This window comes from Chiloscyllium punctatum, chromosome 40 (assembly GCF_047496795.1).
Source record: "Chiloscyllium punctatum isolate Juve2018m chromosome 40, sChiPun1.3, whole genome shotgun sequence".
NCBI classification, from domain to species: Eukaryota; Metazoa; Chordata; class Chondrichthyes; order Orectolobiformes; family Hemiscylliidae; genus Chiloscyllium; species Chiloscyllium punctatum.
In genome coordinates, this window is record NC_092778.1 from 40,695,754 (window position 1) to 40,957,814 (window position 262,061).

Here is a 262,061-nt window from a genome sequence, read left to right on the forward strand (position 1 = left end):
CGGTTTCCTCCCACAGTCCAAAGATCTGCAGGTTAGGTGAATTGGCAATGCTAAATTGCCCATAGTGCTCAGGGAATTGTAAGTTAAGTGCATTAGTCAGGGGTAAATGTAGAGTAATGGGATAGGGGAATGGGTCTGGGTGGGTTACTCTTCAGAGGGTTGGTGTGGACTTGTTGGGCCAAATGGCCTGTTTCCACACTGTAAGGATTCTATGATTCTATGAACAATGGCAGTGTGGCACAGGAAGCCATTCAAACAGAGAAGTTACTAGGCATGTAGTGCCACTGGGGACAATACAGTCAGGGAATATAGCTGAAAGCAAGTTCCCAGAAGATTACGTTGCCTGCCTGGCACAAGGGTTCATGACATCTACTCTGTGCTGGAGAGGAACTCAAAGTGGGAGGCAGAGGATCCAGTTGACATGGCTCATATGGGTCCCAAGGGCATAGTTAGAACTAGGAAAAGGGTTCTGTATATCATAAAACTATGAAACCATGGGATTCAAGGGCAAGTGACAAATAAAATTGATGAAGGCAGAGTGGCAAACAGTGTCTATATTGACTTCAGAAGGTGTTCAACAAGGTTCCGAATAATAGACTGGTTATTAAGGTTAGATCATGTTGAATACAGGGAGAATTAGCATTTTGGATGCAAAATTGTCTCGAAGGTACGAGACAGAAGGTGGTTTTATGGACTGGAGGCCTGTGACCAGTGGTCTGCCACAAGGATCAATGTTGAGTCCATTACTTTACATCATTTATATAAATGACTTGGATGTGAATATCGGAGATATGGTTCATCAGTTTGCGGAAGAAACCAAAATTGGTGGTGCAGTGAATAGTGAACAATGTTATCTTGGAGTACAACAGGGCCTTGATCAGATGGACTGATGGGCTGAGGAATGGCTGGTGGAGTTTAATTTAGAGGTGTTGCATTTTGGAAAGGTAAATCAGGGCAGGACTTACACACTTAATGGTCAGGCCCTGAGGAGTGTTGCCATGCAAAGGGAGCTGGAGGTGCAGGTGGATAGCTCCTTGAAAGTGGAGTCACAGGTAGTCAGGGTGGTGAAGAAGGCATTTGGCACACTTGCCTTCATTGGTCAGCACATTGAGTATAGAAGTTGGATTGTCATGTTGTAGCTGTATAGGACATTGTTTAGGCCACTTTTAGAATACTTAATTCAATTCTGGTCTCCCTGCTATTGGAGTGATGTTGTGAAACTTGAAAAGGTGCAGAAAAGATTTACAAGGATGTTACTGAGGTTGGAGGGTTTGAGTTGTAGGGAGAAGCTGAAAAGTCTGGGGCTGGAGCATCAGAGTTTTTAAAAAATCATGAGGGGCATGAATAGGGTGAATAGGCCAGTTCTTTTTCCCAGGGTAGGGGAGTTCAAAATTAGAGGGCATAGGTTTAAGGTGTGAGGGGAAAGATTTAAAAGGTGCCTGAGGGGCAAATTTTTCACGCAGAGGGTAGTATGTGTATGGAATGAGCTGCCAGAGGAGGTGGAGTCTGGTACAATTGTAACATTTAAAAGGCATCTAGATAGGTGTATGAATAGGAAGGGTTTGGAGGGATATGGGCCAAATGCTAGCAAGTGGGGTTAATCAATTTAGGATATCTGGTCAGCATGGATGAGTTGGACGAAAAGTTTCAGTGCAGTATGGCACTCTGACTGTCAGTGAAAAGTTGAATTCAAATATGGCTCAGAGGCAGTAAACAAAAGGTTATAGTCTTAAACTGGAATGCTAATTCCATTGTATTTCTGCAGGTTTCAGTATTAGGCCTTTTATTGTGGCATGTATCATTTATTTAGACTTGATTGTTGGGCAATTATTAAGAAGTTGGCACATGATACAAAATTGACAATAGTCAGGGAGAAAGCTGTGGACTATAGGAAGCTGTCAATGGATCAGTCAGATGACTGGGAAATGATCAATGGAATTTGGTGTGGCAAAATGTGAGGTACTTGCATTTGGGGAGGCAAGGGAATACATAATATAGTGTAGGATACTGAAAAGCATAGAAGAACTGTAAGACTTTGAAACATATGTCCACAGATCCCTGAAAGTAGTAGGTCAAGGAGATAAACTAGTTAAAATGGGACATTTTCCTTTGTTTGCTGAGGAATAGACTGTAAGGGTAGGATGCCTAAGCTAGAACTGTAATAAAACACTAGTTAGACAAAAGTTGGAGTACACTGCACAGTTCTGGTCATATTATAGGAAAGATGTGATCAGACTAGAGAAAGTACAGAGAGACTTACAGAGTTGTTGCCACCAATGGAGAATTTTAGTTATGAGGAAAGATCAGATAGATTGTGTTTGTTTTCTTTGAAACAGGGGAGGCTGAGGGAAACCAATGATATGGATATAAAGTTATAAGAGGTCCCGATCGCATGAGTAGGAAGGACCTATTTCCCTTAACCAAAAGATCTGAGGCAGAGATTTAAAGTAATTGGCAAACAAACTAAGCAGGGAGTTGAGGAAACTTCATTTTCACCAGATGGTGACTTGGACCCAAAACTCACTCCCTTAAAGTGTGGTTGAAACAGAAATCCTCATCACATTTTAAAAATATTTGGAAAAGCACTGAAGTGCTATAGCCTACAGGAATAAGCCCATGAGCTAGAAAGTGACATTGGACTTGATAGCTTCTACTCCTGGCAAGTACAGACACAATGGATTGAATGGCCTCTGCTTTTGTTGAAAATATTCTGTTTCCATCAGTAAATGATTGAATCAAACAAGTGAGTTTTTGCAGTTCAGCAGACATGTTTGTGCTGCTCAAAATGAAGTTCAGGATGGTTCCAGAGATCGCCAATGATTTGCAGACCAGTAACATTCCCCCAAAATAAATGCCATTTTTCTATAATAACTAAGGCCTGGAATTCATACGTTGAGAACAACACACTGGACACACTTGCAATTGATGCCTTCTGCTCATGTAGTGTTGAATTGGTGCCACTGCACACAAGCTGAAGCAATATGTGTGGCTTTTGTTATTGTATAAAGTGGATTCTAACCAGTATTTGAAGGTGTTGGCCCTAAAGGGTTTCCTGAAAAAAGGGCAGTTCCTTATAAAAAACATTGGCATGTTGAAGGGAAGCAGAAAAATCACTGTTCATTAATGAATTAAGGCCACAGGTATTCTATGTGGTTTATAAGGAATGTAGTTCAGGGCTAGAGAACTAAACACTGCCAGATGATCCAGCATACACCTAATCTGCTCCACTTTTCATCTCTGCTTTCTGTCATGTTAACTCTCGGACAATATTGTCACAATGTTAGCAACTTATCAAAAACTCTGCAATGGTTAAAATCTGTACAGGATTGTTCCGACAACATCTGGTCAATAATTAAATGGTTATAAGAATCCTAATTTCTTCTTTATTTTTGAACTCTATTTGAATTCCTATGCAGTGTCTTTGACAAGATGATTACTTCTCAGTCCTTCAACACTTGAACTCTTCGGATTTATACGCATTCCCTGTTATTAATATGTGTTTGCAAGTCTGTAAGTGTAGTAAACGTCTATAAATGCTACACCAATTACTGTGTGAGCATACTCCTGAGTGTACGAGTCTGTGCAGGTGCATGCAGTACTGAATATGCTGTCAAAACAGAGTATGAAATGAGTTTGTAACCACATGTCCATAGCCTCACTAAGACAACTTGTTTTCATCTTTGTATAATCATCAAACTTTGCCTATTCTGCCAGTACATCTGCTACTGTAACCCTCATTCATGACTTTGTCATCTCCAGACTTGACTCATGCCTGGCCAACCTTTCACATTCTACCATCTGAGATCCTCCAAAGTGTGCCGCCTAAATAATTCTGCACTGAATCTCATTTGCCCAATTTCCCTATGCTTACTGGCTTGAAGTGGCCTCCAGTTTATCAATGCTCCTGTTTTAAAACTCTCATCGTTGTTTTCAAAAGTCCCCAAGACCTTGATCTTCTCTATCTTTTACAATTTCATCCAGCCTCAAATGATCCGAGAATCCTGTGCTCCTCTAATTTGGGCCTGTTGGACATTCCCAATTTTTAATCATTCTACAATTGGTGACCATCTCTCCAGCTGCCTGGGCCCGAAGCCCTTGAATTCCCTCACTCAATCTTTCTGCTTAGCTGCCCTTCTCTCCCCTCCTTAAGACCTTCCTTACAACCAATTACTTTGATCAGGTTTTTGATCATCTGACCTAACATTTTCTTGCGTGGCTCAGTGTCATATTTGGTCTGATAACACTCCTGGGAACTGCCTTGTGACATTTTGCTACATTAAATATGCCAAATAAATGTATTATTGTATTGAAGAGAGAATTTGAGAGACTAATGGAGATGAACAGGATTCAGTTGAATAACTCTTTGAAGATACTAGTATAGGTTTTGTGGGCTGCCTGATTCAATTCTATGATTCAATGGTTTTCTCTTAAGCAAAATTGCTGAACTTTTGAAACAAGTGCCTTTTAGAGTCATAAGATCATACAGGGACCTTATTAAACCCCTGCTTAAAATATACATATAAACTCCACTTCTTCTTTCCAATCAGTCACTCTTCAAAGTCCTGCTGCCCCTTTTCCTATTAGAGCACCATTAGCTGCAGCTACTTAAAGTTGAGGATTGTGCAGCTGAATACTTAAATGGAATTTTCTTTAGACTTTCATCTGTGACCTTCTGCAAGAATGTAAACTTACCAGATTGTTTTTGCCATTCTTCAAGCAGGGTTTTGTTGAATCAATTTCATGGTGTTTCAGACTTTTGCTAGTAAAAAATGACCTTTTCAAAATAAAATTATTACCTCTTTGATCCAGGTTTGTGACTGCTGTGTTTTAGATGTGATTGCAAAACACCATCACATTCCAGTTTCCTAACGCAAGCTTCTCACCTGTTTGATATTAATGCTTCTTGCTCTGACCTCCAAACAATAAAGAGCATGTGCTGCTCTGATTAGTACATATGTCACTTCAAAACATGAACAGGGAAACTTGAAACAAAACCTGCTGCAGGAAACTAACAAGACCACTCTCAAAATTATCCTTTAATTTCACCAGCTCATTTGTTACAATATTTTACACATTTCCACAAGGGTTAATTTACACTTATACTTCCCTTTCAGTGAACACAATACTCAGGGAAAAGTCTAGTTTGAGGCTTCACGGTGTGTAAAACAACTAGGGCTTTCACTATGAGGTGGCAAGGCGATCAAATACACTCACTATCCATACCTGCTAATGACCCGCACTCATTCACTGTTCATACTTAATCACAATTTACACCCATGTTCACACACATTAACTATCCACACAACCAGTTGCTATTCACAACCAGTGACTACTCTCAGCACCCTCCTTTTTAACCATGCCAGTTTATTATCGCACTCACCCACCCTAAACCTATTGTGTGTGCAAGATGCAGGGCTGTTCTGTGGATGGGATTTTCAGCGGACTTTCTTGCCCAAGTTGGACTATTTAGTGGAGGGGTCAGTTTAGCCAACATGGGTGCTCATGAGTTTGGTTTGCCTTCATTGCTCAGAACACTGAGTATAGAAGTTGAGATGTCAAGGCTATACAGTAGTTGTAAGGCCTCTTGTGGAGTATAATGTGCAGTTCTGGCCACCCTGTTATAGGAAGGATGTTATTGAACTGGAGGGGATTCAGAAAAGATTTAAAAGGATCTTGCTGGGAATGGAGGGTTTGAGATATAAAAAAAGATTGGAAATGCTGGGATTATTTTTCACTGGAGCGTAGGAGATTGAGTGGTGACCTTATCAAGGTTTATAAAATCATCAGGGGCATAGATGAGATGAATGAAAAGGGTCATTTCCCTCGAGTGTGGGAGTTCAAAATTGGGGGCATATTTTTTAAGGAGAGAGGAGTAAGATTTAACAAAGGACATGAGGAACAACATTTTTATACAGAGGGTGGTTTGTCTGTGGAATGAACTGCCAGAGAAAGTGGTACAGTTACAGCATTTAAAATACATTTGGAGGGATATGGATCAAGTGCAGGCAGGTGGAACTAATTTAATTTGGGAACATGGTTGGTGTGGACTGGTTGGACCAAAGGGTCTGTTCCCATACTGTATGTCTCTATGACTCTATATTTCTAGGGCCACTTCCTTTATTAATTTAGAATGTAAATTATCAGGCCCAGAGGGTTTGTCAGCCTTTTAAATTGATTAATTTCTCTTGAAGCATTATATTGCTAATTTTGATTTTCTTTAGACCCTCCCTTTCACTCAATCTATAGTTCTCTAAAACTGTCTGGGAAAATATTTGTATCATCTTTTTTGAAGACAGAATAAAAATGTGTTTAACTTTTCAACCTTTTTCCTTCTAATTATAATTTTTGACATTTCTGACTGCAAGGTAACTATATTTGTCTTCACTAATCTTTTTATCTTTACATATGTGTAGAAACGTTTATGGTCAGCTTTACTGTTCTCTGAAAGTTTACTGTCATACTCTATATTTATTCCTCTTTGCTGAATTCGAAACTGCTCTCAGTCCTCAGGCTTGTTTCTTTTCCTGATAATTTTATGTCTCCTTATTGGATCTGATCCTCTCTCTAACATATTGTGTAAACTATGGTTGAGCTACCTTTTCTGTTTTATTTTTATGCTAGATAGGAATGAATAATTGTTATAGCTCATAAACACATTCTTTAAATATTAACTGCTACCTATCCACTGTCAACCCTTTAGCAACATTCTTCAATTCATTGATGCCAACTTATGACACATGCCTTGTAATTCCCTTTATTTAGATTCAGGACCCTAGTTTCAGATTCAACATTTTCACTCTCCATTTTAATGAATAATTCAATCATTTTATGGTCACTGTTCCCCAATGGAGCCCACCCAATAAGATTGTTAACTAATCCTTTCTCATTGCATAATACCTAGTCTAGGATAACCTGCTCTCTGTTTGGTTCCTCATTATCACATATACACTCAAGAATTTCCTCCTAGACAGTTTTATTGCAGTGTTGTTGTTTGTCCAACCCACATGTAGATCAAAATAACCTTGATTATAGTTATACCTTTATTGTACCTGTCTCTAATCTCTTTTTTAATGTCTTCCCTTATATCTGTACTACTGTTTGAAGGCCTATAGAAAACTCCTAACACCAGTTCCTTACACTTGACATTTCTTATTCCCATGCATGCAGATTTCATGTAATGATTTTCTGAGCCAATATCCCTCCTTGTTTTTGCATTGATTTTACTCCTTTACCACCTCCTCTCCTAATTTGTCTATCTTTTCTAAAATATTGAATACCCCTGGGATGTTCAGTTCCCATCCTTGGTAACCCTGCAGCAATGTTTTTCTAATTGCATCTTTAACTAATCAGTGCATATCTATTTGCAGTGCTAGTTATCTACTTCATTGAGAAAGGTTCGTGCATTAAGGCACAATGTCTTTAGACTTATCTTTTCACCTTGTTAATCATCTAGACTTTATTTTGCATTGTGGCTCCATTTGGTTTTTGCCCTTGCTTTTTCTGCTTTTTACTTTTGCTTCTTACTTGTCAGTCTTCCATTTATATCCTTATTTGCCCTGTCTCTGTCACCCTGCTCAGCTTCCCACATTCCTGCTATTCTAGTTTAAACCCTTTCTTGAGCCAGATTTCCATTGCTATTTGTTGGTTAGAGGCCTGTTTGAGCAGAGTCAGGAACTGTGCATTTCTGATCCCAATTTCTGTAAATATATCCAGTGTTTCTTTAAAAAGGTGGCATATTCTGACTATAGATACAAGGGGAAAAAATTTGCATGCTATTTGCTGCATTAAAACAGTGATTAAATTTTTTAAATATTTCATTATCAAGCAATTTGGAAGTTGTGAAAATGCTATGTAAATGCAAATCCTTTCTTTGCCCACCCCTATAGCATTGCAGATAGATCAGGGATGGTCGGAGGGTAACAGGGAGACCACCATAGAATATTATGGGTGACAAAGGAGACTGTAAAATTCTGCCGATAAAATTCTGGGAACATTCAGGTGCATAGGCAGCTTCTGTGTCATTTGCCACTGTTTCCTACTCCACAATGTGGATGTTTAGACTCTAAGTTAGAGACAATATTAGAGTTGCTGCAATGCCCCATGGTAAAGTAATGGAACAATCTTTGCCACCTATGCACAGCCTTAATAAAAGTTGTAGGAATAACATCCTGGGGCATCTTGGTAACCAATAGGGCTTGATATAGGGATGTGGTGCTGGCTAGATATGAAGTGAAATAAAAGCCAAAGGTTGACAGTATCAATAAACTAAAATACTGAAGGTACTAAACACTAAAAATAAAGGCATTTTGGAGAATGGGGTTTCCTGCTAAGTGGATTAGTTGGCAATTCTGCAGACCCATTAGTGTCATGGCAACAGCAGCCAGGACTGGGACTACAAACAGCTTTCAGATTCTGACTCCAGAACAAGGTAAGTGCAGCTGTAAGGGGAGGATTTGACACCTGGGTGAGGTGGTGTCAGTGGGGACCGGGGCTGTATCTTCAAGTGTTTGGGAGGTAGGGACAGGAGGGAGCACCTGTGAAGGGCTGACCCTGGGGGAAGAATGTCCAATATGGAAAAGAGGTCCTTGATAGTGGTGTACCGTTGTCCCATTTCCCATCCAAACCCTGAGCTAATCCCTGCCCCTGAACTCACACTATCAGCCTCATTGAGGCTGGGCAGGGAGTCACTCTTAAGTGGTCAATCGGACAGGTGGGCTGGCCTAGGTCTTGCCCACCCCTATAGCATTGCAGACAGATCAGGGATGGTGGGAGGGTAACAGGGAGACCACCATAGATTATTATGGGTGACAAAGGAGACTGTAAAATTCTGCCGATAAAATTCTGGGAACTTTCAGGTGCATAGGCAGCTTCTGGAGAAAGTGAGAAACATAGGGTTAAGTTCATAAATCTGTCATTTCCTTATATCGTGCTTATGTTTACTTCATGGATGTTGCCTTACTTGCAGAGAGTGTGCAGCATTACTGCTTGCCATTTCATATCCCTGCTTTGGTCAGTGCCAGATCACCAGAAAGCTGTCAATAGAGCAGCTTCACCTTCAGTACAGATACTTTGGGTTGCAGTGGAGCGCTGCCCTCTCAGCAGTATCTCAGATAGTTTTGAAGCCAATTAATTCTCTCCATGTGGGGAGTATTACAGGTCAGGCAGCAGCAACAGACACCAGGGGTTTGCAAATTAGAGAATGAAAACAATGCCAGATATAATCATTTGGTGCTGTGAACTCTGTGAAGGCCTTAGTCCCTGAGGATAACATTCCATTCTACAGACTGGCTGCGAAATTTCTTGTAATATAGGTTCAGGGAAATATGTTGCATAAAACTATTTCTTTGTTAATAATTCAAAGCTGACACTCATCAGATGCAAAAGTTTCTTTAATGTAACAGAATATGTGAATACTTTCAAAGCGTAACATTGCTGGCACTGTGCCACACACACCAGATGGTCCCACATTCAACCCTGGTCAGTGCTGAGTTACTTAAACACAAGAATGTTTCAGACCATTGCTGACACTCAGTGTCTACCTAATATGACAAGGATGGCTATAGGTTAAGGTTTAGAGGGAAACCATTGTCAAATAAACGAACACCAAGTATGAATCAGCATCTTCAGTAACTGATACTCGAAAGACAATTAGCACTATCAGGAACTGTACCCTAGGGAGGGACAGCATCTTCAGGAACTATACCTCAATGAGAAATAGTACTTACACATACTGTATGTCAATGTTTAGGACCTTCAAGAACTGTATCCCAGAAACAATCTACATTTTCAGGAACTATTCCCAAATAAGTGTCAACACCTACTGGAAATGTACTCCAGGAAGAGTCAACTCTTTCAAGAAAGTAGAATCATAGAGTTATAGAGATGTACAGCATGGAAACAGACCTTTCAGTCCAACTCATCCACGCCAGCCAAATATTATAGAGTCATTGAGATGTACAACACGGAAATAGACGCTTCGCTCCAACCTGTCCATGCCAACTAGATATAACAACACAGTCTTGTCCCACCTTTCAGCACGAGGCCCAAATCCCTCCAAGCCCTTCCTATTCATATACCCATCCAGAAGCCTTTTAAATGTTGCAATTGTACCAGCCTCCACCACTTCCTCTGGCAGCTTATTCCACACATGCACCACCCTCTGTGTGAAAAAGTTACCCCTAAGGTCTCTTTTATATCTTTCCCCTCTCATCCTAAACCTACAACCTCTAGTTCTGGACTCCCCCACCCCAGGGAAAAGACTTTATCTATCTATCCTATCCATGCCCCTCATGATTTTATAAACCTCTATAAGATCACCCCTCAGCCTCTGACGGTCCAGGGAAAACAGCCCTAGCCTATTCAACCTCTCCCTATAGCTCAAATCCTCCAGTCCTGGCAACATCCATGTAAATCTTTTCTGAACCCTTTCAAGTTTCACAACATCTTTCCGATAGAAAAGAGACCACAATTAGAGTCATAGAGTCATAGAGATGTACAGCATGGAAACAGATCCTTCGGTCCAACCCGTCCATGCTGACCAGATATCCCAACCCAATCTAGGATCACCTGCCAGCACCCGGCCCATATCCCTCCAAACCCTTCCTATGCATATACCCATCCAAATGCCTCTTAGATGTTGCAATTGTACCAGCCTCCACCACATCTTCTGGCAGCTCATTCCATACACGTATCACCCTCTGCGTGAAAAAGTTGCCCCTTAGGTCTCTTTTATATTTTTCCCCTCTCACCCTAAACCTATGCCCTCTAGTTCTGGACTCCCCGACCCCCGACTTTGCCTATTTATCCTATCCGTGCCCCTCATAATTTTGTAAACCTCTATAAGGTCACCCCTCAGCCTCCGACGCTCAAGGGAAAACAGCCCCAGCCTATTCAGCCTCTCCCTGTAGCTCAGATCCTCCAACCCTGGCAACATCCTTGCAAATCTTTTCTGAACCCTTTCAAATTTCAAAACATCTTTCCGATAAGAAGGAGACCAGAATTGCATGCAATATTCCAACAGTGGCCTAACCAATGTTCTGTACAGCTTCAACATGACCTCCCAATTCCTGTACTCATACTCTGACCAATAAAAGAAAGCATAACAAATGCCTTTTTCACTATCCTATCTACCTGTGACTCTACTTTCAAGGAGCAATGAACCTGCACTCCAAGGTCTCTATGTTCAGCAACACTCCATAGACCTTACCATTATGTGTTTAAGTGCTGCTAAGATTTGCTTTCCCAAAATGCAGCACCTCGCATTTATCTAAATTAAACCCCATCTGCCACTCATCAGCCCATTGGCTCATCCGATCAAGATCCCATTGTAATCTGAAGTAACCTTCTTCGCTGTCCACTACACCTCCAATTTTGGTGGCATCTGCAAACTTCCTAACTATACCTCTTAAGCTCACATCCAAATCATTTATATAAATGACAAAAAGTCATGGAGTCCGCAAAGACTGTTCACTCCGTGACTACCTGGTCAGGTCCACGCTCCCCCCCCCCCTGCCCCCCAACATCCCATCCTCCCCATCCTGGCATCTTCCCCTGCCACTGCAGGAATTGTAAAGCCTTCACCCACACCTCCCCCCTCACCTCCATCCAAGGCCCCAAAGGAGCCTTCCACATCCATCAAAGTTTCACCTGCACATTCACAAAATGTCATTTATTGTATCCGTTGCTCCTGATGCAGTCTCCTTTACATTGGGGAGACTGGACGCCTTCTCACAGAGTGTTTTAGGGAACATCTCCGGGTCACCCGCACCAACTAACCCCACCGCCCCGTGGCCAAACATTTCAACTCCCCCTCCCACTCTGTTGAAGACATGCAGGTCCTGGGCCTCCTCCACCGCCACTCCCTCACCACCAGACGCCTGGAGGAAGAATGCCTCATTTTCTGCCTTGGAACACTTCAATTGCAGGGCATCAATGTGGACTTCACCAGTTTCCTCATTTCCCCTTCTCCCACCTCACCCCAGTTCCAACCTGCCAGCTCAGTACTATCCTCATGACCTTCCTACCTGCCAAACTTCCTTCCCACCTATCCCCTCCACCCTCCTCTCTGACCTATCACCTTCATCCTGACCTCCATCCATCTATTGTACTCTTAGCTACCTGGTCCCCATCCTCACCCCCCTCCCATTTATCCCTCCACCCTGGAGGCTCTCTGCCTCATTCCTGATGAAGGGCTTTTGCCCGAAACGTTGATTTTCCTATTCCTCGGATGCTGCCTGACCTGCTGTGCTTTTCTAGCACCACTCTAATCTTGACGCTAATCTCCAGCATCTGCAGTCCTCACTTTCGCGATTAAACTTCATGCTTATTGTCATCAATACATTGTTCAGCTAATGTGCAAGAAGGAATGTGCAATAAGGAAATCAATCTTATCCAGTCTAACATGTGACTTCAACCACACTGAAACTGCTACAGAAAAGACTAAGAAGATAAAAAACAGGCAGGCCTCAGGCATTAACCTTAACACATCCTGCTAAGTCCTCCTTAATAACATCTGGAAACAGCTGCTAAAACAGACCAGTCAAAAAAAACACCAGATAGTCAGATCTACCAAAGCATACCTGACATCCAATGTCTTTGCTCCTCCATTCCCATCCCTGAATTTGAGCTGTCCCATAGTCAAGATAAACCCATTATTGGTGGCAGCACAGTATATAGAATCAGGAGGATTTACTCTGGGAGTCCTTAAATTGACTTATAGCCCAACTAAGTGTCATGGCACCAAGTCAAATATGGATAAGGAAGTTCATCCAGCTTGCAAAAGAGTATAAGAAATAAGATGGTTCCTGAACTTAAGGAAAGATGTGCTGGCCTTGGAGGGGGTGCAGAGGAAGTTTTCAATTGTGATCACGGAGATGAAGAGCTTGTCATATGAGGAGTGGTTGAGGACTCTGGCTATTTTCTCGATGACATTTCGAAGGATGAGGGAATATCTCATTCAAGTTTGCAGAACACTGAGAGGCCTGGAAGGAATTGACATGGAGGAAATAATTCCAATAGTATGAGAGACTTGGACCAAAGGGCACAGCTCAAGAGTGAAGGGACAACCCTTTAGAACAGAAGGTATGAGGAGGAATCTCTTCTGCCAGAGGATGGTGAATCTGTGGAACTCATTGACACAGAGGATTGTGGAGACCAAGTCATTAAATGTCTTTAAGATAGAGATAGATAGGTTCTTGATTAGGAAGGGGATTAAAGATTACAGGAAGAATGCAGGAGAATGGATTTGAGAAACATATTAGCCATGATCAAATGGGGGAGCAGACTTGATGGGATTGATGGCCTAATTTTGCTTCTACTTGTTATTGTCTTATGATCTATAAGATCGAGTGTAGCCTGTGGGTCTGCTGTGCAATTCAACATGATCATGACTGGTCTTCTTCTCACCTTCACTTTCCCAGTGATACAACACGGGGTGAACCTGCCTGCTTAAGTTAAACCAGCAACATAGAAAAGATTTATCCCATGTAGTAATCTGTGAAAATTCGAGAGGCCAAGAATTAAAGTAAAAATTACCAACTTTTTTTAAAGTATCACCAAGAATAATTAAATAACAACTATTTACAACTCCTTCCTCTAACCTATCTTTTACTTTCCGCTCGACAATATTGGTCCGATAAAAATCCTGATTAAGGTTTACAAAAGAAAAACTTTTTATCTCAAAACCAGGCAGCTTTCGGTTCTTCTCTGCATTCCTGTCTTCTTTTCTTCTTCTTGGGGATTCTGCTTCACAGGTTACTAATCGATAAAGGTACCTTTAAGTGAGCTATTTTTTGGGCAGTCTTTACATGCAGTTGTCTTGGTAGTTCTCCTCCCAACTGTTCAATTTTCCCTGGTCTTATACCCCAAAACATCAGATTGTGTCATTAAGATTCTCAATATACTAATTCAATTGGTACTTGATTGGAATTTAGCATTTTTCATGGTATAATTTAAACTGATTGACCTAATTTGAATCTGTTTTGTTGTTTCCAGGCAACCCAGCTAATCTAGCTTTCGACCAAGTGTTATGTTGTTACCTGATTGGGAACACTTGGTGCTGTCACGTAGTTCTGCTAGCTTCTAACTCTCTTAATGATACAGTACACCCACATCTTCATAACACCTCCCGCCTTAAAAAATGAACCATCATAATGAAAATATGGCTTCGTTTTTTTCTTTTCTAATATTTAAACACATTATCCTAACATACAGATAACTCTAATCTAAGTTCACCTTAGCTTCTTCCTATATAACTGTGTGTATATATAAAAATAATTAAATAAAAGCAAATCTCATCTAAACTTTATCAGTTAACTCCATGACATTGCATCTGCGATTACATTCTGAGGACCCACAGCATGTATGATTTTTAAATTATAAGTCTGTAACATAAGACTCAAATGAAATAGTCTTATATTCTTGTCTTTAAAGCATTCTAAGAATGTAAGTGGATTGTGATCTGTGAATTCAACTGTCTCAGACACATTGTTCATGACACACACACATTAAAATGTTGTAAGGCCAGCACCAAGCTCATTAGTTCTTTTCAATCATGGAGTATTTCTCTAGTGGATGTTGACTTCTTCAAAAAATAACCAACTGAAGTTCAATCCCATTATCACTTTCCTGTGGGAGTATAGCTCCAACTCCAATGTCACTAACATCGATGGTGACTTTAAAATGTTTTGAAAAGTTTGGTGTAGCTAAAACTTGTTTGGTGGTTAATATTGCTTTCAAATGGTTGAACGCCTTCGGGCATTGTTCTGTCCACTGAAACTTTGTGTTCTTCTTCAGCCAATCAGTTGACAGTGTCACTATACTGCTGAAGTTTGGAACAAACTTCCAATAGAATCCGTTGAGTCCTAAGAATCAGAGCACCTCTTTCTTCGAGGTTGGTCATGGAAATTCTTCAATGGCCTTCATCTTGGCGTTCTGTAGGGTCAACCTTCCATGACCAATGTTATGTCCCAAGAATGTCATGTCTGCTTTCGTGAATTCCATTTTATTTAAGTTTATCACCAGTTTTGCTTCCCGTAGTCATTTGAAGAGCTCTGGCAACTGTACCATGTGATCTTTCCAAGACTAAAGATCACAACATCGCCCAAATATACTGCACAGTTTGTTAACCCAGACATAACTCTCTTCATCCGCCTTTGGAATGTGGCAGGTGCATTCTTCATTCCAAAGGGCGTCACTTTAAACTAATATAATCCATTAGGGGTTACAAACGCAGAAGTTTCTTTTGCCGACTATGATAAAGATACCTGCCAGTAACCACACATTAAGTCCAACTTGATGTAGTTGGCTTGTCTGACTTTCTTGATACAGTCCTCCAATCTAGGAATTGTATATGAGTCTGATTTTGTAACAGCGTTGACCTTCTGATAATCCACGCAGAACCGTTGAGTCCCATCCAGTTTGGGAACTAAGACAATCGGTGAATTCCACGCGCTCTGGCTAAGGTTGATAATGTCCTCATCAAGCATGGCCTCCATCTCCATCTGAACTTGTCTGGCTTTTGAAAGGATTAAGCCAATACAGGTGTTGTTTTATTGGAGCAGTATTCCCTCCGTCTACTTCATGTACAATAGCATTAGTCCTCCCCATCTGATTCTTACATATGTCCTTATACTGCAGTAACAAATCTTTCAACTGTGTTCTATGTTCCTGAGACAGATAGTTTACTAAACTATTCCTCTCCTCAAGGACTTCTTCATTTTTAAATTTATTTTGAAGCACATCAAAATCCACATCATCTGGATTTGATTCCTCACTCTGCGGGGCAGTAATTAACACCTGTTTCTCCAGTTCTCTCTCTCTAGTATGATACAATTTCAACATGTTCACATGACATATCGATAGCTTTTTTTCTATCTGGCATCTTTCTGAAATAGTTCACCTGACTCAACTTTTTCTTACTTTGATAGGGACCACTAAACCTGGCTTTGAAGGGATCCCCTCTCAGTGGTAACAATACTAACACATCATCCCCTTGGGAAAACGTCTGAGTCTCTGAGATTTTATCTGCCACCTGCTTCATTCTATACTGTGCCCTCTTTAGCTGCTTGGCTAACTCGCCTACTCAATTTAATATCTCCCTCACCTCTGATACATAATCTAAGTGTGAGATCTCTGACCTTGGTCCTGTCAATTTTTCTTTATTTAATTAGAAAGGACCTCTCGCTTCATGCCCGAATATTAATTTGAAGGGAGTGAACTGAGTAGATTCATTTGGGGCATCTCTAATGGCAAACAATATGAATGGGATACCATTATCCCAATCATTCGGGTAATCCTGACAGTATGTTCTGAACATGGTCTTCAAGGTCTGATGCCACCTTTCTAAAGCTCCCTGGGATTCAGGATGATACGCCCTGGATTTAAAGTGCTGTATACCTAAGCTATCCCATAACCTCCTCAACAGCCTAGCAGTAAAATTTGACTCTTGGTTCAACTGAATCTCTCTGGGTAGCCCATATCATGTGAAGAAAGCTACTAACTCCTCTACTATCTTTTTTGCCTTGATACTCTGTAATGGAATTGCCTCTGGGAATCTGGTAGACATACCCATTATGTTTAACAAGTATTGGTTCCCACTTTTACTTCTCAAGAGTGGACCTACATAATCAATTATAACCCATGTGAAAGGTTCTTCAAATGTGGGAATTGGCAACAAAGGTGTTGGTTTTATTACTAGCTGTGGTTTACCTCCAATTTGGCAATTATGACACATACAGCAAATGTTACCCACATCCTTGTCCATTCCAGGCCAATAAAAATGCTTTTTTACCTTAGCCTGAGTCTTTTTTACTCCTAGGTGACCTCCTACAGGTAGTTTATGTGCCCATAACACCTCCTGCTACCGGCAACGCAATCTGGTGCACTTCGGCCCATTTCTCCTCTGCACTAAGGTGCCATGGATACATTTCCATCTTCAGATTCTATCTTTCAGATAATAACCCTCCAGAATATTCTCTGCCTCCTTTTTGGAGTACACATGCACACATATATATCTTGTATCATCTTGCTTTGTTGTTTCAGGACTAAACACTTCTGTCTGACACTCTGTCTGTTCAGGTTTTTCCCTGCACCATTACATCAAACAGGGTATCCGTGAACTGAACCTCAATTCCTTCATCTTTCTCTTTACTTTTCACTTTGTGCTGTGACTTATGACAGTAGGATCTGGTTACCACACAGTACAGGAAATTTCGGTTTTAACTCCTCAGTTTCTTGGTCTTCCTTGGACTTCTCCACATCAAGGGTGTCACTCCCACCTTGGATCCTGCCAAAACATTCCCAAGAACAAACTGAATTCATGGAACTGACATGCTGTCAATCACTCCCACTGTAACTTCCCCAGTCTTAAGTTGGCACTCTAAACTCATTTTACATAGGGGAATGCTAAATTTCTGTCTACCTATCCCACAAATTACCACACTCTCGGGTAACACATCAGAAAGGGTGCATATTTGCTCATTCCTTACTATCAGTGACTGGTTAAATCCTGTATCTCTCAAAATTATAACTTCTTATCCTTCTCCCCCAGTTCTTTCTGAGTAAATTTTACCTACAGAGATCAGGTACTATTTCCATACCCAGCCCTTGCCTTGGCTGTGCACTCTCCTGCAACTCCTCTGCTCTTCTTGGAATCTCCTTTACCACCTTCACTAATGCCACTGGCTCAGCTTCTTTTACCACATCTTTTCCCACAGCGCCTTTCTTTAAGGACCAGCACTATGGTGGTCCCACTTTACATGTCCCACTTTACCAGAGTGGAAACACCTGAGGCCTTTCACCTCCTTTCCATCCTCTTGGGCTTCTTTGTTAACCTGTGGTAAATTTTTACCAGTGCTCTCTCCTCTTGGTTTCGTAGTGTGAGATCTCCTCTTCTCCCAACTTCTAACCCTCACAGGACGAAATTCTGGCTGGAAGCTTGTCTTATGCACCAACATGTATTCATCTGCTGCTCTTCTCACTTCCTGAACTTTCTGTTCCTCCATGTGAATTCTTACCATCTCTGGAAGTGAGTTTTTAAACTCCTCCAGCAGAATAATCTCTCTTAGCATCTCAAAGGTCCTATCTATTGTCAAAGCACACACCTGTTGATCAAAACCATTACGTTTAATTCTTTCAAACTTAACCTGGTTCCTCCTTTGTGTTTCTGAACCACTGTCCAAATGCTTCTGGTACCAATTCATAAGCACTTAAAATAGCCTGTTTAACCTCTTCATAATCTCTTGACACTTCATTGGACAGTACAGCCTGAGTAGCTCACTAGATCTGCCTACCAGTTTAGTCTGAACTAGCATTACCCATAAATCCTCAGACCATTCCATCTGCCTAGCGAATATTTCAAGTGTCTTCAACAACTTTCCCATCAGAACATGGCAGAATTTTGACATATTTATATATATCATTACCTTCTCTTTTAATCTCCATCCTGTTAACTTGATTTTGCTGATTAAGTCACAACTTCTCAAGTTCTAATTCTTTCTCTTTTTGCTCAGCTAAGAACTTTCTCTCTCTTTTTACTCTCTCTCTCTCTCTTTCTCTCTCTTCTCTCTCCTTTTCTTCTCTCTCTCTTTGCTGAATTGAGAACCTTCTCTCTCTTTCCTCTCTGTTTATCTTCTAACTCCATTTTCCTCAATTGTAATTTAAATTTTTCTACCTCTACTGAACTTGTCTTTTCTGTGACACACCTAAGTGTTTAAGTAATTCCCTTACAATTTTAGATTTACTTTTGTCCTTGATTAAACTCAAATCTAACTTCTTTGCTAATTCTAAACGTATGGCCTTTTTCCTTCCTTCTAAACTTTCTTGGCAAATTTGAGAATCATCTTCAAATCCCAGAACCTCTTTAGCAATTTTAAAAGCCATTTCTCTCACTTTCAATTTAATCAACTACAAGTCACTGAAGTTAAACAAATTGTATCCCCCACATTTTATTTAAAGATCTTGGACACTAACCAGCAAATGTTTAAATCTGTTGGGATTGTTCATACAACCAAATCTATTCAGTTCTGTCTAAACCAGTTCAAATCCCAACGATAAGCCCCCAAACTGTTATGACATGGGGTAAATCGTCCTGCTTAATTTAGACCAGAAACACAGGAAGGGTTTATCCCATGCAGTAATCTGTGAAAATTCGAGAGGCCAAGAACTATTTTAAGTAAAAATTAACAACTTTATTTCTTAAAGCCTAACAGAGAATAATTAACTAACAACTACCTACAACTCCTTCCTCTAACCTACCTTTTATTTTCCCCTCTACAATACAGGTCCAATAAAAACCCAATTAAGGTTTACAAAACAAAACTTCTTATGTCAAAACCAGACTGTTTTTCTTTGTGTTCCTGTCTTATTTTCTTTTCCTTGGAGATTCTGCTTCACAGATTACTGATCAATAGAGATACCTTTAAGAAAGCTATTTTTTGGGCAGTTTTTTACATGCAGTTGACCTGGCAGTTCTCCTCCCAACTGTTCAATTTTCCCCAGTCTTATACCCCCAAAGCATCAGATTGTGTCATTGGCTTTTAAGCTTGTCAATATATTCAATTCAAACTAGTTTGGAGTTTGGTACTTTTCAGGGTATAATTTAAACTGATTGGCCTAATTTGAATCCATTTTGTTGTTTCTAGTCAACCCAGTTAATCTAGCTTTTGACTAAGTGTTACATTGTTACCTTACTGAGAACACTTGGTGCTGTCACATAGTTCTGCTAGCTTTTAACTCTCTACATACACCCACATCTTCATAACACCAGCCACTCACAGTAATCTTTGATTCCCTGTGTGCCCAAAAATTTGTGTTAACATACGAATATCCTGGACCTCAGTATACAGATCATAATGACAAGTTTTTAGATGACACAAAACTCAGAAACGTAAAAATGAGAAGAGTAACAGCACAATTCTGAAGAGTCAAGTCAAATGGATAGACATACAGAAGATAAACAGAAAAATGTGATCTGACCAAGTTTGATCAGAAGAAGGAAGAGAATCAACTTACCAACCAAATAATAACAACTTGCATTTATATAATACCTTTAATGTAACAATACCCCACAAGCATGTTTCAAGCAAATGTTGATGTTGAGCCATTATTATATTGAACAGATGTCCAAAGAATGAGATTCAAAGGTAGGGAATTCCAAAGATTAGGGCCTTGGAAATTAAGTAATATAATTTTAAAGGAACACAAGAACAATACATCACAAGAACAGGCTCTTTGGCCAACCAAGATTATGTTGACAAGTGATGTCTTTCTAAACCAAAAACATTTTACCTCTGTGTGGTCTGTATCCCTTTATTCCCTGCCTATTAAATATCTGTCAAGGCACTTCTTAGAAGTCACTATTGTATTCGCCTCCAGTACTTCTTCTGGTGGCAGATTCCAAGCACTTACCACTCTCTGCGTGATAAGCTTGTGCCCCACATCTCGTTTAAAATTAACCCCTTTTACCTTAAACCTCGTGCAGTAATTGACATTTCTACCCCGGGAAAAAGACTATGACTATCCGTTCTATTCATGATAATCGTATTTTTTAAAAACTTCTGTCAGTTTGCTCCTCATCCTTCAATGATCAAAACAAACCAAGTTTCGCCAACTCATCTCATAGCTAATACCCTCCAAACCTGACAACATCCTCGTAAGTTGTTTCTGTGCCCTCCTAAAGCCTCCACATCCTTTTGGTGGTGTGGCAACCAGAACTGTACATAATATTCCAAACTTGGCCTACCTGAAGTTCTACATAGCTGCAACAATGTTTGTACATGCTCCAACTGACGAAGGCAATCATGCTGTGAACCTTCTTGACCAACTTATCTTCTTGCATTGCCACTTTCAAGGAACTGTGAAACTGTAAGCCTTGATCCCTCTATATGTTGATCTTAGTAAGGTTTCTGTCATTGACTGTATACTTCCCTCCTGCAGTAGATCTCCCAAAATGCATCAGCTTGCATTTTGTCCAGATTAAACTGCTTCTGCATTTTCTTTGCCCAGGTTCTTAGTCTATCTATATCCTGCTATGGCCTCTGGCAGTCCTTACAATTCACAGCTGCCCCAATCTTTGTGTTGTCTGCAAACTTATTAATCATGCCACTTATATTCTCCTCCAAGTCATTTGTATAAATATTACAAATAAAAGGGGTCCCAACACTGGTCCCTGTGGAACACCAGTGGTCGTAGATCTTCAGTCAACAAAATAACTTTCCAACATTATTATCTGTCTTCTATGATTAAGCTAGTTCTAACTACATCTTACCAGCTCACTACAGATCCCAAGGGACTTCATTTTTTCTATCAGCCTGCTATAAGGGACCTTGTCAAAGGCTTTGCTAAAGTCCATTAGACAACATCTACTGCCCTATCCTCATCAATCATCTTTGTTACTTCCTCAAAAAACTCAAACAAGTTTGTGAGACATGAGATTCTCTGCACAAGGTCATGCTGTCTATCACTGATGAGTCCATATTTTGCCAAATGTGAGGAAATCCTATTCTCAAGAATCTTATCCTAATTCTGTGTTTGAATGTTTTTCTGCTATCTTTGCATTCCTCAAAGTCTTTGTCTGACTTTAGTTTCTTAAACCTTATGTATGCCCTCTTTTTCCTTTTAACTAAGATCTCAACTTTATTTGTCATCCAAGGTTCCCGAATCTTGCCACCCTTACCCTTAATTTTCACAGCAGCATGCTGATCTAATCAACTGACCTTTACAAGATTCTCACTTGTCAGATGTGGATTTACTCTCAAAAAACCACCCCCAATCTACATTCTTCTGTTTATGCCGAATATTCTGGTAATTAGCCTTCCCCCAAACATATACTTTCACGCAAGTACTACTCTTATACTTGTCCATAAGTAACTTACAGAATTATGATTACTATCCCTAAAATGCTCTCCCTGAAACTTAGATCACTTGGCCTGGCTCATTCCTCAATACAAGGCCTGGTATGCCCCTATTGTTCCAAAAAAAACCACCCTGGACAAATGTAACAAATTACCTCCTGTTCAAACCCCTGGCACTAAACAATTTCCAGTTAATACAAGAAAGCTAAAATCATTCACTACAACAGTCCTGTTGTTTTTACATTTTCCCATAATCTGTCCACATATCTGTTACCCTATCACTGCTGCCTGTTGGGAGGTCTGTAGAACAATCCCATCAAAATGATTGCACTCTTCCTCTTCCTGAGCTCTACCCTTATGGTCTTGCTGCATGAGTCTCTAACATGTCTTCCCTCAGTACAGCTGTGATATTCTCTCTAATCAGTAGCACCATTACCCCAACTCTTTTACACTCCTCTCTGTTTGCCTGAAACAACTAAATCCTAGGATGTTAAGCTGCATTTTTGTCCCTCTCTCAACCAAGTTTCTGTAAAAGTTACAACATTATAATTGTACATATTAATCCATGCTCTAAGTTTGTTTGTTTTACCAGTTATACTCCTCGCATTAAAACAAATACACCTCAGACGACCAGTCCTGCTATGTTCCGTTATCTCTCCCTGTCTGTTCTTCTTCTTACTGACCTTAGTCTCTGACTCCTTACTTGCTGACCTGGTTCTCCCGTCCCCCGTACTTCCAGACAAGTTTAAACCCTCTTGTGTGGCACTAGCAAACTTCCCTGCCAGTACTTTGGTGCCCCTCTTGTTTAGGTACAACCCATCTTTCTTTTACAGATCACACATGCCCTGGAAGACATCCTAATAATCTTCATATCTAAAACCCTCTCTCCTGTGTGAGCTCTTTAGCTACGTAGCCATGTATTTAACTGAAATATCTTCCTGTTCCTAGCCACATTGGCACAAGATTACAACTGTAGAGGTCCTGCTTTTCAACTTTCTACTTAAGCCTGGTGGATTCTGGATAATCCAAGATGGAGGATGGGAAAAATTTCTGGCTGTAACAGCTGCTTCTTTGTTGAAATATTTTGGGTTTTGAAGGTGATTTCCTCAAATTCCAGGAACAGCAATTACTGTTTTATATGCTGTTGCATTGTTTGGGAACTTTGGGGAAAAAAAAAGTCAAAACAACAGCACTTTTAAAAGGGAAAAGTACAGACAAAGGAAGCACATGGTGAGGTCAGTGCAGGAAAGAGAGAGAGAGATAAAGAGAGAAAGAAACCCACTTTGCTAACTGGCAGAGTTAGCAGTTACTGCCTTTGCTGTTGAATTCATGTATCGCTGAACACTGGACTACATCTGGGAAAATTAAAAACAGTGAACTTCACAACTGATCTTGGAGGAACCTATCTGGGAGCGGTCACAGCACAGAAGAAAATAAGTGGATTTTAAGCACGGCCTTAAAATAAGTCTGCAGTAGTGAGTAGAGCCGGCTCCCTCTTGATTATATGTTTTATTGAGTGAGGTCTCTTGATTAAACTTAAAATAAAAGCCATAAGTATTAATTTAACCTGGAGCAGTGTTCTGTAGGGGAGTAAGACAGTGCTATTTTCTGGATCTATAGATTGAAAGAAGCAAAAATGGCCTTTGGTAGAGTGATATGCCCTTCTTGTCGGATATGAGAGTTTAGGGAGAGTTTACATGTTACTGAGGATTATATCTGCAATAAATGCTGTTGGTTGCGAATCCTATCAGATCGAATGGATCCGTTGGAGAGGCAGTTAGAGGCAATAAGGAATTTACAAGAGCAAGGAGACGTGATGGATGGCAGTTATAGAATGGGGGGATGTCTCAGATACAGTCACATAGATGGGTTAACTCCAGGAAAGGTAGGAGAGTTAGGCAGGTAGTGCAAGAGTCTTCTGTGGCTACTCACATTTCAAACAAGTATTCTGTTTTGGAAACTGTTGGGGGGGAATGGATTCTCAGGGAAATGTAGCACAAACAGCCATGTTTCTGGTCTTGAGACGGGCTCTAATGTAATAAGAGGTAATCAGGTTCCAAACAATCGATTGTGTTAGGGACTCTCTAGTCCGAGGTATAGACAGACGTTTCTGTGGCCAGCAGTGAAAAATCAGAACAGTGTGTTGCTTCCCTGGTGCCAGGATCAAGGATGTCTCAGAGAGGGTGCAGAATGTTCTCACGGGGGAGAGGGGCCAAGAAGAGGTCATTGTGCACATTGGAACCAATGACATAGGAAGGGAAAAGGTTGAGATTCTGATGGCAGATTACAGAGGGTTAGTCAGGAAATTAAAACAGAGGTCCTCGAGAATAGTAATATCTGGATTACTCCTGGTGCTACGAGCTCATGAAGGCAGGAATAGGCGGTTAAAGCAGATGAATGCATGGCTGAGGAGCTGGTGTAAAGGAGGAGGATTCCCATTTTTAGAACATTGGAAGCTGTTTTGGGGTAGAAGTGACCTGTACAAGAAGGACAGATTGCACCTGAATTGGAAGGGGACTAATATACGGGCAGGGAGATTTGCTAGAGCTGCTTGAGAGGATTTAAGCTAGTAAGGTGGGGGGGGGGAGGGGGGAGGGGGGTTGTGGGGAGGGGAGGGTGTGGGACCCAGGGAGATAGTGAGGAAAGATTTCAATCTGAGACTGGTACAGTTGAGAACAAAGGCGAGTCAAACAGTCAGGACAGGCAGGGACAAAGCAGAGAACAAGGTAGGACTGATAAATTAAACTGCATTTATTTCAATGCAAGAGGCCTAACAGGGAAGGCAGATGAACTCAGGGCATGGTTAAAAACATGGGACTGGGATATCATAACAATTACAGAAATGTGACTCAGGGATGGACAGGACTGGCAGCTAATAATCCAGGATACAAATGCTACAGGAAGGATAGAAAGGGAGGCAAGAGAGGAGGGGGAGTGGAATTTTTGGTAAGGGATAGCATTACAGCTGTACTTAGGGAGGATATTCCCAGAAATACATCCAGGGAAGTTATTTGCATGGAACTGAGAAATAAGAAAGGGATGATCACCTTATTGGGACTGTATTATAGACCCCTTAATAGTCAGAGGGAAATTGAGAAACAAACTTGTAAGGAGATATCAGCTGTCTGTAAGAATAATAGGGTGGTTATGGTAGGGGATTTTAACTTTCCAAACATAGACTGGGACTGCCATAGTGTTAAAGGTTTAGGTGGAGAGGAATTTGTTAAACGTGTACAAGATAATTTTCTGATTCAGTATGTGGATATACCTACTGGAGAAGGTGCAAAACTTGGCCGACGCTTGGGAAATAAGGCAGGGCAGGTGACTGAGGTGTCAGTGGTGGAACACTTTGGGGCCAGCGACCATAATTCTATTAAATTTAAAATAGTGATGGAAAAGGATAGACCAGATCTAAAAGTTAAAGTTCTAAATTGGAGAAAGGCCAATTTTGACAGTCTTAGGCAAGAACTTTCAAAAACTGATTGGTGGTAAATGTGGACAGGTAAAGGGACGGCTGGAAAATGGGATGCCTTCAGAAAAGATAGCGAGAGTCCAGAGACAGTATATTCCTGCTTGGGTGAAAGGAAAGGCTGGTAGGTGTAGGGAATGCTGGGTGACAAAAGAAATTGAGGGTTTGATTAAGAAAAAGAAAAAAGCATATGTCAGGTATAGACAGGATAGAACGAGTGAATCCTTAGAAGAGTATAAAGGAAGTAGGAGTATGCTTAAGAGGGAAACCAGGGGGGGCAAAAAGGGGATATGAGATAGCTTTGCAAATAAAGTTAAGGAGAGTCCAAAGGGCTTTTACAAATACATTAAGGACAAAAGGGTAACTAGGGAGAGAGCCCCTCAAAGATCAACAAGGCGGCCTTTGTGTGGAGATGGGGCAGATACTGTGGAAAAGGACATGAAAGATATAGAATGCAGGGAAATAGATGGTGACATCGTGAAAAATGTTCATATTACAGAGGAGGAAGTGCTGGATGTCTTGAAAAGCATAAAAGTGGATAAATCTCCAGAACCTGATCAGGTGTATCATAGAACTCTGTGGGTAGCTAGAGAAGTGATTGCTGGGCCTCTTACTGAGATATTTGTATCATCGATAGTCACAGGTGAGGTGCCAGAAGACTAGAGGTTGGCAAACGTGGTGCCATTATTTAAGAAAAATGGTAAGGATAAGCCAGGGAACTATAGATCAGTGAGCTTGACGTCGGTGGTGAACAAGATGTTGGAGGGAATCCTGAGGGACAGGATGTACATGTATTTGGAAAGGCAAGGACGGATTAGGGATAGTCAACATGCGTGGGAAATCATATCTCACAAACTTGATTGAGTTTTTTGAAGAAGTGACAAAGAGGATTGATGAGGGCAGAGCTGTAGATGTGATCTATATAGACTTCAGTAAGGTGTTCGAAAAGGTTCCACATGGGAGACTAGTTAGCAAGGTTAGATCTCATGGAATACAGGGAGAACTCACCATTTTGATACAGATCTAGCTCAAAGATAGAAGACAGAGGGTGGTGGTGGAGTGTTGTTTTCAGACTGGAGGCCTGTGATCAGCGGAGTGCCACAAGGATTGATGCTGGGTCCACTACTTTTCATCCTTTATATACATGATTTGGATGTGAGCATAAGAAGTACAGTGAGTAAGTTTGCAGATGACACTAAAATTGGAGGTGTAGTGAGCAGCGAAGAAGGTTACCTCAGATTACAACAGGATCTTGATCAGATGGGCCAATGGACTGAGAAGTGGCAGATGGAGTTTAGTTTAGATAAATGTGAGGTGCTGCATTTTGGGACTTATACACTTAATGGTAAGATTCTAAGGAATGTTGCTAAACAAAGAGACCTTGGAGTGCAGGTTCATAGCTCCTTGAAAGTGGAGTTGCAGGTAGATAGGACAGTGAAGAAGGTGTTTGGTATGCTTTCCTTTATTGGTCAGAGTATTGAGTATAGGTGTTGGGAGGTCATGTTGTGGCAGTACAGGACAATGGTTAGGTCAATGTTGGAATATTGCATTCAATTCTGATCTCCTTCCTATCGTAAAGTTGTTGTGAAATGTGAAAGGGTTCAGAAAAGATTTACAAGGATGTTGCCAGGGTTGGAGGATTTGAGCCATAGGGAGAGGTGGAACAGGCTGGGGCTGTTTTCCATGGAGTGTCAGAGGCTGAGGGGTGACCTTCCAGTTTATAAAATAATGAGGGGCATAGATAGGATAAAGAGACAAAGTCTTTTCTCTCGGCTGGGGGAGTCCAGAACTAGAGGGCATAGTCAATAGACAATAGACAATAGGTGCAGGAGTAGGCCATTCTGCCCTTCGAGCAGCACCACCATTCATTATGATCATGGCTGATCATCCTCAATCAGTATCCTGTTCCTGCCTGTCCCCATAACCCTTGATTCCACTATCCTTAAGAGCTCTATCCAACTCTTTCTTGAAAGTATCCAGAGACTTGGCCTCCACAGCCTTCTGGGGCAGAGTATTTCATACACCTACCACTCTCTGGGTGAAGAAGTTTCTCCTCAACTCTGTTCGAAGTGGCCTATCCCTTATTTTTAAACTGTGTCCTCTGGTTCGGGACTCACCCATCAGCGGAAACATGCTTCCTGCCTCCAGAGTTCCAATCCTTTAATAATCTTATACGTCTCAATCAGATCCCCTCTCAGCCTTCTAAATGCAAGCATATACAAGCCCAGTCGCTCCAATCTTTCAGCGTAAGATAGTCCTGCCATTCCAGGAATTGACCTCATGAACCTACGCTGCACTCCCTCAATAGCTAGAATGTCTTTCCTCAAATTTGGAGACCAAAACTGCGCACAATATTCCAGGTGCGGTCTCACCAGGGCCCTGTACAGCTGCAGAAGGACCTCTTTGCTTCTATACTCAATTCCTCTTGTTATGAAGGCCAGCATGCTATTAGCTTTCTTCACTGCCTGCTGTACCTGCATGCTTGCCTTCATTGACTGATGTACAAGAACACCTAGATCTCGTTGTACTGGCCCTTTACCTAACTTGACTCTATTTAGGTAGTATTCTCTCTTCCTGTTCTTGCCACCAAAGTGGATAACCACACATTTATCCACATTAAACTGCATCTGCCATGCATCTGTCCACTCACCTAGCCTGTCCAGGTCACCCTGTATTCTCTTAACATCCTCCTCACATTTCACCCTGCCACCCAGCTTTGTGTCATCAGCAAATTTGCTAATATTACTTTTAATACCTTCATCTATATCATTAATGTACATTGTAAAAACTGCGGTCCCAGCACTGAGTTAAGGTGAGAGGGGAAAGGTATAAAAGAGACCTAAGGGGCAACTTTTTCACTCAAAGGGTGGTAGGTGTATGGAATGACTGCCAGAGAAAGTGGTGAAGGCTGGTACGATTGCAACATTTAAAAGGCATCTGGATGAGTATATGAATAGGAAGGGTTTAGAGAGATATGGACCGGGTGCTGGCAGGTGGGACTAGATTGGGTTGGGATATCTGGTCGGCATGGACAAGTTGGACCAAAGGGTCTGTTTCCGTGTTGTACATCTCTATGACTCTAAGTCCCTTTGCAGGAACTCTTTCTGCCTATGTCATTAGTACCAATATGTACCACAACCTCTGGCTGTTTACCTTCCTCGTTCAGAATATCCTGTGCCCGCACAGAGACATCCTTGACCCTGGCACCAGAAAGGCAAGACCCCATCTGATGTCTTGCTCCTGGCCACAGGAACACCAATTAGTTCCCTGATTATAGACTCCCCTATCACTACCATTTGCCTTCAACCCTCCCTGCTGTACTACAGTGCCAGTCATGGTGACACTGATCTGGCTGCTGATGCTTCTTTCCCCTGACAGCCCCCCCTCCCCCAATAGTATCCAAAACAGCGTACCTGTTTGAGAGGGGAATGGCCACAGGAACTCCTGCTCTCCTGCTCCTCATGCCCACATTTATTCATTGTCACCCAACTGTCCTCAGTCTGTGTAGCCCTCTCTGGTGGTGTGACCAGCTCACTAAATGTGCTATCCGTAGCATTCTCAGCCTCATGGCTGCTCCGTGATGAGTCCACTCGTAGATCCAGGTGCTCCAAGCGGCAAATCAGGAGCTGCAGCTGAACCCACTTCCTGCATACATAGTCACCATGGAGACTGGAAGTATTCCTGCTTTCCCACACATTGCCACCTGGCCAAGTTCTCCAGCCATTTTGAGCCTTATCAACAGCAGACAGCAATCCAGGAGCTGATTATAACAATCTTATCCACTAGTCACCAAAATCAGGTCTCTCAGTCCTGCTCTCTATTCTTAGCAGACTACCCCAACAAAAATTAGGTCCTTTATCCCTCTCCAGGCACTACTCATTCGGTCTGCATACCTGGTTCCTGAGCAGCCAAGCCTATGTCCTTGATTCCCTTTGTAGTCATGGTGACTGAGTTGACTTCTCCCAGAATCCTCCTGGGTCACAGTTCATCAGCTCCCATCAATAGAAATTGCTGAATAAATTCAGCAGGCCGGGTAGCATCTGAGCAGAGAAAGAAGAGTTAATGCTTCAAGTCCAGTGATTTTTCTTCCAAATTGATAGTAGCTAGAGAAATATGTTATATGCTGAAGAGGGGGCTGGGGAGGGAAAGGTAGAAGTGAATATTTGGAGATGGAACCTAGCAAAAGATAGTTAGACAGACAAAGAGATGGATGATAATAAGCTATGGAAGGTGAGAAGCTGATATTTCAGACAATAAGTAGGTAAAAATGGGTTGGCTGTGCTGAAAGCAGACCATATATAACAGGGCCTGGAGTCCCATGGGGTCCCAAGATCCAGGGAGCGTTAGTTATTAAACATGATATTGCAGGAGCTCTGAGAGAAATCTGGGGCAGAACTGGAGATCATATGTGTTGGTATTGGTGTTTTTGGCAGAAGGGCCTAATGTAGGAGGTGGAATGACGAATTGTGGGAGGGATGTGAAGCAGACTAGCTTTGGCACTGGGAGGAAGCACTCCTGTTTCACCTGGCCCACAACTATTACCTCTTCCACATAGCAGTCCTCATCTCTCTCTCTCTCTTTCTTTCTCGAGCTTTCGGGATTTCTGAGGCCCAGAAAACCTGGTCAGCCATAGTTTAAACCAGGAAGACAGAACAAATTGAAAGCACACAAACTTTTTAAGTATTTAAATAACCAACACCTTTCTGTGAACATTATAGCTGTTTAATCTAAGGTCTCCTTCTATAAAGCTTGGAAATGGATGTATTGCCTTCAGATTTGATATTCAAAAATTTTAACATCCTGTCCAGTCCAAACCACCTGATTTTGGAAATTAAAATGAGATCTGCTGTATTCTGCTCCTCAAATGGCCTAATGGGAAGAGTCATTGGACCAGGAGTCAGAAAGCCATGTCTAGATATCAAGGGGAAGCATAATCTTAGGAAGGTATATGGAACTTAGCCATTACTGACTGGTTATTCATGGAGCTTACAATCATTCTGGAATGTGAATTTTTATTTGAAGCCATCACATTTTATTGGCAACACCACATCAGGATAAAGTGTTGATGTATCGTCATGTGGTCGGAACATCTGAACTGCTGCACTAAAAGATTTGGTTCCATTGAGTTCACCTCCTATCATCCCCATTGACATTTAAATGATACAATGATGATTATGGAGTTGTGAATTAATCAAAATGGCCAATTCATCAATGAATCTACAGCACACCATGAGGTAAAGATTCAGAGTTACCAGTTTCAGGGTCAAGCACGCAACCTCACAGGTATCAGGTCTCAAATTACTCATTTCCAGAATCACAAAATGTAACTTTCTAAAATAAATCAGTACGAAATTGAGCTTTAAGTGCATGGTTATAAGCAAGTGAGAGAAATAGATGCAAGGCAATATTGATCTGATGGATTTGAAGACAAGGAAAATATTAGTCCTCTTTGTTATCATTGATTATTTCTCTTGATGGTGTCATTCTCATATTCTGGTCCCTGTAATTCACCCTTTGGCCAGATTAGAGCACTTAACTTCTTCATTTGCAAAGCTGTGAATACTACAACAATCCATCCAGATATCATAAAATGCACAGAGCAGGCCAATGGTCCACACAATTAACTGTTTATCAGTTGCATGGCTTTGCTATACCTCTCTTCAAATTGTGTTCTGGGTAAATACTGTAGGATCATCAGCGCTGAAAGCAGAGAGTAAGGGCTATCCATTTCTAAGGGGCAGCTGGCTTTCCCAATGTACTTGGGAAGATACTTACATGAATGGCCTGGCAACAAGAAATATGTCTCTTTATGTAATTAATCCTAACCTTAAACATAGCTTTCCAAACCATTCCAGATCCATTGTTTGCTTCTTCAAATAGTTGAAATACCCATCTTCCACCCCCCCACCCTGCCCCATCCCACTCCCACATCGTTTAGTGAGGGCAGTTCCTTTGGCAGCTCCAGATCATTTCTATAGACTAAAAGATCAATGGGTCAATGCTGATTCAGGCACCCTTAGTAACCTTTAGCCATACTGAGATACCTACAATCTCTAATTCAGACAACATAACATTTGCTAATATATTGATATCTTGCTAACGTTATTACGGTATAGGAACAATGTTAAGGGATTAAAATACATTCAAGCAAAATTTGTAAGAAACATTTCAATGATGAGAGACTTCAATTATTACATGTATAGATTTCAGAAGCCAGACAGATTTCCCGGGTCAGGGTTGAGAGGACGTTTGACCGTTCTTCAAAATTCTGAGAGACATAGAGAAAACAGAGTAAAACTGTTCCCATTACTTAAATGGTCAAGGATCAGAGGATACCAATTTAAGGTGGTGGTAATCAATAGTGGCAAACATTTGATATATAATGATAGTTGGGATCTGGAATGCACTGCCTGAAAGGATAATGGAGACAGATTCAATCATAGCTTTCAAAAAAATTGGATAAGCACTTGGAAAATAAAACCCTGGGAATGAAGAAATGGTGGTGTAGTGGAACAAGCTGAGCTGAACTTGAAGAGAGTCACATGGACACAGTGGGCTCAATGGCCTCCTTCTATACTTCTTCTCCTTTTACTATTTTATAGTCTTTTATTACTTCATTTAACACTTTCCCAATTCTTTCTCTTTCCTTTGACTAAAATACTCTTCTCATCTTTTACTCTAGTCTTCCATCAGTTTCTTGCTCTTCAAAGAAAGTGACCCCTTCTACTCTTTTTAGACAAAAAGACCCAACATGATATTTAAATCCATTTGGCAATGTTTTACCTATTTATTTAATCTGTTAATATTGCTTTGTAATTTTATGCTTTCATCTTCAATACTATTCATGCCACCTAGCTTTGCATCGTTGGGTATTGAACAAAGAGCAAAGAACAAGAACAAAGAACATTACAACATAGGGACAGGCCATATGACCCTCCAAGCCTGTGCCGATCCATATCCTCTACCTAAATCTGTTGTCTATTTTCTAAGGATCTGTATCCCTCTTCTCTCTGCGCATTCATGTACCTGTCTAGATACATCTTAAATGATATTATCATTCCCGCCCCACCACCTCCGCTGGCAACACCTTCTAGGCACCCACCATTCTCTGCATAAAAAAACTTTCCATGTATATCTCCCCTAAATGTTTTCCCTCTCACTTTGAACTTGTGACCCCTAGTAGTTGAGTCCTGCATTCTGGAAAAAAGTTTCTTGTATCCACCGTCTCCACCTCTCATGATTTTGTAGGCCTCAATCAGGTCCGCCCTCAACTGCCTTCTTTCCAATGAAAACTCAACTTCTCCTCATAACTAGCACTCTCTTATTTGTAAAAGTGGCTTTCTATTCCAGCATTTAAGTTGGTAATAAGTATCAAAAACATCTTTGTAGGATATCACTAGTCACATCATGTCAGTTAAAGTATTTCCCCATTATCCCTACTCTGTCTATTGTTGCTCAGCCATTTTCCCAGCCAGTATAATAATATCTGGAAATCTATATAACTAACATCCTTGGACATTCTCTTGTCTACTAGTAGTCACCTATGAGGATCCCACCTCTGGAATGACAAGAAATCTAGCTATGATAAAATGGAACCAAAATTAAAAGGAAAAAAACTAACAAAACAATGGGTGATCTTTCACAAGGAGAGGCTTCAGGTGTAAGTTGGGTCGTTTCCAACAAGAACAAAAGGCGAGGAAGCAAAGCCAGGGCTCCTTGGATAAAGAAGGAGATGCAGAATATGATGAAACAAAAAAATGTAGTGCATGACAAATACCAAGTAAATTATTTGTGAGGACCAGGCTAAATATGTTGAAATACTTTGAAAGACAAAGTTAAATAATGTAACAAAGGCAAACAGAATATGAGGATACAACAGCAGTAAACATAAAAGAAATCTCAAACATTTTCTACAAACATTTAAGTAGTAAACATATAATAAGAGGCTGGGTAGAGTCTATTAGGGACAAAAAGGCCGATTGATACCTATGGGAACATGGCAAGGATAGAAAACATAATGACTACTTTCATTACTTTGCAATGGCTGTTAGGGAAGAGGATGCCGACAAAATAATGGTTGAGACAATGGATAGGATGACAAACTCACAAGCAGCTTGTATTGGAAAGGCTGCCAATATTTCCACTGTCTAAGACCTGGTCCAGATGGCTTGCATTCTTGGCTGATAAAGGAAGTAATGGTGGGGATTGTTGAAAATCTTGTCATGTTTTTCCAAACTCCCCTAGGTAGGGAGAGGTGAGACAGGACTGTAGGATGGCAAAAGTGATTTCCTTATCCAAGAAAACATTTAAGAATACTCTCAGCAACTTCTCATCCAGTGAACTTAGCATTTGTGAATGAAAAGATTTGACAATAAAAAGGTTCTTTAATCGCTTATAGATAGCCAGCACAGAATTATGCTGATTGTGATCAATTAATCTAGTAGCTGTTTTGTTGAATTTATAAAAGGATGGTGAAGGAGTTGGAATTATGACATCTACATCAGTTTCAAGAAAGCTTTTTCCAAAATATTGCCGGTTTGAAATATGTGTGCCAGAGGGATCAGAGCTGGGACTCCAACTGCTTATAATATTTATAAATGTCTCAGATTAAGGAACAGAAGATATGGCTGCTAATTTTGCTGATGACGCAAGATAGATAGGAAAGAAAATTGTGAAGAGGTCATTTACACAGTGAGTAAAATCCTGGATCTTGCTTTCTAAGAGGATGACAACGTGGAAATAATGCATGATTGCAAAAAGATATTTGGTTTGGGGTTAACCCTAACCCTAACCCTATCTTGAGTTAAATAAATTTGCAGAGCTACAGGGATAGAACGGGGGGATGGACCAATTGGATTCCTCGACAGAGAGCCAGCAGAGGCCGGATGAATTGACTGGCCTCTTTCATGTCAAAGCGCTTCTGTGACATCTTAGGCTGTCCACTCCTGTCATTATGCTTGGCATTCATTAATGCCTCTTTCTCCCAGATATAAATTATTTGTGTAATCGTCCTCATACTCCAAGCTAATTTTGTTTTGGTTTGTGAACTCTGGTAATTTTTAAAGATAAGAATATATTGCTACTAAGAATGAATACACAAGTAAGATAAAAAAATTTTTTGAACTTTTTTATTTATTTACAGAAACATTCAAATTACTAACTGTGACTTTACACAGCAGCAGTCATGATATCATTCAATATCCACCAACATTCAACTGTACACTGGAATGCTGGGAATGCAAGGCTCAGGACCCAGTTTCAAATGGGAATACCAAGGTCCTGGCACCCACTGTAGGAAATGTTCAATTAATTGAGATTAGTTAGATAACTAGATTTTTGTTGTACTAATCCTGTAATAGTAACAATGGAAACTCAATAACTTTATAATGTAATTGTTGAAAAGTACGATAAATAAAGAAGCTAAAATTTAGAATGCAAATTTACAGATTTCAGACCTTAAAATATTTCTCAACACGTTCATAATGAAGACATAGGCTGGAGTTTCCTGGCATGTGCTCAGAAGCCTGCAATTTTCCTATTCATTAGAATTAACTGAGAGAATATTGTGCACTGCCCATGCATAGAAGATATCCCAGCTACAGGTGCAACAGCCTAGATAAAAGATGCAGGGACAGGCTTCAACAGCAGGACAGATCCAGCAGAAGTGGTGTCACATTGGTACACAATCGAAAGGAGAGTCATGTGAGACCTCAACATTGACTCCAGGCCCTTGAAGTCTCTTGGGACAAGTTAAACATGGAAAGGAAACCTCCTGTTGATGGCAACCTTCCACCCTCTCTCAACTGATAAATCAATATTTCTCTATGTTTAGCATCACTTCGCAAAATCACTGAGGGTGGCAAGTGTGCAGGATTTAACTGAGGTAGGGGCTGTTCAATATCCAACACCAAGTATGGCTTAGCAGCACCTTTACTGAGCTAGCTGGTCAAATTCTGAAGGGTAGAGTTGCTAGACTGAGCCTGCAGAAGATGGTGCAAGAACCAATCAAAGTGAAAAATGTACCTGATCTTGTCCTCACCAATCTACCTGTCACTGATACATCTGTAAATGACAGTATTGGTAGGAGGTACTACTGGGGTGGTAACCTGGAAATCAACCCCCACTATTTCTGGAGTCATTAAAAATGTGAAAAAATTTAGTCAAACTATATAAAGTCCCCAAATGTATGTGACTGATGAACTCAGGTTAAATGAAACACTTAAGAGGTTTCCGCAGTTAACAAGAAAATAAACTGTTTATTAACTAACAAATTGTCTTACTTCAATGGCAATTAGGAAATGTGAATTACTAACTTATAACTCTACAACTTAAACTCTATCCCTTTTTAAGATCCCCCCTTCACAAACAGACAGACACACAAACAAAGCATCAACTTTAAGTGTGGAAAAAGAAAATCAGGGAAACACAGTTTGATAGCACTAATCTGGACTACGGGATTCAATGAGTTATTTTCTTTGCTTCTTTTCAATTGCCTTTAGTTCTTTGCTGTTAACACAAGCTTGTTGGCACACTGCACTCCCTACTCTTCCTACATGAGGCAATTTGCAGAAAAATGTGAGAAGAAGACAACTAGCTGTTATGAAGACTTTCTGGTGTTTCCACATGAGAGAGAGAGAGAGAAAGAAACACGCATGCGCACACACCCGCACAGATTTTTCAATGCATGGTGATTCCCTGCTGCTATGGTCAATTGGTGAGGAGCCAATCAGGGTGTTTTAGTCAACCAGTTTTCCTTTAGTTCAGGATCTCTTAGCTCTATGACATCAGCTTTTGCTCTCTTTGTTCCAGAAAAATGCAACATTGTATGTGCCCCACTATGTGTTCAGTAAATGTGATTTTTAAAATTGTAGCCATCTTTTTGCAGTCTCCTTGGCTTAAAGGAGTATCTTCCTTTTTTTATAAACCACATTGATATGTAAAGGAAATAAAAAGATGGAGGCAGAATCTTAAATGCATCTCAACGATATGGGCTATGGCAAAATGAGTGACTGAATTGGGGAGGCAATGTGGTGAGGCCCATCTCAATGCCAACTCGCACCACTTTTCACAATTGCTTTTCACAATTGGTGTCGTGAGATTCCTGCTAGGTAGCAGCAAGATGCCAAATGACAACGATCAATGTTTGATAAGCACCTTCTTAATACCACTACTCACCTCGTTAATATTCAGCCTCCCATCTGACCAAACTCATCAAACATGCTGGAAATCAAGGAAAACTCGATAGATAAAGCAATCCCTCATTGATTCAGCTTACTGCTTGCTCTGAATGATTTTCATGTGGGACACTGCGCACCAACATCTCAGCGCACGCTCCATGGACCCCACATCCATTGACATTGGTACCTGACATGTGCCAGCCCTCCAAAAACCCTCATGGCAACTGAATTCTGGGAAATCCAATGAATGATGAGATGTTCTGGGAACAGCATGTGATAAGATGGAGCTAAAATTGGATTTGAGAGGTGCCAGAGGGGCATGGTAGGTAATTATAATTTGGTGAGTTAATAAGTGAATCCGTTTGATCCTACAGTGACAAACCCTTCAAAAAAACCCAAAATAACTCAGACCTAGCAAATACAAATTGTAACTTTCAGCCCATGGCCTCTACAGCAGGCCTGCCACATGCAGTCTTGAATCCGAATTCGTGAATAATTAAACCACAAACGGGAGGAAGACCCTCCCAAAATAAGTCCCTCCCCAATGATGGTGGAACCCAACATGTCAGGGAAGGAAACAAAGTTGATATATTTGTAACCATATTCAGTCAGAAGTGTTGAGTGAAGGATCTACCTCGACTTTCTACTAAAGTCCCACCAACATAGATTCCAGTCTTCAGCCAGTTTGATTTATTTCCCATTATTAAAAATGGCTGAAGGTAATACAGAAAGGGCCATGTCCCTGAAACCGTTCCACACTTAGTACTGAAAACATGCTCCAGAAATAATTGTGTCCACAGCCATGATGTTGCAGAACAGCCACATCTACCTGACAATAAGGAAAGTTGTCCAGTTATGTGCTGTTTGCAGAAAGTGGGACAAGCCAGTTCAACTGTTTACTGTCCCATTAGTTGATTGCTCCACATCAACAAAGGGATGTAAGATGTGATTCACAAAGTTTTCAAAGCAGCACTTACTCAGTAATAACCTACACATTGACACTCAGTTTGGGTTCAACCAGGGCCACACAGCTCCTGACCTCATTGCAGCCTTAATTCAACTATGAACAAGAGCTGAACGCCAAACGTGAGGAGAGGGAGACTGTCCTTGACACCAAAGCAACATTCGGCTGAATGTAAGAGATAGGAACCTGAGCAATATTGAAGTCAATAAGAATTTGGGGAAAGCTCCACTGGTTGGAATCATATCTAGAATAAAACAAAATCGTTCTCATTGTTGGAGGCAAATCATCTCAATCCTAGGACAATGGTTGGTGATGGTGGCACAGGCTCAACCATTATCAGCAGCTTCATCAATGATGATTCCTCCATGATAAAGTCAAAAGTGGAGTTGTTCGCTGATGACTGCACAATGTTCAGCACCATTCACAACTCCTCAGATCCCGATGCAATTCATGTCCTAATGAATAAAGACTTGGACAATATTTACAACTGTGCTGATAATAAAGTAGTATTCACATCCCAGAAGTGTCAGGCAATGACCATCTCCAACAAGAGAGAATTTCATCTTCCTTTGACATTCAACACAATTATCATCATCAAATCCCACCATTAGCGTACTGAGAGTTACCACCGAGTGGAAATTTAACAAGCCCGGTCATATAAATACTTTGGCTACAACAGCAAACCAGAAAGTTGTAATTGTGTGGCAAATGACTAATCTCCTGACTCCCCAAAATCTGTCCATCACCCTATAAGACAAGAGACATGAGTCTGATGGAATTATGCCATTTGCTGGGCAAGTTTAGATCCAATGAAGTTAAGAATCCTGACATTATTCAGGACAGAACAATTCACTTTATCAATATCCCATCCATCACTTTATACACCAATCTATCCAATACCAGCACACAATGGCATCCATGAGTACTATATGATGACACATTGCAGCAATTCATCAAGTCTGCAGTGAGACTACCTTCAAAATCTATGATTTCTATCTCCTAGAAGAACAAAGTTAGCAGATACATGGGAATACCACTGCCAATAAGATCTGAGCCACAAACTTTCCAAACGTGGAAGTATATCACTATTCCTTCACAGTCGCTGCATCAAAATCCTGGAACATCCTCTCTTGCAGCCTTGTGGGCATATCTACACCATAGGGATTGTAGCAGTTCAAGGAAGTGGCTCATCTCCACATTTTCAGGGACAGTGGTAATAAATGTTGGTGTTACCAGCAACTTACACATCCCTTGAAAGAATTAAAAATATGTATGGATGCAAACACCTTTGAGGAAATACCAATTATGGATGCATAAATCGCCACGTATTTGCTATGGATGTGGAGTTGTGGAGCTGGCTTCTAAATTTAGGCCATAATTATTCAGTTTACAATTTTAAGGGTGAGTCGGATTTGAAGACAGCTAGCAAAGATATGGTTATAATGGCAACCCACACATCTGTGGCACTACCTATTACTCGGTGAAGCCAGGGAGTAACACTGGAAGGCTGTTACATCCACTGTGATGAATCAAGATAACAACATTTACCATTAATGCCAATCACCATTATGGTTTGTGAACCAGTCATACAGCAGTGAATGAAAGATAAGCCTTATAGATCTTATATGTTCATTGTCAAAATCACACCATTATCTTCAATCATGGAATCAGCTGAGCGAATGACTGCCATTAACGCTGGGGCAGATATAACATGACTTAGATACAGAGTAAAGCTCCCCCTGCATTGTCATCAACCTCTCCTAGAGCTGGTACATCAGGGTTATAAACTGATTAAAGTTCCCTCCACATTATTCTGAGAAACATTTCCAGAACACATAAAGTACACATTAGATACGAGTTAAGCTGCCTCTACATTCTTCCTAACAGGAAGTCATAATCTTTGAAACTAGTACTGTGCCCTTGACTGCACTAAACCATAAAGCAGAACTTCTTTGAAACAGAACTTCAACAAATTTATAAATCATAACGTGGTGAACAAATAACAGCATGAGAAGTTTCAACAATCATTTCTCAGCACCTTGTGCCTGTTACAGTCCAGTATACCTGAGTCAAGAGTGGGGTGCTGGAAAAGCACAGCCGGTTAGGCAGCATCCGAGGAGCAGGAGGATTGACGTTTTGGGCATAAGCCCTTCATCAGTATACCTGAGTGCTGGCCACATGGTGTTGTGTTTGTCAGGCAGACTGTAGTATGTAATAGACTATGCCATCAGTGATCAGCAACAAGTAACAAAGAACACAACCAGTTTCAGTTTATGTTATTCCAGATTGTTTTCCTTTATGACTAAAATTGGTACAACATTAATATTTTAATGATGTAATTGATCTTTAACAAGAGAGTAACTATTTCTTTTGCCAACCTTTGGCACGTTAAGATATGACAGTGAGGCAAACAATGAGAACTTGCCACTTGTTCTGTGTGAAGGCCCCAAATATGGAGGGCATGTAGTAACCCCTCTCTATGAGGCAGTCTTTCAAACAGGTGCAATAAAGTTTAACAAATTTGGGAAAATCTTGGGCTATTAAAGAAATTTCTTGCACAGGAGGAGGAATTGGAAAATCTGGAGAGTGGGGAGATTAACCACCCCTTCACAGTGTCCGCTGTGGCTCAATTGATAGCCTGATGGGTCTGAGTTAGAAAAAAATTGCAGATCCACATGGCACTGTACTTGAGCACATAATGATGAGTTGACAGTACTGAGGGTGTTCAGCGCTGTTGGAAATGTCATCCTTCAGATCATCCAGTCAACCAAGGACTTAACCTTCTCTTTCAATTAGTGATAAAAGATTTCATGTCACTTTTTTAAGGAGAGTGGAGAAGATGTTTTGGTGTCCTGGCCAATATTTATAAGTCAACCAAAATCTCATCTGGTAATTTATTTGTTGTTGTCTGTGGGAGTTTACTGTGGTAAAACTGGCAGCTGTATTTCCTACTTGCAACAAGTAATATTCTTCAAAAATACTTCATTGATGAAAACACCATGGGATATTTCAACAGACCATATAGATTTCCTATTTGAATTACACAGCATTGATGTGAGACTTTTAGAAATAATTTTACAGTCAGAATATTGTTATAATTCAATATGCTTCAGAGTTCTAGCAATGCACGTATAGATTATTGTCTGTGTTGGAGAGTGCTAGGAATTTCCATACGGTTATCAGTGATTATGACATGTTTTATTGGGAAATGTGGGTATTGGAGGATGCTCATTAATCTGCACAAAGTGCCTTCAAAACATATTGAGCATTGTTACTTTCTTGAACTGCTGCAATTTGTGTGCTAATGGTGTTTTCACAATGGTGATAGGGAATTCCAAGGCATTGGCCAAAAAACAAAATGGTGAATTTTAACACACAAAGATGGGTGATTAGATTCGCATGAGTTGTTAAAATTGTAAAGTTCTTTTAGATTACATTACAGTGTGGAAACAGGCCCTTCAGCCCAACAAGTCCACACCGACCCGCCGAAGCGCAACCCGCCCATACCCCTATATTTACCCCTTACCTAACACTACAGGCAATTTAGCATGGACAATTCACCTGCCCTGCACATCTTTGGACTGTGGGAGGAAACCGGAGCACCCGGAGGAAACCCACGCAGACACGGGGAGAACGTGCAAACTCCACACAGTCAGTCGCCTGAGGCAGGAATTGAACCCGGATCTCTGGCGCTGTGAGGCAGCAGTGCTAACCACTGTGCCACCGTGCCACCCACTAAACAGGACCCCAGCTTCCTCTAGCTTTAATGAGGGCAGGACAAGGAATGGGTAGCCAACCCCTCCAATACGTCTATTAGAAGTTTATGCATTTTAAGAGTTGGCAAATTTTGATTTAACTTGTGTCCAAAGCACTGGGACACCATCTGTTGAAGGGAGCTGAGAACAGTTTCAAGAAGCTAAAAACCTTGACTACATTGCAGCATCCATACAAAGATCCCTGGTATTGGGGATCAAGTCATTCTCCCTCTTGGGTCAAAAACTGAGTGATCTTGCAGCCTATGGCCTGATCTAACCATGTAAATCAAGCTGATTTCAAGTGGGAAATACCAATTAAAAGTCTACAACATGTGGGGAAATTCAGAACTTTGACATTTCCTTGTTTAAATCTCTCAGCGGTATTAACATGCGGTCTAACGACAATAGATGTTTAAGTTGGCTTGTGTACGAGTTGAGGGTTGGAAAGCTTGGAAACTATAATGTTTCTGAAACTTTGCTGCTTTTGTCCTTCTCAGTGACCTAGGTCACAGTAACATTGGTACATTATAGAATTATAGATTCAATGAAGAGTTACAGCACCAGCAGAACTGATCTGTCAATTACATGTCAGCTCTCTAAAGTTCTGCTCCCCTGCTTTTCCCTGCAATTTTATTTCAATTATAATTATCCGATTACATTTGGAAAGCCATGATTGAATCAGACTCCACCATACTTTCAGCAGTGCTTTCCAGACAATATACATTTATTCATCATGGTGCCATTGACTCTTTTTTTCAATTGATTTAGTTTATTGTTTTCTAGTTCTTGATCCTTCAAGCGATGGAACCAGCCTCTCCCTGTCTACGCTGTCCTCGTCCTTTAGAATATGTCAATAACATTTCCTCTAAGTCGTTTCTTCTTCAAAGAAAGCAATCTCAGCACCTTCAATCACTTCATGAAACTGAAAGTCCTCATCCCTGGAACTATTCCTGTTCATCTTTTCTGCATTCTATCCAATGGCATTACATCCTTCTTAACGTGTGGCACCCAGCACTGAACACAATGCATAGGTTGATTTCCTTGCTTTTGTATTCCATGCACTTGTTTATAAAAGCCATGATCCACAACATTTATTAAACACTTTCTCAATGTGCCCTGTAATCGGAAGTGATTTGTACACATAATTCCCCCAGATCCCTCTACTCCTGAACCTCCTTCAGAATGCCCTTTATTTTACATTACCTCTCTATCATTCCTGAATAACTACATATTTCTCCTCATTAGATTTCCATCATCTCACTCATTCCACCAGCCTATTCAAGTTCTTTTGAACCTTATCCTCCTCACATTTCATAGCTCTACATTGTGTAGATTACACATTCTATAGCTGTTGTTCTTGATGAATGGGGTGTGAATGGGATTTAGTGGTAGCATTACTGATAAATTGGATGATTGTAGTATATTGCATATTGAAGGATCGGGAAATGGTATATTGGAGCATGGTGTATTGAGGAATGTGAGTATTTGAGGATGTGATATTTAGAACAATGTAAAATTGTAGGATTTAGGATATTGGATGATGGAGTAAGGAAAAACATGCAATTTTGTCACACACTTCAGAATATCTCAAAGCGTCTAGCAGAATTTTTGTTTTTTTTAAAATGCTGTTCCTGTTGTAAAAATATAAACAGGAAAAGATGGCAATCAATTTACTCACCAAACTCTCACAAACATCAATTAAACGATAATCTGACAATCAGTTTTAGTAATGCCAGGTAAACAACAAACGTTGGCCAACACATCAGTTCTTCTGCAAGTAGTGTAATGGGATTATTTACATCCATCTGAAAGGCAGAGGGACCTTTGTACTAATGTGCTAGATGAAATTATGTGTTCAAGTCTCTGATGTGGAGTGGAACCAACAATTTTTCACTGAAGTGGTAATGCTATTACTGAGACAACACTGACTCCTTTATCAGTAGATGCCATATCTCACATGGTGGGTTGTAACAGAAGATGTGGTGTATCAGAAGGAGCAGAACATTGGAGGTGCTGAGTATCAGTGGGTGCAATGCATCAAAGAGAGAGGAGGGCAAATCAATGGATGCAGTATATTGGAGGATGAGAGGGTATCTCAGAGAGTAATGGTATATTGGCAGCTGCAGTATAGCAGGAGGTACAGTATTAAAGGGGACAGAGGAGAGTATGTCAGAGGGTATGGTGCATTGGAGAGCATGGAGGGTATACAAGAACTACAGTATCTTGGATAGTAGAATGCATTGGAGGGTGAAGAAGGTATATTAGAGAGTGAAGAGGGTATTTTTGGAAGGCAGAGAGGGTATATATCAGAGGGTGAAGAGGGTATATCAGAGGGCATTGCATATGGGATGTTGGGGTGAGTATATTAGAAGATAGAGTATATTGCAATACTGTTATTACAGATTGTCTGGCAAGGTGATCAAGGAAATACTGAAAAGGAAATATTTCATTCAGCTGAAGGTTGCGTGTCAGACAAAAAGGGTTTACAATGTTAACTTGCTTTGTAAAATCTAATTGAAATTGGATATTTTCAAATCACAGTTCAAAATACACAACGTTAACAGATAACTTGCTGCATGCCAAATGCTTTGTCTGTTATAAAACTCCTGGAACCTGTCCATATTTACACTCTGCGTTCAGCACAGCTGTCAGGTTTACATAGACCACCACATTTTGTCTCATATGTTAGTCATAACAGGCGAAAAATAAAAGAGGTTGGGTGGACTTCAATAGGAATAGCCAGCCAACCAATGGGTAGGACACGGGGAGTATGTGCCTTTGTCAGATACTATGTGGGCTCTGCAATCAGACAACAAAGCTACTATTGCAGTCTGACCTTCACCCCAGTGAAAGGAATCATGACCACATTTAGAAAAGGATTGAGCAATTTTAAAAGCACATTCAGCCAACAACTTTTTAATGTGTTGTGCTGAGTATCATGTAGTTTCCAGCCTCTAGTCCCTTCCTCACAGTCTCATGCCCTTCAGCCTGTTCTGAAAGGGAAATATTTTGAACCAAAGTGTATTTACATTGTGGCCCATGATGCTTCTCACAGAGTTTTTTGTCTGAATGAGTCAATCAGGCTTTCCCACATTTCCCTTTTTTCTCTTTACGTTGGAATTTCCGCAGTCGTCTTGTCCACACATCCCGCCACTGAATGACAAGGCTGTTCTTATCAGCCACTAAGCCTCCAAGCCTCTCAGCCACGCTGTCAGTGTTTCCCATCACTAGGTACTTTTTGGTCATTTGGATCTTTGGGCACTTGCATGCCAAGTCTTTCATATTAATCCATAGGAACTGGTCTGCCCGTTTAATCTTCTCATCTCTGCTTCGAAAAACTGACACAATATTCACGGTGAACTTTGCCCATTCATTTACTGTCTCCATATCTAGAACATTAACCTGAACCGCTGGAAAAAGACAAAAGAAGTTAGTCAGCTTTCAATTTGGATACACTTGAGAGTTATAAGGCATCTGATAATCATTAACAATTCTTCACTAGCATCCAAAAAACATTTCAGAAAAATTCTGAGTCTGTTTCCTGACAAAAAAAAACTTTAGAAATGCATAAGAATTTTTTCAGATGCCTCATTAGTTTTCTATTTTTACACTAACGGGCACCATCTGTTGAAAGCCTTATTACGTCTTGAACTGGTCTGCAGCTGCTCCATGACCAGGTGGTAAGAAGTAGATAGCACAACACTAGACCTCAGCTTTGAACTCAGCTGGTGTGCAACAACACTTTTTAACCAGGAATAAGAAAATCTATCTCATCACTGTGGGGAATCACAGAGCTTAATTGATGTTCTGTTGCTCTGGGATAGGATATTGATTAGGGCACGAATTACCTAATAGCTTTCAAGTTATACCCATTTATTGCTATTTGGGCCATGTATACACTCAGTCAAATGGCTTCTAATTCTATCTTTTTATCAGTTTTTCCATACAGTTTAGTCATTTAGGGGCTGTTGTGATAGTGTGGTAGTGTCCCCGCCTCTGGACCAGAAGGTCTGGGTTCAAGTCCTAATTGCCCCAGACATGTCATAACATATTTAAGTCGATGAAAAAAAAACTACATATATTTACAAGTGCACAGTTATGTTTGCATGCTCTGTCCCTCCAGCCACACTCTGGTTATCATTGCTACTCTGCATTGTTGCCTTCTCCCTTTAATTTTTCCAACATCCCCTCACCTGAACATCTCAACATCCATCTCCTCCACCACCCAATTACTTAGTTTCTTGACAGTCTTGTTTCCTTGAATTCTATCATGACACCTTGCCCTTTTCTGGAGAAAAGACCCCAGGGTGTTCAGTCTCTCCTGAGTTATAACCTCTCAATTATGAATCATAAAAATTTGAGAAGGATGTTCCACCCACCATAATTGGCCTGAGCTGGCTCTTTGAAAAAGCACTTATCCTTGGTCCAACGGCCCAGAATTATGTCTGTAATCCGTGTAGGGAACAGACAGGAAGTGATGCTGAAACCACAATCAGATCAGCCACAGTCATATTGAATGGCAGGAGCAGTTTGAGGGGTCTGATATTCTTCTCAAACTCATATTTCTTATGTTCCAAAATGTTTATATTGTGATGACCAATGTGGTGGCATCAACCCGTTATTTTCTTTTGTGTGATGTGCCTTTCTCATGAAAGCTGTAATCTGAAGGTGTGTTAATTAACTTCCTGATTATGATATAATTAGTTTTCAATAAATGACCATGTGACCTGGGTTGTCACAGGGATGAACAGCAAAGATGCAGAGTGTGAAAAGCTAATTGTAGTCAATGGCTTTTTGTGTTTGGTATTTAAGAACACAGGGAATTTATGAAAAGAGGAAATAAGCAAGGTTCTCGTTGGATAGACAGTTTTCTGTTTGTCAGTCTTCAACCAGATCTTGTTCTTGAAGCAGGCCTTATAGAGCACATAAAATGTGTTGTACAGTAGGAAAGGACAGAACTATAAGTAAAAAGCTAACCACTGAGAGAGTGTGGTTTGGTGCTGTTGAAGTGGTGTCAGAGCGCATCAGCGTATTTAAAAGGGTTAGGAAAGAGAATGTTTAGGAATTAAGCACCATTAGGATTATCGTGACTTGAGAGAGGGGTCATAGACTTATGCTGGTGATAACTCTGTCCATGGACTATGGAATGGAATATGATTATTGGCAAAAATAACTTAAGAACCAAAATGATCTAATGGAAATTAAACTTCCTTCAAAACAGAAGCTGTGCTGGAAAAATTGAGATTACATATGATCCTATGCTCCTGCAGGAAGTATTGCGAGACCTTGTAACTAAATGAATTGCATCTTTTCATTGATGAATTAAAGCAAAATTTGCTTTTTTTAAAATATCCATCACCTCTTAATTAATGTTTGAATTATTGAAAGTGAAATCATGTCCAGAGGATTTGTTTCAGTTGTCATTGTCGTGAATTCATTCTTTTACCATTTAAAAATTTTCAGTCTCTATAAGGATAGGTAGAAACATACCTTTAAAGTATCATCTCTTTACTAATTGTATTATTTCTTTGTCTTGATTTCTACCTGCCATGCTTTTACTCTTTTCACCATTCTGCCTGTCCCAAAGCCTAACATTATCCTCACCAATATTTATTAGCTGGCAAGTTTTGTAACATCTACAAATGTTATAATGCTATTTCCTATACCCCAAGTCTAGGTAATTTACAAAAATTGAAAAGAGTAATGAACCTAAAACTGACCTTTGGGAATGTTGCTACAAATCTTCTGGAAAACATCCATCCACCAACACTCTCTGCTCCCTGTCACTGAGCCAATTCTGTATCCATTCCAGGACATTTTCCTTAACTCAATGGATTCCATTTTCCTATCACTACTGATACCCTTTTTTAATGCATTTTATGACACAAACATTCAAATTAGGAGCAGGAATAGGTCAATTGACCCCTTGAGCCTGCATTGATATTTGATAAGGTTATGGCTGATCTGATTGCAGACTTTTCCCCTGAGGGAAAAAAGAATTCTCTTAATCTCTATCTTAAATAGGACATGCTTTATTTATTGACCTCTGTCTCAACTGTACTTAACAACTGAGCATCCACAACTCTCAGGTAGAGAATTCACGACCTTTGAATGAAAAAACGTCTCCTAATTGTAATCCAAATGGTGAAACTCTTATTCTGAGACCGTGATGGGAAATATTCCCTCAGCATTTATCTACACTTTCAAGCTCCTTAAGAATTTATGTTTCAATGAAATACCCTTTCATTCTTTTACGCTTCAGGAAATATATGCCTAGACCACTCAATCTTCCCTCAGAGAGTCATAAAGTCACACAGCATGGAAACAGACCCTTCAGTCCAACTAGTCCACGTTGACCAAGGTTCCAAGCTAAACTAGTCTCACTTGCCTACATTTGGCCCATATTTTGCTAAACATTTCCTATTCATGTACCTGTCAAATTGTCTTTTAAATGTTGTAAGTGTAGCTGCATCTATCACTTCCTCTGGCAGTTCATTCCATATCTTCAGAGTGAAAAACATGCTCCTTAGGTCCCTTTTTAAAATCTACTCCTCTCACCTTAAAAATATGCTCCTAGCTTTGAACATCCCCAAGAAAAAGACCTTTGCTATTCATTTTATCTATACTCCTGATGAATTTATACAACTCTATAAGGTCACCCCTCAATCTCCTATGCTCCAGTGAAAACAGTCCCAGTTTAGCCAGCCTATCCTTATAACTCAAATTCTTAGTCTCAGAAAAATCCTGGTAAATCTTTTCTGAACTGTCTCCAATTTAGTAATATCCTTCCTATAGCAAGGTAACCAGAACTGTACGCAGTACTCCAAGAGTGACCTCACCAACATCCTGTACAAACTCAACATGACTTCCTTGCTCCTATGCTCAATAATCTGAGCAATGAAAAAAAGCATACTAAATGCCTTCTTAAACACTCTGTGTAACTGTGACACAAATTTCAAAGAACTACACACTTGAAACCCTAGGTCTCTCTGTTTCATCAACATTACTGAAAGCCCTACCATGAACTGTATAAGTCTGGCCCTTGTTTATTTTATTAAAATGCAATATGTCACATTTATTTAAATTAAACTCCATCTGCCATTCCTCAGCCCATTGGACCAATTGATCAAGATCCCTTTGTAATCTCAGATAACCTTCTTCACTGTCCACCACACCAAAATTTTGGGGTCATCTGCAAACTTACTAACCACACCTCCTAAATTCTCTTACAAATTGTTTATATAAATGACAAACAAAAGTGGACCCAGTACCAATTCTTGTGGAACACTGCTGGCCACAGGCGTCCAGTCTGAAGAACAACCCCTTGTCTCCTACCATTAAGCCAATTTTGTATCCAATTAGCAAGCTCTTTCTGACTCCCATTTTATCTAACTTTCCTCATTAGTCTTCCATGCTAAACTTTGTCAAAGACTTTACTAAAGTCCAAGTAAACAACATCTCTCATTCTTTTATCATCAATCTTTTTGGTTAAGTCCTCAAAAAACTCAAATTTGTGAGACACAGTTTCCCATGCACAAAGACATGTTGACTGTCCCTAGTCAGTCCATGCCTTTCCAAATGCATGTAATTCCTATGTTTCAGAATTCTCACCTTACTCACCTCTGATGTCAGACTCACAGGTATATAGTTCCCAGGCTTCTCCTTACTGCTTTTCTTAAATGAAGGCACAACATTAGCCACTGTCCAGTCCTCCGAAACCTCACTCATGGCTGTAGATGATACAAATATCACTGTTTGGGGCACCGCAATTTCTTTCCTATCTTCCCACAATGTCCTGGGATACACTTGATCAGGTCCTGGAGATTTATCCATCTTCATGTTTTTTAAAACCTCCAGTATCTCTCCTTCTGTAATATGGACTGCTTTCAAGACATCAATATTTATTTCACTGAGCTCCCTAGCCTCCATTTCATTCACAATAATAACTGATGCAAAATATTCATTTAGTATCTCTCTCATCCCCTGTGGTTCAGCACACAGATGACCTTGTTGATCTTTATGGGACCTATTCTCTCCCTAATTGCTCTTTTGCTCTTAATGATTTTGTAGAATCTCTTATCCTTTTCCTTATCTGCCAATGCTATTTCATGTCCCCTTTTTACACTTCTGATTTCCCTCAATAATGCACCTACATCCTTTTACTCTTTAAGAGATTCACTTGACCCCAGTTGTCTATATCTAATAAAGGACTCCTTATTCTTGACCAGAGCTTTAATATCTTTATTCCCCCATTGTTCCCTATTCCTACCAGCCTTAAACTTCACTCTAACAGGAATATAATGCCTCTGAACTCTCATGATCTCACTTTTCAAAGCCTTCCAGTTGTCAGTCGTCCCTTTACTGTGAACAGTCTACTCCAATCAACTTTTGAAAGTTTCTGTCTCATACGATCAAAATATGTCTTACTCCAATTTAGAACTTTAACTTTTATACAAAGCCTATCCTTTTCCATTACTATCTTAGAACTGATAGAATTATAATCACTGTTAGTGCTTCCCCACTAACATATCAGTCACTTGCCCTGCGTAATCTCCCAAGAGATGATCAAGTTTTGCTCCTTCTCAAAAAGACACATCTACATATTGATAAAGAAAATTTTCTTGAGCACATTGATAAATTCCTCTATGTCCAAGCCCTTAACAATACAGCAGTCCCAGTCAATGTTTGGAAAACTGAAATCCTCTACTATTACAACTCTATTATGCTTCTTATTTATCTCCAATGTTTTGACATATTTGCTTCTCAATTTCCCGCTGACTATTGGGGGGTTTATAGTATAATCTCATCAAGGTGATCGTTCTCTTCTTTTTTCTGAGTTCCACCCATATAGCTTCACTAGACGATCCCTCAAAAACATCCTAAGTCCAGAAATAATGTTTTCCTTAATCAAAAATGGCCATTCCCCCTCCTCCCTTTCTATTCTTCATAGAGCATCTAACATTGTGGGCGGCACGGTGGCACAGTGGTTAGCACTGCTGCCTCACAGCGCCTGAGACCCGGGTTCAATTCCCGCCTCAGGCGACTGACTGTGTGGAGTTTGCACGTTCTCCCCGTGTCTGCGTGGGTTTCCTCCGGGTGCTCCGGTTTCCTCCCACAGTCCAAAAAGATGTGCAGGTCAGGTGAATTGGCCATGCTAAATTGCCCATAGTGTTAGGTAAGGGGTAGATGTAGGGGTAGGGGTAGGGGTATGGGTGGGTTACGCTTCGGCGGGGCGGTGTGGACTTGTTGGGCCGAAGGGCCTGTTTCCATACTGTAAGTAATCTAATCTAATCTAATCTAATTGAGTTGTGAGTCCTGTCCCTCCCGCCGCCATGTTTCTGTAATAGCATGATGTCCCAGTCCCATGTTCCCATATATGCCCTGAGTTCATCTGCCTTACCTGTAAGATGCCTTGCATTGAAATAAATGCAGTTTAATTCTTCAGAGTTACTTCATCTCTGACTTGCTCTTGCCTGTGTTTCCTAACTAATTTGTTCTTTTTTAATTCAGAAAAATCTTCATTTATCTTTCTATTAGTTCACTGTGGCTATTACTGTCTCAATCAGAGATACCGCTTTTGGTACTGTTAAAGGGGGTACCTTCTCAGAGGAAAGTAGTAATGGCAGTCAGATCTCAGGCACCAAGAATGAATCTTATATTAAGCAGAGTTTGTCAAGATGCAAAAAGAATAATTGAAAGGAATTCTCCTGTCAGGGGCACTGGCAGGAGATTCTGTGGCCATAGCCGTGAATTCAGAATGGCATGTTGCCTCTCTGTTGCCAGGGTCAAGAACATCTTAAAGCAATTGCAGCATATTGGCAAAAGGGAGAGTGAGAAACTGGAAGTTGCTTTACACATTGATCAGAATGACACAGTTCGCGAAAAGGTTGAGGCTTTGCAGAATGAATACCGGTAATTAGGTAGGAGGTTAAAAAGCAGCAATTACTCTGTGTGCCATGTCATGGTGAGAATATGAATAAGAAGCTAAGACAAATAAATCAGTGGCTGAGGAGATGATGCAGTGGGCAAGGATTCACATTTTTGGATCATTGGAATTTTTTCTGGTACAGAAAAGACCTGTTAATGTATCAAGTACCTCCCTTAAGTAAGTATAGCAAAACTGCACACAATTCTTCAGGCGTCGTCTCACCAATGCACAGGATAATTGAGGTCAGATCTCTTTATTCTATGATACTTCAATCCCTCTGTAAGCAAATATTCACATGCCTTTCCTAATTGCTCACTACCTGCATGTTAATATTTTGTGAATCTTGTACAAGCATACCTACTCTCCTCTGAATGCAAACATTTCTTAGTCATTTACTATTTCAAAAATGTTTTTCTCCTACTAAATTGAAGAACTTCACACTTCAGCACAGTGTATTTCATCTTGCCTGCTCATCCAATCTGTCTGCATCCTGTCGAAGCATCTTGGCATCCTCCTTACTGTTTACTTTCCAACCTAATTCTGCATAATTACCAAATTCAGTCTCCTCATCTAAATTATTGATCGTTTTCTTTCAAACTCATTCATGGGATATGGACATCGCTTACTGGGCCAATGTTTATTGCCCATCCTTAGATTGCGAATAGTAAAGCCTAAGTATTGATTCTTGTACTTTCTCATGAGTTGCAGCTTGTCAACCTGAGAGTGTTCTATTTATTCCTTATCTCTCCTGCCAATTAACTAAACCTCAATCTGTGTAAATACATTGCCCCAAATCCCATGTTAACATCGCGTAACCCCATAAGTGTCACCTCATTGGAAATCTAATTAGTTCACTGGTTTCCTGTATCCATCTCATAATTACTTCCCTAAAAAACTAACAAGTTTGTCGAACACAATTTTACTTTCATAAATTTATATGAATTATGCTTAATCATATTTCAATTTTCTAAATTTCTAATTTAGTAGTTTGCCTATTGCTGATTTTTATTTGTGGCCCATAGTTTCTTCATCAAGCCTCTACCCCATTGATATCTAAGGAGTGACCTCCTTAGCCTTCTTTGTAAAACTCACCACCTCATCTTTAGATGCACTCGAGTTAATTTGCACAATACATGTCAATGTTGCAAACTTAAACATATGTTCTAAGAATCATGGCATCACTGGGGAGAGAAGGTATCTAATTGACCCATTGAATCTACATCAGCTGTTTGTACAGCAAGCCAGTAAGTCCCATTCCAAGACTGTATTGAGTTTGCATTTGATGTATTGCTGTTGAGGTGCAGTGAAGAGTGTTGTGTTGCATGCTCTGCAGGCAGATAGTACCATAAAAATTGCACTGGGGTGTTGGAACAGAGTGCAGAATAGTGTTACAGCCACAGAAATGGTGCAGGGGGAGAGAGAAAGAGAGAGAGAGAGAGAGAGAGATATCAAAATTAACATTAGAGAGGCCTATTCAAAAGTATGATAACAGCAGGGAAGAAGCTATTCTTAAATCTGGTTTTACATGTGTACGGGGCTTTATATCGTCTGCCTAACAGATGAGGATGGAAGAGAGCATAACAGGGGTGGGAGGGATCTTTCATTACATTGCTTGCTTTCCCGTGGAAGTATAGATGGAGTTAATGGATGGAAAGCTGGTTTGCATGATAGGCTGGGCTATGTTCATGACTCTGTAGTTTCTTGCGATCTTGGGAAGAGTAGCTGCCATACCATGCTGTGATGCATCCAGATAGGATGTTTGTTGTGGTGCATCTATAAAAACTGCTATGAGTCCTTGTGGACTTTACCTGTGCAGCCCTGCAAGCTTATTTTACTCATTTGCCAATTCAAATTAGTTTCTTTTTCTGCAATTATGCAGGTTCAAAATGGGTATAATGGGGTAGTTTATCCAAGATGCTTAGAAGTAGTTTTGGAGGAGATGGGTGGAAAGCAAGTTTAACAAAAATGTCGCAGTTTGCTAACAAGTTCCCATCTGCCCCTACAGACCTTTGGCTAAATCCAATGCTGGCAACCTGTATGTCAGTAACGGAAAGCCAATTAAAGCAGTTAAAGGATCAATTTTGTCAGATTTGCAAAGGACCCTCTTACATTTTGTTGCAGATTTCCTCCCTTTTAACTATTCCTAACCTACATTAATCGAGCATGCTCCATAAAGCTTGGAATTGTACGTTGTATTCATGACTTCAATTTGTTCATGTAAATGGTGAACAACAGTTGTCCCAATACCGATCCTTTTGAAAGACACTTCAAACCTTTTGCCTACCTGAGTATTTCCCCAACCCCTGCTCTCTTTTGTTTTGCTAACCATTCTCAGACCAATCCTCTGAGTTTATGTGCTCTAACTTCAGTAATGAGTATGAGTGGTACTTTATCAATGAGCTTTGATTTCAAAAAAACAAATTAACTACATTTCCCTTGTACACTCTATGTTATTTCATCAAAGAGTTCAACAAAATTAGTCAAAAACAATCCTTTTGAGCTCTGTGCTGAGTAGTTATTAAGATGAGCATGATTGCTAGACTTTTTCATTATACATATCCATCTTTGGAGAATAGCAGGGTGTGACCAACATGCTTCTCTGCAGAAACAGGATTAATGTTGCAATGTTACTCAGGACAAGCATTAATTTCAGCATTATTTTCAACAAGTGAGGAATAATAAGTGAGGTGATATTGTTTACCATAGTCTTTCTTGCAGTACTTTTTCATGTTGATCTTTAGGTTTCCTTTCACAGGTTTGCAGTAGGATTCACAGTCTGAGAAGGAGATAAAAGGAACATAAATATATTGGGTGATACAATGTTTTAGGCCTCACCTTCCATACACTAGTGACACAATGCTTTAGACACCCATTTCTCCATGATTCTCAGCCTTTGCTCAATTCTCTTTAATATCATAAAGTACTTAAAATCCTCTTGATGAACCTTCCATTAAAAGCAGATTAAAAGATGCAGCTCTCCACACCTTGTGCTATTGCCAACAAATAATTGGTTATCTCTAATTATTTTCCAATTTTTTAAAAAACTCTTTACTATTATTATTTCACTCCCAAAAAGAACTTGCAGTGTTACTAGCGCACACTGTGTCCTATAAATGCACCTTTTGTTAGAGGCAGCTGCATTGAGCCTGAAGGTATTTGTGTGGCTTATTCACATTACAGGCAATTCACCGTTTGCCAAGCTTTGTTCGGCATTAATTACTGGACCTTTCACTCATAATTTGTCATTAATAAGCTCAATGCTGCCTGGTGAAAAAAGAGCGAGTGATTGATACCTGGACAGTTCCCTTCTTTCACTGCTTGTAAGTCTGCAAGCTTCTGATGTGGTGTGAGCTGCCGCTGTTACATCTTTCAGCTGAACCCAATTTATGCTCAGTTTCCTTGCACTATGATACTGGGATGACAGTACTGCTATTGGTAAGACTGTATGAAACAGCTTACTTTCCAGCACTTCCTTTCACTTTTTAATGTAATCCTTTCCCTCTCCTCAGTGAGAGATGGTATGGTACAGACCAGGGCCACTTAAATATCGTTCCATGGATACAGGGTCTTGTCCCATGGCTGTTGGGCTCTGGTTCCATGGATTTTGGACATACTCCTGGGTCCTCACTGGTGTTTTTATTCTTTCTATCCCATCTGATAATAAATGTTTCAGGCTATAAGAGTTGTGAGAGTCTCTCACCAGCCACATCAGCACTCACTTTCCAACTGAGAAACATGACTTATGATGAGGGACAAGAATTCTGGTTGATCTCCAAATCTCTAACCTAGAAATAATGAAACTATTTGTGACAAATTACAATCTCTTACCAATTAGGTTGCACAAAATTGAACAGTGGAAATCATTAACAACCAGGAAAACATCAGAGACTATTATCACCTGCTATCTACTTGAAATAAAGGAAAGATCAAATGTGGTATAATGATTCATAATACAATAAACTAATTTACTTACAACTTAGCAACCCAGCCTCCTGGATAACAGTTTTTAAAAAAATATTCATTCACAGAATAAGAGAGTAATTGGCTTGGCCAACATTTATTGCCTGTCTCTAATTTTCCATGGCAAGATGGCGAGGAGCCACTTTCTTGGACCTCTATGATCCATACAATGTACTTAGACCCAGAGTGCTGTGGGGGAGAGAGTTGCACAATTTTTACCCAGTGACTGTAAAGAGGAAGCAATATAATTCTATGTGAAGATGGTTTGTGACCTGGAGTCGTCGTATTCCCAAGCATCTCCTGCCTTTAGGATATTATATTGTGCAATTCATGGATTTGACTGGTGCCATTGAAGAAACCTTGGTGAGTTGCTGCAGTGCATCTTGGAAATGGCACTCTAGTGGAGAGAGTCATTTTTCAAGGTGGTGGATGAGCTACGCTCAAGTCGGCTGCTGTGTCTTGGATGGCATTGAGCGTTCTGAGTACTGTCAGAGCTACACTCATCTAGGCTGGTTAACATATATTATCACACTCCTGACTTGTGCCTTGGAGCTGGTGGGTCAGCTGTAGAGAGTCTGGAAGAAGTTTGACAAGCCAAGCCATTCCAACCTACTTCTGTAGATATAATGGTTCAGTTAAGCTTCTGATATGAACACTGGGGATTCAACATTGCTGACACCATTGAATATTTCTTGTTGAAAATGGTCATTATATCTACTTGTGTGTCATGGATGTTATTTGCTATTTATCAGCTCAAGCTTGAACGTTGTATACATTGTGCTCCATGTGGGAATGGATTACCTCATTATCTGAGGAGTGACAAATGGAATTGAATACAATCCAAACATCAGAAACATTCCCACTACTGCCCTCACAATGGAAAGAAACATTTGTAAAGTAATGTAAGATGGCTGGGCATGTGAAACACCCAGGGAAATTCCTGCAGTGATTGGCTTCCAATAATCACAGTCATCTTCCTTCACTTCAGGTATGGCTCCAACAAGTGAAGTGTTTTTTCCCTGATTCCCATTAACTTTAATTTTACTCACGCTTTTTTGTACTTCATCAAATGCGACCTGGATGTCAGGGGCATGCGCTCTCAGCTCACCAATGGAATTCAGCTCTTTTGTCTGATTAGACTGTGGTTGTAATGAAGTCTGGAGCTGAGTACTCTTTGTTGGAATCCAAACTGAGCAGGTGAGCATGGCAGATGATGAAATCAACAAAATATCTTCAATTAGAAGCTTAAAGATGACCACAAAATCATTGACAATTGTCAGAAAACCCATTTGATTAAGTAATGTCCTTTACGGAAGGAAATCTACTATCTTTACCTAGTCTAGCTTACATGTGACTCCAGACCTAGAGAAATGTAGTTGATTCTTAACTGCCTTTTAAATTGGTCTATAAGCCATTCAGTTGAATCACAAAGGGAATGAAACTGGATAGACCACCTGAAATCAACTAAGGCACAGGAAATGATAATGGCAAGCACAACCATGCAAAGTCCTTCATACTAACATCTGGGAGTTTGTGCCAAAATGGGGAGGGCTGTTTCAGAGACAAATGAAGCAACAGCCTGACATAATCATACTCATAGAGTCTTACTTTACAAACAAAGCCCAGACATCACCATCACCACCATTGGGTATGTCCTGTCCCACCAGCAGGACAGGTCCAGCAGAGAGGATTGCATAGCAACATATAGTCAGGAGGGAGTTAAGATAGACTTTGGAGCCCATGAAGCCTTATAGCATCAAGTCAAACATAGGCAAGGAAACATGATGCTGATTACCACATATCACTCTTTGTCAACTGATGACTCTGTGCTCCTACATGTTGAATGCCGCTTGGAGAAAGCATTGAGACTGGTAAGGGCACAGAATTTACTCTAGGTGAGTGACTTCAAAGACCACCACCAAAAGTAGCTCAGCAGCAATACTGCTGATTGAGCTGGTCAGGTCCTAAAGGACATAGCTGCTAGACTGAGACTACAGGAACTGATAAGAGGGAAAAGCATACTTGACTTCATCCTCACCCATCTGTCTGCACAGATGCATCTATCTATGACAATAACAGTAAGAGTGACCACTGTACAGTCCTTGCGGAGACAAAGTTCTGCTTTCCCATTGAGAATATTTTACATTGTGTTGTGTGACACCATTACTGGGGTAAACTGGATAGACTTCAAACAGATGAAACAGCTCAAGACTGGACATCCAGCTATGGACCAGCAGCAGCAGAATCACACTCCAGCACAATCTGTAACCTCATGGCCCAGCATATACCCCTCACCATCAAACTGGAGAATCAATCCTACTCAATAAACTGTACAGGAAGGCATACCAGAAGCAGCATCAGGTAAATCTAAAAATGAGGTGTCAATCAGGTGAAGCGACAGAACAGGATAACTCGCATGTCAAACAACATAAGTAGCAAGTGATAGACAGAGCTAAGTGAGCCCACAACCAATGGATCAGATATAAGCTCTGCAACCCTACGACATCCAGTTATGAATGGTGGTGGTCAAATAAACAACTAATTGGAGGCTCCACAAATATCCCCATCCTCAATGATGGAACAACCCAACACATCATTGCAGAAGATAGGGTGGCACAGTGGTACAGTGGTTAGCAACGCTGCCTCACAGCGCCAGAGACCCGGGTTCAATTCCCACCTCAGGCGACTGACTGTGTGGGGTTTGCACATTCTCCCCGTGTCTCTGTGGATTTCCTCTGGGTGCTCCGGTTTCCTCCCACAGTCCAAAGATGTGCAGGTGAATTGGCCATGCTAAATTGCCCGTAGTGTTAGGTAAGGGGTAAATGTAGGGGTATGGGTGGGTTACGCTTCGGCGGGTCGATGTGGACTTGTTGGGCCGAAGGGCCTGTTTCCACACTGTAATGTAATGTAATCTAATCTAATCTAATAGGGCTGAACTAGTTGCACAATCTTCAGCTCAGTGTCAAATAGATGTTCCAACTTGACTTCCTCCAGAGGTAACCTACAACACAGATGCCAATCTTCAGTCAATTTGATTAACTCCTTCTGATATCAAGAAATGATTGAAGGCACTGGATAGTGCAAAGGCCAAGTGCCCTGACAACATTCCAGCAATAGGACCGAAGACTTATTCCTCAAATTTGCTACATCCCAGCCAAGCTGTTCGAGTACAATTACAACACTGACATCTACCCAAATGCCCTGTACACAAAAAAGCAGGACAAATCTAACCTGGCCAATTACCATCCCATCAATTTACTCTCAATCATCAGAAAATTGATGGAAAGTATCATCTATCGTCCTTTCAAGAAACACCTAGTCAGCAATAACCTGTTCAGTGATGCCCAGTTTGAGATCCACCAGGGCATCTCAGCTCCTGACCTCATTACAAGCTTGGTTCAAACATGGTGAAAACAGCTGAATTCCAGAGGTGAGATGACAGTGCCTGAGCTTGATATCAAGGCTGCATTCCACAGAGTGTAGCATTAAGGAGCCCTAGCAAAACTGGAATCAATGGAAATCAGGGGGAACACCTGACGTGTTGGATTCATACCTGATGTGAAAGAAAATTGTGTGGTTGAAAGTCAGCCATCTAAGGTGTAACATATCCTCACAGCAGTTCCTTAGGGTTGTGGCCTAGGCACAACCTCTTCAGCTGCTTCATCAATGACCTTGCCTCCATCATAAGGTCAGAAGTGGGGGTGTTCATCGATGACTGCACAATGTTCAGCACCATTCACCATTCCTCAGATACTGAATCAGTCCATATTCAAATGCAACAAGATCTGGACAACATTCAGGATTGAGGTAAAAACTGGCAAATAATATTTAGGCCACACAAATAAACTTGCAAAGGAATAACTTGATCAATGGCCCTCAGTTTGCTTTTTCCTGGGTTACTCATAGATATATGCCCAAAAACAGTAAGACATGGATAATATCTAGGCTTGGACTGATAGTGACAAGTAGCATTTGTGTCACACAAGTGCCAGGTAATGACCATCTTCAAAAAGAATGTTACCATCATCCTTGGTATTCAATTGCATTACCATTGCTGAATCTTACACTATCAGTGTTCTGGGGGTTACTGCTGATAATAAACTTCACTGTAACAGCCATATACATACTGAAGCTACAAGAGCAAATCAGAGGCTAAGAATTCTGCAATGAGTAATTCACCTCTTAACTCCCCAAAACCTGTCCAACACCTATAAGGCAGTCTGATGAATACTCTCCATTTGCCTGAATGGATACAGCTGCATCATATTGAAGAAACTCAAAAATATCCAGAACAAAGCAGCCCAATTGACTGACACCCCATCCAATACCTTCAATGCTCATTCAGTTCACTATTGATGCAGTGACAGTGTTGAGTACCTCCTACAAAATGCATGCACTGCAGCCATTTACCAAGCATCTTTAGGCAGCACCTTTCAAAACTTTGACCTCTGACTGTCTGACGAGGGCAGAAGAAGCTTTGGAACCCCACCACCTGCAAGATACCCTCAAGCCAGACAACATCCTAACTTGGAACTACATCACCATTTCTTCACTGTCATTGAGTCAAAATCTTGGAACTGTCTTCTTAATGATCCCGTGGACATCCACGTTCCACAAGGACTGCAGCAGTTGAAGAAGGCACCTCACCACCACTATCTCCAAGACAATTATGGATGGACAATAAGTACCGACCTTGCCAACAATGCCTGCATTTCATGATCTAATAAAATGAAAATGTGCAAGGGGAGCCACCTTCTGGTCTAACAAGTAGACCCTTGTAAAGTAAACAAGATGTAGTTTTCTGCATCTCTGCAGCTACTTAGAGCTTTTAAGAATAAGCTGTGCACTATTACAAAAACTATTAGGAGAACCTAGCCTTTGATCTGTCTCCCATGATATTCTACTTCGCACTCTCACCAAACCCTCCTGACATCATCATATTGAGTGGTGCTTAATGCACTCAGCAAGCATTAACTCTTTCAGATCCATATTGAATAATGCTAACAAACTCCACTGAATTCCTTGTAAAAAATGCAGCACCATGTTCTTCTGACTCCTATAATTGGTGAGATATCTTTCAGAGATGATATTGGCAATGCTGGGTTATTCTTCATCGTAGCCAAACTCTCTGTTTGAAAAGCACTCGCACAAAGTCAGCTATTTTTGCATTATGTGCCAAAGATCTCCTTAGTGAAGGGAAGATTGAGAAGAGATTTGATAGAGGCTTTCAGAATCATGATAGGTCTAGACAGTGTAGTTAATGAAGAGAATCTATTCCCACTGCTGGATGTGTCAAGACCCAAAGGACAAAGTGCTTGGAAAAAGAAGCAACTGTAACAGGAGGGAAAGTTTTTTTTATGCAGCAGGTAGTTATCATCTGGAATGTTCTGTCTGATAGTCTGGAGGATGTAAAAAAGGCTTTCAAAAGGAAATAGGGTCTTTATTTGAAGAGAAAAAATTTGCAGGAGTACAACGGATAGGCAAGTGACGAGGTGACTTGTTTTTACAGCCCCAGTGGGCAAAACTGTTAGAGTGGACACCTTTGTGTTATATATAGTATGAATATAATATAATATGAATCTTTAACAGGGTCCACTAAGTCTGCAACTGCAGTGAAAGAAAGTCAGAAGAATCTCACTTGAAAGCTGTATATTGATTCTTTTACAGAATTATAGTGATGGAAGATGGGAGCCCCTTGTGCAGGTAGAAAATGTTTAGCTGAAAACATTTAAGCAAAAGCATTCTGCGAGATCCAGAATGACAGACAAGCATCAAATCAGTGTTAGGTGCTAAGTTGCATTTTGCAGTTGGTAAACAACAGCTGTGCCATGTTTCGAGGTTCTTGTAGCACTGAAGCTAGTGGCAGTATGGAGTCAGATCTTGGAGCCAAGAAATCTCACTAGAATTATGCAGAGCATTAGCAAAGCCACACCAGGAGGATGGTGTAGTTTTAGCTCCTTACCAAAGGAAGGACATGTTTGCCCTAGAGGGAGTGTAATGTAATTAATCTGGTTCCTGGGATAAAGCTGTCCCCCATAATCTTATGGAAGCAGACATAATGTGTCAGATGGCCAGTGTGGTTCTTCAATTCCCTCCTCTGCATATAATTTGATTTTCAGTTTCCTTTGAATAGAATATATCCAAAGATACTTAGTAGGGGGGAGATCAATCATTATCATGTGATATGACATTGCATAATTATACAGCTAACCAGGGTTGTCAACCCATATCACAACTGTCCCTACAGAGAGCTCTCATTGTATAGAAACTATCCGTGTCCAGTATATTCAGCATGGGTGGACTCCCTGTCCCATTTACACAGCATGGGAACCATTCTTGTCCAGTGTACACAGCATGGGAACTGTTCCTGTCCAGTGTATACAGCATGGGAACTGATTCTGTCCAGTGTACACAGCATGGGAAATGTTCCTGACCAGTTTACATATCAGGGGAATCTACTGCCCACTGTACACATCATGGGAACTGATCCTGTCTAGTCTACACATCATAGGAACCATTCCTGTCCAGTGTACACATTATGGGGACTATTCCAGTCCAATATACACAGCATGGGAACTGTTCCTGTCCAGTGTACACATCATGCGAACTGATCCTTGTCCAATGTACACAGCATGGGAACTGTTCCTGACCAGTTTGCATATCATGGGAATCTCCTGCTCACTGTACACATCATGTGAACTGATCCTTGTCCAATGTACACATCATGGGAACTGATCCTGTCCAGTGTAGACATCATGAGAACCATTCCTATCTAGTGGACACATCATGGGAACTGTTCCTATCTAGTGTACACAGCATGGGAACTGATTCTGTTCAGTGTACACAGCATGGGAGCCATTATTGTCCAGTGTACACATAATGGGGACTATTCCAGTCCAATATACATGGTTTGGGAACTGTTCTTGTCCAATGTACACAGCATGGGATTCCTGTCCAGTGTGCACATTATGGGGACTATTCCAGTCCAATATACACAGCATGGGAACTGATTCTGTTCAGTGTACACAGCATGGGAGCCATTCCTGTCCAGTGTACACATTATGGGGACTATCCCAGTCCAATATACACAGCATGGGAACTGTTCCTGTCCAGTGTACACATCATCGGAATCTCCTGTCCAGTGTATGCATCATGAGAACTATTCTTGTCCAATGTACATAGCATGGGAACTGTTCCTGTCCAGTGTATGCAGAATGGGAACTGTTCCTGCTCAGTGTACACATCATGGGAATGGTTCCTGTCCAGAGTTTACATCATGAGAACTGATCCTTGTCCAATGCACACAGCATGGTAACTGTTCCTATCCAGTGTACACATAATGGGAACTGATTCTGTCCAGTGTACACAGAATGGGAACTGTTCCTGTGCAGTGTACCCAGCATGGGAACTGTTCCTGTCCAGCGTACACAACATGGGAACTGTTCCTGTCCAGTGTACACAACATGGGAACTATTCCTGCCCAGTATACACAACATGGGAACTATTCCTGTCCAGTATACACAACATGGGAACTGTTCCTGTCCAATGCACACAGCATGGGAACTATTCCTGTCCAGTGTACACAGAATGAGAACTGTTTCTTCCAGTGTACACATTATAGGGACTGATTCTACCCAGTGTACACTGAATGGGAACCGTTGCTTTCCAATATACACAGTATGGGAACTATTCCTGTCAATGTACACAGCAAGGGAACTGTTCCTGTCCAGTATACATAGGACGGGAACTGTTCCTGTCCAATGTACACAGCAGGGGAACTGTTCCTGTCCAATATACATAGGACGGGAACTGTTCCTGTCCAATGTACACAGCATGGGAACCAATCCTGTCCAGTGTACATGGAATGGGAAGTGTTCCTGCCCAGTGTACACATAATGGGAACTGTTCCTGTCCAGTGTGCACAGTACAGTTCTGATTAGAGTGACTCTGATCTCCAGCATCTGCAGTCCTCACTTTCGCACAGTACAGTCCTGTCCAGTGCATAGAGCACCACAGAATATGGTAAGGATGCGTTTAACATTGAACCAATGACTCAAAATTATTACTGAATATGAGGAGAAAAGTTAAGAAATAATTATTTTCTTAGAGGAATTTTGGAATGGAGGAAGAAATTATTGTCGTGTGTGGTTGAATGAAGGCACATTGCATCTTTCAATCACAAATTAGAATAATAGCACAATCAGTAGATACAGTGGACTGAACAAGTAAAGGAGTAAGCTTGGTTTTGGATGCCTGTGCAAAGAGACAAAACACACACATCAGGCCAAATGATCTCCTCCTATGCTGTAATTTCTGTTCCGATATTTGGATCGGGAATACCAGCTAACCAGTCAGGATCTGAAGACTTTGTTACCCCAGGAGAGGTTCCACCCAGTTATTCATTTCCTTTGTGCCCAGCAGGATTTGTATTTCTGTAAATGTGCTACAAGCTTATTCGTGCCCCAGGGAAATGTTACCCAATGTCTGAGTATATTTTGGCCCAGACTATTGTTATTACTGAAGGGTATATCGTGCCTACATTCCTAAGGTACACCTGCTTACCATATCTGCCCAGTAAAAGCTCTGTGAATGATGGCTTTGTGCTTTGTAGCCAAACACTCTGTTTGAAAAGCACTTGCACAAAATCAGCCCTTTTTTTTGCTTTGTGTGCAGCAGCTTTGTTGATTTCTCTATACTTAAAGTGATAACCAGCTTCCAAGATTTTCAAATATTCCTTTCTGTCTTGGAGGGTGAGTGATGTCAGAGCAGAGGATTGAAAATTTTGCAATTAGTGTGTCAAACATCCTAAGGGAAGGTACAGCATGTGTTAGATAAAAAATAAATTTCCCTCTCGGGAAAATAAAGTAAATTGCCTCCCGGGTGCGTGGATAATGGATGTCTCGGATCGATTCTACAGGATTCTTAAGGGGTCAGGAGAGCAGCCAGAAGTCGTGATATACATCAGTACCAAAGTCATAGCATAGAAAAGGGATGAGGACCTGAAAAGTGAATGCAGGGTGTTAGGTTGGAAGCTAAAGGGCAGGATGAGCAGTGTAGTAACCTTAGGATTGCTACCAGTGCCATGGGCTAATCAGGCTAGGAGCAGAGACTGAGTGCAGATGATGAAGTGGCTGCGGGAGGACTTCAGATATGTGGATCATTGGGATATCTTCTGGGGAAAGTGGGACCTGTACAAGAAGGATAGGTTGGACCTGAACTGGGTGGACACTAATACCCTGGCTGGAGGTTTTCTAGAGCTCTTTGGGAGGGTTTAAACTAGTTTGGCAGGGGGATGGGAACTGGAGCTACAGATCTGAGGATGGAGTAGGTAGTGAACAGCCAATTACAGGGTGCAGAGATTCTGTGAGGAGAGATAGACAGTTGATAGGGAAAAGTTGCAGTCAGTGTGATGGGTTGATGTGTGTGTATTTTAACACAAGAAGTTTCAGGAATAAGGGTGATGAACTTAGAGCATGGATCAGTATTTGGAACTATGATGCTGTGGCTATTACTAAGACTTGGATATCACAGGGGTTGGAATGGTTGTTGGATGTTCCAAGATTTAGATGTTTCAAAAGAAATAGTGGGGGAGATGAAAGAAGTAGCATTGCTAATCAGGGATGGTATCACAGCTGCAGAAAGGGAGGTTGTCGAGGAGGATTTGTCTACAGAGTCAGTATGGATGGAAATCAGAAACAGGAATGGAGTAGTAACTTTATTGGGAGTTTTTGATAGACCCCCAATAACAACAGAGACAGGGAGGAGCAGATTAGGAGGAAGATTTGGAAAGGTCCGGAAGTAACAGGATTGTTGTCATGTGTGACCTTAACTTCCCTAATATTGATCTGAACTTCCTTAGTTCAAATAGTTTGGATGGAGCAGTTTTTGTCAGGTGTCTCCTGGAAGGATTCCTGACTCAATATGTAAATAGCCAGAGTGGTGGGGGTGGGGGGGCATATTGGATTTGGTGCTTGGCAACGAACCAGGTCAGGTGTCAGGTCTCTCGGTGGGAGAGCAATTCAGTGATAGTGATCACAACTCCCTTACCTTTACTCTAGACATGGAGAGGGATCTGAGCAGACAGTGTGACAAAGTATTTAACTGGGGGAGGGGGAATTACAATGCTATTAAGCAGGAACTGGGAAGCCTAAATTGGGAACAGATGTACTCAGGGAAATGCAGAACAGAAATGTCGAGGTTGATTAGGGAGTACTTGATGATAGTGCTGGATAGGTTTATCCCACTGAGGCGAGGAAGGGATAGTAAGGTGAAGGAACTTTGAGCGGCACGGGATGTAGAACATCTAGTCAAGAGGAAGAAGGAAGCTTACTTAAGGTTGAGGAGGCAAAGATCAGACAGGGCTCTAGAGGTTTACAGGGTAGCCAGGAAGGAACTGAAGAATGGACTTAGGAGAGCTAGAAGGGGCATGAAAAAGCTTTAGCAGGTAGGATGAAGGAAAACCCAAAGGCATTATACATTCTACATTATGTGAGGAACAAGTGGATGGCCAGAGTGAGGGTAGGGACAAAAAGTGTGGTGCTGGAAAAACCCAGCCAGTCAGCCAGCATCTGAGGAGCAAGAGTTCAAGTTTTGAGCATAAGCTGAGGGTAGGGCCAATCAGGGATAGTGGAGAGAATTTGTGCCTGGAGTTGGAGTAGGTAGTGAGGTCCTTAATGAACACTTTGCTTCAGTATTCACGACAGGGAGGGACCACGATATGCTCGAGCAGGTTGATGTTAAGAAGGAAAATTTTGAAAAACATAAGAATAGATAGGTCCCCTGGGTCAGATGATACATACATTACTGTAGGCACGAAGGGAAAAGATTGTTGGACCTTTGGCAGTGATCTTTGCAACCTCACTGTCCACTGGCATTGTGCCAGATGATTGGAGTGGGGCAAATGTTATTCCCTTCTTCAAGAAAGGGAATAGGGACAACTCTGGGAATAACAGACCAGTCAGTCTTACGTCTGTGGTATTGGAGAGGATTCTGAGTGACAGGATTTATGATTACTTGGAAAGCCATAGTTTTATTAGAGGTAGTCAGCATGGCTTTGTGAGAGGCCTTATTGAATTCTTTGAGAATATGACAAAAAACATTGGTGAAGGTAGAGCAGTAGATGTGGTGTGTATGGATTTTAGCAAGGTGTTTGATAAGGTTCTCCATGGTAGGCTCATTCAGAAAGTAAGGAGATATGGGATATAGGTTTGGCTGTCCGGATACAGAATTGGCTGGCCCAGAGAAGTCAGAGGGTAGTAGTAGGTGGAAAGTATTCAGCCAGGAGCTCGATGACCAGTGGTGTTTTGCAGGGATCCTGGAACCTCTGCTCTTTGTGATTTTTATAAATGATTTGGATGAGGAAATGGAAGGCTGGTTTAGTAAGTTTGCTGATGACACAAAGGTTGATGAAGTTGTGGATACTGAGGAGGGCTCTTGTAGATTGCAACGAGACATTGACAGGATGCAGAACTGGGCTGATAAGTGGTAGATGGAGTTCAACCTGGAAAAGTATGAAGTGATTCATTTTGGAAAGTCACACCTGAATGCAGAATACAGGGTTAAAGGCAGAATTCTTGGCTGTGTGGATGAACAGAGAGATCTTAGGTCCATGTCCATAGATCCCTCAAAGTTGCCACTGAAGTTAATAGGGTTGTTAAGAAGGCATATGTTGTGTTGGCTTTCATTAGCAGGGGGATTGAGTTTAAGAGCTGCGAGGTTATACTACAGCTCTATAGACCACTGGTTACACCACACTTGGAATATTGTGTTCAATTCTGGTCACCTCATTATAGGAAGGATGTGGAAGCTTTAGAAAGAGTGGAGAAGAGATTTACCAGGATGCTGCCTGAACTGAAAGGTATGTTTTATGAAGAAAGGCTAAGGGAGCTAAGGCTGTTCTCATTAGAGTGAAGAAGGATAAGAGGCAATTTGATTGAGGTGTACAAGATAATGAGAGATATATAGAGAGCAAATGGTCAGAGACCTTTTTCCCAGGATAGAAATGGCTATCACAAGGGAGCATAATTATAAGGTGATTGGAGGAAGGTTTCAGGGAGATCTCAGAGGTAGGTTCATTACACAGAGAATTGTGGGTGTGTGGAATACACTGCCAGCAGTGGTAGTAGAGTCAGATACATGAGGAACATTTAAATGACTCTTGGATAGGCACATGGATGATAGTAAAATGAAGGGTATGTAGGGTAGTCTGATCATGGAGTAGGATAAAAGTTTGGCATAACATCAAGTGCCAAAGGGTCTGGACCATGCTGTACTGTTCTATGTTCTATGTTCTAAATTGTCCTCTCGAATACTCTCACAGTAGGCACAACATGGGTTAGATACAGATGAATGCACCCTCTATACAGTTTCATCAAATACCCACAGGATATTATACAGTATAGATTAGAAAGTAATGCTTCCTGATACTGTCCCATCAACTCAGGACAAATACAGCACAGTTTAGATATAATGTGAATCTCTCTGAGGTATATCTCATCAATAGAACTACTTTGAAAAATGTAGAGAAGGGATCAGGAAGAAACTCAGTCGAGATAGGTGGAACTGGGGGGAAACATAACTAATGAGCAAGAGTAAAGTAAGCAAGCAGAGTTGGAAGATGGGCCAGTAAAATTAAGCTTGTTTATAAACAATTTCTTTTGTTTCTGTCATTTGTCCTCAGACAGTGGAATGACAGAGAAGATGGATTTAAGGTATCAATCAATCATGTGGGAATGACTTGTCCTGCTAGCTAATCCTGGCACAGCTCCTTAGCTTTGGTAGCAGAGAGAAGTCTAATGGAACTTATTGTAGACAATAGCATTGTAACAGCAAGAGAAGACAATGAAAGTTCTGCAGTGGATAAGGGCTTCAAAAGTACATATTATGGACTAATTGAGTAAATCAAGTTCAGCTGTTTTGAGGTTGCATAGGTGGTCTTTAAAGGGTAGAGTGGAAGCAAATTAGAGAAGAATTTATTCCAACACTAGAGACAGAAGCAAGTGTAACTGAAGAAAGGATAGACAATGAAATAAATTTTAAAATGTTTAAATATAGCCTACTTAGGGATAAAGAGAAAAGGGATGTACATAGTTTAAGAACTAATTTTGGGCATTTATAAATTTTAACATGAATGAGTGATTCCTATCTAATGTTACAAATAAAATGTAAGCGTTGTTACCAGAATGTCAATTAACTAAATATGCAAATATGGATAATATGTTCTTTATATATTAGACAGGATTTAGCAGCTGTGGCTGTGTTTTGATGGATACATTAACGAGATGATGGTGATGGGTATAGGATAAAAAGGTGGAGTAAGTGGTAATCAATGTCTGTGGTGGTACGCAGAAGGTTTGGATAAAATTCATCTCATCAAGTCATTGGTGAATAGTGAATGACATTTACAATCTCTCGACAAGTTATGAAGAAAAAGTGAACAGAGAGATGTTCCATTACTCGCATTGCTTGAAGTGAACAGTCTAACAGGATTTTTGGAATGTGGAATGAACGATATTACTGAGGCTCAGCCGACCAGTGATTTCTGAGTCACCTCACAACTCAAGGACACTGAGGAAAGCAAGGTACAGCATGTGATGTCCTGGAATTATTCCCACAGCTGGAGCTAAAATTATATCAGTCACAATTTCCAACTAAGAAAAATTGAGTTTTAAAGAAATATCTTACAGCTCACAATTCTGATAATGTTTGTTTCAAATTTAAAATTCCCCAAATTTGTCACTGCAAAAAGCAAATTTGTTTGATTATGAGGGAGAGGAGAATTATTCTTGGAAACAAATATCTGCTGTGGTCACTGACACATGGTGTCAGTGTGATCATTTTGTGACACAGTCAGGTCCCAGGACTGAACTATTCCTGTAGCAAAACATTATCAAATACACAAGATGGTATGCTGTTGGTTGATGTAAATATCACACAGAAAAGTAAAGCATGATTGTGGACTAAAAATATAACAACTAAAAATATCCTCAACCTGACTTTCTGTTCCTCACACACCACGGACTACTGTAAATGATGAAACTAATCATGGATTAAATGTTTAGTACACATCCCAAGTATGTTGGTCAGATATATTGATAGATTGTCGATGGAATAACAATCAGCTGCTCAGTTCAACCAGAAGTATAGTGCCAGGGCTTTAAGGAAGAAGTTTTTCACATTTACTGAGGTTAGTCCAGGACCCTGAATTTCTGGAGGAAGTCACAAGTCACAGTTGGAGCTCAATAATCTGTCCCAAACCTCAGATCTACATTCCTTGCAATGTAGTAAATCAAAGTATTATTTTCAGTTACTTCAGATCCTCTCACCATTTTTGAAGGGAGAGTGTGGTTGGGGTATAGTTCTGTTCCATGAATGCCAACAGCTTTGGCTTCCTTTGGAAGGTGTTTGTTGATAATATCACCACCAGTACCTGCTCACTTGTTGTAAATCACACTTGTATTTCTCAGTTTGTCTTCTCTCAAGCCTAAGAAAGATTTGAATAGATCAGACTTCAGGCTTCTGTGTTTACTATGCTTTTACACCAGTTCCATTCTGAATGCCTACCACAGTAAATTTTGTCAGACGTCAGAGAATGGAGAGTGGTACAGAATAAGTGCGCACTTGGAATCTTAGTATTATGTAAAATGAGATATCAAAATCTTGGGCTCAAATTTTATTTCCCACCATTTTTGGATGCAGAGCTCTTAATGTGTGATCTGCCCACAATCCTACTGAGGCAAGTGACATGCAAACTTCCTAGTTACCAGATTCTAGAGTCCACCAACTGATGGGGCAAACATGGCCCGACAATCCAGCCCGACAGAGGTGGTGCATCCTAGTAAAGACAGTTGTGCCTCTTCACCATATCGCCATCATTCACCTATCAATCCTCCTTGGCACTCAGGACTCAGTCTTAACATCCAGATCTGCCATTCACCCTCAAAGATCCATCAATGCTGGTCATTCAACCCCATCACTCGCTGCCCACAGCTATTCATCTATAGTGGGCACCCAACTCAATACGACAGAACTGCTGACATTCTACGCTAACCTTTACAGAAGAAGGTGGCACACAACTGAAGGGAACAGATCAGAATCAATTGGAGGACAGGAGGCCTGGATAATTCTGCACCTATAAGGGCAACTGCGAGAAAACTACTTGCAACTGGTGTCCCTGTGAAAGTTATGGATAATGGCTCAGTGTCCCTTTGCAAATCCCACTGCACCCTGATCTTGCTATTTGGCATGAAATGTCAGCAGCTGATGGTGTAGCCATTTTGTTTAGCACCCATCCTCCTTCCCTGAGAGATAGAAGACTCAGGTGGAGGTGTGACAGAAGCAGCTTAATCAGGTCCTAACAGTCACCAGCTCAGATTTGCACAAACTTTAAAGGCTAAGACCATATTTTTCATTCTTCCTTTGTGAGCATCATTGGCAAGACCAACATTTATTGTTCATCCTTACTTGCCAATGAATTGAGTGGCTCACTAGGTCATTCCAGACAGCAATTTAAGAGTCAACCATATTACTGTGAGTTTGGATTTGTATGTAGGCAGACTGGATAAGGATGACATATTTCTTACCGGAGAGGATATGAGAAAGCCTGAGTTTTTTTAAGCAATTGATTACAATTATTATTGACCTGTATTCTATTCCAAATTTGATTTTATTAATTAATTGAATTTAAATTCCTTCAGCTGCACTGGTAGGATTTGAACTCATATCTCTGGAGCTTTAGTACATGCTGAATTATTGGTCTCATAACATTGCCACACTGCAACCAACCCATTGTTGAGTTTGGATCAGCACATGGCAAGGGATAAGTGAACTGCAGCCAGATCAGGGCGAAAGATTAATTTATATGTCAGTTTATTGCAGGGTGAGGCTGCAGAATAATTCTGCTGCTAGAGGTTTAGAGAAAGATTTTAATGGAGTGCCATCCAAGAGAAGACACAGAGATATTTGGTGTATTGGAAAGTGAACTGCCCTTCATTATCAAGACGCATGAAGGAGTCTGACTGCAACTTGACACATGGCTTGGGAACGACAAAGAGCCCATCTTTTCCACTGTGGAAGTTAGGGCCTACTGCACTAGGGGTCCTGAGATTCACGCTTGATACCGTGCAATTCGGACATTCGGTATGATAGCTGCAAAGACTAGTGTTCAAAAGATTTTTTTTCACAGTCTCACAGCTGTCCAGGGACCTGTGTTTCAACAGATTAATAAGATTGCTGAGGAACCACTCCAAGGCATTGACAGTGACTCAGTGAAACGCAAACAGATTGTTCTCTCACAGGATGATACCATTTGGACTCTATCTCTCAGCTAGCCAGAACAGACTGTTACCACCCTATGGTGAGATGGTGCAGTCCAAAGCCTGACCAAAATCTGTTCAAGGTCATCTGCAGTCTCTGCCATTGCCCTGCCCAACCTCCTCAGTCATGTTGCAGCCACGAAGTAGCTAGGTCAGACAAAGATACCACAAGACAACTGCTAAAGAGATGAACAAGGGCAAAGTGTTCATTATTGTTTGTTGAATTTGATGTGTTATTGGATAAAAATGTTATGAATCTCTGGAGTTTAGCAGAACAAGAGATGATGTCTTGAATCATAGAGTATTCTGAAGGGGCTTCACAAAGTCCACACTGGGAGGTAGCCCATCCTGGCTGGGGAATGTAGAATTCATTCTGGGTGGCTGGGGCAACGTGGTTGTTAGGGTTTATAAAGAGGGGGTGTACAGTTTCAAGAGAATAGCTGACCATTTAGGACTGAGATGAAGATACATTTCTTCACTCAAAAGGGCTTTGCATCTTTGTAAGTGTCGACCTCACAGGATTGTGATGTTCCATAACTAAATATTTTTAAGTCAATTTCCCCACACTGAAACATTACATTCTATTAATCTTCCTAGGCACAAGCAAAGCCAGCATTTATTGCCAATCCCTTATTACTTTATGTTCAGATTTGCTGAATAAAGTTGTTAACATGGCAATTTGAGAATTGGACTCACTGCCTTTGGGTTGTTCATTGAGGAGATTTTCAAGTGATAGTTTTGTCACTTTATATACTGGCCACAGGATGATTATCTGAACCACACCTCAATATTCCTTCTCTCAACTCAGACACCATCTTGATTTATATTTCAAATCAAAGTTACAATTGCAAACATCAAATTTGAAATTGTGGATTGAAGTCTGTACATTTGGGTTACTTAGTACTGCTGGGTGCTGTTACTACAGAAGGCTCAAACTCAGAAATGACACGTTTTGCATTTGTGTCAGTTTCTGAAGTGGCCCCGATATTGTTGCATTTTGGGAATGGTGGTGGCATAGGTGGTTGGTGCAAATATGAGAATCTCTCCCTCTAGCCACAGAATATCTGTGCTCTCACATGTTCAATGGCCATCCTCCCACAGACACCACGAGGGCAGTTTCAAATGATATGTTATGCAGCTTGAAGCTCAAGTGCTTTTGACTGACCTCTGCAATAACAAAGTCTATGGAATGACTATGGTGTGTTTTTAGAGTGATGTGATGAGTGGTTGGATATTTTTCATGCTTTTTAATTCATTCTTTCATGGGATGTGAATATCACTCGCAATGCAAGCATTTATTGCCCGTCTCTAATTATTTAATAACTTAGTAGCTTACAGGAGCTATTTCAGGGCAGGTATGGGTCAACAGCATTGACCAAATGTGCTTGTACTTATTGCTATCAGCATAATCTATACCAGCATTTGTGGTCTACCCCTAATTACCATTGAAATGAATGGCTTGTTAGGCCATTTCAGAGTCAACCATATTGCTTTTGATGTGGAATCACATGTAGGCTGGAGCAGGATGGCAGAATTCACTCCCTGAAGGCATTGTTGGGGAACCTACAGCACAGGGACTGCAGCAGTTCAAGAAGGTAAGTAATCACCATCTTCTCAAGGCAACTCGGGGGACAGGCAATAAATGCTGGCCAGCTAGTGATGCCTTTAATTCATGAGTGAATTAAAGAAAAGAAATTCCAGCAATTGCAATGGTGGGATTTGATCCCATGTCATCAGAGCAGTTAGCCTGGCTCTTGATTAGTTCAATGATATAACCAAACCCCCTTCCCTCAAATACCGCCTCCCCCCCCACCACCACCACCACCACCACCACCACCACCTCTACTTAGCCTTTGTGCCTCAGTTATACAAGGCATTGATGAAACCGCATGTGGAGTAGAGTCATAGAACCTACAGCGTAGAAACAGGCCCTTCAGCCCTTTATGTCTATGCTGACCAACAAACACCAAACTACACTAATCCCATTTACTGGCACTTGATCCATAGCTTAATATGCTCTGGCATTTTAAGTGCTCATTGATATGCTTCTTAAATGTGAGAGTACCTTCTTCCACTATCCTCTCAGGTAGCAAATTCCATATTTCATTCATACTCTGGGTGAAAGTTTTTTTCTCAAATCTCCTCTAAACCACTTACTCATCTTAAACTTATGCCCTCTAGAGTACTGTGCATTGTACTAGTGACCGTACTTATGAAAGGATGTTAATGTGTTGGAAGCAGTTCATTGAAGTCAACTGGACTAATTCCTGGAATAAGAGGATTGCTTTATGAGGAAAGGCTGGACAGGCTGAGCCAATATCCTCTGAAGTTTAGAAGGGTCAGAGGAGACTTAGTTGAAGCATATAAGATCCTGAAGACACTTGACTGGGTGGATATTAAAAGGTTGTTTCTTCCTGTGGAAGAATCTAGAACTATGTTTATAGTTTACAATTAAGGGGTCACCCAATTAAGGTAGAGATGAGGAAAAATGAACTCTCTCAGAGGGTCATTAGTCTTTGGAATTCACTTCTTCAAAGGACAATAGACACCAAATCTTTAAACATTTTTATGGCAGGGGCAGAGAGGTTCTTGATTCCCAAGAGGTTGAAAGATTTACAGAGATATGCAAGAATGTAAAGTTGAGGTTACTACCAGATCAGCCATGATCTTATTGAATGGTGGAATGGGCACAACGGGCTGAATGGCCTACTCTTGTTCCTTGTTCATATGTTCATATGACATTCATATTGTATCAATGAATAATAAGTCAAAAAGCTCATGAACTTTAAGAGAGAAGTGTGTTGCCTTGAAAGTTCTATGATTGATATTTAATGTACTAGAGAAGTTCTTAATGACACCATTAGGCACTTAAGAAAGAAGTTTACATCTAACCCAGCAATATCATTGCATTGGTTGGAAAGATGGGAGAATGAGAAAGGAAGGGAGAAGATGTGGAAGAGAACAGTGTAAGTGAATAAGAGATAACAAAGAAAGAACTAATGAGAGAAAGTTAATTTGGAGGTATTGAATGAGGGATTGATATCATTCAGAGAGAAGAACAAAGAGTACAAGCAAAAAGACGTTTAAATATTATGTAACTGATTAAACAGATCAATAACTACCCACTGTATAAAACAATTTCTGCTGATGCCCCTCATCGCGCTCTGTCATTAAGGGCAGAACTAAAATCCTTCATTATAGTTAAACCTCAATTAAATATTTACTAACCCATTGCTCCAATAGATTTAGTCTCAGTATTTATTTCCTCCTTACACGGCAGCATCACAATGTTGGTATCTCCCCTGTGAGACTACACTAGCGGGCGGCACGGTGGCACAGTGGTTAGCACTGCTGCCTCACAGCGCCAGAGACCCAGGTTCAATTCCTACCTCAGGCTGTGTGGAGTTTGCACATTCTCCCTGTGTCTGCATGGGTTTTCTCCGGGTGCTCCGGTTTCCTTCCACAGTCCAAAGATGTGCAGGTTAGGTGAATTGGCCATGTTAAATTGCCCGTAGTGTTAGGTGAAGGGTATGGTTGGTTGCGCTTTGGCGGGTCAGTGTAGACTTGTTGGGCAGAAGGGCCTGTTTCCACACTGTAAGTAATCTCTAACCTCTAACTATATACTCTCTGGTCTTCAAAATCTTCCTACAATGAGTCTAATATTGCCAACAGAATCTAACCTTAATAGGAGGCGAGAATGTAAAATAGTGAGTGTGAGAGTAACAAGCAGAAAATGAGAGGTAAAGAGACAGAGGTATAGGTGGCATGGATGAGAGGGCAGATTTGAAATTCAGAGCTTTTTAGATAGCATGAGAAGAGACAATGAAAGGCAGAAGAAAAAGGGGATGGACAGAAAGAAAGCAAGAGAGAAATACAAAACACAGCAAAATGTTAGTTCCACATTGGGGAACCCTAGACAAGGGAACCAAAATACTATTGTTCAACTATTTATAATTTGCATAATTTATTCAGGTGAGGGGCTGGGGTTAATTTGCACCCTGCCAAGAATTGCCTGAGTCACAGTTCCAAAAACAGCATATTTTAATACTTTGTCTGAGCTATGTCTCTGGCTCACAGCCACTATAAACAGATCTAAAACTAAGAAGTTGAGAAGGAATCAGAGTAGATCAGTTGAAGAGTGCAGGAGCCCTTGCAAACACAAATAACCCTCTCTGCAATCTTCAGGAATATAAAAACACCAGGGCTAGGGAGTTAGGCTCTGCAGCACCTTAGTGCAGGCCACTTTGTGAGGACCTGCATGCTGTCCCATGTTTGGTAGGGTGCTTGTACTGGGTACTGTTGGTGGTAGTGTGAGTGGAGATCAATAGAGACATAGAAACAGGATTAGGCTATTTAGTCCCTCAAGTCGTTTTTTTTAATATCCATTCATGGGATGCAAGTTTAGAAGGGTTTCTTAAAATGTTTTTGCAATTGCATAAGGTGGTCAGAATAAATGAATAATACTCGAGTTAAACCTGTAAACTTTAATCACATGGGGCTTTTTTCATGCTCAGATGATACCAAGAGCAACTTTCTGTGTGAGATGAAGAAAAAGGTAGTCAGAAACATGCGGGTTTCTTGAAAATTGATAAAACTGATATTGTCAATGAAAATAAGGAAATTATGGCTATTCTAAATATTTATTTTAAGTTAGTATTTACAATGCAGAAAGAGGTCAGAGATTTAGACATCTAAGAGAAACCATTAAAGAAACAGGGATCAGGAAACCTAAGGGTTCAGGTGCAAAATTCTTTGAAAGTTGCATCATTGATATACATGGGTGGTTAAGAAGGTGCTTAGCACGCTTAGACCATTGAGTATAAGAGTTAGGGTGTTATGTTGTGGTTGTACAGGACATTGGAGAGGCCACTTTTGGAGTATCGTGTACAGTTCTAGTCACCCTGTTACAGGAAGGATATTATTAAACTGGAGAGAGTTCAGAAAAAAATTATCAGGATGTGGCTGGGAACTGGACGGTTCAAGTTATAAGGAGAGGCTGGATAGGCTGGGACTTTTTCACTGGATCATAGGAGGCTAAGGGGTGACCTTATTGAGGTTTATAAAATCGTGAGGCAAATATAGATAAGGCAAATAGCAAAGTCTTTTTCCTTGGGTGGAGGTGTTCAGAACAAGGGGGTATATTTTTAAGATTTAAAAGGAACCGCAGTGCAAATTTTTCACACAGTATCATATGTGGAAAAAACTGCCAGAGGAATTGATAGGTGTAGGTACAGTTACAACACTTAAAAAATACTTGGATAGGTACATGAATAGAAAAGAGTCAAAAAGGGTGGTGCTGGAAAAGCACAACCGGTCAGGCAGCATCCAAGGTGCAGGAGAAGCAATGTTTTGAGCATAAGCTCTTCATCAGGAATGTGTGTGTGCGTGTGTGGAGGGGGGCAAGGGGGCTGTGAGATAAATGGGAGGGGGTGGGGTTGGGGCATGGTGGCTAGCAACGTGATAGGTAGATGAAGGTGGGAAGTGATGACGATAGGTTGGAGCAGATAGGTGAGAAGGAAGATGGACAAGAGGGTGGTGCCAAGTTGGAGGGTTGGATCTGGGATAACATGGGGGGAGGGGGGATGAAGATACTGGTGAAACCGGCATTGATTCTGTGTGATTGGAGGGTTCCAAGGTGGAAGATGAGGTGTTCTTCCTTCAGTCATCGGGTGGTTAGGATTTGGACGTGGAGGAAGCCCAGAACTTGCATGTCCTTGGCAGGGTGGAAGGGGGATTGAAGTGGTCAGCCACAGGGCAGTGGGGTTGGTTGGTGCGTGTGCCCTGGAGATGTTCTCTGAAAATGTGCATAAGGATCTGTTGAGGAGTAGGATCTCTGATTGAATCTTCTCATCTTCCTCTCACAGTAACTGAGACCAATTTTGTTTACAACTGTCCAGTTTACACCAGCTTTGTCAGTGCTTCCCAGTGACAGAATCGATTCCCCCCTGAACATAATCCCACACAATGCTGAGGTGCATTGTCTCACTAAGCAGCAGCTGGACTCTCACAGGGTAACAATTAGTGAGAAAGAGTTTTGATTATCTCTGGCATTTGTATATATTATAACAAGATGTTTCCACCTCTACTTTTCAATAATAGAGTCTTAATTCGCAAAACAATTTGCTGTGAAGATCATTTCTGTTCAAATTGTAAATGAAGACATTTCAGAGCCTTTCTTTCCCTCTTTCATTCTACACATAGCTTGGTCAAAAAGGGAATGTGCAGATTCTCTGAAATGGTCCATCACTTGGGCCCAAATGCTGAGATCATTGTGTCTGGGCTGTGCCAAAAACAGCACAAGCAATTCAGAAGGAAATTGCTGATTCATGGTGAATTCTCTGACATCCCATTCACAATATGCTTCACAGGGTGATGGTATGCTTTGGAAAATTTTAATAAGTTGTAGAAAAAAACCCTAAAAATATGAGCAATTCACTTCAGTGAGTTTCCCATAAATTGTTCTGAGTGGGTGTGATTAAAAGCTGGAGGAGTGGTTTCCAATTCCTGCAAAAGCCCAATCATCACACTATCCCACTCACTAGAAATAATGCTTTGCATTTCTATAGTGTTTATTACTAATTACCCACTTAAATACTTTTGAAGTATTTAAGTGATGGCAGTGTTAGAATTGCAGTGTCCAATTTGTACATAGAAAACTCCCAAAAATAATAGTTCCCAAGGTTACTACTGGAACTGAGGGAAGAGATTGCTCTGCCTTTGGTGATGATCTTTACATCCTCACTGTTCACTGGAGTAGTACCACATGATTGGAGGGTGACAAATATCACTTTCTTCTTCAAGAAAGGGAATAGGGATAACCCTGGGAATTACAAACCAGTCAGTCTTACATCGGTGGTGGGCAAATGAATGGAGAGGATTCTGAGAGACAGGATTTATGTATATTTGGAAAAGCATAGTTTGATTAGAGATAGTCAGCATGGCTTTGTGAGGGGCAGGTTGTGCCTCACAAGCCTTATTGAATTTTTTGAGGATGTGACAAAACACATTAATGAAGTTAGAGCAGTGGATGTGGTGTACATGGGTTTTAGCAAGAGGTTTGATAATGTTTCTCATGGTACATTTATTCAGAAAGTAAAGAGTCATGGGATACAGGGAAATTTGACTGTCTGGATACAGAATCAGCTGGCCCGTAGAAGACAGATGGTGGTAGTTGATGGAAAGTATTCACCCTGGAGTTCGGTGACCAGTAGTGTTCCACAGGGATCTGTTCTGGAACCTCTGCTGTTTGTGATTTTTATGAATAACTTGGATGAGGAAGTGGAAGGGTGGGTTAATAGGTTTGCTGATGACACAAAGCTTGGTGGAATGGTGGATATTGTGGAGGGCTTTTGGAGGTTGCAACAGGACATTGCAATTTGAGGGAGTTAGGGCTTTTCTCATTAGAGTGAAGAAGGATGATAAGTGACTGGATAGAGGCATACAAGATGATGAGAGGATAGAGTGGATAGCCAGAGACTTTTTCCCAGGGCAGAAAAGGCTATCACGAGAGGGAGCATAATTTTAAGGTGATTGGAGGAAGGTTTAGGGGAGATGTCAGAGGTAGGTTCTTTACACAGAGACTGGTGGCTGCATGTGTGGATTGCACTGCCAGCGGCGGTAGTAGAATCAGATGCATTAGGGACATTTAAAATATTCTTGGATAGGCACATGGGTGATAGTAAAATGAAGAGTATGTTGGTTAGTTGAATCTTAGAATAGGATAAAAGGTCAGTGCAACATCGAGGGCCGAAGGACCTGTACTGTGCTGTACATTCCTATATTCTATGTTCTAATAGAAAGATAAATGACCAATTCATAAATAGAAGATATGCCTGACCCTGAAATCTGGCACAGGAATTGCAATGGGTTGTGATATATGTACACCACCAGTGATATCCCGAATGGAGTTCCTGGATTTTGACCCAGTATCTGGGAAGTAACAGCGAGAAAGTTCTTCTGCAGGATGGTGAGTGACTTGGAGAGGATTTTCAAGTGGTGGTGTTTCCATGCATCTGCTAAGTTTGTCCTTCTAGGTGGTAGAATTTGCACCTTTGAAAGGTGCTGTCAAAGGAAGTTTTTTTTGTATTTCTGTAATGCAATTTGTGTATGATACACTGCAGTCACTGTGCATCATTGGTGGAGAGAGTAAATCTCTTATAACATGTTGGATGAAGTGCCAATCAAGCAGGCAGGTATGTTCTGCAAGGTGTTGAGTTTCCTGAATGTACTTGGAACTGGACTTACCCAGGCAACTGAACAGCATTCCACTACACACCCGACTTACACCTTGTAGTTGATGGACAGGCTCTGGGAAGTCAGGATGTAAATTCTTCACTATAAAGTTTCCAGCCTTTGCCCTGTTTTTGTAGTCAGAATATTTTTATGGCTGGCCCCATTCAGTTTCTAGTCAATAGTAAGCCCTAGGATGTTGAAAGTGTGGCAATCAGTGATGGTAATGCCATTCAATGTCAAAGGGTGGTGGTTAGATTGTCTGTTATTAAGACGGTCATTACCTGGCATTTGTGTGGGGCATATGTTACTTTCCATTTTTCAACCCAAACCTAGATAAGTGATCAGCCTTGAGGACTGAATTGAGGACAAATGTCTTCACTAGAGGGCTATGAATCCTTAGATTTCTCTATCCCAAAGGGTTGTGGATGATCCATTATTGAACATAGTCTAGAACATTGGATTTCTGGACTCTGAGGGAATGCAAAGATATGAGAAACAGATAAGAAAATGAAGTTGAGATTGGAATTATTTGAGATTTTACAGAATTGCAGAGATTGTTTGAGGAGCAGACTAGCTTACACTTGTTCCTATTTCGTACGTGTCTTAACTCTGTCCATTGCCTGTATCCATTTTCTTCTTGACTATTGCTAGAAAATATCTTTCAATCTCAGATTTTAAATTATTAATTCTATTGGAAGAGATCTATACATCTATCACCCTGAAGTGCTTCTTCATATCTCTGCTGCACGGCCTAGTTCTGAGGCTGTGACTCCTTCTCCTGGTCTCCCGACTCCCCCAGGAGGAAAAACAAAGTTATTTTTACTATATGGGTTCCTTAATTTTCCATATCCCCAGGAATGCGTGTGTGGTTAGTATAATCTCTACCTGTAATCTAAATTTTTAAGTTTTGTAACATTCTGGTGAATCTGTCTACAATCCATCCAGAGTCAATATATTTTCATTAAGAAAAGGTGCTCAGAGCAGTACACAATACTGTATGTGTGGTCTAGCTCGTGCTTTGTATGGCTGTGGCAAAAGGTCTTCCTCTTCATACTCTAGCCCTCTAGCCATTAATATTCCATGAGCCTTTTAATTTATATTATATATATGACCAGACCATTTTCGTGATGGGCATACTCGAATCCCTAAATATCCTTGCAATCCACCATTTACGCCATAGTCAAATCTGTCCCTTTTTAACCAAAATGGATGATCTCATACTTAATTGTTTTGAAAGTCATCTGCCATGGTATCTTTGATTTACTAAATCTGTTGATGTCACTTTGTAACTTGCATGCCTACCTCTACACTAAAGTTAGCATACTAGCAACCAATCTGTCATTAGAAAACATTTATACAATCCTCCTTATTGTGTTGACTAAGAAATTAACTTAGATTCTAATCAGACACCACTGGTTACTTATCATTGAATCAGTTTAATAATTAGCCTTCAATTGCATGTGTCTTAACTCATTTAATAGCCCCTTCTGTGAAAACTTTCAGAACGTCCAGTACATGATATAAATTGCATTGTCTTGCCTTTGAATTATTTAAATATGATGTTTCTTTGTTGGGTCCATTTGCCATCCATGGCCAACATTTGCCTTGCCAAGTGTACAACTGCATTCAAAATTATTCAAAAGTTTTCCCTACAACTGATACTAAATCTATTGGTCTTCAGTTTGAAGATTTGTCTTGATACTTTTTAACTAATGCAGTATTGTTAGCTACTTTTTAACTCCATGGACTTTCTCCATTTAGCAGACTTTATCTTATCCCTCTACCTATTAGAATTTGTGGACACATACAACTTTGTAGCCATTTGTCTGCTGTTATTGGCTGCTATTTTCTCTTTCTTTGCTATTCCTGGAATATATCCGTCCTAGGCACCCTTCCCTCCTTTTCCTGAGCTGTTCCCTGACATGTTCTCAGTAACCTTACATTCAATGTTTATTTTGGCTGCCTTCATCATTGTTTTCATCCACTTTTGCTTACTTTATAATTGGCTGAATTCTCCTACCACCAGGACCTTGCATGTTTTAAAAGCTTTTTTCCTTATCCCTAACACTACACTTTATATCCCCACTGAATCACATTGGCTTTAATGTGTTTTGATTTCCAATTGTATTTTCAGCATCACATCTTCAGATATTTCAGGGGAATAGGAGGGGATCATTCTGCCCCCTGAAACTCTTCCCAGGCTGATCTGTATCTGGGTGTACACTTCCACACTGACCCAGATAATAACAGTCCTACACTGTCCTGAAACAGTACCACAAAATACATGGTCCCAAACAATTGTACACAGCATACAATTGGAGCAGTCTAATATAGTCTAATACAATCCCATTCAGGTCATAGTCTCTCAAAATGCCACACAAGACACAGTCCCAAGGAGTACACAGTCTCCTTCAGCATCAGTCTGACACAGGCCGCAGTCACACAGGGTACATCATCCCATGGAGTTACAATCCAGCTGTTCATAATCCCACACCTTCACAAACAGCACACAGTCACATCAAATACACAGGGATGCACTGGCCCATGCAGCATTATACTATAACACATGGTTTTACATAGTTTCACACAAATTGGTGTCACATGGTAGGTCAATATGTCGCTTGTTAGCACTTGCTGGAACATGTGATGCTGCACCATTCCCAGTGTGCCAAGGTTTTGCAATGTCACCACTTGGGCTGTTTCTCTCTTCTCTCTCACCATGCTTTTTTTTTGTGGCAGATCTAAATGCAGATTAGATCTGCCTGTGGGTGGGAATTGAATGAACTTTTGTGCTTTTGCATACCAGGCTGTGCACTTGCTGCTCACACTGGGGGCTCCTTGAATTCTCTTTCTGCCTGTTAGAGAGAGGCTTGATCAGCAGTCAGACCAGTATTGTAACCAATTGATTTTCTAATCAAAACAGTAAGACAGCAGTCATGTCAGCAGCACATGCTGACTGACACAAGGACCTGTTTACTCTCTCCCCTCCTCAGCTTTAACAAAACATTGTCGCAGCTGGTGACTCTGTGCCCTGAGCAAATAACTTTCTCCAGTCAGATTTGATCTGTATTGTGTTAGACTAAAGCAAAGAGAATTGTTTGCAGTAACTCTGAAGTTCTGGTGTTGGGCTTGGCAACAGTTCAGCCTGTGGCTATAAAACAACTGCAAACAGTTGGTGTACTCAGTAAGAGAACCACAAAATACCACACAGAAATACATAACACACAGAACTACACTATAGAATGCATAACTTCGTAGTAACAGACTGTAACATGCAGAATCATGCGTTACACAATGAACCACTTAGGGAACCACACATTAATGTACAATAACACACAGAACCACAAAAAATCACACAGCCAAACTAATGACCACACAATAATACACAGGAACACCAACTAACGCATAGAACAACAGGAAACTCCACAGTAACATATGGAAGCAAACAGAACCAGATAGTATTGCACAGCAACACAAAGAACCACAAGTTATCATGCAGAATTGACGAGAACCACACAAATAGGCACAGTGACACACAGATCAACATTGTAACATACAGAACCATGCAGTAGCACACTATCACACTGAAACACATTGAGCATAACGTTTTATTGTCCCATCAAAGGATTTCCAGGTGGCGGGACCCATAAAATTCTACGAGTCACTTCCACCTGCTCCTGACTGGAATTCAATGGAGGGGGGAGCGAGGGGGGGGATGGGCACTGTATCAGTTGTTCCATGCTTCCACATTATCGATCTCTTCAACATTTATGGCCTGAAATTATGGCTTGTGTTCCACCTCACAGTAATCCTTTAGCTGGCAGGAGAAGTTCAGCGCTATAAGGGAAGTGCAGTAGATCGCTTAGTTAGGGCCTCAGATAGAAATGTTCACAGCACTTCTATCACCAATCCACTTTCCAAACAAACTGCTTACAACCTCATCATCCGAGCTCTGCCGCAAATCTTGACGTCGAAAGCCCACTCCGACCTTGCCATGAACAACCTCACCTTGCTTTTTGTGTTGATGATGGGACCATAGAGACAGCTCTTTGAGATGAGATGTCCTTTGAAGTAAAATGCAGAAGGCTCCCCTCCAGTTGATTAAGGCTTCTTGGGACAACTAGTGATTGCAGACAGTCAGAATTGGGGGTAGGGCAGAAGGTGGAAATGGGATCCCACATGAAACCATCTAGGGGCAGAATTGTTTGGGTGATAGTGTTCCTAACTCTTAACATGCTCAGCCAAAAAACCACCACCCATAAAATTCTGCCGAAAGGATCACACAGTACCAAAGCAACAGTGTAAAACAGTGAACGACATGGTAATACAAAAAAAAGAAATACATAGAACACACATGAAACTGAACAGTAATACAGAACCACAGAGCAAAGGAGACAACCAGACAGCAACACACAGATCAACAGAGTAACACACAGAACCATACAGTAACACCCAGTACCAGAGATTAATAGAATTAATACCAGAACTTCACAGCATCGGGGGATGGTAACTCACAGAACCATCCACTAACAGTATCTGATAATAATACATAGAACCACACAGTATTCGATGGTCAGACATGGAACCATACAGTTTCAGAACTGTGCAGTAACACAACTGTCAGTTTGTAACACACAGAATCACACTGTAACAGATGATAACTAGACAGCCATGCAGTATGTAACACATTGAATGGTAACACACAGAACCACACAGTATAAGATAGTAACATATAGAACCAAGCAGCAACATGCTGAATCTTGTAGTAACACATAGAACTACAGAGAAGCACAAAATATCACACAAAATGACTCAAACCTGCAAATTAGCACACAGAACAGTAATCTATAGTCACAGAAGCCCACATGAAACTTTCATGGGGCTTGCGATCTTTTCCGTTCATTTCCCCTTTCTGCGTTCTATCAGTTGTACCTGCCTTATTCACCACCTTATCCTCTCTTCAAGGAAATGATTGATGCCAGTATGCTGTAAGACTGCATCCATATGCTTCTCACTCACCTGCAGGCTCCTCTGTGCTGCTCGCCACCCAGCGTGGAGACGCAGTTGGGATCTCTGTGAAAATAAACATTGAAAGATGCTGTACTACACATAATGATGGGTGACATGGAGAAAATACGCACAAAACTTTCAAATTCCTTACAATCTTATTTTACATTTCATTGATCATTTCGAGCTAATTGCAATAGTCAATTACATACTATCTCCCATGAGATCTGAATCTGAGCTGACAATCGAACTGGATTGGTGACTGAGGGGTCAGAGTGAGGGATAGAGTGAGTGGTTAGTGAGGGATGGAGTGAGTGCTCATTGAGGGTTAGAGTGAGTGGTCAGTAAGGGATGGAGTGAGCGGTTAGTGAAGGATGGAGTGAGTGGTCAGTGAGGGATGGAGTGAGTGGTCAGTGAGGGGTGGAGTGAGTGGTCAGTGAGGGATGGAGTGAGTGGTCAGTGAGGGGTGGAGTGAGTGGTCAGTGTGGGATGGAGTGAGTGGTCAGTGAGTGGTCACTCCACCTCTCACTGATCACTCACTCCATCCCTCACTGACCACTCACTCCATCCTCACTGACCACTCATTCCATCCTCACCGACCACTCACTCCATCCCACACTGACCACTCATTCCATCCTCACTGAACATTCACTCCATCCCTCAACTAACCAATCACTCCAACCCCCATTGACCACTCACTCCAACCCTCACTGACTACTGACTCCACCCCTCACTGACCACTCACTCCACCTCTCACTGACCACTCACTCCACCTCTCACTGACCACTCACTCCATCCCTCACTGACCACTCACTCCATCCCTCAACTAACCAATCACTCCAACCCTCATTGACCACTCACTCCATCCCTCACTGACCACTCACTCCATCCCTCACTGACCACTCACTCCATCCCACACTGACCACTCACTCCACCCCTCACTGACCACTCACTCCATCCCTCACTGACCACTCACTCCATCCCACACTGACCACTCACTCCACCCCTCACTGACCACTCACTCCATCCCTCACTGACCACTCACTCCATCCCTCACTGACCACTCACTCCATCCTTCACTAACCGCTCACTCCATCCCACACTGACCACTCACTCTAACCCTCACTGACCACTCACTCCATCCCTCACTGACCACTCACTCCATCCCTCACTGACCACTCACACCATCACACACTGACCACTCACTCCAGTGAGGGATGGAATGAGTGGTCAGTGAGGGATGGAGTGAGTGATCAGTGAGAGGTGGAGTGAGTGGTCAGTGAGGATGGAATGAGTGGTCAGTGAGGGGTGGAATGAGTGGTCAGTGAGGGATGGAATGAGTGGTCAGTGAGGGATGGAGTGAGTGGTCAGTGAGAGATGGAGTGAGTGGTCAGTGAGGGGTGGAGTGAGTGGTCAATGAGGGTTGGAGTGATTGGTTAGTGAGAGATGGAATGAGTGGTCATGAGGATGGAGTAAAATGGTCAGTGAGGATGGAGTGAGTGGTTAGTGAGGGATGGAGTGAGTGGTCAGGTAGTACAGTCCTTGGTGAAAGAAAAGGAGACAATGGAAATACTCATTTGGCAGCATCAGACAGAACTAACATTTTGTGTAAATTGAACTGAAAAATGTTAAAGATGATGATAGTTTGAAGCAAGTACAGAGTCATAGAGTTATACAACACGGAAACAGACCCTTCCGTTCAACTTGTGAAAGCGGACTAGACATCCTAAACTGATCTAGTCCCATGTGCCAGCATTTGGCCCATATCCCTCTAAACCCTTCCTATTCATGTACCCACCCAGATGCCTTTTAAATGTTGTAATTATACCCACCTCCACCATTTCCTCTAGCTGGTTATACCATACCTGTACCACCTTCTGCATGAAATTGTTGCCTCTCGGGTCCCTTTTAAATCTTTCCCCTCTCACATAAAGCAAGTGCCCTCTAGCAGGGGAACAAGCACATAGGCAAAGATCAAAACATTGGTGCGTGAAAGGGCAGAATGCAGGGGAGATGTATTGGCAAAAGCGATAATGGTGTAAAGCAATAGAACAGTAAAAAGACAAATGGATCTGGAGGCAGGGTTAATGGAGTAGCAATTCATAAGCTGCTTTTGAAAAAAGTAGGGGAGCAGGTTACAATCTGAAAATGTTGATCTAGATGTTGAGTCTGGAAGGTTAGAAAGATGAAGTGTTATTCCTCAATACTGCATCGATTTTCAATTGAACACTGCACGAGGCCGAGATCAGAGACGTCAGACTAGGAGTAAGGAGGAGAATCGAAATGACAAGCAGCAGGAAGCTGAGGGTTATGCCTCCAGATTAATGGAGGTCTTCCACAAAGCAGTCACCCAGTCAGCTATTGGTCTTCCCAATATAGGGGAACCCACATCATATTCCAGTATTTGCAAGTACGATAAATTGAAGACTAAAGATGTTTTACCTGAAGATAGTGATCAGGGCCTTAAACAATGAAAAGGGAAGAGACGAAATCACTGTTGCTGCATTTTTTCTGCACATGTATGGAAAGATGCTGTATGAAAGGGAGACAATTTAGGGAGGACTAATGAGTGAAAACAAGGGGAATCCTGTCACAGTACAGGGGGAATGGCTGAGAGCAGAAATGCAGGAAAAAGCACCGACATAGAAATTGCAGTTTTCACAATAGGCCATTGACCTGAAATGTTAACTTTGTTTCTCTCTCAACTACACTGTCCTCTTCTAATATTGTTCACCGCAGCCCAACTCGACTTTCACTTGAGTCCTCTTACCATTCTGATCATTACCAGACCAGAACAATCCCAACAAATTATTACATTTATATGGCACTTTTGACATACTAAAACCATCTAAAGATGCATCACTGGAACATTACAGAGCTAAATTTGACACTGAGCCACTTAAGGAGATATTAGGTCAGGTGACCAAAAGATTGGTTGAAGAGATAGGTTTCAGTAAATGTCTTAGAAAGGAGAAGTGGTTTGTTAGAAGCCAGCCTTTATTAGATGACTATGTGCATTTGGCATTATTGTTTTCCATAGACAATCTGCCATGGTTGGAAATAAATCGTCTGCAGACCATCCCATAAAATGACTGGCCGAGGAGATTGCCAAGGTCACTGATGAACAACGATGATGTGCCATTCCTGCTTTTATGGCACAGTCAATGTGGGCAAGGAGCAGATAAATGACTTATGATAGCTTCATTGAGTTATGTGCTAGTGAGAAGGTGGCATCCTCAAGAGAGTCAGCTCTTTTCATCTTGTGTGAGGATAGTCCACTCGCCTTTTGTCTTCAAGTGAGTAGAGGTTATGGGAAGTGAAGCAGCTCTGGATGAGGGGCTACAGAGGTAGGCATGTAATCAGAACAGCCAAAGGTGTTCAGGTGAGGAAATGACAATCAGGTCGGTGAGTTATTTCCAGAACTATGGAATTGTTTCAGTACAAAAGCAGATCATTCAGCCCATTCCTTTTGTGCCTCCTCTCTGAATAAGCAATGAACTGAGTGCCATTTCCCTGCCTTCTCCTCATAAGTCTGAACACTTTTTTTCTTTTCAGATAATAATCTAAGTTAATTTAACTTTAAATGTTTTAAATCTAAAAAAAAATGCACAGGATGAAAATGTATGTGAAAAATAAACTTTTTTTATATGAGTAGTTGAGGTCTGCACTGCCTAGAAATGTGATGAAGGCAGGTTCAGCTGAGGCATTTACAGGACATTGTTTCTATTCAAATAATTACCCAATGTGTAGAGGTTTACAGGGGAAGTCAGGAACTAAGTCATCATGTTCATTCCAAGAGGTCAAGTCGCATCTTTCAGCAACTTAACATTTCTGAGATTCTGTGAATGCTTTGATTGATCCTACTTTTTATAAATTGAATTGTAAGATCACTGGCTGGCCAGCATTTATTGACCATTCCTTGTTGCCCTTGCAAAGGTTTAGGTCAGCTGCTTTCTTGAATCACTGCAGTCCATTTAACTGTTCATAACCCATAATGCAGAGAACGCCCAGATTTTCACCCAGCGACAGTGAAGGTATGGCAATATATTTCCAAGTCAGAATGGTAAATAGCTTGAAGGAGAACTTGCAAGATGGTGGCATTCTCCTGCTGCTTCTTGTCCTTCTCAATGGAAGTGCTCGTGGGTTTGAAAGGTGTTGTCTAAGGATCTTTGGCAAGTCACTGCAGTGCATCTTGTACATGGTACACATTGCTGCTACTGAGCATCAGTGGTGGAGGGAATGGATTTTGTGGCGGTGTTGCCAATCAAATGAGCTGCTTTGGACTGGATGGTGTCCACCTTCATGGGTGTTGTGCCTCCGCCACAGTCTCAGGCAGTGCACTGCAGATCTGAACAACTTGCTGCCTGAAAACTTTTCTCAGGTCTCTAATGCTTCTTTGGCCAGTTACCTTAAATCTGTGTCTTTGTTCTCGATCCTTCTGCCAGTGGGAACAATTTCTACCTAATACCTCTTAAGACTCTTCAAGGTTTTGAATATCTCTAGCAGATATTGTCTCAAACTTCTCTTCTGCAAGAAAACAGCTATGGCTTCTCCAATGTATCTACATAACTGAAGTTCCTCATCCTTGGAATTAGTCTCAGAATATTCTCTGCACCCTCTTTAATGCCTTCACATCCTTAATAAAGTGTGACTCCCATAATGGGACACAATAGCCCCAGTGAGGCTGAACCATTACTTCATACAAGTTTAACATAACCTCACTGGTCCTGGATTTTCCAATAACCAGACCAACATTATTCCAGCATAGATGGGAGCTGCCCCAGGGACCCTGGAGAATCCCCATGATTAGTAAACTCCAAAGATTTAGTCTGGGAAATTGAAGATTCCACTTAGCAATTCCTCTATCCTTGGAACGTTCTGAAAGGCAACATTGAATTGGGGAATTTGGACAGTTCGGAAGAAAGTAGCTATTCAATGACCTTACCTCACACATCTGTAACCACAACTGCCAGATCACACCTCTCCCACCCTCTAATCTGACACCTTGTGAGACATGACACTTCCCCTTCCCAAGCTCCACACCCACCACCCACTATTCCAATTTAGGACCAGATCTTGCCCTGCACCTACTCTGGACCCAACCTTATATACCTCACTGGAACTGAACCCCCTTCCCTCATTCCAGAACAGACTGTCCTATCTCTACTGCTGGAGCCAAATCTCACTTTACTATTCTGAACCCCTTCGCCCCATGGGAGCTGAACCCTCATTACCCCACTCTGGACCCACTCTCAACTTCCCTTGTTCTATGTTGAGAGTGGGGTGCGAGAAAAGCACAGCAGGTCAGGCAGCATCCAAGGAACAGGAGAATCGACATTTTGGGCATAAGCCCTTCATCAGGAATGATTTATCAGGCTCATTCCTGATGAAGGGCTCTTGTTGGAAACGTTGATTCTCCTGTTTCTCGGATGCTGCCTGACCTGCTGTGCTTTTCTAGCACCCCACTCTCGACTCTGATCTCCAGCATCTGCAGTCCTCACTTTTTCCCTTGTTCTATATCCATTTCAGATCTGACACCTCCCCCCCGCCCCCCCCACCCCAGGAGCCAAACATCCTAGCCCTGCTAGAGGATGCAAACCCCTTTCAACTGTTCCAAACCCGACCTCCCTCCAGTACCTAACAGTCAACTTCCATTCTACTGCTCTGGACTCTATTTGCCTCCACTACCCCCAACCTGGGTCCCACTTTGACAACTCCAGACCCAATCTGCACCTCTTCCCCACCCCTGCCCCATCCCCAGTACAACTCCCTGTGTCCAAGACCCCAGCCTGTGGTTACAAAAATATTGGGTTATGAATTCACAAAATGAACTGTATATTGGAGGAAGCCACAGAACGAACCTTTGCTTTCATAGCTGTCATCTATAAGGCAACTGGAGTTGATCTATGGGAATGCATGACCCTCGAGGGCCACACCCACAACTCCTCCCATCCCACAGTGGTCTCCTCCCACAAGAACCCATCTCCTTTGAGGTAAAAGATTTCCTACAGCTCCTGATTTCCAGCAAAGTGAAGTTTTCAGTTATGTTGTTGGACCCTAACACTGTGATCCTGTAACTGCAGCCATCTGCCTCCACCACCTGTCACCTCCAATCTCTCTTACTTCCCCAACATCACTCTGCTCGTTCTCCCAATTACCCCCAAACCTCACATTCCCCCGATCACCCCCAAACCCCATATTCCCCCAATCACCAAAATCCCCCAATCATCCCCCAAACCTCACCTTCCCCCGATCAACCCAAACCCCACATTCCCCCAATCATCCCCCAAACCTCACCTTCCCCCGATCACCCCAAACCCCACATTCCCCCAATCACTCCCAAACACCACAATCCCTCCAATCACCCCCAAGCCCCACATTCCCCCAATCACCCCCAAGCTCCACATTCTTCCAATTACCCCCAAGCCCCACATTCACCCGATCACCCCCAAGCCCCACATTCCCCCAAACACCACATTCCCCCAATCAACCCCTAACTCCATATTCCCCCCAAACCCCACATTCCCTCCAATCACCCCCAAATCCCACATTCTCTCCAAACACCCCCAAACCTCACCTTCCCCGATCACCCCAAACCCCACATTCCCCCAATCACTCCCAAACACCACAATCCCTCCAATCACCCCCAAGCCCCACATTCCCCCGATCACTCCCAAGCCCCACATTCCCCCAAACACCACATTCCCCCAATCAACATCTAACTCCATATTCCCCCCAAACCCCACATTCCCTCCAATCACCCCCAAATCCCACATTCTCTCCAAACACCCCCAAACCCCACATTCCCCCGATCACCCCTAAACCCCACATCCCCCCCAATCACCTCCAAACCTCACATTCCCCACCCAATCACCTGCCAACCCCGACAGTCTACCAATTAACTCCCAAACTCCACAGCCCTCACTCACTGCTCCTCCAAACTTCACACTCTCCACAATTACTGCACTCCAAAGTCCACAGCCCTCACATCGCTGCCCCCCTCAACTTTACGGTTCACCACTGATCACAATCCCTCCAAACTCCAGTCTCTCAATCGCTTTTGTGCAAAATGCACAGTCCCCTGACAATCCCACAAACGCTCAGTGGTCCAACCAAAGCCCCTCGCAAATCCTGTACCCCTTCCTTTCTCGTAAGCTATGGTTCACGCTGGACAGATGTTCCAATTCATATTAATAAAGCACAATGTGAAGCCGGCTTTCCATTCTTCTATTTTGATGGTTTCGTGTTCCCAATCTCACATCATTTAAAAACCATCAAAAGAGTTTCTACCTGTCTGAGTGATTATTTTTGAGTTTGTGATTCCAGAGGGCTAGAGTTAGAGGGGACTGTGGAGGGAGAATAATGGGGGCAGTTGATACTCCACAATAGCGGAGCGTGCACATGGGTATGGGAGGAGATTAACTGGTGGACAGTATAGCATAAGGGGTTAATAAATGTTTTGGTTATAGCTAGCGTGCACCATCAGCGATATAATTTCAGTTCACTGCAGGGCGAAGGTTCAAATGGACTCCTGATGAGCCATGTCTCTGTAAATAGCGTAGGTATTTTAAAATTTATATTAGTATGGTTTGCAGTCCTTGTCGGTCAAAAGCTTCCAGAACTGAGTCATCATATTAAACAGGTAGAGTCAGTAGAAGGACAGAGTGTACATGGGCTGCTAGAGGAGATTAAATTGGTGGGTGGTGTCAGGGATAGAGAAGAGTACACATAGACTGTGGAAGGGGCAGCAATCCAATCTTTGCTCCAGGCTCTGGTACATGGTAAAAAGGTTAAGAATGAGTCACGCTAACACAGTGTGGATGGTGCTGCTTAATTAGTCCATCGTACAGAGATTAATGTCCCTCTCACTGCAACCAATGAGTTAGCAAGTGAAAGTAATGCTTTGACATTTCAGCTTTGAACCCCAGCCAGTCAAGAAAGGAACATGTCCAAGTTATTGTCGGAAAATTTTGACAAAATACAAAGTGCAGCTGGTGTGCAGATCTGAGCCAAGCCTGGAAGCTGTTAAGCAGCCTCTAGTATACAATATGAAATGTAATGAAAGTGCAAGGAATTTTGGGAATGTTGGAACCTTTTGAAAAGGAATGCCGTGCTGCTTTGATTTTTTGATGACTTTGAATCACAGTCAAGGCTGGCCAACAGTAAAGGGATTTTGTCTGTTGGAATTAGCTGGACTCTTTTGGGAAGCACACTGGAGTGAGTGACTGTCAGCAAGCTCTTTAAAACAAACATCAATAACAGAGGGGAAAAGGAAAAAAATGCAAAGACAGAGCCATTTTGTGAAAGGGCTGTTTGCAAATACACTTTAGAAATAGCATGAATTGTGTAGTTGTACAATTGAAGAAGGCTGCAATTGAACATACAAGAAAAAATAATAATTTAAAACAATAGATACTAATTGGACACTCAGAATAAATAATAGCTGAATCATTGACCATAATGAGTCCTCAGAACACAGGAATGGATGGGGAATGTGGACAAAGGATAATATTCTTCACCACGATAAAGCGTGGGATAACATTAAGGTGAAGCAGAGTATATTTTTCAATGTTAGTCTCCACTGTTCCATCAAACACTTCCAAAGCAGGTACCACAGATGATGGATATTTTCTAATCAATCTGTTCAGAAATGTAGTCACACATCTCTGGAGCAGGTAGCACTTGTACCTGGGTATCTTGACTCAGAGATAGGGACACTACCATTGCACCTTCCATGGTGTTCCATCAAAAGCTCCAAAGGTCGGCAGAGTATGGATTAGGTACAAAATCAAATAGTACAAAATGATATGGTTCAATCTATTGTGTCTACGCTAGCTACCTGAATGATCTAGCTAATCCCTTCCACTTCCCTGTCCTCTGCCCATTGTACTTTAACGCTGCTCCTACTGAAAAAAAATATACACAATCAGAGTAAACCTGCACAGACAGACTCTTCATGATATAAGGCTCCCCACCCAATTCATAGAGTAGATAGTGGAAGTAACAGGAGAGCAAACGGGACATGTATGTGCTGAAGAGGAAAATGGATATCTACAGCCATTGACTAGGAAAGCCTCCAATAGCCATTTTCAGCTGTAAATCAAACAGCAACATCTTAATAAAACTTTGCATAAGGGTGGTGGCCCATGGCACTTACAAATCTTTATGACCTTCAGTGTAACCTCTGGATTCCCCCTCTCAAGGCAAGATCAAGTGCCCCACTCTGCAGGGTCTTCTCGAACAGTATCTCACAGCACACTTCTGAGAAGGAAGTATCATATATCTCAAAGGATACATCATCAAAGTCTTCCTCCCCACCTTTACCAGCACAAAGACATTCATCTCATGGATAATGTGTCTAAATTTTGTGAGCATAGCATTGGCACAAGCCTTCAGCTGGAAGAGGGAGAAATGACTGAGGTCTCTGCCACTGAGGACCGCTAGAGAGCAGGACTGTGCTGAGTGAGCCCAGTACAGATGATTAGCCTCTGGACTTGGTTGTTAATGAGCTGATAGGGGTGCAGAGGCAAATGAAGGAACATTTTGTCGAAATTCCAGAGATCACGCACAGATGAGAGCAAAAGACAGAGGAACCTGCTCAGGTTCTATTTGACGTTGTGGCTCTGGCATGCAAACACATGGCTGCTTCCATGGATCGGGTGGTAGCTGGCATGGCCTGGCAAAGCAATCAGTACTTGTTGGATACGCACGGAGACCCTCACTACATTACTTGAGCCACAGAGGCATTTATTCAGTGGCTAGTTGCAGGAAATCTGCAGCAGGCCAGAATCTTTAGGCCCAACAGAGGACATCCGCCAAACTCATCTGAGGCAAAACAGTAAGCAGGGATTCTCAAGCTCTGCTGTAACTGCCAAGGTGGCAGCAAGATGTAACAGTAAGAAAAGAAAGATTAAAAAGCATGGAATCCATTTTTGGTGCAGGGATGTGAACCTTCTCTACAACATTACACTTGAAGCAAATACAACTCTTTGTGCCAAACAAAAACAAATTGCTGGAGAAACTCAGCAGGTATGGCAGCACTTGCAAGGAGAACACAGAGTTTATGTTTTGGGTCCAGTGACACTTCTTCAGCCCTTTGTACAATAGTCCTGTGATCTCTTTCAATCTGTTATGACTTCTGACTAGTTATGTTTTCCTGGTACATTACTTGAGCAATTCTGTGAACATTATGTGCAGCAGTGCCAAGACTGCCGAAGTTCTCACTCATTGCTTTACTCTGAGAGGCACTTTGGAAAGCAGAAATTTAACCTACACAATTGAGATTTGAGAGTTAATCAGTATAGTGTAACCTCTCTATATCTTAGGTTTAGAAGAACGCTCCTTGGAAATTAAGGTTTGAGTCATATAAGCGCAGTCCTCGTATAACTCCAAATAACTCCATATTTATACTCTGGATGGGAAACTAAATAGGACATAATTGGTAAAAAGGGAACAAAGTTAGTTATAATCTATGCCAAACAAAGCAGCTTAATGTTTTAAATTTACATAGCAAGCATTTCCTTGAGGCAAGGAATGCTGCTGTCTGAATTGGCTCATAATTTTGAGTGGCTACAAAGGTTTATGCACAGTCAATCACCCTCAAGTCAAGTCACTAATATGACACCTCAGATCCATATACCTAATCTGCCTATAGCCTTTGCTTCATCTGCTACCTACTCATCCCCTTTGATACCCTCAGCATCTCCGTCAGATTCCCCCTTCTTCCATTTTCGATGAGATAGGTAGCTGGTCTACTTTATCCATTTTTAACTTCTCAACCCTTTGCTGAGCTTGGTTGTGTCGGATGCAGCAAACAATCACTGTTCTGAGACTCTGTCCCGGTGAGGACTGCAGTGCGTCACCTGAGCGGTCCAGGCAATGACAGAACATCTTTAAAAGACCAGCTGTCTGTTAAAAATCAGCCCTCGTGGATACGTAAGCATCATTGTAGTGCTTTTTGGCCTAAAGCAGGGAGCAGTCCAGGAACTTGAAGCAGCATGGCAAGGGGTCAGTTTGAGAGACTGAAAATAGCATGAGATTGAACTGGGAGCCACCTCCTGTAGTTGAGCGATACAATGGTACAGGGAAAGCAGCTGATTGGTAGCTAAGTTTTTCTACTATTCTAATTGTAATGACAATTCTTAAAGTTACATGATGTCAGGTCAGCCTTGCCACGTGGAGCACGGACTTTGTGGTATGTGTAAAATCATGGACACATGGTATGTGTCAGACAAACACATTTGCACGAAGTACCGCCAGTACTTGCTTGGGCTCTGGGTTCTGGAAATTGAGCATTGGCTCAAGTCATTGTTGTGCATCTGTAGGGCAAGACAGAAATGTGGAGAAGTGGTTGTACTACAGATTAGAAGCAAACAAGCAGCAAGGGAGTGAGTGACTAGCAAGCAGTCTCAGAAAAGAAGGCAATAATGCAGGCATTGATCATGTTTATTAATTGGTAATCTTTCATTTTGGATACTGGCGAGGGTGGCGGTTCCTCAGGAATACATACAGAGCCAGGTCAATGGCACAACATGTAGCACAGGTGGCCAGGGGTCTGTGGGCATTAGGGAGTGGTATGTTGAAAAAAGAAGTGGTATGTCAAAAGTGAGAGGAAATTCCATAGTCAAAGAGTCAGGCAGATGTTTCTGTGGCTGTCAAAGTGATTCCTGGAGGGCTTGTTGCCTCCCTGGTACCAAAGAAAAGAAGGTATTGTTTTGCCTAAGATGAGTTTGGCGGATGTCCTCTGTTGGGCCTAAAGATTCTGGCCTGCTGCAGATTTCCTGCACCTAGCCACTGAATAAATGTCTCTGTGGCTCGAATGTGGTGAGAGTCTCCGTGTGTATCCGACAAGTACTGATTGCTCTGCCAGGCCATGCCAGCTACCACCCGATCCATGGAAGCTGCACATTTTATTGGGGGAAGGTGAGCAGCCAGAGGTTGTGATCAATGTTGGTACGAAGGACATGACTAGGAATGGGAATGAAGTCCTAACAGCAGATCTCAGGGAACTAGGCAAGAGGCTGAAAGGCTCGACACGTTAAGCTCTAACCTCAGGTGCTAGTGAGCATAGAAATAATAGAACTGAGTGATTGAACAGTTGGGAAGTGGTAGCAGAAAAATGGGTAACAGACTTTTGAGTATTCAGGCTGATTCTGGGGAAGGTGAGGCCTATACAAACTATATCTGCCTAGGACTGCAATAAATGTCCTTCCCAAAAGATTTGCTTGTGCCATTGGGTAGCGTTTAAACTAGGTTGACATGGGGAAAATTCAGTGTAGGGAACAGGAGGCAGAGACTAAATGATTGATTCTGGAAGACAAAGTAAACAGGAATTTAAAGAAATGTATTGCCCACAGAAAATTTGCAATATTATAAGGTATGTACGTAAAGCAGCAAGTATAGCAATGAAAGCTGATGAACTGTGGACACAGACAGACATATGGCAACATACTATCATTTCTATAACAGAAAATTGGCTTATGGATGGCAGCTCAATTTGCCTGGTTATAGAGTTTTCAGGCAGGATAGACAGGCATGGAAGGGATGGAGGCGCAGCATTATCGGTTGAAGAATCAAACACATTGACGAGGACTGATGCGATACTAAATGAAGCATCAAGTTAGATCATAGGGATTGAACGTAGAAACAAAAACATGGTAGCCACACTGATAGATTTTGCTATAGATCCCTGGGCAGTCAGAGAGAGCTACAGGAACAAATATGTTGGCAAATTTCTGCGTGCAAAAAATAGTGGGGCAATAATATTTGGGTCCTTCAACAGCCTGAATATCAACTGGGTTTCAAATGGTGGTAAAGGTACAGAGGGCAAAAAATTCTTGAATTGTATTGAAGAGACCTTTTTTAGCTTGCACAGGACAACCCCAACAAGAGAGAGCACAATTCTGGATTTAAGTTTAGGAAACAAAGCTAGACAAATAGATAAAGTAGCCCTAGATGGTTATTTTGGAGATAATAACCATAACATGGTTAGATTTAGCATCATTATGCAAAGTGAAAAAGATAAAACAGAAGTAAGGCAAGGGTAAAGTTCTTAATTGGGGGAAGGAAGCTGGGTTGGCATGGTGACTTAGCAGTTAGCACTGCTGCCTCACAGTACAAGGTATCTGGGTTAAATTCTAGCTTTGGGTGACTTTTTGTGTGGAGTTTATAAATTCTCCCCATGTCTGCGTGGGCATCTGCCATTTCCTCACACAATCCAAAGATGCGTAAGTTAGCAGGATTGGCTGTGGCAAATTAACTTCCATGTCCAGGGTTGTCTGGACGACATGGATTAGACATGGGGTTATGGGCTTGGATGCTCTTCGGTGGGTCAGTGCAGGCTTGATGGGCTGAATGGCTGCTATCTGCACTGTAAGGAATTCTATGAAATCTTTCCAACTCTGAGAGATTATCTGGCAAAAGTGGACTAGTTATAGCTAATTGAATGAATCAATGAGCAGCATTGAAAAGTGACATGCTATAGGTTGACTGTAGACATGTTCCCACAAAGAAAATGTGTGGTACTGCCAAATCTAGAGTCCACTGTTATCCAGCAGCATAATGGATTAGATAATGCTGAAAATCTCAAAAAATAGTTCTATTAGAAGCTTAAGTGGGTACAGAAAGTACAGAGGTGAAGTGAAATAGAAGATTAGGAAAGCGAAAAGAGAATATGAAAAAAATCAGTAAAATAAAGAAAAATCCATCAATGTTTTATCAGTATATTTAAAGCAAGCTGGCGAATAAGGAAAAGGTTAGGCCTAGCAGGGAGGTGAATGGTAGCGTGAGTGTGGATGCAGAAAATGTGGACATGGCTCTAAATGAGGATTCTATCTCTATCTTCACAATGGACAAGTACGATGCTGGCATCCCAGTTAAAGAGGCAGAGTGTAAAATATTACAATAAATACACAGAATAAGAAGAGAAGTCATAGAGTCATACCTCACAGAAGAGGCCCTTTGGTCCATCAACTCCCAGTTACACAAAAACAATTTCCAGCACTTAACCTATAACCCTGAATGTTGTGACATTTCACATACTCATTCACATACTTTTCAAAGGCTTTGACGTTCCCGGGAAGTGTACTCCAGATTGCCACTATCCTCTGGGTGAAACAAATTCTCCTCAAATCCCATCTGAACTGCTTGCCCTTCATCTTAAAATTATGCCCCCTCTTTACTTACACTTCAACGAAGGGAACAGCTGCTTCCTATCCATCCTGTCCATGCTCCTCATATGCTTACACATTTTGATAAGGTCTCCCTCAGCTTTTCTCCTGTAAGGAAAACATAGAGCCTTTCCCTACTCTCTTCATAGCTAAAATATTCCATCCCAAACAACATCCTGGTGAATCTCCATTGCATCCTCTCCAATGTATCGTATGTTTCCTATAGTAAGATGACCAGAACCACACACAATACCCCAGCTGTGGCCTATCCAAAGTTTTGTCCAGCTTCAACACAACCTCCCTACTCTTCTAATCTATTTCATGACTGATAAAGTACAAGTGAGCATATGCCATCTTAACTATCCTATTAACCAATCTTGCCATTTTCAAGGACCTGTGGACAAGTACCCCAAGATCCCACTATTTCTCTGAACTTCCTAGTGTTCTGCCATTCATTGAGTATTCCCATGTCTTGTTACTTCCTCCAAAATGCATTGCCTCACACTTTTCAGAGTTAAATTCCACCTGACCCGATCTGCCCATCTGATGAATCCATCTACATCCTCCTGTAACCTAAGAGCTTCCTCACTAATTAACCAGCTGGCCAATCTTTGTCTCATTCACAATCATCTCCTCACATTCTCATTGATATTTTTATAAATATTACAAACAATAAGGGATCCAGCACTGATCCTTGTGGTAAGACACTGAACACTGACTTCCAGTCACATAAACAGTCTTCCCTCACCACCCTCTGTCTCCTAAACGCAAGTCAATTTTGGATCCAACTTATCATGTTACTCTGAATCTATGTACTTTTACTTCCTTTATCAATCTTTCAGCCTAGTGGGACCTTGTCACAGGTTATTGCTGAAATCCATCTTAACTACATCAACATACTCATCTACTTACTTAATCACCTCCTTCAAAAATTCCATCAGATTTGTTAGGCATGAACTCCTATAACAAAGCCATGCTAACTATCCCTGATCAAACATTGCCTCTCAAAGTGGAGATAATTTCTCTCCTTCAGAATTTTCTCTGACAGTTTCCCTACCACTAATATGAGACTCACTGGTTTGTAATTCCCTGGTTTATCTCTTGTAAAGCAGAATCAGATGAGCTTCCACCTACTCCAGTCCTCTGGTACCCTTCCTCTGGCCAGGGAGATACTTAAAGTTTGGGTCAGGGCCACAATAACTTCCTCTCTCATCTCCCAGAACAGGCTGAGATACAACTCATTGGACTATTAAGCCTGCCAAAACATCCAATGTCTCCTCATCCTAATGCCAATCTGCTCAAGAACCCTTAGTCCCTCATCCTAAATTCTGTAACATGCTCATTGTCCCGAGTGAAAACAGGTTGAAATACTAATTTAACATCCTGCTAATGACCTCTGGTTCCACACATAGATTGCCTCTCCATTCCCTAATGGGTCCTGCTCTTTCCCTACTTATCATGGATTAGAATGGGCAGCTCGTTTATTATAGACTGTGCAGACATGGTGGCCTCTTTCTGTACTCTAACTTTTCTATGGTTCTATCGCAGCTAACTCCCTCTATTCCCACGTATCCTTCCACTATCCCCGACAAGTTCCATTCTCTACTGTTTTTATCCACCCATCCCAACTCACAGTGGTCGTCTTCTGTTGAACCCCTTTGAAAGAGAACCGTCTTTTCAGTTGAGCCCCATTTTCATTTCAATCTACTTTTTATTTCAAATTTCTTCTCAGTTGAGTTCTGCTTGCCTGCCTGGTCAGGTCTGCTGGCTTCAGCCAGTGTGGAGGCGCCATGTTGGACTGGGGTGGACAAAATTCAAAATCACACAACACCAGGTTATAGTCCAACAGGTTTATTTCAAAGCACTAACTATTGGACTATAACCTGGTGTGATTTTGAACTTAATCAACTAGTGTGACAGCCTTGTTTGAGCAGGCTTATGGGTCTGTTCAGCCATCACCCCTTATACTGTGAGAGTTTAACAATAATCAAGAAAATATATGACCGAAACTCCTCATGTGCTAATCAACCTGGTGAAGTTTCACTGCTGAAACTGTAAGCATCTAAGAACTACAAGCAAGATCACAAATAACTGAGACTTCTTATAAACTGGTTGACTCAATAAGGCCTCATCCTTTACATTGTAAGTCTTTTTGCAAACAAAGAACATGGTCCGGCTCTTTGCACCCACACCCCAGTCCTGAAGAAGGATTACACCTGAAATGTTGACTTCTCCACCTCAAGGGACCTAAGGGGCAACCTTTTCATGCAGAGGGTGGTGCATAAATGCATTGAGCTGCCAGAGAAAGTGGTGGAGGCTGGTACAATGACAACATTTAAAAGGTATATGGATGGCTATATGAATAGGAAGGTTTGAGAAGGATACGGGCCAAGTGCTGGCAAATGGGACTAGATTATTTTAAGATAGCTGGTCAGCATGGACGAGTTGGACCGAAGGGTCTGTTTCCATGCTGTACATCTCCATGACCATGGCTCTAAGATGTTGCCTGGTTTGCTGTGTTCTTCCAGCCTCCTGCTTGTCTACCTTGGATTCCAGCATCTGCAGTTCTTTTGTCTCTAACTACCTCTATACCATTGTGAAATCTCTTCAAAGGATGCCAACTTTGAGACATCCTTTGCCTCCCTCAGATGTGCATTCAGTGAGTCCCTTCCTCATTGCCACAGTGCCATGACCTCTTCAGCCCTCCAGCTCTTTGCATCCACCCCCAGTCCTGAAGAAGAGTTACACCCGAAACATTGACTTCTCCACCTCCTGGTGCTGCCTGGCTGGCTGTGTTCTTCCAGCCTCCTGCTTGTTCTGGTTATGAAGGAGTTTAGTTATGAAAAAAGTTTGCAATATTGGAGCTTGGAGGAAGAAGTTTACCCCACCAGACACATACCTGATATACATAGGCAGGTTTATGAATACACATTTCCCTTTGGAAGTAACAGGATTGTGCCAGTGAATGTAATTCCAATGGGTTAGGGTGTTAATGAGTAGTCATGACGTGATAATGAATACAAAAGAGTTCCTGGCCATCAAGATCAGGAAAGCCAACCCAACAGAAAGGTTCTGAGTACATAATAGCAAAACGTTAACCCGCCTTCAGGAAACAGAATTTTTGCCTTTCCCCTTCAGGTTGGTTCAGAAGATCCTGCTGAAAGATTCTGTAAAGAGCTTTGACCTGTTAGAGATTAGATAAATCATTGATGAGGTTTACCAAATCAACTGTCAAACAATAGTGGTTTACTTTTGGCAAGAAAGGAACATTCTATTTATATACCAATTGGTCACTTCAGTTACAAGACAGTGGGTTGGGATAATGACAGAAAACATTCTTTGTTACTTTGCTGACAGCAAAGGTGATAACAAGAACCATTATTTCTAAAATTCAATTAGGGACATTTTATAAGAAATTTCATTTTTAAAAAACTGTCTGATTCAGAGACTAATCACATGAACTAAGGTGAGACAAAATGTCACAGGCAACTTTTGTACTTTTTTGGTTTGCTTTAACAATTTGCACAATGTTTGGAGATATGCAATGTCAGTGCACAGTCACTGACAATGATCTGTTAATGTAACACAGCAAGTAGGCGATGAGTGGTCTCAGGCGGTAAGGCAGAGAATTGCCTGGACTGTCTGACAAATCAACCTGAATCAGCAGGAACTGGTGCAGAACCAGCTCCAGGACAGTGATGACATCCCACATCATCAGCAGCACCTAAAGATTATTGCGCTCTCATGATTGCAGTATTCGAATGATGGTTCAAAGAAGACATTTCAGGTTGTTGTCTTTATAACTTGCTACTGGAAAGTTAATGGACTATGAAGAGAAGACCAACTGCTTTGAATGCTCACTGTGGTACAGTGAATACACCGAGGGACTCATTTCTGACATTATTTTACAAAGGCAAGGAACTTATGATAAAACTGTTCTAAAATACAGGTTTGACTTTAACTCCCAGTATTGCATCCAATGCTAACATCAAATTATAGGAAGGAAATTAAAGCATAGAAAGGGTGCAGAAAAGATTAAGAGAATAGTTTGAGAAGGTTCAATTATGTAGATGGATTGAAGAAGCTGAGGTAGTCCCCTTCAGGTAAGGTTGAGTGGAGATTCAAGAAGTAAACTAATAAAAAAAAAAGAAATATTGATTGAGAGTGAACTAGCAAGGAATATAAACACAGACACATAGAGCTACTGTAACTATGTAATAATGAGACTAGTTAAAGTAAACCTTGGTCCCTTGTAGGCTGAAACTTTGGAAAAATAATGGGACATAGGGAAATGACTGAGACTTGGAACAAGTACTTTTTGTTTGTCTTCAGGAAATAGGAACATAGGAGTGTAGAGCACGAGCCTGTTCCTTTGGCCTGCATCCCTTCATTCCTTTGAAGATATTAAAAGCATCAAACAATGAACAAAACTAAAATGAAAAAAAGGCAGGCAAAAAAGCAATAGGAAAATAATATTAAAAGCTAGTACATTGTCTGTGCCTGATGGTCTGCATTCTTGGGTGTTAAAGAAGTGGCCTTGGGTGGCTGCATTGTTTGTAATCTTCCAAAATCCCTAGATTCTGGAAAGGCCACCCTTAAGGCCCCTATGGGCCTCACTTCACAGCTGCTGGTATTGAACTGATATTGGATGTGTCTTGCTGGTACACTACTCAGTAAATCCTCTCAGCCAACGAGGAGGAGATTCACAGGTACAGGCAGCTTTACAGGTCCCAATGTCTCAGGACTGTCAATTCCTCCCTCCTGCACCAACTATCCAGTTACACATTCATCTGTTCTATCTCTTAACCTCCATTCTCACTGGCATGTGGCAGTATGGGTAATCCAGAAATTAATAGCTTTAGGGTCCTGCTTGCTTGTTTCATCTCTCGCTCCCTAAAGCCTACCTGCATCATCTTCCCCTCTTACTACCTATGTCACTGTTACTAATATGAAACATGATAGCTGACTCTTCATTTATTCCCTAACATAATTTACATTCTTGTGGTTGGCCAAGATTAGCTTTCAGTAATTAGTGATTTCCAAGCTGTCGATAGTGTGGTCTTGGTTGTGAAATTGTCATTAATGATCAAAGGGAGAAGACTGGGTTTACTTTTGTACATGCTGGTCATTACCTGCTACATATATGTGATGACAAATCCATGCCTGCATAATATCCAGATCTTAGAATAGATTGCAAAGGGTGTTTCAATATCAAAGAGGTCACAAGTAGAATTGAACATTGCAAATTGATAGTGAAAAGTCTGATTCCTAAGCTCCTGATGGAGACAAGTTACAGGTGAAGCAGCTAAAGCGCTGAACCAAGGATGTTTCTTGAGGATGTTTCTCCTGCTGCAGTGTCTGGGATTTACATAATTGGTTTCCATCAGTCATAGCCATTTACCTCAGAAACAGGTGTGATTCCAAATACTGAAGGTGGGTTTTGATGCTTTGATCAACTCCTCCCTATTCCCACATCCCCTGCCTTTGGAACTATCCTGTCTGATTGCCTTCAGTAACCTTAGGACTATATGATGCTATACTCAGTCCAATGCTGCTTTGCCGTCAAGACCTGTGACTTTCACATTGGGCACTTCAGTTTAGTTCTTGTTTTCTTGCTTGGCTTAAGGCTGTTCTAAGATCCTCAGATGAGCAGTTCTACTGAAATCCAGGTCACTGATGATTATAAGATACTTGGTTTTACTACATACAACCTCTTCTATTACTTCACTTATATTTGGGGACAATAAGAACAATGGACTGGATTAAATGTTTCATTTTAGTGGGTAGGACATATCTGAGCAATCTCCCACATTGTCAAGTGGTGCAAGTATCATTGGAGCAGCTTAGCAAGGTGAGCAGCTAGCTCTTGATCAGAGATCTTCTGTTGTAAAGGTGTCTTACTTGTCATGTCTGGATGAGGATTGGGTCTGGTTCAATGGGGGAAGCGGTTTTGGATTGGGTTGGGTTTGCAGAGGTAGGAGGGTGAGAGAGTTCAGGTCCTGGGTGTAAGGGCTTTGGGTGAGGTGTAACTGGGGCATAAAGACAGATTTCTTCTGACCTGTTCCTCATTTGAAGTATACTAATAACTGTCTTGACTTAATCTCAATCAGCTATGGCAATGGCAGCAACAAATAAATACTTACTGATACAAGGTGCAACTGGAGATCGGCTCTGTTGGTAACCCTTAGCACAACGGTTGCATGTGATGCCAGTCACACCATCCTTGCATGGACACTGTCCTGTTGTCTGATTGCAGGTTTTACCAGCTGCACCAACAGGATGACAGTCACAAGCTGAAAAATTAGAGGAACAGGTACAAGTCAGTTGAAGTGTCAGATCAATAGAATTATGAGCAGCCCACACAATATGTTTGCACAAAGACATACAGTGCTAGACCATAAGACCACAGACCATTAGTTATAGGAGAAGAATCAGGCCATTTGGCCCTTCAAGTTTGCTCCACCATTTAATTATGGCTGATATGTTTCTCAATTCCATACTCCTGTCTTCTCCCCATAACCTTTGATCTCCTTCCTCTTCGATAATCTGTCTCTGACTTACATGCATTCAATAACTTGTCCTCCACAGCCTGCTATGAAAATGAATTCCACAGATTCAGCACTCAGTTCTAAAGGGTCAGCCCTTCACCCTGAGGCTGAGCCCTCAGGTCCTGGTCTCTCCTGCTAGTGAAAACATATTCTCCATGTCTATTCAAGCCTTTCAGTATTCTGTAAGTTTCAATAAAATCCCCCCTCATCCTTCTAAACTTCATCTTTCGGTTTTCATCAAGTATAGGCACAGAATCCTCAACTGCTCCTCATATGACAAGCCCTTCATCTCCGGGATCATTCTTGTAACTTTCTTTGGACGTCCTGAAATGTCAACATATGTCCCCTTAGATACAGGGTGCAAAGTTGCTCATAATATTCCAAATACGTTCTGACCAGAATCTTATACAGCCTCAGCAGTACATGCCTGCTCTTATGTGGTAGTCCTCTTGAAATGAATGCAAACATTGCATTTGTCTTCCTAACTACCAAATGAACATGTTAACCTTAAGACTTCTAAGACTAATATGATTCAACTGAATGTTTTTGTACTCTGTCCCATTGTTAAGAAATTCAGGTCTGTGTTTCCAAATTGCCAATACTGCCAATTATAATAGATCATTAAATTATAAAATGGTTACAATACAGAAGAATACCATTTGGCTTATTGTGAAGTATTTGCTGTGGTACAAGAGCAATTCAGCTAGTCTCATTCTTTTCAACTCTGTCAAGATTTTCTCTTCAGATAATTATTTATTTTTCTTTTAAAATCCACACTTGTATCTGACTCCACCACATCTTCAGGCAGTGTATTCCACATTTAAGAATCCATTGCATAAATAACTGTAAAATACTGCAGGTGCTGGAAATCTGAAATAAAAGAGAGAAATCTGGGAAAACGCAGTAGACCTGGCCATATTTGGTCAGAGAAAAACAAAGTTAATGGAAGAAGTCTCCAAAGAGAAGTCTTTGGATTCTCAATGTTAACACTGTTTCTCACTCCATAGATGCAACCAGACATGCTGAGTTTATTCAGCATTTTCTGTTTTTAATCCACTGTATAAAGATGTTTTTTTCCTAATAACAGTATTGTTTACTACTTAACCGGTCTGTCAATGGGAACAGTTTCTGTCTGTTTTCTCCATCCAGGCCTCTCATGATTTTGAGTACATGCATCAAATTTCCAATCATCCTTTTCATGAAGAAGAACAGCCAGCTATTCTAATTTATCTACAAAGCTAAATTCTCAGCCCTGAACTGTTTGGGTAGATCTTCCTCTCAAAAGCCTTCCCACTTTTCAAAAATTCAGAATCCCACCCTAGTTCACCATAAATTCCTTGTTTTTATACTCTGCTGCTCTTTATAATGTCATGGATCCTGTATGCCTTATGAACTGCTTTCTTAACCTATCTGCCATTGTCAGCAAGTTGTAAACATGCTCATAGAGTCATAGAGAAGTACAGCATGAAACAGACCCTTCGGTCCAACTTATCCATGCCAACTAAATATCCTAACCTAATCTAGTCCCATTTGCCAGCTCTTGGCCCATATCCCTCTGAACCCTTCCTATTCATATACCCATCCAGATGCTTTTAAATGTTGTAATTGTACCAGGCTCCACCACTTCCTCTGGCAGTTCATTCCATTTATGCACTACCCTCTGCATGAAAAAGGTTTCCCCTTAGGTCCCTTTTAAATTTTTCCCCACTCATCCTAAACCTATGCCCTCTAGTTCTGGACTCCCCCACCCCATGAAAAAGACCTTGTCTATTTACCCTAACCGTTCCCCTCATGATTTTATAAACCTCTGTAAGGTCACCCTCAGCCTCCGATGCTCCAGGGAAAACAGTTCAGCCTCTCATTGTAGCTCAAATCCTCCAACCCTGGCGACATCCATGTAAATCTTTTCTGAACTCTTTCAAATTTCACAACATCCTTCTGATAAGAGGGAGACCAGAATTGCACGCAATATTCCAATAGTGGCCTAATCAATGTCCTGTAGAGCTGCAACATGGCCTCCTAACTCCTACACTCGATGCAATGTCCAATAGAACAAAGAACAAAGAAAATTTACAGTCCAGGAACAGGCCCTTCAGCCCTCCAAGCCTGAGATGATCCAAATCCACTGTCTAAATCTGTCGCCCAACTCCCCAGCATCTGTATCCCTCTGCTCCCCACATACTCATGCATCCGTCCAGATGCATCTTAAATGAATCAACCATCCTCCTCTACTACCTCTGCTGGCAACGCGTTCCAGGCACCTACCACCCTCTGTGTAAAGTACTGGCCGCGTGTATCCCCCTTAAAGTTTTCACCTCTGACCTTGAAAGCGTGACCTCTCGTTATTGAATCCTGCGCACTGGGAAAAAGCTTATCTCTATCTACCTTGTCTATATACCCTTCATGATTTTGTAGATCACAATCAGGTCCCCCCTCAATCTTATTTTTTCTGATGAAAACAAACCTAACCTACTCCACCTCTCTTCATAGCTAGCACCTTCCATACCAGGTAAACATCGTAAACCTTCTCTGCACATTCTCCAAAGAGTCCACATCCCTTTGGTAATGTGGCGACCAGAACTGTACACAATATTCTAAATGCAGCTGAACCAATGTCTTGTACAATTTTAACATGACCTGCCAGCTCTTACACTCAATACCCTGTCCGATGAAAGCAAGCATACCATATGCCACTCTGTCCACTTGTGCAGCAAACTTCAGGGTACAATGGACCTGAACTCCCACATCTCTCTGCTCATCAACTTTTTCCAAGCCTCTTCTGTTTATTGTATAATTTACTCTAGAATTAGACTTCCCAAAATGCATCACCTTACATTAGCCTGGATTGAACTCCATCTGCCACCTCCCCGCCCAACTCTCCAGTCTATCTGTATTCTCCTGTATTCTTTGACAGTCCCCTATGCTTTCTGCTACTCCACCAACCTTTGTGTCATTTGCAAACTTGCTGATCATACCAACAGTGCCCTCTTCCAGATCATTTATACATATCACAAACAACAGGGGCCCAGTACTGATCCTTGTGGAACACCATTGGCCACCTTTCTCCATTTCGAGAAACTCTCTTCAACTACTACTCTCTGTCTCCTGTTGCTCAACCAGTTCTTTATCCACCTAGCTAGAACATCCTGCATGCCATGTGACTTCATTTACTCCATTAGTTTACCATGAGGAACCTTATCAATTGCCTTACTAAAGTCCATTTATATGACATCTACAGCTCTTCTTTCATTGATCAACTTGGTCACTTCCTCAAAGAACTCTATTAAGTTGGTAAGGCATGATCTCCCCTGCATAAAACCATGTTGTCTATCACTGATAAGCCCATTCTTTTCCAAATATAAATAGATTTTATCCCTCAGTACCTTCTCCAGCAACTTTCCCATCACTGACGTCAGGCTCGCTGGTGTACAGTTACCTGGAATATCCCTACTACCCTCCAGTCCTCCGGCACCTCACCTGTGTTTAAGGATGCTACAAAGATAACTGTCAGGACCCCAGCTATTTCCTCTCTTGCCTCCCTCAGCAACCTGGGATAGATCCCATCCAGTCTTGGGAATTTGTCCAACCTAATAACCTGTAGCCTACCCAACACATCTTCCCTACTTATGTCAACATGATCCGGAGTACTCAAACGTCTATCTTTAATCTCAACATTCAGGGGAATGGGTCTGGGTGGGTTGCGCATCGGTGTGGACCTGTTGGGCCGAAGGGCCTGTTTCCACACTGTAAGTAATCTAATCTAATCTAATCATGTCCCTCTCTTCAGTGAACACTGATGCAAAGTAATCGTTCAGAATCTCACCCATTTTTGCAGGTTCGACACACAGCCTTCCTTCCTTATCCTTTTTTGGACCAATCCTTTCTCTAGTTACCCATTTGCTACTTAAATAAGAATAAAAGGCTTTGGAATTCTCCTTAATTCTGCTCATTAAAGCTATTTAATGATCCCTTTTAGCTTGCTTGATTCCTTGTTTAAGACTTGTCCTACTCTCCCGATATTTCTCCAGAGCCTGTTCTTTTCTTAGCTGCCTGGACCTTATGTAAGCTTCCCTTTTCCTCTTGGCTAGTTGTACAATTTCTCCTGTCATCCACGGTTCACAAATCTTGCCTTTCCTGTCCTTTGCTTTCAATGGGACATGCCTATCCTGTACTATCTTTAACCTATCTTTGAAAGCCTCCCACATATCAACTGTGGACTTCCCTTCAAATAGCTGTGTGCAATCCACACTTCCCAGCTCCTACCTAATTTTGATATAACTGGCCTTGGCCCAGTTTAGTACTTTCCCCTTATGACCACTCTCATTTTTGTCTATGAGTATTCCAAAACTTATAGAATTGTGGTTACTGTGCCCAAAGAAATCCCCCAACACAACCTCTACCACCTGGCCTGGCTCATTCCCCAACACAGGTCCAATATGGCTCCTTCCCTCGTTGGACTAATGACATACTGCTCTAGAAATTTCTGCTGGATGTTTCTTACAAATTCTGCCCCATCCAAATCTCTGACACTAAGTGTATCCTAGTCAATGTTGGGAACATTAAGATCTCCCATCACCACCAACCTGTTTCCTCTAATCTTTCCATAATCTTTTTACCTATTTGTTCTTCTACCTCGTGCTCACTGCTGGGAGGCCTATAATACAGCCCCAACAACGTAACTGCACCTTTCTTATTTCTCAGCTCCACCCATAATGCCTCAGTACTCAAGCCCTCCATAATGTCCTCCTTTAGCACAGCCGTGACATCATCCCTGACCAGCAATGCAACTCCTCCTCCCCCTTTTACTTCCCTCCCTGTCCTGTCTGAAGCATCTATATCCTGGAACATTTAGTCGCCAATCATGACCTTCCTTCAACCAAGTCTCTGTGATTGCAGTAACATCATACTCCCAGGCACCAATCCAAACCCTAAGTTCATCTGCTTTACCCACTATACACCTTGCATTAAAGTATATGCACTTCAGGCCACTGGTTATTTTGCATTCACCTGCTCTCTGCCTACGCTTCCCCTTATTAATGTTAACTTCATAAGGGAAAGCATACCAAATGCTTTGTTCACTATCCTATCTACCTGCAACTCCACTTTCAAGGAACAATGAACCTGCAGTCCAAGGTCTCCTTGTTCAGCAACATTCCCCAGGACCTCACCATTAAGTGCATAAGTCCTGCTCTGATTTGCCTTTCCAAAATGCAGCACCTCACATTTATTTAAATTAAACCCCATCTGCCACTCCTCAGCCCATTGGCTCATCTGATCAAGATACCGTGGTAATCTGAGGTAACTTCTTCACTGACCACTACACTTCCAATTTTGGTGTCAACTGCAAACTTACTTACAATAACTCCAATGTTCATATCCAAATCATTTATATAAATGATGAAAAACAGTGGAGCTAGCACTGATCCTTATGGCACACCACTGGTCACAGGCCTCCAGTCTGAAAAGCAACCCTGCACCACCACCCTCTATCTTCTACCTTCAAGCCAGTTCTGTATCCAAATGGCTAGTTCTCCCTGTACTCCCTAACAAGTCTCCCATGAGGAACTTGGTCAAATGCCTGACTGAAGTCCATATAGATCATGTCTACTGCTCTGCCCTCATCAATCCTCTTCGTTACTGCTTCAAAACTCAACCAAATTTGTGAGACATGATTTCCCATGCACAAACCCATGTTGACTATTCCTAATCAGTCCTTGCCTTTCCAAATGCATGTGAGTCCTGTCCCTCAGGATTCCCCACCAGGCTCCTTTAAGAAATCTGCATTTTTTTTCATTAACCTGTTGTCCTTCCTGCAAAAATATTTCATTTCACTTTCCTCTGCTTTAAATTTGATTTGCCACATGAATGCCTATTCCATCAGTCTATCACTATCCTCTTCACGGTTCGCAATGAGTCCAACTTTTGTGTCATTTACAAGTTTTGAATTTGTCCTCTGCAAGCTAAGTCTAGGTGAATAACAGACATGAAGAAAGCAAGTGATCCCACCCTCCTCATGTACAGATCCAAATCGATTACCACGGATGAACCCTACTCAGATACCTAAATCAGACACTGTCAGAGATAAATCTGGCAAACATTGCCCTCTCTCCAAGGTGCTGAAATCCTGTTAGCACATGTTGACACCTCCTTCTCTAAAACCAGCACCTTTTTAGATATTTCTGATCAACCTGAACAGACAGTTGTAACACACAATTGGAGCAAATGGGACATGAACCTAGGGTCCCTTGGTTCAGAGCTAGGGACACTAGAGCACTGCGCCACAAGGGTCCTCAAATAGATATTTCAATCAACCTGTTCAGACACAATATGGATGAAATGGGACTTGAACCCCAGCCTTCAAGCTCAAAGTTAGGGATACTAACACTGTACCACCAGAACCCTCCAGCTCCTTTTTACCATATAAAGCTGCTATGTGGCTTTGTGCTGAATCTCACTAAAGGGCTGACTACCTTAAGTGCCCTGGGATGTACATTATCAGCCAGTAGGGATTTATTGACCTTCCATTCCATCAATTTCCCTAATACCATTTCTCTACTAAACATGGTTTCCTTTTTCATCACACCATATCTTCCCTAACATTTCTGGGATATTATCATTGTCCTGCTTTGTGAAGACAGAATCAAAGTATGTATTTAATTTGTCTGTCATCTCTTTGTTCCCCATTATATCTTCCTCTCTTTCTGACTGTAAGAGACCTACATTTGTTTTCATTGTTTTCTCTTCATATGTTGATAGAATAAATGAGGAGAAAACCATCCAGTGGCAGAATAATTGTAACCAAAGGCCACAGATATAGAATGGCTGGCAAAAGAAACCAAAGTAGTACACGGAAGGAAAAAGGTGCAGGACAATGTGGTGTTATGGGAAGGATTGCCTAAAGGAGTGGTAGATACTGATTCAGTAATAACTTTCAGAGGGGAATTAGATAAATATTTGAAAAGGAAATGTGCCGATGTACACAGCAAATTAGGGAGTGGATTAATTGATGAATTGGCAGAACAGCCATTTCTTTCTGAATGGCCTCCTTACATGCTCTCTGATTTATACTCAATGCAGTGAAAGTTGATAATCTTCAGAACCACAAAAAGAACAGCAGAACAGATCAATATGGCTGCAGGATGTTATCCAGTTATGTCAGCACTGCCACATGCCCCTTTAGTCAAACATTTTCTCTTAATGCATAAATTCCACCGAGATCCTCAAATATGTTGGAGGAGAGTAATGCCTCATTCTCCTTTGCTGTAATCAGGTTTGCTACTGCTCCACAACAAGGGCAGACAGGGTGGAGCCAACTGGAAATTGTCCATCTGCCCATGGCAATCTATTCTCATGGATTTTACCCAATCCATCTAACGTCAAAGATAATCCTTGTGTAATATTTCTCGAAAGATAAATGGTGATAGATAAAGTCACCACTGTGCCAATGGACCATAGGACTGCTGTCTCATTAGATGGATAGACATCTGCCGGCTGTTTAACCTGAGGGTCAACATGCTTCAGGCAATGGGCAAGGTTGAGAAGCTGGGACTTGCATGGTGATCTTATCCGATACAGGAAATGAACCTGTGCTACAGGCATTACTCTGAATCACAAACCAGCCATCCAACCAACTGAGCTAATTGACCTCCAAGATTAAGATATGCTCCAATGCTATAATTTTCTTTCTCTGTATGCATAGAATATATTTGAAAGACAAGTGTAAAAGTGGGTATGATCACTTTTAATGAACTGGAATGTTTTGCCTAGGTAGTAAGGCTAAAATCTAGAACATTATCTTTTTTTTGACTTCTTTTGAGTGGTCTAAGTATAAACTTAACACAGTTACTAAGCAATAAAATATTGAAATAACCCTAAATATAACAATTGGGTCTGACAAGTGCTTTTTAAAATTTCCTTGGGTCTTGCTAAAAGCAAAAGCAGGTTAAAGGTTTTCACCTGTCCATGGAGCAATGTTCAGCTCTCTTTAATTAGTTGCAGTGTGAAAGTTCAAATCCTGTTATTGACAGCAACATTACTCCTGAGATATGCCAAGAGTGACCTGCTGGTGCCATGATTGGCTAACTGAACCAGGCAGCTGTCCAGAAAACATGCATTCACAAAATTACTATAAATTCCTTCGGTTCTCATACATCTAGGCTGTACTGAGTATAGCTGATGTGGCTGGTCAAGTGGTTGATGGGTTGCATGCGTTAGGGCTGCAACTATTATTGTAGCAACATCACTCCAAACAGGAAGGGTTATATCACTGTGAGCATGCAGTGTGGACAGATGGATCACTGCTTTTGGAGACCTGAGTCTAAGCAACAGCTGGATACCTATGTTTGATGCAAATGACAGCTGTTACATATTAAAGATAAATTATCACTGTATCAGTGTGAGTTTTACTTCACTCTGCTAAGAATACTTTAAGATAATGGGCATAAGGGCAAGAATGCTCCAGAGTGTAACTATTTTCTAATTAATTTAAGGTTCAGTTTTTAAAATGTAAATTAAAGAAATTAGCAGTTGATATTTCTGAGTTCCCTGCCATGGGTCCACCTGCAGACACAGACTTGTCAGACACTGCAAGCAGTTTAGCCTCCAGTTTCACTTGGCCTTCAACACCAGTACATGTACACTACTTCAGTATGGCTTTAGCTCCATTTGCTCCAAACTGTGCGGCAGAAGGTGCAGCTACTGAGCCCTGGGGACAAGGTTCCATCTGTAGGATGAAAATGGTCTCTGGCCACCCTGTGTCACGGCCAACCAGAAAAATAAGCAATGTACAATCTGGGGGAGGGGGAGAATTGAATCTGGAGCTTTGCTTAGTAGTTTCTTGCTTGCTTGTGCTACAATGTCCACTTAAGGCCCCTATTAAAGTGAATTGAATCAAAATGATAGGAAGAGTATTCAGTCAAATATGCTCTCAATGCAAATTTATAACCAGTTTGTATAATTTGATTCTAATGACATACTGGCCCAGGAAATGTGTGAGATAATGTGCTGAGAAGCGTACTCCTGCACCTTTGCTCTCAATTCCGTATTGATCTCAGGGTCAAAGAGTGATCATAAAATGTGCATAGGTGGTGCATCTAAAGTATCTGGTTCTTCAATGATGTCAGGAAGCTTGGTGCAAGTATTTTTGACTTAAGCAGTCCTACCAGTCCTTAGAGGAAAGATTTAAAGTTACTTTACGAAGGGTGTTAAACGAGGTTGAGGCCCCAAGGAGTTGGGTAGGCAGTTAGTGTGAAGATATTACGGACCTTCCCATGTTTACCATTAGTAACTATGTGACATCTTCCAGCAGTTCAGCCTGTTTCTGCATCCAGCCCTTAATGTCATACAGTCATAGATTCATACATCACAAATAGACCCAATCAGTCCATGCCAAACATAATCTCACCTGCCTGCTCCTGGTCCATATCCTTCCAAACCTTTCTGAGTCATGTATTTAAATAACTACTTTTCATCATTAATATAAATGATTTGGATGTGAGCATAAGACGTATAGTTAGTGAGTTTGCAGATGGGACCAAAATTAGAGGTGTAGTGAACAGCAAAGAAGGTTACCTCAGATTACAATGGGATCCTGATCAGATGGGCCAATGGGCTGAGAAGTGGCAGATGGAGTTTAGTTCAGATAAGTGCGAGGTGCTGCATTTTGGGAAAGCAAATCTTAGCAGGACTTATACACTTAATGGAGTGTTATGGAACAAAGAGATCTTGGAGTGCAGGTCCAGAACTTGTTGAAAGTGGAGTTGCAGGTAATTCGGATAGCGAAGAAGGCGTTTGGTATGCTTTCCTTTATTAGTCAAAGTATTGAGTACAGGAGTTGAGAGTCATGTTGCAGCTGTACAGGACATAGGTTAAGTCACTTTTGGAATACTGCGTGCATTTCTGGTCTCCTTCCTATCGGAAAGATGTTGTGAAACTTGAAAAGGTTCAGAAAAGATTTACAAGCATGTTGCCAGGGTTCGAGGATTTGAGCTATAGGGAGAGGCTGAACAGGCTGGGTCTGTTTTCCCTGGAGTATCAGAGGCTAAGGGGTGACTTTATAATGGTTTACAAAATCATGAGAGGCATGGATAGGATAAATAGGCAAAGTCTTTTCCCTGCGGTGGGGGAGTCCAGAACTCGAGGGTTTAGGGTCAGAGGCGGAAGATATAAAAGAGACCTAAGGGGCAACTTTTTCAGGCAATGGGTGGTACGTGTATGGAATGAGCTGCCAGACAAAGTGGTGGAGTCTGGTACAATTGCAACATTTAAGAGGTATTTGTATGGGTATATCAATAGGAAGGGTTTGGATGGATATGGGCCGGGTGCTGGCAATTGGGACCAAATTGGGTTGGGATATCTGGTCAGCATGGACACTTTGGACTGAAGGGTCTGTGCTGTACATCTTTATGACTCTATGACTCTAAGTGTCTTTTAAATGTTATAACTGTAACTGCATCCATCACTTCCTCAAGAAACTCATTCCACACGCCAAGCACCTCTGTGTAAAAAAACTTGCCCCACATGTCTTTCTTAAATCTCTCATCTCTCATCTTTAAAATGTGCCCCGTGTCTTAAAATGCCCCATTCTAGGGAAAAGACACCTGCCAGTAGCCCAATATATAACCCTCATGATTTAATAAACGTCTATGTGTGCATACAAATTAGAAGCAGGAGTTGGTCATTCAGCTTCTTGAGTCTGTTCTGCCATTCAGTAAGATCATGATTGATCTGATAGTTTCCACATTCCTGCCATCCCGCAATAACATTTCACCTCCTTCTTATTAGGACCCTATCTACTTCTGCATGAAAAATATTCAAAAGATCTGCTTCAACTGCATTTCAAGGAAAAGAGTTCTGAAAACTAATAAACCTCAATGAGAAAAACAATCTCCTTTTCTCTTTCATATGGGTGATCCCTTATTTTTAAGTGACGTCTACTTCTAGATGCTCACACAATTATAAACATCCTTTCCACATACATCCAGTCAAAATCAAAATCCCTAAGGGTCATGCATGTTTCATCTTGTACGTTTTACAGGAGACGGTGGGGTGATGATAATGTCACTGGCCTAGTAATTCAGAACCCCATGTTATTGTTTTTGCAACATGCTTTTAAATTCCAACATGGCAGAACTGAGTTTCAGTAAAAATTCTGGAATAACAACCTAGTCTAATGAGAAAAATGTAACCACTGTCAACTGCATTGAAAAAAGTCCTACCACGTTCACTAACATCCCTTAGGAATGGAAACTGCAGTACTCACTTGGTTTGTTCTGCATGTGATTCCAGACACACAGCTGCGTGGTTGACTCTTAACTTACTTGGAGAAGAGCAATAAATACTGGTTTAGCCATAACCCCCATCATGTAAATGAATTTTAGACAAACAAAATCAATCAAGTCATTCACAATCTCACACCAGCCTACGCTGTCTGCCTGAGTCAAAACCTAGTTTGCAACTTCCCACTGAGTGTACAATTGATTTCCACCAAGACCACCAGACTTTTCTGGGCCTGACACTGAATCTCATCTTAAATAGTTTGTAGCTGGTTTCTGGACTTCATTGCATGGCACTTTTATAGAAGGCAAATCAAACTTCCCTCAGAATTTCAATTAAGTAAAGATCATTGCATTGAATTCTGCCAGGAAAATACATAGAGCCTTAGAGTTACACAACACGGAAACCGACCCTTCAATCCAACTCATTCGCATACCCCGGAATTTGTAAGGTTCTGAAACGAATTGGCTGGTGAACATTGACTGGCCAGATGACACTGACCCATGGTGGACACTGACAGGCTGGGATACACTGACCAGCTCGTGGACATTGACTGGCTGGATAGTCAAAACTGAATAGTTTTTAGACAGTGAGCAGCTAAACTAACCAGACATTGGACACTGAGCAGCTACTGAACACTGACTGCATATTGGGCACTAACTGACTGGTAGACAATAAAGAAGTTTTTGATATTGACAAATATTGGTGACTGGTTGGTTACTGGGCACAAAACAGTTGGTGGACACATTAGTTAGTGGAAACTGACAAATTATGGGACAGAGCCCAATTGTTTAACACTGACTGACAGGTAGACACTGAATGGATGGTCAAAACTAACCAAAACAAAGATGCAGTCGTAAATCAAAATAATGAGAAAAATGATTGTAAGTGAAAATCATACTTAACATAGCTGAGAATTTCTAGAACAAGTCAGGTGCAGACAGGTTGCAGTGCATGAAGTGTACAGGGACCAGTGGAAAACCTCTGACAAGATGGAAGGTAATTAGAAAGGTGACAGCAACAGGAAATTACAGTGAAAATGTTAAACTGTTCAAAGATTGGTTAAGAGGGAAAACTGCTACAAAGCAAGCTTTCTTGGTATGGGTCTAGAGTCACAAACAGGTTCAAACTTCTCTAAATGACACCAATTATTCTGACAAATTTATATATCAATCTGACAGTGTCATAATCACTATTACAGATTACCAACTTTGTAAAACCTTATTTCTAAATTTCTTTAAATTGAGTTCATATTATTAAAATGCATGATGAAATCTAAAATTAAGTTATTGTATCTGGCTATTAATCGGTGTACTATCCAGTGACTATATACAGGTGTGTCTTATTGTTCATGTATATTTGTGGACATTCCCTACACTATTGTCTGGGCAGCGGTCAGCTTTAGTTGAATCAGGAGCTAATATGTCTTCTTTCAATACTCTATTGAGATATAATGGTATCACCTCCAGTGACATTCTGTGAGAAAGTTCTGACAGGAAAGTAGAAGTGAAAGAAAAGGGTAGGGAGGCAGCTTCAGAGAAAGCAGCAACTGTAAAGCCCATGTTCTGGGGTTTCCTTCAAAGGCTCTGTTCCAGCCAAATGAGGGGAAGTTTTTCAAAAATGTAAGCAGGGAAATCCCCTGAGATTTCAGCCTTATTGTACAAGATTACATTGGAAAGACTGACACAATTTATTACACTCGTTGCCAGTACATTTATAAACTGCAAAGCTGGGATTAGTTTACAAGGAAATGAAGAAGCACATGATGGAAATGCTGCTTTAGCAGCCTAGGAGGGAGTGGGAATATTCAGTCAGGGGACGTCAAGCTGGGGTTAGCCTTGTAAGAGAAGCTGATCACAGAGGCTTGGCAAGCAAACATTGAACTTAGGAGAGGACCAGTCAGGGAAACCTGCTTGGCAAACATAAAACACAATTTTCATCAGAGGAAGATCCAATCAATGAGTACATGACAGAAAAGCAAATATTACAAGACCAGCTTCCTCCACTTGTTTACCAACATGGAAACAGCCTCAGATCACCATTGAGATCAAGATCTAGATCCATATCCAGACAATCGTGAGACTGGGATCCAGATCTAAACCATGATCAGTGCTGAGATCAGAATCCAGGTCAGCACTGAGACCAGAACTTATATCTAGATTCAGACCAACACCAAGATTGTAATCCAGATGCATATCTAGAATATCACTGAGATCAGGATCTAGATCCAGGTCAGCCCTGAAGTCAGTATCCAGATCAACACCAAGATTGAGACACATACATAGATAAGCAGTTAGATCATGATCCAGATATAGACCAGACCAGTACTGAGTTTGGATTCCAAATCCAGAGCAGTACTGAGATTAGGAATCCAAATACACATCCTGATTTGGATCTGGACATGCACAAAGATTGATATGCAGATCTAGATGAGGACTAAGATCTGGATCCAGATGTAGATTAGCAGTGAGATTGGAATCCCAATCAAAACAATATCAGTCGTGATATTGTGTTCCAGATTCAAAGTCAGATGACCAGGGAGATCAGGACCAGATTCTGATCTAGATCAGCCTTAAGATCGGATTCAGATCCTGACCAAGATTAATAATAAAATCAGTATCCAGATTCTATTATAGATTAGCAGTGAAATTAGGACTGAGATCCAGATCTGCAATGAAATCTCGATCCAGATTAGCATCAGCATCAGATTCCAGACTGATATTCAGCAGATAGATCAGGATCCAGATACAGCCCAGATTAACTCTGGGATTAAGATCCTGATCAAAGTCAGCACTAAGATCAGGTTCCACTTCCAAATCTAAACTCATATCAGAAGACCATAAGACATAGGAGCAAAATTAGGTCATTCGGCCCATCAAGTCTGCTCCACCACTCGATCACTAAGTCTCTCAACCACATTCTCCATCCTTCTATTTGTAACCCTTGATCCCCTCACTGATCAAGAATTTATCTATCTGTCTTAAATACACTCAATGACTTGGCCTCCACAAACATCTGTGGCAATAACCACCCTCTGGCTGAAGAAACATGGCTCTGGGGTGGCTATTAAGCCAACAGGTTAGATGGAATATCAGAGCACTCATTGTTCTGGGGCTAGGGCTTAACCTCAAAACTCAGACTCCTTTAAATTTTCTGAATTACTCCAATAAAGCACTAAAACATTCCAACAGCATTATCTAAACTGGCTATCTTTGAATAGATAACGTACCAATTAGCAAAAAAAACTCCTATTTGATTTATATTTATAAAATGGAGGATAATAAAACATGCAATAGTAGAGCAGGGGAACAGGCCCTTCAGCCCACAGTGTGTGTGCTGGCCTTTGTAGCATTCTAAACTATTGTCATTTGTCTGCACAAAGTCCATATCCCTCGATTCCCTGCCTGTAGATGTATCTGTCTAAATGTCTCTTAAATGTTAATATTGTATCTGCAGTATTTTTCAGGTGCCTACCATCCAGCTGAGTAAAAGATTTGCCTTGCACATCTCCTTTAAACATCCTCTTCTTACTTTATACCTATGCTTCCTACTACTTTACATTTTCACACTGGTAAAGTCTCTGATTATCCACCTTATCTATGCCTCTTCTAATTTTATATGCTTTGATCAGGTTTGCCCCTCAGCCTCCGATACTCTTGTGAGAACAATCCAAGTTTGTCTGACCTTTCCTTATAGCTAATGCACTCCAATCCCAGCACCATTCTGGAAAATCTCCTTTGCACCCTTGCCAAAGCCTTCACATCCTTCCTATAGTATGGCAACCAGAGCTGCACACAATACTCCAAAGTGACCTGACCAAAGTATTATACAGTTGCAACATGACTCCCCAACTTTTGTATTCAATGCCCTGACCAATGTAGAAGTATGCTATATGTTTTCTTTACCACCTTATCCACCTTTGTTGTCACTTTCAGGGAGGTGTGGACTTGGACTCAAGATTCCTCTGTACATTAATGCTCCTAAAGATCCGTCCATTTACTGTATACTTTCCTCTTGCATTTGATCTCCCAAAATTCATCATCTCACTTGTCCAAATTAAACTTCATCTGCTTTTGCTCCATTCAACTTTCCAGCTGATCTATATTTGCTGCATCCTTTAATATCCTTCCTCACAATTCCACCAATTTTTGAGTTATGTGCCAACTTATTAATCAGACCATGGACATTCTTAGCAAATCATTTATATATATATATATATATATATATATATTAGGAATATTGGTGCATTCAGCACTGATCCTTATGGAACACAAATGGTCACAGAAATCCAGTCAGAGAAACACCCCTCCATAACTGCCATTTGCCTTCTGTGGCCAAGCCAACTTTGTACCCAACTTGCCAAATTACCATGGACTCTATGTGATTTAATCTTCTGGACCAGTCTGCCATGAGGGACCTGGTCAAACGCTTTAGTAAAGTGTATGTTGACAACAGCCCCTGCCTTATCCTCATCAATCATCTTCATTACTTCCTCAAAAATCTCAATCCAGTTTGTGAGACCAGACCTCCCCTGCATAAATCCATGCTGACTTTCCCTAATAAGTCAATTCTTCTCCAAATGCAAGTAAATCCTGACTCTAAGAATCTTCTCCAATAATGTCCCTACCACTATTGTAAGGCTTGCCGGCCCATAATTTCACGATTATCCCTGTTGCCCTTCTTGAACAAAGGAACAACATTGATTATTCTCCAGTCTCTAGGATCTTGCCTGTGGCTAAAGACGATACAAAAATCTCTATCAAGGCCCTAGCAATCTCCTCCCTTGCCTCCCTGAGTTTCCTTTGATAGAATTCATCAGGCCCTGGGGACTTGTCTACCTTCATTTTTTTTAAATGATACCAAACACCTCCTCCCTCTTAGTATTGACATGCTTTAGAGTATCAACAAATCCCTCTCTAACCTTACCATCATATATTTCTTTCTCCTTGGTGAATACCAATGCAAATAACTCATTAAGGACCTCACCAACTTCCTCTGTCTCCACACATAAATTCCCTTCTTTGTTCTTGTCTGGACCTATCCTTTCCCAATGTTGCCTCTAGATCCTGATATACATATTAAATGCCTTGGAATTCTCCCTAATCCTGCTCACCAAGTGCATTTCATGGCACCTTCTAGACTTCCTAATTTCCTTTTTAAGTTCTTTTCTGCCTCCTTTGTATTCCTTAAGGGCCTTGTTTGATTTCTTTTTCCTAAACCTTATAATTGCTTCAATTTCCTTTTTAATTAAACTTACAACATCTCTCATTATCCAAGGTTCCCGAATCTTGCCACCCTTACCTTTCATTTTCACAGGAACATGTTAGTTCTGAACTCTGGTCAACTGGCATCTAAAAGACTCCTACGTGTCAGATATGGAATTACCTTCAAACAATTGCCCCAATCCATTTTTTTACCAGTTCCTGCCTAATACTGTTGTAATTAGCCTTCCCCCAATTTAGCACTTTCACCCATGGGCCAGTCTTATCCTTTTCCATAACCATCTTAATACTTTTGGAATTATGATCACCATTCCCAAAACCTTCCGCTACTGAAACCTCAATCAGCTGGCCAGGCTATTTCCCAATACAAGGTCTAATATGGCCCCTTCCATAGTTGGACTACCTACATACTGCTTTTAGAATCCATTTTGGATATTCCAAATAAATTCTGCCCTATCTAAACTCCTGCTACTAAAGGCGTCCCAGTGAATACTGGGGAAATTTAAATTAATCACTACTACTACCCTGTTGTTTTTATATCTGTCCATAATCTGTTCCTCTAAATGTCCGTTGGCTTTTGGAGTTCTATAGTATAACCCAATCTTAGTGATGGCACCTTTCTTATTCCAAAGTTCTACCCATATTTCCTGACTGGATAAACCGTCCAAGATATGCTCTCTTAGTATAGCTTTGACATTCTCCTTCATCAGTAATGCAGCTCCTCCACCCCCTTTACATCCCTATCAATCTTGGCTGAATTATTGAAACCATGGAACCTTAAGCTGCCAGTCCTATCCTTCGATCAATTGAGTTTCTGAAATGGCAACACAATACTCATACTAATCCAGGCTCTAAACTCGTCTGCCTTATCTATTATACTCCTTGCATTAAAATAAATACAATTCAGACTGCTAGTCCTGCCCCATTCATTAATATGGCCCTGCATGTCTTCCTATTAGACTTAATTGATTTAACCCCCCTCTTCTCTTCAAATGCTCTACATGCTGACCTACTGCTCTATTTCCCACCCCTCTGTCAGTTTAGTTTAAACCCTCCCAAGAAGCATGAGCAAATGTCCCTGCAAGGATATTGATGCCCCTTCAGTCCAGGTGCAATATTTAGATTTACCAAAATTATACCAGGGATGAGGGGCTTTAGTCATTTGGAAATACTTAGGTTGTTTTCCTTCAGACAGATGGAGCGAGGAGAAAATCTAACAAAGATGTTCAAAATTATCAAATATTTTGATTGCATTAAAATGGAGAAAATATTTCCAGCAGGAGGACTGTCAATCCAATAACATGAATGCAAAACAATTGGCAAAAAATAGAAAGTGATGATGGGGAAAATGACTGTACACAGAGAATCATTGTGCACTCCTGTGTCCTTCAGGATCAAATATTCATCTCCTCCCATTTCTCATTTATATGCTGCCCCTAAGTGCTGTTGTCTCAAGGTACAGCATTCAGTTTTCACAGGTACACTGATGACACCCCCCACCCCCCCTCAATTCTTCCACTGTTAAATTTTCAGAATTTTTATCTGACATATTGAGGAGCAGAAATTGTTTTCAATTAACAATTAAAGTCTGAAGCCATTCTCTTTGATACATGGTCGACACTCTGTTCCCTAGCTACCAACTCCATCCCTCTCCCTGGCAACTGTTTGAAATTAATCCAGACTATTTGCAAATTTGGTGCCATACTTGACTGAAAATCAGCTTCCGAACACAAACCCACATTGTCACGGAGGACACTGGTTCCCACCTCATGAAGACAACACAGCTCCACTCAAGTCTGAGAAGCTACATCTTAATCTATATCTACGTCTACTGCTCAACTCTTTGTCCATGTCTTTACTAGCTCTAGACACAACTATTCCAGTGTATTCTTGGCTCGCTTCCCCATGATGCCCTCCATAAATTTGCTGCCATTTTAAACTCTGCTGCTACTGTCTTAATTTGCAACATCCCTGTAAAGCCATCACCCCACCACCTTTACTAGCTTATACTGGCACCCAATTAAGCAGCATCTCTATTTTAATTTTCACTTGTTTTCAAATCCCTCCAGAGCCTCTCCTCTCCCTACCTACGTACGTCCTCCAGACACACAAGATATCTATGCTGCTCTAATTTTGTTTGTTTGTTCATCACTGGTTTTAATCATTGCACCATGAGAGACTGTGCCTTAGGTTACTTGGGCCCTAAGCTGTGGAATTTCTCCCCTAAATTCCAAAAACTTGCTTTCTTCCTTTAATTAATTCTTTAAAACATTGACTTAGTTTTATGTCCCCTTATGTGGCTCAATATTTCAGTTTGCTTGAGAACTTTAATGTCTCTGGCTGTCTCGTCCCTATACAATCCTATATTGATTAACTTTTCATTGTTGTCATGATGTGGAATATGATATCTGAAAGAGAGGTGGAAACAGGCAGAATTGTAACATTCCAAAGAGAATTGGATGAGCAATGAAGGTGGCCATACCACAGCAATTTGTGAAGTTTGAATTCAAAGTCTGGAAAGGAGAAAGCTAGCCTAATGGCAACCATGGATCTATCTGTTTATTGTTGCAAAAATAAACCAACGGCTTCACTGATGCCCTTCAGGGAAGAAAATCTAGAATTCTTTCCGACATAAGACTCCAGAGCACACAGCAATGTGGTTTAGTCTGAAATTCCATCTGGGCAGTTGGGGGTGAGCAATAAATGCTGTCCTTCCAGCAATGCCCACAGCACAGAGGAAATAAAAAAATTCCCTCCTGCTCATTTCTCTCACTCACATGCACCCGACATGCTGCCCTACACACCTCCACCATTCTCATGCCCCATGTATCGAGGTGTCTAGGTGCCAGGGTACTTAGGTGCCCAGGTAATCAAGTATCTGTCTGTCTAGGGGTCTGAGTATCTGGGTGTATCACTAACTTGGTGTTTGGCACCCATATAAGTTTAGGTCGTTTCCCGGGGTTCTGTGGTTCTGTGAAAATCCGAGTGTAAAGTGCATGACAAATAATTTAACCAAAGATTAATACAATTATTTTAGAAGAAGGCTGGGGCACTGGATGATTCAGAGTTGGGCAGCTCTCACACATGGTTTTGGACCTGATACCCTCTCAGTACAAAATTCAAAGGTTGATTCCTGCTCTGGGATCAATCAGAATTATTCACTTTGCTCCACTTCTCTGACTGAAACCATAGACCTTACAGCTCTGGAAAAAGTGCAGATTTAAGAAGAAACTCAAGTTGGTGCCATAAATAATATCAAAAAACTGAAACAAATTTGAAGCAATTCCAGTTTGTTGGATCGATGTTTGCAACGCAGAATCTTTCCACACATTCCACTTCAACTCCTCATCTCAGATGTCAGTTTGTTCTCTTTAATCAGCATTACAAATAAACATGTGTCCAAGGGACAGAATTCCTTGTTGTTGTTTGCCACCCAGGCTGTGTTCCAGATATTAAACAAAGTGAGCACCATTCCACCTCACAGATACAGCATTTCGTTGAACCAGTATTAAAGTCTGGAGCAGAATTTTTCATTGTTTGGTTTACTGGTAAACTCCATCTGTTCAGTCAGATTCCAATACACGGCCACAATCAAGTCTGGGGTTTATTTATTTTTGTATTTGTTCCATTGTTCCCTTGCCTTGAATCGCAATAGGCGGGATTACTAGTCACCCTCCTACCGCACAGCATAATGTGTAGAAGCAACTGCAAATTCCACCCCCTTGCCTGGAGATTGCAAAATAAATCCATGGTCTTCTGACATGAGAAAGTCTGTTATAAACAAACCTGATGACTTCAATAACAACTTATATTGATATAGCACCTTTACTGCTGGTTAAAAAAGAAGTCCCAAGGCGCTTATGTTATGAAACTAAGAACTGAACCACATGTGAATAAATTAGATCAGATGACCAAAAGTTTGGTCAAAGAGGTAGATTTAATATAGATAAGGTCAGAAGTCACATGACACCAGGTTATAGTACCAAAGGTTTATTTGAAATCACAAGCTTTCAGAGTGCTGCTCATTTGACGGGTGAAGTCACTTCTGACAAAGCAGCAGCGCTCTGAGAGCTTGTGATTTCAAATAAACCTGTTGGACTATAACCTGGGGTCATGTGACTTCTAATGTTATCCACCCCAGTCCAACACCAGCACCTTCATATCATTAATAGAGATGGACAGTCTTAAAGGAAGAAAGCAAGTTGGAGAGGCAGAGGTGCATGGAAGGATTTTCTGAGATTAAGAGCCGAGGTGTCTGAAGGATTGGATACCAAAGATGAGGTGAAGGAAGTCATGAATAAGTCTGTACGCCACACCAACACTCAAAACATAACAGAGTTCAGGCAAACCTGCACCCCGCACCCCCCCCCACCCCCACCCCACCCCTCCCTCCCACCAACCCTGCCAAATCTCCAAGTTAACTCACAGGTCTGATCAATGAGAGAAAATTCACCCCATAAAAAAAAGTAAGGAGATGTTCCTCCAATCATAAGCCAACTTTCTCCTGTCTAGTGAACATGCTAGCAACAAACACAGGGGAGAAACAATCTGTGATTGGAGGATCAGCGAGTGACTAGGAAAGTAAATGCCAGCAAACTGGGAGTGAGTAATCAGGGGCCAGGAACTGGGGACCAGAGCAGAAGCTGGGAGCTAAGCTCCAGGAACTGGGACCAGAGCAGAAGCTGGGAACTAAGCTCCAGGAACTGGGACCAGGAGCTAAGGTCTAGTCATGGGGGTGGGGAGAAGTTAGGAGCTGGGAAGGGAGGGAGAATGTGGGGCTGGTAGATGATAAGAACTAGCTGTAAGTGGAGGGAGGGAGAGAGAGAGAGAGAGTTGTGAGGGAGAGAGAGGGAGCTGTTAGGGGGAGGCAGAGAAGGAGGGAGCTGTAAGGGGGAGAGAGAGAGAGAGAGAGAGGGTGACCAGTAAGGGTGAGACAGGGAGAGGGAGCTACAAGGGGGAAGAAAGGGAGCTGTAAAGAAGAGAGAGGGGGGTACTGTAAGGGGGAGGGAGGGAGCTGTAAAGGTGGCAGAGAGTAGGAGCTTTAAGGGGGCAGAGGGGGAGATGTAAGGGGGAAGGAAGATGAGAGAGGGAGAGAGCTGTAAGAGGGAGGTAGAATGCAGGAGGTTGAGTGTGGGAGGTTGCAGGTGTGGATAGAGAGAAGGGAGTTGCAAGGCTGAAAAAGGGAGAAAGAAGCTGCAAAGAAGAAGGAACCGTTTTAAAGCCATCAACAAAGGAACTCCCAAATAACTAGGAGCAACTTGCAAATGAATATGGGACCTCCAGCTTGAGGCTGCATCTGCTCAGGAGCTACATAAGAGAAAATATAACAGATAAACACCATGTCAATTGTTAAGTTTAAATTGGAGTCTGAGAATTGAAATGCAGTAACTTCAAGGGTAAAATATTCCAGCTTCAGCATATGCAATGGAAACACATTAGCTGTGACCTCACTACCTGTAAGAGGTATGTTTGTAGTGATGCTTTTTTTGTGTAGACATATGTGTCAATTATTTTGAAAATAGCAACTTCTGTCATTAATTATGTCAGTTGTCTTTTGCTAATTTAAATATCGCAGTCTCAGAAATTAATGGTTCCCTTGTGTGTTGCGATAGTTAAGTTTGATGGGGTTGATAATTATTGAAGCTACTGATTAATTCTTCTAATTCTGGTTCTGTTTGAGTCCAAATGCTCTACACATGAAAATAGATACAGAACACAATGCTACTGTATGACTGCAGTTAGAAAGAATTAAAACGCTGCCCTGAAAATTTAAAAAGTATCCCCCAAAAATCAAAACACAGCTCTTGAAAGAAGACTTTGAAGAGAGAACCCTGTGCCTTGTCCCACATCATTATTTTAGCCTTGTGTTTAACATATTAATCAGTTAGTCAACAGTAAGGAAAGTCAAAGATTCAGCCAATGGAAAGCAGGACTAATGCCAGTTCCCTGCTTTCCAAGAGATGGTGATGTTTTGAACTGACTGACCCAACTCACCTCAAACTGTGTTCAAACCCCGAACAGCCACTGATCTCAACACCTCCTAATCCAATGTCTTTCCTCTACCTGAAGAGTCATCTAGACTCGAACTGTTAGCTTGCTCTCTCTAGATGGATGCTGCCTGACCTGCTGTGATTTCCAAATTTTTTGTTGTCAGTTTTTCTTGTACCAACCATCACCAACAATCCCCCCATCCCATCCCCCCATCCCATCCCCCCAACAACCCACCTAGTACTGCAGATGGTGCTACAGGCAGGACTAAACAATACATTGTGTCTGGAGTTAATGAACTTCACATAGACACAGATGGAGCTAATGTAATCGATAAAGGATTTAACAGTGGGAAGAAGAGAAACAAGAGAGGTGAAAATCTCTGAGGGTTTACACTCTCTATCTGCCAATTCTTTTAATTCCCAATGTCTGAGCAACCGTCAGTTTCTGTGGCTGGTTTGTGGAATGCTCAGCACATGGTCAAATCCACAGCTTTTCTATGAAGTAAATCATTCAATGTGAAGAACACAGATGAAGAACTGTGTTCCCCAAGCCACAGCACATAGCTGTGTGGGAAGATTGGAGAGCAGAAGGAGTAGAATAGATAGAAGAAAGAAGGTGACACCAAACTGAAGATCTGAAAGCTTGGGAGCTATGTGAAACAAAACACTGAGGGAGGCAGGCTGTTATGTTAAGGGAGGTAGGGAGATACATACAGTGAGGGGGAGTTAAATAAAAGCAGATTACAGTTACATGGAAGCAGGTAGAGCGTTACATGAAAGGAAGTAGGAGGGTTATACATCTTTAGATACTGGAACTAAATGTTTGCATTGGAGACAATATGAAGTGTGTGAACAGTGAGGATTAAGGAACTGCCTAGATCTATAAGAAATATCATTAATGGAAATCAGATAAAATTAATTTTAAGGAACACAGTACTGTGACAGTAATGCTTCCAGACTAGTAATCGAGAGAATGTGAATTAAAATCTCACTGCTTCACAAAAGCACGCTTAAACTTGCATTTATATCGTGACTTTAATGGAGTAAAATACTCTAACTTCCTTCATAAGAATCATTATCAAATAAAATTTGACACAAATCATTTAAGGAGATATCAGTGCAGATGAACAAAACCTTTGAGTTTGAGTTTTGAGTTTGATTTATTATTGTTAATAATAACAAATCACAGTGAAAAGTGTTTTTGTGTGTGCTATACAGGCAGATCGTACCATACCAAGTGCATCAGGGTAGCAGAACAGAGTGCAGAATTCACTGTTACAGCCGCAGAGAAGGTACAGAGAGAGAAATCAGAATGAACATTTGAAAAATCCATTCAGAAGTCTGATAACAGCAGGGAAGAAACTGTTCTTGATCAAAGAGCTTGACCAAAGAGCCAAGTTTTAAGAATGGTCTTAAAGGAGGAAAAGGAGGCAGAGATGAGGAGATTTAGGGAGGCAATTCTGAAGCTTAGGGCCCAGAACAATAGCAGAGCAATTAAAATCAGGGAATGAGCAAGAGGCCAGGTTTGGAGACAATAATGCAAGTAAAGGAATCAAGGTCAAATTCAAAGAAGGCAAGAAGCAGATGGCCAGATTTTTACAACCTTCACTAGGGATGGACAGTACAAAACATACACAGTGACAGTGGACAAAAAATACATCCAGACATGAATAAATATAGATCTAATGATAGCAAGAAGTAAATGAACAGAGACAAAATGTCAGAGAGCGAGAGAGAAAGGATCAGAAGAGCATCGTGTCCCGGGAATTATATGTCAGGACTAAGTAATTTAGTAACAAGTACAGAGCCCAATTTTCTAAATAATTTTACTCAGTCTCTGATCTCCAGCTGTGCAACATTATCTTGCAAGCGTCCCATATTTGCCTCCCATTGCCCAATGCCATTTCGATATCCTACACCTTGCACATATCTTCTCTCAAATTTCAAGATTGCTTCCAAGTTTTCCACATTTTTCCAAATCCTTTAACCAATCTATTTTACTAAGGAACAGAACAGGATCTGCAAAGAGAACTGCAAAAGCTCAGTACTTACTGGCAAATATACACTAGTGCAGCTGCTGTGATGATAGGAGATAGAGAGTGCAACTTTACAAACACTTTCCACCCTTTAATCAGCTAATAGCTTTTACAGGAACCCCATTGTTATCCATTTTGGCATATCCAACTGCAAAACAGCAGTACTGGATAGTTATTGATAAAAGACTAGTGTTTATAAGTAGGGAAATATTGCTGCAGATATACCAGGCATTAGTGAGACTGCGCCTGGAATACTGCATACAGATTTTGTCACCTTACTTGAGGACTGATCAAGTTGCATTGGAACCAGTTCAGAAGAGAATCGCTAGATTGGTTCCAGAGATGAGAGATTTAACTTCTAAAGAGAGATCGAGTAGTTTCAGCCAGTTCTTTATAGAGTTTAGAATGAGAGGAGCTCTAACTGATGTATAGAAGATGCTAAATGGAATTAACAAAGTAGACATCAAGAAGAAGTGTCCTCATGTAGGGCAATCTAGAAAAAGAGGTTTACGATCAAGAGCTTTACGATCAAGAATAGCAAATTTAAAGCAGAAATGAATGGGAAATTACTTCTCTCAAAGGTTCATGAATCTGTAGAACTCACTCCCCCAGAGTGTGATGGATGCTGGGACATTGAGTAAAATTAAGGAGGTAGACAGATTTTTAGTTAATAATGGATGGAAGGGTTATGGAGAGTGGGCAGGGTAGTGAAACTGAGGCCAAGATGAGATCAGCCATGATTGTATTAGATGGCAGACTTGAGGGCAGAAATGCATACTCCTGCTCCTATTTCTTATGTTCTTGTTAAGTTCTTATACTGACTGCTTATACAGGAATGATTTACAGGCTGGAACGCAATCAAGGCGTTCACACTGTTTACATACACAAACATGAAGAACTGATTGTGAGGCACAAGTTGGGATCTAATAAACCAGTTCAGGGTGCATACATATAATATGGCTGGAATCTAATCAAGGCATTCAGGAGGTTTTATATATAGAACAATTGATATCCAGCAGTGTGTTAAAGGCTGAAAACTAATAAAAGCATTTGGAGTTTATATATAGATTAACAAATATTTGTGAGTTCCTTATAGAGTTGTATCTAAGCAAGAAGTTTGAAAGAAATGTATATATGTAATAAATAGTACACAGAAGTGTATTGCAGCTATAAGTAATATGCATGCCAGATATGTACCAGCCAATAACTATCACCAACAAGACAGAATCTAACCATGTCCCCATGACACTTAATAGCTGAATCCTCCATTATCAACATCGGGATATGACATCCACATATGTAGATACATTTTTAAAATATCTAATCAAGGGGTTCACAAAGAGTGAGTTTTATATATAATAACATATACCTGGGGGTGAATTACAGGTAGTAACTAAACTGCTTATCTGTGGAGGAAGAGATATTCAGGAATGAGTTATAGCCTGAAAAAAGAGCCAAGGTTCAGAGGCCTTTACATGTAGAGTAACTAATGCCTGGGTGTGTGTTACAGCTGGAATCTAATTGAGCTGTTAAGGGAGGGCGGTGGGGTACAGGTTTATATATAGAGAGTAACATACATGTGGGTTTGAATTTCTTGTTGGAATCTCATGTAAAATTTACTTGGCAGTGTTGTTTATTGGTAGTTCAGTGCAGTCCAGAAAATATATAATTCTGAGATCCATTTCATGGCTCATTCCTCTTAGTTGCATCTTCTCTCACTGTAGAAAAACAGCATACTGGTCCATACAAGAGATTGTATGAAACAAAGAACAAAGAACAATATCGGACAGGAACAGACCCTTCAGCCCACCAAACCTTTGTAGTGTTCGGTTTCTCTGCCTATCTATATATCTGTCAAGATGACTCTTAAACATTGCTATTGTATCTGCTAGTACCACCTCTCTGGCAGCATATTCTATCTAAAATTTAGAGCTAAACGTTTCTTTTGAACTTCTCAAAACTGACACACAGGCACGTCCGGGTATTATTAAAAGTTCCCTATCAGGACAAATCTGCACCCAATTGCAGTCTGAGCATACTGATGCTTATCATCTACCACATGCCAAGGTGACATGCACCTTGCTTAAGATGTTAAGCAAAAAGGAATCTTGGAAATCAATGTGAAACTAGGGCCCTTGCTGGGCTGCTTATGCCCTGATCACTTATATAAAGGAAAGGAATGTCTATATACCCTTTGTAATTGGCTTATCAGACTTGACTCAGATTGTATTGGAATGTTTGTATTGGTTTTAAGAAATCACACAAAATATAATCTTCAGGTTTGGTTTCTGGAGAAACCTCTCTAGCAAACAGTTAAGAAGACTCAGAAGGTGGGGGATAAATCTCTATCACTGATGAAAATTCAGGATAGTCAGTTCTACTGTAATGCGTGTTTCTTCAGTGCGAAGGTTAAAGCAATTACAGAACTTTCGAGACAATGGAGAACATAGAAATTAAATTTATATGTTTAAGAAATGCTCAGTGTTTAGTTGAACAGACATTATATTTATCAGGAATTTTACACCCTCTTAAGGTAACAGCATAGGATAACAGGACCATATTTATTAAATCAGAAATAGACAGTGAACATAGAAAGGATACAATGTTTCACTACCAGTGTTAAAAAAAGACCCCTCTCATGCAGGGTACACTGACTTTGTTTAATTCAAATGTACATGAGAACAATGTCAAAAATTGCACCAGGTTATAGTTGAACAGGTTTATTTGAAACTGTAAGCTTTCAGCTTCTTCCTCAGGTAGCTCGTGAGAGAGAATACATCAGAATTAATACATAAAAAGAAAATCAAAGGATCATACAACTTATGGGAATATATTGAACAAATCTAGATGGCTATGAAGTCTTTAATCAGTTAGAATGGAGATGCAGCTTTTGATGATTAACATGTAAATCCCAGAATTTCTTTCAAGTCACTGCCCCAAAATAACTTCAGATTCTATCAGAATAAAGGTGACACCTCAGGTCAGACAATGCATTTTAGGTGTGAGGCCATGTTTCAAGTCTGTTTTATTTCAAACTGGAGTCAGACTGGTTTTATTTCCAAAGCAGGAATTTATAAAATGCCACATTGACTGTCCACAGATTGTGTGTTTTTTGGACAAAATAGAGTCTGCAATGAGGGAGAGAGTGTGGGTGTGGGTGTATGTGCACGCTCTGGAGAGAGGCAGTGTGTGTGTGTCTGTACGCGCGCACATGCATGAGAGGGAGCGTGTGTGTGTGATGGAGTAGATATGTGTGAGAGTGTGCATGTGAGTGTATGCGAGAGTATGTGTCCTTGAGACCGTGTGTCTGAGTGTGAGGGGATATATGCCTGTGAGACAGTGTGAGGATGAGTGTGTGTATGTGATAGAGTCTGTGTGTGTGTGTATATATGTGTGTGCGCTTGTATGAAAGAGTCTGAGTGTGTGCCCAAGTGTGAGTAAGAGTGTATAGTGTGATGGGGTCACGTATAGTGTGACATGAATCCAAGATCCCGGTTGAGGCTATCCTCATGGGTACCGAACATGGCTGTCAGCCTCTGTTCAGCAGTTCTGCATTGTTACATATCCTGAAGTCCACCTTGGAAGATGTTTACCTGAAGATCTGATGCTGAATATCCTTGACCACAGATCTTCAAGCTAGCGTCCTCCAAGGTGGCCTTCAAGACACGCAACAACGCAGAGATGCCGAGCAGAGGCTGATAGCCATGTTCAGTACCCATGAGGATGGCCTCAACCGAGATCTTGGATTTCGTGTCACACTACAGGCAACCCCACCACACAAAATACTCTCTCACTCACACACACACACACACTCCCACTCTCTCACAAGCAAATACTGCCTCACACACACTCCCACTCTCTCACAGGCAAATATTCCTACACACACACACACACACACACAACTCATGCACACTCTTTCTCAAACACACACAACACAGACACATTCACATGCATGCTGTCACACACATATACTCCCTCACACTCACACAAACTTTCTCTCAAGCACACACACTCTGTCACACACTCACACACATACTCTCACACACAAATACTCCTTGACACTCACACATTCTCCCTCTCAAGCACAAACACAGATTCTCTTAAGCACGCACATAAACACACACACACACACACGGCTGCACACAAATATATAAATCTATGGAATGAATTTGCTTTTGCAGATTTGTATTTGCAGATAAATTACATTTTGTCCAAAAAGCACACAATCTGTGGACAGTCAATCAATGTGGCATTTTATAAATTCCTACTTTGGAAATAAAACCAGTCAACCAGTCTGACTCCAGTTTGAGATACAAACAGACTCAAAACATGGCCTCACACTTAAAATGCATTGTCTCACTTGAGGTGTCACCTTTATTCTGATAAAACCTGAAGTTATCTCAGGGCAGTGACTTGAAAGAAATTCTGGGATTTACATGTTAACCAACTGAAACATGCACCTCCATTTTAACTGATTAAAGACTTAATTGTCATTCAGGTTTGTTCAATACATTCACTAGCTTTGACCTTTTACTTATAAATTCTGTGTCTGATGTATTGCCCCTCATCAGCTGCCTGAGGGAGGAACAGCGGCTCTGAAAACTTACGGTTTCAGATAAACCTATTCAACTATAATCCGGTGTCGTATGTCTTTTGACTTTGTCCACCCCAGTCCAACACCAGCATCTCCACATCAGAAGAACAATGACATTGAATATAAAATGTAAACCTAACCTTGTTAACTGAGCTTCTTTGAGTAGAATAATCTATGTCTGATTGGACTGTTGTGATATGTTCAAATTATAATACTTTAGATTGTTGATCAATAACATAGGAGCAATAATTTATATTTCTAATTATACTTTGTGTCTAACTTTACTCACAATGATTAATAACTAGGAACTAATTGATCCCCAGTGTCTCTACTGTGCTCCTGTTTTGTTAGAATTGTCTTGTGTTATCGTTAACATAATTTGGAATTGAATGTCAGGCAATTAAATAGTAAGAAATAATCCAGGCCTGGTAAATTTATGCATTTTGTCAAATGTATGCTTTTCAGAGTTGAGCTAAGGGTTGCCAGGGTGGAACTAATACAGAATTCTATTTTATGTGGTTTAGTCCCTACAGTGTGGAAACAAGCCATTTAGCCCAATAATGGCTGATCCTCTGAAGAATAACCCACCTAGAACCATTCTCCTACTACTCTACATTTCCCCTGACTAATGCACTAACCTACATATCTCTGAACACTCGGAACAAATTAGCATGGCCAATTCACCTAATCTGCACAGCTTTGGACAGTGGGGGAAAACTGGAGCACCCAGAAGAAACCCACACAGACACTGGGAGAATGTACAAGCTCCACAGACAGTCACGTGAGGCTGGAGGTGAACCCGGGTTCCTGGCACTGTGAGACAGTAGTGCTAACCACTGAGCTACTGTGCCGCCTTTGGTGTCAGTTCATAGCATGGGGCTGATTATGGACTCAAACTGCAAATGGATCTGTCCCTTCCCGAATGTAGCCTCACAAAATAGTAGCCCATAATGTTACAAAATAGACTTTACTGGTCTGTTTGCAGCCAGCACCAAAGAAGCCGAGACACACGTTGCACTGTGTATTGTATTCTGACATTTTCATCAGTTGGAGAACATCACCCCCAACCTTTTGAGTCTTCTTACCAGTTTGCTACAGAGCTTTGTCCAGAAACCATTATATTCTGTGTGATTTCTTGAAACTGCATACCATAATTAAATCTGAGTTAATATAATTTCAGATTGAAAATTAATCTTTCAATCTAATTCTGTTTGTGTATGTGTCCGCCTGCCTGTCTGTTAATCTGTTTGTTGGTGTATTTGAGTTCCTCTTGTCTATATGTCCATTATTATCCATTCATGTATGTACATGCCCACATGAAAGTGTTCTGGACATTGGGAAGTCCGACAAACCTCTGCATGCCTTTCGGTGAGTAATGACTTTGGTGAGGTCTCGATAAAATCCTTCCTTGCAGTAATGGCAATGTCGACCTGCAGTGTTGTGCCGACAATTTAAGCAAACGCCTCCACTCTTTCGTCCAGAGAGTTTGTATAGTTCCATGTTGAATCGGCACCTTCGGGCATGTAGGTTGCAGCTACAAGCTAAAAAAAATAGAATAAGACTCATGTCAAATCCCATTGAGGCAATGCAGCGTGATTTAGACTTTGACCAAACTCCGAGCACAAGGCAAAATACATCAACAGTATTGTAGAACAGACAGCAATCCGATATTACACAAAATTACTCCCAATGTCTTTAACAAAAGAAAAATTGGAAATTCACAACTACTATCCCTTGCCTCAGGATGTTTTGAAACAGACCACAGTCAAACACTTTAATGTATAAAAACTGCTGGAATGGAGGGAAACATGGCAGCCAATTTACAAACAGCAAGATACCTAAAAAAGTAATGTGATCAACTAGTAGACTTTAGATATTTTTAGTTGGGGGTAAATATTGGTCAGAACAAATTTTAATTAAGAAATAAGTGCCATTTGATTCTGTAGATGTCAGATTGTTCTCATTTTGAGCAAGAGCCTGCCTCATACTATACATTAAAAATAACTAGTGTCCCTAGATGGCTTTTATTGGATATAGTATGTAAATGGTTATTTGTCATAAGTGTCAGTGTGGCCCAATGGGTAGCATTCCTGGCTGTGGTTCAGGAGGTTGTGAATTCCAACTGCAATGCAGTGACCCCAACACATAATCTAGGCTGACACATTCAAGTCAGTACTGAACACTGCACTGGTGAACAGACAGTACTGAGTGGGCACTGCACTGGTGGAGAGACAGTACTAAGTGGGCACTGCACTGGTGGAGAGACAGTACTGAGTGGACATTACACTGGTGGAGAGACAGTACTGAAAGAGTACTGCACTAGTGTTTGCTCTGTACTGAGGATAAATGGTACCATCAGAAGGGTAGTGTGAAAGAAGCACAGCACAAATGGAGGGGCAGTGTTGGGTGGACGCTGCACTATCAAGGATATTATTGAGTACGTGCTGCTTTGTCAGAGGTTCACTACCAAGGGAGCACTGTACTGTATGTCTACAAATACAAAATTTATGTATGTTGTGTTTTGTGCCTATCTGTTTAATTTGAGGTAAAATATAACAGTGAAAGAAATCATGCGTTTTGCTCTGAATCCTGCTGAACAACTGAGGGTGTACTGTTCTATGGAGGAGTCATCTGAAAGGAACAGTGTACTAAGTGGCAATGTTTGTTGTTGTGGGGTAATGAGGTACAGATTGTTTTAGTGCAAAGGTACTAGATGTTCACAAGTGCAGGCAGTGACAGAGCAGTTTTGGCAACTGCAGATAGACTGTTAGCCTTCGTCTCACAGGAAGCTCTTAGGAATGTTGGAGTTTCAAAATGATTATACTTTAAACTGAAAATTTGATTCCAGGATTAGAAGGTAATTAATCAACACTGCCACCTAAATACGAGGCCCATGTGATTCATGTTGCCATGGAAATGGACCTCAAGAGGGGAACAGGCTACAGTAAGCCATTATAGTGTTGGCATACAGGATTTCCTGACAATCTCCCTGAAAGTTACAGAAACTTAACTTGCAAGAATCTGGGAGAGAGAGGATGGTGAGATAGTGGCAGTCAGTCTCTATTGTTCACCGTGGAGAATGTAAGTGGGAGCTCATTGAAGATCCCAATTTCATGGATACAAACTATCAGGAACTTAAAATAGCTTTCAACTGGTTCCTGGAGAATGAAGAGTCCACTTAAGGGACAGAGTAATTAGTTGCATTAGGAGTTAAATGAGGGATATTTTCTACAAGTTGGGGCAGCACGGTGGCTCAGTGGTTAGCACTGCTGCCTCAAAACATCAGGGACTGGGTTTGATTCCAGTCTCAGGTGACTGTTTGTGTGGAGTTCGCACATTCTCCCCGTGTCTGTGTGAGTTTCCTCTGGGGACTCTGGTTTCTTCCCAGTTTCCTAATATGTGCAGGTTAAGTGAATTGGCCATGCTAAATTGCCCATAGTGTTCAGGGATGTGTAGGTTAGGTGCATTAGTCAGGGGTAAATGCAGGGTAGGGGAATGAGTCTGCGTGGGTTACTCTTCGGAGGATCGGTGTGGACTTGTTGGGATAAATGGCCTGCTTCCACACAGTAGGGATTCTAAGATTTCTATGTTAGAGAACAAATTGCCAACTAAGTACTGTCAATATAATGTTGCTTTTAGTTTGCTTATTACAGTAAACATAATTAAAACTGAAATCTCACTGTATGACCTTTTCAGTTGATCATGAAGAATTCAAATATCTTTTTAAAAGTTATTGAATCTGGATGAGTATGATAACATTTGAGAGGGATAGTGCTGTGGAGTAGCCTAGAGTCAGACATAATACTGATAGAGTACTGCATTTTTGAAGGGTCAGTACTTTGGGAAGGTTGCATTATCAGAGTGGCTGTCTTTCAGATCAGATATTGGTCAAATGATGATTACGTTACCATATTGCACCTAAAAGATAGCATTACTTGGGACTACATTATATATCGGTCGTACCTCTAACAACGTTCAAAATACACAGGGTCAGAATGTTAATTTCCACTCATAAGCCCCAAAAGGTCCATGAAAAGTTAATGATGAAGGTAACAAATTAGAGATAAAACAACCTTAGAAGAAGTAGGATCTGTGGAGAGCTACATCTCCAACCACAGATGGTATCTCTCCCACGTTCCTCCAGCTCCTCCAATGAAGACCTTTCTCCCACACCTACTGCACCTCAAGAGACAAAATCTCTGACGTGGAGGAGTGGTAAGGGCAGGAGGGAGAAAACCTGTGACTGGATGAGCAACAGCAGTGTCTCTGACTGGTCTTGCAACTCCCAGCATCAATAGGTTTGAAAGGAGGTGAGAAATGGCTAGTGTTCTTAAATAACCTGGATAAATTGGGATAAGGTTTGTGTTTGGGCTTAGATAAAGTAGCTATTTTAAGATTTGCATTTTTTTAAAAATTCAGCAGGATATACACCACACATCCAGGGCAGCAATTGGCTTCTGTTTGGCATATAGACATATATCCGTAATGATATCCTCCAGAAATATCTTCAGGTGTTTAAGGGGATGCTTTTTTTTTTGTGTAGAAGTGTGTGTTGGTAATTTTGAAACTATAATTGTCGCTTGTACAAGATAGTTGTTTTCTTGTGCAAACTAAAACAAAACTGTGATTTATGGGAAATGATTGCTTTCCCTGTGGGTTGTGGCTTTACTTTTAATGATCACCATTGAAAACATTAATTCATTCTTCTAATTTTGCACCTATGAGAGACCTTCAGTGAAATGTAACTTTAATATAACTAGGGTGTTGAAGGGTTCCAAACTATTGTCTTAATAAAGCGTAGATGATCATGCGAGGAGGTACAGTAGCTTAGCAAAAGTCACTGAAATGTGAAGTATTGTGAATCAGACCATTTGTTATCTGATGGTTAGCTTGGTCCTTCTGAATTAATTTGTGCATGTTTCCCCCTGTTGCACAGTTAGAACTTTCAAGTCAATATCCTCATCTGTTTCTCAGCATGCCCTTTAACCAGAAAAAAAGGGAAACTGTGGTTTAAAAAAATCTTGAAATTGGCACAACAAAATCAAAGAATGCTATTGGTATTTGCTGTTTTTTTCTATTTGAAGATAGAAGCTCTACATAAATGCAGAAGGTACTATTGCTCTGTGAGTACATCACCCAATAAAGAAGACAGTGTGAATGAAAAAGAGCACCAAAATTCAAAGAAATCTCTATGAAAACAAAAGTGGCCTTTAAGAAAATTGCAAGAGGAACCCTTTGGGGTATAGAAACATTTAGGCCCCTTCTGCAAAATATACTGTTCAATATAGTACTCAGTATACTGATCAATATACTGATTAACATATTATTCAACATAGTGCTCAGTATACTGATGAATATACTGATTAACATATTATTCAATTTACTCTGATATATTGCTCGAGTATTGAATACATTGTTTATTATTCTACTCACTTTACTGCTCAAAGACAGCATGATAAACTGTGCAATATTCCTGCTGACTAAATTGTTTGATGTGCAATAAAATGCTCAATATACTGCTAAATATAGAATTCAATATACCATCAGACATGCTTAATATACTGCTTAATGCACAGTACTGCTTGACAGATTTCTCATGACACTGCTCAATATTCTGTTTGACATACTGATAAATATACTATTCAGTATCCAGCTCAATATTTGGCTTAATACAGGTTGTATAAGATCTGAAAGGGTTAATTTGAAAAATGTCTTAAACAGTGCTCACATTAATGATGTAATATAGGCCTGGTAGGAGAATACCACAAAGAAGAAATTACCCTGGTTTGGAGATCCAGGATGCTATTAAAAAACAGGACAGCCATTCTCAATGAAGGAAATTCATTGTTTAAAGGCCCTCTAGATACTGCTATGGTGTAATTGCTGGTTTTGAGCAGGGATTCCTTTTTTTGAAAAGGAAAGCCAAGAGATAAAATAACTTCCAAGTTGAAAGGAACTTTCAAACCTTAAGCTGTCATGAACAAAATCAAAGTCAATAGCCTTCAACCCATAGATTAATAACCTCCTAAACTCAAAACAGAATCCTTTCTGATGGAATAGTAAACCCCACCATCACCTCCCACCCACTCCACCCCACCTGCCCCACCCTCCCCAGACTTGAATCTGTGAACTCAAATTGGGTGGAAATTGTTTGGTGGTCAATATAATTGCATTCACAAATGTACAAACATGCAGAATAATTTGCTTTACTCAATGTTCAATATGCTGTACATATGTAGCATATAATACTACTCAATATACTGCTCCAAGTACCGCTCATTATATTGCTCCATGTATCACTGAATGTACCCCTCAATATATTGACTCCTTACACAACTCAGCATACTGCCCAATATACAACTTGATATACTTCCCAATATACTGCTCAATATGTACTTAATATGGAGCTCAAACTACTACTCACTATGTTGTTCAATGCATCACTTAATGAATTGCTCAATATACTTCTTCATATACTGCTTGAAATATTGCTCAAAATGCTGGTCATATACTATCTAATATACTGTTCAAAACACTGCGCATAACATTTTATCAATGTAAGTCTTGATGAACTGCTTAATGTACTCCATGATATATTGCATGATATTTTGCTCAATGTCTCACCAAATATATTACTCAACACACTGTTCCAAATAACAAAAAACAAAGAACTGCATTTGCTGGGAGTCAGAAACAAAACTGAAATTGCCAAAGAAACCTGACAGTTCTGGCAGCATCTGTGGAGAGAAAGCAGACTTAACATTCCGAGTTCAGTGACCTTTTTAACCTGAAGGAGGAACTCTGGACCTGAAGGAGGGTGGCATGGTGGCTCAGTGGTTAGTACTGCTGCCTCACAGCACCAGGGTCCTGGGATTTGATTCCCGCCTGTCTGTGTGGAGTTTGCACAGTCTCCCTGTGTCTGCGTGGGTTTGCTCCGGTTTCCTCCCACAATCCAAAGATGTGCAGGTCAGGTGAATTGGCCATGCTAAATTGCCCACAGTGTTAGGTGCGTTAGGGGTAAATATAGGGTAGGGGAGTGGGTTTCTCTTCGGAGGGGCGGTCTGGGCTTGTTGGGCTGAAGGGCCTGTTTCCACACTGTAGAGAATCTAATCTAAATCTAAACGTTAACTCAGCTTTCTCCCCAAAGATGCTGTCAGACTTGCTGAGTTTCTCCAGCAATTTCTGTTTTTGATATACTTTTCAAACACAGCTCAAAATTCTACTTTGATACATACTTGATACATTACTTAAAGTACAGCTTGATACATTACTCAATGTACTGCTCCATATATTGTTCAATATATCATTCAACATACTGCTTGATATAATGTTCAATATACAGCTCAATATACTGCCCATTTAACTTTCAATGTATTGCCTGATATACTGCTGTGTGTACTACTCAACATATTGCTGCATGTGCTGCTTGATAGAATACTCCATGTAATGCTCATTATTCTGTTCAGTATTCTGCTTCAAATATTGTTTAATATATTGTCCAATATACTGCTTAATAGACTACTTAATATATTGCTCAATCTCAAACACACCAATTTAGTGATTGTTTCGAGGAAACTGAATCATTCTGCCTGCCAATCATTGCTTCCCAAGCTTGTCATGACCTTAACGCAATCAGAGGAACTGTGCTGAAACTCAATGCTTTCATTTTAATCTGTTCAACAGATGTTGCTGCTCCTCATTCTGGGGAAAACACTCCATCAGTGACATACTGAGCATGTGCAGTTTGGGTCAACAGCACAGACACGCATGGAGTAAGGAATGAATGTAGGGCTCAGGGTCATTGTTCAGAAATTACATCCAGATGTTTTGTTTGGAATCCAGCTTCGCTGCACCAGCTTTGGGCTGTAGACTACACAGGGGCCAGAACCCATACTGACAGAACTAATCGACTCCTGATTTCAGTTATTGGAGCTCACACAATTCTGACAATTCCAGCTGCAGTCAGAGCTGGAGAAGCTTCCAGAAAGAGTCTCAGACAGGCGGGGAAGAAATTAAAAGGAGGTGGCCAATTTGTCCAACAGAGTAGAGTCAAAACCCCTGTCCCAATCTGTGCTATGGGTTCATGATTAAGGTAATGATAATTGCATTCTGGAAATGAGACAAACTAACACAAATATGCAGCACACCTATTCTTGCTAGTGATCTAGTAATCATTTGCTATTGCATAATCTAGCATCTCTAGCTTCCTAGCAATGGTATTGTGGAGGAGAATTTTTGTGTGATGTTTTTTTCCAACCAAAATATTGAGGAAATAAACAGAGAACAGGCTATTCTAGATCGGGTACTGTGCAATCAGTAAAGATTGAAATACAATCTAATTGTATGGGATCTTTTGGGAAACAGCATCCATAATATGATAAAATTCTTCAGCAAATGAAGATTGAATCTGAAATTAGGGTCCTGAATCTAATTAAAGGGAACAATTAGGGTATGGGTTACAAATTGGCAAGGCTGGATTTGGGAACCTTAACAAAAGGATTGATGGTTGATAGGTAATGGTTAATATTTAAAGAAAGTGTGCATGAATTCCAACAATTATTTCATTCCTGTCTGGCACAAACATAGAAGAGAAGAGATGGCTCATCCATGGCTCACAAAGAAATTATGGATAGGATTTGATCCATAGAGGAGACATGTAAAATTGCCAGGAAAAGGAGCAAGCCTGAGGATTGGAAACATTCCATTCTAATTCCAATTAGAATTCAGCAAAGTGGACAAATAAATTTGATTAACAGGAGTAAAATATAGTATAAGAGTAAAAGTTTGCAGGGAAAACTGGTTGAAAACTCCTATAAATATGTGAAAAGAGAAAGATTAATAAAACATATTTGTAGGTTCTTTACAGTCAGACAACAGGGAAATTATAACAGGGAGCAAAGACATGGCAGAAGAAGAGATTGCATGCTTTGGTTCTTGCTTCACAAAAAAGACAAAATAACCTCCCAGAAATGTTAGAGGGCCAAGGTTCTTGTGAGAGGGAGGATCTGAAAGAAATCAGTGGTAGTAAAAAATTAGAGTGAGAGGGAATTAATGGAATTTAGGGGTGACAAATCACCTCACCAGGACCAGGTAATCTACACTCAGAGAACTGAAGGAAGTGGCCCAGGAAATATTGGATGGATTGGTGATAAATAGACTCTGGAGGAGTTCCTACAGTTTGGAGTATGATGAATGTAATTCCATAATTTAAAAAGGAAGGGAAAGAAGAAAATAGCATTTCAGACCAATTAGCCTAACATCAGTAGTTTGAAATGTTAGACTCTATTATAAAGATGTGGTAACATTTTGTGTGGAAATTAATAGGATTGGACAAAGCCAGATTGAGTTTATGAAAGGAAGCTCATGTTTAATGAATCTACTTAAGTTTTTTGAAGATGCAATTAGTGGAATAGATCGGGGGAACCAGTGGATGTCGGATATTTGGATGTTCAGAATGCTTTTAATAAAATTTGAAAATTTGAGTTCAGAAACAGGGATGTCTTACTGTGAAAATTGAGCCTTTGTAAGACCACACCTGGAGTATTATGTATCATTTTACTCTCCCTCAGAAAGAATATAGAGGGAGTGCAATGAAGGTTCAGAAGGCTGATACCAGGGATGGCAGAACTGTCCTATGAGAAGAGATTGGTTCAATTGAACCCAAGTTCACTAGAGTTGAAAAGGATGAGAGGGGATCTGATTGAAATGTATAAAATTGCAACAAAGTTGGACAAACTAGGTTAAAGGAAGATGTTTTCAGTGGTTATGGAGTCTAAAATTAGAGGTCATAGTCTTATGATATGGGGTAGTTCCTTTAAAACAGATATGAGGAAAATTGTCTTCACTTGAAGGGTAGTTATCTTAGAAATTCTCTACCACAAAAGGCCGTCGAGGCCAAGTCACTGAATATATTCAAGAAAGATAAATAAAAATTTGGATTTTAAAAGCATCAAGGGTTATGGGGAGAAAGTGGGAATATGGCATCAAGAATCAACCATGATAATCTTGAACGGTGGAGCAGATCTGAACGACAGAATGGCTTACTCCTCCTCCTATGTTTCTAGTGATCCAGCAATTGTTACGACATGATGATCCACTGATCTCCATTGCCCAGTACTTTAGTAAGAGTTGCTGCCTGCTGAGCCTCTGATCCTTGCTGTCCAGTGATCCAGCAATCACTTTTGCCTAATAATCCAGTTAATTGCTGCTGACCTATGATTCAGTGATCACTGTTTCCAGTCTGCCCAGTGATCCAGCAAGTATTGTGCCCATCGTGACCAGAGATTGCTGCTGCCTGCAGATTCAGTATGACTGCTATCCAGCGATTAGCAGTCCCGACTATAAATGATTCAAAGCAGGAAGGCATTATTTGACCCATCAAGTAAATGTTAGCTCTCTTTAGATTATTCCGGTCAGTCCATTCCCTTGATTTAATACCATAATCCTGCACATTTATTTTCCTCAAGGTCCTATCCAACTTCCTTCCAAATTATGGATTGTCTCTATGACCACCACCTTCCTTGTCAGTGAGTTCTAGGTCACAGATGTTCTCGACTGGCAATTTGGGGCAGACAATGAATGCTGGGTGCTCATATCTTATGAATGAAAACAAAAAGTATTGCCACCTTCAAAGACATTGGGAAATGCCAATGGATATGTTACTATCTATGAGTGTATTACTCTGAAAGAACATGAGAACAGAAGACATAAGAATGAACCATTCTATGCCTTGAGTCTGCTCCATGGTTTGATGTTACCATGGTTTCTCCCTCAACTCCATATTTCCATCTATTCACTACTTACCTTCATTCTTTGATTTCTCCAGAAATCTGTCTATTTCAGACTTGAATATAATATATAATAGAGCATTCGCAACCCTTTGGAGTACAGAATTCCATAGATTTTACAGCCATTTGAGTGAATAAATATTTCCTGATTTCATTCCGAGACTCTGCTTTTGGGTTTTAAATTCCTTGAGCAGTGGAAACGACTTCTCAGTATCTATCCTGCTAGGTTTCTTCAGAATCTCCTATGTTTCAATGAAATTACTTCTCATGATTGTAAAGGCCAAAATTTTTAAACCCAATTTACTTAAATTCACTTCATGGGAAAATAACCCTATTACAGGAGTCAATCGAGTGAACCTTTGCTGCATTACCTCCAACACAAGTAAATCACTCGTATGAAGACCAAGTCTGATTTCTCCCCCAATGTGAGAAGGTATTTGTAGATCTCTGTGATTGTGTTACTTTCTGTCTGCATGTTATTCCACTGGGTGGATTGGCTATGGGAAGTGCATGGTTGCAGGGATAGAGTAGGATGCTGTTCAGAGGGTCGATGTGTGGTCAAATGGCCTATCTCTCTTTTAGGCTTTCTCAAAAAATAAGCCCCTTCCAAATTATTCCACTTCTCCTTCTTCTTTTCTTTCTAGCCTCAGCCTTTACTGCAGTCCTTCCCAAACAGCATCAAACTGACCATACATTCTAATCAACAGCAGGACTTCTGCATTTCTCTGATTAAAGAGCTTCTTAGTGGCTGAGACATGTCCCCTTCTACTTCCTCATAAACATCAGGATTCCGATCTTTGCCACTGTACCAAATTCTGCCAGAGTCTCTGGGATGAGTGAGTGACGCTCATATTTTCTGAGCCATTTTCAATGTTATCAATAGACCTGCAAATAACAAGTTTGCAGACTGACCTTAAAATCCCTTCTCTGTCAGAGGATGGCTTTACGAGTTCCTACTCATAGGGTTGGACAAAACAACGGCATGGTGGCTCAGTGGTTAGCACTACTGCCTCACATCACCAGGGACCTGGGTTCAATTCCTGCCTCGGGTAACTGTCTGTGTGGAGTTTGCACATTCTCCCCGTGTCTGCTTGGGTTTCCTCCGGATACTCTAGTTTCCTTCCACAGTCCAAAGATGTTCAAGTTAGGTGAATTGGCCACTCTAAATTGTCCATAGTGTTAGGTTCATTTGTTAGGGGTAAATACAGGGTAGGGGAATGGGTGTGGGTGGGTTACTGTTCGAAGGGTCGGTATGGACTTGTTGGGCCGAAGGACCTATTTCCATACTGTAGGGAATCTAATCTAAAAAACAACAGCAACAGTCCCAGGTCTTTTGGACTCCACTTGTTCCTCAATAAGGGTATTGGTTGGTTACAGAGAGAACATGCTTGGATCTCCAACAGCTGAACAAGAGTGAGGGCTGGAGAGTAGAGTTGAAAGTGTGGTGCTGGAAAAGCACAGCAGGTATGGAGGAGCTCAGAGGAGCAGGAGAATTGATGCTTCGGGCAAAAGCCCTTTGATTCTCTTGCTTCTCGGCTGCTGCCTGACCTGCTGTGCTTTTCCAGCACCACACTCTCATCTCGAACAGCTGGAGCTGGGTGGCCCTCTGCTGGATGAATGTTCCCAAAGGGGCACACTCACACAGTAACTGGAGATAGTTACTCAAAAGACATGCACCGTCCAAGTGAGCTCATTTATGATGACTGGTGAATGGGAGGCTCAGGGGATTCCCAGTGTTAGGACAGAATTTGAAATATAAATGGAATGAAGGGTTTCATATATGCAATGAAGAGTACTGTGTGTGGAGCAGGAAACAGGGGCAGAGAGTAGAGGGCAGTGGATTGAGAGCAGAGAACTGGTGATATGGAATGGAAGGCAGTGAATATAGAGTGAAGAATAGTGTATATGGAGTGGAGAGCTACGGATATGGAGTGAAGAGCAGTGAAAATAGAATGGAAAGTAGTGGATATGAAGTAGAGGGCAGTGGGCACTTGATATGGAGCAAAGCTGCTCTATTTGAAACAAAAAAAAAATGAACTGTAGCTAAAGCAACAGTAACAACACAGATCTGAAGTCACTAATGAATAGGGAAAGCAGTAATTAATTTCAGCAAAGCAAAGCTCTTTCAGTAGTGGCCACCCTGTAACAGTGCAATACTCTCCCTAAATACAGCATGCCGTTGATACAGCCACTACACAGAGTGGCACATCCTTAATACCGTCGCTCCAACAGTGCGGTGCGCCCTTGATACAGTCACTCTGACAGTGCAGCACATCCTCAGTACAATCGATCCAGCAGTGCAGCATGCCCTCTTTACAGTCGCTCCAACAGTGAAGCGTGCCCTCAATACAGTTGCTACGAGAGTCCAGCACATTCTCGATACAGTCACTCCAACACTGTGGTACATCCTCAATACAGTCACTCTCACAGTGCGGCATATCCTCGATACAGTCACTCCGACAATGCGGTATGGCCTTGATACAGTCACTCTGACAGTGCAGCACATCCTCGATACAGTCATTCCAACAGTGTGGTACATCCTTGGTACAGACGCTCCGACAGTGCGGTGCGCCCTCGATACAGTCACTCCGACAATGTGGCGCATTCTCGGTACAGTCGATCCAACAGGGAGGTGTGCCCTCGATATATTCACTCTGCATGTGTTGTGTGCCCTCAACATAGCCACATGACAGTACGGCACATCCTTGATACAGTCGCTCCAACAGTGTGTCACATCCTTGGTACAGTCGATTCAACAGTGCAGTGTGCCCTCGATACAGTTACACTGACAATGCTGTACATCCTCGATATAGTCGCTCCAACACTCCAGCACATTCTCGATTTAGTCGCTCCAACAGTGTGGTGCACCCTCTATACAATCACTCCAACAGTGCAGCACATCCTCGATACAGTCGCACCAATAGTGCAGTGTACCCTTGATACAGTCACTCCAACAGTGTGGAGTGGCCTCTATACAGTCGCTCCAACAATGCAGCACATCCTTGACAGTTGCTCCAACAGTGTGGTGTGCCCTCTATACAGTCGCCCAAACAGTGCAGCACATCATTGATACAATAACTCCAACAATGCGGTGCGCCCTTGATACAGTCACTATGACAGTGCAGCACATCCTCGATATAGTCACTCCAACAGTACACCACATCCTCAGTACAGTCGCTCTAACAAAGTGGCACATCCTCTATACAGTTGCTCCAACAGTGTGGTGCACCCTCTATACAGTCGCTCCAACAGTGCAGCACATCCTCAATACAGTCACTCCAAAAGTGCGGCATGACCTCCATACAGTCACTCCAATTGTGCAGCACATCCTTGACATAGTCACTCCAACAGTGTGGCGCGCCTTTGATACAGTCACTCTGACAATGTGGTATGTCCTTGAGAGCAGGGATGGTCAATGCAGAACTGATGCTGTTGTACTTAAATGTCACAGTATATGAAAAAGGCACATGAGCTTGTAGCGCAGTTTGAAACTGGCAGCTACAATGTTGCAGACATACAAAGATGGGAAATAAATATCCAAGAATACCCATCCTATCAAAAGGACAGGCTGATGTGCAGATAATTCAGGGTTGCCTTGTTCATAAGAAGTAACATTACACTGATAGTAAGAAGTAATACAGGGTCAGAAGGTCTGCAGTCTATTTGGGTATAATTGAGGAACCACAAAGGAAAAAAGACCCTGATTGGAGTTATGTAAAGTCCTCATTTCCCCTCCCCCCACCTCCTCTCAGATCCAGCCCTCCAACTCGGCACTGCCTTCTTGAACTATCCTATCTGTCCATCTTCCTTCTGCTCCAACCTCTGCTCCCCAGTCCACCTATTACCATCACCCCCTCACCTGCATCTACCTATCACCTTCCCAGCTACCTCACCCCCAGCTTCACCTCCCTCCTATTTATCTCTCAGCCCCCTTCCCCTGCGTCCCATATTCCTGATGAAGGGCTTATGCCTGAAACATTGATTCTCCTGCTCTTTGGATGCTGCCTGACTTGCTGCACTTTTCTAGCACTACACTTTTCAATCTCCTCATGATAGTCAGGATGTGGAGCAGAAAATAAATCAGCAGGTGGAAAAGGCATGTAGGAAAGATACTATTACAATCATTATGTGGGACTTCAATATGCAGGTGGACTGGGGAAATCAGGTTGGTAGCAGATCCCAAGAAATGGGACTTGTGGAATGTCTATGAGACAGCATTTTGGAGCAATTTAGGGTAGGGCCCACTAGGGAACAGGCAATTCTGCATTGAGTGATGTGTTATGAGGCAGACTGGGTTAAAGTAGAGGAATCGCTAGGGGGCAGTGACCATAAAATGAAAGAATTCACCCTGCAGTTTGAAAGGGAGAAGTTGGAATCAGATGTAACGGTGTTACAATTGAATAAAGGTAGCTACAAAGACATGATGGAGGAGCTGGCTAGGGTTGATTAGAAGGGGAATCTAGCAAAGAAAATGGTGGAGTAGCAATGGGTAATTCAGGATGCACAGCAGGAATTCATCCCAAGGAAGAAGAAAGAAACTAAGGGGAGAACAAGGCAATCATGGCTGACAAGGTAAGTTAGGGACAGAAAAAAAAGCAAAGGGAGTAACATACAATCTGGTGAAGATTAGTGAGAAGCCTTTAAAAACCAGCAGAGGACAACCATAAAAGCAAAAGCAAGGAAACAATTAAATATGAGGGTAAGCTAACTAGAAATATAAAAGAAAATTGCAAGAGCTTTGTTTAGATTTGTCAAAGGTAAGAGAGGCAGGAGTAGATATTGGACTATTGGAAAATAAGGCTGGAGAGGCAGTAATGGGGGACAAAGAAATGGCAGAGGAACTGAATAGATACTTTGCATCAATTTTCACAGTGCAAGTTGCCAATAGCATACCAGAACTTCAAGAGAATTGGGGCAGAAGTGAATGTATTAGCCATCACTAAGGAAAAGGTGATAGGGATGCTGAAAAACCTGGAAGTGGATAAATCACCAACGCTGGATGGATTACATTCAGGGTTCTGAAGAGGATAGGTGAGGATGTTGCAGAGGCATTAGTGATGATCTTGCAGGAATCTCTGGAGGCACGAATACTTTCTTAGAGGACTGGAATGTGGCTAATATAACATCCCTGTTTAAGAAGGGAGAGAGGCAGAGCATGGGAAATTATAAACTGGGGTTAGCCTGACCTCAGTCATTGCTAAGATTTTAGAGTCCGTTATTAAGGATGAGACTGCAGAGTAGGGAGGATATGGTAAAATAAGGCTGAATCAGTTTGACTTAGTCAAAGGAAGGCCATGCCTGAAAAAATTTGTTAGAATTCTTTAAAGAGTTAATGAGCAAGTTAGACAAAGGAGAGCCAGTGGACATGATGTATTTGGATTTCCAGAAGGCCACACAGGAGGTTGCTAATTAAGATAAGAGCTAGGACTAGGTACTGGCATGGAAAGAGGATTAGCTGACAGACAGAAGGCAGAGAGTGGGGATACAGGGATCTTTTTCAGGACAGCACCTCGTGGAATTCCACAAGGGTCAGAACTGAGATGAGGATGAATTTCTTCACCCAGAAGGTAACAAATCTGTGGAACTCTGCCTCAGAAAGCTGTGAAGACCAAGTCACAGAATGTATTTAGGACAGAGGTCGATAAGTTCTTGATTAGAAAGGAGATCAAAAGTTACGGGGAGAAGGCAGGAGAATGGGTTAAAAAACATATCAGCCACGATTGAATGGCAGAACAGACCTGATGGGTTGAATGGCCCAATTCTGCTCCTATATTTTATGGCCTTTCTACCCCAACTATGTTAATACACTTTATAAAGGTTATCCTGTAATTAAATATCTGTTTCATTATTTTCTTTCATAAAAACTGAGGAAAAATACTTATTTCATGATTTCTGTCATTTCTCTAGCATTACCTGTAAGCTTATTTGTTCATGCTTTAATGGTCCTGTTTCTACATTAATTTTCCTTTTGTTATTGATGTGTCAATAGGATACTTTACGATTTCTTCTTATAGAGTTTCATCATTTAATTTATAACTTTCTTTTACCTGCTGGATTTTTTTTTAAACTTTCCTCATGCAATCTTTATATTCCCTCTTCTCCTATTTGGAAAAATCCACTAATTCAATAAAAATTCTGTATTATTTTGTAACATTTTGCATGTAACCACATCAAATTTTGGCAGTATTTCACATTGTTATTACTTTTGCTGCAACCTAACACTTCTACAGTATTTTACATTGTCCTGGAACATTATTATTAAGCAAATCAAGAATCACATCTGAGACATTGTGATTGAAAGAAAGTTTTAGCCATACAGATTCTCAGGTGGGTTTAGCCCTACAATTAAATAAGAATGCAGCAGTGAATCCAACAATAATTACACTTGGACAACACTAGGCAGTTGTTAGAAAATGTAACTCAGAATAACCAGTGATAATCTATGACGGTGAGAAAGAGGTATATTCCTTCACCATAGGTTAAGCTTTACTCTGTATCTAACCTTGTGATGTACTTGCTGTAGGAGAGTTTGATGGGACAGTAGTCTTCCAGAGTAAAGACATGACCTCAACTGAGTGTTGCAAATGGGCACATTCCAAGGTCCAGGACAACATGCTGAGGAACGCACTAAAGTTTGGGACAGCTTCAACTAAGGCACAGAGGGGAAAGACCACTATCTCAGATCTTTCAGCCAAAGTTAAATGGGGGTCGTTTAGTTTTCGGACTCCCCAGTGCTTCAAATGAATGTAAGTATAGTCCTGTACAGGTAAGAAATGTCTGGTATGTTTGCTGGATAGAGTCAAACTTCAATGTTTGTTTGTTTCCTCATATGCTACTGTACAGGACCAAACTGCTTCAGTGACTGTGTGTGTATATAAAGATATTTTGCTGTGGGCAGCATGGTGGCACAGTGGTTAGCACTGCTGCCTCACAGCGCCAGAGACCCGGGTTTAATTCCCATCTCAGCCAACTGTCTGTGTGGAGTTTGCACATTCTTCCCATGTCTGCGTGGGTTTCCTCTAGGTGTTCCGGTTTCCTCCCACAGTCGAAAGATGTGCAGGTTAGGTGAATTGGCATGCTAAATTGCCCGTAGTGTTAGGTGAAGAGGTAAATGTAGGGGAATGCATATGGATGGGTTGCTCTCCGGAGGGTCGGTGTGGACTTATTGGGCCGAAGTAATCTAAAAAAAAGGTTTGATAGGACAGTGTAGAAGGAGCAAAAACAGAAATTGCTAAAAGAATCTCAGCAAGTCTGGCAGCATCTATGGAGAGAATTCAGAGTTAATGTTTCGGGTCCACCAATCCTTCTTGAGAACTGCTTCAGTGTAGCAGGAATTTTACTCTGTATTTGGCCTTTGCTGTACTTGTGGTGGGAATGGTTGTTAAGTCAGTACAGAACTAACAGGAATTTAATGAGCAGATGATTTTGTCAAGGGTGCAAAGGACTTGTTAATTGCACATTGATCTATTGATTGAATCATTTGCAATATTGCTTAAGGATCCCAGGCAGCAAACTGCTATAGCCAACTTCTGCATTGCTCAGGATACAGTCTCACAGCAACAAGCGATTTTCACTTTACAATGTTACATGAAACCCAGAGGCGAAAGGTTCAAAAAGTCATGAAGGGCAACTTTTTTACACAGACAGTGGTTCGTGTGTGGAATGAATTGTCAGAGGAAGTGCAGGTACAGTTACAACATTTAAAAGACATTTAGATAAATACATGAATATGAAAGGTTTGGAGAAATATGGACCAAATGCAGGTAAGTGGATTAGCTCACAGGGGAACCTCAATTATCCGAACGACACAGCAGGGAGTATTTTGTTCGGATAATCAAATGCTGGATAACACAATTTAACCAAGCAAGGGAACCTTGCGATCTTGTTCGGATAATCCAAACTTTGGATAATCGAATGCCGGATAATCAAGGTTCCTCTCTATTTGTGAACATGGTCGGTGTAGACCAATTGGACCAAAGGGTCTACTTCAATGCTGTATGACTCTGTGACTATCTGGTAAAGTGCGCATTGAGCTAGCCCAACAGGAGGCTTTCGATGGTGAAAAATTAAATGAAGGGCTTCTCTTAAAACTGTCGGCTGTTAAAATGGATTTATTTGAAGATTTTACGACTTTCCTGAGAAAATCATTACTGTCTGAATTTAGAATTCAGACCGATTTTCTCAAATCTATTTTATAAGGTTTTGTGCCTGTTTGGCTTTACCTTGGCTGCTAACCTCGTTCCTCTGCACGCAAGCATCTGCTACCTAACTGCTCCTGCTGTATAACAAAGCTCAGCTTTACTCAATTTCAAACTATACAAGTAAGAAAGGCATTTCCTTGGAATTTCCAAACGACATCCCAGGGACACCCACGACTCAGCAAGGATCCTGTGGTTCCTCTGGCAAAGTGGTTATGTTACTAGACTTGGAATCCAGAGAACCTATGTTCAAATTCTAGAAACAAAAAATAAATCTGGAATAAAAAATAACCTGGCCTGAGTAAGAGTAGCCATGAAGTATCAAAATGAAAATCAATTACTTTTCTTCGAAGAAGGAAATTTGCCATCTCTTCCTGGCCTGGCATATATCATCATCATTGGCAGTCCCTCGCGGATGAGGATGACCCTCTTTCTTTCTCAGGCTGAGTTGTAGATGGCTGTACAGACTGATGCCACTTCTACAGGCTGTGTTAAACTTGGGACAGATGGTGGGAAGGGGTGGATGGACGTTGGTGCGGCAGCGTGTTCCTTTCACAGTTTTCACCTGGTGTCCACTTTTCCTGACAGCAAGTCTCGAGGTAATCAATGCCTTCCCAGATGCTTTTCCTCCACTTTGTATGGTCTTGGGCCAATGATTCCCAGGTGTCTGTGGGAATGGTGCACTTCACCAGTGAGGCTTTGAGGATATTGCTGAGGCACATCCTCTTTCCACCTGAGACTCGCCCGCCGTTTCGAAGCTGGGAGGAGAGCACCTGCTTGGGGAGTCTTGTGTCGGTCATGTGGATGATGTGTCCAGCCCATCACAGCCAATCAAGGGTGGTCAGTGCCTCGATGCTGGGGGTGACCACCTGGTCAAGGATGCTGGTATTGGTAAGTTGTTCTTCCCAGCAGATAGTGAGAATCTTGCACAGGCAGCATTGGTGGTACTGCTGCAGCTCCTTGAGGTGTCTGCTGTAGACAGCCCACATCTTCGAGCTATAAAGGAGGGCAGCACCGCTAGAGCTCTGTGAATCATGACTTTGGTGTTGGATCCGATGTTGTTGTCCTTGAACAACTTTTTATTCAGGAGGCAAAGGTTGAAAGGTTTAAAATACATGTGACTCCAGACCCACAGCAAAATGGTTGACTCTTAAATGTCCTCTGAAATGACATAGTAAACCACTCAGTTATATGAAATCTATGACCTATAGCTGTGATCTAGAAATAGAATGGAAAATACAATTATAGATTATTAGGGAGGTAATAACAGGGCATTTAGAAAATGTCAATGAAATCAGGCAATGTTTGTAAAAGAGAAGTCATTTTGAATTAATTTATTACAATTCTTTGAGGATGTAATAAGCAAAATAGGAAAAGGGGATCTGGTAGATGAGGCATACTTCCAGAAGCCATTGATAAGGTATCACATTAAGATTACAAATAAAATCAGAGATCACAATGTAATAGTATAGATAGAAGATTGCTTAGCTAACAGGAAACAGACAGTAAGTAGAAATGGGTCATTTTCAGGTTGACAGGATGTGACAAATGGAATACCACAGGGATCAGTGCTAGGCACTCAACTATTTATAATTTATATGGATGCTTTAGACAAAAGGACCAAATATATGACTGCTAAATTTGCTGATAATACAAAGGTAAGTAAAGATGTAATGCATGAAGAGTCTGTAAAGGGATATTGACAGGCTAAGTGAGATGGTAAAAGTATGGCAGGTAGAGTATAATATGGGAAAATGTGAAGCTGTTCACTATGGCATGAAGGAAAGAAAAGCAGAGTATTACTTAAGTGGAGTAAAATTGGAGAAAATGGAGATACAGAGGGATCTTGGTGTCCTGGTCACACAAGGATTATATACAAATACAGTAAGTGATTAGGAAGGCAAATAGAATGTTTTTTTTGCAAGAGGAATAAAGTAAAAGATTAGAGAAAATTTGCTCTAGTTATACAGAGCATTGGTGAGACCATGTCTTGTGTACTATGTACAGTTTTCGAAGTCTTATTCAAAAAAATAAATAATTGCATTAAAAACAGTGTAGAGAAGGTTCATTTGTCTGATTCCTGGGATAAGAGGGTTGTCTGAAGGGATTGAGTTTAGAAGGATGAGAGATGACCTCATTGAAATGCATAAGATTCTGAGAGGATTTGGTAAGGTGGACCTTGAAAGGGTGGTTCCCTGGTGGCTGAGACTAGACCTCGGATACACATCTTAAAAATAAGAGATCTCTCATTTAAGATGGAGATGCAGAGAAATCTTTTCTTTTGAAAAGTTGTTGATCTGTGGCATTTTGTCCCCAGAGAGAGAGGCAGGATCATTTAAGGCTGAGTCAAACAAATTTTGGTAAACAAGAAGTCAAAGGATATAAACATGGAAAATAGTAGAGATCACATTCAAATCAATGATGATTTTATCACATGACAGAATGGACCATTGGGGCTGAATGGCCTACTCCTATTCACAATTGATATTTCCAAATGGGAAATTTAAACAAAACAATGGCAGGCCTTGCACGGTTGACATTGCAAAGTCCTCCTCAGAAATATCTGGGACATATACCAAAATTGGGAGAGTTGTCCTACACTGGTCAAGTAACAACCTCAGATCATCATATTTACTTAAATCATAGCTTACAGCCAATGCCCCAAAGTGCTCTATACTGTCGCTCAGTATAACCTGTCCGACCAGCAGGACTAAAAGACCAGAGATAGAGGTACTGCAATATTCAATGGGAAGGATAAGGTCCCAGGAGTCCTCATCATGACTCTAAAGCACATTCAGTTTACCAGCATCTGGTCAACTATGGGAAGGAAGACAGCTGACTAATTTTCACTTCTCACCCTCCATCAGCTGATGACTCTGTACTGCTCCATGTTGAATACCATTTCAAGGTATTACTGAGGATGAAAAGGTCACAGAATGTATTCTGAATGTCGGTCTTCGATGTCCATCTCCTAGAATGGTTCTGTCCTACCATTACCAATTGAGCTGGCCAAGTACTGAAAGGCACCTCTAGCATGCTGGGTCTGAGGCGAGAGATAAGAGAGCCAATAAGGCTTCACATTGTCCTCACCAATTTACCAGTCTCAATGTATCCTTCCATGACAGTACTGGTAGAAGTTATTGTCCTTATGGAAATAAAGACATGTCTTCACAACATTGGTGCCCTCCATTAGCTGTACATAACTACCACCATGCTAAATGGTATGGATTGGGAACTGATCTAGCATCCCAGATCTGGGCATGCAGCAGCAGATTGTATTGAACTGTAATCTGTAATCTCATGGCCTAACACATCAACAACAACACCTTGAATTTATATATCTCCGTTAATGTAGTAAAATGCCTCAAGGCAAAGTGTGTTTTCAAGTAACCTTGGAGGCTGGGCCACATAACAAGATATTCGGACAGGTGATCAAACATTTGGTTAAAGGGGCAATTTTTTTAAGGAGCATCTTAAAGGAGAAAGTGGAAGAGAGATGGTAAATTTCAGGGAGGAAATTCCAAAATTCAGGGTCTCAACAGCTGAAGGTATGTCTGTGAAGGATGGATTGATTAAAAGGTCAGAATTAGAAAAAATTTTGAAACCAAGGATGAACATTTTAAGATCAGAATAATGCTAGATGGCAAGCCAGTGTAAGTCACTGAGCACAGAGGTCATGGCTAAATGAGGTTTGGTAAGAGTCAGAGTTCTGGATGATGTCTAAAAATGAGGCATGAGCTAAATGAAATTACAACATAGTACTGCTTGTATGCTAATCAGTGGAAACAGTGTGCTGTAGACACCTGCAACAGATCCGATCACAGCCCTGCACTGTTGTGTCATGAACCATGGTGGATAATTTAACAACTGAGCAGAAGAGGAGCCCACCATCATGTTTGCAAAGGCAATGAATGGTGCTGTAGATGCTGATGGTATCCATATTCCATGAATAAAATAATGTTTGAAACATTCTGCATTTCAAACACACTTCTAAGGGACACCAGTCAGCTGCTCCACCACCCTTTGATTCCTCCCCACCCTCCCCCACAGGTACCCCTGATGCTGCTCCTCCCCAAATGTACCAGTTGAGCTGCTCCACAGTAAAGACAGAGACTCCCAGCAGCATGGGATGTTCTCTGTTCTCGAGGGACACAACCTCCACCAACTCAGAAGCATCTGTGCAATTGATTCTCATGGAAACAGTTGCTCCAAGCATGGAACAAAGTGTTGTTTTTCTGTACAAGGAATGAATTCAGAAAGTCTGGTGTGCTTTAATTGCAGATCAAAACTGGAGCAGAACTGAAACAAAAAAAAACAAGCTATTTCCTTATTCTAGTCTGAGCTTACAGCTCCCTTCTAGGATTGTAGAAGGTCTAGGTTCACTTCTTGTCCAATACAAAAAGCAAATTACTGCAAATGCTGTAAATCTGAGATAAAAACAGAAATTGCAGGAAATATGCAGCCAGTCTGACAGTATATGTAGAGAAATAAACAAGATTTATATTTTGGGTCTGTGACCTTTTATCAAAAGTTTCAGGTGAACGTTCAGAGTGATTCTCTCTGGAGAAATGCTGCCAGTGCTTAAACATGTCTAATGTTTTCTTTTTGTTTCACTCTGGCTTGTAATGAGCCATAGCAGAGCAAGTGTAACAATTCAGCGCAGAATTGGACTGTAGGTGCAGGTGAGCTGATAGCCAGTGGGGCAATATACCCTATTAATCCCTGACAGGATAGTACCAAAATTCCTCTCATTATCACTCATTGTCCAATGCATGAAAGCAGAGGGACTGAATCCACCAAGTTTGAATCTGCCCCATTCTCTCAATATCAAACACAAAGAGCTGAATCGTACTTTTTTTGTTTGTTGAGTCTACCAGAGGGTTGCGCTCTATGAAGTATAGTACGACCTTGTGCCACATCTTACCAAACTCACCTCATTAACCATGTACCCACTCCTGTGGTTCAAGCACTAGCATTCCAAAGCTGCCTAGCTCATTGAAGGACAGTCTTTCTGAATATGTTTGAGAAGGGGTAAAGGCACCATGTTTCTCTAACAGAGACCTGGAGGATCTGGTGGATGGGGTGGTCCAGAGGAGAGCACCCTATTCCTGGAGGTCCAAGTTAGCATAGTTTCCACAGTCTGGATGAACGGCCAGCAGTGTCACAGAAGGCCAGGGCCACACTCTGTTCTCTGCTGCCGACACACTGGCCAAGGAAGGAATGCCCCAGACTGTCTGTGCTAATAAGCACAGCAAAGCAAGGATGCTATGAATATCCAGGTAGATGTTAAGTAAGTGACTGCTAAGAGAGCAAGTGATGGGTCCCGAGATGCAGACTGGTCCAATGAATGAGCTGGGTACCTAGCCTTGTGCACAAAGTCTCCTTGCAACAGCATTTCAAGGCTACGTTCCAGTGCATCCTGAAAAGCAGATGTCAACTTCTAAATGGATTGCAGCAGTGCCTGAGGATCCCAAGGAGTTGATAATTATCAGTTGCTAATATCCATCGTCAAGGAATGCATGCCACTGGTGCTCATGACTGTGCCCTGAGATGCTATTGTGTGGTGAGCAACGAGGAGGCTCTTCATCAGTAGTGAGATGAAGTCAGGAGGTACTCGCTCTGACTTTGATGTCAAGAACCCTTGCATCTAATTTGTCGTGGGTTGCAGGACAGTAAGCTGCATCTCAATAAGGTCATTAACAAGCAATGATTCTTTTATTAGGCAACTCACCGCTGCTCAGCAAAAATCTCCTCTTGGCCCCAGAACTTAGTTAAAAGATGCTGAGAGTTAGTCTCAGTGTCAAAATAGGCCTCTCTGGACTTGTCATGTGATTCTGCATTTCTCACCGTAACCCACGTCGTCAGGCTCCTATAGAATTCCACCCAACATTTCGCAAATCATCTCTGCTTTCAATGAGATTTCCTTCGTGACTTCAAGACTTAAACCACCATTTTGTAACATCAGTGAGTGAGGTGAATGCTAGATTAAGAGGAATAATTAGATTAACATACTACCCGATCCCTTTAAATGAAAGCAGAGGAAATGTTAAGCAGTCCATATGTGTGAAGTATGAGAGCAAATGAGGTTTTAAAACTTTTGCAGGTATTTTCTGTTTGATTCCAATGCTGTAAGCATATGGATTCTGCTGCAGCCATAGCTGTTGGTGTAGATTGTAAAAACACACATTTAAACCGCACATACCCTCATTATACACTTATAACAGGTGCCCATAATAAGCGAAGACAAATGTTAGCTCACACACTGAAGGCTACATATCAACTTACAATTAACATCAGCACACACAAGTCGAGTCCGCTGCACACTTAAAAGAACTCTGGAATGTGCAAAGGAAACTAAACTTTCCCCTCTTCTGGCCCCATACGTCTTACAATTGCTGTTTAGGTCCAAGACTGGGGCTGGCGTTAACAATCACACTGTCATATAAGGCAGCACTGTCACAAACTTTAATTCCTACCCAAGTGTTCTAGATAGTTATCAACAACTTGTATTTAGGTTTTCCTGTCAAAATTGAGAAATGTCTCACAGGGTTTCTGAGGGAAAGGAAATCCAATGCCAACCCAGGAGAGGCTGAAATGGAGAGTGAAAACATGATTTCAAGGATGACTTTTTAAGGAGGGCAAGGTAATGCATGCGCTTTAGGGAAATAATTTCAGAGGAAATAATTCTAGATTGTGAGAGGACAAAAGCAAGGAATGAAGCACAAATCATCAAAATCAAGGGGTTGTAGCAATGGGAAGACAGAATCTGCCATAAATGGATGTGAAGACAAGTAGAAGAAACTTAAATTTGCAATATTGAGAGAGTGGGTGCCAATACAGATTAGAATGAATAGACACAATGAGTGATCAATGCAGAGATCTGCATTTCCTTATGGAGAGTGAAGTATGGGCCAGTGGCAGAAGTGTATGTTGTGCATAATGCTGGGAGCATGAACAGGAGAATACTGAAGTCTTCAAATTTGGAGGTGTTAAAGTCAAGGATGGGCAATAGCAGACCAACTGAAATAGAGGCAGATGTGGATCATATCTGATATCAAAACACTTGTTTGTTGCAATGGAAAAGATTTGGGATCAAAAGTTTAGCTTGGGGGGGGTCCAAGAGGATATTAATGCTGCAAAAAGAGTAGCAGCAGAAGTTGATGGCCAGATAAACAATCAGTGATGCAGATTAAGGAGTTTGAGGAGGAGAATGTGTAGTCAAGGATAGGTCTTTAGGAAATTCCAAAGGACAAAAATTTGGCTCTCAAGAAATGTGGAGTTTAAGCAGTTACAAAACAGTTAGAGTCATAGAGTCAGAGAGATGTACAGCATGGAAACAGACTCTTCGGTCCAACCTGTCCATGCCAACCAGATGTCCCAACCCAATCTAGTCCCACCTGATAGCACCCAGCCCATATCCCTCCAAACCCTTCCTATTCATATACCCATTCAGATGCCTCTTAAATGTTGCAATTGTACCAGCCTCCACTGCTTCCTCTGGTAGCTCATTCCATATTCGTACCACCCTCTGTGTGAAACATTTGCCCCTTAGGTCTCTTTTATATCTTTCCCCTCTCATCCTAAACCTATGCCCTCTGGTTCTAGACTCCCCAACCCCAGGGAAAAGACTTTGTCTGTTTACCCTATCCATGCCCCTCATAATTTTGTAAGCCTCTATAAGGTCACCCCTCAACCTCCAACACTCCAGGCACAACAGGCCTAACCTATTCAACCTCCTTCAGCCCTGGCAGCATCCTTGTAAATCTCTTCTGAATCCTTTCAAGTTTCACAACATCTTTACGATAGGAAGGAGACCAGAATTGCACGTACTATTCCAACAGTGGCCTAACCAATGTCCTGTACAGCCACAACTTGACCGCCCAACTCCTGTACTCAGTACTCTGACCAATAAAGGAAAGCATACCAAACGCCTTCTTCATTATCTTATCTACCTGTGAATCCACTTTCAAGGAGCTATGAACCTGCACTCCAAGGTCTCTTTGTTCAGCAACACTCCCTAGGACCTTACCATTAAGTGTATAAGTCCTGCTAAGATTTGCTTTCCCAAATGCAGCACCTCGCATTTATCTGAATTAAACTCCATCTGCCACTTCTCAGCCCATTGGCCCATCTGGTCCAGATCCTCTTGTAATCTGAGGTAACCCTCTTCGCTGTTCACTACACCTCCAATTTTGGTGTCATCTGCAAACTTACTAACTGTACCTCTTATGCTTGCATCCAAATCATTTATGTAAATGACAAAAAGTAGAGGACCCAGCACCAATCCTTATGGCACTCCACTGGTCACAGGTCTCCAGTCTGGAAAACAACCCTCCACCACCACCCTCTGTCTTCTACCTTTGAGCCAGTTCTGTATCCAAATGGCTAGTTCTCCCTGTATTCCGAGAGATCTAACTTTGCTAATCAGTCTCCCATGGGAACCTTTTCAAACGCCTTACTGAAGTCCATATAGATCACATCTACTGCTCTGCCCTCATCAATCCTCTTTGTTATTTCTTCAAAAAACTCAATCAAGTTTGTGAGACATGATTTCCCACACACAAAGCCACGTTGACTATCACTAATCAGTCCTTGGCTTTCCAAATATATGTACATCCTGTCCCTTAGGACTCCCTTCAACAACTTGTCCACCACTGACGTCAGGCTCACTGGTCTATAGTTCTCTGGCTTGTCCTTACCATCCTTCTTAAACAGTGGTACCATGTTAGCCAACCTCCAGTCTTCTGTCACCTCACCTGTGACTATCAATGATACAAATATCTCAGCAACAGGCCCAGCAATCACTTCTCTAGCTTCCCACAGAGTTCTAGGGTACACCTGATCAGGTCCTGGGGATTTATCCACCTTTATGCGTTTCAAGACATCCAGCACTTCCTCCTCTGTAATCTGGACATTTTGCAAGATGTCATCATCTATTTCCCTACAGTCTATATCTTCCATATCCTTTTCCTCAGTAAATTTGATTGTGATTGTGTTCTATATAGATTTGGGAACAGCATTGCTACTCCTTGTGCCTTCAGGGAGTACATGTTAGTAACATAAAAAAACAGTAGTAGGTCATTCAACCCATCAAGGCTGCTCGGACATTTAAAAAAACATTTTAATGCTTTTAATCCACATCATCCTATAATCCTTAGTGCCATTAATAATCAAACATTTATCAACTTCTACCTTAAATGTACTCAAAGACAGAGTTCCACAGCCCCCTAGGATATAGAATTCTGAGATTCACCACATGCTGAATTTTAAACAATTATCCTAATCCTAAATGCCATTCTTTTGTTTTTAAATTGTATCCCCGCATTCTAGACCCTCCAACCAGGGAAATATTTTACCTACTTCTACCCTCTCTATCCCTGTAAGTATTTTGTCAGTTTCAACGCGATCACCTCTAAAGTTCTGGAGAATACAGGCCTGGTTTGCCCAATCTCTCTTCATAGGAGAACCCTGCCATCCTGGGAACAAGTCTGATGACTGCTGCACTCCCTCAAAGGCAATAATATTGAGATTAGGAGACCAAAACCGCACAGAGTACCCCAGGTGCAATCCAACCAAGTTTCTGCACAACTGTAAGACCTCTTCACTTCGATACTCAAATTATCTTGTGATAAAAGCTTATATTCCATTTGTCTTCATAACAGCTTGTTCTAACTGTATGTTAACCCTCATTGACAAGGATACCCAAGTCCCTTTGCACATCTATACTTTCCAGCCTCTCACACTGAAGAAATACTTCGCACATCTGTTCTTCCTATCAAGATGAAGAACCTCCCATTTCCAACATTTAATTTCATTTCCCATGTATGAATCATGAAGATAGCATTAATAAGGGGAACTGTAGGCAGAGAGCAAGTGAATGCAAAAGAACCAGTGGCCTGAAGTGCATATCCTTTAATGCAAGGAGTATAGTGGGTAAAGCAAATGAACTTAGGGTTTGGATTGGTGCCTGGGAGTGTGACGTTATTGCAATCATTGAGACTTGGTTGAAGGAAGGGCATGATTGGCAACTAAATGTTCCAGGATACAGATGCTTCAGACAGGACAGGGAGGGAAGTAAAAGGGGGAGGAGGAGTTGCATTGCTGGTCAGGGATGATGTCACGGCTGTGCTAAAGGAGGACATTATAGAGGGCTTGATAACTGAAGCATTATGGGTGGAGCTGAGAAATAAGAAAGGTGCAGTTACATTGTTGGGGCTGTATTACAGGCCTCCCAACACTGAGCACGAGGTAGAAGAACAAATAGGTAAACAGATTATAGAAAGATGTAGAGGCAACAGAGGACTAGTGATGGGAGATTTTAATTTTCCCAACATTGACTAGGATACACTTATTATCAGAGGTCTGGACAGGGTAGAATTTGTTAGAAGCGTCCAGGAGCATTTTCTGGAGCAGTATATCAATACTCCAATGAGGGAAGGAGCCTTATGGACCTGGTGTTGAGAAATGAGCCAGGTCAGATGGTAGAAGTTGCGGTGGGGGATTTCTTTGGGAACAGTGAGCACAATTCTGTAAGTTTTAGAATACTCATAGACAAAGATGACAGTGGTCCTAAGAGGAGACTGCTAAACTGGGCCAAGGCCAATTATATCAATATTAGGCAGGAACTGGGAAATGTGGATTGCACACAGCTATTTGATATGTGGGAGGCTTTCAAAGATAGGTTAAAAATAGTGCAGGATAGGCATGTTCTGTTGAAAGCAAAGGACAGGAAAGGCATGATTCATAAACCGTTGATGACAGGAGAAATTGTACGACTAGCCAAGAGGAAAAGGGAAGCATATGTAAGGTCCAGGCAGCTAAGAACAGAACGGGCCCTGGAGGAATACCGGAAGACTACGTCAAGTTTTAAATGAGGAATCAAGCGGGCTAAAAGGGGTCATAAAATAGCTTTAGCTAGCAGAATTAAGAAGAATCCCAAAGCCTTTTATTCTTATATAAAGAGCAGGTGGGTAACCAGAGAAAGGATCAGTCCAATAAAGGATAAGGACGGAAGGCTGTGTGTCGAACCTGAGAGAATGGGTGAGATTCTGAATGATCACTTTGCATCAGCGTTCACTGAGAAGAGGAACATGATGAATCTTGAGATTAGAGATAGAAGTTTGATAACTCTGGATCATGTTGACGTAAGTAGGGAAGATGTGTTGGGTAGGCTGGAAGTTATTAAGGTGGACAAATCCCCAGGACCGGATGGGATCTATCCCAGGTTACTGAGGGAGGCGAGAGAGGAAATAGCTGGGGCCCTGACAGATATCTTTGTAGCATCCTTAAACACAGGTGAGGTGCTGGAGGACTGGAGGGTTGCTCATGTAGTCCCCCGAGACAAGAAAGGTAGCTGGGATATTCCAGGTAACTACAGACCAGTGAACCTGACGTCAGTGGTGGGAAAGTTGCTGGAGAAGGTACTGAGGGATAAAATCTATTTATATTTAGAAAAGAATGGGCTTATCAGTGGTAGGCAACATGATTTTGTGATGGGGAGATCGTGCCTTACCAACTTAAGAGAGTTCTTTGAGGAAATGACCAAGTTGATAGATGAAGGAAGAGCTGTAGATGTTATATACATAGACTTCAGTAAGGCATTTGACATGGTTCCCCATGGTAAACTAACAAAGAAAGTGAAGTCACATGGTGTGCAGCGTGTTGGTGGATAAAGAACTGGTTGAGCCACAGGGGACAGAGAGTAGTAGTTGAAGGGAGTTTTTCGAAATGGAGAAAGGTGACCAAGGAAGTGGACAAGGGTAAAGCAGTAGATGTGATGTATATGGATTTTAGCAAGGCGTTTGATAAGGTACCCCATGGCAGGCTAATGCAAAAACTACGGAGGTATGGCTTTGAGGGTGCATTAGAGGTTTGGATTAGGAATTGGCTGGCTGGAAGGATACAGAGGGTAGTAGTTGATGGTATAGGTTCATCTTGGAGTGCAGTTACTAGCGGTGTTCCACAAGGATCTGTTTTGGGACCATTGCTGTTTGCCATTTTTATAAATGACATGGAGGAGGGGCTTGAAGGCTGGGTGAGCAAGTTTGCGGATGACATGAAAGTCGGTGGAGTTGTGGACAGCGAAGAAGGATGTGGCAGGTTACAGTGTGATATAGATAAGTTGCAGAGCTGGGCAGTAAGGTGGCAAATGGAATTCAATGTAGCTAAGTGTGAAGTCATTCACTTTGGTAGGAGTAACAAGAAGATGGATTACTGGGCTAATGGTAGACTACTTGGTAGTGTGGATGAGCAGTGGGATCTTGGTGTCCATGTACACAGATCTTTGAAAGTTGCCACCCAGGTAATAGTGCTGTGAAGAAGGCATACGGTGTACTGGGCTTTATTGGTAGAGGAATTGAGTTCCGGAGTCCTGAGGTCATGTTGCAGTTGTATAAGACTCTGGTGCGGCCTCATCTGGAGTATTGTGTGCAGTTTTGGTCGCCATACTATAGGAAGGATGTGGAGGCATTGGAACGAGTGCAGAGGAGGTTTACCATGATGTTGCCTGGCATGGTAGGAAGATCATATGAGGAAAGGCTGAGGCACTTGGGACTTTTCCCATTGGAGAAAAGAAGGTTTAGGGGAAATTTGATAGAGGTGTACAAGATGATTAGGGGTTTAGATAGGGTTGACAGTGAGAACTTTTTTCCGCGTATGGAGTCAGCTGTTACTAGGGGACACAGCTTTAAATTAAGGGGTGGTAGGTATAGGACAGATGTTAGGGGTAGATTTTTTACTCAGCGGGTTGTGAGTTCATGGAATGCCCTGCCAGTAGCAGTGGTGGACTCTCCCTCTTTATGGTCATTTAAGCGGGCATTGGACAAGCATATGGAGGTTATTGGGCTAGTGCAGGTTAGGTAGGCTTCGGTCGGTGCAACATCGAGGGCTGAAGGGCCTGTACTGCGCTGTATTTTTCTATGTTCTATGTTCTATGTGACCAGTGGTGTTCCACAGGGATCAGTGCTGGGGCTACTGTTGTTTGTGATATACATAAATGATCTGGGAGAGGGCACTGTTGGTATGATCAGCAAGTTTGCAGATGACATGAAAATTGATGGAGTAGCAGAAAGCATAGGGGACTATCAAAGAATATAGATAGACTGGAGAGTTGGGTGGAGAAGTGGCAACTGGAGTTCAATCGAGGCAAATGTGAGGTGATGCATTTTGGGAAATCTAATTCCAGACTGAATTATACAGTAAACAGAAGAGGTTTGGGAAAAGTTAATGAGCAGAGAGATGTGGGAGTTCAGGTCCATTGTACCCTGAAGTCTGCTGCACAGATGGACAGAGTGGTCAAGAAGGTACATGGTATGCTTGCCTTCATCAGACGGGGTATTGAGTATAAGAGCTGGCAGGTCATGTTAAAATTGTACACAACGTTGGTTCGGCTGCATTTAGAATACTGTGTACAGATGTGCATGCTTTGGAGAGGGTGTAGAGAAGGTTTACGAGGATGTTGCCTGGTATGGAAGGTGTTAGCTATGAAGAGAGGTTGAGTAGGTTAGGTTTGTTTTCATTAGAAAAAAAATGAGATTGAGGGGGAACCTGACTGAGATCTACAAAATCATGAAGGGTATAGACAGGGTAGATAGAGATAAGCTTTTCCCAAGGGCAAAGAATTCAATAACGAGAGGCCACGCTTTCAAGGTGAGAGATGAAAATTTTAAGGGGGATACATGCGGCAAGTACTTTACACAGAGGGTGGTAGGTGCCTGGAACACATTGCCAGCAGAAGTAGTTGAGGCAGGCACGGTAGATTCATTCAAGATGCATCTGGACAAATGCATGAGTAGATGGGGAGCAGAGGGATACAAATACTTAGGAATTGGGCGACAGGTTTAGACAGTAGATTTGGATCGGCTCAGACTGGGAGGCCCACAGGGCCTGTTCCTGGGCTGTAAATATTCTTTGGTCTTTGTTTTTTTGTTTATGCTCTAGCCCAATCACTAAGCTTGTCCAAATCCTCCTAAAAACAGCTTACATCTTCTTCACAACACACATTCCTGCTGAATATTGTATCATCTGCAGATCTGTAAATATTACATTTGGTCTTCATGTCCAAGTCATTGATACACATTCTGAACATTTGTGGGCAAAATACTGACCTGGTGGTAGCCCATTAGTCTGCCAACATGAGAATGACCTATTTATTCCCACTCTGATTTTGTCCTATTAGGTAAAAACAATGACGGCAGATGCTGGAAAGCAAATACTGGATTAGTGGTGCTGGAAGAGCACAGCAGTTCAGGCAGCATCCAACGAGCAGCAAAATCAACACATGCGACAGCAATACATCCCCTACCATGCGCTTTCATCTTGTTAACCAATCATCTGTGCGAAACTTCAACAAAAGTGGTCTGAAAATCTAAATACACTGCATCCATTGACTCCCCTTTATAAATTATGTTGGTGGCATCGTCAAAAACTGCAAGTTTGGTAAATAGCATTTTCCATTTGCAAATCCATGCTGACTCTGCCCATTCACATCATTTTTATTAGTATTCATTTATCACGTTCTTCATGATTAGATGCTAGCAATTTCTCTACTACTGACACAAGGATGACAAGTCTGGAGGTTGCAGAATTTTCCCTTGTTCCTTTCTTAAATAGTGGGACAACATCTGTAAATTCTGAACTACAGAAATCATTCCAGAATCTATGGAATTTTGGAAAATAATTACCAGTGCATAGACTACCTCTATAGTTCCTTCTTTCAACACTCTGGGATGTAGACTATCAGGTTCCAGGGACCTACCAACTGTCAGCCCAATTAGTTTCTCCAGTACAGACATCTTATAAACATCCTTGAACAGCTTGTTTTCGCTGGATCTTGGATCTCTAATTTTGGTAAATTTATTGCATCTTCCTCAGTCAAAACAATCATGTTGCAATCATTCCAAAGGTTCTTCCACAACAAAATTGAATAGCTTATTGACAGAAAAATGTATTCCTCTACTTATCCAGTTACCTTTCTCTCATTAGGACATTTGATAAACAATTAGAATTAAATTGTTTATTGTTTGCAAACTAATATGGGGATCACAGTACATGATTAACCAGTGCCGTTTACTGTGTGTTGAATTGACGCAGCATGTTAAATTGATGCTCATTTAAGTCATTACTGTGTGCAGTCAGCTCTATCTGTGCTGCTCATCAGCTGTACACTTTGACACAGGATTTGACACTGTGAATGGTTAGCACTATTTGAAGACAGTCTATATCTTAGCAGGGAGGTACACTGTATTGCAACAAGTAGTGCGACTTTTTATCTGAAGCACAGGCTGAAGCTTTGGTGACAGGGTTTGTTTTAAAATTTAGCACTGCTCCGGATCTTCCTTATTCAGGATCTTTTCTGTTCTGTGTCATTCCAATATGGTTAACAGCAGATTGAGGGCTTGATTTTACCAGTCCTCCAGAGACAGGCTGGAAGGTGGTCTGGTCCATAAAATGGTAGAGAAGGTGGCATAGCCCTCCCATAATAAAGCCAATTTTTTTTAATAACAATCTTAAATTCTTTGATTTTTTAAATATTAACAATGGTATTTAAAGCTCAGGATGTTACTGCATGTTTGAATCCTTCCCATCATCTTTCTGCTTCTGGCACAGCAAACAAAAACTGATTAAAATTTACAGATAACATTGCATGGGTGCGATTTTCCCCCTCACAGGATGTTATGTGAGAGGTGGAAAGAAGAGAAAATAACAAGGCAAGTTTCCCTCAAGCGAAGCTGATGCCTTCTTGCCATCTCAGCAGTGGTTTATTAATTGCAAGTTAAGGGCTTCATCTTGCCACCTCCTTAATCATTGTCTCTCCAGTCAATGAGAAAGGTAATTCACTTGCGAACCTGCCTGGTAGGTTGGAGGGATTGCCTCCAATCTTGGGGTAATCAGAGGCATGGACATCAATAGCCTCTGATAACCACTCCCCTGCCCTTGTCTCTGACCCCCAAGTTTCCTCTCCGCATGACCTCCACCTTACTGCTGGATCACCCCATTGACAGGCTTATGCCTGTGATTGACCTGTAGCATCTGGCAGTCTGTGTTATTGGTGTCAGGACTTGAGATAGGGCAAGGTGCTTGTGTTTGCTTTCCTGTCAGCTCTTAGAGAGCTGTTGGCAGGTGAGCAGCTGAGCTATCTTACTGGTGCAGGTGGCACTTAGTCATTAGTTAACATATTCACTCCCATACATAGAAAATTTAAGGAAAAGGACAGGAACACACCTGTGTGATATTTACAATATTGAATAGTCTTAACATCCATGAAAATGGACACTTGGGCAAAGATATGAAGGAACTCAATGTCAGGGGAGAAAACAGAAATTGAACTGTGTCCTGGCCAAGGTGGTGGTAATTGTTTAGACTGCTTCTCTCCCTCATCATGTGAAGCGGATCATTCCCTATGAAGTCATATGTTGTTGAACAAGGTTAGGTCCTGCATGAGTGATTTTGCCAGAACTTCTATTTTATATAAACATGAAATGTTACACTTTTCATCATATTACCTGCGTAATCACTGCCTACAGAGTAGCAGAGCTGGAAAACTGGGGCAGACGGTGCCAAGCATTCAAATACAGAATCTTCAATCAAACTTTGTAAAAGGCTCCAATTCAGCAATGTTTTGGATTTGGGTTTGTGATTGGTTGCATGGTCTGGTTACCTTATGGGGTGACGGTGGAGGAAGTTGCTTGGCCAAAGCTGAAAGATCATAAAATGAAACTTTTTGCTGTGATTAGGAGTATCTGAACGTCACCTGGGTCACAATACCAGTATATTAGCTGTTACTGCTCCAAGCATTCCCATCTTGCAAGTGGCAATATTTCTAATTGTAAGATCGTGGGCTAGGGGATCCCACATGGCGGCTGAGAGAATGTCTCTGAGATTCCCTATCAGTTTGTGTTCAGAAATGACCAAGTAACACTTGACTGAGATGTACATATCTCCTGCACTCTAATATAATCTATTGGATTATGTGTTTGCAGAAAACCATGAACAATAAATGAGAAAATGTAAAGTGAATAGATGCTGATGTGATATTGATATCACCTTTTGACTTAGCTAGAATCATAGAATCATAGAGTCACAGAGCACAGAATCAGAACTTTTGGTGCAATTCGTCCATGCTGACCAAGCTTCCCAAACTAAACTAGTCCCATTTGCCTGCATTTGGTCCCTATCCCTCTAAAGCTTTCCTATTCATCTACATGTCGAAATGTCTTTTAAATGTTGTAACTGTGCGTGCATTTGCACTTCCTCTGCAGTTCGTTTCACATACGAACCACCCTCTGTGTGAAAAGTAGCTCTTCAGGTCCCTTTTTAAACCTTTCTCCTCTCACCTTAAAAATATGATTCCTAGTTTTGAACTCCCCACCTAAGGGAAAAATGCTTTGCTATTTACCTTATTTATGGCCCTCATAATTTTATAAACCTCTATAAGATCACCTCTCAACCACTTACACCCCAGTGAAAGAAGTCCTAGCCTATCCAGCCTCTCCTTAAAATTCAAACAAGCCAGTGCCAGTAACATTCTTGTGAATCGTTTCTGAACCCTTTCCAATTTAACGAAATCTTTCCTATAGCATGTCAACCAGAACTGTACAGAGTATTCCAAAAGTGGCCTCACCAACATCCTTATAACTGCAATCTGACATTCCAATTCCAACACTCAACGGTCTGAGCAATGAAGGCAAGTGTGCTGAACACCTTCTCAACCACGCTGTCTACCTGTTACACAACTTCCAAAGAACTAAGTACTCTACATCTCTATTTAGCTGGTCTGACAGAGTTACAGCAGGAACAGGCCATACCAACTCTCCTCAAACCTGACATCATAAGATTAGTGCTTAGGGGTACTGCACCGCACTTGCTTAAGCACACAGAATTGAATTTTACACTTTCCAAAACACTTATTCAAATTGAGCTTCTGTGATCTCACACTCTGGTACCCTGTATTCCACAAATAATGGACTTAAATCATTTGTTTAGCCTCTAACTTATTCCTCATTTGAGGTAACTGCAATCGCTGTCTGATTCCTGTGCAGAATGTGCAATGATGAGTGAATTGGTTGAGAACATGTTATGCTGACTGGAGATATGGGTCAGCTATGTAAATTGACAAAGTTTTCAGTGGATGCAGAACAGGATGTATTCAACTTCCCAAAACACATGGGCTGTCACGTTGGAAAACATGCATAGAAATGCCTCTGCTATCATCCTCATGCATTCCACTTGCCAGTTTTTTTTTAATGGCCTTGTGGTATTTATATCAAAGTGTGGATGGATTTTTCTTCTACCTGACACATTTGAAACTTTCATCAGGTAGGCTGCAGTTCTGCACCTGTGCTATAATCTCCAGAGTAAGTATCATATCGGAAAGTTATCTGTCAGTGTGTCTTTCAAATGGTCTCATCTGAGTGACTGCTTAAGCAAACACCAGCCTGCTTTGTTACATTAGGTTCGTTGTGCAGACTTTCTTTGGAAAACATCTCTTCACCAGGGGAAAAATCCAAACGCTTTTCCACTGTTTTACTTTAAATTGCTGTTCACAACTCACACAGTTAAATGAAACAATTAAAGAGAGAACTTTTCCCAAGATCCTAACTCCTTGCCAGGATGATAACTGGGATTTACTCCCACATGTACATTAACTATATCTAGGGAGAAATTGAAGTTCAGCTTGTTCTGTTGTCTTGTGGTTCCAGTGAGTGCAGTCTGGCAGATACTTCAGCTAACATTGCATTTTAATGCTTTCATAGTTTGCATTTATCTTATTCATTAGGTACTAGCTAAACACAGAAAGCCAGCCTCTACTATAATGAACCAGGACCAGAAATTGCTGGAAAAGCTCAGCAGGACTGGCAGAATCTGTGGAGAGAAATCAGAATTAATGTTTTAGGTCAAATGACCCTTCGTCAGAAGAAAGATCTGAGGAAGGGTCACTCGACCCGAAACGTTAACTTTGATTTCTCTGCACAGATGCTGCCAGACCTGCTGAGCTTTTCCAGCAATTTCTGGCTTCGTTTTTCATTTACATCCCACAGTTCTTTAGTTTAGTATTTTCTCTGTTATTTGTTTTATTGTATTGAAGGATTTGGAAAATAAACTTGACTCCTAACATGTGCATTGCAGTCCCCTGACACACTTCAAGATGTCAAGTTTTACAGAGAGAAAGAAAGTGTGTCATTTTATGCTGCTCCCAGTGACTTGTGGCTGGCCAGTTACAAATCTCCATTGACTGGCGTGCTACTTTCACCAACTTCACTGAATCTCTAATTCATCTGTTTCTGCAGCAACGTAGCCATTAGGTGAGAGAGCACCTTATACTCAGCTACAGTTAGAAGTACAATACAAATTTCAATACAAAATTAAAGTATTCCTTCTTGCTTCCACATCACTTGATCAGCCCTAATGGATATACTGGGTGTAAAATACACTCACAAAGATTTTGGACTGTGGGGACCACAATTCGTGATTTGCCATGTTTGTGAAGATTGTGACGTGGCAGACACAGAATTCATTTATTCCACCTCATCAGAATAATTTCAGATGAAGTTCTTGCAACTGCTCTTCTCACCATTGCCACTGAGCTCTGCACTCAATGGGAAGCGCCAGTTGTGTGATCACAGACCTTGGGGCAATGTAGCTTGCTTTTTCTGAAATCTGGTTGCCTTTTAAAGACAAATTGCAATGGGAATTCTTGCACACTGAAAATAAGACACACCAACAGGAAAACAAGCAGGAGAAAACCAATGATCTCACAAGGGGATCTGAAGCTTCTAAAGGTCAGCACTCAGATGGGAGTGAGGGAAGCTGGCAAGGAAGATTAATTCCCCAAATCTGGAATAAAGGACCCAACAGAAATGCAGCAAGAGTTCTAATTAACTCAAATACGTGGCCAACATTAGCAAAAGTGTTTTCATACAAAATCTACAAACTACGACACTAACCTCTTGCACTGCTCAATGCATTACACCTACACCGTCCATCTGCACTCCCTGGCACTCATCCTAACATCGAGGTAGTGAAACTCGCTCTCTCACACTTACCAAAACTGCCAGCATCGCACTGAATTCTTGTTGCCTCCTCATACCTCCAGCTACAGCAAGTTCATCACACCAGGGCCTGACAACCATTGACATTTTGTTCTCTTTCTTGCAGGACAAAGTGGTACAAAGTCAACAGGGGAAAGGAGGAGAATTGAGACAACATGGAAAAGGATACCAGCATTACCTGACCTATAGAAAGAAGTTAATTGTCATCTTCATGGAGCCAGTTTAATGTGGATTGCAACATCTGTGATTGTTGAGCAAACTGAGGATGATGGCATCTCCTTTGGTTAAGGCCTTTTCAATAACGAATATATCTTCATCCTCAGACCAGAAATGATGTACAACCTACAGATGGTATGAGCTAAGACATCATCTTTACCATCCCACCATCATTTCCTTACCCTACATTCCTCCTTCAAGTTCACGCTTTCAGACATTCAAAAGCTATTGCCTGACCAGCCATAGCAGTTCAAACAGGAAGCAATACAGCAACAGCACAATGAAGAGGAAGCCCTACCTTGTGATTTCATATAAACAGCCATCAGCTCAAACAGTGGGACTGCATTTATGTTGGAGGCTAGCGCAGTGTTGGGATCAGTACACAGTCATCAGGCATGTTAGGCTTCAGCCATCTTAGGGCTAAAGCAGGGAGATGAAACTGTGTGTTACGCTCCTTCAAATTGGAGCTGGACTCCATTATGCACTGAATGGTAGGTGCATTCAAATTCAATGCCTTTAGATTTATCCTTTTACTCTTTTTTTCATTTTCTAGTATACTTGTTAGTTGACTCTGAGATTGCAATTCTCTATCCCTTCTTGTCACAATCTGTTTATCATTTCCCATATTAATACCTTTCTATTCAATCTTGACTCCACTCTTTGATTTAGCACATCTTCCTTAGTTTAAACCCTTACCCCTAATATCTATTTTAAAATCCTCTCTACTTCCCTATTTTACAGATGGAAAGAACACTGGCTTCTGCATGGTTCGGGTGAAGACGATCTCCAGTACAAATTCTACCTTCCCCAGTACAGATTTTTCTTCTATAACATGATAGTTATGTTCTTGTTTAACTCCACATTATAGAAAAAATGCACTTTAGAAACAATGCTTATAGTGTTAGTGATGTAGTTACGTTCATGTTTTAAAAGTTCACACTTTAGAAAAAGTGTCGCCAGTTCATCAATCACATTACAACGAATTTACATTAACGAAACGTGCGGTATAGCAGAACCACCTATACTGTTGCCAGTACCCAAGAACTAGAACCCATTTCTCCCAGAAAATCCATCTCTCTAATCTGATTTGGCCTATGTCAATTTGCACGTGGCTCAGGTAATGATGCAATGATCATGATCTTTGAGATTTTGCTTTGTAACTTAGCTCATGGCTCCTAATTTAATTATGCTTTCTGGTGCACTCCAGGTGTCAGATTGTAACTTAAGGAAAAGATGAAAAAATTTTAAACTTCATACTTCAAAATGACACACCAAGGGAAGAATGGTTCATTCATAAAGTTGCATTTCTCCCTGTGTATGAAGGCTTAAAACAAATCACAAATAGCAACAAGTTCCTGTTCAGCAAAAGTAATAGAACAAATCCTAGTGTACTGGGATTCAAGTACTGGGAAACATAGAAACACTTCAGGTTTTTTTAATTTCTCGGTCATGGTGATAAAAACTTCCACCAGCTCTCTTTTTAACTATCTGTGTATGTGTGTAGCTCTCTCTGTCCTTCTCCATCTCAATCACTCTGTTCCTTTTTCTTGTTCTCTCTCTGCTTTGGTCAATATATAGTTGTGAAACCTCCTGAGAGGTTAAATCTGTGGTATCAGAGATTTTGTGGGGAGTGAAATGACAGTTCAGAAAACAAAATTGTTAAATTATGGAGGAAAATTTGGGTTGAACTGTAATGTGAGGGTTGTAAAGGCTTTATCTAGGACACAGGGAATAGCACTTCCCATTACAATATATAGTTTTTCTCTGTCCTTCTACCTCTTCTCTCTCCCTCTTCATCTTTCCTTCCCACTTCTCTCTCTCTCTCTCTCTCTCTGTCCTTCTTGCTTTCTCTCACACAGGATTTGATACAAGTTGGATCAATGTCAGGCCCTGATGGAATTTCTAGCCCATAATTGAATGGCCAGTATTCCCAGAATTAATTAATCCATTAATTATGGATATGATTTCTGTTGTGACAAATGTAATTGTTTTCTTATACGTCCACTAGAAAGGAAAAAATGGCTGATCAAAAACTATATTTATAATTCATTAATTTAATATCCCACTTTTCTCCTTCCTCATCCCTAATCAGTCACCAAATATATCCTGCTTTTAATTTGTTCACATTTAAACCAATCTAATATTTATCAATTTAACAAACAGATCCTCATTTCAGTTAATTATCCATTTCAGCATTGAGTTGTATGACAATCTGAATATATATCTTTTAGATGTGTTGTGATATAAAGATGTGACCTGATAAAACAAACTTAGAAACAAGACTTATACATGTCCTTGTACTAGAGTCGTGTATAGATGCTGTTGTATATCAGTTAACAGAGTTTAGAGAAATTGCTGAGACTTCAGTTGGTTGAAATAGTGATGAGTTTATTACTTTATAAGAATGTTTAATGCTTTATGGTTTTACAGAAGTATGTCTTACTCTGCTGAAGCCTTTATCAAACTGCTTTACCAAACTCTGTCACTTGTGCTCTCTTACATCATTGTAATGAGAAGTGCTATTCCCTGTATCCCAGATAAAGCCCTTACAACCCTCACATTACAGCTCAACCCAAATTTTCCTCCATAATTTAACAATTTTGTTTTCTGAACTGTCATTTCACCCCCCATAAAATCTCTGATAACACAGATTTAACCTCTCAGGAGGTTTCACAACTTCCTTGGCTTGTATTCTTGTCGGATTTGGAAGATTAGCAGTCTCTGAACTCTTGTGTCCTGATATGGATCATCTTGATTGAGATTTGTGAGGTTATTTTATGAATTTCTGGCTGAACATCTGGTTTATTCAAACGTTCGACCGATGAGTCTTCAAATAGAAATAAAATTACTCCTGATTTGATGTACAGTACCTTCTACAGAATGTACCAAATAATATGATTATAATCTCTGTAGACAATTATTTATTCTCTGCTTTGGTCTCATACACATACCTTTTGTCTGTCCATCAGTTTGGGTAGGTTCCTGGTACGCTATCTCCTTTTCTAAGTATGTTGTTTTTGGCAATACTGTCTTAGTCTTGAACTCTGATAATCTGTACTTCTAGTCCGAAATATTTTTTAGCTATTGTAAACGTTAACCCCCCCAGTCGAGCAAGTAGTTCACATGCTCAGGAACACAGCACTGTGGTGTACATTCACTACTGAACAACAAACAGCAGCTGTCTGTCACAAAGCAGGACAGCATAGTGTTTGAAATAGTAAAATGTACAACGCATGCAGTGCAATTACAGTGTTTAAATGATGTAATATGTAATAAATTCATAACTGTAAATTACAGAAAATGAAGAAATAGAAGTATAGTGTGATATATTTAAAAATCTGAAATAAAGATGGAGTTTGTCATTTGTACGTGTGCTGATGCTGATATCGCTGCAAATGGAATGAGGTGACATCAACAGTGCACAGGCAGACAAAGCTTAAAGTTTATGGCTAGCTAACATAACTGACCACATCTGCACATGCACAGCAGCCATTTTGGAATTTGAAGTAACTACTCTGATATTTCTTGGGTTACGATTTGGAGGTGCCGGTGTTGGACTGAGGTGTGCAGTTGATGGAGGAGCAGTGCTCTGAAAGCTAGTGCTTTCAATCAAATCTGTTGGACTATAAACTGGTGTTGTGTGATTTTTAAATTTCTTGGGTTTGTATGGAAAACATTTTGGTTGAAGCTTTCTGCCCATGAACATTTCTGACATTGCTACTTCATAGTGCAATGGAGTGGATCTGTAATTTTGAAGTACACTTTGAAAATACACATTCTCTTTGACAATGCTTTGATGCTTCCAAGCAAAAGATGGAAAATTATAGGCCGATTAGCCTAACATCAGTTGTGGATAAAATTCTAAAATCAATCATTAAGGATGAGATTTCTAAATTCTTGGAAGTGCAGAGTCAGATTAGAACAAGTCAGCATGGATTTAGTAAGGGGAAGTTGTGCCTGACAAACCTGTTAGAATTCTTTGAAGAGGTAACAAGCAAGTTACATCAGGGAAACCTGGTGGATGTTATCCAGCTTGACTTCCAAAAGGCCTTTGATAAGGTGCCTTACAGGACGCTGCTGAGTAAGGTGAGGGCCCATAGTGTTCGAGGTGAGCTACTGGCATGGATTGAAGATTGGCTGTCTGACAGAAGGCAGAGAGTTGGGATAAAAGGATTTTTTCGGAATGGCAACTAGTGACATGTGGTGTCCTGCAGGGTTCAGTGTTGGGGCCGCAGCTGTTCACTTTATATATTAATGATCTGGATGAAGGGACTGGGGGTATTCTGGCGAAGTTTGCCGATGATACAAAGTTAGGTGACAGGCAGGTGCTTCTGAGGAGGTGGAGAGGCTGCAGAAAGATTTAGACAGTTTAGGAGAGTGATTCAAGAAATGGCTGATGAAATTCAATGTGAGCAAATGCAAGGTCTTGCACTTCAGAAAAAATAATACAGGGACAGATTATTTTTTAAATGATGAGAAAATTCATAAAGCCAAAGTACAAAGGGATCTGGACGTGCTAGTCCAGGAGTCTCTAAAGGTTGACATGCAGGTTGAGTCCATTGTTAAGAAAGCAAATGTAATGTTGTTATTTATCTCAAGAGGGTTGGAATGTAAAAGCAGCGATGTGCTACTGAGACTTTATAAAGCTCTGTTTTAGGCCCTATTTAGAGTACTGTGTCCAGTTTTGGGCCCCACACCTCAGGAAGGACATACTGGCACTGGAGCGTGTCCAGTAGAGATTCACACAGATGATGCCTGGAATGGTAGGCCTAACATATGTTGAACAGCTAAGGATCCTGGAACTGTATTGTTTAGAGTTTAGAAGGTTGAGGGGAGATCTAATAGAAACTTACAAGATAATGCACGGCTTAGACAGGGTGGACACTGGGAATTTGTTTCCATCAGGCAGGGATACTAGGACCTGTGGGCACAGCCTTAGAATTAGAGGGGGTCAATTTAAAATGGAAATGAGGAGACATTTCTTCAGCCAGAGAGTGGTGGGCCTGTGGAATTCATTGCCTCGGAGTGCAGTGGAGGCCGGGACGTTAAATATCTTCAAGGCAGAGATTGATAAATTCTTAATCTCACAAGAAATTAAGGGATACGCAAAAAGTGTGGGTAAGTGGCGTTGTAATGCCTGTCAGCCATGGTTGAATGGCAGAGCAGACTTGATGAGCCGAATGGCCTTACTTCCATTCCTATGTCTTATAGTCTTATGGTTTGGACTCTGCTTGTGACTTCACCATTGCACTGGGGATATGTCAGGGAAATTGTAAAACATACAAAGCCACAATTTTCCACAAAGTGTGATCAGCCATTGGCAAACCACAGACTGTTATTGGATACAAACTGATCGCAAATGTCATTTATTCTGAAGAGTTCCTTTGAAGCCTAAAAGACTGTCTCAATGGTCAAGGTGTTTGGATGTTTGACCTCGATTCATCTGGAAAAATTAGGGAGGCTTGTCAGTCAGTCATGAATTGGCTATCTCTAGATGTTCCCACAGTCTGGATAGGAATTCAGTTAAGAGAACAGGTTTCCTTTGATCTGATTTGTGCATTGACTTTTGGCATTGAAATAATAATTTGTTCTCTGGGCTTTGGTATTTTTGAAAACTGAACCTAAGCCTGGGCTGTGCATTTCATGATATTCATGTGCTCCTCATGCATTTTCTCCAAGATATCTGCCCAGAGTGAGACCAGAATCACCAGAATAAACCGGCAAGTCATCTAGAATAGTAACGTTTTCCCAGTACTCAAATAAGGTTTTCATTACCATAAGATCGGAACACTGCTGTGGCCAACCTTGGGTTTACATACTGGCAAGTGCAAATGCATTCTTCATCTTGCAGCTGTAAGTCAGGAAATTCTTGTGCTTGCCAGCCACTGTGCTAAGGTCAACTGCAAATATGAATCAGTCCCATTAATGATGTAAACAGCCTGCTGTATAGACTGGTCAACAGTAACTCTGGAGAATTCATCTGCTATCATTTGCAGCTTGTTGAGGATATGTACTGTTTCACACATGAATCTCAATCATCTCAACCAGAACATCTGGATTCTTGAAAGTATTCCTATGAATTCCATTTCATCAAGTAAAGAAACAGGGGATTTGAGTCTTCATTAAGCAAATGATATAATAATATAATTTGAGAACTTTTTCTAAGTCCATGTGAATGCTAGAGCCTCTTTCTCTATGAGAGCATAACCTCCAATCAGTCTTAGACAATGCTTCAGATGCAGAGCAAATATGCCTGTGACACCAATCAGGTTGTTTGAGGAAAACAGACATGCAATCCCCTTGACCTGTTGATGAAGCATCTGCTGCAGCAGTGACAGGTCATAATGCACTAAGATATCTGGTAAAATCAGCATTTCTTTCATCCTTTGAAATGACTGCTGATGAAATGCATTCTGATAATATGCTTTGGCTTTCTGTGGCCATTGCCTTAAAGGTTCAGTATCTTGCACTATGTTGGGCAGGATTTTTGCCAGTTGATCAACCATTCCAAGGAACTATTAGAGCTACTGGAAGAAAGTCAGGATTGGGAATTCAGAATTGACTAATGGTTCTTATCTATGTATCTTTCATTATACTCTTACTGTTAACAATGTGTTCTAAGAAATCATGTTTTCAAGGATTCACACATTTTTCATGAAGAGTTGAGTCGTCTTCTTGTAGATGGTTTAAAATTGCCTTAATCCTCAGGTCAAGTTCACCAACAAAGATGTCATCCATGTGACATATTGTGCCTTTGAGGCCCTGTAGAATGTTCAACATGGTTCTTTGCAAGATCCCTGTGCTAACATCATAAATAAATGACAAATGAAGAAAACAAAATTTTCTAAACAGAATAATGAGCGTTGTTAGTAATATTCACTTCTCATCCAAAAGGACTTGCCAAAAGTTGCTGCCTGCATCCAATTTTGTAAATATGGTATTTTTGGACAATCTTGCTGAGTTTTTGTCCACTGAGGACATTGGATGAATTGCCCTAGCTATGGCCTTAATAAGTTGTGTTAAGTCCATACAAATTGTAATTTAATTGTAATTAAACTTAATTGCTCTGGAATAAGAGCAGAGAAGATTTACTACAAAATTGCCAAGGCTGGAGAATTGTAGCTATGAGGAGAGATTGGAGAGGTTGAGTTGTTTTCCTTGGAACAGAGAAGGCTGAGGGGTGACATGATTGAGATATACAAAACTGGGAGGGGTGGAGATAGAATAGACAGGAGGAACCTGTTTCCCTTGGCAAAAACCTGGGGTCATAGATTCAAGCTATGTGGCACAAGTATTAGAGGAGAAGTGAAGAACAGCCAGAGGGTGGTGGGTGACTGGAGTTTGCTGCCTGAGTTGATGGTGCACGCAGAAACCGTTTCTAAAAAATACTTGGAAAAACATCTTAAGCGTTTTAAGCAACAGGGCTATGGGCTGTGTGTAGGAAGATGGGATTAGAAAGGGCATCTGGGTGCTTTTGGCATGCACAAGATGGACTGAATAGCTTCCAATGTGCTGTATCATTTCTCTGGTTTTAATTACAGAGAGTAACTATTAGGTTTAGGAACTTACACCACTCCAGGTCACCATGTTATAGATATGTTGCAATCAACCTGTTCAGAGAAGTCATAACACACCTCTGGAGCAGGTTGGACCTGAACTCAGGCCTCCTGTATCAGGGGTAGAGGCATTGCTACTGCACCACAAGTGTCCTCAGAATAGAAGAAAGTTTCTGGGAGCTGCTAGTGATAGGAGAAATTATTCCTATCCTGGACAATTCTTACCAGAGAAATATAGTTTGTTGCTTTTTTTTAAATTTGTATATGCAATGTGGACATTTTTATTGTCCATCCCTAATTCCCTCAGGGAAGTTGGCAGTGAGCTGCCTTATTGAATTGAAGTCCCTCAAGTATATTAAGACCAAAATTCTAGAACTTTAACCCACAGGCACTGAAGGATCTGAAATGAAGTTCCAAGTCAGAACGCTTGGAGGAGAATTTGCAAGTGGTGATGTTCCACTCGTGCAAATTGTCCTTCTAGGTTGTAAAGAAAGCAGGTTTAAAAAATGTTGTCAAAGGAGTTTTGGTAATTTCTGCAGTGCATTTTGTAGATGGTACACACTGCTGTCACTTTGCATCAGTGGTGAAGGGAGTGAATGTTGAAGGTTGGATACCAAGTAAGTGTCCTGGATGGTGTTGAGTTTCTTGAGTGATGTAGGAGCTACATCCATCCAGGCAAGTGGAAAATGGATTGGCACTGGGTAGACAGACGGTGCATCTCCTGCTAAATTCTAGTCACTGACCTGCTTTTATAGCTACAGTATTGATTTGGTCAGTTCAGTTTCTGCCCAATGGTAAGCTCAGGATATTGATAGTTGGGAATGCATCAGTGGTAATCCTATTGTATATAAAAGTTCAATGGTTAGATTTTCTCTTATTGGAGATGGTGTCAAGTTTAAGAGCCAAGGCCTCGATATTGGCCAGGCATTGCTGCATATGGACACAGACAGCTTCAATATCTGAAGAGTCAAGAAAGGTGCTGAACATTGTTCAACCGTGAGCAAACATCTCCAGTGACCTTTTGACGAGTAAAGATTACCAATGTAGCAACTGAAAATGGTTAGGCCTGGGACACTATTTTAAGGAACTCCTGTAGTGATATCCTGGGCCTCAGATAATTGACCTCCAAGAACCACAAACATCCTCCTTTGGGCCGGTTATAATTCCGAATTGTTCCTATTTTGTATATGTTGTCATATTTGGTCAAATGCAGCCTTGATGCCAAAGACAGTAACTTTCAACTTACCTCTGGAGTTCAACACTTTTTTCCATGTTTAGACCAAGGCTGCAATGAGGTCAGGTGCCAAGCGGCCCTGCCAGAACCCAAACTGAATGTTAGCGATCAGCACACTCCTTTGAATTAGTGGGTGTGATAACTTTCTAGATGTGTAAAAACAAAGATCCTTTGGCAAAATAGTGCCATATCCAGTCTTTTATTTTGCTAAACGAGTAAATAATTTCATAATCCTATTTGAAGTGAATCCTTGATTCTTGCTAATTTCATTTTTCTGATAATTAAGACAAGCTCTTCTACGTAAGGGAACATTCATGATTCTCTAGAGTATAAATGATTTCAGTGTGTGTTTTCCCTTATACTGGGTGTGACGGTAGCTTTCATGACTTTTAATTTAATTCCTCTGGGAGCACATAACTAGGTCTCCATTGTTTGCATGCATTGATAGCCATGGTAAAACAGATAAAATGTTTCCACTCACTCCAGCAGTCATTTTAACATGGCAAATGTGTTCATTAACATATATTTACATTTCAGAATACTTGGTTGGGGTAACTGATCTCAACAAAAACACTTTTTGGTTTCTCTTCTAGTGGACAATCTTCAACTTCATTAATTGCTCTAGACTAGATTAGATTCACTACAGTATGGAAACAGGCCCTTCGGCACACCAACCTCTAAAGAGTAACCCACCCAGACCCATTCCCCTACTCCTGACTAATGCACCTAATGTAATGGGCAATTTAGCTTTGGCAAATTCACCTGACCTGCACATCTTTGGACAGTGGGAGGAAACTGGAGTACCCGGAGGAAACCCACACAGACACAGGGAGAATGTGCAAACTCCATGCAGACAGAGACTGGAATCAAACTTGGGTCCCTGGCACTGTAACCACTGAGCCACTGTGCCACCCAAAGATTTTGGTGGCACTACGTGCAAAGATTTTTGCAATCTGTAAAGATAATACTTCAGTTTGGTACATTTTCACAACATAAACATTTTTTCTGCAGTGAAAGTATTCTGCTTTGTTTATAGAACACTGTTGACATGTGCCCATCTTTATGGTGCTACAGTGCCGGCAGGGCTTTACAGGAGTACACAATTATCTTCCCAAGTGTACTTCCTTTTCTGCTGCTGCTTTTACATTCCTATGCTTGGAGAACTGCATGGTCATTGGAGGTTGCCTGAACCAAGGACTTTCTTCACCTCTCAGAGTTTATCTATCCTGCTTGAGAACTTCTCCTTTACTCACCTGCTGTGGTGCTGTTCCTGGATGATTTCTGCTGACTGCATTACATTTGATAGGCATTCCTCAGCAATACCCATTAGAATATGGTCTTGGATTAATTTGGATTTCAAAATTTCCATACTGACACCCTTAAACCAGCCCATAAAAGTTAAAGAATGAAAGTATCTGCTGGTTCACATGCTTTTTGGCCCTTTTGTTGAATATGGCCTTTTTCAGAATGTTGTGGCTGCTCAGGTTGAACCAGTTAAAGGCCTTTAATAATTCTTCAAATTTATCAATGTATCACTAGTGCCTTTTCTTGCAATGGCTTCATCTGTTGCTGCACTTGTGGAGTCAAGTGATGTGCTGACTTGTTCAAATCTCCAAGCGATTCGATACATCAAAACTTTTTTTCTCTTAAAGTGCTCAGTTTTGAGTTTGATTTGTTTTATTTCTATGTCCAAACTTCTCAAATAGTGTAAATTTAGGATCTCTGGCCTTCCAAAGCTTCCTTCGTATTTGGTGATTTACTTTGCCTGATAGATTATATTTTACTTCCAGTATTGGAAGATTTTCCTTGTTGCTCAATCTCGCGCTGATTCCCATTTTAGTGGATGCTTTTGCTTGGAGTATTTTCCTGCTAGAATAGGTATTTCATTTTAAAATTGTTTGAAACCAGTGCAAACTGTTTTGTTTTAACTTGTATCAATAATTTCTTCACTCCCTATTCCCAGAATACAAGATTTTTGCACTTTTTTAAAATCTCACTTTTCCATCTTGTGGTTCCAATGAGTAATTTGCCATACTTGGATTGGGACAAAATGTTTATAAATTTTAAACCACCCTTTCAAGTAAACAGAATTTCCCAATTATGCCTTTTTTAAACCCTGTTGAAGGATTGCTCACTAGATACCTGATTTTCCCTTTGTTCTTCCAACTCAAAGCCTGTGATTGCTGGATCAGGATTTTCTTCACAGCCTACCATGCCTAAAAGCTGCAGGCTTGAATACCCATGTTCATTAATTTTCTGATCCTTTCTCTGCTCTTACTTATTTACTGGAGCAAGTTTGGCATTATTCAGCTGTACGTTCCTGAATTTTGGCACCACATTAAGTCTGACATTTTAATCTTCTTTACAGTAGAACTTGAAGCTTTTTCAGGGCTGCCACTGTATTGTATATCAGTTAGTCTAGTTTTGGAAAGATTACTGAGCTTTCAGTCATTTTAAACAGTAACTAGTTTATCACATTTTGATGAACCAATTTTTCGCTTTACAGAAGTATTTTTCACTTTGTTGAAGTATGATCAAATACCCTTGAGCATCTATGCCATCTCAGAGAGTCATAGAGATGTACAGCACGGAAACAGACCCTTCGGTCCAACCCGTCCATGCCGACCAAATATCCCAACCCAATCTAGTTCCACCTGCCAGCACCCGGCCCATATCCCTCCAAACCCTTCCCATTCATATACCCCATTCATATGCCTCTTAAATGTTGCAATTGTACCAGCCTCCACCACTTCCTCTTGCGGCTCATTCCATACACGCACCACCCTCTGCCTGAAAACGTTGCCCCTTATGTCTCTTTTATATCTTTCCCTGTCTTCCTTCATCATTATGAGACATGCTATTCACCCAGTCCCAGAAAATAACCCTTTGTAACCTTAATAGTACAGATGTTCCAGCCATTACCACCCATCTGCCATGCAGTATTATCAATACAAAACCAAACTAAGAAGGCAATTTAGACATTTGACTCTAGGGGCCAGATTTTTGTTGTCAACACAATTGTCTTAAGTCAGAAAATTTCATTCCAAGTGCCAGGGAAGGGTCAGTGTTGCATCCTTCGACCCTGGAAGCAGTTCATAGGCAGCCATAGAGTAGGCAAATCAGAAAGAGGGCCAGTTAGAAGATCAATCATCTGTTGTTTTAGATGTGGCTAGGAACTGTAGCTCCAACACCCTAAGCTCCCATCTACAGAGGAACATCGATTATCTGAAGAACATGGGTGGGGAGTATTTTGTTTATTTAATCAAATGCTGGATAACATAGTTAGCCAAGCATCGGGACCTTGCAATCTTGTTTGGATAATCTGAACTTTGGTTAAATCGAATGCCGGATAATCAGGATTCCTCTGTTCATCTCCAGGATTGCTCGTATGCTCCATGATGACTCAATGTTACCAGAGGCCGCCAGCCATCCCTAAGCCCCCTTATTCTATCTCCTTAGCAACTTGCTTAGTATCTATCATGTACAGAGGTCAGGAGCCATGCAGAAATGGGAGAATAAATAAGTTTTTAACCATACAATACAGCTGTCATTTAAACACACTTAATAGTGAAAAACCCACATTCACGCATTCCATTCAAAATCTTTACATCTCAACTAGCTAATCTCTTAGAAAAACAAAAATAATTTCCTTTCAGATCCAATATCACAATTCTTTAATAGCCTCTTCAAAGTGTCAATCAAACTTTGAACTCAGAATTACCTTCTGAGATAATTTTAGGTTTTGAAAATCAGCTAAGCATTCATAATGGCATAGTATTAGCCCTTGGGAAATGTCAACAAAGAGACCTTTTGAACCTTTGTGAAAGAAAATTTCTTATTTTTCTGAATTACATCAGTTGACCTGTGAATCAAAGTAATCTGAATTTAAAAAAAGTCTCTCTGATAGCAGTGGCCTGTGTCTTTTAATGTTTAGAGAGCAGTATTGATTTTAAACTTCTTCCAAACTTAAGCAGACTTCAGCAACAATTCAAGAGCATTTATTTTCAATCCATTCATTTGTATTTACCACACTGTGGTCTAAGGGACTTGCAATAACTAAAATAAGGTCTGCTTCAGCTGAGCACTAAGTTTAAATGGCTTCACTAAGTGTAGGTTTTCTTCTTGCATGATCCACGCCTCACCTCCTTCCTCTGCTAGCAAAACTGGTGGTGGGAATTCCACACCCTTCTTACTGACCATTTTTGAAGGTCAACAGAGTCTTCCCAATCTATGAAAGTTCAGCCCTGAGTTTATGTATCTTAAAGCCTGAAATATACAATCAATTTACTAACCTGCAGTTGATCTCAACCATCAGAAACAGCTGTGGCTTCCTATAGGACCAAAGAGTCCTGTATTTCTTTAAGAACCACATTTGAGAGATGCTACGGGCATTGGTATGTTTTCAGCGACTGCACACAAACAGTTTCAGGCCAAATGTGAGGCTAAGTCAATCTGTGGAATAATGCAAATGGAGAAACCACAGGGGCAAAACACACTATGAGACTTGTGGAGCACAGGAATGGCACATTAGACAAGTGAGAGTGAGCTAATGGGGCTGAGACAGATTATGTATGCAGGAAAGGAGATAACAATAAAAGGAAGCTTTACAGCCCCCTCTACACTGTTTTGACAATCAATCAGACCATGGCTGATCTTTTCATCTCCTCTTATCCACCTTAATTCTGTATATTATAATACCCCCACCTAACAAAAATCTGTCAATTTGAAGTATTGGATTTCAGAATACTGCATTTCTGATAATATAGAAAACAATGAGCAGGAGACTAACAGATTCAGAAGGACATAGTCAGACTATTGAACTGAGCAGCTGTTTGGCAGATGCAATTTAATGTCGGCAAACGTGAAGAGATTCAATTTCTTTTCTTTCAGCTTTTTCCCATTTTATGTGGGGTCTCCACAATGCTGCTTGAACACCATGGTGTCAGCCATCATTTTGGATTTTACAGCTGGTTTTTAAAGCTGGATGTGTGAATAATTGAAACAATAACTGAAAGTGCTGGAAGTACTCAGCAGATCTGGCAAGCACCTACAGAGAGAGAAACAGAGTTAACGCTTCACGTCTACGAATTTTCAGTTTGACCTTTGAGAGTGACATAAAATGTTAACCAGTTTCTCTCTCCTCAAAATGATATATTTTTCCAGCTTTCTCTATTTTTATTTTAAATTGCCAGAATACACAATATTTTACTTCTGTGAAGCAAATCAATTGGATAGGAATAGAGGAGAGGCAACATAAATTTATCGGTACAATTTTTACAGTCGTACAGGAACAAAGAGATCTTAGGTGGACTCAACGACATGAAGCAGAGTTCTCATAACAACAGAGGGGTTTTACGGGGAGATTTAATAAATTATTCTCTATTATTGGGAATGTGATGAAGTTAATAAAGAAACACTGCTCCTGTTAGCAGAAAGATCAGTAATCAAAAACCACTAATTAAAACTGACTGGCAAAAAGGTCCAGTGCAACACGAGAGTTAAAACAATTTTTTAGGGAGCTCCTCTGATATGGAGAATGCTGTCTGGAAGCAGATTTAATAATAGTGTCCAAAATTAAATTAAATAAACACTTGAAAATGAAATATTTGCAGATTCACAATGAGGAGAGCAGGGGAATGGAATTAAATGAAAGGCCTTTCAAAGAGCTAGCATAGGCACAGTGGGCTAGATTAGTGCTGTTTAATTCTATAGTACTATGTTGTTAATGAGTTTTCTCCAATTCCATGCTTTTTATTTTCTTAAATACTTGTGAAATAGGGAGTTGGCTCATTTGTTCTGATCCCTAATGAATCGCTGGGATAGCATTGTTAACCAATTAGAAAAAAATTTAAAAACTAAGCAAATCAGAAAACTTAATTCAAACCATTCACTCAAAGAAAGCAGCTGTCTTCTTCACCAAAAAGGCTGATTCAAGTCCTACAGTTGTAGTCCTGTGCTTAAACTCAGTAGCAACCATGATGTGTGAGCCTAATGGTGTCAGCTATTTGATGATTAGGTGTCAGCCCAGCCAACACTGCAGTCAGGAATGGCTGGGTAATGACAAGGGTCAGGAACTCGAGGTGGTGTGACCCCTCCTTTAGCTCTCTACGGTAGCAGTGGCTAAAATCATAAAATGCAGCAGGAGTCAAGCACCAAATCCTTTGCTCTTTTACCAACTAGTGGCTGTACTTAGTCTTCAGAAACTGGGAGGATTTATACAATAGAAATAATTGCAACAGTCCCACGTTCTACATTTCCATTTGGGAAGGGATATAATTCAAGGGATTCAGAGTGGTATGCACTATGCTTGAGTTTGAATAATGTCAAATGAGGCCCTTGTTTATGTGAACGAGGCCTGTGTTAAGGTGCTGTTCAATGCTGTACTGAGCCAAACTCACAATAAGACTCAAGGGCTTTTGTTGAGGCACTGAGTAGATGAGACAGTAGAATTAATAATAGCAGGCCAACATATCTCAACAGCTGGGAAAGCCATTAGTAATCTGCAGTTCCCTCTGCATCAAGTCTGCTGCCTATTTTCAACAGGATTTTTTTAAATGATAAAGAAAAAATACTTTTAGAGGAGGTGAAATTAGCTGATTGATTAACAAAGAGCTCTGACGAAATACAATGTTTAATAGGTGTGGGGGGGTTTTCAATGAAAGCGGTCTCAAAAGCTCTGTTTTTAGTGCCCTGTAGGAGATACACATCAATCAATGTTTCTGCACACCCATTTTGGAATGACGCCAGGGTGGGGTCCAGGAATTGATAAAATGAAAAATCAGGCACATAAAGATTTTCTAAACAAAACTGTGCGTGTGTGAAACAGAGGCAATCATATGCCAAAAATGGGGCCCCAATCACTCTCGCCAGGAAAATGGGCTCACTTACTGTCTGTTAGAATGGGTTAGAATACTGTGTATTACTCAAAGGAATGTGTATAACTATATCAACAAGGCACAGAAAAAGATGGGCCCTGGGAAGAGGTGCCCAGGGTCAGAGGTACCCAGGGATAGGTGGACCCAGAAAAGAGGAAATATGGGACAGAAGAACAGAAGGATTCAAGGGCAAATTATCTCTGATTCAGAGGAACTCCTTAGGGTCCCAAGGTCAAAGGGGCAAAAGGTTGAACAAGCCTCCTGAGAATTTACTTAGATTACATAAAGTAATCTCTGCAGCTTTGTTAAGTGAAGGTAGGAAATGAAAGGAAGGCAAAAAAATGTAGTGAGTGATTCGACCATAAAATGACTGTCCTTTCACTTATCAGGGACAGAAGAAAGGGACAAAATAATAAATAGAACTGAAAAGGTCTGCATTATTCATTTGTACAAAGCTCACTGTAATCTCTCCTGCTCAGAGTACCTTTGGCTGGAGAGCCTCTTAATGTATTGTAAAATTCTATGACGCGATGATTCCATCCCCCTGCCCAACATAACCTCCTGTCAGTGTACTCACTGCTCAGAGTACCACCCATTCAGTATAACTCTTGCCCAAACTATCCCCTGTCCAGAGTATCCCCTCTATCCCCTGACAAGTATACCCTCTGCTTAATGTATCTTGTTCTGTCTGCTCTCTGCTCAGGGCATTTGCCTGCTAGATGTTTGCTCACTGTCTCCCTTGCTTGATTACATTCTTTCCCTCTGTAGCCCTTGCCCAGTGTAGCTCCTTACCAATGGACCAAAAGCAGAGTACCACCTACTCAATGTAACCTCCCCACTCCCATCAGCATGAGCACTCTGCAGTTAATGTATTCCCTCCATTTTCCAATCCACTATACATATCTCTACTGTGCGTATATTTAACCTCTGCTGCCCAATGAACCCTCCCTAAATGCTGTACAATCCCCATCCCACCCAGTGTAGAATCTACACTATCACCACCTGCTCACTTTACACTCCTTACACCCGCATTATTCCCACCCCACTCACTTTACCGACTTCTCCTCTGCTCAGGGTTCTCTCCACCCTGGAAGTCATTGCACTTCACACCCAGCATCCTTGTCTGCAGTACTGGTTTCACAGAGTTTTTACTCTCTAACCCACTTTGTATCTGGTCTGGGACTGGTTTGATGGCCAGTGTAAAGAGGGTTTTTTTTTCTCTGTATCCAACACATATTATGCCGGCCATCTGATAGAACTGCTGGCCTATTGCTGCCAGTGAATTTGCCTGAACTATCAATGCTTCCCACAGCCAAACACACCATTCATTTAGGAACAAAAATAAAAGAGTAATTGAATTTTGCTGAAATGCAGACTCCCTGACTAGAAACTGTGAGAAAATCACTCCAGCAAACATAAAAAAAATCTTCTGTTGAAGCAGCACATTATCAGGCAGTCTGTATGTGGAAGTGGTTTTGTGGACAGCTGGGTCATGGCATGAAGTGGGTAATGAGCTATACACTGGCACAGAACTGGTAGCAGGCAGACTGCTCTGTATTATATCTAATTCACTCATGGAGTCTGCTATCAGCTGCTACTTCTTTTAACTATCATTTCCATGCAGACCGGTAATCAGGAGAACAGTGAGACTAACCTTTCACAGTGCCTCCATGTGATTTGAACTCACCCATTGATTATATTAAGCTCTAATCCTTCTTTTCTCTTTGCTTCACAAGAGTGCATTGTTGCCTGTGCCACACCAACAAAAGTATTCCCAGACTTATTTAAATAAATATTCTAATATCGTGACTCTTGTGACCTTCTAACTTTCTAATCCTCCCTCAATGTATCTTGAGGAATGACTCGACAGCAACCGTCAAAACAACATTGAACCACAAAGCCTCTGGGACTGGAACGATGTGAATCAGCAAGGTCTAGTAGCTCCATTAACCAGCGGCAAAAACAGAAGTTTCTAGAAAAGCTCAGCAGGTTTAGCAGCATCTGTGAGAGACATCACAGTTAACATTTTGGGTTCAGTGATCCTTCCTCAGAACTGGACCCAAAATGTTAACTCTGATTTCTCTTCACAGATGCTGCCAGATCTGCTGAGCTTTTCCAGCAATTTCTGGGGTTTTTTCGGATTTAAAGCAGTTCTTTCATTTTCATTTATCAGTGGGTTTGCTGCATTTCTCATAGTAGCTTCTCAATGGTTTCTAGCTAACAACCAATCAGAGCCACCAATGGCTAGCCAGTGTCCAATCTCAACAATTGGTTGCACAGTCAGAGCCTAATCACAACCTGGTCATAGAATCATATGGAGACAGGCCCTTCAACCCAACAAGTCCACATCGACCCTTCGAAGAGTATTCCACCCACAACTATTCCCCTACCTTATCACTCCACATTTTCCCCTGATTAATGCACCTAACCTACACATCCCTGAACACTATGGGCAATTTAGTTTGGCCAATTCACCTAACCTGCACATTTTTGGATTGTGGGAGGAAACCGGAGCACCTGGAGGAAACCCATGCAGACACGGGGAGAATGTGCAAACTCCACACAGTCACCCAAGGCTGGAATTGAACCACAGTCCCTGGCGCCATGAGGCAGCAGTGCTAAACACTGAGCCACCATACTGCCCCTAGCCAAGAATTACATTCAGATCTTGAACATTCCTAACCCTAGACTATAAATAAATCCCTGCAATCCTCTGAATGAATTTAAAAAGAAATTGCTCAATATATCATTTACATCCTGGAGTTCTGGCTTTTCAATCTCCTTTTTCTGAATAATCAGTTTCTCCCAGAATACAAAATTCCCACTCTTCATTCTAGTGAAGATCCCCAGAAGCCCTCAGCTTCAGGAATAATAACTGCACAATGATCAGGAACAGTGTAGTAATCAATGATCTCATAGTAAAATCAATGATCTCCAAGTAACAACTGATATCTGAGTCATTATCACAACGTGATTGTGAGTTGTTAAATTACTGAAAGCAGTGAGCAGAAACTCACATATAATTAGAAGATTCTGCAGATGCAACACCTTCATAAATTCATAAAATATAGGTACAGAATTAGGCCATTTGGCCCAGCATGAAGTATTCTACACAGTTTACTGAGTAATTAATAAATCAGAAGAATTAGCCATCAGGTTCCCAAGGGAAGCAGACTTTCTTTCATTTTTGATTAGTACGTTCACGTGATCTTATTCAGCATACACGATCCATTCAGAGTGCGTGCCCCTTTCAGTATGTGCATCCTGTTCACTATGTGTATCAGTATGTGCATACCATTCAGAGCGTGCATCCCATTTAGCTTGTAGTTCAATGTGTGTATCTTATTCAGCATGAAATCTCATTCAGTGAGTGCATCACATTCAGTGTATTTATCATCCAAACTGAAAGTGACGGTCAGTACTTCCACCAATTACAAACTTCCTTAGCCACTTGGAGCAGTCATCCTCTTTACCAATACTCTTTAGAAACGCTGATTAATATGCTCATCAGAAAGGTTAAAAAAAACTTCATGACCATTTGCAATTAGATTTGATTACTTTACAGTGTGGAAACAGGCCCTTCGGCCCAACAAGTCCACACTGACCCTCTGAAGAGCAACCCACCCAGACCCATTCCCTTACAACTAACACTACGGGCAATTTAGCATGGCCAATTCACCTAACCTGCACATTTTTGGACTGGGGGAGGAAACCGGAGCAAACCCACGCAGACACAGGGAGAATGTGCAAACTCCACACAGACAGTTGCCTGAGGTGGGAATTGAACCTGGGTCTCTGGTGCTGTAAGGCAGCAGTACAAACCACTGTGCCACCGTGTCTGTCTGTCTCTCTTCAAAGAATACTCTTCAATGGCATAATAAAGCAAAAATTGATACTAAATACATAATGGGATATTAAGGAAACTGACCAAACGCTTGGTCAAAAAAATGGAGTTTCAGGAGAAATACAAGATAGCCAGGCACAGAGGTATAAAGAGGGTACTTCAGAGAGTAGCGTCAACGCAGTTGAAGACAGGGCCAAAGGTGGAACAATTTAAAATGGAGTTCTTCAAGAGGCTAGAATTAAAGGAACACAATTGTCTTAGAGGATTGTTTCCACAAAGCCAGCTCCACATGCAAGTTGCCTGATAATGTACAACTTCAACATGTTCCTCCAGGCTTGCAGGATTGACGTATTTTTAAGTGTTTCTAGTCAGAGTGCCTTTATTTCAGCAAAATTCAATTGCTTTATTTTTTTTCCATTCATAAATGAATAGTACATTTGATTGTGTGAAACAGAGAATACAGAGACGGGGAGGGATAAGACCATGGTGGGATTTGAAAATAATTGAGAATTTCAAACTAAGTGTTCTTCCTAACCAGGGGGAAATGTAGGTTAGCAAGCACGCAAATGATGGATGAACAGACCTTAATGTGAGTTAGAATATGGGCTGAGGTTTTTTTGTTTAGGTCAGCATTTATCACCCAACCCTAATTGCCCAGAGGGTAGTTAAGGATAAACCATATTGCTGTGGGTATGAAGTCACACATAGGCCAGACCAGGTAAGTATGGCAGTTTCCTTCCCTAAAGGTCATTAGTGAACATGATTCCCTGACAATTACCAATGGATCCATGGTCATCATTAAACCCTTAGTTCCAAATATTTATTGAATTCAAATTCCACCATCTGCCAAGGCAGGATTCTAACCTGGATCCCCAGGACAGTACCTGGGTCTCTGGATTAACAATCCAGCAACAATACCATTAGGCCATCACCTAGTTTTGAATGACTTCAAGTTATAGTGGATGGCATAGAAGGCCAGTCATGCATATGTTAGAATAGTCAAGTCGAGAGTTAACAAAAGGCATGACTGACAATTTCAGCAGTAGATAAGCTAAGGCAGAGATGGTGCACACACACTCAAATACATGCATGTACAAACCAAACTTATAACGAATGGATGCAGATACAAACATACTCAGCCACACACACTCACACATATGGATGCAAATGTACAGGCCCATACAAACATGCATATGACTAAACAAAATAATACCAGACACACACACACAGGCATGCACACAAACAAACAATGACTTATATATGCACATTTTCACTCACCCATGCAGACAAAAACACACAAGCAGAAACATAACAGATGCAAATACACAGGCGGAAAGATAAAGTAGAGATGCAAAGGTAGAGACTTGCAGTTACACACTCACAAATACAAACACATGTAGACAGATAAATACAAAAAGCTAGGGCACACAGAAAGTTTCCTTGAAAATGATACGGCAGCTAAATATTCAGTCCCAAGGTTTTCCCATAGCCAAGCACCCCACCCCCTGCACCACCAACCCCACCCACCCTTCCAAACCAATTCCCCCCTCCCCCTATAGTCTACTGCAAGTGAGGAGAAATAGAAGTAGTAGAATGGTTGTCAGTGGACTGAATGGTAAATGTTTTAACATGACAAAGGCAGATGAGAACTGAGAGAAGCTGTGACTGTGAACTACTGTGCTTGCTAAACACTAAAATTAATGAAATTAAGAAGGTGTGAGTGAAGTGCACAGGTGACAATGACCTCTGGGCTAATGGAAATATTCATGGTGATCGCATGTAAAAAATATGATGACTCAAAGCTAAACCTCTAATGACCCACCTAAAGAGACAGTAAGCAAGCCTTATCCCATAAGTACACCTTCATTAACATTTCAATGGGATGGCATCTGCCACAAGTAGCATAACAAAGCTGTGAACTCTGAAAATCTTAAACAAATCTCAGTGACAGTTGCTAAATTAAACCCCTCCCCGTGCTCCCTTTCTATTTCACTGCAAGTGTCAATCAGACACTCAGTGCCTACACTTTCAAGCTGAATATCAGCAACCTTGAATCCACAAGCTGCTCCTCAACAGCAAATGACAGATTGTGCAGGCCAGCTCTATAAACCTTTAGGAAGCAACACATTTTACCAGCATCACTTGTACCTGGAGATTTCTTCTGCTTGAAAGCAAATCAAAACCAATTAGAACTATCCAACACACGTATCCAAATGGTAAAACACCTCCTCATTTTACACTATATCAAGTGCCTTACTGAGGCAAGATACTTGATAATGTTATGAAAGATGTCGCACTGTAGAATGAGGGCAAGCACATGAGCATTTGGACTGAGAGAAGCTATCGGGATAGAACAAGTTCAGCTTTGTTGTTTATCTATCCTAGTAAATAGTTCTCCACATGGATTAAATACAGATTAAAAGATCTTTCTGTATTGGCCCCATAAGACATGCCAATGTAAGATTCAGCACAGGCGAAAATACAAAGTAAACCTCCCTTTATACAGAAGTAAACCTCCTCCATACCATGAAAAATAAAAAATAAACCTCTCTCTCTATATACCATACCAGGAACAGCTCATGTCATCTTTTATGCTTTTCACAAGTCATGCAGTGAGTTTCTCACTGTGCAGTAGCAAGTTGCCAAGTAAAGAGGATTATTGTTTGTAAAACACTTTGATTGCCCAACTCACCGCATTAATATTCAGATTTCTAATTTACCAAACTTGCCTAACAAGCAAGATATCAAGAAAATGTTGACATGGAAACCAAAGTTGGTACCTGCCAAATTCAGCATTCTATTTCCTTGGGGAGACCTGCATGTCAGACAGCAGGCAGCACCATTTCAAAGCACACTCTATTGGCATGCAGTCATACACACCCCATGTCCACAGACATTGGCAATTGATATGTGCCAGCTCCGAAGAACATTCATGGCACATTCTGGGAGGCTTCTGGACTTCAGTGCTGCACCTCAGTAACACTGGTAACTATCATTGTAATACCGCGGCAAGGATGGTGTGCACTTAGGGACAGACACTCAGCTCATTGACTGGACCAGGCTGTATTGCTGGGCACTTCACTCACTGTCACAGTGTTCACTGGACCCTACTTGGATGGTTACATTATCTCTGCTTTGCATTGTAGGGATTCTATGGGAAGGCAATGTGGAATCAGACCATTCAGCCCATCTAATCCATGCCAACCCTCCATAGAACATCCCACCCAGACCGGTCCTCCTACCCCTGTAACCCTGCATTTTCCCTGGTTAATCCAACTAGTCTACACAGTCCTGGACAATATGGGACAATTTAGTGTGGCCAATCCAGAGAAGATTTGTAGCTCAGATTGTGGATGACGTTGTCGACTTGCTTGCTGAGCTGGTAAATTTGTTTGCAGATGTTTCGTCACCATGCTAAGTAACATCATCGGTGAAGCATCAGTGTTCTGTCCCGTTTGCTATTTATGTGTCCCAGTTTGCTGAGGTAGATTATATCATTTCCAGTTTGTTTCTTAATGGTTGGTAAATGGAGTCTAACTCTACATGTTTGTTAATGGCCAATCCACCTAACCTGTACATCTTTGAATGGTGGAAGGAAACCAGAGCAGCCAGAGGAAACCCATGCAGACACAGGGAGAATGTGCAAACTCCACACAGACAGTCGCCCAAGGGTGGAATCGAACTAGGATCCCTAACGCTGTGAGGCAGCAGTGCTAACCACTGAGCCTTGCTGCTTTGCCTTGTTGCATCTTGCCCTGTCAACCAGAGGTATCTATTTTGGTCTTTCCTAGCTGTTTAGCACAAATGTAAAGGAAAGAAGTTTGTTCTGGCCATCTGCAGGCCAGAGCAAGTCAAAGGGGGGAGCCTTTTCTGAGAGGTCCAGGCACAATAGGTCAAAGCCAGCGTCTGATATCAGTCCAGAGGCATGGAAACAATTTGTCAATCGCACAGGGCAGTCAGAAGCTCTCCACATAATGATCAGGTCAGGCTTACCGGTATATAGTTCCTTGGCTTGTCTTTACCACCCTTCTTAAACAGTGGCACCACATTTGCCAACCTCAACCAACTCTGCAAATTCTTCCTCACTAACCTTGAGTTATACATGTAAAATTGGACATTTGACCTACAAACCAGTCAATAATATTCATCAAACTGTTCCCTAAATTCAGTAGCAAGGCTCCACCATCACCATCCCTGGATATGTCCAAATTCAGCAGCAAGACAGATCAACCAGAATCTGACATAGTGACATGACCACATGACATAGTGGTGTACTATTTAGAGTTGATATCCAAATATGGACTCCCAGACCCCATAGAGTTTTATAGCATCAGGTCTTATAGCATTGGGGCAACATGGTGGCTCAGAGGTTAGCACTGTTGTCATGCAGTGCCAGGGCTTGATTCCAGCCTTGGGCGACAGTCTGTGTGGAGTTTGTACATTCTCCCTGCATCTGTGTGGGCTTCCTCTGAGTGCTTCAGTTTCCTTCCACAGTCCAAAGATGTGCAGGTTAGGTGAATTGTTCATGCTAAATTGCCCATAGTGTTCAGGGTGGTGTAGGTTGGGGGAAATATAGATCAATAGGGGAATGGGTCTGGGTAGGTTACTCTTCGGAGGGTTAGTGTGAGCTTGCTGGGCCAAAGTGTCTATTTCCACACTGTAGAAATGCTAATTCCAATTCTAAGGTCAAACTTGGACAAGGAAACCTCCTTATTACAAACTACCACCACAATGGAGCTATGGTTCTCTTACAGAAAATCCTTGAAAGAAGCTGTGATGGTAGCAAGGGCACAGAATGTAACCTGCCATGGGGCTAGGTATGTCTCAGTATCCATCACCAATGGTAGCTTGGAATGGTAAGCCTGAGAGATTTGGCTGAGTCCTGAAGGTCATAGTTGCAGAACTGGGTCTGAGACAGAATATTAGAGAACCGACTATAGGTAAAAATATACTTGCTATGGATGATGACAGTCTTGATAGGGACACTATTATTACCACAAGAATCCCAGGATCACCTGGGACAATATTCTAGTCCCAACCATTTTCAGTGAGACATCAATTACCTTCCATCCAACATAGGATCAGAAATGGGATATTCATTGATCATTCTTAGTGTTCAACACCATTCATTACTCCTCAGAAACTGATGCATTTAATTCCCCATGCAGCCAAACCTTGGCAACATCCAGTCTTGGTGCTGATTGGTGGCGAGTAAAATCCACACCAAACTATTGCCAGGCAATGTCCATCTCCAAGAAGACAGAAGTTATTGATCTCCCCTAGATGTTGAATGGAATTAACATCACATTATCAAATTCTGGGGACTACTATTGGTCAGAAAAAAAATAGACAAACCAAATAAATAGTGTAGCTACAAGAGCAAATCAAAGACTGGGAATTCTGCAGCAAGAAACTCACATCCTGTCTTCCTCAGTGCATGTCCAACAACTACAAAGCACAAGTCAGGAGTGTAATGGGATACCCTCAAGTTGACACTTCAGTGGAGTGCCAAAGAGTGCAGCATTGTTGAAAGTGACATTAGCTCTCAGTAGATGTAAAAGATCCTGCAATATATAGCTCTTAATCAACATCACTATAATGGAATTTCCAGTCATTATACCACATCGTTGTTTATGCTAACTTGCTCAAATTAGCTGCCACATTTTCAAATCTTTCCACGGTCTCACTCTTTTCAAATTCTGTAATCCCCTCCAACCTTGCATCCTCCTGGGATTGTCCACTAATACTGGCCTCTTGAGCATTGCCAGGTTTTTGATAGTTCCATCATTTGTTACTTTGCCTGCTGTTGCCTAGAATCAAAGCTGTACTCCCCTCTCTAACCCTCTTAGTCTTTTCACCTTACTCTCCTCATTGAAGACGCTATTACCTATCTCTTTGACAAAGTTTTTTTTATCATTTGATTTAACATCCCCTTCAGTGGAGAGATTTATTAAAGATTCTGTATAAACACAAATCCCTATTAATCTTCATAGAAGCTACATCAGAACACTGCTTTATCCATTTTATTAGAGATCACCTTTAAAACAAAATCGATTAGATTGGTTAGACCTGAACACATTACAAATTTGTGTCTAGGGTGAGGGCTCAGGTAATAATAGATTCTAGGTAAAAACGATGACTGCAGATGCTGAAAATCAAATACTGGATTAGTGGTGCTGGAAGAGCACAGCAGTTCAGGCAGCATCCAACGAGCAGCGAAATCAACGTTTCGGGCAAAAACCCTTCATCAGGAATAAAGGCAGTGAGCCTGAAGCATGGAGAGATAAGCTAGAGGAGGGTGGGGGTGGGGAGAGAGTAGCATAGAGTACAATGGGTGAGTGGGGGAGGAGATGAAGGTGATAGGTCAAGGAGGAGAGGGTGGAGTGGATAGGTGGAAAAGAAGATAGGCAGGTCGGACAAGTCAAGGAGACAGTAACTGAGCTGGAAGTTTGAAACTAGGATGAGGTGGGGGAAGGGGAAATGAGGAAGCTGTTGAAGTCCACATTGATGCCCTGGGGTTGAAGTGTTCCGAGGCGGAAGATGAGGCGTTCTTCCTCCAGGCGTCTGGTGGTGAGGGAGCGGCGGTGAAGGAGGCCCAGGACCTCCATGTCCTCGGCAGAGTGGGAGGGGGAGTTGAAATGTTGGGCCACGGGGCGGTTTGGTTGATTGGTGCGGGTGTCTCGGAGATGTTCCCTAAAGCGCTCTGCTAGGAGGCGCCCAGTCTCCCCAATGTAGAGGAGACCACATCGGGAGCAACGGATACAATAAATGATATTGGTGGATGTGCAGGTGAAACTGTGATGGATGCGGAAGGCTCCTTTAGGGCCTTGGATAGAGGTGAGGGAGGAGGTGTGGGCACAGGTTTTACAGTTAAAACCTGTGCCCACACCTCCTCCCTCACCTCTATCCAAGGCCCTAAAGGAGCCTTCCGCATCCATCAAAGTTTCACCTGCACATCCACCAATATCATTTATTGTATCCGTTGCTCCCGATGTGGTCTCCTCTACATTGGGGAGACTGGGCGCCTCCTAGCAGAGCGCTTTAGGGAACATCTCCGAGACACCCGCACCAATCAACCAAACCGCCCCGTGGCCCAACATTTCAACTCCCCCTCCCACTCTGCCGAGGACATGGAGGTCCTGGGCCTCCTTCACCGCCGCTCCCTCACCACCAGACGCCTGGAGGAAGAACGCCTCATCTTCCGCCTCGGAACACTTCAACCCCAGGGCATCAATGTGGACTTCAACAGCTTCCTCATTTCCCCTTCCCCCACCTCATCCTAGTTTCAAACTTCCAGCTCAGTTACTGTCTCCTTGACTTGTCCGACCTGCCTATCTTCTTTTCCACCTATCCACTCCACCCTCTCCTCCTTGACCTATCACCTTCATCTCCTCCCCCACTCACCCATTGTACTCTATGCTACTCTCTCCCCACCCCCACCCTCCTCTAGCTTATCTCTCCATGCTTCAGGCTCACTGCCTTTATTCCTGATGAAGGGCTTTTGCCCGAAACGTTGATTTCGCTGCTCGTTGGATGCTGCCTGAACTGCTGTGCTCTTCCAGCACCACTAATCCAATAATAGATTCTAACAGCTTCCACACTTGCTGTTGTGCAGGCAACCTCTCTCATTGATGAACTGATTAGTTAACTATGAAAGCAGGAAGTTGTCAATAGTTACAGCAATATCCAAAAGGTTGGACTTACCCAAGCACTCATTCGCTTCTCGAAGAGTTGCTCTTTGCCATGGTCGGTCATAGTGAAAGGGTTTGCACCTGTCGCACTCTGGGCCAGCGGTGTTGTGTTTACAGTCACAGATCAGATTGCCCTCTTTGTCTTTGACACAGCGTGAAGCATGCCCATTACACTTGCAGCGGCCACCGACCTGCAGGTCAGCCACTGCGTAATGGTAGGACTCTCTCACCATACTCGCCTCATCCTCCTTCCCATCTCTACCACTGTAATGTCTGTCCAGCTCCCGCTGGAGGTGAGCTCTGCTGAACACAACCCGAATATCTGTGGCTGTCACCCAATCCTGCAGGACTGGACTGCTGTCAAAGTCTTGGGCAGAAGGTCGTCCATCCAGGGTACTAAATGCAATCAAGCCCCCTGTCAAAGGGTAGAGGTCGGTGTATCCATCTGTACACAGAGCTTCTTGCTCATTCTGCTTGGAAATAATTGCTTTGTTTGGCTTATTGTACATTTTGCGGCACTGTGAGGAATAATATTGAAAGGGAACCCAGTTCTTCCCATAGTCCATCGATTTAAATATCCCCATAGACTCTGGCCGAGGAGAGCAAAACTGTAAACTGACATAAGTAATTTCAAATTTCTTATTCAGAGAGAGAGTGAGTGTAACATTGTGCATGGGATTGGAAAACTCTTCTGACTGCCAACAGCTGAGGTTGTGAGCATTGTTTAAATCGGTCAGATAAGTGGCAGGGTGAGCATTCTTGGGATCTGAAGCATCACAGATTTGACACATCTTAGTTTTCACACCCATCTTCTCATTGTAGAAGCAATATCGGTTTGGAGGCCTCCCACATGTGCTGGACACCTGCACTTCCCTGGCAAAGCCAGCATTGACAAAATCAGGAATGCAGCGCTTAGGCTGCCCTCCTTCATCATAACAAGGATCAGAAGAGCCTTGCTGGGGGGCAAAAGCGTTGAGAGCACAGGAAGCCCCAAGAATGAAGGCAAATAGCAGCACTAAACCAAACTGCATCATCAACATTCAGGGAAGAAACGTTTCCAAGAACAACACACAATAGGACCTGCGAAAAAAAACAGGGCACCGTCAAATCAAAACAGTTACAATATCTTAAGTAACATAATTTAAAAGGTGTTATCTTTTCAATAAAAATAGATGAATAATGAACAGTCCAAGAACTATCATCTACTTATGAAATTCCTTCATTTTGTGTAGAAACCTGAGTACAGACAATCAGGCCCATTTTGTCCTACTGCCTAAATAGCCAAAAAGATCCACTCGGATCTTTCCCATATATAGTTCACATTCATGTGTCAGCTTTCACATTGTGAGTCATTACAGAGCACAAGATCTAGACAGCAGAAAAAGAGTTTGAGAATAAAGGAGGTGGCTACCCAATAGTGGTAGTACTACTCCAGAATCTGAAGCTCCTCATTTGGACAAGAAACTAATTACTGTAGTTAATTGGTTCAGAGTCACTCTATATAAGAAATGTGTTTAGAGGCATGTAGGTATTGAAGTGGTGGAGTGCCTTATTTGCCCCTCCCACTCCATTTTGATTTAATTCCTCTCCCATTTTTCCTCCTTTGGTTTTATTGCACTGTCCCTGATAGACTTTGCAGGTAAATTGATAATTAACTAGACATGTGAGTGATTTAATGGTGACGGAGAAAGGTGGAAAATAACACAAGTGATTTGGTGATGGCATAAAACAGTTCAGCATTCCTGACTAAAAATTTAAAGAAAAGGACTTTTCTACTGTACACAAGCTGTGAGTGGAGACTTTGTCTGAGTGAAATAAAGACAAGAGTGAATATATTTTGGAAATTGGTTCAAGGTATATCTTTTTCAAGTTTAATTTTAGAATTAAAGTCAGGTGCAGACATTAAAAAATAGCCTAGGTAAAAGGGTAGTGATAGTGCTAGCTTTCATTTGGGCATGTAAAATCCCTTTTCAAAATGAGATGTTGATTACTGTAGCTAAGAAGTGACTCAGAGCAGTTCTAAATAAGAAAGGAATTGTTACACCACATGGTTAGTAAGGATACATGGTTCATGTGAGTGGAGACAATGATCTTTGGATTTGTTTCAGCATGAGACTTTGGTGCATATGGTGAACAAGGTGCTATATGTAAGGTTTACTACAAAAGGTAAAGCTTTCAGAGTGTGAAGTGAGTGGGCGAGGACAAATGCCATGGATCAAGAGGCCTACCATCTGTGCCACCAGTGGCAGAGTGAGGTAACAAACACAATGTGATGCAAGTGTAGGGAAACATCAAATTGGCAAATAGGATTGGTGAATATTTCTAGACTCTAAGGTCTTCAGTTTGTATTTAGGTCTTTGATCTTTTATTTTCTTTTTCTTAAAAATAACTTGTCAGGTATAAGATCAATTATGGTGTTTTTTAGAAACAAAAAAAAGCTTGCAATAAAGTATTAAGAGCAGGAATTCTAGAGTAATTAATTAATATGATAGTGATGACAGGATAGGTAATGTGATGATGTGGTAACATGTGGGACCTGTGAACAGCAAGGTGATCCAAGGCAAACACATCAGTAGAAATGTAGCATAGTCAAGGAAGTTCAGATCCAAGTTGAAGAGTGGGAGTCTGAGTTGCAGACATTGCACCACATCAGGGCAGGGGCAAGTAAACTGGACACTTGTCTCCATGGGACAGTCACATCCCTCAGACTAGGTAATTCAAAATCAAAAATAGAAATTGCTGGTGAAAATCAGCAGGTCTCCAACATCTGCAGAGAGAAAGCAGAGTTAACATTTCAGGTCCAGTGACTCTTCTTCTCAAAACATTAACTCTGCTTTCTCTCTACAGATGCTGCCAGACCTGCTGAGTTTCTCCAACAATTTCTATTTTTGTTTCAGATTTCTAGATCCACAGTTCTTTATTTAATTTAATTTAATATCAAATTTGGCCTGTAACCATTCAAGACGGGAAATATGAATATGTAGTGGTAGGGAGATAAATACATTTTTAAGGTGAGAGGAGAGGAAGATTTCAGAAATGGGAGCAAATCTTTTTCTCACAGTGGGTTGTTCATTTGTGGAATGAACTTCCTCAGGAAGTGATGGATGTGGGTACAATTTTAACATTTAAAAGACCTTTGGATAAGTACATGAATGGGAAAGATTTGGGGGGATATGGACCAGAAGCATGCAGGAGGGACTAGTTTAGTTTGGGATTACATTCAGCATGGACTGGTTGGACCGAAGGGTCAGTTTCCGTGCTGTATGACTGAGTTCTCAAGGTTGTATTGCTTGTTGGTGCCAGATAAATGTCATCTCTTCATGACTGGACAGAAATTTGGAGTGGGAGGAGGGGGAACTATTTGTGGTAGTCCATATTGGTACTAATTATCTTGATAAGACCAATAAGGAAATAACCCATTGCAAGAATTTGAACTGTTTGGAGTGAAATTAAAATTCAGAACCTCCAAGGTAATAATCTCTGGGTGACTACCTGCACCACAACCACATTGGTATAGAGTAACTAAAGTCAAGGAGATAAATGCATAGTTCAAAGATTGTTGTGGGTGTTCATGGGGCACTGGCACCAGTATCGGGGTAGAAGGGAGCTGCACTTGAACCATACTGAGGCCAGTATTCTAATGAATCAAATGTTAGGGCTGTTGGGTCAGCTTTAAACTAATTAGAGAGAGTGGAAGGAGTTGGGAGAGGAGAAACATAGACTTACAAAATAAAAGGATTTGGTGGCATTGCTGGGCAGCCATTTTGGATGATGATACATAGAGTAGGACAGAAAGGGACACAGTATGCAAAAATAGAAAAACAGCAACAAATAGTTTCGGGGAGGGGGGTGAAATGGTAAAATGGCAAAATTAATAGTTCTTTAATTAATGCAAGTACTGTTTGACACAAAATAGAGGTTGGTGGGTATGATCTTATAGCCATTATGGAGACATGGTTAAAGGAGATCAAAGCTGGGAACTAAATATTCAAAGGTGTGTGAATTATTTGAAAGGATAAGAGGAATGCAAAGGGTAGTGATAGAGATTTGTTGACGAGTGATGGAATAAGAGCAACAGCAAGAAATGATCTTGGATCCAAGGGTATAAAATCCATATGGGTGGAGGTAAGAAATAACAAGTGAAAGAAGACTATGGTAGGAGTAATCTATAAGTTCCCTATTAATGGCTATATTGTAGGACAAAGAATAAATCATAAAACAATGAGAATGTGTAAAAGAGGCAACACATTCATCATATAGATTGGGAAAATTAGATTGTGGCAGAGGTAGTCACAGGAAGATTTCATAGTCTATTTTGGACAGTTTCCTAGAACAATATATTGCCAATCCAACCACTGAACCACTGATAAGGCTATTTTGGATCTGATGATGTATGATCAGGTACATTCAAAAAATAATCTTAGAATCTCCTTTGAATTAGTGTCCGTAACATGATAGAATTTAGTGTTCAGTTTAAGAGTGAGAAACTTGCATTAAAAACAACTGTGTAAACTAAATATGGGCAATTCAATGGCATGAGGCAGAATTAGTTGGAATGGACTATGAAATGGGTTTAACCAAAGTGACAGAGGGAAAAAAACAAGCAGATGCTTAAGAAAATAGTTTTGGCTCTCAACAAAGATATATCCCAGTGAGGAAGAAGGAATCTAGGAAGGCAGTAAACTGACTATGATCAACAAAGTAAGTTAGGGATAACAAAAAATTGAAAAACAAAACCACTATCTGGCAAAGATTAATGGTAAAGATTGAGAAATGTTTAAAAACTAATACAATATGATAAAAAATAGTAAAGATGGAGAAAATAATAATTGAGGGTAAATGAACACATGAAGAGTTTTATAAATATATAAAAAAGAGAGGTCAGAGTGAATATGAGGCTGGGAAATAGCAGGGAACAAGGAAATGTCAGAGGGGATACTTCAGTTCAGTCTTCATTGTGGAGGACATTAACAGCATTCCATAAATACTAAGCTAAAAGAAATACATACAATAACTGTCACTAGAGGAAAACGTATTAGGGAAACAGATGGGGCTAAAGGCTGATAACTCCCCTGGATGGGTTCCACCCTAGGACATTAAAGGAGGTAGCTGCAGAGATGGTAGGTGCACAGTTAGTAATCTTCTAAGATTCATTAGATTCCCTGAAAGTCCTGGAGGACTGTAAAACAGCCATTCTAACATTCTTATTAAAATTAAAAGAGGGGACAGATAAAAACAGCCAACTATAGATGAGTTAGCAAAACAGCTGTGATTGGGAAAACCTTAGAGTTTATTATGAAGGGCATAATGGCAAAGCATTTAGAAATACATAATTTATTCAAGCAGAGTCACCATGGCTTCATGAAGGGAAAATCATGCCTTACAAATTTATTATAAGTCATTGAGGATGTAATGAGCAGGACACAAAAAGGAGGATCCAGTACATGTCCTATATCTGGATTTTCAAAAGGCTTTTGAGAAGGTACTATTGACGATTTAATAAGAGCATAAGGTGATGGTGTAGTATATTAACATGGATAAGGAATTAGCTAAGAATTAGAAGACAGTAAGGAGGCAAATACAGATGGAAATCTAAACCAGAGGAGTGTTACAGGGATCAGTGCCAGTGTCATAATTATTTACTATACATGTTACTGACTCAGATGAGAGAAATGCATGCGGTGTTGCTAATTTTGCAGTGACTCAAAAATAGGTGGGGAGGCAAGTGGTGAGGATTGCAAAATATATAGAAGGGTATAAATATTAAGTGAGAGGTCAAAATATTGGCAGAGGGAGTATAATGTTGGAAAATGTGAGATTTTGCAAGAAGAATAGAGGAGCTGAATATTACTTAAATGAAATAAGACCACAGAAAGCTGTAGTATAGAGTGATTTGGGGGTCACAAGAACACTAGCATCCAAGTTCAATGGGTAATGAGAAAAGCAAATAGAATATTGACCTTTATTTTAAAGAGAATGGAATATAAAAATAAGGACATTCTGCTAAAACTACGGGGAACCTGTTAGATGACATCTAGAATACTGTGACTATCTTGGTCCCTTTATCTAGGGAAAGAAAATAACAATGGAAGAAGTCCAGAGAAGGTTCATTAGGTTGATTCTGGATGTCATGGGAATGTCAAATGAGGAGATGTTGTGTAAATTGGGCTTGTACTTATTGGGATTTTAGAAGAATGAAAGGTGTCCTTATTGGAACATAAGATTCTTTAGGGACTTGACAGGGTAGGTACAGATCGGTTGTTTCCTTTTGTAGGTCAGTCTAGGTCCAGAGGGCAGAATCTCAGGAGAAGGGGTCACCCAGCTGGGACAGAGATGAAGACAAATTTCTTCTGAGAATAGTAAGTCTGTGGAATTCTTTACCACAGAGGACTGTAGGGGTGGAGTTTGTTGTGTATATTGAAGGCTGAGACAGACAAATTTTTAATCAATAAGGAAATCATGATTATAAAGAAAAAGCACAAAAAAGGGAGTTAAGGATTATCAGATCAGTCATAATGGAACAAATGGTCCTAGGTCTTATAGTTTTAAGAGCTAAATAACTAAACTACATGAAGAAGATGGAGGCTTAAATCAACTTTTTTGAGAAAAATAGCGATTCAAGTTAATGGGTCACTTTTGTTACATACTCACTACTTCTGTTGTGTACATCCAGCCCAGATTCAAAACAGCAGCCTGTTATTGAATCATCTTTTATGTTGTGCTGATAATGGAGTTGCCTCTGGAGCTCCAAATCTTCAGCCCACCCTCCCACCATTCTGACGGTTTTTACAGTGAAATGTGAGAGAGCTTCAGACAGTTTCAACTCAATGTCAATGAAGTAAAAACTCACATTATCATTGATATTAAAATTTGAAACATAATTCAGTCATAGAGTCACAGAGATGTACAGCACAGAAACAAACCCTTTGGTCCAACTCATCCATGCCGATCACATATCCCAACCCAATCTAGTCCCACATGCCAGCACCTGGCCCATATCCTTCCAAACCCTTATTCATATACCCATCCAGATGCCTTTTAAATGTTGCATTGTACCAGCCTCCACCACTTCCTCTGGCAGCTCATTTCATATACGTACCACACTCTGCCTGAAACATTTGCCCCTTAGGTCTCTTATTTCTTTCTCCTCTCACTCTAAACCTATGCCCTCTAGTTCTGAACTCTGCCACCCCAGGGAAAAGACCTTGTCTATTTATCCTATCCATGCCCCTCATGATTTTATAAACCTCTATAAGGTCACCCCTCAGCCTCCAACAGGGAAAACAGCCCCAGCCTGTTCAACCTCTTCCTATAGCTCAAATCCTCCAAAACTAGCAACATCCTTCTCAATCTTTTCTGAACCCTTTCAAGTTTCAAAACATCCTTCCAACAGGAAGGAGACCAGAATTGCATGCAATATTCCAAAAGTGGCTGAACCAATGTCCTGTACAGCCGCAACATGACATTCCAACTCCTGTACTCAATACTGTGACCAATAAATGAAAGCATACCAAACACCTTCTTCACTATCCTATCTACCTGTGACTCCACTTTCAAGGAGCTATGAATCTGCACTCCAAGGTCTCTTTGTTCAGCAACACTCCCTCAGACCTTGCCATTAAGTGTATAAATCCTGCTAAGATTTGCTTTCCCAAAATGCAGCACTTCACATTTATCCGAATTAAACTCCATCATCCACTCCTCAGTCCATTGGCCCATCTGATCAGAATCCCGTTGTAATCTGAGGTAACCTTTGCTGTCCACTACACCTCCAATTTTGGTGTCATTTGCAAACTTACTGACTATACCTCTTATGCTCACATCTAAATCATTTATATAAATGATGAAAAGTCGTGGACCCAGCACTGACCCTGGTGGCACTCCATTGGTCACAAACCTCTAGTTTGAAAAACAACCCTCCACCACCACCCTCTGTCTTCTACCTTCGAGCCAGTTCTGTATCTAAATGGCTATGTATCCCTGTATTCCATTAGATCTAAGCTTGCTAACCAGTATCCCATGGGGAACCTTGTCGAACGCCTTACTGAAGTCCATATAGATCATGTCCACCACTTTGTTTCATCAATCCTCTTTGTTTTTCTTCAAAACATTCAATCAAATTCGTGAGACATGATTTCCCATACACAAAGCCATGTTGACTATCCTAATCAGTCCTTCCCTTTCCAAATACTTGTACATCCTGCCTCTTAGGACTCCCTCCAACAACTTGCCCACCACTGACATCAGGCTCACTGGTCTATAGTTCCCTGGCTTTTCCTTATCACCCTTCTTAAAGCCAATTTCCAGTCTTAGAGTGCCTCACCTGGTATTATCGATGATACAAATATCTCAGCAAGGGTCCCAGGAATCACTTCCCTAGCTTCTCACAGAGTTCTGTGGTACACCTGATCAGGGTCTGAGGATTTATCCACCTTTATGCATTAGGATGATTGGAAACTGATGGTACTCCAGGTGCAACCGAAACAAACAATGCTAGACACACAAAAACAGCCTCATAGAAATGTCCCATGGCAATAACGTTATGATGCAGTGCCTACCTGACTCCTATGCCAACACGTAACAGAGATATGTTCCAATCCTCAGCACTGACACACTTTCAGTGACAGGCACACCAACACAAAAAAAGGCACCAAATCAATTTTTAGAGTGAGAATTATGTCAGGAAGACCAAGTTCCTAGATTTAGCAAAGAAAGGTTCAAAAATCATAGAATAATAGAATTGTGGAATGGTTATAGCACAGAATGAGGCCATTCAGCCCATTATGTCAATGGAGTTACTTTGCAAGAGTAACTGACTTAGTCTTACTCCCCTGCCCTCTCCCTGGTGCCCTGTATGTTTTTCTCTTCAGATAATTAATCATTCAATTCCCATTTAAAACTCATGACTTAGTCTGTCTACACTACACTCTCAGTCAGTACATATAGTCCAGATCCTAACAATTCACTGCATGAGAAAGCTTTGCATTAGTTCTTTTGTCAATCACTATAAATCAGTGTTTTCTAGTTCTCAACCCTTCCACTAAATGGTACAATTTCTTGTTATTTACACTGTTTAGACTCCTCATGATTTTAACTGCTTTATCAAATTACTAAACCTTTTCTTTTCTCAGGGGAACAACTCCAGTTTCTTTAATCTATGTCCGTAATTGAAGTCTCTAATCCCTGGAAAAATTCTTGTAAATCTTTCCTGCATTCCCTTTAAAACTTTAATATCCCTTCTAAAGTGAGGTACTCAGAATTGGATGCAATATTTCAGCCAAAATTGAACAAATGTTTTATAAACTTTCATCATCACTAAAGCCCTGGATGTGTTTTGTCAACCAACCAACCCAATAATTTGTGCACATTTAACCCAAAGTCTTCTTCATTTCACTCCTTCAGAATTATAACCTGTCTGTCCTTATTGCACCTATTAAAGTTAATCATTGCACATTTCCTTAAATTAAACTTCATTTTCTATACACCTGCCTTTTCTACTACTAAAATGAAACAAAGAACTGCAGATGCTGAAGATCTGAAACAAAAACAAAATTTGTTGGAGAAACTCAGCAGGACAGGGAGGGTTAATGTTTTAAGTACAGTGAGCCTTAGAATCATAGGCATATAACACAGAAACAAACCCTTCAGTCCCACCTGTCTGCGCCGACCAGATCCAAACTGACCTAGTCCTATTTGCTAACACTTGGCCCATATCCTTTTAAACCCTTCCTATTCATTTACCCATCCAGATGCCTTTTAAATGTTGTATTTGTACCCATCACTTCTTCTGGCAGCTCGTTCAATATAAGCATTACGATCTGCATGAAAAAGTTACCCCTCAGGATCTTTTTAAGTCTTTCCCCTCACATCTTAAACCTATGCCTTCTAGTCTTTGACTCCCCCACGCTAGGAAAAAGATCTTGTCTATTCACCTTATCCAGGCCCCTCATGATTTTATAACCTCTAAAATGTCACCCCTCAGCCTCCAGGGAAAAAAGCTCCAGTCTATTCAACTCTATAACTCAAATCCTCCTTCAGAACAGTCACTGGACTCAACATTAACTCTACTTTCTCCACAGATTAGATTAGATTACTTACAGTGTGGAAACAGGCCCTTCGGCCCAACAAGTCCCTCCGAAGAGCAACCCACCCAGACCCATTCCCCTACCTTTACTCCTTCATCTAAAACTACGGGCAATTTAGCATGGCCAAATCACCTAACCTGCACATCTTTGGACTGTGGGAGGAAACCGGAGCGCCTGGAGGAAACCCAAGCAGGCACAGGGAGAATGTGCAAACTCCACACAGACAGTTGCCCAAGGCGGGAATGAAATCCGGGTCTCTGGCGCTGTGAGGCAGCAGTGCTAACCACAGTGCCACCATGCTGCCCAGATGCTGCCAGACCTGCTGAGTTTCTCCAGCAATTTATTTTTGTTGCCTAATCCATCAGCCTATCCATGTCCACTTGATCTCTTATCACTATAGTAAACTCCGAACAGTTCTTACTACCCTACTTTTAAATTTGTGTAAACTGCAAATTTTGAAATCATGCCCTCCACACCCAAATCTAGATTAATATGAGAACACAATCAAAAATTTAAAAATAGGGGTGGGAGAAAGAGAGAAAGCGGGGCAGATAGAAGTTTCAAGAAATACAAAGAGACACAGACAAGGAGAGACAGATAGGCGAGATAAAAAGATCACTTTGTGATTGCATTGACATAATTCAATTTTTCTGTCTAAATTACATGCTGACGTTGCAGATTCTGTGGTCACAAGTATTCCTCCATAACCTTTGTCCCAGGTATTCCTGCAAATCTCATGTTGCAGGCATTCCTCCACCTCCTGCGGTGCAGTAATTCCAACAGAATTTGCATCACAGATATTACTCTGTTTCTCCTCCTGGAACAGTGCTTCCTCTCTGTTGTTCCTACACAAATAAGGTGATTGCTTTCCTGCCTCTATGGCACTAGATCGTAAGCTATGCATTTTAAGAAAAGTTTTTTTTTTAAATATGAAGTTATTCCAGATGTGCAAAGCTGACTGAAGCTAAACAGACTCAAAACTAGTGCACTAACCCAACTGAAATTATACACAGTTCTCAAACAGTAACAAAGTAAAATCAGTGAGGTTGAGGGCAAGTTGAAATGTTTAAAGTCATGCATTGAACAACAGAAATCATGAAAAGTGTCAGTTCCTAAGGTTGAGCATGGAATGCAGGATCTAAGGACTGGAGTGCTGCGAGGTATAAAGTGGGAAATCAACTAGGGTTCTAATGTCTGGTCACTATTCTTCTAGAAAGAGTGAATAGTTTGGCATGAGGCAAGGAGGCATTGTATTTGACTGGGATTTGGTCTGCTACATTTATCCATTAAGACTGCTGTCTGAAAATCATGGCTGAAGAATAGGCTGAGAAGTAAACAAATTGTAAATACTAGAGTTTCATAAAATAGGCAGTGAGATAAAAAGGATTAGTGAGCATAAGTTTAAGGTTAATAGCATAACTTGAAGACTTAGTGACTAGTAACTGCATGAACAAAACACAATGGTGTCATCAATTCAGAGAGTTATTACAACATGGAAGGAGGCCATTCTGTCCATTGAGTCAATGCAACTCTGTATAAAGCAATCAGTTCCATTCTGTTCTTCCATTTTGTCTTCTTTGCCCTACAAGTTTGATTCCCTCAGGTGCCCATACAATTTCCTTTTGAAAGCATCAATCATCTTCCCCCTGCCACCCTGAAAGACAAGACGTTCCAAAGTTCATCCCTACTTATCCCTTGCACCTCTAACAAAAACCTTACGTCTGTTCCCTACTCCTTGGGCTATCAGCAAGTAGGAATCATTTATCTTGATCTACCTTTTCAAATCTGAAATAATCTTACAGACCTCTCACTATTCTCTCCAAAGTATCCTTTGCTCCAAGGAGGACAAATCTAGCTTCTCCGTCCAAATCTGGGACAATTCTGGTGAATCCTCTCTATACCTTCTCAAGGACCTTCCTAAAGTTCTGACTAGAATTGGCCACAATACTCTAGGGGAGCCCCAACCAGAGTTTTATGAAGATTAATCTTATCAATCCTACATTTTTACTTACTATCTCAATTAATGAACCCAATATTCTGTACATATTACTGACTACTCTCCATGAGCTCTGTTGCTTTCTAAGATTTACGTACATGACCTCAAGGTTCCTCCGTCCTTGCACAATGTTTAGAGCTAGGCCACTGATTCTATATTACATCCCCCTATCTCTAACAAATTTCACCATCTCACACTTTTCTATAAATTCCATCTGCCACTGATCTGCCTATTCTAGTAGCATATGATCATCAGTGTCTGCCACACCTTTAAGGTTGGCATCATTAGCATATCTTGAAAATTTACTCCATGTTTCAATTTTGAAACTATCTATTTAAATATGAAACTTGGTCCAAACACTGAGCTTTGTTCATCATCCTGCAATCAGAAATACAAACGTTTATCATTGCTCTTCGACTCTGTCCTTGAGTCATGTCTTTTAAGGGAACTGACATTCACCCTCCTATTGCTGAGCCTCAATCTTTTTAAGTTAGTACTTCACGTATGGATTTTAACAACACATTTGACATAGCATCCACTGCATTTCCTTCATCCACTTTCTCTTTTATCTCATCAAACTGTTCAATTAAAATACTCAACTACATTCTGCCTTTTATAAATCCGCACTGACTCTTATTAGTTAACTCAAACCTCGGCTGCCTGTTGATTGTTTTCTCCTGCTTATTATTTTTAAAGCATTATGCACCACTCATGTTAAATTGGCCAAACTATAATGACTGGGACCAAAAACAGAAATTGCTGGAAAAATTCAGCAGGCCCAGCATTATCTGTGCAGAGAAAGCAGAGTTAATGTTTCTGGTCCAGTGACCCTTTTCCAGCAACCTCACTTCTTTAGATTTTTTTTGTGTAATGTCTGGAAATGTGTCCCTTGAACAAGCATGTCACATTTGCCACTGTTCAATCCTCTGCTACCTTTTTCAAATCCAGGAAAGATTGGAAGGTTATGGAAAGCTCTTTCACAATCTCCACTCCAGGGTAGCAGAGATACAAGCTATTCACTTTGCCAGTACATCATACCTAAGAATTTCCCCAAATCATTACCTCTACCATCTCCATTTCCATAGATTCCCTGTCAGTGCTATCTTCCTTAGTAATCAGCAATATATTAAATATTCTAACATTGTTCTGCACCCCTTACAATTATAATTTTTTTTCTCTTTTGACGGCCTCCATCCCTCCTGTTATTACCCATTTGATATTTACATGGTGGTGGAAGCTCCTAGGGTTCCCCTTTATGAATACTGAAATTATTTGCTCATTTTCTTTCATGTCCATTGTATTTTCCTCTTGACTTTACCTCTCCAGTTATTGTACTTGACCAGGTTCTCACTTGAAGAACTCATTAGATATGTGTCATAGATCCACTTCTTTTTGTTTCATGATATCCTCTGATTTCCTAATCATTCAAGAAGCCCTAGCTTTTTTTCATAATGGAACATATCTAGCCTGTTAGTTTTCCTATCATACCTTGGTTCAGTTTTACCCTGACCAAGTCCATGCTCACTGCATTAAGATTAGTCATTTTCCATAAGTCCGTGTAAGACGTAGTATGCCTGTGAATTGTGTACAAATTTGAAAATGCGTGTGCATATGTGTTAAAGAGAAAATAATTGTGTGAACAAGTGAACCAGAATCACAGGAGGGAAATAATTAAGAGCAAACACAAATTCTGCTCTCCTTCCCACCCTGGTAAAAGAGTTTGTCTAGTTTTACTTTAAGAAACCCTCTCCCTTTTGTTGAAAGCAGACTGCGATGCATCTCAGGAACAGAAGCCCTACACAGTCAGATATTTACATTCATTATACATGTGAAAATGTTTGTTTGAATGCTTGACAAAATGTTACTGGGTAAATTATTTAAAACAATTTAACAACATTTAGAATTTGATACCTTCAGATTTTTTATCATGTTTTAGATTAGATTACTTACATTGTGGAAACAGGCCCTTTGGCCCAACAAGTCCACACAACCCGCAACCCACCCAGATCCATTCCCTTACATTTACCCTTCACCTAACAATACAGGCAATTTACCATGGCCAATTCACCTGACCTGCACATTTTTGGATTGTAGGATGAAACTGGAGCACCCAAAGGAAACCCACGCAGACACGGGGAGAATGTGCAAACTCCACACAGAGTCGCTTGAGGAAGGAATTGAATCTGGGTCTCTGACGCTGTGAGGCAGCAGTGCTAACTGCTGTGCCACCGTGCCACCCATTACAAGGTCGAACACTATTCCATTGTTACATAATCTGTAATTTCTTTCTTTTTTCTCCCACCCTGTTCTGATGATCTTGACATCCTCTGGTAGACACAAATCTATAGGATATCTTCTTCAATCACACCTAAGTAATCACTATTCGTCTATGATTCAAGAAAGCCATTGCTAATCAAACTGCGATTACACAACCAAAGCACATAATAACTAATTTAACTGATCATACAAAGAAAGCGTAGTCAAGTGAGCGTGTGAACCAAGTAAACTCTTCAGTGCAGTGCTGAGGGAGCATTGTACTGTAGAAGGAATATTACAGTAGAAATTTAGCAGTCAGTGCCAATGTTTATGCTCCACTCAATCATCTTCACATTGTTTCTCATCTAAATCAATAGAATCAATGGAATGATAGGTCTCTATTTTCCTTTATTTCTTAGTTTGCGTAGTTTCATCATAAATAGATCCATTCTGTTACTTCAACTACTCCCTGTGTGGCTGAGTTCCACATTCATACCACTTTTTGGGTAAAGATGCTTCTTCTAAGTGCTCTACTGAATTTCTTGAACACTAACATTGGTGGCCAATAGTTATATTCTTCCTTACAAGAGAAAACATTCTCTGTATTCACTCTTTCAAAACATTTCATAATTTTAAATAGCTCTATTAGAGCTCAATGAAGTTTTTATTCAGATATGGAAAGTGGGCAGCCCTGGCTGGGCCAGCATTTATTATCCATCCCGAGTTGAAAATGCTGAGGATAAAGATTGAGTTGACGAGTTAATGCTGAGGGAGTGTTACAATGTTGGAGAGTAACTACAGAGCGAGCGCTTTACTGTTGAAGGGACAGTAATGAGGGGGGAGAACTGACAGACTGTTAGCTGTAAAGTGGCATCATTCTAATGAAATATTTAACAGAGGTCCAGTCTCCTCTTTAAAATGGCCACAACATATTCCACAATATGATTCTGAAGAAGAGTAGAAGGTTTATCCCCAGTGTTCTAGGGTTAATCTTTATGCCTTAACTAAAATGTCCTAAAACAGTTAGCTGATCATTATAACATTGTTTGTGGGATCTGGTTGTGAATAAATTGGCTGTTACATGGTCTGCTGTACAACTGTGACTATACTTCAAAAATATTTCACTGATTCAAATGCTTCAGAGCATCTTGAGACAGGTTTATTTATCTATAGGTACTTTTAAAAACTTTTTTCTTTTACCGAATCAATAATTGTAGGCACAGGTGGCCAAGCACATTGTAGGCACGTTGTAGGCAGTGTCGGATAGTTTCACGGTAAGATACTTCTTATTTACTCTTGGAATGTGAGCATCAATAGTAAGATCATGATTTATTGATTATCCCTAAATGCTCTTGAGAAAGTGGTCATGGGCAGCTCATTGAATTGCTTTAATCTACAGGTGTGGAGGTACAGCCAGTTGTTATTCAGGAGTGTATGGCTGGAATTTGGCACAGTGATTATGAAGATATAGTCATATATTTGTAGACCAAATAGAGTCACACCGATATACAGCACAGAAACAGACTCTTCAATCCAACTCGTCCATGCCAACCAGATACCATAAATAAATCGAGTTCCATTTGCCAGCATTTGGCCCATATCCCTCTAAACCCTTCCTATTCATATACTTACCCAGAGGCCTTCTAAATTTTGGCAGTTCATTCCATACATGCACCAGTTTCTCTGTGAAAAAAATGTACCTTAGATCGCTTTTAAGCCTTTCAACTTAAACCTACGCCCTCTAGTTTTGGACTCCTCTACCCTGGGGGAAAAAACCTTGACTATTCACCCTATCCATGCCCCTCATGATTTTATAAACCTCTATAACATCACCCCTCAGCCTCCGATGCTCCACGGAAAAAAGCCCCAGTTTATTCAGCCTCTCTCTGTAGTTCAAACCCTTCAGTTTGGGTAATATTGCTATAAGTCCTCACTTTCTCCTAGTAATATCCCTGTAAGTGGAGAGGTAATGGCCCAGTGGTATTATCACTAGACTGTTAATCCAGAGACCCAGGTAATGTTCTGGGGACCCGGTTTCAACTCCCACCATGGCAGATGGTGTAATTTGAACTCAGTAAAATCTGGAAGTAAGAGTGTAATGATGGCTGTGAATCCATTGCTAATTGTTGGAAAACCCATCTGGTTCACTAATGTTCCTTAGGGAAGGAATCTACCATCCTTATTTGGTCTGGTCTACATGTGCCTCCAGAGCCACAGCAATGTGGTTGACTCTTAGCTTCACTCTGGGGAATAAATGCTGGCTTGGTCAGCAATGCCCTCATCCCGTAAATGAATTTTACTTAAAAAGTCTCTGAACTCTGTGAAGTTTAACAACATCCTTCCCGTGTCAGGGAGACCGGAACTGAATGCAGTATTCCAAACATGGCCTAACCAATGTCCTGCAAAGCCACAACATGACTTCCCATCTCCTGTACTTAATGCACTGACCAATAAGTGTACCAAACACCTTCTTCACTATCCTGTCTATCTGCAACTGCACTTCCAAGGAACTATGCACCTGCACTCCAAGGTCTCTTTGTTTGGCAACTCTCCCCAGGACTCCACCAGCAAGTGCACAAGTCTCACCCCACTCCACACCCATTAAAATCCTGCACCACACATCTATCCAGACCAAACCCCACCCACCACTCCTCGGCACATCTGATCAAGATCCCGCTGCACTCCGGGTAAACTTCTTCACTGTCCACCACCAATTTTGGTGTCATCTGCAAACTTACTAACTATACCACCTATATTCACATCCAAATCATTTATATAAATGTCAAAAAACAGTGAATCCAACACCAATCATTGCGGTACATTGCTGGTCACATGCTTCCAGTCTGAAGGACAATCTTCCGCCGCCACTATCTGTTTCCTACCTTTGAGCCAATTTTGTATCCAAATGGCTAGTGTCCACAAAGCACAAAACGACCCTGATCAGATGGGTCAATGAGCCAAGGAATGGCAAATGGAACCCAACCCAGCCAAATGCGGTGCGCTGTACTCCAGGAAGGTAAATCAGAATAGGACCCACACGCCCAATGGCAAGATCCTGGGGTGTGTCACCAAACAAAGTTATGAGAATTGAAAACAATAGCCTTAGAGAGAAAAGGGTCAGAGTAGATCCGATAAAGGTTTTCAAAAGCAATAGTGGGGTAGATAGAATAAACAGGGAGAAGCTGTTTCTGCTCATTAAAAGAGAAAGGTATGACAGGGCATAGATTGAAAATCAGCAAAAGCAGAGATTGCTGGAGAACCCCAGCAGGCCCAGCAGGATCCATTGGTCATTGATCCTGAAATGCCAATTCTGACCTCCCTCCACAGGCACCGCCTGACCCGCCAAGACCCCCCAGCAATCTCCACCCCATTTCAGATTCACTGTACAGTTTGAGAGCGATGTGCAAATGAGGCAAGGATTGGTAGTGGTTTACAAGAAAATAAATTTGTGGAATGTCTATAAGATGACTTTTTGGAGTAACTTGAGGTGGAGCCCTCTAGGGAACTGGCAATTCTGGATTTAGTGATGTGCAATGAGGCAGACTTGATAAGGGAGCTTAAGGTGAAGAAACCCTTAGGAAGCAGTGATCATAATATGATAGAATTTACTCTGCAATTTGAAGGGAGTAGCTGGAAGATGTAACGATATTACAGCTGATGCTGGTGGGCTTGGAAGGAAATTTGCAGGTGATGGTGTTCCCATTAATCTGCTGAAAGTCTCCTTTTAGATAGGAAAGATAACATTTTTTCAAGATACTATCAAAGCAATCTTGTCAAGTACTTGTAAAGAGTCTATTAAATTTATCAACTCTGCTGCCATTGTTCACTGGATGGTAGAGGGACTAAACAGTTAGGGTGAAGGATGGAGTACCAATCAAGTGGGTTTCTTAAGACTGCACTGCTGTTCAAGTATTTTTGAAATTGCATCCATCCAGGCAAACAAAGAGCATTTCATCACTGACTTCTGCTTTGGAGATGGTAGGTAGGCTTTGGAAAAGTACTTAATGTAAAACTTTCAGTGTCTGACCAGTTTTTGCAGCCACATTATTAAAATAGCTGGTCCAGATAAGTTTCTGGTCAACTGTAACATTAAGATGTTGCTAGTAAGATATTCAGTGATGGCAATATTATTGAATGCCAAGGGGTATTGATTAGACTTTATCTTGTTGGAGATGTCTAGCACTTGCCGAGTGTAGAACAAATGTTAGTTGCCAATTGTCAGATCAACCCTGGATGTTGTCCAGGTCTTGCTGCTTATGGACATAGGATACTTCAATATTGGAAGAGTTGTGAATGTCACAGAACATTGTGCAACCATCGAACATCCTCCCTTCTGATTTTGAGAGGAAGGGTCATTAATGAAGCAGGTGAAAATGGTTGGTTCTAAACCACCATCACCCTGTGGATTTGGCCCCCTATAACCACAACCATCTAACTCTGAGCTGGTTATGATTCCAACCAGTGCAGATTTTCTTTTTCCCTCTGATTCCCATGAGCTTCAATTTTGCTCAGGCTCCTTGATGTCACAGGGAGTCAAGTGCTCCTTGGATGTCAGGGACTTCTACTGTCTTTTGTAGAATTCAGCTCTTTTGTTTGGACCATGCCTAGAGCCAAATGGTTTTGGTAGGATCCAGACTAAGTATCAGTAAGCAAATAATTAGCCAGTTTTGTAAATAGTTAACATTTCAGGATTCAGAAATGGCTCTCAGCTGATATTTTTCTAACTGGGAACAACAAATTTGGATTTCAGCTTTGTCACTCATTATAATTCCAGTGTTTCAACAGCCTTATTTCAATATTTTCCATTACAATACTTTGAACCTTCAGCATCTTGTAGCAAACTGTAAATATTTTTAAAATGTACAGTGAGTGATTGAAAACTTGACGAAAACATTGAAATAGTTGAATGAAAGGAGTGAAGCAGGAAGGGCCGGGATATAAAGCGCCTGCAATGAAGAACCCAGCCAGGAATCGCAGTCTGGATGGAACCAGTGACTCCTGTTAGAATGGGCGGCTTCAATATCAAATGCTGGCTAAATTGAATACTTCATTCACAGTGGAAGCAGAGGGAAGAGCAGAACTGGAACATGTTCGTAATATTTCACAAGATTAACGTGAGAGCGACTCATCTGCAAAGAAGGTCAAATCCCACATTAAGTGAGAGCTTTCGAAAGTAAAAGATAAATATAAAATATTATAAAGAATTAGCAAGAAAATAGGTGAGGCCAACCGATTGCTGTTTCTTGGAGCGCGAAGCCAACAGTGACCCTCACTGTGGGGTGAGGCTAACTCGGGACCCGGGGCCCTCACTATGGATGTGGGGAAGGGGATGGTAACACCAGACCTTTACTATTGGGGCGGGGTGGAAGGAGGAGGGAAATCCTTGCCCTGCCCCTGGACCCTCACTGGGGGTTGTTACCCCATTCCCAGGACCCTCACTGGGGTGGGGTCTAGGGGAGACCACAAGCAGGGGAACCTTCATTGGGGTTGACTCCATTCCTGGGACCCTCACTGGGGGCTATTAACCCCATCCCCCAGGACCCTCACTGGGGGCTGTTTACCCCATTCCCCCCGGGACTCTCACTGAGGGCTGTTTACCCCATCCCCCCGGGACTCTCACTGGGGGCTGTTTACCCCATTCCCCGGGACCCTCACTGGGGGAGGCGGGGGTGGGGGGTGGAGTTGGGGGTTCACGCCGCTCCTTTGAACTCTGCCTCCCGGCCTCCGGGAGCCGCACCTGCTGCTGGCCGTTCCCTGGGAAGAGGCGATCTCGCCTTCAGTCGGTACACAGTGCCGTCCTCAGGCTGGCTGTACGGCGGACAGAGGAGCGAACACCGCCAACTCCTGCCTAATAAAGGATCCCGCGGACAGCACGACAGAACCAGGCAGAGAGCAGCCAGATAGTGAGGGTGTGTGTGTGTGTGTGTGTGCGTCTGTGGGAGCGAGTTATGACAGGGGAGCAGGCAGGGCTGAGGGACAGGCACTCAGACTGTCTCAGTGAGTATCAGACAAAAAGAGAGCAGGATAACTGTGAATGCAGGGAGGGAAGGATGAAAACCCTGAGGGGAGAGTAAATGGTAAGGGATCAAACGCGAGAATAAGTTAGAGAGAGGAAGCAAGAGGCGGGGGTGGGGGAAAGAGAGGACAGGTAGCAGGTCCAGGAGATGTTATTACAGAGAGAGAGAAAGAGAGAGCAGGTCCTGAGAGCAGCCTGGAGCTGGGACCATCCTAACCGGGAGACAGTCAGGATGAAGCAACTTACTGCAGTCCGGACTGAGAGGGGAAGCCGTTGTGTCCTCACTCCTCCCGCGGCATTGGGCGCTGCTCTGGCCGGGGAGACACTGGCCGCCGAACCGGTTCCCTCTGCCCCGTTCCTCCTCAGCGACAGCGGAACCAATGAGAGCGGGACTGGCAGAGGCGAGAGAGCGAAACCAAACGGGCGGCGGAGACTAGCACAGAGTGCTTAATGTTTCACAGCTTTAAAGGAATTAAAGAGGGGAGGAACTCAAATAACCCATAATATGAAAGCCTGATGATGCCAAACCAGCAAATGAGAACCAGGTTTAAAAAACATCAAACCAGCGCAGCAGCCTGAAACCGAGCTGGGCGGAGGAAGCGAGAGCCCGACCTAAACACCCGAAATTGTAGGGAACCGGCACGGCTAGTGGCTTAGTCCCGGGGACTGAGCACACACACCTGCCGGGGGCACGGGATCCCGGTCCCTCCGTCGCCTGAAGATGGTGAATAGCTAAAAAAAAACAAGTCGAGCTAATGAACAGATTGATAGAAATGGATCTTACCCGTAACAATATCAGATCACACCTCCCAGTGTACCTCACACATAGCCCCTAGATCACATCCATTCCATCTATTGTATGACACACAGTTACATTATACAGACACCGAGCGATGGAAACGCTCGTCGGTGCTACAGTGAGGAATGCCCTCCCAACAAACTGAAAGAGTCAAATCCCACACCAGGATCTCAGCCCATTATCCAAGGTGAAACTCCAACGCAGTACTGGGTGCGGGGGGGGGAGGTGGCTACATCAACCAGGGGTTAGGACTAAGTGAGTGCTACCCTGTCAGAGGAGCAGTTTTGAGGGAGTGCCACACTGTCAGAAGATCAGTACTGAGACAGAGCTACATTGTCAGAGGATTAACAATGACGGTGTGCTGAAGAGACAAAGATGTCAGCTTTCAGTTGGTTTTAACCAATGTTCCTGTGGATATAATACTCTATTTCAAAGGAGATCAAGGAGTTCTCTCTGGTCTCTTGGCCAGTAATTAATCCTCAACCAACATCACATCTGGTCAAATGCAAAACACTGCTGATGCTGTAAATTTCAAACAAAAAAACCTACTGTAAATAGACAGCAAGTCATCTAGAGTTTCACCGGCTCTTCAAGACGCTGTCTGATATCCTGAGCGTTTTCAGCATTTTCTGTTTATAACACAGATTATTGTTTGCCTTGTGCAACTTGGCTATTACAAGTGCCTGACTGTATTTTAGTTATATTTCATTAACTGTGAACCATGTTGGGTCATCACAAAATTCTGGGGAGTTCTATAGAAGTGCACATTATTTCCATTCCCAATTCTGTCTATCACAAATTGTTACACTGTAATTTGTATTACAATGCTATATATTTTCATACTCCACTCTGTATCTTATACATTATATGATGTGCCAGCATATCATGCATTAACTTCATATGTTTTCTGCTGCTGTGGACTGTGATTCACATATTGTCAATGTAGTACTGTCCAGAGTGCAACCTATATCCTGACTGCATTTTATAACACACATAGCATCTGTACATTATGGGGTGGTTATGATCATATATCACACATACATTCTTATTATTATTGAATTACATTAAATCTCTCATACAGACTGGGCCATTACTGGGCCCAACTAGGTCTATGCCAGTACTTAAGCTCAATACAGTTTTCTCCTAATCATCTTAACCTAAACTGGTCACCATATTTTTCTGTTTTTCTCTGTCATATGCTTGCCTAGGTTCACTTTAAATGGGTCTGTGCTACTAGCTTCAACCATTCCAAATGGTACTGAGTACCACATTCTAAACATTCTTGGTTTAAAAAAAAGTTTCTCATAAATTCCCAATTGGATTTATTAATAATCACCTTATATTCATGAATCTGATTCTAATCCCATCTGCAGGTGGAATTTTTCTGTATCTACCATATCAAATTTAGTTATAAATGATCAGGTTTATTATCAGTTCCGGTTTGTTCAAAGTATCTCCTTTCCGTTTTGGTACCATCCTTGTAAGTATTTTATGCACCTTCTATGGTGTCATTTTCTTTATAGTATAGAGACCACAGCTGTTCAGAATACTCAGATTGTGATTGAACCAAAGTAATATATAAATTGAACATAAATTTTCATTTTCTCAATTCAATTCCTCAGGAAATTAATCCTTTTGTTGAAAAGAACTTTAAAAAAATCTTATTCACTCATGTAACTATTTGTGGTTGTGGAATATATATCCTCAGATACTTCTGCTGCTATACTTCATACATACTCTTACTATAAAGGCAGTAACTGTGTGGTTTCCTTTATCTTCCTGCTAAAATGCATCATGTCACACTTCTACATTTATTAATACTTTCATTTATTTTATCTCAGTCTTCCTACATGTTAATGCAACATCTAACCTGATGTGGTTCACAAATTTTGAAATTACTTCCAATTCCTAAGTTCAATTTATTTATGTAAATGGTGAGTACCAGTTGACCCAACACTGGTCCACATGGAAGGCCATTTCCCACCCTTTGCCTGCTTGAATAACTGTCTTTAACTATTATTTCTGTTCCCTGTTTGGTCGCCGGTTGGTTGTGTATTCTAATTCCTACCTCCTGACTTCACATGCTTTGATCTTAGTTATGTGCACACTATGTAATACCTTATTGAAGTCCTTTTGAAAAGTCTGAATAGATTACACCTCTTTTTAAACAGTTTGTCCATCTTTTACAAAATATATGCAAATCTCAATTCAGTTTCACAGTAAACTACTCATCAAATATTATTCAAAACAAATGCTTGATGTTTAAATTGTAAATTAGCTTCAAGTATTATAGATGGATTAAAATGGAACAGAAATACTGTCCACCCAATCTTGGAGAAAGACAGCAGAAAGTACACATATACCTCATGCCCATTTGAGTAAATGTTGCGCGAATCTTTCCATAGATGCTTCAAATGATTGCCATTGATGTCATCACTTGCTTCCAGCACAATGTGAGTACTTGCTGCCAGTCTGAAGTGCTCCATGATTTTCTATATGTTAACCCCATGCAACATATACCACAAAGATTCATAGTGAGTTAGAGAACTGGATGTTTATTAACAACTGTGTAAATGAATATGATACCTCACACTTACAAAGTTTAGATTATATACTTGCTTTTACTAATATAACATTACTTACATAGTTGAGGTGGCCATTTGCTAACAGATCATTTGCGAATTAATGAACTATACAATACTAGAGCATCACATCACATGATGTCATAAAGTTAATGTCTTAAAGATATTGTGCCCTTTTGAGATCTGCGCAATAATACATCTCCTTTTTGCTCTTTGAATAATAGAAAACCTGCTCTGCTAAATAATTGCAAGGATGTAAATGGACATATTATGCTTATACACTAGGATACCACTTTGGGAAAATATAATTTGACTAGTTCTAGTCCTTATATAATTATCGTGACTCAGCTTCACTCTGTGTGAGTTGCTTGTCATTCCTGATGGATGCATATCATACGCTATAGATGTCTGGTTGCTATGGGGTATGATATTTTTAACATTAGAGTTATCACCTTGTAAGACATCTCAGTATTTATGCCTTGTTGTAGAAATGTAAATGCAGTAAGTAAATTGACACTATCAATTTTTCATAGGCTATTATAATTTCCCATAACTTTGTAGTTAAAAATCCCCTCTTGTCTATGCAGTAGTTTCTCACCAATTATCAGGATCAAATCCATATTTTAGACATGCTTTCCAGGAAAGTCATGGACAAAAAGACACCACTGAATTTGAGCAAGAATTAATGCAAAGACTGTGTGTAACCATTGCCACAGGTAACACATCATTACTTCCAATGATGTATAGCTCTGGTGGATTGGCCACTGTAAAATTGTCCTGGAGTGTTGAGGGATGTGCATGCTAGGTAGAGTGGCCATGGTAAATGTGGGGTTATGGAATATAATGGGGGCTGGGGCTGGGTGGGATGCTCTTCTGAGGGTTTGTGCAGACTTGATGGCCAAATGGCTTTTTTCCACACTCTTGTCTAATCATGTGGTGGGGTTATGCTTGACTGGTTCCATCCATTCTTTATTTTTTAGTTCTGACTAGATGATCACTTGAATGGTTTCTCTTACACTCCTGCATGATTATTTACCTCTGTGTCCTCCAGGACCTGTCCTTGACCCCTGCCTATTTCTCATCTACATGCGGCTCATCCATCAAGTCTGCATAACGTTTTGTTATAGGGGCTAGAATGGTGATGATGAGGTGGGTGTGGGGGTGGAATCAGCCTCTGGCACCTAATTTTAGTGGAAGACTCTTCCCAGAAAGTGGCAACACAAATGGATAAGATGGTCAAGAAGGCATACAGCCTTCATAAGTCAGGGCATTGAGTATAAAAGTTGGCAAGTCATGTTGCAGCTGTATAGAATTTTAGTTATCTACATTGGAATATTGTGTACAGTTCTGCTCGCCACACTACCAGAAGGATGTGGAGGCTTTGGAGCGGGTACAGAAAAGCTTTACCAGGATGTTGCCTGCATTGGAGAATATTAGTATGAGGAGAGATAGGACAAATTTAGTTTGTTTTCACTTGAACATCAGAGGCTGAAGGGCAACCTGATACAAGTTTACAGAACAATGAAGGGCATGGATAGTCAGTCTTTTTCCTAGGGTAACAATGTCAATTATTAGGGGACATAGGTTGACGTTAAAGGGGGAAAGTTATTTTTTACACAGAGAATGGTCAGTGCCTGGAATGCACTGCCAGAGATGGGGGCTAGAAGTAGATACAACAGCTACGTTTAAAAAGCATCTTGACAGACACATGAATAGGTATGGAAAAGAGGAATATGGACCACATAGAAGTAAAAGGTCTTTAGTTTAGGAAAGTGCCATGTGTCAGCACAGACTTAGTGGGCCTAAGGACCTGTTTTTGTACTCTTCTTATCCCTTTGTTCTTAGTGACATCATCCAAAACACAATTTCAATTTCCACATTTACACTGATGGCACCAATTCAATTCACTGACAGCTCTACTGCCTCTGTTGTTGACCACCCAGTATCCAGCTGGTATCATTACCATATCCATTTTCCTACATCCCGTTCCCCACCCACTGTTTGAGTTGTTGACAGCCGTGATATCCAGTGACTGACTGCTTCTCCAACATCCCGGAAGTTGCTCCAGTTAAATACCAACACTACGAAATTCATGGTCTCCAGTCTTCAGTCAAAGTTCTCGCCATCGATTCCATCCCCGTTCTTCAGAGGCTGAATCAGGCTGTTTATAACGTTGGTCTCATTTTGTTCCTGACCATGGTGATACTTCCCACCGTCACGCCCCTGTCTCGGTTCTTTGAGTTGATGAAATCCTCGGCCATGCATTGTCATCTCTAGAATTCTGTGCTCTGGATGAAATTAAGTAACAAATCAATGTTAAAATTCTCATCCTTGTTTCAAATCCCTCCGTGAGCTGGCCTCTGTTCACACTATAATCTCATTCAGGCCTACAACAGTGAGAGGTTTATGCTCTGATCTAATTCCACCCTATTGGTTTTAACCGCCTCCTCATTGGCAACGCTGCCTTCAGCTCTACAGTTCTTGAATCCCCTCCCGAGGTAGCTCACTGTTTTTTATTTAATTTCACGATCCCCTGAAGCACCTTGACACGTTTTGTTACATTGAAGCAGGTCTAAATAAAAATGCGAGTCACGTCCTGCTACAGGTGCCCATGTGAAGGTTCCGTTAACAGATTCATCAAGTTAGTGGGTAAATATGAAGCTTTTCTGTGAGGTTTGGGCGCCGTCTCTGTGAATAGACTTTATGGGAATGGGGGTATCAATGAAGTTGGAAATGGGTTTTATGTTGCAATTAGTACTGTCAGGAGGGGAAGAGGGGGTTGCTGAGCTCTGCTTCAGTCTGGCTGGGACTCGTGTGTCCGATGATTTTTCCGGCTTCGCATGTTATTGCTCGACAGTTGGGTCAATTTCGCTAAAAGCAGTGCAGTGTTGGAGCGCCGACCCGCGGTGGGGCTGGAGCAGCTTCTCTCTCCGATTCACTGTTACTGCAAGACGGAAGGTCCGATCAAGAAATCGTGTCAAAAGAAGGTTTTATATCCGTTCGATAGTTGGTGCTTTCCTGACGATTATAAAAGGAGCTTTAAGGAATCTCCGACACTGTGTCTGGCCTCAACAGTTCATGTGGAACTGAGAATGTAAACATGGATCAAAGAGGGAAAATTCCTTTTAGTGAGTCCAAATATTATCCTGCAGCTTCAAATTCTTAGCAAACGTTTTATGAACAGAGTTTATTTTTGTAATTTTAAATCAGCCAAAAGAAGTCAGTGAAGTGAAGACTGTGCGATTGGTCTAGTTTTTTTTCGAAAGCTGTCAGGAGAGCAGAGGTTCTGGTGACCTCCATCACTTTCCCTTTGACAACAGGGTTTACTTTCCAACAGGGTTGGAAAGATTGCAGTTGATAAAAGAGGAATCAGTCGACGGAAACTCTCACCATTTTACCTGCAACAGAAGGAAGCAACCCTGATATCAACCTGATTTGTCCACTAATTATGCAGACTAAAATCACCTATGACAATTGTTGTTCACTTCCTACACGGTGCCATTATTTGCTAATTTATACTTTGTCTTAGAATTAGGCAACTCTTTAGGAGTTTACGCTTACCTGTAATTTCTTTCTCTTGCATATTTCCAACCATAATGATTCCACATCCTGATCTATTATACCTACATCACTACTTATCACTGAACTGATACAATCTTTTATTAGCAAAGCTACCCCACCTCTCTTTCCATTTCGCCCATTCTTCTGGAATGTTGAATGCCCTTAAATATTCACTTCCCAGTCTGGGTCACCCTGTCACCATGTCTCCATAATAGCTATCATATCATATTCATTTATTTCTATTTGTGCTATTAACTTATTTATTTTGTTAGAAATGTTGTGTACATTCAGATAAACAGCCTTAAGCTTTGACTTATTATTACTTTCTCTGGTTCTAATTTCTGCTGCACTCTTCTGCATATATTTCATGCCTCTTCCTGTCATACTTTGATTATCATTTACCTCTTTATGCACCTATGCTCTCTCATTTCTTCTTTCAATTGAACCCTTCCACCTACTAATTAGTTTAAAGATTTGTCTACAGTTCTACCAGGATAATGGTACAAGCATGGTTCAAATGAAGCCCATCCCAATGGAGTGGCTCTTTCTTTCCCCAGTACTTGTGCTATTGCCCCATGAATTGGAATGCATTTCTCCAACACCAATCATTTTTTCAATTCATTTAATGGGATGTGGGCATCACTGAATGGCTAGCATTTATTGCCTATCCCTAGTTGCCCTTGAGAAGGTGGTGATGAGCTGCCTTCTTGAACTACAGTTCACCTGCTGTGAGTTGACCCACAACGCTATTAGAGAGGGAATTCCAGGAATTTAGCTCAGTGACAGTGAAGGAACAGTGATACATTTCCAAGTCAGGATAGTGAGTACTTGGGAGGGGATTTTGCAGGTGGTGGTGTTCCTATGTATCTGTTGCCTTTATTTTTCTAGATGAAAGTGTTCATGGGTTTGGAAAGTGCTATCTGAGGACCTTGGGTAAATTTCAGCAGTGTATCTTGCTGCTACAGAGTGTTAGTGGTGAAGGGATTGTATGCTTGTGGATGTAGTGCTAATTAAGCAGGCAGCTTTGCCCTGGATGGCTTCAAGCTTCTTAAGTTTTGTTGGAGCTGCACCCATCCAGGCAAGTAGGGAGTATTCTATCACACTCTTGACTTGTGCCTTGTAGATGATGGACAGGCTTTGGGGGATTATTAGCTGCAGTATTCCTAGCCTCTGACCTGCTTTTGTTGCCACTGTGCTTATGTGGTGAGTCCAGTAGAGTTCCTAGTCAATGTAACGCCCAGAATGTTGATAATAGGGTGTTCAGTGATTGTAATGCCATTAAATGTCAAGGGCCGATGGTTAGCTTGACTCTTTTGGTGATGGTCATAGCCTGGCATTTGTGTGGCGCAAATGCCAGTTGCCATTTGTCAGCCCAAGCCTGGATATTGTCCAGATCTTGTTGCATATGACCATGGATTGCTTCATTATCTGAGGAGTCACAAATGGTGCTGAACATTGTGCAATCATTGGCCAAAATCCCCACTTCTGATCTTATGATGGAGGAAAGGTCATCGATGAAGCAGCTGAAGATGGTTTGGCCTTGGAAAACATCCTGAGGAAATCCTGCTGAGATTCTGAAGCTGGGATGACTGACTTCCAACAACCACAACCATTTTCCTATGTACCAGGTATGGCTCCAATCACTTTCCTCATTCCTGAAGAAGGGCTTATGCCCGAAACGTCGATTCTCCTGTTCCTTGGATGCTGCCTGACCTGCTGCGCTTTTCCAGCAACACATTTTCAGCTATGGCTCCAATCAGTGGAATATTTGCCCCGATATGCATCGATTCCAGTTTTGCTAAGGTTTCTTGATGCCACACTCAGTCAAATGCAGTCTGGAATGTCAAGGGCTGTCACTCTCACTTCGTGTCTGGAATTCAGCTGTTTTGTTCAGATTTGATCCAAAGCTGTAATGAGATCAGGAGCTGAGTGGCCCTGGTGGAACTCAAACTGGGCATCACTGAGCGGGTTAATGCTGAGCAGGTGCTGCTTGATAGCGCAATTGATGACATTTTAATGATGAGTCACACACTTTCCTCTTTAGTCTTATTCATCTACACCAATTTGCATATGGTCATGATCATTGAGCAAAATCTCTTTCTTTATCCTGTAGATTTCATTGGTATCTACATGGATCAAAATAACTGGATCATTCACCTTCTACTCCAAGTTCCTCTCCAGGCCAGAAATAATGTCGCAAACCTTGGCACTGGATTGACAACGCAGCCTTTGCTATACTCTGTCTTTGCTGATTCCCCGAATCATGCTACTCCCAATTACTAGTGCATTTCTTTTTTCTCCTCCCACTTGAATAATATACAGGGCCACAGTGCTGTGGTCAGGTTATTCATCCATCCTTAAGTTTGTGTCCTTACCTACATCAGGGCCAAATGCCTCCTGTAGGGGAGGTGATGGCCTAGTGGTCTTATTGTGAGACTATTGATGTGGAGACCAGTGGGTTCAAATCCCACTGTAGTAGATGATGAAGTTTGAATTCAAATTTTAAAAAATATGGAGTTAAGAGACTAATGATGATCATGAAGCCATTGTTGAGGAAAACCCCATTTGTTTTATTAATGTTCTTTAGGGAAGAAAACGACTGTCCATATCTGATCTGGCTGACATGTGACTGTAGACTCACAACAATGTGCTTGACTCTCAACTGGCTTCTAGACAATTGGAGACAGGCAATAAATGCTGGCTAGCCAGTGATGCCCTCATCCTGTGAATTAACTTTTAAAAAGCAAATTGGATAAAGGCAGTGATCGTAGCTCCTCTAAGACTAAATTCTGGATACGCCCATACCTGCCTCACTCAAGTCGCATCCTCCTGACCCTGACCATGGACAAATTAAATGTAATTAGAGTCATAGAGTCAGAGATGTACAGCACAGAAACAGACCCTTGGGTCCAACTCGTCCATGCCAAACCAGATATCCCAACCCAATCTAGTTCCACTCGCCATCACGTGGCCCATATCCCTCTGAACCCTTTCTATTCATATATCCATCCAGATGTTTTTTAAATGTTGCAATTGAACCAGCCTCCACCACTTCCTCTAGCATCTCATTCCATACATCCACCACGCTCTGCATGAAAACATTGCCCCTTAGATCTCTTTTATAACTTTCCATTCTCACCCTAAACCTATGCCCTCTAGTTCTGGACTTCCCAACCCAGGGAAAAGACTTTGTCTATTTATCCTATCCATATTTTGATTTTATAAAACTCTATAAGGTCACCCCTCAGCCTCCAACACTCCAGGGGAAACAGCCCCAGCCTATTCAACCTCTCCCTATAGCTCAAGTCCTCCAACCCTGGCAATATCCTTATAAATCGTTTCTGAACCCTTTCAAATTTCATAACATCTTTCCAATAGGAAGGAGACCTGGATTGCAATATTCCTAAAGTGGCCTAACCAATATCCTGTACAGATGCAACATGACCTCCCAACTTCTATACTCAAGGATCTGACCAAAAAAGGAATGCATACCAAATGCCTTCTTCACTATCCTATCTACCTGCCACTCTATTTTCAAGGTTCTTTGAACCTGCATTCCAAGGTCTTTTCAGCAACAATCCCTAGGACCTTACCATTAAGTGTATGAAACCTGCTAAGATATGCTTTCCCAAAATGCAGCACCTTGCATTTATGTAAATTAAACTCCATCTGCCGCTCCTCGGCCCATTGGCCCATCTGATTAAGATCCCATTGTAATCTGAGGTAACTTTCTTCACTGTCCATTACACCTCCAATTTTGGTGTCATCTGCAAAATTGTTGAACACCTTACTGAAGTCCACATAGATCACATCTACCGCTCCAACCTCATCAATCCTCTTTGTTACTTTTTTAAAAACCTCAATCAAGTTCATGAGACATGATTTCCCACGCACAAAGCCATGTTGACTATCCTTAATCAGTCCTTGCCTTTCCAAATATGTGTAAATCCTGTCCCTCAGGATTCCCTCCAACAACTTGCCCACTACCAACATCAGGCTCATTGGTCTATAGGTTCCCTGGCTTATCCTTACCATATTTCTTAAATAGTGTTACCGCAGTAGCCAACCTCCAGTCTTTCGGCACCTGTGACTATTGATGATAGAAATATCTCAGCAATGTGCCCAGCAATCATTTCCTGAGCTTCCCAGAGAATTCTAGGGTACACCTGATCAGGTTCTGGGGATTTATCTGCCTTGGTAACAGCACTTCCTCCTCTGTAATATGGACATTTTTCACGATGTCACCATGTATTCCCCTACAGACTATATCTTTCATGTCCTTCTCCACAGTAAATACTGATGCAAAATACTCATTTAGTAACTCCCCCATTTCTTGCGGCTCCACACAAAGGCTGCCTTGCTGATCTTTGTTGGTCCCTACTCTCTCCCTAGTTTTCTTTTTGTCCTTAATGTATTTGTAAAAACCCTTTGGATTCTCCTTAACCCTATTTGCCAAAGCTATCTCATGTCCCCTTTTTGCCCTCCTGATTTCCCTCTTAAGTATATTCCTACTGCCTTTATACTCTTCTAAGGCTTCATTCAAGCTCTCCTGTCTATACCTGTCATATGCTTCCTTCTTTTTCTTAACTGAACCCTCAATTTGTCTTGTTTTCCAGCATTCCCTATACCTACCAGTCTTTCCTTTCACCCTAACAGAATATATTATCTCCGGATTCTTGTTATCTTATTTCTGAAGGCTTCCCAATTTCCAGCCATCACTTTAGCTGCAAACATCTGCCCCCAATCAACTTTTGAAAGTTCTTGCCTAATACTGTCAAAGTTAGCCTTCCTCAAATTTAGAACTTCAACTTTTGGATCTGATCTATCCTTTTCCTTCACTATTTTAAAACTAATAGAATTATGGTTGCTGGCCCCCGAGTGCTCCCCAACTGACACCTCAGTCACCTGCCCTGCCTTATTGCCCAAGAATAGGTTAAGTTTTACACTTTCTCTAGTAGGTACATTCACATACTGAATCAGAAAATTTTCTTGTACATACTTAACAAATGCCTCTTCATCTAAACCCTTAATACTATGCCAGTCCCAGTCTATGTTTGGAAAGTTAAAATCCCCTACCATAACCACCCTATCATTCTTATAGATAACTGAAATCTCCTTATAAATTTGTTTCTCAATTTCCTGCTGACTATTAGGTGGTCTATAATACAATCCCAATAAGGTGATCATCCTTTTTTTTATTTCTTAGTTCCACCCAAATACCTTCCCTGGATGTATTCCCAGGAATATCCTCCCTAAGTACAGCTGTAATGATATCCCTTATCAAAAAAGTCACTCCCCTTCCTCTCTTGCCTCCCTTTCTATCTTTTGTGTACCATTTGTGTTGTGAACATTGAGCTGCCAAACCTGTCCTTCCCTGAGCCACGTTTCTGTAATTGCTATGATGACCCAGTTACACGTTCCTAACCATGCTCTGAGTTCATCTGCCTTCCCTGTTAGGCCTCTTGCATTGAAATAAATGAGGTTTAATTTATCAGTCCTACCTTGCTCTCTGCTTTGTCCCTGCCTGCCCTGACTGTTTGACTCACTTCTTTTCTCAACTGTACCAGTCTCAGCTTGATCACTATCTCCCTGGATCCCACTCCTCCCACCTTAATAGTTTAAATCCTCCCAAGCAGGTCTAGAAAACCTCCCTGCCAGTATATTAATCCCCTTTCAATTCAGGTGCAATGCACCCTTCTTGTACCGGTCACTTCTACCCCTGAAGAAATTCCAATGATCCAAAAATGTGAATCCTTCTCCCATACACCAGCTCCTCAGCCATGCATTCATCTGCTCTATCCTCCTATTCCTAACCTCACTAGCTCGTAGCACTGGGAGTAATCCAGATATTACTACCCTTGAGGACCTCCTTTTTAAATTCCTGCCTAACTTTTTATATTCTCCCTTCAGAATCTCATCCTTTTCCCTTCCTATATCATTGGTTCCAATGTGTACAATGACCTCCTGTTGGCCCCTCTCCCCCTTGAGAACAATCTGCACCCTCTCTGAGACATCCTTGATCCTGGCACCCAGGAGGCAACACACCATTCTGATTTTTCACTGCTGGCCACAGAAACATCTGTCATGCCTCTGGCTGCAGAGTCCCCTGGCACGATTGATCGCTTGAACCTGACATACCCCTCATTACAGTAGAGCCAGTCTTGATACCAGAAACTTGGCTGTTCATACTTCATTCCCCTGAGAATCCATCACCCCCTATATTTTCCAAAACAGAATACTTGTTTGAAATGGGGATAGCCACAGAAGACTCCTGCACTATCTGCTTACATTTCTTACCTTTCCTGGAGTTAACTCATCTATGTGACTGTATCTGCAGCTTTTCTCCCTTCCTAGAACTGCCATCCATCACATCCCCTTGCTCTTGTAAATTCCTCATTGCCTCCAACTGTCACTCCAGCTGATCCATTCAATCTGAGAGGATTCGCAACCAATGGCATTTATTGCAGATATAATCCTCAGTAACAGGTAACATCTCCCTAAACTCCCACATCTGACATGAAGAGCATATCACTCTACTAAAGGCCATTTTTACTTCTTCCAATCTACAGACCCAGAAAATAGCACTGTCTTATTCCTCTACAAAACACTGATCCAGGCTAACTTAATATGTATGGTTTATATTTTTAAGTTTAATCAAGAGACATATCTCAATAAAACATATAATCAATAAAGAACCCACTCTACTCACTATTGTAGATCTACAGCAAGGCTGTACTTAAAACTATTCACTTATCTTTTCTGTGCCATGACCTCTCCCAAACAGATTCCTCCAAGATCAGTTGTGAATTTCACTTTTTTTTAAGTTTCCCTGTCACTGCAATGTCCAGCGATGCATGAATTCAAACAGCAAAGGCAATAACGGCACAGGTTTACTGCTGTGTCAGTTAGCAGTGTTGGGTTTCTCTCTCTCTCTCTCTCTCCTGCTGTCACTGGTCACAGGTCTCCATTTTGAGACACTCCTTTCCATTACTAATCTCTGTCTCCTGTTGCCCAGCCAGTTCTCTATCCACCTAGCTAGTACACCCTGGACCCCGAGCGACTTCACCTTCTCCATCAGCCTACCATGAGAAACTTATCAAAGCCTTACTAAAGTCCATGTATATGACATCTACAGTCCTTCCCTCATCAATCAACTTTGCAATTTCCTCAAAGAATTCTATTAAGTTAGTAAGACATGACCTTCCCTGCACAAAATCATGTTGCCTATCACTGATAAGCCCATTTTCTTCCAAATGGGAATAGATCCTATCCTTCAGTACCTTCTCCAGTAGCTTCCCTACCACTGATGTCAGGTTCACCAGTCTATAATTACCTAGATTACCCCTGCTATTCTTCTTAAACAAGGGGACAACATTATCAATTCTCCAGGCCTCTGAGACCTCATCCCTATTCAAGAATGCTGCAAAGATATCTGGTAAGGCCCGAGCTATTTCCTCTTTTGCTTCCCTTAGTAACCTGGGATAGATCCCACCTGGACATGGGGACTTGTCCACCCGAATACTTTTTAGAATACCCAACCCTTCCTCTCTTCTTATGGCGACTTGACCCTAGAATAATCAAACATCTATCCCTAACCTCAACATCTGTCATGTCCCTCTCCTCGGTGAATACCAATGCAAAGTTCTCATTAGGAACCTCACCCATTTTGTCTGACTCCATGCATAACTTTCCTCCTTTGTCCTTGAGTGGGCCAACCCTTTCACTAGTTACCCTCTTGCTCCTTATATATGAATAAAAGACTTTGAGATGTTCTTTATCCTTGTTTGCTAAAGATATCTCATGACCCCGTTTAGCCCTCTTAATTCCTTGCTTCAGATTGGTCCTACACTCTTGATATTCTTCCAAAGCTTCGTCTTGCTTCAGTCATCCTTTTTCCTCTTAGCTAGTCTCACTATTTCCACGGTGCCCTAATCTTGCCATTTCTATCCCTCATTTTCACAGGAACATATCTCTCCTGTTTGCTAATCAACCTCTCTTTAAAAGCCTCTCACATATCAAATGTGTATTTACCTTCAATCAGCTTCTCCCAATCTACATCACCAGCTCCTGCCAAATGTTGGTATAGTTGGCCTTCCCCCAATCTAGCACTCTTCCTTTAGGACCACTCTCATCTTTGTCCACGAGTATACTCAAACTTACAGAATTATGATCACTATTCCCAAAGTAATCCCCTACTGAAACTTCAACCACCTGGCCGGGCTCTTTCCCAACATCAGGTCCAGTATGGCCCTTTCCCGAGTTGGACTATTTACATACTGCTCTAGAAAACCCTCCTAGATGCTCTTACAAATGCTGTTCTATCTAACCTCTAGTGAATCCCAATCAATGTTGGGAAAAATAAAATCTCCCATCACCACCACCCTGTTGCTCCTACATCTTTCAATAATCTGTTTACATGTTTGTTCCTCTATCTCACACTCACTTTTGGGAGGCCTGTAGTACAGCCCCAACATAGTTATTGCACCCTTCCCATTTCTGACCTTTGCCAATATTGCCTCACTACTCGAGTCTTCCAATGTGCCCTCCTTCAGCACAGCTGATATATCCTCTTTAACCAATAATGCAATTCCACCACCCCTTTTACCTCCCTCTCTATTCCGCCTGAAACATCGATATCCTGGGATATTTAGTTGCCAATCATGCACTTCCCTCGACCAAGATTTCTTTCATAAAGGACCATCAACTCAAGCAGCATTCCTTTGGAAGAATAAATAGCTTCCAAAGTCCAACTACTGTACTGGCTACCTGATCACAAATAGTGGGCTACTTATTAAGGCAGTTATAACATCACTTAAGAGTATTGTCCTGAGTTCAGTCTAGGGATAGAGACAGACTTCAAGCTGTTCTGACACAAATGCATCCACACTCCACTCAATGGCCATGAGTGTGAGATGGCTGTAGCCATGGTAACAGGCTATCCTATTGGGTGGCTCCTGTGGCCGTGCAGATGTAGCTAGTTTTATTTTCACCTTCACCAAAAATCCAATCTCAGGAGCTTATCTCCCTCCTTTAAACATTGCATTAAACATCAATGAGACATAGGGTCAGCATCTGGAATCTTAGCTGACATCCCAGTTCCAATCCCAGTGAAAATTTCTGTCCTGTGGTTTTGGGTGACTTCAGCTATGAACAGCATGTTGAGAAATAGAAAGAGTAACAGTGCAAAAGCAGGAAGAGGAGCCATTGCTAGTGATTTTCAGGTTACAATCAGATAGATAAAGGGACTACAGTCTCACCCAGCTGAAAAATAGCAATAGCATGTTAGAGCCAGGATGATGCAGCCAGCCATGTCAAACTGTGCAGATAGATTGTGAAGGAAGAGGAGGAAAAGTTTACATTTGACACTGAAATGTAAGATACACTCATAGACAGTGTTCCTGTTAATTTTGGTTTTGTCTGTGTGAACCTCTGAAGTTCTTGTGCAGCAGCAACTTCTGGAACTGGATATCAATGCTACAAATAGTTGGCTGCATGATGATAGCTATGTGTGGACCTTCACAGTGAAGGGAATATTGCTCATATACCTTTAGAGCATAGAAGGAGGCTTTTTGGCTCATTGTGTTCACACTGGTCAGCGGCCCATAACCCTGGAAACAATGGCAATACAACTGAATATCTAAACATTGCTTAAATGTTACAAGGGTTTCTGACTCAGCAACCCTTTCAGGCAATGATTTCCAAACTCCCACCACCCTTTGGATGAAAAAAGCATCTCCCAAACATCTCTTAATTAACTACCTTAAATCTACCACAGACCTTAAATCCATGGCCTTTTGTTATTGAGCTATCTACTAAAGCAGAAAAAAAAATTGTTGACACCGTATATGATCCTAAAAATCTTATATGCCTCTGTCAGGTTCCACACACCTCTCCAACCCCCCCCCCCTCCTCCCACCGCCACCACCACCACCACCACAACCACCACCACCACCACCACCACCAACACCACTTCTGACCCTTATAGCTATAAGGAGAACATTTTCAGCCCATCCAATCTTTTCTCATTCCAGTTGAGGCCGTCTTTCCAGTGGAGGCAGATTCCTGGTAAATCTCTTCTGTATCCTCTCCAGTGCAATCACATCCTACCTATACTATAGCCACGACTGCATGCAACACTCCAGTTGTGGCCTAACCAACATTTTATACAGTTCCACCATAACATACTTACTTGTGTATGCTATGCCTTGGCTAATAAAGGCAAATACCCAATGATTTCTCAACCACCTTAACTACCTGCCCTGCTACCATCAGGGATCTGTAAATATGTTGCCACCCAGGTTGATACTGATGTTAAGAAGGCACATGGTGTGTTAGGTTATATTGGTAGAGGGATTACGTTCCAGTGCCTTGATTTCATGCTGCAACTGTACAAAATGCTAGTGTGGCCTCCCTTGGAATATTGTATACAGTTCTGGTTGCCCTATTACAGGAAGGATGTGGAAGCATTGGAAAAGGTGCAGAGGAGATTTACCAGGATATTGCCTGGTCTGGAGTGAAGGTCTTATGAGGAAAGACTGAGGGACTTGTGTCTGTTCTCATTAGAGAGAAGAAGACTAGGAAGGGATTCAATAGAGACATTCAAGATGATCAGAGGATTAGGTAGAGAGTCTTTTTTTTCCTAGGATGATGACGTTGGCTTGTACAAGGGAGCCATAGCTGCAAATTGAGGAGTGATAGATTTAAGACAGATGTCAGAGGCAGGTTTTTTACTCAGAGAGTGGTAAGGGCGTGGAATGCCTTACCTGCCAATGGAGTTAACTCAGCCACATTAGGGACATTTAAACAGTCCTTGGATAAGCATATGGATGATGAGGGGATAGTATAGGGGAATGGACTTAGATTAGTTCACAGGTTGGCACAATATTGAGGGCCAAAGGGCCTGTTTTGTGCTGTATTGTTCTATATCCTATGTTCTCTGTTCATCAAAGTTCCTCTGATCTTCAGTACCTTCCAGGGTAAATATCATTCATTGTGTAATCCCCTACCTTGTTAGTCCTCCCAAATGCATTACCTCACACTTTTCCAGGTTGAATTCCATTTGCCATTGCTCTGTCTAGATAAGCAGTCCATGGATATTCCCTTTGTAGATTAAAGCTATCATCCTCATTCTTTTATCATCCACCCTACCAATTTTTGTGTCATCCCTGGTTTTGTCCATCATATTCCCTACAAGTAAGTCCAAATTATTAATATGCACCAGAAACAGCAAGAGCCCCAGCACCTAGCCCTGCAGAACCACATTATAGGCACAGAAACACGTTTGCTCCTACCTCTTGGTCAATTTTGGATCCAGTGTGCCACTTTGCCTTGGATCCTATGGGCTCCTTACTTCTTTGATCTGTCTGCTATGAGGGACCTCATCAAAAGCCTTATCATAATGTCTATGTAGACCACATCAAATGAATTATCCTCATCAACAATCCTGGTTATTCCCTCAAAGCATTTGATCAAATTTGTCAAACATAATATTCCTTTAACAGATTCATGCTATCAATGAATAATCCTTGTATCTTCAAATGCAGACATATTCTGTTCCCCAGAATTCTTGAAAATAACTTGCCCACCATCTAGGTGAAATTGGTGTGTAACTTGCTGGCCAATTTTTTCTTCCTTTTTTAAATAATGGAACAATTTAAATTCTCCTCCAGTTCTCCAGTACTTCACCTGCGGATGGAGAGGATTTGGAAATTATTGCCAGGGCCCCTGAAATCTCCTCTCTTGCCTCCTAAAACAGCGTGGGATATATCTAACCAGGCCTGCAGATTTATCCACTTTTGCAGCTGCTAAACCCTCCATTGCCTACTCTCACTCAATGTTCAATTCATCACATTTCTTTGTAACTATACCTGTTTGGTCCAGTTCCATTAAGAAGATGGATACGTAATATTAATTAACAACTGTACTCATCACTCTGAATCCACAAATGGATTACCTCTATGTTCCCCAATGGACCTTATTGTTTCTCTCATTATTCTCTTGATCGTTATAAATTTTGAAAAACAAAACCTTTGGGTTTTCCTCTATTCTACCTGCTAAGGCTTTCTCATTTATTCTCTCTGCTTTTCTAATTTCCTTTTTAACGTCCCTCAGCACTTTCTATACTCTTCAAGAGACTCTGCCATATTGAGCCCTCTGTAAATGCCATAAAGTTCTCTCTTTTTCTTATTCATAACCTTTATGTCATTTGACATCCAGAGTTCTCTGGTCTTGGTCCCACCTTCTGTCTTTATCACAAAGTACTTCTTCTATACTTTCAATATTTCCTCCCTGAATGCCTCCCACTGCACTGACCCAGTTTTATCTGCAAGTAGCTGCTCCCAGTCCACTTGGGCAGATTATATATTGTCTTAATAAAATTAGCCTTCCCCCATTTAGAAGCTGTATACTTGTTCTTTTCAGTGACTACCCTACATCGAACTGAGTTATAATCGGTATTTCCAAAATGCTTGCCCACAGACAAGCTTTCCACCTTCCTAGGCTCTTCTCCAAACATTAGGTCCAGAACTATCCTTCTTTGTTGGACTTGTTGGATACAATTTAACAATTTGTTCCGTACACATTAAAACTATCCCAGTTAATCTTTGGCAAATCTAAATCTCCTCCAATTCCAGCTTTTTATTATTAAATTTCTCTGAAATTTGATTACATTTTTGATCCTTTGATAACTGACTATTTGGAGACCTAAAGTACACCAAAGAATGTGTTTGCCCCTTTTGTGCCCTTCTAATCATATGCCTTCATTTAACAATTTCATTTCAATAGCATACCGTGCTTCAAGTCATTCTAGGTAAGATGTAGTGTGAGTTCTTCATACTCTCAATTCACATGCTGTAATGCAGTGATGATATCATGAACATGTCTTTTAAAGGTACATTTACATATTGACCTTGAGATATAATATAATAGGGAGAAAATAGAGATGTAAACATTTGGTCCTTTTCCATTAGAACAGCCATCCAGGATACTCATAAAACTACAGTGCAGCAACACCACCCTCCATTTCAGCTTCAGTAGCACCAAATAGCTCCCCTGCCCCCTTTTATAGGTCTATTAGAACCACCACCAACATCTCTCCCCCCCATTGCTGTTGCAGACTCAACGTCCTACTGAAGTTAGGAAAATAGGACTTTAGGACCAGAGTAGGCCATTTGGCCTGATGAAGGGCTCCAGCCTGAAACATCAATTCTCCTGCTTCTCGGATGCTGCCTGACCTACTGTGCTTTTCCAGCAACACACTCTCAATATTTGGCCCTTGAGGCTTGTTCCACAGTTGAATAAGATTGTAGGTGATCTGATTGTGGTCTCAGCACCACTTAACCATCTGCTCCTCCACACCACAACGCCCCCCCCCACCCCCCCACCCCCCATCAAATGACTCTGTGAAAGAGAAATCTATATTCAGAGGTGGTTCCCTGGGATGAAAAGCTTAATATAACAGGAATGTTTGAGGACTCTGGGTCTATACTTGATGGAGTTTGGAAGGATGGGGGGGTGGGTGGGATCTAATTGAAACATACAGAATACTGATTGGCCTGGACAGAGTAGATGTTGGGAAGATGTTTCCATTTGTAGGAAACTAGGACCTGAGGGGGCACTGCCTTAGAGTAAAAGAGATAAGGACGGAGATAAGGAGAAACAGCCAGACAGTGGTGAATCTATGGAATTCATTGCCACAGAAAGCTGTGAAGGTCGGGTCATTTAGAATATTTAAGACTGAGATGGACAGGTTCTTAGATGTCAAGGGGATCAAGGGTTACAGGGAGAAAGCGAGACAATGGGGTTGAGAAACTTATCAGCCATGATTGAATGGTGGAGCAGACTCAATGGGCTGAATGGCAAAGCAGATAGAAACAGATTGTGAGGGTCTAGATCAATATGCTATTGATGTAAGAGAAAATGAGGGAAGAACTTCTTTTCACAGTTATGAGGCTGATTAATTCACTTCAGGAATAGTGGTTGATCAGCATCGATGTTAATGTTCAGGATTAGTTTGGAGAGATGAACAAAGGAAAATGGATTGGAAGAAATTGGCAGTCAGATGGAAAACATGTATGATTAGATTCCCTACAGTGTGGAAACAAACCCTTCGCCCAACAAGTCCACACCAATCCTCCAAAGAGCCACCCACCCCTAACACTACAGGCAATTTAGCATAGCCGATTCACCTAACCTGCACAGAGAAGACCCACACAGACACAGGGAGAATGTGCAAACTCCACACAGACAGACTCCCAAGGTGGGAATTGAACCCAGGTCCCTGGTACTGTAAGGCAGCAGTGCTAACCACTGAGCTGGTGAGGGGGGGGGGGGGGTGGTGTTCATTACTTGACAGATAAATACCAACAAGGACTGGACAGATTGAATAGCCTTTTTCCAAGTAGAAATTTAATATATTTCAAGGCACAATGAATCTACAAAATTCCTTTTCCATTGCTTTTATATCCTTCCTGAAAAGAAATTCCCAGGTCTGTTTGTTAATTATTCTGGAGTAATATGACTCGGGACATCCTTAAACATTACATAGAAATGAATTATTCCATCTCCATCTGCTGTTTACCACAATAACTGCAACTCATGTGACATTTTAATTTTGTAAAATGTCCTAATATTCTTCAGAAGAGTGATCAAACTCTGACACCAAACCATACAAGGAAATATTATGCCAGTTGAACAAAAACTTAGTCAGCAAGGTAGTTTTAAAGATCACCTTGAAGTAGGAGAGAAGTAGAGTAATGTATGGAGATAATTGCAGAGTATCAGGCCTTGGCAAAGGAAAGCGCTATCACTCATAGTGGGGTAATATTACATTGAAGAACACAGAAACTGTAAGCCAAGTTTTGGAAATCTTTGCTTAACTCAACCCTTTGAACCACCATTCTGGTGAATTTTAAATTCATTCACAGGTTGAGGGTGTCACTGGCTAGGCCAGCATTTGTTGCCTGTCCCTAATTGCCCAGAGGCAGTTAACAGTCAACCACATTACTATGGGTCTAGAGTCACATGTAGGCCAGACCAGGTAAGGATGATAGTTTCCTTCCCCTAGGGACATTAGTGAACCAGATGGGCTATTCCGACAATTGACAATGGATTCATGGTCATTAGACTCTTAATTCCAGACATTTTAGGATTGAATTCAAATTCTACCATCTGCCATTGTGGGATTCAAACCCCTATCCCCAGAATATTACGTGGGTTTTCTGGATTCACAGTTCATTGATAATATCACTAGGCCATTGCCTCCCTCACCCCCCCTTTCATGGCCATTATATCTTTCTGTGCATAGTGCTCCAAATGTAGCCCACATTATCCTTCATCGCCTCTTTTCATGTACAATCATTGTAAAAGTGTTTGTATCTTTCTGTGCTGTCCTTTATGTCTCAGAGTTCCTGAACCTACATCAGTATTTGCACTTTCAAATGCTTTCCCTTGAGTTTTGTCAACTGCAGCCTACCTAAAATCTGATAGAAATTCAACCATGTATTCTGCACCTCTAGAGACAAAACCAAAGAACCAAATTATTTGTTGATGGAATTACTTACTTGTTCTGCTATCTTTAAGTATCTGTTTCTCCATAAACTAAGGGTCCTCAGATGATAACACCATTTGAAATGCCATCATGTACAATGTATTGTAAAAACCTGTTCTTACTTCTTGAATACATTATTGTAGTTTTAGACACTGCATTGCAATGCCATTTATTTTTCAAGCTGCCAGCATGTCTACATCATTCTGTAATCCTACAGCAAATTCCAACACTTTTTCCTCAGTTCTGAAGACAACAAATTACAGTGGCCAAATCACCAACCCCTTGGGTATACATATCACTCTTTCTTTCCAGTACAATACATTTGTCTTAAACACTAACATCTGTTTTATGCACTCTAATCTTAGTTCTGTCCATGTGACACTATATCTGTCATGTCTCTGACATGGAGCATTGTTGAATTCTTGTTCAGAGATCGATATATTAACTTATGTCATTACTCTGTCTGTCTTAAAGAATTGCTGAAGGTTGGTACAACCTGTAATGCCAGCTTTGATTTCAAAGCATTTTATAAATTCATGCAGTACTCTAGTGACCCTGCGGTAGTGTCCATAATTCTGAGCCTGTAGGCCCAAGTTCACATCCCACCTACTACATGGGTGTGTGTTAGCATCTCTGAACAGGGTTTAGTAAAGATCCACAATTTGATCTGATATTATAATATATCCTCAACTGCCCAATAAAATGGGTGTGCAATAAAAGAAAACGTTTTGAGTCTCATATGACTCATCTCAAATGGATGTGCCGCTGATTGAAAGAAGTCATGTCTTGCCTTCAGCTCAGCATCATACTCAAGTCAGCAGCCGAGGACAGCCTCACTAAATTATGAGAGCTGTGGTTTAATGCTGTATTTCAGGCTCCAACATTCTGCACCAAAAGCATGTGTCACAGGGGTGGCTGGGTGTCAAGGAGCAGCAGACCCAGAGGTGGCCCAGGGCAGAATTTGATCTTCATCATGTAAGCAGCATTTCTCCTTATCCTATATAAAAAATTGAAATCTTCTTGAATCCTTCCCTCCCTATTGCCCACTGCCTATTTTACTCCAGAGTAGGTTTCACAGTGGCCTTGGATGAAAAATGTGGTGCTGGAAAAACACAGCAGGCCAGGCAGCATCCGAGGAGCAGGAGAATCGACATTTTGGGCATAAGCCCTTCTTCAAGAATGAGGCTGGTGTGCCAAGCGGGCTGAGATAAAAGGTAGGGGACAGGGAATTTGGGGGAGGGGTGCTGGGAATACGATAGGTATCCGCTGCACCCGATGAGGTCTCCTCTACATTGGGGAGACAGGCTGCCTAATTGCAGAACGTTTCAGGGAACACCTTTGGGACATCCGCACCAACCATCCCAACCGCCCCGTGGCTGAACACTTTAACTCCCCCTCCTACTCCGCCAAGGACACGCAGGTCCTTGGCCTCCTCCATCGCCAGACCCTGACCACACAACACCTGGAGGAAGAGCGCCTCATCTTCCGCCTAGGAACTCTCCAACCACACAGGATGAATGTAGATTTCTCCAGCTTCCTCATTTCCCCATCCCCCACCTTATCTCAGTCCCAACCCCCGGATTCAGCACCGCCCTCTTGACCTGCAATCTTCTTCCTGACCTCTCCACCCCCACCCCCTCTCTGGCCTATCACCCTCACCCTCACCTCCTTCCAGTGCCCCTCCCCCAAATTCCCTTCCCCCTACCCTTTATCTCAGCCCACTTGGCACACCAGCCTCATTCCTGAAGAAGGGCTGATGCCCGAAACGTCGATTCTCCTGCTCCTCGGATGCTGCCTGGCCTGCTGTGTTTTTCAGCACCACATTTTTCAACTCTGGTCTCCAGCATCTGCAGTCCTCACTTTCTTCACAGTGGCCTTGATCTGCTGTGATGACAATCGGAAGGGGTCTGGACTAGAATTTAAGAACATTGAAGAGTTAGCTTAAGAAGCCTGCTCACTTCAGTGACCCCACCTTAAAACCGAGACTATGCATACCAAAAGTAGATTGGGGTTTCTTGCTGAAGCCCTGCATAATATTGAAAAAAGGATTTGCTGCTTCTCAAGTTCCTTCAGTGATTTAATTCCATAATGTTTATCTTTGAATAATAGCCTATTTGTCTTTGAAAGCATAGCTTCAATCATTCATGTCTGCTATTGCCTTCCTGGATTTTTTCTTTTGCTCAGGCTATGTAAAATGTGGCAGTCTGGCCTCTGAAGCACAAGATCCCAGATTCCAGTTTGATCACATTTAATAAGCATGCTGACATTCCAATATTGTCCTGCAGGTGACACAATGGTGGAGATACTGCCTTTCAGATGAAATGTTACACCAAGACCCTGTCAGCCTGTTCACTTGGATGTAAAGGATCCTATGACACTGGTTTTGTAGATGAAGAGGGAAGTAGCCTCCAGCACTGTGGCCAATAATGGCCCTTGATCAACATTACAAGAAATAAATTACCTGATCATTTCCACATCGTTAGTTATATTCATAATTTAAAAAAAACATTTTGGGGAGTACAATTATCACTTAACCTATATCCATTCCCCTATCCTCTCTTCAGAACCTTTAAGTGTCTATGTTCTTTGTGTGTAATGTCCTCAATGCCAGTCCTGATCCACCAGTACTCACTTCAGTAATAATGCAAGAATCTTCTGTTTGTACTTTGATTTCTGAATATTATTAGATTCTTATTTTGTATTTTAACCACCCACTCTCTTGTTGGTTTGTTGAGACTCAGTATGTTATGTGGCAGACAACTGTCTTTTTTATTCACATCCTAATTTCCTCTCTACAAGCTTCTCTGTTTACCACTTGGATTTTCCTGACCCTCTGGTACTCACATTTTCTTGTTACCATAATATCTTGCATCTGCCTCTTCCACAGACTGAATTGATCAGCATCAGGCTACTAGTCTAAACACTGTTAATAACTCCTATCCACATACCTCTAGACATGATCTAGTATCATATAGCATTGGCAACAACCCAAAATTGCTCACTTTCATTTATCAATGGCATTTTTCATTTCAGGCAGTGTTCTGACCCAGATCATAGAATTATACCATCATCAATTGGTTACAATACGGAAAGATATCATTTGGTCCAATGTATCCATGCAAAATCTATGCAGGAGGAACTCAGCTAGTCCCATTCACCCATCCTTTCCATGAAGCCCTGCAGATATTTTCTTGACAGATGTGTGTCCAATTCTCTTTAAAAGCCGCAATTGAATTGGACTCTGCTACTCATTCAGGCAGTGCATCCCAGATCCTAATCACTAATTGTGTAAATAAAGCTTTTCCTCATTTTGCCATTATTTCTTTTAACAATTACCTTAACTCGGTGTTACCTGATTCTCACCCCTTCCGCCACAGAGAATGTTTTCTCTCTATCTGTTCTGTTCATCTCTTTATGACTTCAGACAGCTTTACCAAATGTCCTTTCAATCTTCTCCTTTAAAGAGAACAGCCCCAACTGAAGTTACGTCCTTATTCCCAGAAATTATCGTCATGATTCTTTTCTGTATGCCGTACAATGTTTTCACATCCTTCTCAAAGTGGGGCTCTCAGAATTGTACACAATACTCCAGTTGAGATAGAAATATTATAACTTTCTTGTTTCTGTTTTCTATGCCTCTAAAAGCCCAGCATTCTGTATGCCTTAATGACCACTTTCTTGACTTACCCTTCTGGAGATTGCTACTTTTGAGATCCTCCTTGCTGGTTATTTCCCTAACTTCCTAAATTCTGTCTGCAGTGTGTCATCCATCTTCCTAGTTATCTCAGCCCCTTGGGGTGCTCTGTAGCTTTTCAGTGACATCTTAGATACTGGAACTACGGAGGCAATTTACCGTCCTGAAGTCACGTCTGTGGCTGCAGAAATGTGTGTCTGTTCTCTGAATTACTGAATTTCCCATTATCATTATTTTTCTAATCCTCCTCCCATTTTCCCTATACACAGAGCTAGTAATAGTGTCATGGACTTGCCTCTAACTGTAAATCCAAGATGAACTATCACAGACACCAATATTCAGAAATTAAAGTACAGTCAAAAGACTCTTGCATTACTCACCTGATCCCTGATCCTTGACCAGGTAACAGTTATCCATTTCCTCTCTACCTGCACAGCCTTAAGCTATGAGATGACCACATTCAGAAGTATGCTACTCAGTCTTGCAATGATGTCAGGCAGTGCTCAGGCTCTGAATGCTGTAGCTCCTCCACTTCCTGCACAATGGGTTTTGCACGGCATGAGAACACTCTGGGGTTCGCACATAGTACAGAAACCAATTCCATTGGGACTGATATGCCCCATCATGTCTCTATTTATTTATTTATTAGACCATTAACTAATTTAACATAAATAAATTGAATATTTTTAATAAAATAAAGATTGACCAGGTACTCAACCATCATCTGTTGCACTTGTGGTGAGTAACTTTATTTTATAGAACTGTTAATTTACATTTTTTTCATAATACCACATACCAAAGGAATGGCCCAGCTTCCTAATACCTTGAGTTACTTGGAGTAGAATTTCCGCTGTCTTTAACCAGTATTTCCAAAACACAATGAAGATCAGTCTGATTATTCAAATTGCAATGGACAGTAGGTTTATGAGACGTTTTGCTTCTGGTTCAGTGCTAGAATTAAAAACATCTATCAATCTCATGATATCAATCATATCAAGAGATTTTCTCCCTCTCTCAAAATAAAGAGAAAAGATCTGCAGAAAAAAATTGTCAAAACAATATGTTCCTTTAAGACACTGGGGAGTGAATTTTTAAGGATGATTCATGTCCTGCAGTTCTCGTCCTTGCCACTTGGTGGAGACGTTTCTCCAATAATCTCAAACAGTAATACACTGTATTCGGACTTGCAGCTGTCCCTGTATATAGCATTAATCACTAGCATTCAAAGTTGATTGACAAAGTTGCAGTAATGTTCAAAGGAGAGAAAGATTTCTATAAATTTGTGTAAAATGTAAAATGGTTAATTTATGCAATGTGATAAACAATATCTTCAATAAATCAGTGATATTAATAAAATTAGAGGGCCAGTTAACTCGGTTAGTGAGATGCCTAGTGCCTGGTTCAGAATGCTGCCACAACATGGGTTTTATTCCCATTCAACTGAGATAGACCTTGGACTTGCCTCCTCATCCAATTGTTTAGAGTACAAGCCAATGGCTAAGACACCACTGACAAAAATTGCCAAGAAAATAGCTCAGGTGAAGTAGCAGCAGACAGTAAGCCAGGACCTGCCTTCATATAAAGCATTCGTGAAATTAAATTGAATTAATGAAATTATGCAGAATATCCAGTTTATCTAGTCTGTATTGGTATGTATAACCCACACACTCTCTTTTGGTCCACCACATCTCAATTTTTCAGTGTATCATTCTGTACGTTTTCTTCTCATGTATTTGTATACTTTCATTTCAAAGCATCTAAGCTCAACCACTTCCACAGATGGTGAGTTTCATATTCTAACCACTGCATAAAGAAATTATCACTTTCCTAGTGAATTAATCAGTAATTTCATTTATTTACTCCAGTTTCTGTAAGTATAAAATTTCACTTCACACCTACCAGATCCAAATTGCTCACTCCCAAACAGATAAATCCAAAGTTTTTCAATCATTCCCAATAATCAGTTCTGTGCCAAATTAGGTTTTTACCCACTTTATTCATGAGTCTATGTCCTTTTTGTAGAATGGACGCCTGGACTGTGCATATGTGGCCTGATCAAGGTCCTATAAAAGTGTAAAATAACTTACAGAATCAAAGAATGATTACAGCACAAAGGAGGTCAGTCAGCACATGGAGCACATGCCAACTCTTGGCAAGAGCATTGTAGCTAGTACTAATTCACTGCATTTTCCTTCTAGTCCTGTGAGGTTTTTTCCATTCTCGGGCTAATATAAATCGCTTTTGAAAATCATGATTGAATCAGCCTCCTTTTGCTATCAGCAAATTTTGTATCCTGCAAATGGTGGAGAGAGGCATGATAAAATAGGCTGCTTTATCCGATGTGGTGTTGAGTTCCTTGTGTGCTGTTGAGGCTACATTCAGTCAGGCAAGTGGAAGATATTTAAGCCTTCTCTTGACTTGTGCCTTGTAAATGGAAGACACAATTGGGAAACCAGGAGATAGGTTACTTACCACAGAATTCCCAGCCTCTGACCTGTTCTTATAGCTAGAACAATTGGGCTTCTAGTGACTCCCTTGGACCTTGGAGGTGAGAATATCAAGGACAGATGGTTAGATTTTCTTTCATTGGAGACAGTCCTTGGATGGCAAATGTGTATTGCAAACATAATTTGCCATTTATCAGCACAAGGCCTGAATGTTGTCTTGTCGCATGCAAACATGGCCCACTTCAGCATCATTTGACTGGCAAATGGTAGTGAGCACTACCACCCTATCAGTTTACTTTTGTTCAATAATGTAGTGATGGAAGATGTCATTAAGCAATTTTCCATCCTATTTTAGAACTCAATGCCTATGAATTCTCTGTCTATCTAATTTAAACTAACATCTTTCCATTCTCTGAGTAAGGTTTCTCCTTCGCACCTGCTTCCTTCCTTTTCCTTCCTAAGTAACTTACATTCCACTTTATTTAATTGCCAATCCTATTTGCTTTGTTCCCACACAGTGGCAATCCCTATTATATCCAGATCTTTGATACAAATTATTGCCTGCAGTTTGTCAATGTTGTTTGGAATAGTTTGCACATTGCTATATCAATAGATTATATTGCTTTATTTATTATTTCTTCCCTATTTTGTAGTTGATCATGGGATGCAAGTTGAGGATTAGAGTAAAATGAGTCCCTTAAAAGCAGACACAGCTAATACTGTAATTTGAAATCAGGAAAACCTATTAGATAGCAAATAAAAATGAGAAAGAGGATAAAATATAAGGAAATATAAATGCAAGGAAAACTAAAAATAAATCAAGTTGGAAAGTAACTAAATTCAAGAGATGGTGAAGGCAAAACTTATGAGGTTGAAGATGGACCAATTTCCAGAACAGGATAGTTTTTAAGTACTCAAATTAGTAGAATGTGACAAGTGGTGTTCTTCAGGTCAATGTTGTGGGACTTCAATTTGGTGACTACACAAAGTTATGCAGCACAGTCAAAGTGTGGATGGAGGCAGAAAATTGCAGAGCAAAATTAATAAATTAAATGAATGGACAAAGTCCATAGAGTTCAATGTTAAGAAGGGTGAACTCATCTGCTTTGTACCTGAGAAGGATAAATCAGATTCTAAATAGCAAAAGGCTAGGAACTGTGGTGTAGAAGAAAGCTTTAGAAGTCCAAATACAGAAATCATTAACAGCGAGTGGACAGGTACAAAAATAATTTTACAGGGCAATTGAATACTGGATTCTATATGAAGATGACTGGTACAAATAAGTAGAGGTCCTGTTGTTTAAAACTCTGATTAGAGTTGACCTGAAATAATTGTCTCCAGTTTGAAGTTCACATCTTAAGCAGGATATATTGGCCTTGGACAGGGTGCAGCACACTTTCAACACAATTATACTGTAGCGAAAAGGGTTAATTTATAAGGACAGATTACATAGACCAGACTTGTGTCCCTAGAGTTTAGAAGGTTGATAGGTGATCTGATTGAGGTGTTTAAGCTGATTAAAAGATTTGATTGGGTAAAATAGAAAGAAGCAACATCGACCGATGAGGGGAGTCCATGAGAAGAGGATATAACCTTAAAGTTAAACATAAATTGTTAAGAGATGATGTCAAGAAGCATTTGGAATGATCCAATTATTGATTCACTTGCTCTGTCTTCACTGGTGAATTGGTATGACAGATGATACTACTAGATATAGAATCAGGCCATTTGGCCCATCAAGTCCACATCGACCCTCTGAAGAGCATCCCACCCAGATGCACCCCTATCCTATATTTCCCATGGCCAATTCACCTAACCTGCTCATCTTTGGATTGTGGGAGGAAGCCAGAACACCCAGAGGAAACCCACGCGGACACGGGGAGAGCATGCAAACTCCACACAGACAATCGCTGAGGGTAGAATTGAGCCCAGGTCCCTGGTACTCTGAGGCAGCAGCACTAACCACTGAGCCACCATGCTGCCCCACCAGGTGATACAGATTCCATGTATGCAAGTCAGCAATTAGAATCAAACTGGGAAAGTTCTTTCTGATAGTTACAATTTTCAATAAATTGTCTATTTACATTAATACTGTCTTAGAAACATCTTGCAAATCAAATGGAGGGTAAAACAAACAAACATGAGCATCCTACTGAGAATAGAGGCTATGATCATCTCAGATCAGCTGAGATGAATGGGGACATGATAATGCCTGGAAGCATGACTCAAAAGTGATCAAGCAAGTGCTGTATTCAGAGCTTTGTTAGCCCACTCACACAGGAATCAAAGGAAACATTTCAAAGACAATCTCAGTGACTCCATGAAGGCTATGAAGATGCTAACATCAACATGTGCAAAGCAGATGCCCAATTGCAATCAAAATCCATAATCAAAATGGTGCAAGATCTTACAATCAACAAAATTAGCCACTGAGAGAGAAATGTGACAGGATTGAAAGAGAGGGCTGCTGCCAACAGACCATCATCATTTCTATCAGCTTACAACTGTGGTCCTCCCTTTGAAAATCTCTTGTAAGGCTAAGATAGTGTTCATCAGCCATCTATGAACTTTGTTATGGACCAGACCAGACCCCCTCAAAATATTTTAAGAAGGTAACCTAGACCCAAACTTTTTTCTTATTTTAAAGGTCGATATGAAGTGCATGTTCCAGATGTGATGCAACTGGTCAAACCATTTGATGTTAATCAAACACAATTTATTTAAACACTATAGTTAAAATATAAATAAAACAAAGAGGAATTTAGAATAATTTAACGATTGGAAAACTTAACTGAATAATAGATGCAGTACCTATTACTAATTAATTGTTCCAATTTAGCAATATCCCATAAATAAACCCCTTGGCAAAATGGTAAATTCAGACACAGATACTTACACGCTGTTCAATATCAAGAGAAAATTTCAGAGAAAGTCATAGTTAGGAATCATTCATTGAAGCTCCAATTCTTGAGACCCAAACAGTTTCTCACTGATACAGCTAAAACAAAAAACTGGAAAGCCTGATCTGGGAGAACTGGCCACTCCCCTTTTATTGTTACAGCTGCTTTAAAAAAAACCTGAAGGCCTCTTAACCTATTGTCATAGGCCAGATGCAGTAGACACTTTGGCCCCAGTGCCTTTACAATCTCTCTTAAAAAAAAGGACAAAATGACCTTCTTAAAGTTACAGCATCGTCATAACCTATAGCCAAAATTGTTACCTAACTTAAGCCTAGTAATCCACAAGCAAAAATCATCCTTGATATGAGGGATTACTGATGATGATGATGATATAATGATTCCTCCTCATCAAAGCAGCTGCTGTCTAGTTTATATGTAATCCATCATTTCTTTGTCAGCTACTTGCCCTTCCTCTAATAATCCCCTCTCCATCTCTTTCCCCATCTCCATCTCCAACTCTCCCCCATTCCATCCCTCCATCTCTCCCTGTATTTCCCGCTATCACTTTCCTTATCTCCAACTCCACCTTTTCCCTTACATCTCGCCAGTCTCGCCTTCCACCTCCCCTCTATCTCCTGCACATCTGCTCTTGAACCTGAGGATAAAATGCCTGGTATCCTACTGGCATTAGCAGTTCATTATCAAGAGATACTGCCACCGACCATGTTTCATCCATTCACATCCTATCATATACCCATCTCAAATACATTAATATTGTCAATGCTGGGACCCTAAGGGGTGTTTCACTACAACAATTCATCCAGGACAGTCTGAGTTAGTCCAGATAAGTCATTCAACTTTTATCCTATAAGATTAAAGCGGCAGACATGCACTGATTTCAGTGAGCAGGTTATCAGTGCAGAGCCCCTAATGATAAAAATTAAGATCAATTTCACCTGAAAAACGTTATTGAGCTCTTCACTGACCTAATACAGAGGACTGATGCAGGAAATTGAAGACTGTGTTTTGACAGTCTAAACACAAAGTTGTTTCACTGTTGTTGACAGAAAACAGAGTGATGGAGACTGGTTGTTTTTCAGAGTAGAGAAGATATATAAGTGTCCTCTAGGGAAGGTATTAAGACCAATGCACTTTTTTGATATAGAGTAATAATCTGAATTTGGATGTACAGAACATAATTTGAAAGGTTATAGACTACACGCAATTCAAAAATGTAGTAAGCACTGAATGTAGTGACAGATTTCAGATGGACATTGATAGGCTGCAGAAATGGGCAGACATACAGCACATTAAATTTAATGTGAAATGTGAAATGATATATTTTGGTAGGAAGATTGAAGAGAGGCAAAGTAAACAGCACGGACATAATGTTCGAATAGGTGCAAGAACAGAAAGAGCTATAAGTATATGTACATAATTTATGAAGTTAAAGAACCATTGAACTCCAAACTTTAAACATGGGTGGCACACTGGCTAGCACTGCTGCCTCACAGCGCCAGGGACCTGGGTTCGATTCCAGCCTCAGGCAACTGTCTGTGTGGAGTTTGCACATTCTCCCTGTGTCTGTGTGGGTTTCCTCTGGGTGCTCCGGTTTCCTCCCACAGTCCAAAAATGTGCGGGTTAGGTGAATTGGTCATTCTAAATTGCCCATAGTGTTAGGTGCACTAGTCAGGTGTAAATACAGGCTAGGGGAATGGGTCTGGGTCGGTTACTCTTTGGAGGGTTGGCATGGACTTGTTCAGCTAAGGGACTTGTTGCCATACTGTAGATAATCTAAAGTCGAATTTAACTCTATTTCTCTCTCTACTGATGCTGGCTGATGTGCTGTGTTTCTCCAGACTTCAGATACCACTGTATTTCAGATTTCCAGCATCTGCAGTATTCTGTTATATCTATTTCTGTTTTGTTAGTTGGTTTAATTTTGCCCTAGCCTAGGTGTATTGGCATCAATTCTAGCATCATCAATGCTGTCATAGTTGAGCAATTTCATGAGTAAATATGATCCTTAGACAGTTCCAAGGGAATTATTGCCTTCTTAAGCCATTTACAAGTTTATAACATTTTGATTTGAAGCAACACTTTCCAATGATGTATGCATCAAGAGTCAAGAACCATTTTATTACAGCTATTATTTTGTGAGTAAGTGTAATTATAATTAAGTTTGGAAATGGAAACATTTTCATATTGCTAACCTAGTTGTTTGTCATTTTCCTTACGGCTTTCTCATATTTCCTATTTGTCCTATTTTCACTTGTTATTCTCTAATTTTTTTTATTTTGTACATCATGTATCCTTATTTGTCATTTAATAGCCTTTCAGATTAAATGTAAATAAAACCTTTTACAGTTTCATTACTAAGAGAAAGTGAGGACCGCAGATGCTGGAGATCAGAGTTGACAGTGTGGTGCTGGAAAAGCACAGCACGTCAGGCAGCATTGGAGGAGCTGGAGAATCGACGTTTTGGGCATAAGCCTGATGAAGGGCTTATGCCCGAAACATTGATCCTCCTGCTCCTCAGTTGCTGCCTGACTGGCTGTGCTTTTCCTGCACCACACTCTTGACAGTTTTTTTTACTGCTGACAAGCCATTTTTAGAGCCAATTTATAGAAATTTATAGCTAATAGAAATCCTGGACAAAAGAATTTGATAGTCATGGTTAAATCATCTTTGATGTAATTTACACATTAAGATGGTTGAATTAGTAAAAGTCTCCCACTCCCATGGTACCTGACCAAGGGAAATCATTGCAGATAGGTGCAAAGGGAATCAAATTGAGCTTTGCTTAGTGCAGTATATTGTTTTCAAAATTCAGATGTCTCAATATAGAAACCACCCAGCATGGAAAAGGCAATTCTGACCTTCCCAGACATCTCTTTAACTGAAGGAATTAAGGTTTGGCTTACCTTGCCCAGGCAAATTCCTTTCTGAACTTGGCACTTCACTTTTCTGTTATGTTCTTGTTTTTCAATCATTCTGTGCTCAATTTAATGTCTGGAGCAGTGTTTCAGAATATTTAACATATTCTGAAACATATTCTTGTCTGAAGGAAGATTTCTTCTTTAACCCTATAAACCGATTGCACTTTTACAACAAGATCTGATAAATATTTCAAACAGTAAAGATATAGGCCTCTAGGGAGACCACAGGGTAGTGGAATTTGCTTTGGACTGAACCAACATAGAGATGTTGGCTGATTGCATGCCTTTAATCCAGCATTCCTATCCCAGCAATTTTTATTTATTTTATTCATAAAGTTCATGTCCTCTAAACTTCCCTCCCAATTCCTTCTAAATTGCTGAAGCACCAACCTCCTCCCTAATCCTATTCTATACTTAATTTGTTCTCTCTGCAATCTCATTTTGCTAAAATCCAAGACTCATTGTGACATCTCCCATTCTGAAAAATACTTTCACAGATCTTATATACCTCAGGACTACCCTCAACTTGCAATCACAAGCTTTTAATATTTTGGCATCACCTAATTGCCGCTGTCCGACAAAGTTCTTTTTACTATTTGTAGTTTTACTCATTCTGCACAATGACCACTGATCTTCCTGAACTTTCACAATTTAAACCGCCAATAATGATTTAAATAATGACCAGTATAGATGTGTATTGTGAAACTATATGACCAGTGTACAAATTTCTGGAATTGTCCAGTTGTCCTGAAAAAGTACTGGTAGACATTTTTCTTCAGTTACTGCCTCATGTGAAGTGAAGGTCCTGTCACAAACTCTTCCGAGCTACCAACTCACCTTTCTCCATTGTCCCACTGTCTCCTTCCAAGGTCACATCTCACAACCTTAGTCGTATTTGACCTCAAGCTCGGTTTCCGACCTCTGCCTCAGCTTATCTACTACAGAAACACTCATCCATGCCTTTCCTACCTTTTTTAAAAACTATTTCAAAGCTTCCATCGATGGCGTCTAACTTTCCACCGATATAAACATAAGCTCATCTAACAATCTTCAGTCTGTATTTTAATTTATCCTATTCACCCAGAATTCATCAGGTGTCAGCTGCAGTTCCCCTCAGTCTGAAGGCTTTGGGTTTAAGTTTCAATCCAAGGCTTCAACACAAAAGTCAAGGCTAACAACCTAGTGCAATGCTAAAGATGCGCTGTGTGATCAGAGATGCAGTCATTCAAGTGAAATGTTAAATCTGTCCACCTCCTCGTGTATGTGTCAACATCCAATGATACTATTTTGAAGATGACCAGGAGTGTTCTCTCTTGTGCATTGGCTGATAATTACTGACCACCAACCACACAAAACTAGATTATCAATTAATTATCAAATTACTGTTTGTGTGCATGTTAGCATCTTCATCTATATTCTAAGAGACTGCATTATAAACTGCTTAGACCAGCCACTGGTTGGTGAAAGGCACTATACGAATGCAAATATTTCTATCACCACTATGTTTGCTGATCCAATCCAGTAAAGCCTCAATTTTCATTGTCATATACAGATCTCTCCATCACCTCACCTGCATTATAGTTGTAACCTTCTTCAGATCTACACCCCTGCTAGAATTTACTCTCTTTCAATTCTAATATCTTATGAATTCCCCAATTTAATTGTTCTGGCCTCTGGACTCTAAGGTCAGGTTTTCTTCCAGAAACTCCTTTATTGTGTCTCTCCATAGGACACGTTTTAAAAATGACCTTTACTGTTCCAATATCTCCATATATTGTTTGGTGTTACATTTTGTGTGATTACTCCAATCACTCACATGAAATGCCTTGGTATATTTTTCAACATCAAAGACACTAAAAATGCAAGTTGTGAATAACTGGTGAATTGTACCCAATATGAATTGATACACTGGCAGAGGGATAGTAATTGTAAAAACATATTTGTCTCGTAAAGTGAATAAATTTCAGATATGTGTGATTTATGTATAATATACTGTAGATGTTAAAGAATATGACAGTGAATATGCATGGGCTGCAAAATTTTAATTTTAAGTTAATATGGTGTGAAATATCAGTGTCAATCAAAAGTATGCATTTTCAATCATCAGATACCTGGAAATGTGACAGGGGTTGGATGCAATATACAGATCGCTTCTTTCCCTTTATTCTGTACCTTTGCCTGTCCCATGCAAAGCCCTGCCATAATACTCCTTGTTACTCCCTTTCTATGCAAGCTTTATCAGAATTAAATGAAAGCATTTCAGGCACATTACTCACCTCCAGCTATAAAAGTTTATCACTGTTCTAGTTCCTTTCAAATAGAATCCTTATATTTCTCACAATCATTGCACTTCCTTCATTCCCTCTTTGTTTTCCCCCTTCTGGTGAATTGAATTGGCCAATTCAAGAAGTCACTGACAGCCTGATGTTGTAATGTGTCATTTTCTTCAAAATTTATATTTGGTAACCAATATAAAGTGAATTAAGGTAAATTAATACTGGGAAATAAAACATCAAACACTCCCTGGGCATACACAACACTGGTAAAATGGAGAGTAAAGTTCTGTCTATCCAATCAGATACTCCCAGGGCATGTGCATCAAGGGTTATATGCAGAGTATAATTCCCTCTATTAAACTGTCACAACATTGTGCAATTGCTCATATCTCTGGTAAGATCCATCTACTGCAAATGTACCATTTTAAAGTTTTCACCCCATTGTGTGAGTTATTTAAATGTGGTTTCCATTTCAAGAATATCAGTGGCAAATAAGAACATAGGAAAATTAAGAATAGGAAAAGATCATTCAACACCTTGATTTGGCACTGCAATTTAATCAGATCACATCTGACCACATCTCGAATGTAATTTCCTCATTTACTCCATATTCTTCAATACGCTTTTCTCTTTTTTTTTCTGGCAATGTACCCTAAAAGTGCATTGGCAGTAATGGACTCTCGTCCATAAATATGCTTGGCAAGGTAAAGCAGTAGTTTGCCATTGCCTTCTACAGGAGGCTAGTCACAAGACTTTCCCATCCTTATCTCCTGCTATTACATGTAGTGGATCAATTTGAAAGTTTTAAATCAACTATTTCACCACACTATGAAAGATCCTTCTACGGCCATTGAGTGCTGGAGTGTGACTCAAATCCAGAGTTTGTGGCTCAGAGACATGGAATCTACCCACTGAACCACAAGACTTCCACTCAATTCCCTTATCAACAAAAGTTTATTGTTCTCAGTCTTGCAACCTCCACAACATTTTGGGGACAAGAACTTCACATTTTCATTACCCTTGGTGTGAAAAGAACTTCTAGGAGAAAGTGAGGACTGCAGATGCTGGAGATCAGAGCTGTAAATATGTTGCTGGAAAAGCGCAGCAGGTCAGGCAGCATCCAAGGAGCAGGAGAATCAACGTTTCGGGGATGAGCCCTTCTTCAGGAATGAAGCCCTTCAGTTTCCTGAAGAAGGGCTCATGCCCGAAACGTCGACTCTCCTGCTCCTTGGATGCTGCCTGACCTGCTGCGCTTTTCCAGCAACACATTTTCAGCTGTGAAAAGAACTTCCTGGTTTCATTCCTGAAAGGCCCATTCTAATTTCAAGATTATCTTCCCTTATTTTGGATGACTATACCAGAATAAAATGGTTTCTCTATAATTCACTACCAGATCCCTTTAACATTTGAAATCCCCAATCAAATCAGCTGTTTATCACACATATTCAACCAAACACAAACCAGATTTATGCAATAAAAAGAGAAATTGCTGGAGAAATTGAGGAGGTCTGGCAACATCTGGGGAGTGGAAACAGAGGTAACATCTTGAATTTGGTGACACTTCCTCAAAAGTGGAGACCCATTCTGGAGAACAGTCACTGGATTTATAATGGTAACTCTGTTTTATCTACATGGATGCTCTAGACCTGCTCAGCTTGTCCAGATATTTCTGTTTTTGTTTCAGATTTGCACACCTGCAGTTCTTTGTGTTATTCCAGATTTAAGCAACCTGTCTTCACTATTTAACATTCTAAGCACCAGTATCATAAGAACAAAAGAACATAAGCAGATATAGGCCATTCAAATCTCCTATATCATTCAGTAAGAACATGGCTGACCTAACGGTAGTCTTAACTCCACTTTCCTGCCTATCCCCAATAACCCCTGACACACTCATACTTCAAAAATCTATCCAATTCAGCCTTGCATATGTTCTGTCATTCAGCTTCGCTGCTCTTGGGGGTGTGTATGCCAAAGAGCAACAGCCCTCAGACAGAAGTTTTTCCATGCCTCTGACTTAAATGGCAGTCTCTTATTCTGAAACTGTGCCCCTACATCCAAATTCTCCCAAGTTGAAAGTCATTTTATTAAAATCAATCTTATCAAGCCCTTAAAATCTTGTTTTTTTACAATGAGATCAACTCACATACTTCTAAATTCCAGTGTAGCCAAACCTGCTCATGTTTTCCTTATAGATCAAACCCTTCATCTCGGGAATGAGCCGAGTGGATCTGCTGGTGAATATGCATTGCACTTTAAGGCCAATGGATTTTTCCCAAGTTGCGGAGGCCTAAACTGAAAACAACTGCCCCAGATGGAGTCTGACCAAAGCTCTGTATGATTGGACCATAATTTTTTTCTGTTTGAAACCCAACCTTTCAAGATAAAGGCCAACATTCCGTTAGTCCTTGTTGATTATTTTTGATCTGACATCTAGTTTTAAATTATCTGCGTGCTTGGATTTTCAAATCTCTTTGCTTCTTCACAGGTCCTAGATTCTTCACCATTTAGAAAACACTACAATGTTTTAAATAGATGATTTCACATTAACATAAATGCAGCTTTTGCTGAGATACATTCATACCCTCTGAGTGCCCGTTCTTCACCCGTGAGCCTCAACATGAGTAAAACAACATGATCAACACAGATACCTTTTCTCACGTACCCCTCTGATGTAGACACCAGTTCTGTCAAATAAGAATCATTCATTAGTAACCAGGAGCAGGAAACAATCTGATTGTCCTGACAACATGACCACTTAAGCTCAGTTATATACTGACACCCTTGATGCTGATGGCATAAAACAACCAAAATCAGAAATTGAAACTAGGCTCAGTGACACACTCAACTACTTATTCTTCCTAACATGAATTGCAGATGAACAATTTCCAGTATTTAAATCACATTACATTATTACTGCTTTGAACTTAATGTAATGTGGCAAACTGTCAGCAAGATAGAAGTACAGTTTATACAGAAGAGCATGCATGTGATCAAGAACTCTCTGATCTATCAACAAAGGAAAACAAAAATTGACTGAACTTGAGTGGAACAACTAAACTGACTCTGCCTGCACTATGGGCCACAATGAGTGCAGATTTGAGGGTTCAGTATTAATAATTTTGACAGACTGATTTATTTTATCAGGAGCTAGTTTAATGGAGGTTTGTCAATGACCAGAATATTATGGAATAAATACCTCTATTGATACTTATTAGATGCTAAGCAATAATAAGCACGTCCAGATTGTAACTCTGGTCTGTATACTACGTCAGTAACTTTTGAAGACCTCGTTGTCGGTGGTGATATCTTAGTAACTTAATTGTGAAAATTTTCAGTTGAATTATGTTTTAAATTTGTGATTTCAGTAAGCAGAACCTACTATCTTGGTTAATTTCCCAATGCCCAGGAGCTCTGAAAGTTTCTGCAGACACCCACTGCAAAGTCCACACAAAGCATGGGACTTAACTCAGGACCTTTGGGTCAGGCACAGGTCACTTTCACATTCAGTTCTCAGAGAAGGTCAGGACGCGAGTTTACATAAATGACATAAAATTATTTACAACAGAGCGTGCAAAATCAAATCAATACTTCAACTCCCAACATGTTAAAGCTATCTCATTAATCAAGATATCTGCTTATTTTTGAGCACTGAAAAGCTGTTCCGGCATCGGATTAAAGGAGGTAAGGTTTAATGAAGCCTAATACAAGTTTGATCAATTATTATTGTCAGCAAACATATCACAACAATCGCCATCGTTATTTGACTTATTAGTGAAATGATTTTTCGGCATTGAATTAAAGCTGTCAAATGCCTGGAATTTTGTATTCTTTGGTGTGAGAGATGTTAGTGCAGGAGAACGAAGAAAATTTCGTTTCAGGTACTGCTGTCTCAATATATGGCCCCCAGGGCAGGTACAGCATCTATTAGATGTAGAGTAAAGCTCTACACTGTCGCCGCCAAACACATCCACGCAGGTACAGCACATGGTTACATATAGAATAAATGTCTACGTTGTTCCTTCA

General features: G+C 41.1%; 1 protein-coding gene across 2 annotated transcripts; it reads right to left on the minus strand.

The window, feature by feature from the left end:
* Positions 1–34,432: 34,432 nt before the first annotated feature.
* LOC140464491 (netrin-3-like) lies at positions 34,433–222,272 on the minus strand. 2 transcript variants are annotated; one of them, XM_072559616.1, is made up of 7 exons: positions 222,075–222,272; positions 200,951–202,017; positions 135,841–136,029; positions 104,968–105,117; positions 84,669–84,722; positions 53,846–53,920; positions 34,433–44,626 (listed from the first exon to the last, which is right to left on the minus strand). In XM_072559616.1, the coding sequence occupies exons 2-7, from the start codon at positions 201,975–201,977 to the stop codon at positions 44,295–44,297; spliced, it is 1,827 nt and encodes a 608-aa protein (XP_072415717.1). In that variant the 5' UTR covers positions 201,978–202,017; positions 222,075–222,272; the 3' UTR covers positions 34,433–44,294. The 2 variants fall into 2 exon arrangements, with proteins under 2 accessions (XP_072415717.1, XP_072415716.1); XM_072559615.1 differs by lacking the exon at positions 222,075–222,272 and adding an exon at positions 221,537–221,883.
* Between the last annotated feature and the right edge of the window lie 39,789 nt (positions 222,273–262,061).

Bases quoted from the DNA above. Each gene is read 5' to 3' on its own strand.
- LOC140464491 (XM_072559616.1), bottom strand. From the start codon at position 201,977: ATGTTGATGATGCAGTTTGGTTTAGTGCTGCTATTTGCCTTCATTCTT. The intron at 105,118-135,840 runs GTTTGTCGGACT...CTAATTTTTCAG, and splicing joins TCACCGAAAGGCATGCAGAG to CTTGTGACTGTCATCCTGTT. The intron at 44,627-53,845 runs GTAAACAATATC...GTCTTTTTCCAG, and splicing joins GTACTGCAAGAAAGACTATG to CGGTTCAGGTTAATGTTCTA.